Source organism: Megascapheus bottae, chromosome 32 (genome assembly GCF_031878675.1).
Source record: "Megascapheus bottae isolate mThoBot1 chromosome 32, mThoBot2.hap1, whole genome shotgun sequence".
NCBI lineage: Eukaryota > Metazoa > Chordata > Mammalia > Rodentia > Geomyidae > Megascapheus > Megascapheus bottae.
The window spans coordinates 8,134,183-8,411,038 of record NC_143540.1 but is presented as its reverse complement, the minus strand read 5'-3'; the positions used below and the strand labels follow the sequence as shown (position 1 = coordinate 8,411,038).

Sequence of the window (276,856 nt, the reverse complement as noted above, 5' to 3'; positions counted from 1 at the left end):
TGGGTTTCTTATCCACGGAGGCAGTCACAGGAGGCCGGAGAGGTGCCGAGGTGGGCTTCGCACGTGTGGGAGCTGGGGGTGTCGTCCCCATGGGAGTGGGGTTTCTCTTCACTGAATTGGTTGAGGTACTCCTAGAGCGACTCAAGTCAGCTGCCAGATAGGAAGAAGAGATAGCACGAGACATTTGATGGATAATCCTGAAGAGGTAGGCGTTGAAGTTAGGAATCCATGGTGGGGGAAGGGGGCCTGGAGTATTACCTGGTACAGACTTTGCAGTCATCTTCTTGACTTCAGTAGGTTTGCCCTCTGTTTTAACAGCTGCACAAACAAGGAACAAAATGTGTAACAATCCAGCTACTTACCGAGTTGCTGAGATTTAGCATCCACTTGACCACAGGTCCCTCTGTGGACATTGCTGAGACACTTCAGATAGCCACATGTCTGTGCTCTGTAGGCAGCAATGCAAGGCCAGGCGTGTCCTCCTGTTTTCTCCCCACACTCTACACTATTCCAGGTGGTTCTAGCGGGAGCTCGTCTTAGGTTCCAGTGGTTCGCATCTGTCATCCTAGCTACTCGGGAACACAGTTCAAAGACAGCCCGAGCACGAAGGCTGTGAGGCTCTGATCTAAAATGAACTACCAGAAAACAGGAGGTGGCACTGTGGCTCTCAAGCGGTAGAGCCTTGAGGTGAAGAGCTCAGGGACACCACGCAGGCCCAGAGTTCAAGCCCTACGGAAGACACTCCCTACCCCATCCCACCCCACAAATCCATTTCCTAGTTCATTTTTCTGTCTTGTAGTGCTGGGATCTTCACTTTTTTTTTTTTTTGGAGGTTGGGGGAAAGCAATGCAAGGATTTGAAATCAAGGGTCCCCACCCCTAGGCCAAACTCTCGGCCCCAGCCTCACATTCTTGATTGGCTTTCTTGGCTCCTAGCAGGCACTCTACCTTTTGAGCCAGCTGAACTTTTAACTGGAAATGGAACATGCAGACTTTTCTCTCCGAGTTGGATTTGAACCATGATTCGTAAACACACGGAGTAGCTGGGATTGTAGGTATGAGTTCCCAGTCTTTTTGGGTTTTTTTTGGGGGGGGAGAGGGGGAGGAGGAAGGAGGGGTCAGTTGTGGGGCTTTTACTCTGGGCCTGGGCGCTGTCCCTGAGCTCTTCAGCTCAAGTCTAGCGCTCTACCACTCTGAGCCACAGTGCTACTTCTGGTTTTTCTACTGGTTCATTGGAGATAAGAATCTCACCATTTTTCTCCCCTGGGGCTGGCTTTGAACCATGATCCTCAGATCACAGCCTCCTGAGTAACTAAATTAACAGGTGTGAGCCACTAGTGCCTAGCCTAGCAATATTTCTTATCATAGATGAAAGTACTAGGACTTCTGGAGTGATTAGGAAAGGAATCTATGTTGCCTGGGAAATTCAGGAGAGATTAAACACTGGGCCATCACATGGCCAAACATGAAAGGTGGCTAGCTGGAGCTACCCAGGCTTTGCCCCATTCTCCCCCCACCCCAATAGCTATATACTCACTGGTGGGCCTCTTGGACAGGGGCGTGGGGGGACTTCTACTGCTTGGCCCAGAGGAGACAAGAGTGGCAGGTGATGTGGCTTTGGGGACAGTCGAGGTACTCTTGGGTACGGATCTGAGAGCTGGCGTGGGGGTGGGCTTGGAGGGTGAGGTCCGCTTCTCAGGAATCTTTGCCTCTGTAACAGGCTGGATTGGAGAGGAAGATGACAGGACACATTAATGGATGCAGGAGACACACCCCTGAAGGCTTCTGCATAGCCACACACCAGAGAAATTGGGGCGGGGCGGTGAAGAGGAGGGGTGTCAAACTGTGGGTGCCTGGCCACATGGATGGCTGTGTGACCCCAGTTTAAGTAAATCGAGTCCTGACAGTATTTCAGTTTCAGGTCAGGAACTCATAATCATTCAGTTTGCTTCCTTAGCTGACACTCTACTACTTAAGCTATACCACCAGCCCTGTTACTTTGCTGATTATTTTTGAGACAAGAGGCTCACAGACTTTTCTGCGTGGTGTGGCTCTGGGCCATAATCCTCCAGGTCTCATCCCCCTGCATAGCTAGGATCACAGGTATGGACCACTGGCACCCATCCTTTTGGTTCACATGCATCCAGAGACTGCTGCACAGGATTAGGCCATACAAGAGATCCAGGCCAGATCCAAGAGAGAGAAGCTGATTGGCATCCTTCATTTCGCTGCCCAGCTTTCAGTATGTTCTCGTGAGAATTCATCACTAGGCCGCTCTCAGCTTCCTTCTTTAGGAAGAGGAGAGAGGAACACTGTGTCACTAAGGCACAGCTTTGATAATATGCAACGTTATTAGGGAATACAGGATGTAGGGTCTCTGATAGTAAGAAAGGGTAGGGCTAACCACCAGAGGAATGAGAAAATGAGCACCAGGGCTTGGAAAGGAAAGCCAAAAAGAAAATAAATCTTCCTTGGGCTGGGAGTTTGGCCTAGTGGTTAAAGTGCTTGCCTAGCATGCATGAAGACCCAGGTTCGATTCCTCGGTACCACAGACATAGAAAAAAACCGGAAGTGGTGCTGAGGCTCAAGTGGTAGAGCTCTAGCCTTGAGAAAGTCCAAGGACAGTGCTCAGGCCCTGAGCTCAAGCCCAGGACTGGCAAAAAAAAAAAAAAAAGGGAAGAGAGGAAGGGGAACAAATAAGAATAAAGACAGACAGAGAAAGGAAGGATAGAAAGGAAAGAAGAATAAAAGTAGGTAGAATATTTCTTCCAGCTAGGACAGGAGAGGTTAAAAGGAATAACTCTTTAGAGGGTGATGGTTGCTTTATCAGATCCCCAACTGACTTTTCAAAAGCAACAGTCCTCTTTTCCCTTTGCCCTCACCAATTCCACCAGCCCCTCTCCACCATCAGATAGCAACAAGAGTCTATGAGACATTCAAGGGAGGAACTTTGCCCTGGCACTGTATTACTTGGTGACTGACTTACCTTTGGCTTCCCGTCTCTGGCAGGTAAGGTGGAAGGCCTGGCAGTGGCGGCGGCCGGGCGTTTGGGTGGGGCAGCTGGTACTGAGCCTGAAGCAAGGCTCATGGGTTTTTTATTCAACCCACCAGTGGTGGTGGGAGATGACTGCTTAGGGAGAGAAGTGGGCTGGGTTTTGACTTTCGATGTTGAAGTCTTTGCAGGTTGAGTGGAGGCCAAAGGCTTTAGGTTGATGGTGGTTTTATTTTTAGTTTTATTTGTTTTAAAAGACCAACATCAAAACACACAGACAATAAACAACAACAAAAAAGACACAAATTGAAAAAAGTATAAATCACACAATTGAAAGTAAAATTATAAGCAATGAAGATTAAAGCAACTGAAAATGAGCATTCCTTTCTTCTGAGCTCAGGGACACCAGGATAGAGATAGAGGGCACCCAGCATGTTTTCTTTCTCTTTTCTTTTTAGTGCTGGGATTGAACCCAGGAAATCATACATGCTATGATGCATTCTATCACTAAGCTATGCAACAAGCACCGTAGGAGATGTTTCTTAATGATAGGGCCACCGACTGCCAAGTTTTAGATTGAAAACATTTCAAGTTCCATAATAACTTTACATTCTAAACTTTGTGTGGGTGCAACAATTCTATAAAGAAAACTATCAGTAGGTGATTAAGCCATTATTACCTGAATCTTTCATGTTCTGTTTTGTTGGAGTTATTTTTTTGTTTTTGTTTAGCAGATCATGAAGCTTGAAATATGGGCCCGGGCCCTGCCCTTGAGCCTCTTTTGTGCTCGGGCAGGCTTCAAACAACAATCCTCAGATCTCAGCTTCCTGAGTAGTTAGGATAACAGGTATGAGCCATTGGCGCCATTAAAAAAAAAACTATTTTACTAAGTTACTCAAGCTAGAATTACAAGTATGGATCACTAAGCCAGACTTATATTACCTGCATCTTGATGAAGTGAGATCACTATATCCTAAAGTATGTCATCTAAACTTTACAATAAGCAAAACAATCAGAAGCAATGATCCTTTAAAAATCAACATTGTAGGGGCCAGGAGTTTGGCCTAGTGGTAGAGTGCTTACCTAACATGCATAAAGCAGGAAGTGGTGCTGAGGATCAAGTGGTAGAGCTCTAGCCCTGAGAAAGTTCAAGGACAGGGCTCAGGCCCTGAGCTCAAGCCCAGGACTGGCCAAATAAAAACCAAACAAACAAAAAACTAGGTAGCTGGAAATTGGTGGCTCATGCCTGTAATCCTAGCTACTCAGGAGGCTGAGATCTGAGGATTGCAGTTCTAAGCCAGTCTGGGCACAAAAGTCCAAATCAGAAGTGGCACTGTGGCTCAAGTGGTTGAGTGCTAAACTTATTAAGCTGAAGAGCTCAGGGCTAGCCAGGCCTAGAGTTCAAGCCCCATGACTGACAAAAACAAAAAAAAAACAAAAATAATCCATGTTTTCTTTTTCACCAATGATGACTTTTGTGCGTGTCCTTTTTCTTTGTTTCTTGCAGAGGAACAGGAATAAGCTGTAGCAAGCATTCTTACAGCTATACAAGACTAAAGAATCGGAGGAAAATTCTTCACACAACTGACTGTTGAGGACAGACTCACAATATATAGCTCAGAAAAAAAGAAACTATGTTCACGGTTCAAGCAATAATAGCAAAAAGATTATCTTTTAAAAAGAGAAAGAGAGAGCACAAGAACTGAGCCACCATCCCTATCTCCTTACCTTTGTTTTCTTCTCTGGACTTGGTGGGAGTTCCTTATTTGGGGGGGTTGTGATGTCATTTCCAGTCACACTCACAGCAACCTTTCCTTCTTCTGGCCTAGCTAGTCCTAAAGGCGAGAGCAGGAATTAGTCTCAACAAATGTGTCTTATACACATTTTGAACATGCAAGGCTCAGCAGAGGCGGACTACGAACAAGCATTTCGTTAGGGGAAAAAAACCAACCAACAATTCCATGCTGCTAAATAAAATGTGGACCAAAAAAAAAAAAAAAGACTCAAGTTTTTCTCATTGCGATGGGAAGAAGATTTTAGATTGCTGAGAGTCAGGGAACTGGGCTCAGCTGTCACACAGTCTTAAATGAGATTTGCACTAGAACAGGTGGAAAGAAATAGCCCTTAAAGCTCGCTTTCCCCTTCCCTTGAGACCAATCAAAGAGGTTCTGTCACCCAATCACTAGCTTCCGGACCACATCAGGGAGACAAAAACCTCTTCTACCAGTCTTTTGGAACAAATGTTGCTGAGAGATGGGGTACGAGCCAGACATCATCCAATGTCCTTTTCTTACTTCCTTTCCCTGTAAAGAACTACTTTATGGAGAATGCAAGCCTAACCTGCTCTAGTTCTAGCAGTGACCCAGATTTCCAACAAGGCTGAGATGTGTGGAACCCCTGAGCCAGAAATATAGACGCATACACGGCTTTGTGTTGAGGGGGCTACTGCATATTTCAATAAAACTAGAGGATTACTAATTTCTTTTCTTTGCCAGTCCTGGGGCTTAAAGTCAGGGTCTGAGCACTGTCCTGGGGTTTTCTCAAGGCTAGAGCTCTACCACTTGAGCCACAGCACTACTTCTGAATCTTTCTATGTATGTAGTACCAAGGAATCGAACCGGGGTCTTTGTGCATATTAGGCAAGCACTTACCAATAGGCCAAACTCCTGGCCCAGGATTACTAATTTCTAACTGACATAAAATCCAGTCACAAAATGTGACTATAAATAAAAATACAACTAAAAAATCAAATTTTGCAAAATAGTTGAACTTCAACGATAGATCATAGAAAATTACTGCTCCATATCAATAATTCTTACACGACCAACAATGTGTGAGAAGAAAATAAGAGTATCTCTTAAAAAGGTGTCTAATCCTAGGAGTGAGAAAAGAAAATTAAAAGGAAATTGAAAAGCTATTTTTAATAACACTGCCAAAGTCCTAATATGTGAAAATAACCACAGCAGGTAGAGATGAACACACATTGTTAGAAGGTACATACATAATCTGGGTCTCTGCCTTGCTGCCAACCTTAGGGGAAAATGTGAAGTCTTTCCACTGTTGTTGAGGTTGTTGACTGTTGTCCTTGAGTAAGGACCTTGCTCTGTAACCCAGGCTAGCCTTGAACTTGCCATCCTCCTGCCTCTACCTGACCAGTACTGGGATTAGAGATGTGATGTTTCACTCTACCTGGCCTAATACACATGTACACATATGTAAATGTATATGATAAATCTGAGCTCCTGTGAACACATTTTCTGTTATTTGCAAACAGGTACCTTTTTTTCAAGGGAGGGGGAAGTAGCATTGGTTCTGAGACTTGAATTCAGGGTCTGGGTACCATCTCTGAGATCTTTTGCAACGCTTCTGGTCTACAGCTTAAGCCACAACTCCAGTTTCAGCTTTATGGTAGTGAACTGGAGTCTCATGGACTTTCCCCCTCAAGCTGCCCTCAGACTATGATCCTCAGATCTCTGTCTCCTGAACATCTAGGATTACAGGGTTGAGCCACTGGCACCTGGCACAATAAAGCACCATTGTTCTTTTACCTAATGTAAACTACTTAAGCTTCCATCATATGTTAGGTGCATTCTACTGTGCTGTGAGGCACACCAGCTTTCCTAAGGCCAGTTCAAAGGTACCTACTTCTCCCAGGAAGGTTTCATGAGGCAGTGTGCCACCCTACAAGTAATTCCAGCAACTGGAGATGTAAGAGACTGAGAGAATCAGGATTCAAAGCTCAACCCAGACAAAAGTTACTGAAATGCCATCTGAATAAGTAAGCTAGATATATTGATGTATGTACGCCTGTAATCCTAGCTATTCAGCAATTATAAGGTAGGACAGGACTGGGTAAAAACATGAACCCTACCTAATGTATATCTATCTATATACATATCTATATATACGTATATATGCAAAAGGAATCGGAGGCATGGCTCCAGCAATACAACACGAGTTCAAGCTCTAATATTACATAGGTGAGACAGGTAGACAGTGTCTCATGATTCACAACTCTCTTACTACCTCAATCCCTAACCTAGAGGGTAAGTTGCTTGAGGTCAAAGCTAAAATTTCCAGGTTTTTTCCTTTTTCTTTTTTTTTGGGGGGGAGGAGCGGGGACCAGTCCTGGGGACTGAACTCAGGGCCTGAGCAATGTCCTTGTCCTTGGCCTTTCCTCAAGGCTAGGGCTATACCAATTGAGCCACAGCATCACTTCTGGCTTTTCTCTGTATGTGGTACCGAGGAATCGAACCCGGGTCTTTGTGCATTCTAGGCATGCACTCTACAACTAGGCCAAACTCCTGACCCATACATTTCCAGATTCTGGCAAGCCGCAGGTACGTCAAGTAAGAATTTGTACAGTCTACAGATAAAGGCAATAAGTGGACTTATCATTTGGAAATTTTGTCTGTCAACACAATACAGTGTGAACTAGGATGAACTTGTTTAAGTCTTCATGGGTCCTGCCAAACAATCTAGTTGAGCTCAGTAGTATAGGAGTATAATCTAGGATGGTGAGTTCTAAGACCAGCCAGGGCAATTTAGAGCCTGTCACAACATAAAATGGGTCTGGGATACAAGACTTACCTAGCACGTGTGAGGCTCTATGATTCCCAGTATCTCAACGAAAAAAACAAAAACAAAAACACTCAAAGATCTTGGGCTGGGAATGTGGCTTAATGGTAGAGTGCTTGCCTAGTGTGTATGAAATCCTGGATTTGATTCCTCAGTACCACATACACAGAAAAAGCTGGAAGTGGCTCTGTGGCTCAATTGGTAGACTACTAGCCTTAAGCATACAAAGAAGCTCAGGGACAATGCCCAGGGCTCTGAGTTCAAGCCCCAGGACTGGAAAAGAAATAGTAATAGGGGGGAGGGAAATGGGTACCAAGACATGTGAAAGGGTATCAATGTATGTGAATTAATGCATCTTCTATCTGGCAAATATCATGTAACCCTTTTACTAATTACAATAAAAAAATGCAAAAAAAAAAAAAGAAATAGTAATAATGATAATAATAATAATAATGTATTCACCCATTACTGGATAGAGTACATGATCTGGGTATCAACTGAAAGGTTAACAAAATCCTATCCACAAGAAGCTTACAGCTTTGCCACAGCATGAAGTGCATAACAGCACAAGACACCTGAACTCTTATGATCCTGAAGTCCTAAGACACAACAGAAATGTGAAGCCTGTCTATTTCCATTGACAAGAAACGAATCTGGTGAGCGCTAGTGGCTCACACCTGTCATCCTAGCTACTCAGTAGGCTGAGACCTGAGGACCTCGGTTCAAAGACAGCCCAGGCAAAAAGTCTATGAGACTTATGGCTAATGAACCACCAGAAAACCAGAAGGGGCACTGTGGCTCAAGTGATAAGAGTGCTAGCCTTGAGTTCAAGAGTTCAAGGACAGTGCCTATGCCCAGAGTTCAAGCCCCACAACTGACACACATACATGTGTGTGCGCACACACATACACACGCACACATAAAAAAACAAACAAACAAACAAAAAAACCCTGCCTATTTCCAAGGCTCTTGGCTCCCCTTACTACATACTTAGAAAAGCACTTTTTTTTATTTTTCAGAGGAAAAAAAAAAAAAGCAAAACATTCCATAAAAATGTAATGCAAGGAAAGGAGGTAACAGATGCCTGGAAACTATTTTTTCTTTTTTAAATAAACTAAGCACATTTTAAATCTCCAATACAGGAGCTTGTGAATCACAGTCCTTTGTGTTCAAATTCCACTGAGAACAAACAGCTTTTTTTAAACCACCAACAATGCCAATGGTAGGGGGTGGTGAGAAGGGAGAGAAAGGGGGAGAGAGGAGGCAGGAAGAGACACACAAGGCAGTCACAAAGACCACAGCATTTAGCAGTTTATTTGGTTTTAAACTCTCCTCTGCTTTCCCTTTTTTCTCCCTTTTCTCCACAAATCCTCTTCAATACACAATAAAGGTGAAAACTAGCAGGCAAGATTGGGTCCCACATGAATAGGAAACGCAGATTAAATAGCCAGCTCTAAAAGGCTCCTTTTCAGCTTCAACAAAACTACAAGGGAATACAGAGCTTCCACCCAGGCCCCGGGGGGCCACAGACTTAATGAAAGCAGCTTAGTGCTGATAAACCCATTGTGAATCTACAAAAGTGACCGGTTTGGGGGTTGTTTTGTTTTGTTTCAGCAAGGTGATCAATCATTGATGGTTTGGTTTCCAGTTGAGGAATCATTTTGCTCAAACCAACAGAAAGCAGAGCTGAGGGGAGATGGGGAGAGAAGGAGAGGGAGGGGAGGGGAGGGAGTGGGACAGGGTGACTGGAGGCCAAGGGACTCTCATGTTTAGGACCACCACCTCCTGTCCCCATCTACTGCTAACCCACTGGGGCTGCAGCCTCAGGCCACACTAGGCAAGCAAGCAAGCCCACCCGACATTAGGTTGGGACCCACTGCTGCTGGGTCATCCATCGTCTATCACTTCAGCTCCTTTCTTGCTGTCTGCTTGTTCCCAATGGCAGCAAAATTTAGAGACATACCTTCACGTGGGGTCTCCTCCAGAGGGTTCTGGGTGACAGTGACCTCAATTTCTTTCTTCCCTGCCCCAGCCTTGTGTGTTGGCAGTTTCTCCTCTCCCTGGCACACTGGGGAGGAAGAATCAACTCTTGTCTCACTAACATCTCCCTGTCCTTTTCCCTGGATACTTCCTTCAGGAATCTGTTCGAGCTTCCTGTGGACATATAAGCCAGCACTGCCCCATTCCTTCTCCCCATAGCTGCTGCCACTGTAGCTGAAGTGGGTTGATTCTCCCCCATTCTCGGCCACTGGTTTCTCACAGATCAAAGGAGGTACCCCATTAGTAGACAGCACAAGCAGCTCTTGGGGACACAGCTGCTCCTCAGTCACTGTCAGGGATCGCCTGACAGCAGGTGCTCCCAGCTTTCTGGGCACAGGGCTGGGCATTGGGCCACTGGCCGGAGGCAGCAAGCCACAGGGAAGTTCTTCTCGGGCGAGCGGTTCAGGGTATTTATCTGAGAGGTGGACAGCTGAGGGCACCGAGAGGTGAGAGCATTCAGACAGGGCGCGGCGCATTGCCTTTTTTTGTTGGGGGGCTTGGCCGAGCACAGCCCCCTCCTCAGGAGAAGCCAATTTCTCCAATTCCTCCTGCGGATCCGTGATGCGAGCGCCTTCACTCAAATATTCCTGAGCCAACTCCACCATAGTGACGGGTGGCGTGGTGGCAGTGGGTAGATGCTCGATCGTGGGGGCTGGGTGGGTGACCGCCACCAGAGGTGGAGACTCCTGGATAAGCTGTCCAGAGTGGACATTCCCCTCCCCAGGTGCAATCACCAGACAGCCGGGGGTGAAGCCATTCTCCTTTCCTGGAGTTGAGCCCTGAGCTAGTGGATGAAAGTTGGGGTTCCAAACACTGGTGTTTTGTTCCTTGTCACACGGAGTGGGGGTGTTAGCAACCCCAGGAAAATCCAGATCTGATGGGCTCTGGGTCTCCAGTCCATTCTTTCCCGCCCCCTTCACCTGCACTGTAGTGGCTTTGTTTTCGTCTGGCCCCTCTACAGGTCCCAGATGGAACTCGGCTGTTTTCTGGGGTACAGAGGCCCCCTCTGGGGGATGACAGATATCTGCAAACACATACCTGTTTTCAAGGTGACCAGAGGTGGCCTGATACTCCTTGCCCTGCACCTCAATGCTGAGCTCTTTGTCTCGCTTCGCCTCAAAAAAACACAGCTTACTATGCTCCAGGAAGCTGGCATTCTTCACGAGCCCGTCTTTCGGCTGTCCATCCATGCTGACGTTCAGCCCAATTTCATTTAGTTTGCCTTCGGTCCTCTGCCACTGGAATCCAGCTTGGCCAATTTCTTTAGGGGAGTCCATCTGGCACTCTGCACGCTTGCCCTGACAAAGCTGGCTGTACGCAGCAGTGAGAGAGGCTGGCTGCTTGTCTGCGAGCGACATCGTCTCTTCCACTGCTCTCCAGCTCTTGAGCTCTCTCCCCCCCACCCCTCGCTCCTGGAGCTCTAACACCACCTACGATCAATCGCTTGCACAGAGGTGGCAGTGACATCACAGCAAAGCCCCAGAATTCATGGTAAAAGCCTTCGCCTTTCTCCCAGTCCCCTTTTCTCCTCAAGCAGAAAGGAGCTAAGTGACAGGAAGGAAGAATGAATGAGAAAGGAAAGGAAAGAGAGAAGGGAGGGACGAGGGGAAGGAGGAAGGGAAAAAGGGAGGAAGGTAGGTAGTGGGCAGGCTGCTTTCTGTGACTGATCATTGGAAAATGTAATTTGTTCTTAACCAGTTCCCTGCTTAGACCTGCAATTTAAAATACACTTTGGTGCCAACCTGAGGATAGTAATTATTCTGGCTTTTCATTGATAGTTACACGGGAACCCACACATTCGTGAGTCTGATACTATGCCTACCCTTTCACACTCACCCACTCAAAAACACTGTTTCAAAAATAAAGCAAGACTCATTTGCCAATCCCCAGCTATAACCCCTGAAAGGAAAAGGATTTGAGGAAATTGCTCCAAATTTCACATTACAAAGAAAATACCTTCATGTGATATCAAAATTGCAGGCATTCATTTCTTAAGGGAAGAGTGGGTTGCTGTCATAGCAACTTGTCAAAATCACTTTCAACACAGACTCAAGTGAGGTCCGCAAAGCCCCATGAGAACTCAGCTGGGTAGCTCTCAGTTGCAAAAGAGCTTAATAAAGGGTTCATTTAAAGATATCAATGAATGGGGCTTTGGGGACATGTATTCCACTTATAAAATACATTATTAGACCCTTCTCTAATTATAAAGCAGAGCCTGCTATGCTTTTTACTGCTGTACCTGCTCCCCCTTAGTGTTTTGAAAGAGTTGGGTCCCTCCTTCCTGAGCCAGCCCCCCTTTTCCCAGCCTCCTGATAGCTAAGGGACTGTGCAAACACACTGAGAACAATTCATCCTTTGACCTTAGGAACTTGGGGGGCCAATTTGTGGCTCCAAATTTTTTCCCACACAACCCAGCACAATCTCCCCCCGCCCCCAGCCCTGCCCTGTTTAGTGCTGCATGAACCTTGGCTGCCCCAGGCTTTAAGTATATAAACTGCACGCTGATCTTGAATGAAAGTTTATACTTTAAGGTATGTGATGCTGTACTTTGAACGAAGTTGGTTTTCTGCTGTGAAGACTGCTGTCATTACCTGTACTGACATAGGACATTATAAAATGTTCTCTCGAGGGGCCGGGAGTTTAGCCTAGTGGTAGAGTGCTTGCTTCCCATGCACGAAGGCCTAGGTTCAATTCCTCGGTACCACATACATAGAATAAAGCCAGAAGAGGTGCTGTGGCTCAAGCAGTAGAGCTTGAGCCTTGAGAAAAACCCAAGGACAGTGCTCAGGCCCTGAGCTCAAGCCCAGGACTGGCAAAAAAAAAAAAAAAAATTCTATCGAGAAGCTAAATGAGTGCATTTTTCCAAGAGCAACAAAAGGAAGACTGCAGCACATGTCTGTAGTCCCAGTTACTAAAGAGACTAAGGAGATCACTGGAGCCCAGGAGTTCGAGGCTAGCCTAGGAACATAGGGAGACACAGTCGATAGATTAGGTAGGTGATTAGGGAGGTAGGGAGGTAGGTGATTTGCTGTTTAAAAAGCCATTTGAGGCTACTCAAGAGGCTGAGATCTAAGGATCACTGTTCAAAGCTAGCCAGACCACGAAAGTCTGAGACGCTTACCTCCAATTAACCACTAGAAAACCAGAAGTGGTGCTGTGGCTCAAAGTGGGATAGCACCCAGGCCCAGAGTTCAAGTCCAATGATTGACCAAAAAAAAAAACAGTGGGTTTCCATTTAATCTCTGTCCTGAACTTGAACTGAGTGCCAGATGGACCTCTCTCTCTGCTTGACCGTAAGCACTTGTGGCAAAATACATACCAAAGAACAATGAAGTTTCACTGATGCAGGCGGCTCATGCCTGTCATCCTACTCAGGAGGCTGAGGTCTGAGGATCAGGGTTCAAAGCCAGCCCAGCACAAAGGTATGTGAAACTCATCTCTTAATTAACCACCAAAAAACAGGAAGTGGCACTGTGGCTCAAGGGGTAGGGCAGTAGCCTTGATCTGAAGAGCTCAGGCCCAGAGTTCATACCCCACCAACAACAACAACAAAAAAAAGAGACCAACTAATTTTCTCTAAGAAAACACATAAACCTAATTGCAATCACTGATTAACAGAAAAGCTATAATCTGAGCAATTATCTAAAGAAAATAGCATAGTTCAGTGGAGCAGATTTACTCAGAGAAGCAAATCTTTTATACATTGCCTCTACATTATCTGACCTGATCCTTTCCATTATTACTGCTATCTTCCACACCTCCAAAAAAGATTTTTAAAGCCAAGCACCAGTGGCTCACACCTGTAAATCCTAGCTACTCAAGGAGGCTGAGAACTGAGGCCCAGAACTGAGGCTCATAGTTAGAAACCAGGATGGGCAGAAAAGTCCCTGTAAGCCTCTTTTCTTCAATGAACAACTCCAAAAATGGAGCTGTGGCTCTAAGTGGTAGAGTGCTGACCTTAAGCAAAAGAACTCAGGGACAGCACCCAGGGCCCTGAGGTCAACCCCTACGAACAACAACAACAAAAAAAGACAGAGGTTTGAAGTATCCATGGAGCTAAAGATTTTGAAGTTCCACTAAAGTTTCGCTAAGTCTGATAAAAGTGCATGGATTTCTGTTTACCTGCTCAAAAGTTAATTTCCAAGACTCTTATATCAGACCTTTATTAAAGTCTCTATGAAGGTTTCTGGCCTGGTAGATGTTTCTGGCTTTGCTTGGTGCCTAGAGCCAGTATGTAACCTGTTCAGGCGCTTTGTTTTTGTAGCTCTTGTTTCTGTATGTTCTTTCTTATCAGTTACCAAGGCAACATTACTTTCCAGATGGACCAACTGTTCCCCTGATTGTGTATAGGAAATAATTCTAATAAATTATCATTACAATGAGAGCCAATAATTCTACTAATAGCAACGACTGATGACACTCTATTATATAATATAAGTTGCAGGCTGAGAGTTAAACATGTTTTCTCACCTTTGGTTGTATTATACCATATATGCAAAACTGTTTCAAAAGCATATTCAATTAAATTTAGAAACATTTCTTAGTACATGTTCAATTCAAGAACATAATGGTTCTTTCTCTGATTAATGTTGAAAAGTTGGGACACAGGCAGAATAAAAAAGCTAAAGTTAGTCATCTGTGCTTATAAATGAATATTCTCCTACAACTTTGAAATTCCTGCTTTTTAAACATAGTACTGATCTTTCTGTGGCCTCTTCTCAAAAGAGGGCTGGAACTGTACCTTTTTTTAAACATAGTACTGATCTTTCTGTGGCCTCTTCTCAAAAGAGGGCTGGAACTGTACCTTAGTGGTAGAGTGCTTGCCTAGCATTCTCAGTACCACATACACAGAAAAAGCCAGAAGTAGCTCTGCAGCTCAAGTGGTAGGGTGCTAGCCTTGAGCAAAAAGCAGCTCACATCTGTAATCCTAGCTACTCAGGAGGCTGAAATCTGAGAATCAAGGTTCAAAGCCAGCCCGGGCACAAAATGACCTGAGACTCTTATCTCCAATTAACCACAAGAAAATGGGAAGTGGGGCATGGCTCAAGGGTAGGGTGGTAGCCTTGAGCTAAAGAGCTCTGGGACAGCGCCTCTGCAGAGTTCAAGCCCTATGACTCCACCCCCCCCCCAAAAAAAAGCTCTGGGGGGCTGGGAATGTGGCTTAGAGTGGTTGCCTAGCATGCATGAAACCCTGGGTTCGATTCTTCAGTAGCAAATGAACACAAATTAGAGCCAGGCACCAGAGACTCATGCCTGGAATCCTAGCTACTCAGGAGGCTGAGGTCTGAGGATCACAGCTCAAAGCCAGCCTGGGAGGAAAGTCTATGAGAATCTTATCTTTTTTTTTTTTTTTTCCAGTCCTGGGCTTTGGCTCAGGGCCTGAGCACTGTCCTTGGATTTTCTCAAGGCTAGGGCTCTACCACTTGAGCCACAGCACCACTTCTGGCTTTTTGCTATGTATGTGGTATCGAGGAATCAAACCCGGGTCTTCATGCATGCCAGGCAAGCACTCTACCACTAGGCCAAACTCCCGGCCCCGAAAATCTTATCTTCTTAAGACTAGAAAAAAAGAAAGGGGGCTAGAAGTAGCACTGTGGCTCATGTGGTAGAACGTTAGCCTTGAGCACAAAAGCTCAGAAACATACCTAAGCCCCAGAACCAGCTAAAAAAGAAAAAAATTAGGACAACTTTGGTCAAATAGTTCTGAAAAATGGTGATTTTTTTAAATGTGTGACAACACAAAATCAATATATTTAATTAATATGACAGTAAGAAAAAAAAAGGCGTAAGAAAGAAAGTGGGAGAAAGCAACGATTCCTCGGTACCACATACATAGAAAACAAGCCGGAAATGGTGCTGAGGCTCAAGTGGTAGAGCTCTAGCCTTCAGAAAGTCCAAGGACAGTGCTTAGGCCCAGAGCTCAAGCCCAGGTCTGGCAAAAAAAAAAAAAAAAAAAAAAGACTATCAAATGGGTACTTCTCCAGTTGTAAAATAGTAGCAACTTCTAAGATTACAAATGATTTTCTTTTTCGTCTGCTGAGCATATTTTATTTATGTACTAGGGCCTTGAAGCTGTTAGGATTCTGGGTTTATAAATTACTTCACATTTCTCACCAAGAGAATTTTTCTTGCCATAAACTGACATTCCCAGCTGCTGGGAGACAGTTGATGAGCTCAAGCAAACTGAAGAAAAAGAAACAAAGCCTGAGAGAAAGCATGAGCCTTATAGTTTAAAAATGGCTTTGGTCCCAATTTTAGCCCTACCACACTTCCCTGTCTGTATTACCTTAATCTTGAGAGCCTCCTGTAAAATAGAATCTTTCACAGTTTTATGTATATATCATATATGTATGTATGGGGGAGGGGGGGAGAAATATATATCTTTGGGTAACCAGACATAAAATATCCTCTAGCCAAATGTCAAAGAAATGTTATATCAGTGGAAATGAAGGGTCAGGAAAGATAACATGAACAACTGAAAGTATGGAACATGGATCAGATATCAGCACCTATATAAAGCAAGTGTAGTTGGTCATAAGGGGACATTCTCATTTCCAATCCCATTGCAATGACACCATCCATTCTACTAAGATACAATATACACATGTCGAACTGAAACTCCTTTGTACAACCATTTACAAATTTTTAAAAATTAAAAAGGTAAGTTGTCTGGAAAAAGAGCGTCTAACATGTAAAACTGGTTTCCTCTGAAGAGGGAAAACTGGAAAGGATTTAATAAAGGCAGACATAATTTAGTATAACATCCTTTGTGCCCTGTGTATCTTTTATCCTATTTGAAAACTGATAAAATTATTTTGGACACTTAAAAAAAGGGACATATTGTCTTTAGAGAAATATATACAGAACTTGAACTTAAGAGACTTGAGTTCAAACCCCAGTACTGGGGAAAAAAATAATTTCTTTGGAGACACTGAGCATTTCTTTGGAAAACGAGCTAGGTTTGCAAAACATCACATATCGCTGCACTTCATTTATTTCCTACCTTGATAGGTAGCTAAAAGAAGGAATATGAAACAGAAAGGATGAGAATATCACATGCCAACAGCTATTTTTAGCATCTTTTACTCATACTTCAAATACACACAAAGCACACGCTTTCCCAAAAGAAAAAGATCCATACCATGCAGAAAGCACCAGCGAAGTCTCCTACGAAGACTATTCTTTCTGAATTTCTAAAGTTAGTAACTGCATCATGCAAGCTAGAAAAAAATGATGAAGACCTGGAAATGTAGCTCAGTAGCAGAGCGCACTGTGAGCAACACTCAAGGACCTAAGTTCAATACCCAGCATTAAACAGAAAATAGAAAAATAGTTTCATTCAGATGATCAAAGATTTGAAGAATAGTCTCAAGAAAGCCATGATTAAGCTTGATCTAAAGGCAACAAAGTTTTGGGTTTTTTTCCCCTCCTTAAATATCTTACACAAATAAAACAATGAGAATCCATTCACCCCTATAAACTTTACACAAAAGATAGTAAGAATAGTAATAGGATTGGGCCAGTGGTGTGGCCTAGTGGTAGAGTGATTGCCTAGCATGCATGAAGACCTAGGTTCGATTCCTCAGTATCACATATCCAGAAAAGCCAAAAGTAGCTCTGTGGCTTAAGTGGTGATCACGAGCCTTCAGAAAACTCGAGGACAGTGCTCAGGCCCTGAGATCAAATCCTAGACTGGCAAAAAAAAAAAAAAAAAAAAAAAAGGTGATAGGCTTTCTTTCCGACTTCCCTTAGGTCGAGGTTCTGTGCTGGGGACAAGAAGGCATGCAACCATGTCACCAGCTTCCTCAAGCTGGACACCGACTGGGAAAATTCCACACGGCAGTGATACGTTTCATGCTGACAGACTAACAAGGTTGATTAAAGTCTACATAGAACCACTACACAAGCTTTTTTTTTTTTTTTTTTTAAGCCTTTTTGATGCCACAAGCACACAGCAGGCTCATTACCACTGGACTTGGTTGGCTTAGCTCTCTCTCTCTCCTGGCTTGTAGGCTTTGGCACTGGTGGAGTAAGGCCTCGGGATTTTGTGGGTCTCATGTAGCCTTTCAATGGCTCTGCCATTCTGGTTTTATCTTCCTTCTTTCCTTCACCCAGTATCTTTGGCTCTGATTTTTCGGTCATTTTCGGAGATACCTCAGTGGTGTTCTCTTTGAGCTCTGGGAGTGGGAGAGCCTCGGAAGCAGTCACTAGCACCTGACCCATCTGTCCTGAAGGAGGGACTTCAGGCTGGAGTTGTGTCTGCATGGAACTACATTCCAGTGTTGTGTCTTGGCAAGCCACATTAAGTTCTTTCAATGTTGCCTTTTCACTTTTTTCAGGAAAACCAGTCCTCTCTTCCTCTTTATTCAAACTCTCTGGACTGCTGAAATCTTTATTTTTTACCTTTTGGGCCTCACTGAAGCTAAGCTTTTGTGCTTTGTCAGCCATTAAATCAGGATGTTGAGCTGGAACGGGGCCTTTCTTGTGCTCCTCTCCATTCAGTGGAGATACTGGTAAATCGCTTCTATCTGCAAGTGTCTCTTGCATCCTGACCTCTCCTTGCAGGCTTTGGGCTACTGGAGGCACTCCAGGAATAAAGGGTCCTTTTGCTGGCTCTGCGATTTTCTGTATTGAATGCTTAGTGGCTCCATCATGCACTGACTCTGATTCCCTGACCACACGCCCTTCATTTATCCCCGTTTCATTTTTCCTGGAATCAGCAAGCTCACCTTTACTTTTAGAACACTCATCTCCACGACTATTAACTGGTTCTGCGGGAAAAGTCAGACAAACTCCTTCTGTACTTGTAGAAGGCCCAACAGTAGGGGGCGCCTCCTGCCTTTCTGGCCCTGGGACTCCATCTTTATTGCAGGTCTCCTCTAATAATTGGGAAGTCTGAGCTGGGGCTCTTTCTTGCCCACTCTGTGTGGAAGTGTCTGGTAAATCATCATCTCTGTGTACTACCTCAGCAGTAGGCTTGGGCTGTTTTTCACAGGCTGTAGATTGCAAGGCCTCTAGAGGCACTGACTTATTGACCAGCCCTGCTGGTATTTCTAGACAGGTAAATGTGATATTTCTATTTTCATCTACATAGCCCAGGCCTTCAATTCTGTGATCCCCTGTGGTTTCCATGGGAACGTGTATTTTTGCTGCATCTGTCTTAGTCCCCAGAAAGTGCTTCTTAGGAGAACTATTTTTAACCTCTTTACATGTCCCATCGTTATTCCTTTTATTTGTTTCGTCAGCCACTGCAGTGTGTCTCTCCGTTACATCTATTTTGTTCTCCTGAGTTACTATGGAGGGAACAGATGCTGCCCCCTGGATTTGGTCTGTCCCCTTGATGGCTGGTTCAGGAACAGGAGAATCAATGTTTTCACGTTTCTTGTATACTACTTGCATTGTGGATATATCACATGTATGTGAGAACCCAGGCTCATGCCTTTTTGGAGCAATCAGTCCTAATTCCTCATTTTGATGGGAAATACTACCAGCAACTCCATCCTCCTTGGCTCCAAAGGGAAGGCTGAGAATAACCCCTTGGCCCTCCATTCTAGCAGGCTGAATGGGATAATTACTTTTAGCCTTTTTGTGTTTGCCTTCATGACCCCGCTTTTTAGACTTTTCAGAAATCCAAGGAGTTGACTCTGGGTCTGGCCAAGGACACATTCCTTCCTTGCTCTGATTACTGACACCCACATGTTTAACTGTGGCTTCTCTTTCTGTCCTGGCCTCAGAAGTCGGAGTCAAACTTGACCCATTTTCCAAAGCAATTAATTCCTGAGGGGTGCTTCCCAACTCAGGATCAGCCATCTCCCTTGGCACCCCCATCAATCCTGGCTTGCCCAGGCCAGTGATGGCCCTTGAATGCACCCTCTGCTCCTCTCTCTTATCATCAGTAGTCCTCATTTCAATGTTAGGGACTGGCCTGTGAGCAGCCCGTCCATCCCTCTCATTTCCCAGAAGAAATGGCACCTCGGATTTTGCTCTTCCCTTCCCAGAAGTCACTCTCACTTTTCCAGAACTTCCCTTTCCTTTCCTGCTTTTGCTCTCACCCATCATTCTCTTAAGCGGCTCATCCCCAGGCCCTGCGGCCTGCATTAACCCTGGGTCCTTCGGCTCCGAAGCCAGTATGTTTATTTCTTCTCTTTGCTTAGGAAATGCTTCCTTTGTAACTTTAGCCTCCTGAGTGCCTTCAGGAGACTTTTTCTGATTGACATTCTGCACTTTCATCGTTTCGCTTTCATCCCTTCCTGCTGCTGCACTATGAGCTAATGGATCATTTGCTGGCAAAATGGATACCGTCTTAGGTAGTTGGGTCTTAGGTAGTTCTTTCGCTGCTGTAGGCTTTGAAACTCTATCCTTAACCTCTTGCTCCAAGACAGGAGAGCCATCTTCTTTGGGTTTAATCTTCAAGGGTGTTTCCACTCTGTGTGCACTACCTTCCTCCAGAGGTCCTTTTAAACTAAAAGGATCTACTGTATGACTTGAGTCCACGGGAGTTTTCGGGTGGGATGCAGGCTCAGCTTTGAATTCACTCTGCTTCGGCAATTGCTTAGCCTGTCGCTCTGGTACTGACTTGTTACCTTCGCCCTCTTCCTCTACTCTTGCACTGACAGCCCGTTTTGGAGATCCTTCTGGACGTGAAGCAAGTTTGAGACTCTCTGAGGTCAAGTTTTCGCCCACCTGTTTGGTTACTGAGGAGTCACCTGTGCATTCACTTTGCAGGGTGTCTTTGGGTACAGGCGCATATTCAGAGCCCGCAGTGGGAGGGTGGCTGGGGGAAACACCTGACTTAGGGGGGCCAGCTGCAAAGGGATGACATTTTAGCTCACTGGAATTGTCATTCTCCCAATGGCCTCCACCCCGAGGTTGAGGATATCTCTTTTGCTTTGGTTTCTTTTTCTTCTTCTTCACCATCATTGGCATGTCTTCTACATCCCATCCCTCCCTTTCAGGTTCTTTCTGGGATCCAAGGAAGTCAGCATCAATACTTTGCCTTTGCTTCCCAGGCTCATTATAAGGACCAGAGACCCAACCCAACTCAGAGAAAGGGCAGGGGCCCAGCCTGGGATCAGGAATCTTCCATAGAGGAGAGCCTCCTTGCAGCTCTGAAGGGACCCTGGCAGGCCTGGACCGGACTGCCCGGCGGTCACTGGGTCTGCAAACTGGTTTGCCTGGGGTGAGAGAGGTACCTGAAACACATGAAGTTGGCTAAAATTCCAAGCAATAAACTCCTTGTTACTGTTATATAGTCACCTATATATAATTCATATAGTAGCCTAGTCCATTTTCAGTGATCTACTTTATTCAGAATAATTTTTCATTTTTTTTACCCTAAAACATGTTTCCCTCTTAACTGGGTATATCAACTGTCTTGGGTGAAGATTTTTTTTTTCAAATGTTATTTCAAACATTCTAACCTATAAGCACTTACTCACTATAAATTTTACTTATATATACTTATCATTTTTAGCAGGTACATAGGTATCTACTAAGGTGCCTTCTACAAGATGGCAAACTGTAAAGGCTTGTCTTTTTGTGTGATTTTGAACAAAATTTATTATTCTAAGAATCTATCACCAATATTATACTAATCTTTGCCAAACCAACGAGGCTGATTCTGGGAATCAGACTAGAAGGCCAGACTCATTATTCAAGAACCAGAACATATTACTTTGAAAAGATAAATGTGTTAAGATTTCAATGTTCTGTTTCTAAATGTACTTCCTGAAAGATAAACACATATTCAGTGGGCAGCAAGTTAACAAAAATTTCAACCATTAGGATAAGCATCCTGTGAAAGCATCAAGAAGTACCACAATACAGATCCAAGACCCTGGAAAAAGTGTCAATCAGAGCAAGGCTAATCCAGGTGGAGTACCGGGTGTAGATAATCCTAGTTCTCTGTATGGCAAGGAGAAATGCCAAGTTTAAGGGAAGTTTGCATTAGACTTTGATACTGTCTCTCTCAAACACAAAAACAGAAGAAAAGAAAGGTCTATAATAGCTCCTATTAAATCTCATGCAATGAACTGATTTCAAAAATATTACAATTCCTAAATAACATCATTTTTCTTACCTTTATCCCTCCCAGGGGCCTCTAAAGACTACCTTTACTATGTCAGGTTAATTATAGCTTCTTTGAAAAGAAAATTGTGAGGTGACATCACCCCACAGTATTTACAACATTTACCAGCAGTTAACCAGTGGCTACGTGGTGGCATTTATTATTATTATTATTTGTTTTTTATTCTACAAATCTTGTTTACAGAGCTCGCTTATAGCAAGTTCTCTTTCCCTCCAGGTTATGTAATAAAAACTCAAAGATAAGATCCAAGATTTGAATATACAACGTGCCTCACTATGACCTATTTTATATATAATTAGTATTTAATAAATCTTTACTGACAACATCCAGATGGCAAATGTTTTAATATTCTCTTCTCTAGCCCCTAGCTGGTGTTAGGTAATTTGTGAAGCACTAGGGATTCTAAGTAAAATAAGACAGTGCCTTTGCCTTTCTAATCACAATCAATGAAGAGTGAGCAGAAAATCAGTAGTCATATATGTATAGTTTTATGGCTTATCATCAAAAATGTAATCATAGATTGTCAAACTTTAAGCAGAAAAATATCTTTAGAAGAGTATATCTCCGAGTGATTAATTTAAAGTAGTGGAAGAATCTTGTCACTGAGATTGGCTGTGCATTGTACTACTCCTGCTTTAAACATCCTACTTACACTTGAGTGCTTCAATTACAGGTATGAGCCACTGAAGATCTGATTAAAATGTAGATTTTAATTCTGAAAGTCTGTTCTTGCTCTCTTTGTCTTTCTCCTTCCCTCCTCTCCCCTACCCTAGACTTCTGGTACCAGAGATTGGAAACCCATTGGATGAGATGATGCTGGAGTCAGAGGTCTCAGGAAACTAGGAATTTGGGACTAGGCACTGGTGGCTCACACCTGTAATCCTAGCTACTAGTAGGCTGAGATCTGAAAGTCGTGTTTCTAGCTTACCTGAGGTCTCTGAAGGAAGTTCAGAAGGTTGACTGAGTGGCTCCTTTTGCTCTAATTTCTCTGACGTGGAGTTGTCATCTGTTGGCAAGTTATACTTCTGGCCTGGTTCTAAAAGCAATTGTAAAAACCACGTATAAGTTTCAGAAATGCATTATTTCAGCTATTTTTTTCTATCTACCAGAAACAAAATGAGAACAGTTTTTAAGGAATTCTAATATAAGCAGCAGAAAAATGGAGAGGTAACTGGAAACCAGAAAGGGAGAAAAAGTAACAAGTGCTTGTTAAGAATATTGTTAGGGCCGGAAGCTTGGCCTAATGGTATCATGCTCGCCTAGCATGCATGCATGAAGCCCTAGGTTCAATTCCTGGGCATTACATACACAGAAAAAGCCTGAAGTGGCACTGTGGCTCAAATGGCAGAATGCTAGCCTTAAGCAAAAAGTGTCCAGAGACAGTGCCCAGGCCCCAAGTTGAAGTCCCAGGACTGGCAAAAAAAAAAAAAGGGGGGGGGGATATTGTTAGGAAGTTGGGTACAGGTGGCTCACACCTGTAAACCCTAGCTAATCAGGAAGTTGAGATCTGAGGATCCAGGTTCAAAGCCAGCCCTAGGCATGAAAGTCTGTGAGACTCATCTCCAATTAACTACGAGAAAACCAGACGTGGAACTATGACTGAAAGTGGTAGAGCTAGCCTTGAGCTGAAGAGCTCAGGACCAGAGTTCAAGTCCCACGATTGACTAAAAAAAAATTACAGATAGATAGATAGATAGATAGATAGATAGATAGATAGATAGATAGAGTTAGGAATCTGAGCACTGATGGCTCATGTTTGTAATCCTAATTGTTCAGGAGACTGAGATCTAAGAACTTGAATCCAACTTGGCAAAAAACTCCCTAAGACTAGCAACCGCCCCTCACTACCACTTCCCCCTGCACCCCCCCCCCAAAAGGACACCTGCAAAACATTCAGACCAGTTCATGGGATGTTGGCTGTCCAAGAGTCTTCTGAAGACTATATACCCTGGCAGACAGAAATACTGAGAGTAAACAGAAGCCCATACCTGCTGAAATCACACAAGAAGTGGTGGGTGATGACCTCTCGGGTGATGGCTTCTCATGCTGAGGAGATCCTAGCTGGGCATCCATGCTTATCCCTCCCCCTGTCTGTGCCATGTCCACATCTTTACCGACAACCTCTGTTTCTGTGGGTGGGGCGACATTCTTGGCTGGAGTCACATCGTTGGCTAGGGTCATCACCTCTGTTCCAGGGGACAGACCCACATCCTTGACCAGGGCTCCCTCTGTTTCTGGAGACAGAGGCAGGTCCTTGACTGAAGCTACCTCTTTCTCTGGGGGTGGGATGGTATCATCTCTCAGGTTCATCACTGTTTCTGGGGGTATAGTAACATCCTTGTTCAGCTCCATTTCTGGTGGATGGATGTCTTCAACCTGGTTGACCTTTGCTTCTGGGAGCAGAGCCACTTCTCTTTCTGGGGATGGAGTCAGGACCTTGACCAGGGATTCTATGGGCAGAGCTACCTGGGTGGTATCTGGGGACAGTGTCATGTCTCTTTCCAGGACCACCTCTGTCTCCGAGGTCGAAGCTATTTCCTCAGCTGAAAATTTTTCTGTGGCTGATGCAGTACCCATCTCCAGTGACGCCTCAGCTTCTGAAAGTGACACCATACCCGTGGCTGAGACTATTTCTGTTTCTTTGGGTGGTAATTTGTCATCCTGTGGACCAGAATCCACTTTTAGACAAGGGGCAATCTCTGCTTCTTTCAATGACATTACATCCTTTCCTGGGGCTATCTCTGTCTCTTCAGGCAATAATACTTCTTGAGGCAAAGATGCCTCTGCTTTTGTAGGCAATAATACGTCATCATTGGCTGAAGGCGCATCTGTTTCCTCAGGCAATATGACATCATTCACTGCAGCTGCTTCTCTTTCTGTGGGTGGTACCATGCTCTTGGCCAAGAAGGGATCTGATTCCACCAATGAATGCATCTCCTTGGCCAGCATCACTTCTGATTGGCTGGGTTCATCCTTGTCTTTAGCTAATGCCATTTCCGTTTCTATGATTGGTGCCATGTCCTGATCGGGAACCAACTGTGTTCCTCCAGATGGGACCACGGCAATAGTTTTTTGTTCAATCATTTCCAAGGCTTTTGTTGGCGGCTGGTCCTCTACTGATGTCATTTCTACTTCTTTAGCTAGGTCTAAGGGAAATAAGTGAAAAACTTAGGACCCATTATTGTCTATTAATAGCTCGACATTCATAGCACTACATTTGAAAAAAAAATTTTGGGGGGTGGGGGGAGCCAGTTCTAGGGCTTGGGCACTGTTCCTGAGCTCTTCCGCTCAAAGCTAGCACTCTGCCACTTTGAGCCATAGCAAAAGAAGCTCAGAGACAGTATCCAGGTCCTGAGTTCAAGACCCAAGATTGGCAAAAAAAAAAAAAAAGTCTAATGATTTACATTGATTATTGCTAGTATAACCAATACTGAATAAAGTGGGTTTAAATAAATTACCTGTTGGCTGTGAAGGCTCCACTATGACGTCAGGAGAAACAAAGGACTCTGATTGTGGAAAGCCTGGGGCTTCCAGAGACCATTCCTGAGGTCCGACAGCTGTGGAATCAAACATGTCACAGGAAGACACACCTAATAGTGAAACAGAAGCACATTTTTAAAACTTAAAAATGGATAAAAGACATTTGGTATTGTTATTATTATTATTATTATTGCCAGTTCTGGGGCTTGAACTCAGGGCTGGGCATTGTCCTTGAGCTTTCTCAAGGCTAGCACTCTACCACTTGAGGCTTCCAGCTTTTTCTGCCTATGTGGTACTAAGGAGTCAAACCCAGGGCTTTGTGCATGCTAGGCAAGCACTCTACCACTAGGCCACACTCCCAGCCCAACATCTGATATTTTCCACCCACTACATATATTGCCAAGAGGCCCAAGAATCAAAGACTAAGAAAGTACTAATGTTTTAAATAAATCTTGCCGGCGCGGTGGCTCACACTTATAATCCTAGCTACTGAGGAGACTGAGATCTGAGGATCAAGGTTCAAAGCCAGCCCCGCACAAAAGGACCCGAGACTTTTTTTTTTTTGCCAGTCCTGGCCTTAAACTCAGGGCCTGAGCACTGTCCTTGGACTTTCTCAAGGCTAGAGCTCTACCACTTGAGCCTCAGCACCACTTCTGCTTTTTTTCTATGTATGTAGTACCGAGGAACTGAACCCGGGTCTTTGTGCGTGCTAGGCAAGCACTCTACCACTAGGCCAAACTCCCGGCCAGATCTGAGACTCTTATCACCAATTAATCACTAGAAAATGGGAAATGGGGCTTGGCTCAAGGGTAGGATGGTAGCCGTGAGCTGAAGAGCTCAGGGACAGTGCCCAGACCCAGTTCAAGTCCCATGACCCACAAAAAAAAATTAAAAAATAAATCTTAGCCAGTGCAGTGGCTTACACCTGTAATCCTAGCTGCTCAGGAGGCTAAGATCTGAGAATCAAAGTTCAAAGCCAGCCCAGGCACTGAAGGACCTGAGCACAGGCACAGAAGGACCTGTGAGTCTTGTCCCCAGTTAACATCTAGAAAACAGGAAGTGGGACTTGGCTCCAGGGTCCGGAGGTAGCCTTGAGCTCTGAGTTCACGGACAGCACCCAGGCCCAGGGCTAGGGCAGTAGCCTTGAGTTGAAGAGCTCAGGGACAACACCTAGGTCAGGTTCAAGCCCCATGACCCCCAAGAAAAGGAAGGAAGGAAGGAAGGAAGGAAGGAAGGAAGGAAGGAAGGAAGGAAGGAAATCTTGCCAGACACTGTGGCTTACCCCTATAATCTTCGCTACTCAGGAGGCCAAGATCTGAAGATCACAGTTCAAAGCCATCCCAGGCACTAAAGACTGTGAGACTCTTATCTCCAATTAAATACTAGAAAATTGCAAGTGGCCCTGTACTCCAGGGATAGGTGCTAGCCTTGAGCTGAAAAGCTCAGGGATAACGCCCAGGCCCAGAGTTCAAGCTCCAAGACCAACCCTATCCCTGCCCCCTCCCTCCCCCAAAAAAAATCTTGCTGACATTCTTCAGGTTTTAGATACTTGTTAATACCCTATTACCCAACATTTCTTAGTTCTTTTTCTTTTTTTTATTGTACCTTATTGTCGGAGTTACAGTTAATTTGTCAGGTAGTGGGTACATTACTTCTTAAACCTTCTCATGTTTTTGTCCTGCTTTCCCTCCTCCCATCCTATTAGCTTTTTCTATATGGTATTATATAAATGCCAAATACAGACAGGCGCTGGTGGTTCTCCAGGCATTATAATTCTTGTAAAACTAGCTGCTCAGGAGGCTGAGATCTGCAGGTTGCAGTTGAAAGCAGATTGCAGAAAAGTGCCCATGAGACACTATTTCCAATAAACTAATTTAAAAAGCAGAAAGGGACTGTGAGTTTGGCCTAGTGGGCAGAGTGTTTGCCTAGCATGCATGAAGCCCTGGGTTCCATCCCTTGGTACCACATACACAGAAAAAGCCAGAAGTGGTGTTGTGACTTAAGTGGTAGAGCACTAGTCTTGAGGAAGTTCAGCGACAGTGAGCAGAACAGCTCAGAGACAGTGGCCAGGCCCTGAGTTCAAGCCCATGACCCCTCACCCCAACACACACACACACACACACACAAATATATACATATACAGAAAAAAATATTCTTCCTTTCCTATCTAATAAATCTAGCTGGAGCATAGCAAGACTGTTTACCTAGCATGCATGAAGCCTGGGGTTCAATTCCTGAGTACCACATACAGTGAAAAAGCTAGAAGTGTGCTATGGCTCAAGTGGCAGAGTGCTGGCCTTGAGCAACAAGTGTCCAAGGACAGTGCCCAGTCCCTGAGTTCAAGCCCCAGCACTAAAAAAAGAAAGAATAAATCTAGTTGAAGTCATACCATAATCGCCTTCCACAGGAACACTTTGCCCTGTAAATGTTTCAGCATTTGTGGTTCCACTGGAGAGAAAGAGCAGGTCATCTAAGCCATCGTCATGATGCATCTTAAAGGAATCTGAAATAAAAAAGAACCCAAAACTCATCCCCTCTGAAGATATCAACATTCTTTGCTATGCTATGATAAAAGTTCACTAAATTCAGATAATATAGGACAGCATATGGTAAGTAATAAAAATGTTCAAAGGCCAAGTGCCAGTGACTCACACATATAATTCTAGCTTCTCAGAAGGCTGAGATATGAGGATCAGTTTGAAGCCAGACAGGGTAAGAAAGTCCCTGAAACCATTATCTCCAAAGAAACCTCCAGAAAACTGGAAGTGGTGCTGTGGCTCAAAGTGGTAGGATACTACCTTAAGATGAAGAGCTTAGGGACAGTGCCTAGGCCCTGAGTTCAAGGCCCATGACCAAAAAAAAAAAAAAAAAAATCACTAATTCTTTTACTATAAGGTGTGTGTGTACATTTATGTATGTGTAATCAAGTCTTATTTTAAGACTTGATTAGTCAAATCAGATGGCCAATCATAAAATTGAAAAGATACCTAATGACCAACCAGCTCTAACATTTTAACAGACAAGACGGAGAAAATGAACATATATTAATATTAATATATGCTTATAAAAAAAAAGACATTCATTTTAAGATATTTAAAAAACAAAGGTGATGGGCTGGGAGTTTGGCCTAGTGGTAGAGTGCTTGCCTAGCATGCACAAGGGCCCGGGTTCGATTCCTCAGTACCACACACATACAAACAAGTTGGAGTGGTGCTGAGGTTCAAGCGGTAGAGCTCTAGCCTTGAGAAAGTTCAAGGACAGTGCTCAGGCCCTGAGCTCAAGCCCAGGACTGGCAAAAAAAAAAAATGGTGATGGTGGCTCATGCCTATAATCCCAGCTACTCTGGGGGCTGAGATCAGAAAGATCAGAACTTGAGGCCAGTCCAAGCAGAAAAATAACCTCTGTAGGGAACTAGAGGTATGGCTCAAGTGGCAGAGCACCAGCTTTTAGCAAAAAAAGCCAGTAAAATCACTAAGCAGGGGCCAGGAATGTAGCCTAGTGGTAGAGTACTTGTCTAGCATGCATGAAGCCCTCCCTGGGTTTGATTTCTTGGTACCACATACACCAAAAAAAGCCAGAAGTGGTCCTGTGGGTAAATGGTAGAGCACAAGCCTTGAGAAAGCTCAAGAACAGTGCCCAGGCCCTGAGTTTAAGCTCCAGGACTGGCCAAAAGAAAAAAAAAAAAATCACTAAGCACTGAGTTCATGCCACACTACTGTCACCAAAACAAAACATACACAAATAAATAATGTAAAAACATGGACTAATGGTATTCCTGTCAGCAGTAATGAGTCTGCCTAGGAAGTAAAATCCATTTTTTGCTCATTTAATTTATGCTGGGGGTGGGGGGGAGCGGGAGGTACCCACAGGCACGTGCATGCCTGCATATACGTATGCTGGTACTGGATTTAGGCACTCTTCCCGAGTTTCATTTATCATGGCTAGCCCCTCAATCACTTGAGCCACAACCCCATTTCCAGTTTCTTCCCCACCCGCCCTGCCATACACACACACACACACGCACGCACGCACATGCCCCTGACACATACCAGTCTGGGGAGGATTCACCACTTGCTGAGGCTGGAAATAAAAGTTTGTATCTTCTGGCCAGTTCTGGCTGTTCTTATATTCTTCGTAAGCCATTTTCTCTTCAAGGAATTCAGCTGGAGTCCCTTAGAAAATATAGACACAAATCAAGTTACAAGACACCACTCTTTTCTTCTCCACTAAGGATGACTTTCTACAAAGTAGATGGTATCATATGACCAAATGACATCTACCTAATGCCTTCAAGGCAACTTTTTCATTTTCTTTAAAATGGAAGGGGGGGTAGGTGCTGGTGACTCATGCCTGTAATCCTTGCTGCTTAGGAGGTTGAGATTTGAGGATCAGAGTTCACAGCCAACCCTGGGAGGAAAATCTATGAGACTCTTATCTCCAATGAACCACCAGAAAACCAGAAATGGCAGTGTGGCTCAATGTGATAAAGTACTAACCTTGAGCTGAAGAACTCGGGGACAGTACCCAGGCCCAGAGTTCAAGTCCCACCAAGTGGGTCTGAGAGACTTATTGTCTCCAATGAACCAACCCCAAAATGAAGCTGGAAGTGCAGCTGTGGCTCAAGGGGTAAAATGGTAGCTTTGAACAAAAAAAACCTCAGGGTCAGTACCCAGGTCCTGAGTTCAAGATCCAGGACTAGCACAAAAACAAAACCCCTAAAAGAGCAAAAAAATTGGTAGTAGAGCTGTTATCGAGGGCCTAAATTTAATCCTATTGTACTGCAGAAAAGCAACACTAAAAAATAGGTCAGGACAAGGCATCATAAACCAGGCTTGTCATATCTATAACATGATGTATGGTTACCCTAATTATAGGAAAATAGGAAACTAGGCTCTTTTTCCACACAATACCAAAATTAAAACTATTCCCTTAATGTCAACAACTCATAATAAACCCTACTTCTATTTTTGTATTCTGTTACCAGGTTATACATATGCAGAAGTATCTGAAATAGGGCAGAAGTTAACAAGTTTTTTTACTTAACACCAGAAAAATTACTAATCAGTAGTCCAAACCAAATCTCAACTGTGAAAGAAAACAAATATGAGAATCTGGACAGGTGGCTTGCCTAGCATGCATGAAGCACTGGGTTCAATTCCTTAGTAACATATACACAGAAAAAGCCAAAAGTGGTACTGTGGCTCAAGTGGTAGAGTGCTAGCCTCGATCAAAAGGAAGCTCAGGCACAGTGCTCAGGCCCTGAATTCATGCCCAGGATTGGCCAAAAATTAAAAAAAGGGGCAGGGAGGCAGAAGAGAGAGATGGGTAGGCGGGGGCAGAATGATAAAAGGAATGACTCCGATCCATTATGTACTCTGTGTACTTAAAGGGATAAATGGCCGTCTTTAATCATAAACCCCTGTAGCTACAGTGATATCCCTGAGCGCTTCAGCTCAAGGCTAGTGCTCTACCACTTTGAGCCACAGCTCTAGTTCTGGTTTCAGATCTCAGCCACCTAAGTAGCTAGGATGACAGGTGTGAGTCACCAGTGCCCAGCTATGTATACTAAATTTATTTATTTTTGGCTTGAGCTCAGGGCCTAACCACTGTCCGTGGACTATTTTCAAGGCCAGAGTTCTACCACTTAGGCCACAGCACCACTTCCAGCTTTTTCTATGTATGTAGTACCAAGGAATTAAACCTGGGTCTCAGTGCAGACTAGGTAAGCACTCTACCACTAGGTCAATTCCCAGCCCCTGTATTCTAATTTTAAAAGACATTTCCCGAGAAAAAGAATAAAAAACACAACACACACACGGTGTTATATCTTTTATACACACTGATCAAAATCATGGCCCATTGTTTAAAAGGGATTGTTCACAGCACATGTAAAAATGCAGTTAAAGCCTTAAGAAGAGGAATCTATCTTCTTTGAACCAAGTAAGACTTTCTGTAACTCAACCACTCCAAATCTCAGACCATTTCAGCCCAGACCAACTGTTATTTTTTCATTGACTATCTGTTGAATAAATCAAACATAACAAACACATGAACGGCATGATTTTGTTTTGCACTGTGTCCATTTATTCAGTTACATTTCAGTAAGTAGGGGCAGGTTCTACTTGGGCTCTAGAGATAAGACAATAAATAAAATAGACAAGATGGGCTAGGAATATGATGGCTTAGGAGTAGAGTGCTTGCCTAGCATGCATGAAACCCTGGGTTCAATTTCCCAGTACCAACATAAGCAGAGAAAGCAGGGAGTGGTAGTGTGGCTCAAGTGGTAGAGTGCTAGCCTTGAGATAGGACAGTGCCCAAGAGTCCTGAGTTCAAGCCCCAGGACTGGCCAAAATCAAAAAAGGAAGAAAAAAGAACATACAGAACCTAAGTACCCCCTCCCCCCGAAAAGATGAATTATTTTACACAGGACTATAGGCACACAAAGGAGGAATGCTACTAGGGAGAAACACAAAAGCCCAAGTGCTTATATGCGTCCAATCATATAAAATATTTATTGAAATGAACTCAAAGAGAGAGCAATGGGGGAGCAACAAAACAGAAAGACAAAGAGCGAAGAAATGGAGCAGTGGTTCTCACTAGACACTGTGTGGAAAATGAACTAGGCAACCTTAGGAGGGGACAGAAGGAAAAAATGGGAGAGTGAGGCAAGGGGTGACATCTTCCAAAAAGAAATATACTTCTACATCCAGATTATGGTAAAATTACATAATGTTTGTTAACTGGGAGGTGAGGTGGCTCACACCTGTAATCCTAGCTACTCAGGAGGCTAAGATCTGAGGATTGCCCATGAAATTCTTATCTCCAATTAACCTCTAGAAAACCCGGAGGTGAGGAGGTGGCGCTCAAGGGGTAGAGCAGTAGCCTTCAGCTAAAGAGCTCAGGGACAATAGCCAAGCCCAGAGTTCAAGCCCCACAACTGACCAAAAAAGAAAACCACAAGAACCACTTTTCTCTAATGTGTATGATGTTCAGTTTTGAAGCTTCACCTGCAGTTTTGTTCTCTCTTTATAAATAGAATAATTCTGCTTCCCAAAGAACCATGTATGTAGTTATAACATCCCATTCAATTACTGTTATGCAACCATTTTTTCTTTTTAAGTTGAAAAATGAACTGGTGGCCAAATGGAACCACTTAGTAGCAAAAGCTTTTTTTTTCTTTTTCTTTTTTTTTAAGGGCTTTAACTCAGGGCTGAGCTCTTCAGCTCAAACCTAGTGGTCTATCACTTGAGCCACGGTGCCACTTCCAGTTTTCTGTTAACTGGAAATGAGTGTCTCATGGACTTTCGTGCCCCAGCTGGCTTTGAACTGGCTGGCTGCAGGCTCTGAACTGCAGTCCTTAACTCTCAACCTCCAGGGTAGCTAGAATTACAGGTGTGAGCCACTAGCTGGTGCAAAAGCTTATATACTAAGGTAAATCTGTAAGGACTTTCTGTATTGACATTAATCACTACCTTAATACCTTGCAGCAATGAATCCTTTCAACTATCTTAAAAAGTGTGACCTAAATTCACCTTAATTATCATCATCTTCATCATCACCCTCATCATCATCATCTTTTTCACAACTGTGCTGAGGATCAAAAGTCCTGGATTTTCCATATGCTGGGTGCAAAGAGAGTAATATAACTTTCTTAAGAAAAACCAAAGCATGGGGCTGGGAAGGTGGCTTAGTGGTAGAGTGCTTTCCTAGCAGGCATGAAGCCCTGGGTTCGATTCCTCAGTACGACATACACAAAAAAGGCTGGAAGTGGTGCTGTGGCTCAATTGGTAGAGCGCCAGTCTTGAATGAAACAACTTAGGAAAAGCACTGAGGCCTTGAGTTCAAGCCTTATGACTGACAAATAAATGTATATAAAAACAAATAAACAGGGGGCCGGGAGTTTGGCCTAGTGGTAGAGTGCTTGCACGAAGACCGGGGTTCGATTCCTCGGTACCCCACATACATAGCAAAAAGCCGGAAGTGGTGCTGAGGCTCAGTGGTAGAGTGCTAGCCTTGAGAAAGTTCAAGGACAGTGCTCAAGCCCTGAGCCCAAGCCCAGGACTGGCCAAAACAAAAACAAAAAAACAAAAAAAAAAAACAAATAAACAAATAAGAAAGATGTCAGATAGAGATCAGTGACAATGGAAGGTTCAGGTCCAATTTTCTGCTAAACTAGATGTGAGGATAAGAGAGAAGACAAGAAAGCCAAATGTTTTAGCCTTAGCAATCTGAACTTTCTATTTAACAAGTATTTAACAAGTGAGGAAACAAGTGGGGGGGACTGGAGGAGGGAGATCATGAGTGCAGTTTAGGACATCTCAAATTTGAAATGACAACTCTATATCCAAATGGAGATTTTGTTTTATAATTTCAAATTTCCTTTGTTGTCACCCATCCTCTTCATGGGAATTCTCATCTGCTCCTACAAAATGTTCCTTCTAACTGTTTAGCATTTAAGGAGTGTTTCCATAGTAAGACATTTCTTTGTAACTTTTTCATTTTTCAAAACTAAAGTTTTGTGGCCATTAGCACAGTAACTCCCCATGACGCCCCCCCCCCGCCTTTTTTTTTCTAGTTCCTAGAAAACGACCACTCTACCTTTTCTTTTTGGTGGGTCATGGGGCTTATACTCAGTGTGGGCACTGTCCCTGAGCTCTTCTGCTACCACTCTACCCTTGAGCCAAACCCCACTTCCCTGTTTTCTAGAGGTTAATTGCAGATAAAGAGTCTCAGGTCCTTTTGTGCCAGGCTGGCTTTGAACCTTGATCCTCAGATCTCAGCCTCCTAAGTAGCTAGGATTACAGGCGTGAGCCACTGCCCGCCCCCATGCTTACTTTAATTTTTTTTCTCACATCTCCCTCTTTTTTCCAGCTAAGGGTTGGAACTAGATTAGCAATCACAATCTTGAATTCACAGTTTCCCTCTTGTTGGGATTTCTACTAATTTTTGTCTAAAAAAATTTGATGAGTTTTGTATAGTTTTCGGCTACAATACCCATGTCACAAGCTTATGCAATAAGCGTTCATTACCAAATTGTATTGCCTCATGGTAAAATTAACATCAATAAACAACAACCAAAAATTTTGTATTTTGCGTGCTTTCAAATAGTTCTAATGCTAACTTCCTTGCATCCTATCTGATGATATAAGAGACAGACCACAAAGTGGGGCTGTGGCTCAAGGGGTAGAGCAGTAGCCTTGAGCTGAAGAGCCCAGGGAACAGCTTAGGCCCAGAGTTCAAGCCCCATGACCCACAAAAAAAAAAAAAAAAAAAAAAAAAGACAGACCACAAAGCATAGAATACTTTGTGTCTTGACCTTCTAACTCAGCAATTTTACTGTCTCATGACAATTATAGAGACTGACATTGTATCACAATTGAGAACATTTAAAACAATGAAAAAATCTATAGTATCATCACAATGGAAGCAAATGTGGTTCGTGGAATACATTGTACATGGTATCTAGTAAATAACAGTTAGTCATGCATGGTGGCTCACATCTGTAATCCTAGCAACTCAGGAGGCTGAGATCTGAGGATCACAGTTCAAAGCCAGCCGGGCACTACAGCCCATGAGAATTTTATCTCCAATCAACCACCAGTGGTGCTGTGGCTCAAGGGGTAGGGCAGTAGCCTTGAACTGAAGAGCTCAGGAACAACACCCAGACCCAGAGTTCAAGCCCCAACGAACAAAAAAAAAAGGAACTGACCACAGTAACACAGAGGTTTATTCTAACAGTAATTTTCAGGAAAGTGTTATTAAACCATCACTGTAATGGAATAAAAATCAAGGATAACTCGTTTTAGACATAACAACCTACTCAGTCCTGCATCTTTTTTTTTTTTTTTTTGCCAGTCCTGGGCTTGAGCTCAGGGCCTGAGCACTGTCCTTAGACTTTCTCAAGGCTAGAGCTCTACCACTTGAGCCTCAGCACCACTTCTGGCTTTTTTCTATGTATGTGGAACCGAGGAATTGAACCCAGGTCTTCGTGCATGCTAGGCAAGCACGCTACCACTAGGCCAAACTCCCGGCCCATCAGTCCTGCATCTTTATCTAAAAAATTCTCTAGCTTCTTTAGTCTCAAATTATCAAGTCAATAAATCCTAATGTAGTCACCTTTCATCTGTCATCAAGAGTAAATACACTTGAAAGGGTATCAATGTATGTGAATTAAAGTACCTTCTATCTGGCAAATATCATGCAACCCTTTTATTAATTACAATAAAAAATTAATAAAAAAAAAAAAGAGTAAATACACTACCCAGGCATGGTGGTATAATCCCCACTCTCAGAAGGCGGAAGCAGGAGGATCACAAGATTGAGGCCAACCTTAACTATACTATGAGACTCTATCTTACAAACAAACAAAACTCTAAGATTTGCCGCCCCCCCCCACCAGTACCTTTTTTTTATTGCCAGTCCTGGAGCTTGAACTCAGGGCCTGAGCTCTGTCCTTGGGCTTTCTCAAAGCTAGAGCTCTACCACTTGAGCCATAGCACCACGTCAGGCTTTTTTCTATGTATGTGATACCAAGGAATCAAACCCTGGTCTTCGTGCATGCTAGGCAAGCACTCTACCACTAGGCCAAACTCCCGGCCCCACCAATAGCTTTAATGCTAGAGTACCTGGCATTACGTTAGTCAGAACTATAAGTTACTCCTTATAGTATTTAAAGGTCAAATCTGAGAGTAGATTATTGGATTTTCTAAATAAAAGCAAACGTTAGAACATTACATTGAATTTGTTTTCTTTTTGAGACAAGTGTCATGATATAGCAAGACTACATTCATGTTCTTTTGCTTCAGACTCTCAAGTGCTAGTGTTATACAGGTATGAACCACCATATCTGCACCGCGCTCTTTAACCATGTCATAATAATTCAGTCCATATGCTGAATGTGCACAATGATCTACTATAAAAAAAAAAAAAACACTAATTCAGACTGCCTAGAGAACTGGTCATCCTTTAGAATTCTTCCATGATCTAGCATCAGAACGCTGGACTACCAAATAACAACCTTACACATTAAATATTAATAAATGTTGCAAATTTCATTTAATCCATCAAAAGGCACTTTAGGAGGATAGTGGATGTGAATTTTAATTGGACCAGTTACACTGAATTGCCTTAAATATAAAGGCAGATATTAGAAAGTATCTAAAAACAACTGCCATGAAGCTGTCTTTTTGAAGATCTTTTTGACATTCTGCCAAATGTCTTTGCTAACAAATGCTACTAAATAGCAACAGTCATTTGAGTTTCCTTGTTTACAGATTCTCGATAAAAGAGACATTATACTCAGTATCAAAAAACAACTTAGATGTAAAAAAATCCATGAAACTGTGGATGGATTATTATTATGGGTGGAATTAGTTGTTTTAGTTGTTAGACACAGACCTTAAAGTGTATTTACCTATGATTAAACCTGTTTTCATCACATGATGATTCAATAATTAAGACCCAAACCAACATCCAGTTTGTAAGGTGTTAATGTAAGATGTTTATTAGTGTAATTTATTTAACACAATGATCACAGTAAAATGTCCCAAAATACAAACTGTTAAGTCAAAAGTCACAAAAATACAAACTCAGGTATATCAATGAAGTTATAAAAATATTTCTCAAAACAAAGTTCATCTTCAACATTGGGTCCCCCCGCAAAAAAAAAAAAACAAAACTAACTAACAAGGAAGAAAGTGCACATGAAAATCATCACATTTCAACAGAGTCAACCTGTCTAGCCACGTTACCTTAAACCACTGTCATGTGATCATCATGGAAATACAGGGGGGGGGTTGTTTTTTTTTGTTTCTTTTGAGGTGTCAGTCCTGGAGCTTGAACTTGGGGCTTGAGCACTGTCCCTGAGCTTGTATGCTCAAGACTGATGCTCTACCACTTGAGTCACAGCTTTACTTCCAATTCTTTTTTTCTTTTTGAGGAGCGTATTAGAGATAAGTGTGTCTTGGACTTTCCTACCAAAGCTAGCTTCATCATGATCCTCAGATCTCAGCCTCCTGAGTAGCTAGGATTACAGGTGTGAGCCAATACTGCCTGGTCAATACGGCATTTTCTTTAGCGGGTCTGGAGATTTCATAAGAAGTTACATATAAAACATTACATTATTTCTTTCAAAATTTAACAGCCAAGTGGGACAGATGGATCTAACAAATTTTAGCAGGCTGTTAGTAAAAACCTTAACAATTCCATGAATTCATAAAGAAAATACATTTAAAAAAAACCCTCAAATTAAAAAAAAAAAAACCAACCTCAAATTAAAAATAACCAAATGGGGAAAAATGGACTAAATCAATGTCAGTCATGAAAGATGAATGTATGAAACACAGACTTGTACTCAGGCTTCTCCAGCTACCTGCTACCTCAATGAGCTAGACAGAGACAGATTTGAAGCAATAAATGTCACATTCTTTTTTTTTTGGTTAGTCATGAGACTTGAACTCTGGGCCTGGGGGTGGTCCTTGAGCTCTTTAGCTCCTATCCCTTGAGCCACAGGGCCACTTCCAGTTTTCTGGTGATTAGAGGTAAGATTCTCATGGACTTTTTACTGCACAAGATGGCTTTGAACCTCCATCCTCAGATCTCAACCTCTTGAGCAGCCAGTAGGATGACAGGCATGAGCCACCACACCCAGCTTCACACTCAGTTTTTAGAAGAAGGCTGGAAATGTGGCTAATTGGTAGAGTGCTTGCCTAGCATGCATGAAGCCTTGGGTTGGATTCCTCAGTACCACGTACACAGATAAAGCCAGAAGTGGCACTATTGTCCAAGTGAGCAAAAGAAGCCCAGGGACAGTGCCCAGGCACTGAGTTCAAGCCACAGGTCTGACAAAAAAACAAACAAACAAACAAAAAAGAAAAAGAAAACATGGTCTATGATTCATGATTAATATCCCATATCCAAAAATCCAATCAAGGCTTAGTATTATAAAGGTTCCCCAACATTTATTCTAAGTAGCTCTAGGTTCTTTTGTACTCACTACTTTGGAAAAATGAGGATAAATAAGATGTAGTAAATACAACTGGGACAATCCTCAGAATATATTAACTGAAATGCTAACATTCAAGATAAAGGATCTTTACACACAGTTCTTCACCTGTGATCTACCAATTTCACTAATGATGAGAAGATATTTGTAGAGATCAAAAAGGTACTAATTCTGAATAGAGTTTGAATCTAATCAGATAATTTTATTAGAAGCTGGGCATGGTAGAGCATGCCTGTAGTCCCAGCTACATAGCTGAAGAAAGAGGTAGAGCCCTAATGTTCAAGGCCAGCCTGGACAATCGACCAAGACATCTCCAGGGAAACTCAGGGTATAGCTCAAAAGGCAGAGAATTTGACTAACTTGTTCAGGAGATGCTGTATTCAATTCTTAGCACCATCTTCCCCCCCAAAAAATAAAACCTTCAGGAAGCTACTGAATTTGTTGTGGTTCTGTTGCAATTTAGTTTAGCTCTAATGTTACAGGTTGCCTTTTATCAACATCCTGATGAGCCAACAACTCAGGACTCAGGAATATAACTTACTTCTTTTTTTCTTTTTTGTTTGCTAACTTCTCAATTCTCCTTATGATCATGTTTAGAAACAACTTTGGTTACAGAAATCAATACACAGTAATTGAATTGCTCAATTTTAAAATGATTCTATGCCTAGAGAGGTAAGAACGTCACGATAAGAAAACATTATTAGCCCCAACTTGGATATTAATAAAGAAAAAAGAAGAGAGAGATTAAACTTGGAAAAATGGGGGTTTTTTTGAAGTTAAGGAAAAAACTTCAAATTACAGTAGCTAGCATACAGATTTTAGTAAGGTGGAGAGAAACAGGTAGGTAGTCACTTTTCGCATGAAGCAAGCTCACTGAAGAAAAAGGGCGGAGTAAGGAGAGGGTCGATACTGGGGGCCTCAACCCTTTTCTGAAAGCACATGTTCTCATTCCATGTGAAAATATTTTGTTTCACTCAGGATGTCACAAACCAAATTGGAAAAAAAAAATGTTTAAGAAAAGTGAATTAAACGACAGGATGAATTTTAAAGGAAAAATGAAGTCATGACCTTTATAAAAAAAAAAAAAAGAATAAAGATTAAAACTAGAATTAAAAAGAATTCATCTTTGCACATTGGTGCTCACAAAGGGAAAGGAGGTCCCCAAATCAAGCCCTGCAGGCTGTTTTCGCTCAGGCATCAGCAGAAATAGGCACCGAAGGAACTACCCTCAGTTTCTTCTACATCGTGTCCAGGAAGAAAGAAAAGCAAAGCTGCAAAATGCTGAAGGTGTTACAAGTGTAACGGTGCTTAGGGAAAACCACTGGTCTGGTGGTCCAGCAGCCCCAGAGTTGAGACACACGCTAGGCTTCTAGAAGAAAAAAAAAAAAAGAAAAAAATAGAAAAGGGAGAAAGGAAGAGGAAAGGGAAGGGGAAGGAAAGAGCGGGAAAGCACAGGTCATTAGTAAAAAGCAAGTTCAACCCAGCCATGATGCTCATAAACCCATTATGCTCTCTCAGTGGGACTCTAGGTACATGGTCTGAAGGAAACTGAAATGGGAAATGTGGTCACTATAACCAGATATTCTTAGTGGAGGGTCAAGTTAGAATCAAGTCATAACATGCTCCCAAAACATGCACCCCTTTACCCCTACCCTGCTTCCTCCCTCCTCCAATGAAACATGTGTAAGTTTTCAGTAAAATAGCTGTTCTAATACAGTGCACAAAAGGTCAAACTCAGAACCCAAACAACTCGAATAAGACAACTATTCATCCAAAAGATGGAGTATTACCCTACAGCAGAAAACCTTGTCCTCCAAATACCACTGGGTTGTCTAAAGAGTTGAATTTTGTTAAGACACTCACGACTATGAAATAGCAAGGGCCTCACTGCAAATTTTTAGACCCATTTTCCACCCTGTATTATTAAGATTTGGCTGCTAGGGGCTAAGAATGTGGCTTAGTGGTAGACTGCTTGCCTAGCATGCATGAAGCCCTGGGTTTGATTCTTCCATACCACATAAACAGGAAAATCCCAAAGTGACACTGTGGCTCAAGCGGTAGAGCCCTAGCCTTGAGCAAAAGAAGCTCAAGAACAGTGTTTAGGCCCTGAGTTCAAGCCCCAGGATTGCTCCCCCCCCCAAAAAAAAAGTCAGTGCATTTCCAATTATTTCTACCTTTTAAAGTAAAGGGTATATGATTTATAAGTTGCTAGGTTAACATTCACAACAAATAGAACCTAGCATCAATTCCTTTGAGGTGCAAAAATATATACCACATTTCTTAAGGTCTCAGAATAAAGAGTAGATCCCTGAATAACTGCTATTGCTAGAATGTCTTAAAAACTGAGCAATCAGACCTGGGAATGTGGGGCTTAGTGGTAGAGTGCTTACCTAGCATGCATGAAGCCCTGGGTCAATTCCCCAGTACTACATAAACAGGAAAAGCCAGAAGTGGTGGTAGAGTGCTAGCCTTGAGCAAAAGGAGCTCAGGGACAATGGTCAGACCATGAGTAAAAGCCCCAAGACTAGCAAAAAAATAAATAAAACACAAAAACAGTACATGTCTTCTGCTTGCCTCCACTGCACTCATGTGAACCAAATACTATACCCCAGAGTAAAGAGCAAAGAGCATGCTGCTTGGCACATAGAATGAGCTTGAGCATTAGATGCTAGCTCATTTGGGTCAACAGTGTCAGCTTGATCACAACTGCAAATGAAGTGCAGCTATTTATAAAAATGCACCACATGGCTCTCACACATGCTCCCTAAAGAAAAGATTTATATAAGACATTCCTCTCTGGACAGATTCTTGATCCGGCTTTGCTCACAACAAAGACACTGGAGCAGGTGGTTAGCACTGGTTATGTGGTAAGAACTCAGTGCTGAAGGACCATCAAAGCTCTAATAATAGGCTAGGAGTTAAGAGACAATTTCCAAGTCAACAGTTAAGAGACGGATAAAGAACAGACTGGAGGGAAAAAGACAAAGGAAAGTACTTGTAAAGTATTCCTCACAGGTTGCCTAATATTGAGCTTTGGAAAGTAAACTAAGTGCAGTGTGCATTCAGGGATAGGATTTGCTTTAGCTTTAAGGAGTTATAGAGACCAAATGTCTTCTAGAACACAATTGGATGGTTGTACTGTAGCTGTAAAGAGTACTTTTAATATAGATCCAGTTGTTAGAAGGTGCAGTTGTAATAATAAACACTAGAGGGCTAGCACAGAAATCGATTCTTCCTTTTGCATTGTTAAAAGAAACATGGCAGTTGGATGTCAGTAATTCATGCCTACTCAGGAAGGGTGCTGAGATGTGGAGGATCTTGGTTTGAAGCCAGCGTGGGCAGAAAAGGTGGTAATACTCTTAATTCCAATTAACCACCAAAAAGCCAGAAGTGGAGATATGTTTCAAGTGGTAGAGCACCCATCCTGAGCCAAAAAAAAAAAAAAAAAAAAAAAGCAAGCGCATGAGGCTCAGAGTTTAAGCCTTACAATCAGAACCAAAAGAAAAAAGATAAGCGGCAGACACTTTGAGTCTATATACTTTCAATAAAAACAATGGATGTCCTTAGAAATAACTGACCAGGGTGTTTAACTGTGAATGTTTCATTTTTATATTGTGATTCTAGGGAACCACTTACCTGTAGTATTAATCCCTTCTATTCCATGATCACCATTGGCTAGAACTGTTGGTTTGGAAGATGGAGTGTCTATAACAATCACATAAAAAAAAATAATAATAATTACCCACTGGAAGGAAAATGAAAAATGGAGTCAATTACTATTTTACTAGTCGAATTTTGGCTATTCTTCACAGCATTAGCTATAAACACATAGAAACTCTTGAAAATTTAAAACTTCAATAAAAGATAAATGAGAAATATAACTGAATTATCAATTCTCACCCTACCTAAAGTCTGTTAAGTACTGCTGTAACACATCTAGAGTTAGGCTTTGCATATAGTACATCTTAGTTTGTATTTCTGTATATGGACTGAAAAGATTATACTGACTGCTTGTGCAAATACAAAATGTTGTGGAAAAAAATTTATTGTTTTGGAGTCTATTTCTGGGCCTTCTATTCTGTTCTTTATCATTAATCTATAGGTCTAGCTACTTAGCTAATACCACACCATCATAATTATTTATATATTAAGCTAAATAAGACAATGTAAGCCCATCAACTTGGGTCTTCTTTCCCACCTCCAACCAAGTCCTAGGACTTGAACTCAGGACCTAGGCACTGTCTCTGAGCTTTAGTGTTCTAACACCTTAAGCTAGAGCTCCATTTCTAGCTTTTGGTGGTGTTAAGAAACGGAGGTAACAACTTTTCCTACCTGAGCTGGCTTTGATCCTCAGATCTCATCCTCCAGAGTATATAAAATTACAAGCATGAAGCCACAGGCACCCAAGCCAACTTGGGTCTTTTTTTAAATTGCCTTATTTCTATGCTTTTCCTGTCAGAATCAGTTGCTGAATTATACCAAAAGAAAAAATCTTGACAAAATATGATTTGCAATTCTGCCAATATATGTAAGCCAATTTGAAGATGTACAACCTTTTCTGAGAAGCTCTAACTACATCTAACATTTCGGCAATCTGCTCACTTCTCTACCAGTTTGCTAATCAAATAGTTTCCAATGAATCATTGTCAAGATCCTTGGAGATGTTTTTCATTACAAAAGTGAAAATCTAGAGCCCAGTGCTTGTGGCTCACACCTATAATCCTAGCTAATGGGGAGGGGTCTGAGATCTGGGGATCGAGGTTCAACGTTAGCATGAATAGGAAAGTCTGTGAGACTCTTATCACTACTAAAACTATCTAAAAAAAAAAAAAAAGGCTAGAAGTGGAGCTATGGCTTAACTGCTAGCCTTGAGGAGAGGGAGTGGGAAAAAAAACGCCAAACCCTGAGTTCTCGGAGTTCAAGCCTGAGGGGGAAAAATTAGATTGCACAGCAGATAAGAGGTTTGCAAACATCTTCTGGATAAAATTTGTTGAATTCTAATTACTGGAACATGGCATATTATTGGGTAAATCCTAACTCAAAAGATGCTACATTTCCTTTTTTTGCCAGTCCTGGGCTTGAGCTCAGGGCCTGAGTACTGTCCTTGAACTTTTCTCAAGGCTAGAGCTCTAACACTTGAGCCTCATCGCCACTTCTGGCTTTTTTCTATGTATGTGGTAACAAGGAATTGAACCCAGGTCTTCGTGCATGCTAGGCAAGCACTCTACCACTAGGCCAAACTCCCGGCCCCTACATTGCCTCTTGTCTATGACTTTTCAGAGAATCTTATTTCACATTTCACACAGTAAAACTTTCTCAGAAAAACAAATAGCACTGAAAATACCATACTTTTTGGGGAGGGAGAGGGAGGATTGGTCATGGGCTTGAACTCAGGGCCTGGACACTGTCCCCAAACTCTTTTGCTCAAGGCTTAATGCTCTACACCACTTTGAGCCAAAAGCTCTACTATACCAGTTTTCTGCTGGTTAACTGAAGAGTCTCAAGGACTTGCTTGAGCTGGCTTTGAATCACAATTCTCAGATCTCAGCCTCCTAAGTAGCTAGGATTATAGGTGTGAGCCCACCAGCATCCAGCCAAAATAACACACTTTATCTGCTCTGAGGGGACCTCTCTGGACAAAAGCCTTCTTAATCTTCAGTATGGTCATTCACATACAGACACTGCCACCTGGTGGTCAATTTGGTTGTTTGCAATGTCCCATAAAAGGGCCTAAATCAGCTGAACAAAGAAATTCTGCTGTACAGCTGGATTATAAACCACCTATAAGGACCTGTTAAAACATAGTGAAAGGAAGAGGTGACATTGATCAAGAAGCAGTATACTCAGCTGGGGCACTAAAATCTGATGATCCATGGTTTGAAGCCACCCTGGACAGAAAAGTCTGTGAGACTTTTTTCTTTTTTGGGTCAGTGTGGGACTTGAACTCTGTCTGGGATTGGGAACAGTCCAAGTATATGAGACTCTTCTCCCCAACAAACTATTCAGAAAAGGCCAGTAGCTCAATTGATAGAACATAAGCCTTGAGCAAAAGAAGCTAAGAGACAATGCCCAGGCCCTGAGTTGAAGCCTACATCAAAGCTCAACTTGCATACTGACCTTCAACCTGGCTAGTATCTGGGCGTGGTTTCTTCTTTGCCTCTGAGTTCCCAGTTTTTTCATCAACATCCAGGAGAGGAATATATTCTGTTTTTCCAACTGTTTCCCCTACAACATCATCATAGGCCTCAGCTTCCAGTGTGGCAATGAAGTCCCGCTTTATCTCTTCCTCTATTTCTGGAGGTGGCTCTGTTAATGCATCTGCAAGACTGAGGTCAGCCATTCTTCACTACTGCAAATGCCTGTGAAAATACAGAGAGATTTTGGCTATGAAGACCACGACCAATGGGCTTGGGGGAAGGATCTTATTTTTGTGGGTCACGGGGCTTAAACTCAGCCTAGGTGTTGTCCCTGAGCTCTTCAGCTCAAGGCAGCCACCCTACCCTTAAGCCAAGCCCTACTTCCCATTTTCTAGAGGTTAAATGGAAATAAGAGTCTCAGGTCCTTTTATGTCCAGGCTGGCTTGGAACCTTGATCCTCAGATCTCAGCCTCCTGAGTAGCTAGGATTATAGGCATGAGCTTCGGAACCCAGCACCCCCCCCCCAAAAAAAAAATGGGTGTTGGTGGCTCACACCTGTCATCCTAGCTACTCAGGAGACTGAAATCCATTAGGATCATGGTTCAAAGCCAACCCAGGCATGAAAGTCCATGACATTCATATCTCCAATTAACCACCAGAAGATCGGAGGTGGCGCTGTGTGTGGCTCAAGTGGTAGAGCTTTGTCCTTTGAGTGAAGGAGCTCAGGGACAGTGCCCACACCCATAGTTCAAGCCCCACATCTGATCAAAATACCAACAACAAAACAAACCCAAATTGAAAATTCTAGATTCAAAGGATGCTTTCCTCCTTCCTTTATTTTTAATGCCAGTCTTGGGCTTGAACTCAGGCCCTGTCCTTGGACTTTCTCAAGGCTAGTGCTCTACCACATAAGCCACATCACCACATTCCTGGCCCAGGATGCTTTTTTTGAAAGATGAGGAAAAAAATAAAAGCTCAGAAATAGTTTAATCAAAGATAAATCATTGTTATTTACTTTTTTCTCATATCTTCAGAAAGAAGACACAGCAAGAGATATTTTGTTGTTTTTTTCTTAAGAAGGAAAATTGCATGGGTCGGGAGTTTGGCCTAGTGGTAGAGGTCTGCCTAGCATGCACAAAGACCCAGGTTCGATTCCTCAGTATCACATACATAGAAAAAGCCAGAAGTGGTGCGGTGGTTCAGGGTAGGCGGTGGTTCAGGGTAGAACACTAGCCTTGAGGAAAGTCCAAGGACAATGCTCAGGCCCTGAACTCAAGCCTAGGACTGGCCAAAAAAAAAAAAGAAGGAAAATAGCAGGCTGGGAATATGGCTTAGTGGTAGAGTGCTTGCCTACCATTCATGAAGCCCTGGGTTTGATTCCTCAGTACCATATAAATAGAAAGGGTCAGAAGTGATGCTGTGGCTCAAGTGGTAGAGTGCTAGCTAGCCTTGAGCACAGAGAGGCTTAGGGACAGTGCTAGGCGCTGATTTCAAACCAGCAAAAAAAAAAAAAAAAAAAAAAAAAAAAAAAAAAAAACTCAATGTGAACATGTACAACTATTATTTTATATATCTAGTATTCTCCATTATAATTACATACATTCATGTTTATTGCTGGGTGCAGGTGGCTTGCCTATAATTCTAGCTAAGTATATAGGGTTCAAAGCCAGCCTGTGCAGGAAGGTATGTAAAACTCTTATCTCTAATAGCCAAAAAGTCAGAAGTAGAGCTGTAGCTCAGGTGCTAGCTATGAGCAGAAAAGCTCAGTTACAATGCCCAGGCCTAGAGTTCAAGCCCAAGGAGACACAGTGCTGTCAGATATAAGGGGCTCCCATCTAAAATTCTACTTACTCAGGAGGCTAAATGCTAAAGATTGTAGAGTCTCTAAAGAGACTCTCTCCAATTAATCAGCTTTGCCTAAAGTGGCAAAGCTGGTGAAAGTTCAAGCCCCAGTACCAGCATGTACACCTATGTGCAAGCAGGTACACGCTGTAAACTAAAGCATGAAGAAAGTGATGGAATGATGAAGCAGAATCTTGTTCTGTGTCTATTTACTATGAATAGCTATGTGCTCATAAGTAGGAAATAAAAAAATCTATGCTGAGGTCACAAGCATTTTTTGTTGTGGGGTTTTCTTCACATAGTTCACAAACTCCAGAATCAATTAAACATTTTCAAGGTTCAAGAGTTATATAAATTTAAAATGTTCACATCAAATTTTGGGGGGGAGATTAGGGAGGAAAGCTAGGATTTTGAACTTGGGGCCTTAAAGCTATTAGGCAAGCCAGGCACAGTGGCTCACACCTGTAATTCTAGCTACACAGGAGCCTGAAATCTGAGGGTTGCAGTTCAAAGCCAGCCTGGGCACAAAAGTGTGCGAGACTCTTATCTCTAATTAATCACAAGAAAACCAGAAGTGGTGCTGTGGCTCAAGGGGAAGGGTAGTAGCCTTGAACAGAAGAACTCAGGGACAGAGCCCAGGCCCAGAGTTCTATAAATTTAGGGTTTGGGGGGAAGGGTTGGTACCAGTTCTGGGACTTGAACTCAGTACCTGGGTGCCTGTTCCTGAGTTCAAGACAAGTGCTCTACCACTTGAATCACAGCTCCCATTGATGTTTGTTTGTTTAAATTAGTTGGAGATAAGAGTCTCACAGACTTTCTTGCCTGGGCTGGCTTTGAACTACAATTCTCAGATCACAGCCTGAGCTGCTAGGATTATAGGAATGGGCCAACAGCGCCCACTGGCATATAAATCTCATTGCCTTTTACTCCCCCCAGTCTTGGGGCTTGAACTCAGGGCCTAGGCATTGTTCTTGAGCTGTGTCAAGATTAGCACTATACTACTTGAGCCACAGCACCACTTCCAGCTTTTTTCTGTGCATGTGGTACCAAGGCTTTGTGCATTCTAGGCAAGCACTCTACCACCATACACCCAACCTCTCATTGCTTTTCAACAAAATGGGGCCATAGCCTTCTCCTGATCAGTTGCCCCACAGGTTGAGATGAGGTCTTAATTATCCTAACCAGGGTTAGCCTTGACTCAGCCTCTCCAGCTAAAGATATCCAGGTTAGTGTCTTGCCTTTCTTTTTTTTAACTCATGACCGATTGAAATGACACAGGATTCTAAGCTGCTATGCTAGGACTATTATGAGAATGCTGGGACCAAAATGGAGTGTTTGGAAAGGAACCAGCAACCTAGCCAGCCCCAGAGACAATTTAGAATTGCATCTTGACTTTCTATTCAACATTTTTTTTTCAGCTAACCTTTTTGTCATTAAATGTCAAATTTATCCCACAGATTTATTGTTAATGTATTTTCATGTATTTGCTTCAGAGGCATATTACATTATCAAGCTGAATCTTATTTGTCTGATGACTGGGTTTTTAATTCATTGAGCCAGAAAATGTGGATTTCAACCAACATGCTATTTTCATTCAGAGTAAAACTAAATCACTCATTAGTAAGGATTTCTAAAATGAGTTATCACCTTATACAACAGGCAGGCACATATGATCCCTTAAGTACATGTGAATTTCTCCTGCTTTTCCTTAGGTAAGACTTGCAAAATGGCTACTAACTACTCTGCAGGATCCTGCAAATCCTAAGCAATTAACTCTAGCCTCCCTGAAGACTAATATTAACTTCTGACTCCCAGGTCCCTCCCCATATACTGGGGGCAAGGACAACAGCTGTACTATGACAAACAGATGGGATTTGTAGGCTTGGCGGGGCTCTGTTCTTAACCAAGTGTCCTTTTCATTACAGGAGAGAGTCCTTGATTTACTAACATAGCTAAGGCTGTCAGCCAGCAAAATTTCTACATGAAAGAACACACAGAAAGAAGTTTCATTTTACTTCCATGTAGTTCCCAAAACAAAGAGCTCCCTTTTCCCATAGCTATTTTAGGAAGCCCTGGTCTATAAAATATACAAACACTGTAAAAACACATGCACACATACTAATACACACACAAAAGGCTTTGTACCACCAAAGCCCAAAGCCCAGCTTGCTTTACTTACAGGAACTAGCCAAGGAACTTGTGTTGAGGACTGAATGCATTTCAGATCTATCAACAGATCCCAGCCTGTCACATTTCTTGACCAATCTTTTCTTCTAGAAGAATAAACTATACTAGGGACGTCCCACTGTTAACCATGTGACACCAAGAGCATGTCTGTCTGAAGTCTGCTTATGCCGGCCAAAATAAGAGATGACAATGACACAGCACTTGCATTTCTGATGTAATCAACTTTAAGAGTAAACATTCAATTTTATCTCAATAAAAAATAAAATAAATCTTAAGATTCTCACTGACATTTAACTCCAGGAAAGCCAAAGGAGAAAGTATTTAAAAAAAAAACAAAAAACTACTACATTACGTAGTCCTCATTCTAATCAAGAAGAGACAAAGAGAGAGAAAGGAGGGAAGGAGGAAGGGATGGAGAAAACTTTAAAACAGCAGCTGGCGTCAACTAAAAAACTTTTGCTGACTCTCTAAGTTTAATCTTAAGTGGGTAGGAGGCAAAGTGAACTTTGTCTCTTCAATGGAATGTGTTTCTCTACTGATCTGAAAGTCTACTTATGCTGACCTTTAAAAGACAGTGTAAGGTTTGTCTGTTTTCCCTTCTGCCAGTGGGCTGATAGACCGAGGGTGGGTGGACAGCGACCTTGTGGCTCTGATGTTAGCTGTGTTCAATTTCCTATTGTATTTCTTACACAAGCATGGGAAGATTTTTTTGCAATAGACGTACTCCTAATCATTCAAAAGTAAGTATGGCAAAAGGAGATTAAAGAGAGAAATATAAAACTGAAGTGACAAATTAAAAAACATGATATAATCACTGGGGGGTTAGACTGCACAAGTCTAAATATAGCAACACCATAGCTGCTTTAATTTACTAACTAAATCACTGCCAAGAAATTTGTACTTAAGGGGGTGGATTTGATTAAAGCTATCATATAGATATATGTACATATCATAATGAAACTTCTATAATCCTAGCTACTCAAGAGGAGAGGCTGAGATCTAAGAATTAATGTTAAAACTCCGCCTGGGCAGGGAAATCTGCGAGGTTCTTATCTCCAATTAACCACCAAAATGCTTGGAAGTAGAAATATGATTTCAGTAGTATAGCACTAGCCTTGAGCCAAAAAGCTTCAGGGAGAGCACCCAGGGCTTGTGTGTGAGTCCCTGCCCCCGCCCCCCAAAAAACCCAGAACATCACAATGAAAGCCCTTGGTATAATCACTACACATCTACATATGTATTTTTTTTGTGGGGGGGGCGGGTTGTCAGTCATATGGCTTGACCTCTATGCCTGGGCCCTGTCCCCTGAGCTCTTCAGCTCAAGACTAGTACTCTACCACGTAAGCCACAACATCATTTTCAACTTTTTCTGTTTATGTGGTACTGAGTGAGGAATGGAACCAGGGCTTCATGCATGCCAGACAAGTCTTCTACCACTAAGCCACATTCCCAGCCCCTGAGACATCCATTCTTGAGTGTGTTTATTTGGACACAGAAATAGATTTGAGGAGGAAATGCAAACAGGAAACTCTTGGGTTCTATTACAAAATATAGTGACTACAGCTAACATTATATATTAAACAGTCCAACAAACTACAAGAGAGGACTGCAAGATTTCACCACAAAAAATAATAATAAATGCTGGAAGACATATTTTTTTCCTTGTCAATCATGGGGCTTGAACTCTGGGCCTGGGCGCTATCCCTGAGCTCTTCAGCTCAAGGCTAGGATAGCACCCTACCCCTGGAGCCACAGAGCCGCTTCCAGTTTTCTAGTGGTTCACTGGAGATGAGTCTCACGGTCTTTAGTGCCCAGGCTGACTTTGAACTGTGATCCTCAGATCTCAGCCTCCTGAGTAGCTAGGACTTTTGTATAAGTAAAAATTAAATAGACAAAATTCATGACTATAAAGTCTGAGTAGTCAGGGCTGGGAATGTGCCTTAATGGTAGAATGGTTGCCTAGCCTGCATGAGCCCAGAGGGGCTCGATTCCTCTACCACATAAACAGAAAAATAACAATTATATATATAGCCCCTCTACCACATAAACAGAAGATTTTCTCAATGCTAGAGCTCTAACACTTGAGCCACAGCACCACTTCCAGCTTTTTCTATGTATGTGGTACTGAAGAATTGAACCCAGATCTTCATGCATATTAGGCAAGCACTCTATCACTAGGCCAAACACCCAGCCCTAATAAAATTATATTGTAAAATAAAGTCTGAATAGTTAAAGGTTTGCAAAATCTTTACTGGAATATTTATATAAAAGTAAAATTATTATAACTTCAACATAATTATAAAATGTGTGCTTATCTAATGTGGTAGAAAGTCTGCCTAATGATTATAATCAAATACTTCAATGGACAATGCCATTTCAGGATTTAACAATGTCTAAATATCTACAAAAAAAATGAAGCAGTATATGTGAATTAATGCACCTTCTATCTGGCAAATATCATGTAACCCTTTTACTAATTACAATTAAAAAAAAAATGAAGCAGTACTAGTAGTAGTAGTTGAAGCTTCAGGGGTAGAGTGGCTGCCTAGCTAATATAAGGCCCTGACATCAAACTCCAGTTTCAAGCTGCTAATTTTTAATGAGCGGTGTGTTAAGTATGGAAGAACTACTCAGTTTTGTGTAATTTGTCATTATTAGGGTGTGAGGGCCTACACTCAACTTCCCTTAGGAGTATCTAAAGCCCTTTTATCATTCTAATCTCTTTCCACCTGTGGCCAGCACACAGCACAGCTATTATGCCAAATACCTTTTACCTTCTTCTCTGTATCAGTAAGTATTCAATCACAAAGAAAACCCACACTACTGCCCAGAACATAACCACAAAGTCAGGCCTATTGTGCAGTTAGCCTATCTGGCATGCTTTTTATTTAGAACATTACACACTATTTAGAAAAGAATGATCTCATCCTACTAACCCAACTAGCCAACTTCATCAAAAAGCTTTTTGTTACAAGCTGTGATAACCGGGAAACCAGATCTATTTTTACTGCTCTGGCTAGGAAAAGGAAATAAAGGAATCATAGAGGGGGGGAAAAAAGGAAGGAGGGGAACAGAAGAGGGTCACACATTAAACTTTTTTTGTTGTTTGCCTGCCAGTCCTGAGGCTTGAGCTCAGGGCCTAGGCACAGTCCTTGCATTTCCTTTCCTCAAGGCTAGCACTCTATCACTTGAGCCACCACTTCTGCCTTTAAACTTTTTTTTTTTTTTGATGGGGGGTCGTGGGGCTTGAATTCTGGGACTGGGTGCTGTCTGCTGTCCCTGAGCTCTTCAGCTCAAGGCTACCACCCTATCCCTGGAGCCACAGCGCCACTTTTGGTTTTCTAGTAGTTAATTAGTGCCTGGGCTATCTTTGAACGGATCTCAGCCTCCTGAGTAGCTAGGATGCATGGGTGAGCCACGCACTTGGCTTAAACTTTTTTTTTTTTTGCCAGTTGTAGGGACTGCACATAGGGCCTGAGCACTGTCCTTGGGCTTTCCTCAAAGCTAGCGCTCTGCCACTTGAGCCACAGTACCACTTCCAGCTTTTCTATATGTGTGGTACCAAGGAATCGAACCCGGGTCTTCGTGCATGCTAGGCATTACTCTACCACTAGGCCAAACTCCCAGACCAAACATTTTTTTTAATCACTTATTTTATTAAGTTTTCTCTTTTGTTGTTGTTGTCTGACTACGAATGAACAAAATCAATTTCAGAATTGTTTTAGACTAGAAAAAAGTAATTCTTGTAATTTTTTAAAAAAGCTTATATTCTAGTCCAAATATTAAACCTACGTAGGCTCCGAATTATATGAAAAATTTCCACAAAATTAATAGACAGGGCTTATACAAAAGTATTTATTGAATGCTCATATGCAAAAGCCCATAGACTGGGCTCATATAAAAGTATTTATCAAATGCTCATATTCAAAGCCCATTCTAATTGTTTTCTATTAATTCACTTACTATTAGGGTATAAATATATTAAAACCTCACTTAAAATGAAGATATCAAGGTACTTCAGAGTTGAAATAATAATCATAGCTACTTAGAAGGCTAAAAACAGGGGGGAGGGAAATGGGGACCAAGACATGAGAAAGGGTATCAATGTTTGTGAAGTAATGCACCTTCTATCTGGTGATTATAATGTAATCCTTCTAATAATTATAATAAAAAATATGAAAAAAAAGGCTAAAAACACAAAACTGTGGCTCCAAACCACAAAAGTCTGAGACTCTATCCCCAATTAAACGGCAAAAACTGGGCTGGAAGTTCAACTTAAGCATGGTAAAACACTAGTTAAGTGACCCCCCCCAAAAAGCTAAATGACTAAATAAGATAGAATGCCATGAGTACAAGCCTTAGAAGCAAAGAAGCTCAAGGGGCAGTTCAAACCCCAGGACTGGGGGGACAGAGATGGGGAGAAAGAAAGAAGAAAAAAAAAGGAAAAGAAATACCCAAATGTTCCAAAATAAACTTAGTTTTCAAAATTAATACACATATACATACACACGGTATAGTTGAAATAACTTGCTTTTGATTACCACTTTGCTCTATGACTGAAAGAGCTTTTGAATACCAGTCAGATTTCCACGCAAGTGACATATGGGGTCATTGCTTTGGAAGCCCCCCAAACAGCTCAAAATGTCAAAATGAACTGTACACTGGTGGTGGCTCATGACTATATCCTACCTACTCAAGGCTGAAGATCATGGATTCAAAGCCAGTCTGGGAAGGAGAGCCCAGAAGAAGACTCTTATGAGCCACCAAAAAGGTGAAGTGGAGATGTGGCTCAAATAGTAGATTACCATCCTTGAGCATAAAAGCTCGGGGACAGTGCCCAAATTTCTGGGTTCAAGCTCCAAGACAGGTACATACATACACACACACACACACACACACACACACACACACACACACACACACACACACACACGAAGTATGACAGTCATTGCTAAAATAAAGCTTTTGAAAGAGCACTGTATAAGCTTCCACTAGGTTTTGTTAGAAGCCAGATAAAACTCTTGGTTATGGCAGTTAGCAGTGGCTCACAACTGTAATCCTAGCTTCTCAGGAGGCTGAGATCTGAGGATCATAGTTCAAAGCCAACTCATGCCAAAAAAAAAAAAGTCCATGAGACTCTTACCTCCAATAAGCTACTCAAAAGAAAGCCTAAAGTATCACTGTGGCTCAACTGGTAAAACATTAGCTTTGAGCACAAAGAGGCTTAGGGACAGTGCTCAGGCTCTGAGTTCATACCTCAGGACCAGTAAAAAATAATAAAATAATAAAAATCGAAGTCAATAGGAAGGGCTAGAGCAGGCACAGCAAAATCAATCCTGTTTTAGGGACGGGGATGGAGTCCTGAAGATCTAAAGCAGGGTGTGAAAGACTAAGTAAGGTAAAGGGAGAATTCATGCGGTAACTTGGTCTGGCCCAACCTATTTAACTTGGAGATGTTAGAGACAGATACTTGTTTTGTTTTGCTCTGTTTGAGATAGGGTCTCACTACTTATCCCAGGCTACTGGGTCTGGAACACAAGATCCTCCTAAAGCTCAAGCCTCCTAAATGCTCAAATTACAAGCATGCACTACACCACACCTGTAGAAAACTACCCAGATCAAATAAAACTGACAAACTGAGAAAACAACCTAATAAGTGAAAATAAGGCTCCACTTTAAAAAGGATATTGAGGGCCAGGAGTTTGGCCTAGTGGTTAAAGTGCTTGCCTAGCATGCACGAAGACCCGGGTTCGATTCCTGAGGCTCAAGTGGTAGAGTGCTAGCCTTGAGAAAGTCCAAAGACAGGGCTCAGGCCCTGAGCTCAAGCCCAGGACTGGCAAAAAAATAAATAAATAAATAAAATTAAAAAAAAATAAAAAGGATATTGAACAGATCACAAGTAGACGTAACGATAATACATAACAGAGTTTTACTCCCCCCACCAGTGTTGGAAATCAAAGCCAGCTGGACGAGGTGGCTCACACCTGTAATCCTAGCTACTTACTTCTCAGGAGGTGAGATCTGAGGATCACGGTTCAAAGCTAGTCCGTGAGACTCTTATCTCCAATTAACCACTAGAAAACTGGAAGTGCCTCTGTAACTCCAGGGGTAGGACGGTAGCCTTGAGCTGAAGAGCTCAGGGACAGTGCCTAGGCTCAGAGTCCAAGCCTCAAGGCAAACAAAAGAAAAAAAAAAAAAAGAAATCAAAGCCAGTTCCTTGCATATGCTAGGCAAACCCTCTACCACTGAATTATATCCCTAGCCCTTGAATCTTTATCCCTATCTTTTCCTTAGATTGGTGGGGTTTTTGGTTTGGTTTTGTTTTTGGCCAGTCCCAGGACTTGAACTCAGGACATGAGCACTCTACTACCAGGCCAAACTCCCAGCCAGAAATGAGTATTTACAAGATGACGCAAGAAAATGGGTGTGCAGCTTAGTGGTAGATGGAGAATGCTCTGCCTAGCATACACAAAGCCCTGGATTCGATTCGTTGGTACCACACACGTAGAGAAGGCTGGAAGGGGTGTTGTGGCTCAAGTAGAACACTAGCCTTGATAAAGTTCAAGGACAGTGCCTAGGCCCAGCGTTCAAGTCCCTGGACTGGGAGGGGCTGGGGGGGGAGGAGGAGGAAAGATGACTCATTTTGTTATTGTCTCAGTGCTGATTTTCATTGTATTTACTTTCAAAATAAAACTGCCTTTAAAATGATGGATTGCTCTTGACCTAGTCAATAAATATAAGGCCTGAACTTTTTTTTTTTGGTCAAGGCTAGGACTCTGCCACTTGTGCCACAGCACTACTTCCAACTTTTTTTTCTGGGTATATGATGCCAAGGAATCGAACCCAGGGCTTCATGCATGCTAGACAAGTACTCTCCCACTATGCCACATTACCAGCAGCTTCCTCTGGTTCTTAAAAACAGAACAAGAGGCATTGTTCTGCACTTGCCTGGCAAGCACAAGCCCTGAGTTCAAACCTCAGTATTGTGAGAGGCACTGGTGGGGAGTGAGAGAGGGATTGGAGGTAAAAGGAAATGAAGAGGACACAAAGAAAAAAAGAGCAATACAAAAGGAAATGTTAAAGAAAAAAATGTAAAACAAAAAAATTAAAAAGCAGACAATGTGTTAACTCTGAAACTAAAATAGGTTGTAGAATTGGACAGATGCTGTAACCTGATCATGATGCATGCTGATAATCTCCCATTACACCAAGAAAGCTGAAGATAAAGGATCAAACCACCACCTTCTTGTATTACAATCCCATGTACTTGCTTAGGACACCGGGCCTCCTCACAAAAAGTAAAAGCAACATCACATATTTGGCAACATCTACGGTCAAAAAAAAAAAAAACAAAAAAAACCACCTAAGTCTAAAAAGAATTACCAGACAAGGCTGGGCTGCATTCTACCATAAGCTCTCATCAAAATGATTTAAAATGAAACCTTTCTTTTCATTGTCTGGCTGACCTAGGGTCCCTATCTTCTCTCAACTTTACTACCCCAGTTTTATACAGAAAAAGACTAGGAGCCGGCTAGGTGGCTAAGCTCTGAGGATTGAGATTCAAAGCTAGACCAAACACAAAAGGACCTGAGACTCTTATCTCCAATCAACCTCAAGAAAATGTCTTGAGCTGAAGAGCTCAGGGACAGTGCCCAGGCCTAGTTCAAGCCCTATAACCCACCCAAAAAAAAAAGGAAAAGAAAAAGTAAATGACTACAGGCCGAGAGCGTGGCCTAGTGGTAGAGTGCTTGCTTAGCATGCATGAAGCCCTGGTTTGAATCCTCAGTACCACATAAATAGAAAAAGCCTGAAGTGGTGCTGTGGCTCAAGTGGTAGAACATTACCTTTGAGAAAAACCTCAAGGACAAGGCCCCTGAGTTCAAGCCCAAGACTGGCATCAAAAAAAAAAGAAAAAGACTACAAAGAAAGATGAGTAGCCCAACGGTAGCAAGTAGCTATAACTTCAGCCCTGATGAAGGCAAGTTCAAGGATGATGTAGGCTACATGACAAGACCCTATAGGGTTGGGTACGGTGGCTCATGCCTATAATGTTAGCTACTTCAGGAGGCTGAGATCTGAGGATCAAGGTTCACAACCCCAGCAGAGAGACTCTTATCTCCAATGAACAACCAGGAAACCGGAAGTGGTTCCTGTAGCCTAAGGATAGTGCCCAGGCCCTGAGTTGCAACCCTAGCACCCCCCGCCCCACAAAAATAAATTCAAATATAAATCTAACTTTCCCAATAAATGTGAAAAATGAAAAAACACTGCCCACATAAGTTAGAAAAAAAAATCTAATATAATAGTACTGAATGAATCATCCTGGCTTAGGTTTTGCAAATTCTAGCAAAAACTAATACTAGGGTTCACTAACCCGAACTGCTAAGTATCACTGATTTCCTCCAAGAATAAACAAGAAAGCCATTATTATCTTAGATTTTCTGCTGAAAAGCATAATAACCACTCATAATATAATGGAAATGAGAATTTAAATCAAAATAGCATTTTGTAAAGCTATGTGAACACTTTTATTTTACTTTTTTTTGGTAGTAGTAGTTTCAGAGCCTCAAGCTTGCTCAGTAGGCAAGCATTCTAAAGATTCTACCATTGAGCCACACCTCCAAATCTTTTTTTTTTTTTTGCTGGTCCTGGGGCTTGAACTCTGTGCCTAGTCAATGTCTCTAAGCTTCTGTGCTTATTTGAGCCACAGCTCTACTTTCAGCTTTTTATGGCTTATTTTTTAAACTGGAAAATCTAAAAACCTAGGGCTGGGAATATGGCTTAATGGTAGAGTGCTTGCCTAGAATGCTTGAACCCCTGGTCCATTCCTCAATACCACATATACAGAAAAAGCTGAAAGTGGCTCAAGTGCTAGCCTTGAGCAAAAGCAGCGTAGGGGCAGTGCCTAGGCCCTGAGTTCAAGCGTCAGGACTAGCTCCCCACCCATTATATATATATATAAAGATGCTATTCTACCTGAATCTGGTTTATTTCATTTAGTAAAATATTGATGAATAGGGCTAAAGATGTAGCCCTGACTTCAAACCTCATTACTTCAACTCTCTACCCCACCTAAATATAATGCTTCAATACCAAGATTCACATGGAATAGTATATTCTAGATCTGTATATCAACTATCTATCAGCATTTAACTTAGGGGAGATAAAGACAAATGAGTTCCTGAAAATGAACAAAACATACAAAAATGGTGCTTTCAATATATTGAAAGTTCATTCACAATACATATCTTTTTTTTTTTTTTCCCCCCAGTCCTGGGCTTGAGCTCAGGGCCTGAGCATTGTCCTTGGACTTTCTCAAGGCTAGAGCTCTACCACTTGAGCCTCAGCACCACTTCCGGCTTTTTTCTATGTATGTGGTACCGAGGAATCGAACCCGGGTCTTCATGCATGCTAGGCAAGCACTTTTAACCACTAGGCCAAACTCCCGGCCCTACATATAATTCTTATCTTAAAAAGAAATATATGATTGGATAGGGAACGGGGGAAAACAAGATGAGGGGTGGGGAAGGGAGGAAGGGAAATGGGGACCATGACATGTGAAAGGGTATCAATGTGTGGGAATTAAGGCACCATTTATCTGGCAAATATCATGTAACCCTTCTATTAATTACAATAAAAAATATATTTAAAAAAGAAAAGAAAAGAAATATATGGCCGGGCCCAGTGGCTCAAGCCTGTAATCCTAGCTACTCAGGAGGCCAAGATCTGAAGATCTCCATTCAGAGCCAGCCCAGGCACTAAAGTCCATTAGACTCATCTCCAATTAACCACTAGAAAACCTGGCGCTGTGACCCAAGGGGTAGGGTGGCAGCCTTGAGCTGAAGAGCTCAGGGACAGCGTCCAGGCTCAGTACAAGCCTCATAATCACCAAAGAAAAGAGGGCCAGGAGTTAGACCTAATGGTAGAGTGCTTGCCTAGCATACACAAAAACCTGGGTTTGATTCCTTGCTACCACATACATAGAAAAAAGCCGGAAGTGGTAGAGCTCTAGCTTTGAGAAAGTCCAAAGACAGTGCTCAGGCCCTGGCAAAAAAAAAAAAAGAGAGAGAGAGAGAGAGAGAGAGAGAGAGAGAGAGAGAGAGAGAGAGAGAGAGAGAGAGAAAGAAATAAATAAATATATGGAGTTAGGTGCCAGTGGCTCATGCCTGTAATCCTAGCTACTCAGGTTAGAGACTTGAGAATCATGATTCAAAGCCAGCCAGGCATGAAAGTCCATGAGACTCTTATCTCCAATAAACCACCACTAAAAATGCTATGGTTCAGGCCTAGTGGTAGAATGCTTGCCTAGCATGCACAAAGACCGGGTTCGATTCCTCAGTACCCCATACATAGAAAAAAGCCAGAAATGGTGCTGAGGCTCAAATGGTAGAGCTCTAGCCTTGAGAAAGTCCAAGGACAGTGCTCAGGCCCTGAGCTCAAGTCCAGGACTGGCCAAAAAAAAAAAAAAGCTATGGGACAGAGCCCAGGCCCAGAGTTCAAGCACCATGACTAACAAAAAAATATATTTTTTAAATTATTTTTTAAAAGATTTCCACTTCTGGGAAGATGGAGTAAAGCTATTTCTTCCTAATTCTAATATAGCATAGCTAAGAACCTTAGGACCCAAAGAAAAAACTCCGTGGGTTTTTTCCCTTTAGACTCATAGCCAAGAATTAGAATTGAAGTAGTTGGCAAACCAAAGCACAGCACTGATCACTGCACACAAGTTCCAACAAAAGAACAGGAAGGGTGAAGTCTAGCAAGACAGCTGAAAATAATTCATCTACTCCATTCACACACCACAGAAAATACCATGGGGCATAATCCCCACGAGCAGCGAATGCTACGTGGGGAGCCCATAATTTTACCTTCTCAATCTGTAATGAGTCACTGAATACCTTTTACAGGATAGAAGAATCACAGAAGGCCAAGGAGGATAGCCAGGATTTTCATTCCCACCCATTTACAACAAGGTACCCAGCTGCAGTGTGAGATCAGGGGAACAGCCTGTACGTGTACAATATTGTATCAGTATAAATTAAAGTCTCTCTAAGAACATAAATAAGCCAGGCACTTGGTTTGAGAGTGTGGCTTAGTGTTAAAGTGCTTGGCTTGCATACATGAAGCCCTGAATTTGATTTCTCAGTATCACATAAACATAAAAAGCCAGAAGTGATGCTATGGCTCAAGTGGTAGAACACAGAGAAGCTCAGATACAAGGGCCCAGGGCCTGAGTTCAAGCCCCAAGACTGGCACAAAAAAAAAAAAAAAAAAAAAAAAAAAAAAAGGCCAGGCCTGTGTAATCCTAGCTATTCAGGAGGCTGAAATCTGAGGATCCTGGTTCAAAGCCAGCCCAGGCACAAAAGTCCATGAGACTCTTATCTCCAATTAACCACCAGAAAACTGTGCTGTGGCTCAAGGGGTAGGAAGGTAACCTTGAGCTGTAGAACTCAGGAACAATGCCCAGGGCCCAGAGTTAAGTCCCATAACCAAAGGGTGGGGGGGAAGGAAAATCATCGTAAGACTCTTATCTCCAATTAAACACACCAAAATGCCAGAATTAGAGCTGTGGCTCAAGTAGAAGAGCACTAGCTCTAAGCATAAAAACTCAGGAGCAGCAACTCAGGCACTGAGTTCAAACCCCAAGAAGAGCACAAAATAATTTTAAAAAATGAAATAAAGAAAAAGAGAGGCCAGGAGCATGGCCTAGTGGTAGAGTGCTTGCCTAGCATTCATGAAGCCCTAGATTCCATTCCTCAGTACCACATACACAGAAAAAGCCAGAAGTGGTGCTGTGGCTTAAGTGGTAGAGCTCTAACCTTGAAAGCCCAAGAACAGTGCCCAGGCCCTAAGTTCAAGCCCTAGGACTGACAAATAAAGTCTTATTTTACCAAAAAGATCCAACTGAGCCATTTTTTGTTAATGTATAAGAGGACCTATGTTATCACTCTAGTTAAAATCAATTTAAAAAATTGTCTTTTCTGGCTTACAGTTCCCTTCATGGACACCTTATCTGAAAATGTAGGTGCAATATATATATTTTTTTTTTTTTTTGGCCAGTCCTGGGCTTGAGCTCAGGGACTGAGCACTGTCCTTGGACTTTCTCAAGGCTAGAGCTCTACCACTTGAGCCTCAGCACCACTTCCGGCTTTTTTTCTATGTATGTGGTACTGAGGAATCGAACCCGGGTCTTCGTGCATGCTAGGCAAGCACTTTAACCACTAGGACAAACTCCCGGCCCCAGGTGCAATATTATTTTGAACTATCTTCACATCAGGCCTGGCTGCTCATGCCTATAATCCTAGCTACTTAGGAGGCTGAGCTCTGAGAATCATGATTAAAGCCAGCCCAGGCAGGAAACTCTGTGAGACTATTTATCTCCAACTAAGCACCAAAAAAGCCAGACGTAGAGCTGTGGCTCAAGTGGTAGAGTTCTAGCTTTGAGAAAGTTCAGGGACAAGCACACACACCCAGAGTTCAAGCCCCAGAACTAGGAGTAAAAAAAAGGGGGGGGATTTAATATTCAAGGATGAATCAATAAGTTCAGAAACAAGATTAGCAATAACCAATTCTCGACTAAAGGTAATCTACCTAAACATAAGCAAATCTAAAGCTGTATGTGTATGTCAGCCTGGAGGCTGAAATCCCTGGTAGCACAGGCAATACAGCAAGAGCCACCATATCTGAAATAAAAAAGTAGCTGGAGGGCCGGGAGTTTGGTCTAGTGGTAGAGTTCTTGCCTAGCTTGCACGAAGACCCGGGTTCGATTCCTTGGTGCCACATACATAGAAAAAAGCTGGATGTGATGCTGAGGCTCAAGTGGCAGCGCTCTAGCCTTGAGAAAGTCCAAGGACAGGGCTCAGGTCCTGAGCTCTAGCCCGGACTGGTAAAAAAAAAAAAAAAAAAAGTACCTGGGCACAAGTGGCTCACACTTTTTTTTTTTTTTTGGTCTATTACATTTGAATTACAATCTGAATATCAGTGCATTTGATACTAGCCAGGGAATAAAAGTCTTGAAGATTCTATATCTAACCAGGAAAAAAGCTAGACTGGATGCCTGGCTCCAAGCGGTAGAATACCAGCTAAAACACAGAAGGAGGGAGTAAGGGCAAGAAAGTAAAGAAAGAGAGAAACAGAAAGGAGGAATAAAAAAAAAAAACACCCAGGTGCTTCCTACCATTCCAACAAACAGGGAATGACTTCAATATATAATATAATCCTGTAAGATGATAATAAGGGTTTTAACACAGGAATGCTGAGACAATACACAATGGAAAAAGGAACAAAAGGATTCTGCAACAATTTAGAAATCCCCTAAAAACACCCCATTTTTTTTGAGGGGAGAGGTATGTGGATGCTGGGACTTGAATTCAGGGCCTGTGTGCTTTCCCTGAGATTCTTTGTGCTCAAGGTTAGTGCTCTACCATTTGAGCCACAGTGCCATTGCTCCCATTTTCTCTTTCAGTCTGTCTTTCAGTCTCTCTGACTGTCTGTCTGTCTTGGGCTTGAACTCTGGGCCTGGGTGCTCAAGGGTAGCACTCTATCTACCACTTAGAGCCACAGCACCACTTTCAGTTTTCTGGTAGTTCACTGGAGATAAGAGTCACTCAGAATTTTATGCTGAGGCTAGGTTCAAAGTGTGATCCTCAGGATGGGAGTTTGGTCTTAGTGGTAGAGTGCTTGCCTAGCATGCACAAAGACTGGGGTTCAATTCCTCAGCACCACATACACAGAAAAAGCCAGAAGTGGTACTATGGCTCATGTGGTAGAGCTCTAGTCTTGAGAAAGCCCAAGGACAGCGCTCAGGCCCTAAGATCACGCCCCAGGACTGGCCAAAAAAAAGAAAAATGTGATCCTCAGATCTCAGCCGCCTCCTGAGTATCTAGGATTACAATCATGAGAGAGACACACACACACACAGACACACCCCACACACCACCTTATGTTCATTCCAATTCTATAATCAACCACCTTATTACTGATTAGGCTCCCAGGAACAATAGAGGTATCCCTAACAGTGGATAATTAAACCCAACTGTGTATAGAGCAACATCACTATTGATATAAACTGTTAACAGAAATGAGTCAGTGGCTCATGCCTATAATCCTAGCTGCTCAGAAGGCTGAGATTTGAGAATAGAAGTTTGGAGTCAACCTAGTCGAGTCCAAGAGACTTTCTTCCCAGAAGTGGAGCTGTGACTAACATGATAAAAGTTGCCTGATGCCAGTGGTTCACACCTGTAATCCTAGCTAGGCCAAGAGGCTGAAATATGAGGATCCCGGTTTGAAGCCAGCCTAGGCAGGGAAGTTCATGAGACTCTTATCTTCAATTATTCACCAGAAAACCAAAAGTGGCACTGTGGGTCAAAGTGGTAAAGCATTAGGCTTGAGCAAGAGCTCAGGAATAGAACCCAGGCCCTGAGGTCAAGCTCTACAATTGACTAAATAAATAATAAATAATCTTGAGCACAAAACCTGAGGGACAGACAGGGCCTAGACTGAGTTCAAGCCCCAGGATAACACCTAAAGAAAAAAAAAAAAAAAGGAGCAGCAGCAGCCAGGGGAGCACATGCATGAGGCCATGAGTTCAAATCCCAGCACCAGCATTGTTTTTTAATCTACATTTTTAACTAGAGATCACAGGAATTTTGACTTAGATAATTTTTGTACCACTTAAGTATCTTTGTGTTCTTTTCTTATCTCTAAAGTACTTTTTTTTGGTTTATGTTTTGAAACAAAAGTTTTATTATGTAGCCCAGGCTGGACTCAAATCCACCATCCTCCTGCTTAAGCCTCCCATGCACTAAGATTACTGGTGTATATCACCACATACATACATACACACACACACACAATCACACACACATATACACAGTTTCTGTGTAACTTAATTTGGGTCATCTTCAATTTCAACAGTAAAAATAAAAAAAACTAGCCTAACAACAGTGGTTCAGGCCTGTAATCCCAGCTACTCTGGAGGTTGAGATATGAGAACAGATTTTTAAAGCAAACTCCGGCAGGAAAGTCTGTCTATGGGACAAAAACCTGGAGTGGAGTCATGGTCATGGTTTGAGTGGTAAGAGCAACAGCTTTGAGCTGAAAAACTAAAAGACAGTGCTAAGTCCCTGAGTTCAAGCCTCAATATAGCGGTAAATCATATACAATCATGCAATCATACGTATATACAATTAATACCTAGGGGGGGCCAGGAGTTTGGCCTAGTGGTAGAGTGTTTGCCTAGCATACACAAAGACTAGAGGAATAGATTCCTCAGTACCACACACATAGAAAAAAGCCAGAAGTGGTGATGAGGTTCAAGTGGACAGTGCTCAGGCCTTGAGCCCAGGACAGGCAAAAAAAAAAAAAAACCTGTAAATGGTGCTGTGGCTCGAGTTGTAGAGTGTTAGCCCTGAGCACAGACAGGCTCAAGGATAGTGCCCCAGCCCCAAGTTCAAGCCCCAGGACCAGTTTAAAAAAAAAAAAAAAAACTAGTGCCTAGATGATAGACACTAGATTGCTTTCAGCTACATTAAAAGAAAGTATAACTGAGGTAAAACTATTTCACTTGAAAGAAAACAGCATAGACCATCAAACTCCATCAATTTAAAGAGACATCACCTGCAGAGAGTTCTATTCCAGGGAGGTAAGAAAGCAAAGTTAAAATACTGCAAGGGAAATACCTGCTTGCACTCTACAGTGAAGTCTTGCTTAGCAACTCAAATGTTGTCTACCAAACACCCAACCCGTAATAGTTAGAGCATGACAACTGTTCAGTCTAAATCCATGTGCTCAGCTTGGATTCAGGATTGATTTATAAAAATAGCTGCTGCTAACTAGTCTTTGAATCCCCGGCGCTGATGACTGGGCAATGTTACTCTATAGGCCTGGAGCAGCTGTATTTTCCCTTGCCACACCCATTTTTCTGCCTACCCAGTCAAGCACTCCCCCCCACCCCCCCACCCCCCGCACCTCCTACCCTCAGGTCCCCCTCCTCCCAACCCTGCAAGCCTCCAATTCTCCCCTCCTCCTTCTCGGGGCTGACTGAGCAGATTGCAAGCACAAATATCCCCTGATGCAATGCCACAACCATCCCTGGGAAAGATCGTAGGGAGTTGCCAAAAGCTGCAGCAGCAGCAAATGAAATGGGCGGGAGATAGATGGATGGACACACACACACACATACACGCTGGAGAACCAGAAACACTGCAATGCTGTGTGTGCAGCCAGGGAGAGAGAATGGAGAGGCCCTGGGGACCAATACTGTAACTGGACCAGCCTGGGGAAAGGAGAAAAGGGGCGGGGGGGGGGGGGCGGTTTCTAGTAGAAAGATGGGTAACACTAACCTTTCCAAGAAACATACGTATCCCACTCACCCCCAAACGGGGAGTGTCCCGTTTGGGTTCTAAAACACAAAACCTAAAGGCAATCACTGCCTCCTCCCAGACCGTAGCCAATGCATTTAATTAAAAGTTACCCATTCTGGGAGATAAGCAAATACGACACACACACCCATACTTCCTTAACTCCCTGCACCACCACCACCACCACCCCCGGCAACGAGACAATTTCTAGGAAAAAACAAAAAAACAAAACAAAAAAACAACTCGGGCCCACTCACCAGTGTTGGACTTGTCACCATATGCTTAAAAAAAGAAAAAAAAAATTTAAAAAAAAACAAAAAACTTAATCCCGGTTCAGAGTAACGTTTCCAACTGTCGCTCCGGACCCTGCCCCCCCCCCCCCCCACACACAAAGCCTGCACCTTATCCTTCGACCCCGGCGGCGCCCCAAACACATGACATGCTTTTTGAAGTCCCCCAAGCTGCTGCCAGGACCCACGCACCACGCACGCAGGGGGGGTGGGGTGGGGGGGTGGGAAGAAGAGTTCCCTCCTCCCCTCCTCCGGGGCGCCTTGTTTAATCCTTTAAAACTACTCCAGGAGGCTGAGATCCTCGAGGTTCCCGGTTCAAAGCCAGCCTGGACAGGGAAATAATAAATACAGATATACGTAAATAAACCCGTCAGAACTTTTTTTTTTTTATTAAATCTTCAAGGAACCCTCACCAAAAATCTGAAAGTGGAGAACAGGCGCACAATAAAAAATAAATAAATAAATAAAAAGCTCAGGGACAGCGCCCAGGCCGTGAGTTCAAACCCCGGGACCGGCCACCGCCCCCCCCCCCAAACGACTGGGGAATTCTCTAGAACCATCAATCCACCCTACACACACTCACACACACACACCCAGTCTTCAAGCCCGTAGGTTCTTCTCCCCCCCCCCCGCCCAGCCCCCTCCCTCCCCATCTCTTCTCCGCGTTACCCTCCCGTCCCTGAGGCGGGCGAGGCCGGCCGCCGCCCTTCCCCGGCCTGGGGCGGGCCCGGAGGCGTGGGGGGGGAGGGGGGGTCTCGGGCGGCCCACTCCCGAGTGGGGTGGGAAAGAAGCTTCGAGAAGCCTACACCCCCCCCCCCCACACACACACACTAACCCACACACATCCACCCGCACGCCCCCTCGACGGTGGAGAAGCCGCCCCTCAAATCTCCGCCCGCCGTACTTACCGGCCGCTGCCCAGCCGAAGCAGGAGGTACAGCCACAGCCGGATGGAGCCGGGAGAAGGCCGGGAGGAGTCGAGAGTCCGAGAAGCAGCGGGCGAGGGGCGGGGCACACGCAGGGAGGTGGCCGCTTCCTCGTCGCCTTCTTGAAGGCCGGCGGGGGGGCGGGGCGTCGCTACCTCCTATCCAGAGGGCGCCGCCGCTTCCAACCAATCAGCGTGCCTGAGGGGCGGGCTGAAGGCGCCGCCGCCAACCAATGAACGCTGCCCTCGGCGCCGCGACTCTCCTGTGTGGAAGCGCGCGAGCGGCGGGGCGGTTGACGGCGGCGCCGGCGGCGGCAGCGGAGGAGGTGCGTGTGTGAGGGGCGGGCGAGCGAGCGGGAGGTGGAGATGGGGGGTGGGGGGGTGGTGAGTGGGTTCCGGACCGCCGGCTCCTGATTTATAAAGACTTCCAGAGACTTGTTGGCTTCCTTTGCCTGTCTCGGGTTCTTCGGTGACAGACGCGCCGCTTGTTCCCCTCTTAAGGCTTTTGGGGGTTCCCAGTGGCGGGAAAGTATGCGTGTGGTTGGACGCCGCGCCTAGCGGGTCTGAGTCGGGGGTCGGCCGCTCGGGCTCAGCTGGTGGGCCTCTATGATGTCATCGGGGCGGGGCCAGGGGCGGGGCCTCGAGCCCGGCCAGCTGTTCACTGGCAGGAACCCCGAGAAAGTGGAGGGGAGGGGGGAAAGACGGTGAGGTCAGACTCGAGGACTCGACTCTGGGAAGGGGCGGAAGAGCGGGGCAGGGTTGGGGGGGGGGGACCTTCTGCAGAGCCCCGCTGGTCACTGGCCATTCTTAAAACGTGGCTATTCCCAATTGAGATTTACTGATAAACATATATATGTGTGTGTGTGTGTAGATCAAATATATTTGTCTTGTCTAGATTTAGTCCGGAAAAGAAGAATATGAAACTAGCTCCGTCGTAATGTTTAATAAGTTCGCCAGCTCGTTGATTTGATTGCGAAGTTAATTCGTTTGGATTACATTCGGTTACAAAAAGCAGATGTTAAAATGAGTTCTTCGTCTGGGCTCCCTGTGGCTCAGTCTCTGTTTTCCTAACGACTCTGGAAGCTTGAGACCTGAGGATCACGGTTCAAACCCAGCAACCGACAGTCTGATCTGAGAGTTTCATCTCCAGTGAACCACACCAAAAAAAAAAAAAAAAAAAAAAAAATCAGAAGCAAGGGTGTGACTCAAAAAGAAAAAGAAAAAGCCAAGTGACAGTGTCCAGACCCTGAGTTCAAGCCCGCTAGTTCAAGCACAAGATGGTAATAATTATGTTTTGTAGTTTTATTAAATGTGGCTACTAGTTCACATACTGATAGCACTGGTCCAGAATAATAAAACTTAATCCTTATTGAGTGCTTACTGGGTTCCAGATATGTGACACCAACTCATTTAATCATCTCAATATTCCTACATGATAGGTGGTGTGTTCTCATTCCCATTTTGCAAATGAGCAAACAAGTTTAGTAACTTAATCTGATGTCAGCAAACTAGTATTTAGCTGCATGCTGGGAATAAGTGGAATAAGTACTGTTTCCAGAAAGGACACTAGACTTGGTTAGAAAGTCCATTTTACTGTATTCTCCCTATATAACCTTAGGGAAGCAAAGCTTCAATTGCCTCATTTATAAAAATAATAATAATCTCTCTCATAGCTTCATTACATAGTTAAAATGGCTTAATGGTAGAATACTTGCCTAGCTTGTATGATGCCCTGGATTCAATTCCTCAGTACCACATACACAGAAAAAGCCAAAAGTAGTGGTGTGGCTCCAGTGATAGAAGTGCTAGTCTTGTGCACTGAGAAACTCAGAGACAGTGCCCAAGCCCTGAATTCAAGCCCCAGGAATGGCAAAAAGAAAAGAAAGAAGCTAGAGGTAAGGATCTCAACTGTAAAGTCAACTCTACTGAATATACTAAATGCTTCCTAGTAAATGTGAGAGTGATACACATTCATACAAAATGCTGTATTGTTCACATGAGTCAAACTGTATGGTAGAGAAATAACCAGCTTGCTGTACGGATGTAAAAGGACTGTAATTATTTCTGCTGGGATGGGTGATAGTGATGGAGAGGGGGTCAAGGAAAGAATCGCAGAGGAGGAGTCCTAGGAATTGAGCATGAAAGAAGCTTTTGAAGGCAAAGAAACAGGGCATTCTATTAGAACAGAATAAAGGTAGTGTGAATTATCAGGGCCCTTTGAGAATATATAAGAGTTGAGAGATTCTTTATTATTTGCTGGTCCTAGGCTTGAATGAGCACTGTCCCTTGAGCCAGGGAGTCGAACCCAGGGCTTCATACATGCTAGGTAAGCACTCTACCACTAGGCTATGCTCTTGGCCCCCAAGCCCAGCTTAAACTCACGAGCTCCAGCAGCTTCCTGCCTCCAGCAGCTTCCTGCCTCCTGAAGGAGAGCAATCATTTCTTTGTTGTTTTTATTAGCAACATCAACTAAAGAGTAATTTCTGAGACAATGGTCCAAACATTACCTTCCCAGAGGCAAAGCCCAAATTTTGTGCTAATCTCTAGTTCTCTGGGAACTCTAATCTCTCTCTCAGACATCTTGTTCCCTTTTGAAGCTCTGGGCTGTCCAGGGACCTCCCCTCTGGCCCTGAGCCACCATCAAGAGATGTAACTCTAGAATGAACACACTGTCAGTTAAGAAACTGGTTTCAAGGCCTGCTCTTGCCACCTTCCCCTATCTGTACTCCCAAGTTCCTCATGGGTAAATATGTTTGATTTGGCCTCATTGTTCTCCAGGCTCTCAGTTTCACGACTTCTTCCATCTCTTTCCTCCTCCTCCTCTTCTTCTTCTTCTTCTTCTTCTTCTTCCTCCTCCTCCTCCTCCTCCTCCTCTTCCTCCTCCTCTTCCTCCTCCCCCTCCTGCTTTCTTCTTCTTCGTTTTTTTTGTTTTTTGGGGTTTTTTTTTGCCATTCCTGGGGCTTGAAGTCAGAGCCTGAGCTCTGTCCTTGAGCTTTCTCAAGGATACAGCTCTACGACATGGGCCACAGCACCATTTCCAGCTTTTTCTGTGTATATGGTACTGAGGAATCGAAACCTGGTCTTCTTGCATGCTAGGCAAGCACTCTACCCTTAGGTCAAACTCTTGTGCTCCCCCCCTTTTTTTTTAATCCAGCATCCACAAAACCTCATTTTTGGTTTTCACACCAACCTTGCAAAAATGGCATAACAGAAACACTCAATTACCTGAACCCTTCCTGAGTTCCAGGAAGAGCTCATTCTTATACACAGCTTCACCTTTCATTCTCACAATGACACTCTATGTGTTTCCTCTTTGATGAGTAAGAAACTAAAAGCTCAAAAAAGGCATATTACTTCCTCAATGTCACACAGCTAGATCTAAGAACTTCACAAGGTATCAAAAGAAATAATGCAGCTGAGCACTGGTGGCTCACTCCTGTAATCCTGGCTACTCAGGAGGCGGAGATCTGAGCATCATGGTTCAAAGGCAGCCCAATTAACCACCAGAAAACAGAAAGTGGTGCTGTGGCTCAAAGTGTTAGAGTACTAGCCTTGAGCTGAAGAATTCAAGGACTGAGCAGGCCCTGGTTAGCTCCACAACCACTTAAATTAATAAAATTAATAAGATGAAAAATAAACATTAAAGTTTGTTGTTGTTGTTTAATAAAACGCATTCCTGTTGGAAAGAGCCAGTAGGTATTAGTACACAGATGGGCAGACAAGCAAATGGGACCATCTGCAACAGTAAGAAAGATAAGCCTAGCTGAGAAATAGTGGCTCACACCTATAATACTAACAACACAGGAGTCTGAAATTCAGAGGAGCAAGATTTAAGGCCAGGCTGGGAAAGTGGCTTAGTAGTAGAGTGCTTGCCTAAAATTCATAAAGCTCTAGATTCAATTCCTAAGTACCACATACATAGAAAAAGCCAGAAGTGGTGCTGCGGCCCAAGTGGTAGAGTGCTAGCTTTGAGAAAGTCCAAGGACAGTGCTTAGGCCCTGAGTTCAAGCCCTAGAACTGGCAAAGAAAAAAAAAAAAAAAACAGCAAAATAGCCAGACTGCAGGGGTGACTCAAGTGATCAGAGCACCAGCTGAGCAAGCAAGTCAAATAAGCATAAGATTGACAGTCAAGCCCAAGTCCTAGCAAAATATAAATAAATAGGTAGATGTAGATAGATAGATAAAGGAAAGGCCTGGAAATGGCATTTACTATTTCCTGAAAGATATTTCAAGTTCCCTAAACACATTTGCTCACAGACAATTATGAAATTTCTCCTTGGAACAAGTTGGAGGAAAAGGAACAAAGCAGAGGAAAGTTTATCAGGCTCTCTGATATTCAATGAGAACCCAGATCATCCACATTTCCCATTTTTTTTAAATTCCATTCCTGGGGTTTGAACTCAGGTCCCGGTCAACATCCCTGAGCTGCTTTTGCTCAAGGCTAACCCTGCCACTTGAGCCACAGCCCCACTTCTGGCATTTCCCGTTTATGTGATACTGAGGACCCCAGGACTTCATGCATGCTAGGCAAATACTCTACCATTAAGTTACTTCCAGCCCCACTTGTGGCTTTTTCTGAGTAGTTAGAGATTAAGAGTCTCTTAGACTTCCCTGCCTGGACTGGCTTCAAACTTTGATCCTCAGATCTCAGCCTCCTGAGTAGCTATGGTTACAGGCTTGAGCCACTAGTACCTAACCATTTTTATTTTCATATACTTCCTCACTTCTCCCTCTTCACTCTCCCCTCCTCCTTCAGGTACCCTCCTCCCAACAGAACCTTTTTTATTCTCCTGTCATTTATTTCCCAGTTCCTTCCATTTTAGTGGTTTTGTTTGTTTCTGTTTTTGTTTTGTGCCAGTCCTGGGGCTTGAACTCAGGCCCCAGACACTGTTCCTTGAGCATCTTTTGCTCAAGCCTGTCACTCCACCACTTGAGCCACAGCTCCACTTCCAGCTTTTTCTGTGTATGTCATACTGAAGAATTGAACCCACGGATCCATGCATGCTAGACAAGCACTCTACCATATTCCCAGCCTCATTTTAGTTGACTTTTCAGGTAGAATTTCAAAGTTACTACCTGAGGGGGATTTGCCAGAGCTGGCTTTAGACCTGGATTCTCTTTACCTATTACCCTATTTCCAAGTGGCTGGGATTATAGGAGTGCATCCTGCACCTGCTTCCATATCATTTATGGAACCTTCAGCTTAAATAACACCCACCCAACCCCCAGAAGATCCCTGAGGAAAAGAAGCTCATATTCTCATAGGACAGCCTCGCCAAATGGTAAGTAGCCACTGTTTTAGTCCAAGCTAACTCTGGTTCTTTTGTAGCAAGTCTTATCTTGGTTGTTCATTTAGGCCACCTCTCCCACTGCCTGGTGTCCCGTGGTACTCTGGCTATGTGAGCCAGCAAGATGGCAGACTCTAATGGGAGACTGGACTCTTTAAAACCATAGTGGGTCCGGAGAGTCCATAAATTATGAGCAGACAAAACTTCCTGCCTTGGGGGCCTGGAGTTTGGCCTGGTGGTGCTGTGGTTCAAGGGGTAGGGCAGTAGCCTCGAGCTGAAGAACTCAGGGACAGTGCCCATGCTCAGAATCCAAGCCCCATGGCCCCCCCCCTCCCCCCCCCCCCCCCCCCCCCCCCCCCCCCCGCCACACACACACAATAATAAAAATAGTATGGGGCTGGGAGTTTGGCCTAGTGGTAGAGTGCTTGCCTAGCATGCACGAAGACCAGGGTTCAATTCCTCAGTATCATACATAGAAAAAAGCCGGAAGTGGTTCTGAGGTTCAAATGGTAGAGCTTTAACCTTGAGAAAGTTCAAGGACAGTGCTCCTGCCCCGAGCTCAAGCCCAGGACTAAAAAAAAAAATAGTATGGGCCTGGAGTTTGGCCTAGTGGTTAAAGTGCTTGCCTAGCATGCACGAAGACCCGGGTTCGATTCCACGGTACCACATACATAGAAAAAGCCGGAAGTGGTACTGAGGCTCAAGTGGTAGAGCTCTAGCCTTGAGAAAGTCCAAGGACAGTGCTCAGGCCCTGAGCTCAAGCCCAGGACTGGCAAAAAAAAAAAAATAGTATGAATATCTTTGTCTTGAGTGTAATTTGAGCCGTTTTGCTGTTTCTGAATCCTTATTGTCTTTCAGTTCTTTTATTTGCCTCTATAGTGTGGGGAAAAAAAAACAACAGATTTGCCTTCGTGTCTCTTTTAGGCAAGAATGAGTGGACGATATTCTTCAAACTGAGAAAGACTGTAGTCTTTGATCCATTCCCTTACTTGACCCAGGAATTCCTTCACATGTAGGCCAGAAGAAATGAATTCTGAGTGGTAGGCCAAAGCTAGGAGCACACATCTGAATTCTGCATCAAGATAGGCCACTCCCCTCCTTGCTGTAGCCAGCTGGGTAAAAGCCACCTCTGGGCATTTTCCCAGGCACACATCACCCTAGAAGCAGGCCAGAGATCAGCATTGATATCAATGGGGAATCCCAGACAATCAACACTCACATCCAACACCCAGCCTACAGAGAAGGGTGTGTAACTAGTTAAGCTCCCCAAGGCACCCAAGTGAGAAAAACAGTGCCCAGAGGCATATTGAACTGGTTTGTGCATTAAAACCTCTGCCCCAGAGTTGTTGGTGGAGATCCCAAAAGGTACCATGCAGTAGCCAAGTTTTGTGCCAGCCTATGCCAGACTGGAATCCACAGGTATACAGTATCTTTCCTTGAAAAGAAAGACAAGGCAGGGGCTGGTAGCACATACCTATAATCTCAGCACTCAAGGGAGGTTGAGATTGGAAGATCAGGAATCCAAAACCAGCAAGAGCCACACAGTTAGATCCTGCTTTAAAATAAACAAACCCCAAAACGACAATGTTATACAGTCCAGAGTTAAGCATCTCTGTCATGGCCTTCAGATGATATATGAATACAGCCTGCCCTTGATATGTAAAGTCTGAGTTATCATCATCATTGTCATGTACCACAAAGCCAGATAAGTGAGACTCTTTTTGTTTTTTGCCAGGCCCCAGGACTGGCAAAAAAAAAAAAAAAAAAAAGAGTCTCTTGGACTTTCCTGCCCTGGCTGGCTTAGAACCTCGATCCTCAGATCTCAGCTTCCTGAGTAGCTTGGATGACAGGCGTGAGCCACCAGCATTGGGCTAAGAGCTTCCCTTTTTTTTTTTTTTTTTTTTGCCAGTCCTGGGCTTGAGCTCAGGGCCTGAGCACTGTCCTTAGACTTTCTCAAGGCTAGAGTTCTACCACTTGAGCCTCAGCACCACTTCCGGCTTTTTTGTATGTATGTGGTGCCGAGGAATCGAACCCGGGTCTTCATGCATGCTAAGCAAGCACTTTAACCACTAGGCCAAACTCCCAGCCCCCAAGAGCTTCCCTTTTTGAGCCAAGTCTAACAACAATGTCTGTATGGCCAAAAGTCAGCAAGTCAGCAGTGATGGGTGTTAAATGAGGAAAGGAAGTGACCACACACACACACACACAACATTTGGGTGGCTCTGGGCTGCAGCTTGGAACCTCAATAGTCGTCCTCCTTTCTCTGAGCAGCTGTGGGAGGAACCAAAGCTGGGGACTGCTTCTAGAAGGGCCACTTTCTCGCAGTAGAACTGGTGTCTGAAGGCCAAGCAGACATGATGTCATCTGCACATCTGGAAACCACAGGCCAGGTCTGCCTTCTTTGGGTCCCTAGCTCCCTGGGGGCAAGATCTGGGAGTTCCTATACTTTTGCTGTCCCCATCTTTTCACATTCCAGGCTCCCCAGGAACTGAACTGAAGAACTCCTGGGCTTTGATCCAAGTAGTTAGTTCTAATTTTCCCTAACAGCCCCTCCCTTCTCCCAGTCCCCTGGGAATCAACAGTCTAACCTTAAACAAAAGCCACTGCCTTGGCCTTGAAGGAAAAGAGGAAAAAAAAAAATACTGGGCCCCATTTAAATATATTTAGTGCTTAACTGTTGATTTCTTTGTCCTCACATTTTGTTTCTTACAGTAGTGAGCCGTTGATGTTTAGCTTCCTGTTTTTTTGTTTTGTTTTGTTTTTTGTTTTGCCAGTCCTGGGTCTTGAACACAAATCCTGAGCTCTGTCCGTGTCCCTGAGTTCCTTTTCTCAAGGCTAGCACTCTACCACTTGAGCCACAGCACCACTTCCAGCATTTTCTGTGTACTACTAGGCCACACTCCCAGACCCTAGATGCTATTTCTTTTTCTTTTTCTTTTTTTGTCGGTCATAGGGCTTGAACTCTGACTGGGCCCTGTCCCTGAGCTCTTCAGCTCAAGGCTACAGCCTACCACTGGAGCCATAGAGTCACTTCCGGTTTTCTAGTGGTTAATTGGAGATAAGAGTTTCTTAGTCTTTAGTGCCTAGGCTGGCTTTGAACCCAGATCCTCAGATCTCAGCCTCCTGAGTAGCTAAGATTATAGGCATGAGCCACCTCACTGGGCACCTAGATGCTATTTTTTTTATTTATTTTTTTTTTGCTGCCAGTCCTGGGCTTGAGCTCAGGGCCTGAGCACTGTCCTTGGACTTTCTCAAGGCTAGAGCTCTACCACTTGAGCCTCAGCACCACTTCTGGCTTTTTCTATATATGTGGTACCAAGGAATCGAACCTGGGTCTTCGTTCATGCTAGGCAAGCACTTTAACCACTAGGCCAAACTCCCGGCCTAGATGCTATTTTTAAAGAGAGTTATAATTTATTTCCCCTCCCCTCCTAGTACTCAGAATATCTGTGCTATTAGACATGTTAACAAAGGATCAGTTCCAAGGCTCAAGGGCTCATGGGAGCTCTACCATTCATTGATATATGTATATATATAAGAAAATTAAGACCCTTGTGCCCACCCTGTTATCTCAAGCCTCACCTGACTCACAGTCATCTTGTCCTTTCCCCAATTGCTATGCTTTGATTTACAGCTGCTGATTAGAGGACTTTGCCTTTCAGTTAAATTAAAGCAGCCAGTAGGGAAGAGAATGAAACAGGATTGACCTAAATCTCTTGGAAATCCTGTGGTTTCTCTTCCCTCTGAGCATTCACGAAGGCCAGTGATGTTTCTTTTGTTGTTGTTTTGTGTGTGTTTGGTGCTGGGACATGAACTCAGGGCCTGGATGTTTTCCCTAGTCTCTTCAGCTCAAGGCTAGTGCTCTGCCACTTTGAGCCACAGCACTGCTTCAGACACTTCCAGTTTTCTAGGGGTTCGTTGGTGATGAGTCTCACAGACTTTCAGACTTGGGCTAGCATTCATGGTTTGTTTGTTTATATGTTCGTTTATATAGTACTGAGGAATCAAACCCAGGGCTTCATGCATGTTAAGACAAGCACTCTACCACTAAGCCACATTCCCAGCACCACATGTTAAAGATTATATCCTATATACAAACTCAGTTCCTTGGTTGGGCTCAAAGAACCAATATAGCAATAATCAGCTCTCTTAAGATCCTTTACTGGGCTGGGAGTGTAGCTTAGTGGTAGAGTCCTTGCCTAGCATGCATGAAGCTCTGAGTTCCATTCCTGGGTACCACATACACTGAAAAAGCCAGAAATGTCGCTATGGCTCAAGTGGTAAAGTGCTATCCTTGAGCAAAAGCTCAGGGACAGTGCCCAGGCTCTGAGTTCAAGCCCCAGGACTGGCAACCAGTTCCTCTTTCTAGTTTCTTCACATCCTACAACCAGGCAGTTTCTGGGCTCAAATCAGAGAAAGTTTTTGCCTCTAATACAAAGATCCAGCTTAGCATTCTATAGAAGTGCAGCAGTAAAAAATCTCAGTTTTTTATCCTAAGCCTGAGTGATGCATGTTTTCCATCCTGTCTGTTCCTCCAGGCTGCTGAGATAACAGGAAAGGTTGCTATGCAGACACATAGAGCCACCTGGGCTTCTCAATCATAGAGCTGTAGACTCAAGAAGGACTCTGCTCCTGGCACCCCTTTGGAGAAATCAATTCTGTTCATCAAATCAAACAAGGTCTCTATACTTCAATTAAAGTTGTTCTTTCTGCAATCAGGTGACCACATGTCAGTCATGTGACTCAATCTGAAACTACATCCCTGATGGTGGGAGTGTTTCTCAGTGGCACAGAATTTGTCTATTTGTGGGCTGAGGATTTGGCCTATTGGTAGAGTGCTTGCCTAGCATTCCTGAAGACCTGGGTTCGATTCCATGGCACCACATATACATAGAAAAAGCCAGAAATGGTGCTGTGGCTCAAGTAGTAGAGCTCTAGCCTTGAGAAAGCCCAAGGACTTAGGCCCTGCGTTCAAGGTCCAGAACTGGCAAAAAAAAAAAAAGAAAAGAATTTGTCTATTTTTGTGTGGCCAAGGCCCTGCCCCTGAATTTCGAAGAAAAAGCCAAGCAAGAGAATGAGTTCTTGTGTTTGAGCCCAAGCATCAGCACATGTGCATACACACACACACACACACACACACACACACACACACATCTATTAAATGCATTGCATTATGCCTAGAGGTTGTATCAGATCTTAAGCTGATAAGGTCTCAAGTTCCATTTTCATAAAGTGTTTCCCGAGTGCCTGATGTACATTGATCCAGTAATGCACATACTTAATTGTTCATCCATCCATCCCACAGAATTATCCTAGGACCAACAGCTGCTAGAAAAAAAAAAAAACCCTAAAAAGCAAGGATGCCTACTGTGTGTGACCTTTTCTGAAGCTCTACCATGGGTAAGGTTCTATTTAACCTTCTTCCTTCCAGACAAGAAAACAGGCTCTGAGAATGAGGTGACTCATCTCCCTTAATAGCTAAAGAGTGGCAGGACCAAACAAAGTCTCAGGTGTTCTGATGTTAAATACAGTTCATTTGACAGCACTGGTCACTGTCAGGGGATGGAGTAATTAATAAATGAGTAAGATGGGGCCCCTCCCTGCAGGTTTCCATAATTGATGTTCCCAGAACACAGGACCTTGTGGCCTTTTCTTCAACATCCTATTTTTCTTTCTTTTTTTTTTTCTTCTATGTATATGGTACCAAGGAACCGAACCCAGATCTTCATGCATGCTAGGCAAGCACTCTACCAAACTCCCAGCCTCTTTCAGCATGCTATTAGTTGCACTTGTTTTCTCTCCTTCTGGGGTCCTAAAAGACTGCAGCAGCTCTGTCTCCTCTGGGTATGATAGAAGCCTGTTCGGAATAAGGTATGTACTATATAAGGTATATAGGCTATATTATATAAGGTATAAGGTACATAGTATATATTGTCTATTAGATAAGCTATAAGGTATGCATATATATATATGATATATATTTTTTATCAGTCCTGGAATATGAACTCAGGGCCTGAGTAATGTCCTTGGGCTTTCCTCAAGGCAAGTGCTCTACCACTTGAGCCATAGCACCACTGTCGGCTTTATCTGTATATATGGTACCGAAGAATTGAACACATATACATACCTGGGGCTTGAACTCGGGGCCTAAGCACTGCCCTTGAGCTGCTTTTGCTCGTGACACTCTACCACTCAAGCTACAGCACCCCTTCCAGCTGAATACTATCCATTCTATCTGGGTTCTTAGCTGCCAGTGTTAGAACAGAACATTGAGACTGCCCAGTTATAAAAAGGTTGGGAAGCTAGGTTCTAGTGGCTCACACCTATAATCCTAGATACTCAAGAGGCTGAGATCTGGGTCTCACAGTTCAAAGCCAGCCAGGACAAGAAAATCCATGATACTCTATCGCCAATGAATCACCAGAAAACTAGAAGTGGTGCTGTGGCTCAAAATGGTAGAATGTTAGTCTTGAGTGGAAAGCTCTCAGGCCCTGAGTTCAAGCCCAAGGACTGACAAGAAAGAAAAAGCATGTTCAAGATACACATTTGTGAATGGTGGGTTGATAGAAAGCTGTGCATTACAGGGAGTTGTTGAAGTATACCAAGTCTTGCTGGACTGGAGGACCAACAGGGAGGCAGGAAAGGCCAGGCAGGGCATAACAGAACATGAAACCTTGCTGTCACCTTCAGACAGCCTCTAAACTGCTTGGGAGGTTTGAGACACTTTATGTTTAGGAGAGAAATCAATTCCTGCAGATGAAAACTCTAGGCCTAGTAGCCTCCAAATAGAAAATGCTTAGAGATACACCACACAATATGTGCCTTTAATGGGGCGCCTTTTATGGGGACACAGAGCTATTGTCTTGCCAGGGTACCAGTGCCACACTCCACTAGGGCAGGGAAAGGGGATAGGATTGATCCTGTCAAAAGCATCAGGGCCAGGAATGTAGCCTGGTGGTGGAGTGCTTGCCTAGCATGCATGAAGCCCTTGGTTCAATTCCTCCATATCACATATACAGAAAAGACTGGAAGTGATGCTATGGCTCAAGTGGTAGAACACTAGCTTTGAGAAAGCTCAAAGACAGTGCCCAGACCCTGAGTTTAAGCCCCAGGCCTGGAAAAAGAGAGAGAGAAAAAAAGACACTCAGAATCTAGTGAGCCATGGAGAGGACATTTCCTGCAAGGACAAAGGCTCCTTTGACTAGATTAAGAATGGAGGAAGAAGTGCAAAGAGCATAGCTTAGAAAAACCACCTAAGCAAGCTATTCAGCTCCTGGCTCTGTTCCTCCCCTTCCAGTGTTGATTTCCTCATCAAAAACATGGTTCTCACACCTACCCCCACAGGCTTCTCTGACCAGGTTGTGGGTGGCTGGGTGGCAGGAGAAGGTGGAGGGAGGGAGTGGAGAGCCAACACTCCAGTATGAGTCTGACAATCTGCAAAAGGGCTCCGTAATGGTATATATGTCACAAGTTTCATGCACACTTAGAGGGATTTCTGTGTGTGTGTATGTGTGTTGTGGGGCTTGAACTGGGGCCTGGGTGCTGTCGCTGAGCTCTCCAGTTCAAGGCTGGTACTCTACCACTTTGAACCACATCACCACTTCTAGTTTTCTGGTGGTTCTTTGGAGATGAGTCTCATGGATTTTCATGCCCCGGCTAGCTTTGAACCATGATCCTGAGATCTCAGCCTCCTGAGGTGTTAGGATGACAGGCGTGAGCCACAGGTACCTGGCCTCAGGTAGCTTTTTGATGCTTGTTGGAAGTACTGGGGTTTGAACTCAGGGGCTCTCATTTATCAGATAGTTCTTATACTACTTGGGCCACACCTCTAGTCATTGCTAGTTTTTACTCCAATACTGGGGTTTGAACTCAGGGCTTGGGCACTATCTCTGAGCTTCTTTTGCTCAAGGCTAGCACTCTACTACTTGAGCCACAGCATCACTTCTGGCTTTTCCTCTGAATGTGCTACTGAGGAAACAAACCTGTGGCTTCATGGATGCTAGGCAAGCACTCTACTACTAAGCCACCTTCCCAGAGCATTGAGTAACATTTTTTTTTTAAGGGTCATAAATCTGACATTTCCATTCACTCATCCTCTCTCTCTTGTCTACTAATCCCCTCTCCAAATCCTGGGACATGCTCAGTAGTGTATGTTTTGGTCATCCTGAAGCTTGTCAGCACATCTGGCCAGATGTCTGGGCAGGCCTTGAAAGATTCCAGGTCAGACACCACACCCTGTTTCAGCCCCACATGACCAGCTTCCCTAAGGTGCTGGGGAGCTAGGTAGCTGCCAAGATTTGTCACCCTTCCTCTAGCACACCCAGCGGTTTGGGTGCAGAGGAATGCAAGGCAGGTGACGTACCTTAAGTTCCATCAGCTTTTTCTTCTGGCTTTGCCCTCCAGGTAGTAGGTAGGTGTAGGCCAGGGAGCAGGGGAGAGACAGGGTGTGTCAGCTCTGGAGAGGTAAGACTGGACTGTAATTGAATCAGAATATGAACCCACTCTGGGTGCTGGTGGCTGATACCTGCCACCCAAGGTACTCAGGTGGCTGACATCTGAGGATCACAGTTCAAAGCCAACCGGGCATGAAAGTCCAAGAGACTCTGCCGTTCAATTAGCCACCAGAAAACCAGAAATGGCACTGTGGCTCAAGGGGTAGAGCACTAGTCTTGAACTGAAGAACTTAGGGACAGAGCCCAGGCCCAGAGTTCAAGCTCCACAATCATCAACAACAACAACAACAAAAAGGCAACCTTGGCAGGGGGTAAAAAGGCTGAGGCATGGTGGCTGCTGAGCCCTGGCAACTCCTAAGGCCTTCACTGATTCAGGGCAGAGCTGAGAAGACAGATCCTTCAGAAGACTTTGGCACTATCGCCATCTGGTGGTGAAACAAAATTTTATCGAAGTAGTCCCACACCAAGCCCTTCGATAAACCCAGAGCTGAAAAGACAAAAAGAGGGTCTTAGTAGAGGAGAAGCTGACAGGACTTGGCTTGAAAGGGATGCACCTTCGGTCAGTCATTGGAAGGGATAACCTGCCCATCTTCAAGACCTCCAGGAGTGAGAGCCTAGAAATCAGAATCACCGAAATGAACAAGGCAAATCCTTACACAGAGTAACCGATTCTATCTCTGAGTCAGATGCTCCTCCGCCCAAAGTCTACTGTGAGCTGCCTTTGTTCTCCAAGGTTATCAGTGACACGTGCTCCTCCAGGGAATTTGTCTTATCTGACTCCTGGCACCCTGCTGGGTGACACACCTCTCCCTCCCTCTCTCAACTGGGCTCTCATTTTTTTTTTTTTTTGGTCTGTCTTGGTGCTTAGGCTCCCTGAGTCTGGGTACTGTCTCTCAGCTTTTCAGCTCAAAGCTAGGGCTCTACCACTTGAACCATAGCATCACTTCTGGCTTTTTCTATGTATGGGGTATTGAGGAATGCATGTTAGGCAAGCACTCTACCAGTCCTGGGCCTTGAATTCAGGGTCTGAGCACTGTCCTTGGGATTTCTTAGGGCTAGAGCTCTACCACTTGAGCCACAACACTACTTCTGGCTTTTTTCTATGTATATGGTATCAAGGAATCAAACCCAGGTCTTGGTGTATGCTAGGCAAGCCCTCTGCCTCTAGGTCAAACTCCCGGATCCCCCAGATAATCTTTTTGAAACACAACCATTTCACCTCACCAATCAAGGAGATTTTTTTTTTGTTTTTGGCCAGTCCTGGGTTGAGCTTAGGGCCTGAGCACTGTCCTTGGACTTTCTCAAGGCTAGAGCTCTACCACTTGAGCCTCAACACCACCACTTCTGGCTTTTTTTTTCCTATGTGGTACTGAGGAATCGAACCCAGGTCTTTGTGCATGGTAGGCAAGCAAAACTCCAGGCCATTTTTTTTTTTTTGTAGTTTATTGGAGAATCTCCTGGTACTATTTTTTTTTTTTTTTGCCAGTCCTGGGCTTGAGCTCAGGGCTTGAGCACTGTCCTTGGACTTTCTCAAGGCTAGAGCTCTACCACTTGAGCCTCAGCACCACTTCCAGCGTTTTTGTATGTATGTGGTACCAAGGAATCGAACCCGGGTCTTCGAGCATGCTAGGCAAGCACTTTAACCACTAGGCCAAACTCCCGGCCTCCTGGTACTATTTTGAACCTCTTCAGGAGGTTCCATCAGTTCCAGGCTTGTTCTAATTATTTTGTGTGTTATTTTGTATGTCTAGTTATTTTTTCTCGGTTGCTTGGCTTAAACTCAAAGCCTGAGCATTGTCTCTGAGCCTCTGTACTCAAAAGCTAGCACTCTACCACTTGAACCATAGCACTACTTCCATTTTTTGAGTGGTTCATTGGAGACAAGTCTCCTGGGGAACTTTTCTGCAGGAGCTGGGTTTGAACCGACATCCTGGATCTCAGCCTAAGTAGCTAGGATTACAGGCCACCAGGTAGGGCTTGTTCTAAGTTTTTTTTTTTTTTTTTCCTACTAGTTCTGTAGCTTGAACTCAGGGCCCAATACCATCGGGCTTTGTCAAGGCTAGAGTTCTACCACTTGAGCCACAGCACCACTTCCAGCTTTTTCTAAGTACATGGTACCAAGGAATCTAACCCAGGTCCTTTTGCATAGGAGACAAGCACTCTACCATTATTAGGCCAAACTCATGGCCCCTCTAGTATACTAATTTTTAAAGCCAGTACTTGAAGCACAGATCACTTCCAGTTTTCTGGTGTTAATTGGAGATAGTCTTATGGACTTTTGTGTCTAGGCTGGCTCTGAACCATAATTCTCAGATCTAGCCCCTGAGTTGGCTAGGACTACAGGCATGAGCCATGATAACTGGCAAGAACGGCAGTCTTTTTCAACCCACCAAAAACTAGGCAGACCTTGGGTTTGCAGACTTTTATTTGCAGAAATCTGCAACAGTTAGCTAAACAACGTTGAGATGGTACAAAATAAGCCTCCTTTTGATAGGCACTGAGCAGAAATCCTACAAAACAGATGGGATCAAAATACAATGGTATCTTGAAGTCTGTGGACAGAGGTTTCATCCCATACGCCCGATTCCCACATTATTTTCCAAATAATGCAAATCAAACCCATTAACACAGCCAACTAGCCATTTCCAGTATTACTGATTCCTTCCCCAATCCCAGAGCAGAAGAGGGGAGAGGCGTTGAAAGGCCATACCCATGAGCTGCAATGGCTGGCACCTGAGGGTGCAGATGAACCATCTAAGAGTAGTCTCAGTTCCTTCAGTGAGATGTGTTCCTTGGCAAACTTCCCATCAAATTGGATATGGGGTACCTGACTGGTGATGATTCACCACTCTCTGTCCCTCCAATCAAAACATGATAAACCCAGAAAGTTTTTTTTTTTTAAATATACCTTCAAAAATCCACACTCCCTCTTGAAGGAATAACCTACTGTCACCTCTATGCCAAGAACCATTTTCTTCTTTTGAATACTTGGGGCTCCCAGACTGCCCTCAGGTGGCCCCCTCAGGCGGCCCACTGATTCCATTCTTGACTCTTGACTTTTCTTTTTTTTTCTTTTTTAAGAAATGGAGAAGTTAACCAACTAATAGGAGGGCACTGAATAGACAACACTTTCTCAACCCTATAGAGTCCATCCACCCATCCTACTCAATACCCTGGAATCTCCAATGCTACTGAGTTCCAACCTGGGCCCAAAGTACCTCAAGTGCTTTCCTGTGATTCCTACATAAACCATCATTCATTCACCGGGATCTGGGAGTGAAGAGGAAGACACCCCACCACCCCCTCCCAAAGAAATCACCATGGCCAGAGGTTAAGTCCTCTGGAAAGGTGGTAAGCTTGTATCTTGTAGCCAGACCTGAGACTAGCATCCCAGATCTTTGACTTTAATAATAATAATAGCAGCAGCACTTGATACAAGGTGACATAGGGGTGCGACAGAGCTCCCAACTCTCTAGCCCCCCCCCAAAACTCCCAACAAGTTTGCCCTTTCTCCCCTCCTATCTTCCTTTTTAGTTTTTCCTTTCTTCTTCTTCTTTTTAAATTAAAAGCAGAGGTAGTCCCTGGGATGATTTAAAATAAAAAAACAAAACAAAACAACCCTACCTAGAATGGCAGTATTTTTGACTTAATGAAGTAGTTGAAAGTCTCCAGGAGTTTTTTCTTCTTTAAAAAATTAAAATAATTGATGAAGTTGAATAAATTAAAGATCGGGGGTTATCCCACACAGATGATTCGATTCTCAGGCTTTGGTATTCGGCCAGCAGCACAGCAGTATTGTCTCTCTTGGTTGCTTTGTCTTCAAAATGGCGGCTCTGTGACTGGGCCTGTGGCACGAACAGCCTTGGCAGACGGTCCTATGGGTCAAGGAGACCATCTTACAGGGGTGGCCTAAGATAGGCACATGTCACAGGCAGCAGACTGCCCCAGGGAAGTATGGGAAGCCTGGTATAAGGCGTGAAAGCCCCAGGCCCTCTCTCTCCAAATGTCACACAGCCAGTTGGCTTTGTTCAGTTTTTTTTTTCCCTTGCACCAAAGAGGAAGAAAGGAGGGACACTAAGAAGCTCAGCCTGCTGCAGGTCCGGCAACCCCACCACCACATTCAGAGCTTTTTCAAACGACTATACATCTCTCTTTTGCTCTTTTCCCCTGCCCAGGTCCGGCTCTTCGTACGGAATTTCTTCAAGTCTTCCTTAAAGTCCTCATGATGCATGGGTCGGTAGCTGGGGGGTTCACAGTGAGACTGATAAAAGATGAGAAAAGGAAAAAGTCAGGACACCCCTGCCTGGGCTTCCCCTGCCCAAGGCTACAAGTCACAGATAGAAAGAAGCAGTTCTACACCACTTCTGGTTTTTCTGGTGGTTCATTGGAGATAGAGTCTCAGGTACTATTGTCCCTGGACTGGCTTTGAACCTTGATGCTCAGCTCGAAGCCTCCTGAGTAGTTAGGATGGCAGGTGTTGGGCCACCAAAAATAAAATGTGTATGTGGGAGGGGGATGGTGGTGTTGAATTATTCTCCAGAGTCCTCATCTCACCTGGCACTTCAGGAAGAACTCCTTGTATCCTCCCTTGAGGACATACAGCTCAGGATAGTGGAGTTTGGGATACTCGTTACCCAGCCGATCTCTCTCCCTCACATACCGGCACCTAGTGAAGAAGGAAAGCCAATGCCAGGTTAGCTCTTCCTATACAGAGAAACAAAGACAGCTCAGTAGAAGGCAGAGGCGATGGTCTAAACTGTTCCTACACTATTTCCCTTCCCCATCAGCCCCACCATTATTTGTTGGTTATGGGGTTTAAACTCTGGGCCTGGGCATTGTCCCACTCGTTTTCTCAAGGATAGCATTCTACCACTTGAGCCACAGCATCACTTCCGTTTTTTTTTTCTGTGTATGTGGTACCAAGGAATCGAACCCAGGGCTTCCTGCATGCTAGGAAAGCCCTCTACCACCAAGCCACCACCTTCCCAGCCACTCAAACACCTTTTACAACTTATATTGTCATACAAACAGAAGGGGGAGGGGAGGGGAAGGAGGAGAGGGACTTCCATCCTAGAACCTCTTGGAAGGGGAAGCACTCACATGCGGGGGCCTCTCTCTGAAGAAAACTCGCAGTGGAACACGACAATGACACGTTTGCCATCAGTAGGTACAATGGGCTTCTTCAGCAGGAAGTCCTCCACTTCTTCCTCCATGTGCAAGTTCACTGCACCCTGGGCAGGCACCACACCCCCTTAGCAACCTGGCACGTCACCATCGAACCCAGGGCTTTGTGCATGCTAGGCAAGCACTCTACCACTATGCCACACTCCAGGCCCCCACAGATCTTGTCCATACCTTGATATGGCCTCCTTCATATTCATATGGGTACCGGCAGTCAATGATAACAAACTCTTTAATGAGGTTGGCAAATTTGCCATTCAAAACGGATGCCATCTGTGGAGACAAAGCAGAGGAAAGTCAATTTTTGATGTCAGGAACAGCTAGATTCAGATACTTCAGAGGTGGTAGGTCCCAAAAGATGACTTACAATTTCTGGAGAAATATATTTTAAATCTTGATGCTTCCCAGCAACTGTGTGAAAGAGATAACCCTTGAAAACAAACAAACAAAAGATACTTATGCATGTTATATACTGTGAGATACAAGATTTTTTCCCCCTTAATTATATTATTTTGTAGGTTCTGGGGCTTGAACTCAAGGCCTAGGTGCTATCCCTGAGCTTTTTTTTTTTTGCCAGTCCTGTGGCTTGAGCTCAGGGCCTAAGCATTGTCCTTGGGCTTTCTCTTCCACTTGAGCCACAGCACCACTTCTGGCTTTTTCTATGTATGTGGGGCGCTGAGGAATCGAACCCGGGTCTTCATGCATGCTAGACAAGCACTCTTATCACTAGGCCAAACTCCCAGCCCCCTCCCTGAGCTTTCTTACTCTTAAGCCAGTGCTCTACCACTTTGAGCTACAGCTCCTCCACCACTTCTAGTTTTCTGTTAGTTAACTGGAGCTAAAGCGTCTTACAAGACTTTCCTGTCCTGGCTAACTTTGAATTAGGATCCACAGTGTGAGCTGTGCCTGGCTTTATTATTTCTTCGTGCTGATTCTGGCTTTTGAACTCAGGGCCTGTGTATTGCCCTGAGGTGGTTTTTTTGTTTTTTTTTTTTGCCAGTCCTGGGCATGAGCTCAGGGCCTGAGCACTGTCCCTGGATTTTCTCAAGGCTAAGGCTCTACCACTTGAGCCACAGCACCACTTCTGGCTTTTTTCTATTTATGTGGTACAGAGGAATCAAACCTGGGTCTTTGTGCATGCCAGGCGAGCACTCTACCACTAAGCCAAACTCCCAGCCCCTGCCCTGGGCTTTTAAAGAATAGTGTTCTGCGGGGGGAGGGTAATGGGGACCAAGACATGTGAAAGGGTATCAATGTATGTGAATTAATGCACATTCTATCTGGCAAATATCATGTAACCCTTTTATTAATTACAATAAAAATATTAAAAAAAAATAGTGTTCTGCCACATGAGCCACACAACTCTCTTTTTTGGTTAGTTGTAGGACTTGGACTCTGGGCCTGGGCACTGTCCCTAAGCTCTTCAGCAAGGCTACTGTGCTACCCCAGGAGCCACAGCACCATTTCCACTTTTCTAGTGACAAACGGGAGAGTCTCACAGACTTTACTGCCTGGGCTGGCTTTGAACTGCGATCCTCAGATCTCGGCCTCCTGAGCAGCTAGGATGACAGGTGTGAGCCACCAGAGCCCAGCTGTTGTTTTCCTATTTTTAACAGGAACCACCTTGAGAATGGGGCAAGACTAAGAGAAGAGTTCTAGGCACCTATACCCCATGTACCAGCCAGAGCTGCTGGCAGTAATACCTTGGAGAAATCTCCTATAAGGTCTCTGGGGTCATTGTCCAGAATGTTCTCGATGGTTCCTTTGGGGGAAGATATCAGAGACAAAGACTGGTGTAGAATCTGTAATGAAATCAAAGTTAGAAAATGAAGCCAATTCTGCCCAGAATTTCTGCAATCACATAAAACAGGCCAGAAGGGAGTTGCAAAACGAACCTCAGGGGACTTCTCTGGATTCAAAGATCCTCCAGGACTAGTTCCAGCCAAGCTCTTCCGCCGCTTTGTGCTTCCCTGTGGAGACTCCTCTTGAGATCGGTCTGTTCTCTTCATTGCTGGCCGAATGTTGGAGATACATTGGGAAGGGGAGTCAAAAAGCCTGCACCCATTTCCCTTAGAGAGAAGGACAGAGATCCATTAGGCACTAAAATCCAATCAGTTAAGCTGGGAATGTGGCTTAGTGGTAGAGTGATTGCTTCCCACGCATGAAGCTCTGGGTTTGATTCCTCAGTACCAAATACACAGAAAAAGCTGAAAGGGTTGCTGGGGTTTAAGTGCCAGAGTGTTAGCCTTGAGCAAAAAGTGCCCAAGTGCCCAGGCCCTGCCCTGAGTTCAAGCTCCAGGACTGACAAAAAAAAAAAAAGTCCTTTGTTTCAATATCTTTGGAGTTCATTTCAGTTTGTATTTTATATACATATGAACAGATACTTACGCACTGCACCTTTTTGAGACTCTCCTAAGACTATCTCCTCTTTTGTCTCATTGTATGTATCTAGAATTCCATGAACACAGATGTTTCAGAGGCACAAAAAAGAGGGCCAGGAGTATGCCCTAGTGGTAGAGGGCTTGCATAGCATGCACAAAGATCAGAGTTGGATTCCTCTGTACCACATACATAGAAAGGCCAGAAGTGGAGCTGTGGCTCAAAGTGGCAGAGTATTAGCCTTGAGCTGAACAGCTCAGGGACAGTGCCCAGGCCCCCCGAGTTCAAGCCCCACAACTACTCAAGGCTCCCTCCAGACACTCCAGAATTACTTACAATATTTGTAGCCCTTCTCATGACCAGGGGAGCTGTCCAGAGGCTTGCCATGCCCGAAGGGGTTTCCTCATCGTTCTAAAGAAAGAGAAAAATGGCTTTTAAGTAATCAATAGAGACCAATTAAAAGGCTGGAAACCTTTCCCCCACCCTCCCTGCCCTTGCCAATGGCTATTTGGATATTTATAACATCATCATGGGTTATCTATCTATCTATCCTTCTTCCTTCTTTCTTTCTTGTGTGGGTCCTGGGACTTGAACTCAGCCTGGGCACTGTCTTTGAGCTCTTCAGCTCAAGGCTACCACCCTACCCTTGAGCCAAGTCCCACTAGTCTTTTCTAGAAGTTAATTGGAGATAAAAGTTTCAGGTCCTTTTGGGCCAGGGCTGACTTTGAAACCTTGATCCTCAGATGTCAGCCCCCTGAATAGCTAGGATTACATGAGTGAGCCACCATACCAGCTATGGTCTTCTTTTGAAATCCCCTCAGGCCAGTGACCCATCAATTCTTACTAAAAGTGACACCTGGATGCAAGCCCTGGATGGACACACACACATACACACACACAGTACCTTCAGATTCTCTCCATCAAGAAGGTCCATGAAGCCATCATCCTCATCAGACAAAGTGGCTGCCACAGGTGACTGGGGTGTAAAAAGAGGCACAAAGTTCCCTGGCTCACTATCCCTTTCATGTGAAGAAAGCTAAAATAAAGAACAAAAACATACTATATGGGGCTAGGAGGTAGCTAAGTAGCAAAGCACTTGCCTACAAGTACAAAGTCATAGGTTCAATCACCAGTATCCCCCAAAAGAAAAAAAGACAGCTGGGCACCAATGACTCATGCCTATAACCACAGCTACTCCATAGGCTGAGATCTGAAGATCTCAGTTCAAAGCCAACACAGGCATGAAAGTTCAAGACACTTTTTTTTTTTTTTAGGTGGGTCATGGGGCTTGAACTCAGCCTGGGCTCTGCGGCTCAAGGCTACCACTCTACCCTTGAGCCAAGCACCACTTCCCGCTTTCTAGAGGTTAACTGGAGATAAGAGTCTTAGATCCTTTTGTTCTGGGCTGGCTTTGAACCTTGATCCTCAGATTTCAGCCTTCTGAGTAACTAGGGTTACAAGAAATGATTCACTGGTATTTGGCCTTTATTTACTCTTCTTTTTATTATTATTATTTTTTGGTTGGTCCTAGGAGTTGAACTCTGGGCCTGGTGTTGTCTCTGACCTCTTCAGCTCAAGGCTACCACCCCACCCCCTGAGCTACAGCACCACTTCCAGTTTTCAGGCAGTTAATTGGAGATAAGAGTCTAACAGGCTGGCTTGAACTCAGGTCTGAGCACTGTCCTTGGGCTTTCCTCAAGGCTAGAACTCTACCACTTGAGCCACAGCACCACTTCCAGCTTTTTCTATGTATGTGGTGCCAAGGAATCGAACCTTGGTCTTCGTGCATGCTAGGCAAGCACTCTACCCCTAGACCAAACTCCCCGTCCAGGGCCTTCAATTCTTAATTCGCTTTTTTCAAATATGGGCTGTTGTTCTAAAACTTAAGCAACACCCCCACTCCAGCTGGTTAATTGAAGGTAAAGACTGTACAGGGACTTTTCTGATCCAGCTGGCTTCTAATCTTAATCTTCAGATCTCAGCCTCCTTAGTGGCTAGAAGGCAAGAAGAGATATCATCTAAACATGCAGTGAAGGGAAATGGCAAGATGTCAGATGATTATCTGACAAGGTTCAGTATTTCTTGCACAAACCCACTAACATCTGCTTCCAGCAACTTCCACCCCCATCCACACCTGTCTGCCCTCCAAACACAACAAAATTGCCAAGAATGTAAAATAGAGTCTTAAGATCAAGATGGAAAGGACCACTGTGGCATCCTCAGCTCTTGTGCTCATGAGGTACCTTGTAATTCTCTCTTCTCATGAGGAATGGTCTTAGGAAAGAAAGGCAGAGACCAGCACCAGAGACTCATCCTAGCTACTCAGGAGGCTGAGATCAGAGAAAGCCAGTCTAAGAAGGCAAGTCCCCATGTGACTCTTATCTCCAGTGTACTATTCAAAAACTAGAAGTGGAGCTGTGGTTCAAAGTGGTGGAGCACTAGCCTTGAGCAAAAGGAGCTCAAGGACAATGTCCAGGGCTCAGTTCGAGCCCCAGGACCAACTTAAAAAAAAAAAAAAAAAAAAAGGCACACACCATCCGAGCTGGGGCTGAGTTCTGCCTCTGTGTGAAGACATCTTTGCCTTCATCAATTCCATGGGCATGGAGACAGCCACGAGATGCAGGTCTTACAGGCTTCTTAAACTCAAAGGCTTCCTGAAAGAGGCACAGGTAAGATATTCACTGTTCTGGAAAATCTAGCTCTAGGGCCTCTGTCATAACTTGGTAAGACAAAGATATAAAGTGCTAGCCTTGAGCACAGAAGCCCAGGGGTAGTGCTCAGGCCCTGAGCCTGGGCACTGTCTCTGACCTTCTTTTGCTCAAGGCTAGCTAGCTATCTGCCACTTGAACCATAGCACTACTACATCTTTTTCTATGTATGTAGTACTGAGGAATCAAACCTGGGGCTTCATGCATGCTAGGCAAACACTGGCCCACTAAGCCACATTCCCAGCCCCATCTTCTTTTTTTGAATGCAGGTCAGAGTGAAGAAAAGATCTGTATGAACTTTTTCAGATAAACAATCCATGATATAATTATTCCCCGGAGTGACAGTCTGAGTGACTGTCAGGCACTATTTTTTCCCTCTGCCAGTCCCAGGACTTGAACTCAGGGCCTGAACACAATCCTTGGGCTTTCTCAAGGCTAGAGCTCTACTACTTAAGCCACACTCCCACTTCTGGATTTTTCTATGTTTATGGTTAAGGAAGCCAACTTTGGTCTTCATATATGCTAAGCAAGCACTCTATCACTAGGCCAAACTTCTAGTCCCTCATTCTATATACACATAACAATCTTGCAGTCCTCCCTAAGACAGACACTAGCAGATCCCACCAGCGCCCCTGGGTTACTATGATCATGTGATACTCACATTTTCCTTGTTTTCATCCTGGTCGATGAGTTGAAAGATGTCATGGTCCAGAGAATCGGAATGGCTCCTCTTCAGAGCTGGACTACACCCCAAAAGCTTCTGCTATCAAATGGGGGATGGGGAAAGAGGAGGGAAGGAAACTTGAGTAGACCAAGAAAATTTCTATGGGATTTTGGTACAGTGGCTCATGTCTGTAATCCTAACTATGCAGGAAGAACAGATTAGATGAGATGGCAGTTTAGGGCAGTCTGGCTAAAATTCAAGATACTCTTTGAAAGATAACTAAAACAAGGGCTTGAGGGCATGGCTCAAGCAGAAGAGCAACCTGCTTGGTAAGCACAAAGCCCCGTATAGGAGATGAGGAGGAGAAAAAGACAATAACAACAATCAATGGAAAACTCAGTTCTGTTATTGTTTTGAGGCCTCACTCTATAATTCAGGGTAGCACAGAACTTACTGACATTAAATTCCAGATGATCCTATCTCAGCCATTCAAGTGCCAAGTGTCAGCATAGCCAGCAAAACTTAAGCTCTTAAAAGAATTCTCCAAAGCCAGGCACCTGTGGCTCATGCCTTTAATTATAGCTACTCAGGAGGCTGAGAGCATCACAGTTCAAAGCCAGCCAGGGCACAAAAGTTCTTATCTCCAATGAACCACCAGAAAACTGGAAGTAGCCCTGTGGCTCAAAAATGGCAGAGCACTAGCATTGAGCTAAAGAGCTTAGGGACAGGACCCAGGCCTAGAGTTCAAGCCCCACAACTGACAAAAAATAAAAAAAATAAGGCCTGGAGCAGGGCCTAGTGGTAAAAGTGCCTGACTAGCCTGTATAAAGCCCTGGATTTGATTACTTGGTACCATATACACAGAAAAAGCCAGAAGTGGTACTGTGGCTCAAATGGTAGAGCACTAACTAACCTTAAGGAAAGCCCAAGGCCCTGAGGGCTCAGGCCCTGAGTTCAGTCCCCAGGACTGGCAAAAACAACAATAAAAAAATTCCAGTCTAAAAGAACTCTCCACACAGCACAACAGATAATTTACTAATGCAGGCAGAATTCCACCTCGCTAGCATACAGTATAAAAAAGCTTTGCACCCAATTTACAAGGTCTACATCCATCTTCTCAACAGGAATTACAGTGCCCAATCAATCCCTTCCTGGTTTGATAAAATACAAAGGACAAAGTCCCAAAGACATAATCATTATTGAAGTCATCTATGAGACTACAGAAAAATAATGTTCATTCATTTTCTATGAACATTTCCTATGAAGCTCGACATTAGTCGCCTGGGGATAGGGGAAGGAGGAATAGGCAGATAACAGACATTAAATGCTCAAAATAAACAATGAAACTAACTTACAGGCAAGGAATGTATTCTCCTCATGGGATTTTCAAGGCTGTAAAGAGATCAAGAGGAAATAATGGAGAATAAAGCAAGTAAAAAGGAAAACACAGGGCCGGGAGTTTGGCCTAGTGGTTAAAGTGCTTGCCTAGCATGCACGAAGACCGGGGTTCAATTCCTCAGTACCACATACATAGAAAAAAGCCGGAAGTGGTGCTGAGGCTCAAGTGGTAGAGCTCTAGCCTTGAGAAAGTCCAAGGACAGTGCTTAGGCCCTGAGCTCAAGCCCAGGACTGGCAAAAAAAAAAAAAAAAAGAAAACACAGAAGGGAGCTGGGTGGCTCATGCCTATCATCCTAGCTACTCAGGAGGCTGGGAAATCCATGGATCTTGAAGTCAGCAAGGCAGGAAAGTCCATGACTCTTATATCCAATCAAAACACTAAGAAACTGGGAATGGCACTATACCTCAAAGTGGTACATTGCTAGACTTGAGAGAAAAAGCTCAAGGACAGTGCCTAGGCCCTGAGTTCAAGCCCCACAACTGACTGAAAAAAAAGGAAATTGAGTTTAAAATGAGGTAAATACCTCATAGACTTTTAACCTATAGGGGCTGGGATTGTGGCTTAGTGGTAGAGTGCTTACCAAGCATGCATAAAAGTCCTGGGTTCAATTCCTCAGTACCACATAAACAGAAAAAGCCCAAAGTGGAAAGAAAGAAAGGTAAGGCACTAGTGGCTTACACCTGTCATCCTAGCTACTCAGGAGGCTGAGATCTGAGGATCACAGTTCAAAGCCAGTCTTGACAGAAAAGTCCCTGTGAGATTTTTATCTCACAACCTGGAAATGGAGCTGTGGCAGAGAACTATTCTTGAGCAAGAGAGCTCAGGGACAGCACTAGGCCCTGAGTTCAAACACTACAACCAACTAAAAAGAAAATATAAAGTTGGATCTTCTCTTAAAAAAAAAAAGTTCATGGGCACCGAGTGCAAGCCCCAGGTGGCAAAAAAAGAAAACAATGAAAACCGCTAGACACCAAACTAGACATTCTCGACATAGCAGTATTTCTAATCTCCAAGTGTCTCAATAGAAATAGCTAACTCTAGGCAGGGCTCCAGTACAGACAATGGAGAATCTCATTAAAAGTTTAGAATTTGGGGCCGTGAATGTGGCCTAGTGGGTAGAGTGCTTGCCTAGCATGCATGAAGACCCTGGGTCCGATTCCCTGGTACCACCTACACAGAAAAAAACAGAAGTGGCTGTGGTTCAAGTGGTAGAGAGCTAGCCTTGAGCAAAAATTCTCAAGGATAGTGCCCAGAAGTTCATGATCCAGGTCTGGCAAAAAAAAAAGTTTAAAATTTGGAGTATAGCTCAGTGGCAAAACACTTGCCTAGCAAGTCCAAGTTCCTCCATTTAATCACCAGTTCAAAAAAACCCCAATAATGTAACAATAGGATAGCTAAAAAAAGTTTAGAATTTTTATTTTAAAAAGTAAAAAAAATTAAAACAGTGAATACATACTTTTCTTTTCTGTCCATGGGTCCAGGAGAATCTAGACAGAACCCTGTGGGGAGAAAAAAAAAACTCAGGAAATAATGCCCCCAAACACTATTTTGTTGTCAAAATAAAAACCATCACGGGAAATAAGACTAAAGGAAAATTTGAACTAAACTACAAATTGAGATAGTTTATTCAGATAGAGGTAGGTAGGTGATAGAAAAAATATCAGACTTTTCCTGAAATAACTTTAATTTCAAGTATTTTATCTTAACTTGAACGTATAAAAGCAATTATTTAGTGCCAGGTGCTGGTGGCTCATGCCTGTAACTCTAGCTACTCTGGAGGCTAAAATCTGAGGATCATGGTATAAAGCCAGCCCAGGCAGCTTTAAAAGTCTGTGATTCGAATTAACCACTCAAAAACTGGAAGTGGCGCTGTGGCTCAAGTAGTAGAGTGGCTTGAGCAAAAGGAGCCCGGAAACAGTGCCTAGGCCCAGAGTTCAAGTCCCAGGATTGGAATAAAAAAAACAAAAAAACCCCCCAAAAAACCCCTCCCAAACTCATCATCATGGTGTACAAGACTAAATATGCTGCCTTTAACAAACTATCAAGTAATGTATCTACCTCACCAAAGATAACAACAGGTAAGTCACTGAGCCAGCCTTATTGTTCACCATGACTGTATGCCAGTTTAGAATGGCCCAGCAAAGCTGGGTGCTGGTGGCTTCACGCCTATAATTCTAGCTGCTCAGGAGACTGAGATCTGAGGATCACAATTGAAAGCCAGCTCAGGTAGGAAAGTCTCACAGACTTATCTTCAATAAACTGCCCAGAAAAAGCTGGAAGTAGCACTGTGGCTCAAGTGGTAGAGTGCTAGCCTTGAGCAAAAGAAGCTCAGGGACAGTGCCTAGGCCCAGAGTTCAAGCCCAAGGACTGGGAAAAAAATAAATAAAAGTAAAACAGAATGGCCTACCTCCACTAGAGCCTGCACCAGGTCATGAATCCAGTCTAGTTCCCTTCTTTATGTTTATTATGTATATTATACTTAAATATTAGAGTTCCTGATTAATCACATGGGCCATATAGAGTGAGAAGAGAGAATGAGAGAGGAAGGAAAAGAAAAGGAGAAGGAGGAGGAGGCGGCAGCAGTGGCCTATATACAGAGCTGGGCTCTGGTGGTTTGTGCCTGTAATCCTAGCTACTAAGGAGGCTGAGATCTGAGGATCAAGGTTCAAGGCTAGCCCAGGCAGGCAGTTCTTATTTCCAATGAACCACCAGAAAACTGTAAGTGGAGCTTTGGTGCAAAGTGGTAGAGCACTAGCCTTGAGCAAAAAAGCTCAGGGATAATGCACAGGCCCTGGGTTCAAGCCCCAGGATTAGCAAGAAAAAAAAAAAGCCTATATATAGTATTTTTTAAGACTTTTGTTGTTATAGTTCTCTAACCTAAAAAGTTTGTGGCATATTAGTATGTCCAATCCTGCCATTGCTTACTTTATACTTCCCCATACATTTTTCTGAATGGCAGTTATATAATACATTTTACTCTACTAAACTTCATGGGAAAACAAATACCCATCACCTTCCATAGACTTCTGTGTCTATGGAAGTGTCTCTCAACTCACCAAAACCAAGCACCCTGCTGAAAGAAATCTCTTTCTGAAAATTTCCAGAATCATTCACCACACAGCACATTGGAAAAAATAGGTGATCAAGATGCAAAGAATACCTGAGCGCTGAGAATGTGGCTTAGTGATCAAGAGTCCTTGCCTAGCATATATGAAGTCCTGGGTTCGATTCCCCAGTAGCACACAGAAAAGGTCAGAGGTGGCGCTGTGGCTCACATGGTGAGTGCTAGCCTAGAGCAAAAGAAGCTCAGGAATATTCCCCAGGCCCTGAGTTCAAGCCCCAGCACTGCCCCCCACCCCCCAATACCTGAATCAGTGGATTCAGAAGAGCCCATTCTCTGAAGACTGCTGTTGCTTTTCACCTGCTCACACTCACTGGAAGGAGAAAAAGAAAGAGCTGTAAACGAGCAATTTCTAGGACAGCTAAAAGTCACACACACAGGAGACAGGCCAAGAAATAACCACACTGCCACCGACCCAGACTACCCACAATACCAGTAAGGTCCTTATGCAAAGGAAAAGGGTGGATGGAGTTGCCCCAAGCCGCATTGTAAGATAGACAAGGACTTCATTTATATTTCCTGAAAATACTAGTTTAATGCACTTGAGGTAGAAGGGGAAATGACTAGCAATTCCAGCCTTTCAAAAGTTAGAAAACTCATTAAGACACGGAATGAGCAAATGAAATGCCCACAGGTTGATGGAGAAAAAAGTTAGCTTCTCTGGAATATTGTGGGATGCATTTTGCTAATTGGAGGGGAAAAAGTCTAGGGAAAGTTCTAGCCCAAAAATGTTAAATAAAAAGACCTGGGCTTTATAAATTTTGCACAAATGCGAGGCAGGAAAATGCAGAGGTCCTTTGTTGAGAAGGAACAAAGCTCACAGGAAACAGATCTTCAGGCGCTGGCTCGGTCAAAGAGGGAAATGAAGGCCTCGGAATTTGTTTTTTGAGGGGGGGAGGGAAGGTTCATTTCCAAACCAAGTCCCTGATCTAAGGAACTGGAAATACAAAGCAATTTGAAAATAAAGGGAGAGGGTGGATGTCCATAATTGGGAGATCCTATTGTAGGGGGTTTTAACTCGGGCTAGTGGACAAGCCTTTAGGAGGATTGGATATGAACCATTTTCTCCCACCTGAACATTGTGGGGGGGGGGGTAGCCCACAACCCCCTTAGGGAGAAAGTGCACATGGCAGAGCGTGCTTGGGTCCAGTCACTCCTGATCGGAGATTACCTTGATCTATCCAGTAGGATTGATTTGATTTTTTTCCCCTTCCCCGATCTTCCGAGAGTCCCCACAGGTAAGGCCAAAGTTAGGCTTGGGAGAAGTATGTGTGTGGGGGGGGGGGGAGGGGGGACTGAATCAATCTCTGGTTCTCCTCCCCGGCCCCCCCCCCAAATCTTACCTGCTCAGCCCCTGCAACTGGTCCATCGTGACCGTCAGGTTGGTGACAGGGGACATTCCCCCAGCAGCAGATGTCCCCAACAAGGCCGAGGCCGTGGACTGTGGCGCGGGTGGAGGAGGAGGGCTGCAGGCGAAGAGCAGACGACGGCGGTGGGGGGGCTCCGGGCCCAGTTCCATGGCGGCAAGCGACAGCAGCAGCGGCGGGGGGGGCGAGTGAGTGAGTGTGTGTGGGGAGGGGGGGGAGGGCACCAGGCTTGCCCAAGAAGTAGGAGGTGTGGGGGTGGGGGGGGCTCCCGCTCCGTATCTCCCTCGGCCGCCCAGCAGGCACCGGCTTCAGGACGCGTGCCACGGCCGCCCAGCCGCCCGCGGGATCAAACACAAACACACGATCCCGCGGTTCTGGGACGCAGCTGCCGCGGGCGGAGCGGCGCGGACGGGCGGATGTCGGGGTGAGTGTGTGTGTGGGGGGTGGGTGTGCAAAGACCCTCCGGGGATCCAAGATGCGGGATCCCCCCTCCCCTCACCCGCCGAGCAGCAGCAGCAGCACCGTGACCCCCCCCACCGCGAGGCCAAGTGTGTGGCGGGGGCAGTGGGAGGGGAGGGGAGAGAGAGAGAGGAGGGAAGCCGGGCGGGCTCCAGCAATCCGAAGGTTCAACGTGAACAGCGCTGGGCGAGCCGAGGAGGTGCGCGGGGGTGCAGCGGGCTGGATGGCTGCGTGTGTGTGTGTGCGTGGAAGAGCAGCAGCCGAGAACCTCGAGGGAAGGAAGGGCCTAAGTTCTCACCCTCCCCACCCTTCTCTCCAGGCCGCCGCCGTCCCCCCCCCACCCCATCCCTCCCCGGGACAACCGAGCTTCACCCTCACCTCCGGTTCCCCCACCAAGGTCGCAGCCCCGGATGGCTTTTCGCGGTAAATAGCTGGCTTCACCCGGAAAAGGGGTGTGTGTGTGTGTGTGTGTGTGGATGGGTGGTGAGGTGGGGAAAAGGGGGGGGGTGAGGAAGAGGAGAGGAGGCGGGGAGAGGGGAGGGAGGGGGTGGGAGAGAGCCCCTCATCGCCCCGCCCACTCCGCTCCTTCCTAGTTGGCGCCAAACAGAATCCACCAATCAGGAAGCGGCTTCTCCCCCCCTCGCTCTCGGAATGACAGGTAGGCTGGGCCAATGAGAGGGGAAGAGGAAGCAGCTCGCGGGCTTTGACGTCGTCGGCCCCCGCTCTCAGAAAATGAAAGGGGTGGAGGTTAGCGGGAAGTGGGGTGGGGGGGGCCGAGGGAGGGCATGGGGCCTGGAGGAGGAGGGTGGGAAGTGCTCTCCGAGGTCAATGAAACTCCCAGCAGCACCTGCTAGGCGCTAGTCGTGGCGGAAGGGCTTCTCCTCCCCGCCCCCTTCCTTTTTCCTAACCCCGTTGCATGCTGGGTATTGTAGTTCTCCCTTCATTCACAGCTCCAGTTTCCTACCCTGGGTTTTAGGCCACGCTGTGCACATTTTTAACCAGCCTGCGGGATTCCTTGAAGGAGCCCTGGAAGCTGGACAAGATCATCTAGGTTTTGTTTTTGCGGTTGGGTTGTATTACCTAGCCCTGGTTTGCCTCCTTACCTCCACCTCCCCAGAGTGACTGAGATTACAAGCTTGACCCCACCATACCCACCCCAGATGGCTGCCTGGGGCTCAGAGATTCTAACAAGAAGAGGAGGATTCGATTGCTCACCATCAGAATTGATGCCATACTATTTCAAATGGTTGCCTGGTTTACATTATTTCAAATGGGGAGTGTGTGTGTGTGTGTGTTGTATCAGTTCTGGAGTTTGAACTTGGCCTAAGTGTTTGTCCCTTGGCTTTTTTAAATTTTCCCTTTTGCCAGTCCTGGGACTTGAACTCGGGGCCTAGGCACTAGCCCTGAGCTTTTGCTCAAGGCTCTACCACTTGAGCCATATCACCACTTCTGGATTTTTCTATGTATGTGGTACAGAGGACTCAAACCCAGGACTTCAGGACTTCATGCATGCTAGGCAAGCACTCTACCACTAAGCCACATTCCCAGCCTCATCCCTTAGCTTTTTTTGCTAAGCATTTTTGAAGATGAATTGGAGTTAAGAGTTTCATGGAATTTCCTGCCCAGGCTGGCTTCAAACCTCAGTCCTCAGATCTCAGCTTTCTGAATAGCTAGAATTACTGGCACCTAACTGGGACTGCCTTACCTGTTTTACTTCATCTAATCTTTACAACTCTCAGGGACAGAAAAGAGTTCCTATGTTATAGGTGACTATTTGTAGAGCCCTGGTTATATAGGGCTGTAAAAATGGTGGCTTTTAAAATTATAAAATGGGGAAAGGTATGGCAATTGAGCTATAAAAAAGTATTAGCTTTTAACTTTTTTTTTTTTTTTTTTGCTTGTCCTGGGGCTTGAACCCAGGGCCTGTGCATGGTCCCTGAGCTTCTTTTCGAGACTAGCACTCTACCAACTTGAACCACAGTGACACATGCATTCACATATATAGTATATGTATCTTCATCAGGCTCACCCTGTCATCTCCTGTAATCTTCCTCCTCTTCCTCCTCCTTCTTCTCTTCTTCCTGCTCCTCCTCCTCCTCCTTTTTTTTTTTTTTTTTTGCCAGTCCTGGGCTTGAGCTCAGGGCCTGAGCACTGTCCTTGGACTTTCTCAAGGCTAGAGCTCTACCACTTGAGCTTTAGCACCACTTCCGGCTTTTTTCTATGTATGTGGTACCGAGGAATCGAACCCGGGTCTTCATGCATGCTAGGCAAGCACTTTAACCACTAGGCCAAACTCCAGGCCCATCCTCCTCCTTCTTTTGGTACCATTATTGAGACTTGAACTCAGGGCATGGGTAATGTTTCTTACCTCCAGGCCAGGGCTCAACCACCTGAACCACAGCCCCATTTCTGGCTTTTTTATGTTAATTGAAGATAAGAGTCTCTGAATCTCTGAGATTTCCCACCTCAGGCCAATTTTGAACCAAGATCCTCAAATCTCAGCCTCTTGAGTAGCTTAGGTGTGGGATGGCTTCCCCTTTCCTTTGAGTTATTTGTTGTTTTTGTCAGCTATGAGTCAGGAACTCTGAGCCTAGGCTCTGTCTCTGAGCTTTTCTACTCAAGGCTAGCTCCGTACAGCTTCACAGCTCCACAGCTCCACTTCTGGATTTTTGTTTGTATGGTGATAAGGAATTGAAACCAGGGCTTTGTGCATGCTAGGCAAGCACTCTACTACTAAGCCACATTATTCCCAACCTCTGAGTACATTGCTTTTTCAATAGTGTCACCTCTTCCTCCACTTTTCCCCACTTTCTCTCAATGTGTTATTTTTTTTTTTTTTTTTTGCCAGTCCTGGGCTTGAGCTCAGGGCCTGAGCCCTGTCCTTGGACTTTCTCAAGGCTAAAGCTCTACCACTTGAGCCTCAGCACCACTTTCGGCTTTTTTTTCTATGTATGTGGTAGTGAGGAATCGAACCCTGGTCTTCATGCATGCTAGGCAAGCACTTTAACCACTAGGCCAAACTCCCGGCCCTCTCAATGCGTTATTATAAATGTGTTTGGGAATTGAACCCAGGGCCTTTGCATTCTAGGCAAGCATCTGCCTGGGATACTACATTCCTTTTAGGTAGCTTTAAGTGCCCAATAGAGATTTAAAACATTTAACTGTTTAGGGCCTGTCTGACATGTTTCTTTTCAGAATTTTATTCTTTGGGTGTGGTAGCTCATGCCTGAAATCCTAGAATATTTTAAGGAGTTAGGCTGGGAAAGGTTCAATGTTAGTGTGGGTTACTTAGCAGCATTCCGTGTCAAAACAAGGAAAACTTTGTTTTCAAATAATAGAACCTTAGCAAATACAAATGAGGGGCTGGGAGTATAGCCTAGCAGTAAAGTGCTTACCTGCCATGCACAAAGCACTGGGTTCGATTCCTCGGTACTACATACACAGGAAAACCCAGAAGTAGTGTTAGTGCTCACGTGGTAGAGCATTAGTCTTGAGAAAGCTTAGGGACAAAGCCCAGGTCCTAGGACAAGGAAGAAAGAAAAGAAAAGAAAAGAAAAAGAAAGAAAGCAGGGAGGGAGGGAAAGAGAAAATACAAATGAGCATAATAGAAAATAAGCTGTAACCTTGCTATCATAAGAGAAACTGCTAACATTTCAAACTAATGGGTATGCGTGTGTGTATGTGTGTGTGTGTGTGTGTGTGTGTGTGCATGATACAGATCTATTATTTGTTTCATGATTCAAAAAACAATAAGATGCCCTCCAGTCTAAACATTCTCTCAGAGACTGTCTCAAGTGAATTAACATATCAGAGCATTTTTATCAGAAAATGCAAGTACTGGAATGAAAACTTAGTGAGTCATTGTTTTCTTATTGTTATTTTTCTACCTCTTCCTCCTCTTCCTCCTCCTCCTCCTCCTCCTCCTTTTCTCCTTCTTCAGCTCACTTTATAACCCGGAGTGGCCTTAAACATGCAATCCTCCTGTTTCAGCCCCAGAGTACTACGATTATACATGCAAACTACCATGTCTGATATATTTTGTTTTGTTTTGTCTTTTTTTTTTTTTTTAACCAGTCCTATGGCTTGAACTCAGGGCCTGGGTCCTGTCCTTGAGCTTTCTCAAGTACCACTTCTGGCCTTTTTCTGTGTATGTGGTGCTGAGGAATCAAACCCAGGGCTTCATGCATGGTAGGTAAACATTCTATCACTATGCCACACTCCTGGCTTGTCTTCTATTTTAAGAATGATTGAGGCCTGGGAAGGTGGCTTAGCAGTAGAGTGCTTGCCTAGCATGCACGAAGCCCTGGGTTCAATTCCTCAATACCACATACACAAAAAAAGCCAGAAGTGGTCCTATGGCTCAAGTGGTAGAGTGCTAACCTTGAGCAAAAAGAAGCTCAGGGATACTGCCCAGGACCTGACAGGCACCAGTGGCTCAAGCCTGTATTCTCAGCTACTCAGGAGGCTGAGATCTGAGAATCATGATTAGAAGCCAGTCTGGGCAGGAAAGTCCTTGAGACTCTTATCTCCCATTATCTACCAAAGTGAAGCTGTGGCTTTAGTGGCAGGGCACTGGCCTTGAGTAGAAAAGCTCAGGAACAGCACCTTAGCCCCTGAGTTTCAAGCCCCAGTGAATAGAATATAACTTTGGTTACAGGAGGACGAATGCATAAGTTATCTGGGGAAAATAGTTAGAAGGGATTATAGAGTCATAGCAGACGATATGATAGTGTTGACTTGAAATGAGGTAGAGAAGGAAGCCTTGGTTTTTACCTTGTGGGTGGTAAAGTCAAAACAGCCAGAGGCCCTGTAGGACTCCTAACTCCTCCTAAGCCATCAAAGTAGCTTAGTTTTTGTTGTTGTTGTTATTACTTATTTAATGTTATCTTCTGCATACTATATTGTTTGAAAAAGGGATTTCCTTTGCTAAAACACTAACTTAAAAACCACAAACAACAACAACAAAAGTTTTTCCCCCCTCTTCCATCAATGGGTGGGGTTTATGTTCTGTAGAGAAATAAACATTTCTCTTTCATTCAGTGATCACCTGCTCATTTTTGCTTCCTTCAACTAGTGATGGCATAATTGGATTTATCCTTCCTGATTATGATCTGCTATCAAGAGCCAAGCAGGGTCAAGGTTCGTACTTATCTTTTTATGCATACTTTTTTTTTTTTTTTTTGGCCAGGCCTAGGGTTTGAACTCAGGCCCTGGGCACTGTCCCTGAGCATTTTTATTTTGCCCAAGGCAAGCACTCTACCACTAAGCCATGTTCCCAGCCCCCTCATGCATAATTTTAAATGTTATTTTTACTTTTTTAAATTTTTTTCCACTCAAGGCTAGCACTCTAACATGTGAACCACAGCTTCACTTCCTGCATTTTTTGGTGAGGGTGGGGAATGGAGTACCACTGGACTTTGCTCCTTCTGTCCTCATATTCCAGCCTCCTGAGTAGCTAGGATGAAAGGCTGGGACCATGGGAACCTGGCTCTTTATTACATATTTTGATTCCTGAAGGCTGATTGTAGAGTCCTGTCTGGAAGTTGTGTAATCAAAAAAGATTCTTTAGAACTGAGAAGGTGGCTAGATGGGTCCAGGCCCTGACTTCATACCCCAGGACTGGCGAAAGAAAGGAAGAAAGGAAGGAAGGAAGGAAGGAAGAAAGAAGTCTCTGAATCACAGCCAGATTTGAGGACCACTGAACTATGTCAAAAGCCATGGAAGTTCAGAGGTCACAGGCATCTAATAATTTGTGTCTATGCTAAGTTGGGCTAATTTGGTAGATAGCATTGTGAATATAAGCTAACTCTTATCTCCCTGCTACATGTCCTCTCTGGGAATGCAGAATTTTCTAGCAGAAGAAGCCCTGCAAATCCTTTCACCAGAGCTACTCTGACTTTTTTTTTTTTTTATTCCAGCCCCAAGGATTACTTTGAACCAGCCCCCAGGGATTCAGGGATTTGCAGTTTCCTTCCTCATCACATAGCATTCCTAAATTCCTTTCTCCAACTAAACTCTCCTTCCAAAACTAAACTCCTTCATCTCATCATCCACAAGCCACTCCAGACTAGCCTGAACTGAAAATATTCTCTTTTTTTCTTTTCTTTCTTTTTTTTTGTTTTGTTCTGCAGCTTGAACTCTGGGCCTGGGAGCTGTTCCTGAGCTCTTCAGTCCAAGGCCACTTGAGCCACAGCACCACTTGAGCCACAGCACCACTTCTATTTTCTCCTTGCTCATGGGAGATAAGAGTCTCTTGTCGGGCCGGGAGTTTGGCCTAGTGGCAGAGTGCTTGCCTAGCATGCATGAAGACCCGGGTTCGATTCCTTGGTACCACATACTTAGAAAAAGCCGGAAGTGGTACTAAGGCTCAAGTGGTAGAGCTCTAGCCTTGAGAAAAGTCCAAGGACAGTGCTCAGGCTCTGAGCTTAAGCCCAGGACTGGCAAAACAAACAAACAAACAAAAAAGTCTCATTGTCTTTTGTTCCCAGGCTGTCTTTGTTTTTTTTGTTTTTTTTTTGTTTTTTTTTGTTTTTGCCAGTCCTGGGCTTGAGCTCAGGGCCTGAGCACTGTCCTTGGACTTTAACCACTAGGCCAAGTTCCTGCCCCCCCCCCAGGCTGTCTTTGAACCACAATCTTCAGATCCCAGCTTCCTTGGTAGCTACAATTATATGAATGAGCTCCCAGCACCCAGCTGCTGCTACTGCTGCTTCTTTGTTTATTTTAATTTTGTCAGTTGTGGGGCTTAAAGTCAGGGGCTGAGCTGTTTTACTCAACTATTGCTCTGCCACTTTGAGCCACAACACCACTTCTGGCTTTTTTCTGTGTATGTGGTACTGAGGAATTGAATCCAGGGCTTTGTGCATGCTAGGTAAGCACTCTGTCTTTTGCAGAATGGGGCAAGCTCAGGGACAGCATCATGGTAACTGGCTTATTCATTTCTGCTGGCCATTTAGTAATATGGAATTATGTTGACCACTTTTTTTTTTTTTTGCCAGTCCTGGGCTTGAGCTCAGGGCCTGAGCACTGTCCTTGGACTTTCTCAAGGTTAGAGCTCTACCACTTGAGCCTCAGCACCACTTCCGGCTTTTTTCTATGTATGTGATACCAAGGAACCGAACCCTGGTCTTCGTGCATGCTAGGCAAGCACTTTAACCACTAGGCCAAACTCCTGGCCTATGTTGACCACTTTTATTTATAGTTTTGCCTCTGTAAGACAAAGGAGGGCCGGGCTCTGGTGGTACTCATGTTAGCACTCTACCACGAAGCCACATTCCCAGTCCCTGTTCTTCCTTTGAAGGTGTGGCTCCATGGTAGGACATCATCTAAGAGCCACAGCACCAATGCAAGGCCTTGAGTTCGAGTCCCAATATTTGCATACATGTGTGCACACACACACACACACACACACACACACGCATGCACACATGTACCCACAGAAACAGAAACATCTTTCCTGAACAACTGGGATTGGGAGAATGTGGAGTGAATGAAGACCAAGCATTTGAATTTTATCCTAAAGGCTGTGCATGCAGAAAAAGCCTCTGAGAAATAATCATTTCTCCTCCCTCTTCCATCTTTCTTCTTCCCTCTCCTCCTCCTTCCTATCTCTTTCTGAACTGATTTCTGCCTTCAGATGGAGAAGGTTGAAGACTTCCACTTTTTTTCCTCCCTACGTCTGAGGAGATGGCCACCAGAGGGCACACTGTAACCAGAATAACATTGTTTTTACTTTTTTTTTTTTTTTGGTTTGTTATGGGGCTTGAACTCTGGGCCTGGGTACTGTCCCTGAGCCCTTCAGCTCAAGTGTACTGCCCTACCCCTTGAGCCACAGCACCACTTCCTGCTTTTTCTGTGTATGTGGTACTGAGGAATGGAACCCGGGCTTTGTGCATGCTAGGCAAGCACTCTATCTTTTGCAGAATGGGGCAAGCTCAGGGACAGCATCATGGTAACTGGGTTATTCATTTCTGCTGGCCATTTAGTTAATATGGAATTATGTTGACCACTTTTATTTATAGTTTTGCCTCTGTAAGACAAAAGAGGGCCGGGCACAGGTGGTACTCATGCCTGTAATCCTAGCTACTTAGGAGACTGAGATCTGAGGATCACAGTTCAAAGCCAGTGTGGGCAAGAAAGGTCTGTGAGAATCTTATTTCCAATGAATCAGTAAAAAGCCAGAAGTGGGGCTGTGGTTCAAGTGGTAGAGTGTTAGCCTGGAATGAAAAAATTCAAGGAGAGTACTCAGGTCCTGAGTTCAAGGCAGGCACCAAAAGATATATATATATATATAATGAACCTCAGGGACAGTGCCCAGACTTCAGGACTAGCAAAAATTGTGTGTGTGTGTGTGTGTGTGTGTGTGTGTGTGTGTGTGTGTGTGTGTGTGTCTCAGAGGTCATTGTAGATTATAGTTGCTTTCCACCTCCTCAATGTATTTAGCAAAGAGGAACCATTATGCTTGGGCAGGGGTAGAGGACAAGAAGCAGAGTGACACACAAGCCAAGCTTTGAGGTGTCATTATTCTGTCCAGCCTGTCTCAATCTTTGGGTCTCAGTAGGTTACCTTACTCCTGGGGTAAAAGCCTCTTGTACAATTTCCCTAGATGAGGTGAACAAATTGCCCACATCAAGCAAGGTGGTATGGGAGTGGGGAGAGAAGCATGTTAGGGTGAGGGTTGAATATACCCCCCCATTTTGATCCCTTTGAGCAATGCCTGCCCCCAAGCAAATTGAGGCTTCAAGCTCCAGGCCTGGAATGTTTGTGAGTAGCATTGGAGAGAAAATCTAAAGGGTTAATCATAATGAGACAGGTCCCTTTTCTAGCACATTCCTGCAAGCCTTTAATGAGTTGTGAATTATGGGGCTGGTGATTTCACCTATTTCCTGAATGAGGAACTATTTTCACAAGAATCTTGCCAGACCACTGTTCTAGCCTGGTTTGGGGGAAGGGGGAAGGAAAAAAGAGGAATTATTTTCCCCAGCCCCCCCACCATCACCCTCAGGCTGTGTTGAGCTGTGACTGAACAGCTGTTCCTTATACATAACAGTCAGAATCACTATGAACTCACACCTACTATGTCCTGACAGAAGCTAGTCAAGGTCTTGGGTGTGTTCAGAACAAACAGTCATGACTCAGATGTGTCCAGATGGCTCATACCTGTCATCCTAGCTACTCAGGAGGCTAGGATCTGAAGATCTCAGTTCAAAGCCAGCCTGAGCTGGAAAGTCCTTGAGACTATCACCAATGAACTACCAGCATGAAAAGCTGGAAATGGCACAAAACCTCAGGGACAATGCCTAGGCCTTGAATTAAAGCCTCAGGTATGGAACACACACACACACACACACACACACACACACACACACACACACACAGTGTCTATTTCCAGCTCACATAATATCCCTTAACTTTTTTTCACACATGGCTGGTGCTTTACAGGGGTTTTTCTTCTTATAACCCCTGTTCATAGAAGCCAGCCAAGGGTCAAATGACGCTGCTAACTTTGTGACCTAGCAGTCCTGAAAGACTTGTCACTCCCCATAAAAACTCAATAGTCTCATGGCCTCAACATGGCCTCGAGGCTCTGAGGCAGACCAAGTTTGCTCCCTGTCAGAACTGCAATCTTTTTATTGTCTGTCATATAGCTTGAACTCTGGGCTGGGATGCTGTCCCTGAACTCTTCAACTCAAGGCTAGCTACAAGGCCACTTCCGGTTTGGAGGTGGTTCATTGGAGATAAGAGTCTTGCAGACTTTTGTGCCCAGCCTGACTTTGAACCTCGATCCTCAGATCTCAGACTCCCCAGTAAACAAGGATTACATGCGTGAGCCACCTGAGTCACTGGTGCTAGGCATGCATGCATTCATTCATTTATTCATTCATTTATTCATTCATTCATTTATTTATTTATGGTGGGGGTCCTGAGGCTTGAACTCAGGACCAGTGTGCTATCCTTCAATTCTTTTGCTCAAGGCTAGCATTCTACCATTTAAGCCATGGAGTCACTTCCGGCTTGCTTTTTTTTTTTTTTTTTTTGGTGGTTCATTGGCGATAAGAGCCTCACAGATTTTTCTGCTTGAGGTTGGCTTTGAACTGTGATCCTTAGTTCTCAGCCTCTTGAGTAGCTAGGTTTTGCCACCCAGATGCCTGGCTTTCCCTTCTTATTCTTTGGCTTTTTTTTCCCCCACTAGGCATCTTTTCTGTTCTTTTCATAATAGGATAGGAAGGAAAAATAAACTCATAGTAAATGAGATACTTCTTTTAGGGTCCTCACTTGTGAATAGTCCCAGATTGGTTGGTTGGTTGATTGTGTTGGTCTCAGAGCTTGGATGCTGTCCCTGAGCTCTTTTGCTCAAGGCTAGTGCTCTACCATTTTGAACCACATCTGGTTCTCGGTTGGTTCATTGGAAATAGAGTCTCACTTACTTTCCTGCCCCAGCTGGGCTTTTAATCATGATTTAATCATGATCCTCAAATCCTGAGTATCTAGGATGACAGGCATGAACCACCAGTGCCAGTGTGTGTGTGTGTGTGTGTGTGTGTGTGTGTGTGTGTGTGTGTGTGTGTGTGTGTGTGTGTGTGTGTGTGTTAGCCTGTCTCTCCTGCAGCATTTTTTTTAGAGAAAGGAAGCCATGTCTCAATTGGTATTCTCTTTGGCCGGTAGCCTCTTAGGGGGTAGTTTATTCTATAGCTCTGCGTTAGACAAATGCCTTCATTAATAACTGTCCCTGAGCTTCTTTTGCTCAAGGCGAGCATTCTACCACTTCTGTGTATGTGGTACTGACGAATCAAACTCATGGCTTCATGCATGCTAGGCAAGCACTGTCTACCACGAAACCACCTTCCCAGCCTCCTGGCTTGTCTTGAAATGAAGAAAGTAAAAAAATAAGCAGAGCCTTAAGGAGCTGGATATACCTAGATGTACCCTGCTCCAGCTGCCAACAAAGGACTGATAGGAACTGGGCACTGATGGCTCATACCTGTCTTCCTAGCTACTCAGGAAGGCTGAGATCTGAGGATTATAGTTCAAAGCCAACCCAGGAAAAAAGTTCCACAACACTCTTATCTCCAATGAACCACCAGAAAACCAAAGTGGTGCTGTGGTTCAAATGGTAGAGGACAAAGCGGCTCAGGGACAGCACCCAGGCCCTGAGTTCAAGCTCTGTGACCTACCCCCACTCACCCCCTCCCAAAAATAGGGACTGATGTGCAAGTTCTGCTTCTTGTTGGGGCAACAGTTGGATGTGAAACAAGCTTGCATAGAAGGCCTCTTCTCCTTCTTCCTCCCAGGGTGAGTTTGTGAATCTGTGGCAGTTGTTCAGGTTTCTATCCTCCATATCCCGTCCAAGCATTCCAGGGTTCACCCCAGCATCCAGCCCCAGTCTTTCTAAATCGGGCATCCTCTTGAGCAATTCTGCTCCCCACAACCTCTTGAGGAGCTAAAGCCACTCCCAGAAAGATGGAACAATCATTTCTTCAAGTCCTTTATGAAGCAACCTCAGGGGCTGAGGCAAAAATCTCAGCCCACAGCTTGGCTGGTGGCCGGGGATAGAGTTGGGACAGGAATGCCTCTGGTGGGACGTTTGCATCAGGCTCCAGCTGGGCATAAAGGAGGTTGCTGTGGGCCGTGGAAGAAGTAGCTCTGAGGACCATGTGTGCACAGAGGGATGGTTGGGTTCTGGGGCCCTGGGCCTGGTTGCTCATCTTGCTTCTGCCTCCAGTGATTATTGCTCAGACTCTCAGCTACAGGGACGCTGTGCTTCAGGCTGTAGATGACTTCAACCAGAGGTCATTGGACACCAATCTCTACCGCCTTCTGGCCCTGGAATCTCAGCCCCAGGGGGTGAGCTGCTAGTGCCAGCTTTGGCCATACTTGACCTCAGTGGGCTTATGCCCAGATCTCTCTCTCTTTCTCTCTCTCCCTCTCTCCCTCTCCTCTTTTTTTTTTTGTCAGTTGTGGGACTTGAACTCTGAGCCTGGGTGCTATCCCTGAGCTCTTCAGCTCTATCACGTCTGGTTTTCTGCTGGTTTATCGAGGTAAGAGTCTGCCCCAGGGGCCAGGAACATGGCCTAGTGGTAGAATGCTTGCCTAGCATGCATGAAGACCCAGGTTTGATTCCTTGGTACCATATACATAGAAAAAGCCGGAAGTGGTGTGGTGGCTCAAGTGGTAGAGCTCTAGCCTTGAGAAAGCCCAAGGACAGTGCTCAGGCCCTGAATTGAGGCCCAGGACTGGCAAAAAAAAAAAAAGAAAGAAAAAAAGAGACTGCCCTAGTTGACTGTGAACCACAATCTTCAGATCTCAGCCTCCTGAATAGCTAAGATGACAGGCTTGAGTCACTGCATTCCGCTGCTTCTCCTCCTTCTCCATCATCATCATCATCATCATCATCTTCTTTTGTCTTCCTCTCTGGGCCTGGGAGCTGTCCCTGAGCTCCTCCTCCTCCTCTTCCTTTTCCTCCTCCTCCTCCACCCTTTTTCTTTTTCGGAGGGCCACTTCCTAGGGACTGGATCCCCTCCTCACAGGACAGCTTTCAGCCATACACACACATAGTGGCAGATTCCAGAGTGGCATGGGTGCAAGGATGTGTGGGGCCTCCAGGGACAATGGTGGGGACATTGCTTTGGGGGAATGACTTCCTTTGTTCTAACACTGTACCCATTATGACTGCAGAAAGGAAGGGTTTTGTCCAGCTTCTCTCTCTCTCTCTTTCTCTCTCTCTCTTTCTTCTCTTTTTTGGTATTTCATGGAAAATAAGAGTCTCACACACTTTCCTGCCCTGGTTGGCTTTGAACCACCAGTCCGCAAATGACTCTTAGCTACTCAGGAAGCTGAGATCTGAGGATCCATGGTTCAAAGCCAACCCAGGCATGAAAATCCATGAGACTCTTATCTCCAAAGAACCACCAGAAAACCGGAAGTGGCACTGTGGCTCAAAGTGGCAGAGAGGTACCCTTGAGTTGAGTTGCTCAGGGACAGCACCCAAGCCCAGAGTTCAAGCCCCATGACTGACAAAAAATACATGAAGTTAGAATAGATCTGCCCTGGGTCTCCTGATTTCTTCCCCTTGATCAGGAGGAGAATCCAGAAAGCCCAAAGCCTGTGCGCTTTACAATGAAGGAGACAGTGTGTTCCAAGGCATCCCAGCATTCCCTGGAGCAGTGTGACTTCAAGCAGAATGGGGTAAGGCTGGAGAGAGCTGTAGGGTGGGGAGGAGGGGAACAAGCTCAGCTTGGGGGAACACTTCCCCACACTGGGGTGTGGTTTGTTGGTTTGACCTTGAGCATCCCCTTTTTAGCTGGTGATGCAGTGTGTGGGGACTGTCACTCTGGACCAGGACAGTGATTTGAACATTGACTGTAATTTGCTGGTGAGCAAGGATGGGGATGCAGGAGGTGGGGAGAGGGGTGGGGCATAAATCATCTTGTGGACCAATCAGATTCTGCCCAATGTAAGGCATTGAATGAGGAGAGGAGAGAGGGGATGAGCAGGAAGGGGAAGAGAGGAAAGGGGAGGGGAGAGATTTTAGAGTGGGAGGGGAGAAGAGGAAGAAGGGAGAGGGGACGGGAGAGGATAGCCCACTCCATCCCTGAGCTCCTCTTCTCTGTCTGAATTCTATCTGCAGTGCTTAGTCTATAAAAACAGTGGTTCTCAGGTTGGGAATGTGGCCTAGTGGTAGAGTGCTTGCCTGACATGAACAAAGCCCTGGGTTCTAGTCCTCAGAACCACCATGTACCCAGAAAAACCAGGAAGTGGTGCTTTGGCTCAAGTGGTAGAGCACTAGCCTTGAGAAGGCTCAAGGACAGTGCCCAGGCCCTAAGTTCAAGCCTCAGGATGGCACAAAGAGAGAGAGAGAGAGAAACTAATGAGGTTTCTTTTTTTTTGTTGTTTTGGTCCTGGGGCTTGATCTGCGGGCCTGGCAGCTGTCCCTGAGTTCTTCAGCTCAAGGCTAGTGCTCCTTTAACTGCGGTCCTCTGATCTCACCTCCTAAATAGCTAGGATTACAGGCATAAGCCACCAGTGCCTGGCTAGGCCTCGGACTTGCGATCTTTTTTTATTTTTTTGCCAGTCCTGGGCTTGAGCACAGGGCCTGAGCACTGTCCTTGGACTTTCTCAAGGCTAGAGCTCTACCACTTGAGCCTCAGCACTATTTCCGGCTTTTTTCTATGTATGTGGTACCAAGGAATCGAACCCTGGTCTTCATGCATGCTAGGCAAGCACGCTACCACTAGGTCAAACCCCTGGCCCCTTGTCATCTTTTTATATGGTTTTAATCACATGTTCCAGCCAGGAGTCGAACTGGGGTCCCAAATCTCCTAGGGTAGCCCAGAAGAGAGAGTCAGGATGGGAAGAGATCTTGGATTGATTCTTAGTCCAACCCCACAAAGAGCCTATTTCTTTTTGGTATACAGCCCCAGCATTCTCACAAAATAGCCTCGCTAGATGAATTTCTCAAAAAAGGTGAGAAGAAGATTGGTGAAAAGCTTGAGAATCTTGGCCAGAAAATTAAGAATTTATTTGAGAAGTTTGTATCCAAGACAGACCTAAGAGGGTCTACCCAGCCTTGCTTCTGGGACTCTGAAAAATAAATGTTGTGAAACCAATGTCTCATGTGTCATTCATGTTGCTTCCTTTCTTTCTTACCCTGATGGAATCTTTAAGTCATTTATTTTATTTGTTTTTATTTTTTAAATTTTTGTTGGTTGTGGGGCTTGAACTTTGGGCCGAGGTTGGCCCACCTTTCTGTTTTCTGCCATGACTTAAACCACCAGGAAATATCCACAGGAAGCCAAACAAACAGATATTAGTTCTATATTCTTAAACTTTCCTGTCTTTAAAAATCTGAACCACAAAGCCAGCCCAGGCACAAAGAGAGTAGAGACTCTTATCTCTAAGTAACCTAGAAAACGAGAAGTGAGGCTTGGCTCAAAGGTAGGGTGGTAGCTTTGAGCTGAAGAGCTCAGGGACAATGCCTAGGCCCAGGGGGAGAGCAGTAGTCTTGAGCTGAAGAACTCTAGGACAGTGTCCAGGCAGAGTTCGAACCCCATGACCCACAAAAAAAAAAAAAAAAATCAGAATCACAGGAAGTGGCACTGCGGTTCAAGGTGGTATAGTGGCAGCCTTGAGTAAAAGAGTTCAAGGACAACACCTAGGCCCTGAGTTCAAACCCCATGACCAACCAAAAAAAAAAAAAATTAAGTGTATGAGCTGGGCACTAGAGACTCACGCCTGTGATCCTAGCTAGACAAGAGGCTGAGATCTGAGGATCACAGTTCAGAGCCAGCCCTGGCAGAAAAGTCCCCATGAGACTATTATCTCCAGCGAACCAGCAGAAAGCTGGAAGTGATGCTCAAAGTGGTAGAGTGCTAGCCTTGAGTAAAATAACTCAGTAAAGGCCGGGAGTTTGGCCTGGTGGTAGAGTGCTTGCCTAGCATGCATGAAGACCCAGGTTTGATTCCTCGGTACCGCATATGTAGCAAAAAGCCAGAAGTGATGCTGTGGCTCAAGTGGTAGAGCCCTAGCCCTGAGCCCAAGCCTAGGACTGGCAAAAAAAAAAAAAAAAACACCTCAGTAAAATAGTGCTCAGGCCCTGAGTTCAAGTCCCATGACTGACCTCCCCCCCCCAAAAAAAAAAAGAAAATAGTACTCAAAACCTGGAGGATTCAATAAGACACTGAGTTTATTAGGACAGCCTTCTCCAGGCAAGACAATGAAGCCAGCTCCTACTTGAGAAGAGAGAATAGTTCCTAGCAAAAGGAAGAATCACCATCCTTCTTAACTCCCCATGAACATTCTAGAGAAGAGGTAGACAGCGAGAGTCTAGAGGGTGGGCAGTGATGAGCTAGACACTCTAAGCAAAGATGGTGCCATGATTCTTGGCGTTTCTAGTCCTAGAAGAATGGTCCTGGAGGCCTGTGAGAAAAGGTGTTTTTTTTGTTTTGTTTTTCCCCCAGAGAGTGACTCGTCTTCCATCAGGCTGCTCCCACGAATCCTGAGTCAGGGGTGCAGTGCCCGCTTCCCTCTGCACTGTAGCGTAACCGTGGCTCGTCCTCCTCATACCAGCGTGCTTCATTGAACTCGGGGAAGAATGCTGCGATCTCTCTGCTGGCTGAAACCACAGAGTCTGTAAGGGGAGGTAAGACAGAGAAAGTGAGGGCCGGGAGTTTGGCCTAGTGGTTAAAGTGCTTGCCTAGCATGCATGAAGACCCGGGTTCGATTCCTCGGTACCACATACATAGAAAAAAGCCAGAAGTGGTGCTGAGGCTCAAGTGGTAGAGCTCTAGCCTTGAGAAAGTCCAAGGACAGTGCTCAGGCCCTGAGCTCAAGCCCAGGACTGGCAAAAAAAAAAAAAAAAAGACAGAGAAAGTGATTAGGAGGTGGAAATAGGAAGATCGTGCATTTGCCTGCACAATATGACTGGAGGCTGTTGCAAATAAATAGAAAGACAGATACATAGACAAATAAAAAATAATAGGCCCAGCTCACCCACCTGAAAACATTCATTCTTATCTGTGGCTGTGGACAAAGCGAGGTAGACTCACCTGAGCCATGGGTGGTGTTACGGGTATCTGTGAGGCCAAAACTCCCACGGATAGTATCTGGGGCTGTATGGCGTGCTCGAAACACTCTGGTCGGTCCCATTAATGTCCTCCAGAGCTGGATGGCATCTTTGTGGGCAAGGATGTAGGCTCGGATTGGCCCACTATAAATAAAACTTCACGTGAGAAGTGTGATCACCCAGTGTGCCACCAAACTGTGACTACTAGACGACTTTGAGAGATTTGTTTTTTGTTTTTCTCTTTTGTTTCCTTTCTGGCTGATACCAGTACTACTTCAAAACAAAAGTGATGGGCTAGGAATGTGGCTGAGTGGCAGAGTGCTTACCTAGCATGCACTAAGCCCTGGGTTCGATTCCTCAGTACCACATTCACAGAAAAAGCCAGAAGTAGTGCTTGTGGCTCAAGTGGTAGAGTGCTAGCCTTGAGCAAGAGCAGCTCAGGGACAGTGCCCAGACCCTGAATTCAAGCCCCAGGACTGGAAAAAACAAAAATGAATGAACAATACAATTTATGGAGCCATTTTGCAATGGATAAAGATGCTGGTACCAAAATTACCAAGTACCTGGCCATGAACTCTACGAGCCGCTGATAAAAAAACCGCCCTGCAAAGAGAGAATAAATTTCATCAGGATAATGCTACCTGCAAGAAAACTGTTTATACTCTGTCTCCTTACTGAAAATAGTAACTAGTAAGAGAGGGAGAGGGAGAGAGAGGGAGAGAGGGAGAGAGAGAGAGAGAGAGAGAGAGAGAGAGAGAGAGAGAGAGAGAGAGAGGGGGGGGGGAGCGCGAGAGAGAGAGGGACTTTGGAACATCATATTTCTAATCTGAATACAGTCTCTATTACTTATAATCTGGTTTTGGATAAATCTTAAAACTCGGGCCTGGGTACTGTCCTTGAGCTTTCTCAAGGTTAGTGCTCTACTACTTGAGCCACAGCACCACTTCCAGCCTTTTCTGTGTATATGGTACAGGGGAATCAAGCCCAGAGCTTCTTCCATGCTGGGCAAGCACTCTACCAGTAGGCCATGCTCCTGGCCTTTTTTTTTTTTGGAATTTTTACTGGAAGAAGTAAATGGACTAATGAGCATGCAGACAATGTCTGATTAATTAAATATAATTACTGATATTAACATCAGGACAGGAAAGTTTGTGTGGTTGGTTGTCAGTGGCTTTTTCTGAGCATGGGGTACTGAGGAATTGAATCAAGGCTTCATGAATGCTAGGCAAGCACATCCTGGGCTTGAATTCAGGGCCTGAGCACTGTCCTTGGACTTTCTCAAGGCTAGAGCTCTACCACTTGAGCCACAGCACCACTTCTGGCTTTTTTTTTCCCTAGGTATGTGGTACCAAGGAATCTAACCCGGGTCTTCGTGCATACTAGGCAAGCACTCTACCACTAGGCCAAACTCCCAGCTGGGAAATATTCTTTTACAGACCTTTTAGGGTTATGAAGCTTTTCATTCAGGGGACTATTGGTCTTACCTTCATGTTCTCGGTAAAACCTCTGGCAATCTTCCTTTCTCCATAGTAGTTCTTTCATTCGTATAATAAGGAACTTGTTGCTCAGAATCTGCTCATGAATAGCCTGGATCAATACCATCCAAAGATAAAAATCAATTAGGATTAAGCTGGGCCACTGGTGGCTCACACCTGTAATCCTAGCTACTCAGGAGGCTAAGATCTGAGGATCCCAGTTCCAAGCCAGCCCAACCAGTAAAGTCCAAAAGACTCTTATCTCCAAAGAACCACCAGAAAATGGGAAGTGGAGCTGTGGTTCAAGTGGTAGAGTGATGGCCTTGAGCAAAAAAAGCTCAGAGATAGCATTCAGGTCCTGAGTTGAAGTCCCATGACCAACAAATCCACAAATCAGGATTTAAAAAAAAAAAAAAAAAAAAAGCAACCAACACCTGTGCTGATACAGACACAGTGAGGACTCCCTTTCTCTGTTCTTCCCCACCCCCACCCCACGCTCAAGTTCAGAGCTTGAAAGGTCATCCCATTAGTAGTGTGTTCTGAATCTTCGATGTTTTCGTAAACCTCAAGGCACCGAAGGCTAGAGACCCAGATAAGGGCATTCTTGGGGCTGTGGAAATATTAGGAGCAAGGGCCTGGTTGAAGAAATTCAGTGTTTCTGGGGATATGCCCCTTCCAGGGGCTACTAGAACCCTTTCCTTTCATTCATTCATTCATTCATTCATTTATTTATTTATTTATTGAGCCCAGGCCTTGAACTCAGGGCCTGTGCACTGTCATTGAGCTTTTTCACTCAAGCCTAGCACTCTACCACTTTAACCACAGCACCAGTTCTGGCTTTTTCTGCGTATGTGGTACTGAGGAATTGAACTCAGTGCTTCGTGGATGCTAGGCAAGCACTCTACCACTAGGCCATGCTCCTGGCCCCTTGGAAATCCAATTCTTACCTCTAGAATCAGTGGATGAGCGACTGCATCAGGCTTGATCAAGGCTAGGGTGAGTTGGAGAGCCCCAGGGCTTCGCAAGATGGAGCTCATTTCAATTCCTGCCATCAGAAAGCCATATGAGACAGCCACCAGGGATGAACTCATCTCTCCCTCCTCTAGAAGCCCATTGAGACATTGCAAACCAGCCAGGGTCCACCCTCCTGACATTCTCAAAGAATCTGATAGGTACATTCCAAGGTGCTATGAATTATTTGCTTGCCTAAAGTGTGGCACTTCTACCACTTCTCTTTCTTGTATGAGCATCCTCTACTTACCTCCTCCTAAGAAATACAGTTTCTCAGGGGGCTCTGATGGCTCGCACCTGTCATTCTAGCTGCTCAGGAGGCGGAGGTCTGATGATCAGGATTTAAAGCCAGCCTGGGTAGGAAAGTCCATGAGACCCTTTTCTCCAATGAGCCATCAGAAAACTGGAAGTAAAGCTGTGGCTCAAAGTGGCAGAGCAAAAAGAGTTTAGGGGAACTGGGAATGTGGCTTGGTGGTAGAGTACTTGCCTAGCATACAGGAAGCCCTGGGTTCGATTCCTCAATACCACATACACAGAAAAAGCCAGAAGTGGAGCTATGGCTCAAGTGGTAGAGTGCTAGCCTTGAGAAAGCTCAAGGACAGTGCCCAGGCCCTGAGTTCAGGCCCTAGGACTGTCAAAAAAAAAAAAAAAAAAAGACCAGCTTCATGAAATCAGAGATAGTTTTCACGCATTATACCCTTGATTCCACGTGCAGAGGGCCCCTCCCACAGCTAGCTCTCATTACTCTTTGCTGCTTTGAACCTGCTCTCTTTTAAGGCCTGGCAGCTAAGGAGTCAGCCCCGTTCAGAGAAGATGCAGAACTTTCCCCAGTGTCAGGTAAGTGACCTGGGTTCCTGGCTTTACAAATGTCAAGTCGAGAAATATGGCTCAATTTATATGCTCCACTTAAAAGGTCATCCCATTGGCAAATTATAATTGTGTGTGTTCAATCCTTGGGGTTTGAACTCGGGACCTCGGCTTTGTCCCTGAACCGCCCCCCCCCCAAAGCTAGTTAGTGCTTTTACTATTTGAACCACAGCTCCACTTCTGATTTTTTTTTTGGGGGGGGGAGAGGATTAAATGGAACTAGTGGCTCAGATTTTTTTCTTGCCCAGGCTGGTTTCGAACCGCGATCCTCAGATCTCCGCCTCCTGCGTCACTAGGGTGTTAGCTGTGAGCCAAAGTGCCTGGCAAAATGACAAGTTTTATTAGTTGCCTAGGCCTTTCCACATCCCTCTACCCTAGACACCCCCAAAACCCTTCCACAGGCTGCAGGGAGGCGGGAGGGAACCCTAAACCCCACCCCGTCCCAACCCCGGTGGCTGAGCCACTCACGCCCCCGAGGCGCGTCATCTTCCACCCCCCCTACCCCCTCCTCCCCGGCCCCCCGTATCCACACCACAGCTAAGCGGGTTCACCTGGTTCTTCCCCACCCCGGGCGGCGTCAGGCCATCAGGCACTGCGCTAGTTAGCTTCCGTGAGGACCTTCCGGTCCTTCAGGCATTCAGCCGGGCAGCCTAAGGCTGGGAGACGTTCTATAGGAAGGAGAGAAGGGTCCTTGCACGGTTGCTTAGCAGCGGCGTGAGGCCGCCCTGGTCAAACCGGAAGTCGGAAGTGGCGGTGGTGCGCGAGACCGGAAGTCGAGTGAGACGGAAGGGGCGTCCCCTCCGCGGGGTTTGAATGGGTTATCCGGAAACTCCTTTCTCGTTATTTATTATTTTTACTCTTCGTTCTCTTATGTTCTTCACTTACCTATGTCTAAACACATTTCAGAAGACTGGAGGTGGGGCTCGAGGGGTAGGGCGGTAGCCCGGAGCTGAAGAGCTCAGGGACAGCGCTCAGGCCCAGAGTTCACGTCCCATGACCCGCCAAAAAAGAAAAATTAATATTCCCTTTGTACCCCGTGTGCCTGGAAGATACGGCATGTGAGTGTGTGATTTTCTTCACTTAATACTGGCTTTTTTATTTTTTGCCAGTCCTGGGCTTGAGCTCAGGGCCTGAGCACTGTCCTTGGACTTTCTCAAGGCTAGAGCTCTACCACTTGAGCCTCAGCACCACTTCAGGCTTTTTGCTATGTATGTGGGGTACCAAGGAATCGAACCCGGGTCTTCATGCATGCTAGGCAAGCACTTTAACCACTAGGCCAAACTCCCGGCCCACTTACTACAGTTTTATGTTGTGTTTGCACCCCGTGTAAGTAGTCTCAGTGTCTTTTGGAAGGTAGAGGATTTGTATGTGTTTCACTGTGTATGTGTGCCCGTCCCGGGGCTTGAACTCAGGGCCTGGGCGCAGGCATTTACCCAAGGGTAGCACTTTACCACTTGAATCACAGCTTCACTTCCGACTTTTTTTTTTTTTTGAGGAGGGGGGGGTGATAAAAGCCCAGCTAGGCACCAGTGCTCATGCCTATAATTCTAGCTACACAGGAGGCTGAGTTCTGAAGATTGCTGTTTGAAGCCAGACCGGGACAGGAAAATCCCTGAGACTTTCAGCCTCCATTTAACCAGCAAAAGGCTGGAAGTGGAACTTAAAGAGTGCTGGCCTCGCTTCAAACTCTTGGTTTGATTCCACATACACAAAAAGAGCCAGAAGTGGTGCTGTGGCTCAAGTAGTAGAATGTTATTCTTGAGCAACTCAGGGATTGTACCTAGGTCCTGAATTCAAGCCCCAGGACTCGCAAAAAAGAGAAAGAAATGGAAAGGAAAGAGCCAAGTGAGGGGCGGGAGTTTGGCTTAGTGGTAGAGTGCAAAAGTTATGTAACCAGACACTGACATACTGAAAGTTATATATTGAAGTCACAAGACGTATGGTCAAAGACCTTTATCTTTAAGTAAGTCTTACAATGGCCTGGAGTTTGGCTTGGTGGTAGAGTGCTTGCCTAGCATGCTTGGAGACCCAGGTTTGATTCCTCAGTACCACATACCTAGAAAAAAGCTGAAAGTGGTGGATCAAGTGGTAGAGTTCGAGCTTTGAGGAAAGCCCAAGGACAGAGAGTGATCAGGCCCTGAGTTCAAGGCCCAGGACTGGCCAAAAAAAACAACAAAAAGTCTTACAAATATTGCTACTGTTTAGAGACCTTATCTCTTCCATATATTTATATACTTATATTTGTCTGAGAATAGGATTCAACCTCTTTTTGGGGGTAGGGGGCAGTGGTTGTGGTTTCTGTCCCTGAGTTCTTCTACTCAAGGCTAGTGATCAGTCACTAGAACCACTTCTGGTTTTCTAATGGTTTGTTGGAGATAAGGGTCTCATGGACTTTTTTGCTGAGGCTGGCTTTGAAACATGATCCTCAGATTTCAGCTTCTTTATAGCTAGGATTATAGGTGTGAGCAATCAGTGCTCAGTGTAGATTCACATTTTCTTTTTGCCAGTCCTGGGGTTTGACACTGTCCCTGAGCTTCTTTTGTTCAAGGCTGGCACTCTACCACTTGAGCTACATCACTACTTCTGGCTTTTTCTGTTTATGTGGTTTTGAAGAATCAAACCCAGGGTTTCATGCATGCTAGGCAAGCACTCTGTCAATATGACATTTTTGTTCATTGGCTAATGCTCTGTTACCCAAGTCATTGCCTCCCAACCCCCATCTTTTTATATTTCAGTGATCACAACTCATACAGTTTGGGGATGAAACTATAAATCTAATATATATGTATACACACACACACACACACACACATTTAAAAGTTAACCAGGGAACCATTTTCCAGCCAGGTTTTCTACTAAGAATCATTTTATTCAAAAAAGCATATTAATGAATCTGATCATAAGTATTGGTTTCTTCCAGTGTGAGAATTCTCTTCAAAACAGGATATTCTTGAGGCGTTCACCACTGTGCTTCATTTGACCATCTGAAGACTCAGTAAGTTCAGGAGTTTTTCTGTAAGAGAAATGCTTGTTTAGAGAAATTAGATTTGGTGAAATGAAAAGCTACCATATTGGTAAGCTTTACCCATGGGCTAGCAACAGGAATGCTAAGCAACTCTTCTCTGCATTAAGACAGATGAGACATTCTATTTTCATTGGAGAGGTTAAAAAAAAAAAAAGTTGAGAGTAGAAGAAAGCAAGAGTCCAGCACTAGTGACTCACACCTATAATCCTAGCTTCTCAGGAGGCTGAGATGTAAGGATTAAGATTTGAGGCCAGCTAGGCCAAAAGTCTGAGAGCCATTTATCTGGTTAACTAACAAATAATTGGAAGTAGAGTTGTGGCTCAAATGGTAGAAGGCCAGCCTTGGATGAAAAAGTTAAGGGAAACCTGGACACACATGGCTCATGCCTGTTATCCTAGGTACTCAAGAGGCTGAGATGAGGATCTGGGTTCAAATCCAGCTGAGGCAGGAAAGTCCAATGAGACTTTTTTTTGTCATTATGGGCCTGGGTGCTGTCCCTGAGTTCTTCAGCTCGAGGCTAGAACTCTGCCACTTGAGCCTCAGCCCCACTTCCAGTTTTCTGATAGTTAACTAGAGATAAGAGTCTCATGGAAGTCATGGAGACAATGTGACAAATACTTCACAGTTTATTAAATCTATATGACAGATATAGGACCTTTAATATATTACTGTCTTTAATGTATGTTGAAAAAAAATTTTTTTTGGGTCGGTCATGGGGCTTGAATTCTGTGCTTGGGTGCTGTCCCTGAGCTCCTCAGCTTAATGCTAGCGAGCTACCACTTGAGTCACAGTGCCACTTCCATTTTCTGGTGGTTAATTGGAGATAAGCGTCTCAAGGACTTTCATGCTCAGGTTGGTTTTGAACTGTGATCCTCAGATCTCAGCCTCCTGAGTAGCTAGGATGATAGGCGTGAGGGACTGGCACCCTGCAACAGTGAGCTTTAACATACTACTAAAAGAAAAATAACTTTACTTACACATGATCCATCATGCTGCTTAGTGATGTTAAACCCTTCATATCTGAAAGAAATTGCATTTTGAGAAAATTACTTTTGTTCTTTGCATATGCCATAAAAAGGTATGATTAACTTTTATTTGTAATCTTGGGTTGACTTTGAAGAGGAAACCTGCTAATTCATCACCTGTGAATTCATGTTTTATTTATTTTATTTTGCCAGTTCTGGTGCATGAACTTGGGGCCTGAGCACTGTCCTTGGGCTTTCTCAAGACTAGAGCTCTTCCACTTGAACCACAAAACCACTACAGGCCTTTTCTATGTATTTCATACTGAGGAATCGAACCCAGGGCTTCATGCATGCTAGGCAAGCACTCTACCACTAAGCCATATTCCTACTCCAGACTATTTTCATGAAAAGATCTGGAAGTAGAGCTTTGGCTCAAGTGGTAGAACACTAGCCCTAAGTCAAGCCCCAGTCAGTACTGGTACCAAAAATTTAATTAAAAAATGGAGGAGCAAACTGAAAACTTAAGAGTTCAGGGGAGGCCTAATGGATAATATAGGAAAGGAGCTATGAAAGTCACCTTTATTTAATGCTGGTTCGAGGGCCTGACCTCAACACCTGAGCACTATTCCTAAGCTTTTTTTGGCTTAAGGCTAGCATTCTGCCTTTTGAGTCACAGGCCACAGTTCCACTTGTGGCATTTTGGTGGCTAACTAGAGATAAAAAGTTTCATGGACTTTTATGCCTAGGCTGGCTTTGAACCATGATCCTCAGATTTCACCATCCTGAGTTGCTAGGCATAAGCTGCCATTTTTTTTTTTTTGGCCAGTCCTAGGCTTGGGCTCAGGGTCTGAGCACTGTCCTTGGACTTTCTCAAGGGTAGTGCTCTACCACTTGAGCCACTGCACCACTTCTGGCTTTTTTCTATGTATGTGGGGTGCAGAGGAATCGAACTCGGGTCTTCTTGCATGCTAGGCAAGTACTCTAGCACTAGGCCACACTCCCAGCCCTATTTATTTGTTTTTTTTTTTTTTGTTGTTGTTGTTGCATTGGTCATTCTTAAACTCTTGGCTTATAGAGGGGAGAAGAAAAATCAGGACTTAAGGTGGATTCCAGTGGCTCACGCTTGTCATCCTTGCTACTCAGGAAGCTGAGATCTGACGATCTCGGTTCAAAGCCAGCCCTGGCATGAAAATCTGTGGGACTCTTATCTCCAATGAATCATCAGAAACTGGAAGTGGCACTGTGGCTTAAGGTGATAGAATGCTAGCCTTGAGTTGAAGAGTTCAGAGACAGTGCCCAAACCCAGAATTCAAGTCCCAGGACCCACCAAAAGGAAAGAAAAAGAAAAATCAAGACTTACAGAATTTTGGAGCAGAGGTGACATTCACCACTGTAGGTGACCTGGTCGCTGCCGCATATGGGTTCACTTGGCTTAAAGTAGGGGAGAATCCAGCACTTATGTATGTTGTTAGAACATTGGGCCTGAAGAAGAGACACAGAACACCTCCTCAGTGGTTTTCCTTTAGTTCCATTCCTCAGTACCATATACATAGAAAACGCCGGCTTTGGGCATGCTAGGCAAGCACTCTACCATGAAGCCACATTCCCAGTCCAACTTTTATTTTATTTATTTGGGGGGGGCGTGGCCTGGGCTGGCCTCCAATCTCAATCCTCCTATCTTTGCTTTTCCAAACACCTAGAATTACAGGCTTGAACAACCATGCCCAGCTTGTGTTCTGTGTTTTTTTGTTGTTTTTCCACCAGTACTAGGGTTCGAACTTAGGGCCTGGACTCTGTCCCTAAGCCTCTTTGGGTTCAAGGCTAGTGCTCTCACTTGAACCACAGTGCCATTTCCTGCTATTCTGAGCAGTTTATTGGAGATAAGAGTCTTGGGGACTGGTCTGCCCTAGCTTCAAACTGCAATCCTCAGATCTCAGCCTCTTGAGTACCTAGGCATGAGCCACTGGTGTCCAGGCTGACCTGTGTTTTGATCACGCTAGGTGATCAAAACATCGATCCACAGCTCTACTTCTGGCTTTTTGCTAGTTAATGGAAGATAAGCCTCTCACTGATTTTTTTTTTTTTCTCCCTGGACTGGCTTTGAACCATGATCCTTAGATCTCAGCCTCCTGAATAGCTAAGATGACAGGTGTGAGCTTTTGATGACTTGGTAAATCATTGTGTATGATGGTTCCTCTCATACAAATGCTCTTTTCTCTATTCTCCACCTCCCAGAAGAACGATGGTAGCTGGTCAAGGAAAATGGCCCTGTCCAGTAATCCTCTTCCTAGGAATCAATGAAGGGGAGCTCACCTTAGTCTCCTGGAAGCTTTCTTCTTTGGAGCCCAGAGGAAGAGGAAAGTCTAGAAGATAAAAAGATAGAGAAAGAGGGTCGGGAGTTTGGCCTAGTGGTTAAAGTGCTTGCCTAGCATGCATGAAGACCCGGGTTCGATTCCTCAGTACCACATACATAGAAAAAAGCCAGAAGTGGTGCTGAGGCTCAAGTGGTAGAGCTCTAGCCTTGAGAAAGTCCAAGGACAGTGCTCAGGCTCTGAGCTCAAGCCCAGGACTGGGGGGGAAAAAAAAAAAAAAGAGAAGGTTGGCTTAGTGGTAGAGTGCTTGCCTTATAGCATGCATGAAGTCCTGGGTTCAATTCCTCAGTACCATATCCACAGAAAAGAGCCGGAAATAGGAAAGGGCTAAAGTAATAGAGTGGTAGCCTTGAGCAAAAGAAGCTTAGAGACAGTGCCCAGGCCCTGAGTTCAAGCCCCAGGATGGGTAAAAAATAAAGGAGGAGAAAATATATAAACTTATAGACTCAGGAAATAAACATTTCCAAGGTCCAGCGTCCTAGGTGATAACATGGTATTATTCTGGAAAGATTAATCACTCCAAGGTTTGGTAAGTCAGGATCCAACTCCAGCTATCTATCTCTCTATGCATCTAGATATCTCTCTATGCATCTAGATATCTCTCTATGCATCTAGATATCTATATTTTTCTTTTAGTCAATCTTGGGACATAAACTCAGATCCTGGGCTCTTTCCCTGAGCTTGCGTGCTCAAGGCCAGTGCTCTTACCACTTGAGCCACAACTCCACTTCTGGTTCTGTTTCAGCATTTCAGTGGAGATGAGAGTTTCACGCAGACTTTCTAGCCTGAGCTGATTTTGAACTCTGTTCCTCAGCTTTAAGCCTCCTGAGTAGCTAGGATGACAAGTAACCATTTCTCCCTCCCTCCCTCCCACCCCCCCTCCTTCCTCCTCTTCCCCCACCTTTTCTCCCTCTCTCCCTCTCCAGTCCTGGGGTTTGAACTCAAGGCCTACGCACTGTCCCTGAGCTTCATTTTCTGAGTGGTATCACTCTACCACTTGAGCCACAGCACACTTCCACCTTTTCTCGGTGTATGTGGTATTGAGGAATGGAACCCAGGGCTTCATGCACTGTAGCACGAAGGCATACTCCCACCCCTAATCAACTCTTTTCATTCCTCTGGATTGTAATTTCCTTAGAAAGCATAAAGAGTTCCACAAACCTGAATGGCACCTTCCTTCCCCTTTCCAGCAACCCCTTCCCCATGATCTGAAAATCTACTGCAGAAAATACAAATGGAGCAAAGACGTGGAACTTACCAACAGCAAAAGCAGTCCACACAGAGAGGACGAGCACCACGACCGCCTTCATGGTGCCGATGAGCTGTGGAAATAGGCAATCTGGGGTGGTAGTATGTATATAAACCCTAGATAACCTGCTCTGATTGTTTATAGACTCGATTGCTTTTATTTTTAGCCGGTCTGGCGCTTGAACTCAGAGCCTGTGCTCTGTCCTTGGGCTTTCCTCAAGGCTAGAGCTCTACCACTTGATCCACAGCACCACTTCCTGCTTTTCTATATATGTGGTACTGAGGAATCAAACCTAGGTCTTCATGCATGCTAGGCAAGCACTTTAACCACTAGGCCAAACTCCCGGCCCATTGTTTAGAGTTTTATACTACTGCTCTCTCTGTGGAAGAGACTCATGCCCTAAGCCACAATATGTTAAAGACTATTCTCCAGTGAACCTTCTAGCCTCACTCTTGTAGCTTCTTGTGCTCTCCGGAGAAATGTAACTCTTTGCTTATGTTCTGTTCTCTAGAGGAAAAGATGGCTTTTGCAGAATGCCAGGTACCAGTGGCTCTCTTTCACCTTTCATCCTGGCTACTCAGGAGGCTGAGATCTGAGAATTGCTGTTTGAAGCCAGCCCAAGCAGAAAAGTCCCTGAGACTTTTATATCCAATAAACCTCTCAGAAAAAGCCAGATGTGGGCCTATGGCTCAAATAGTAGAGGGCTAGCCTTGAGAACAAAAAGAGGCTCAGGGACAGTGCCTAGGCCCTGAGTTCAAGCCCCAGGACTGGCAAAGAAAGGAAGGAAGGAAAGAAGGAAGGTAGGTTGGAAGGTTGGTTGACAAGCTGTGGAGATCCCTTGCATACACAGAGATAAAGTATCTTGGTTAGATATTTTTCAGACACTATCTGCTTTCTACTAAGATAAAGAATGTTCCACTTTGCCACAGTACAAGTTATTATAAATTATTAAATTGTTTATATTTCATGTTAGGAAAGCAAGGAGGAAAAGATGGAGAAGAAGAAGGAAGGGAGGGAGTTAAGAAAAAGGAAGAAAGGAAAGAGGGAAGGAAGGATTGATGTTAGAAACATGTTAGCTGTGGACATGATTTAAGTATAGAGTACGTGGCCAGCAAGTATGAGGTTCTGGGTTCAAATCACCAAAACAAGTTAGTGGAAAGACAGAATTTTAGAAACTATTGAAGGAGACAGTGGCCTAATTAAAGAATATCTGACTCAAGTTGTAGAGTGTTAGCCTTGAATCAAAGACAGCACTCAGACCCTGAGTCCAAAACCCAGGATAAGCATGTACGTGCACAGGAGAACACACACACACACACACACACACACACACACACACACACACACACACACACACACACACACACACACACACACACACACACACACACACACACACACACACACACACACACACACACACACACACACACACACACACACACACACACACACGGGTGCAAGCGCATTTCTATTTACCACAGAGGTGGACGGAAATCACCAACAAGCTGGCAGATGCATGTAAGTCAACAGATGGTTTGAAATGAGAAGGGACAAGATGAGATATCTGCTCTCACATTCTTTACGCTTTGTAAGTTTGTTACCTGGGTAACCAATCAAATTACCTAATGTAGTAACCAATCCAATTACTGAAATGAAAACCAGAGACTAACTTGAATTGCTTGACTGATTTCCCAAAGGAATAGTCTATGTCACTGAGATTTTATTTGCAAATTTCTTTTCCAACATAAGTGATAGATTATGATCACTTCTACCCAGAACTCCTTCCTAAGTGAAAACAATACATAATACAACTTTAAAAAAATTCCTACACAAAAGCTTGCATATTAATAAGTTTGCCTTACCTGCTTTAACTTCTTGTAGTTTCTCTGAAAAACTGGCTGGACAAGAAGGTTTTTTATTGGCAATTTGAAAAGGAAATAACCAGCCAGGCTAAAGGTACTTGTCTTGTTGGCCTTATAGTGCCTGGAAGGGAAACTGAGTGAACTTTAAAATTAGGAAATATAGCCCAGCACCAGTGAGTCACGACTATAATCCTAGCTTCTTAGGAGGTAAAGATCAGAAGATCACAGTTCAAAGCCAGCCCAGGCAGGAAAGTCCAGGAGACTTTTTTTTTTTTGGCCAGTCCTGGGCTTGGGCTCAGGGCCTGTCTTTGGGCTTTCTCAACAGGAGACTCTTATCTCCAATGAACCACCAATGAACCACCAGACAACTGGAAGTAGTGCTATGACTCAGAGTGGTAGAATACTAGCTTTGAGCAAAAGAGCTCAGGAACAGTGCGTAAGGCCTGAATTCAAGCCCCATGACTAACCTACACCCACATACAGGAAATAATAAATATAAAGTTCAAACCCATTTCTTCCAACTCTCAGTTCCATACTAAGCCTTATGAATCTATATCTCAATTTCCTGATGATAAAATGAGTTAGTCGTTATCATTCTGGAATCTAGCTGTTTTTTTTGTTTTTGTTTTTGTTTTTGTTTTTTTTACCAAACCCAAACCTTGATTGTATTTGTTTATTATTTATTTTTGTGAGCCAGGCACAGTGGTGTGCTGGTATTAGGGCTTGAACCTAAGGCTATTCTTTCTTAGTGTTTTCCATTTTTCCTGGGTTAGAACTCAGAGCCTCAGCACTGTCCTTGGGTTTTTCTCAAGGCTAACATTCTATCACTTGAGCCACAGCACCACTTCTGGCTATTTCTGGGTATGTGGTACCAAGGAATTGAACCCAGAGCTTTATGCATGCTAGGCAAGCACTCTACCACTGGGCCATGCTCCTGGCCTTTTCTACCGAGGCTGGCTTTGAACCATGACCCATCCTCGAATCCCAGCCTCCTGACTAAGGTAGAATTGCAAGCGTGAGTCCAGGTTGGTAATATGTCTTTTCTAACATTTCTGTGTACCTGAAATATACATATACTTACCTAAGCTCTGCTATTGGGACCGTGGCTCAGAGGTGACAGCCTTTGTCTGTAGTGGGGAGCCCTTAAATGCTACATTATAACTTGAGGGAGACAGACCTCATTTCCTTGCTGAACTGTGATCATCACGTCATCTATATAGCAGTAATGACAAGGGGGCGGGGATATCATTACTTTTCTAGAAAGTTTTTTTTTTTTTTTTTGGCCACTCAGGGCCTGGCACTGTCCTTGAGCTTTCTCAAGGCTTAGCCCTCTACCACTTGAGCCACTGCACCACTCCCCCATTTTCTAGAAAGTTCCATCCTGGGTCTTGATTATTATAAACCATGGCAAGTGGCTCATAAAAATGCCCCAAGGGTCAATCAACAGGCACTAGAAGAGAAATTGTGCAGCCATACTCCATAATAAAAAACAGATACCGTCAGACCATAGTGAATGCATGTAGAAAATCTAATTCCACTGTCCAGAGAGAATTATGGTTCCATGGAAAAATCTGTTTGTCTGAATAATTTCATATTCTTTCTCCCCAATCTTAGATGCCCAGGGATTTATAGTTATGTAAACAGTGAAACCACAGCAACAAATCAATGTTTACTTGGGCACTGGTGGCTCACGCCAATCATCCTAGCTACTCAGAAGGTTGAGACACTGAGGATTGCAGTTCAAAGCCAGCCTGGGCAGGAAAGTCTGTGAGACTTTTATCTGCAATTAACCACCAAAAAGCCAGAAATGGTGCTGTGGTTCAAAGTGGTAGAACACTAGAACTCAAGCACAGAGACACTCAGGAACAGAGGACAGGCCCTGAGTTCAAGCCCCAGGACTGGCAATAAAAGAAAAAAAAAGGATATAGACAATAAGGGGCATATTCCCTCCCCCCCAACTAACGTCATTTTAAGGAAGAGGAAATGTTGATTATGTCCAAAAGTGTTGATGAATCATGAAGAAAAGTTTGGGAGAAATCAATGCAGTGACAGGCTTAGTGTTATAGTTTTTGTTATTTGATTTTTTTTTTGTCAGTATTGGCGTTTGAACTCTGGGCCTGGGCTGTCCCTGAGCTCTTTAGCTCAAGGCTACCGCCCTACCCCTTAAGCCACAGAGCCACTTTCCGTTTTCTGGTGGTTAATTGGAGATAAAAGTCTCACGGACTTTAGTGCCCTGTCTGGCTTTTTTTTTTTTTTTGGTGTGCCAGTTCTGGGCTTGAGCTCAGGGCCTGAGCACTGTCCTTGGACTTTTTCAAGACTAGAGCTCTACCACTTGAGCCACAACACCACTTCCGGCTTTTTTCTATGTATGTAATACCGAGAAATTGAACCGGGGTCTTTGTGCATGCTAGGCAAGAACTCTACCACTAGGCCAAACTCCCAGGCCCCCTGTCTGGTTTTGAACTTTGATCCTCAGTCCTCAGCCTCCTGAGTAGCTAGGAGATTTATTTTGTTTTTGCAATGCTGCAAATTGAAGATAGGGTCTTATGCATGCCAACCAAGAGCTCTACTTTTTTTTTTTTTTTTTTGATGGGGTATGTCAGTCATGGGGTTTGACCTCAGGGCCTGGATGCTTTCCCTTAGCTCTTTTGCTCAAGGATAGAGCTCTACCACTGTGAACCACAGCATCACGTCTGGTTTTCTAATGGTTCATTGGAGATAAAGTCTCTCACAGACTTTCCTGCCTGGACTGGCTTTGAACCAGGATCCTCCTGTCTTAGCTTCTTGAATAGCTACAATTACAGGTATGACCCACCATTTCTCAGCTAATGTGTTCTACCTCTTGATCCGTGACCCTGTCTCTTCCTACTTTTTTTTTTTTTTGCCAGTTCTGGGCCTTGAACTCAGGGCTTGACCACTGTCCTTGGGCTTTCTCAAGGCTAGAGCTCTACCACTTGAGCCTTAGCACCATTACTGGCTTTTTTTTATGTATATGTGGTACCGAGGAATCGAACCCGGGTCTTCGTGCATGCCAGGCAGGCACTCTACCACTAGGCCAAACTCCCGGCCATCTCCTTACTTTTTTTGTTTTGCTTCCAGAACTGGGACTTGAACTCAGAGCCTAGGTGCTGTCCCTTTTTTTTTGTTGTTGTTCAAGATTAGCACTTTACCACTTGAGCCACAGCACCACATCTGATTTCTGGGGTTAATTGGAGATAAGAGTCTCCCAGACTTTAGTGCCCAAGCTGGCTTTGAACTGCAGTCCTCAGATCTCAGCCTCCTGAGTAGCTAAGATGAAAGGCGCCCGGCTTCAGAACTCTTATTAAGTATTTTAGACATGAAACGAGGTTGGGACTTGAATATTTAACCTCCCCTCTGGTTCATATTCACCCAGAGAACTTCCTACCTCCTAATCATGACGTTATCCAGCTAGCATGTTCTTCATCTGTATAGTAGAATGTCAACATGATTAAGATTCCTTCAGTTCATATTGTGACATAGAACAGAAAAGCTGACATAGCTGGGAGAGAGAACAGAAAAGCTGATATAACTGGGTGGGGGGAGAGAGGAGGGGAAGAGAGATAGAATGACTTTCCATCTGTGTGTATGTGTGTATGTACACTGGTGTTTAGCTTGAACTCAGGACATAGGTATTGCCCCTTGTTTTTTTTCACTTCAGGCTGGCACTTAACCCACTTAAGTCAGACCTCTATTTCTGGCTTTTTGCTAGTTCACTGGAGATAGGAGTATCTCAGATGGATCTGCCTTATACTGGTAGAAAACACACGCACACACACAAAAAGGCTTAATTCTTCCCGTAAAAGTAGGGGGAAAAAATCATTCTCCTATTTATTCATTTGTGCGTGTGTCAGTCATGAGGCTTGAACTCTGGGCCTGGACCCTGTCCCTGATATCTTCAGCTCCAGGCCACTCCCCTATCCCTGGAGCCACAGCGCCACTTCCGCTATTCTAGTGGTTAATTGGAGATTAAGAGTCTGGTCTTTAGTGCAATCCTCAGATCTCAGCCTCCTGAGTAGTTAGCATGCCAGGCGTGAGCCACAGCTGTTTTTTTTTTTTATTTTTAATTTTTACCTTACCTTGAGCAGGAGCTCTTATGTGCCAGCCATGGTTGTTAGTAGGCGAGTTTGGGAGAGTACTTGTCAAGCTAAGCCTCTTAGAATGTATTAATCTATCCCAGCATCCCTCAGATTATAATTGAATCTCCTGTGCCAGAAACAAGCCTGCACTATGTGACTTGAGAAGTGAATCAGACAGGTTCCTTTCATTAAAGGAATTATATTCCACAGAAAGAAACAAGACCCAGATTAAATACATTAACTTAATAATTCCATTTGAGTTTAGTGACAGGCGCTATTAGGGTAATAAGGCCAAATGAAGTTGTGTGAAGGTCAGGAAGGCTATTATGGTTTTATTTAAAAGAAAAAACAAACAACAAAAAAAACCCCGTGGGAAATGGTGGTTGAATTGAAATGGAAGGAGTCACGACGCACTTCAGGGCTAAAGGCAGGAAGTTAGTGTCATTAGCAAAGAAAAATTATGAGATATTTATTTATTTATTTGGGTACCAGTCCTAGAGCTTGAAATTCAAGGCTCAGATGTCCCCCCCCCTTTTTTTTTGGCCTGGGGCTTGAACTCGGGGCCTGAGCACTGGCTGTGGGCTTTCTCAAGGTTAGAACTCTACCACTTGAGCCACAGCACCACTTCTGGCTTTTTCTATGTACGTGGTACTGAGGAATCGCCTTCGTGCATACTAGACAAGCACTCTACCACTAGGCCAAACACCCTGCCCAGCATTCTATCATTTGAGCCATAGCTCCACTTCCAGCGTTTTTGTTTTTTGTTTTTTTTTTTTTGTCAGTTGTGGAACTTGAACCCTGGGTCTGGGCACTGCCCTGAGCTTCTCTTGCTCAAAGTTAGCCCTCTATAGTTTGAGCCACAGCACCACTTCCGGATTTTTCTGTGTATGTGGTACCAAGGAATGCAATTCAGACTACTAGGCCACACTCCCAGCCCTGTTTTTTTTTTTTTTTTTAATGACTATTTTTTACCTTATATTCAATACTCTCACATGCATATTTGTGAGAGAGTGGGTAGAGGGCACATAGAGGAAAAAGGGTAAAAAGTACAGCAGTTGAGCATACTGAACTATATATCTCATGGGCAGAGCTGGGAGGGAGAGAATGAGAGAACAGATGATACTATATGAAAGGAAATGTACTTATCTGACATATGTAAATGTAACCCCACTGTAAATGGAGTAAATCTGGAAGAATATAATGAAATTCTGAAGTTCTTTTTATCTCGTTTCCACAGCATGCTTAGGTGCTGGTACTTTAAATTAATTAACTTACAGCAGCCACACAAAGGATTCAGGAAAACTAATTTAAGGTAACCAGCCTTTGGCAAGATCTGTTGCTCATTGGAAATGACATCAATAGTTTAAAATAAAAAGGCTAAACTATAGCTTAGGATAAATAACAAAATAAAATAATAAAAAGGCAGAGCTCAGAATGTATCTTAGTGATAGTGTGCTTGCCTAGCAAGCAGGAAACCCTGAGTTTGATTCCTCAGTACCACATACACACAAAAAAAAGCCGGAAGTGGTATCGTGGTTCAAATGGTAGAGCTCTAGCCTTGAGAAGATCCAAGGACAGTGCTCAAAAGTCCCACGACTGACAAGAATAAAAAAATTAAAATTAAAGCCAGGCGCGGTAGCTTATGCCTGTAATCCTAGCTCCTCAGTAGGCTGAGATCTGAGGATCACGGTTCAAAGCCAACCCAGGCACTAATGACCCTGAGACTCTCCAGTTCCATTAGAAAACAGGAAGTGGTGCTGTAGCTCAAGAGATAGGGCAGTATCCTTGAGCTGAAGAGCTCAGGGACAGCGCTCAGGCCCAGAGTCTAAGCCCCACTATGGACCAAGAAAAAAATTAAAATTAAAAAAAAAATAGAGTGCAGTCTAAGGAGTAGAGTGCTTGCCTAGCAAACACAAGGCCCTATGTTTGATTTTAAGGACTGCTAAACAGTTGGCTTATTAAATCCTGCCAACTAAGGTACTCAAGAGGCTGAGATCTGAAGATGGAGATGTCTGGCGAAAAAAGTCCATGAGATTCTTTTTTTTTTTTTTTTTTTTTTTTTTTTGCCAGTCCTGGGCTTGAGCTCAGGGCCTGAGCACTGTCCTTGGACTTTCTCAAGGCTAGAGCTCTACCACTTGAGCCTCAGCACCACTTCCGGCTTTTTTCTATGTATGTGGTACCGAGGAATCGAACCCGGGTCTTCATGCATGCTAGGCAAGCACTTTAACCACTAGGCCAAACTCCCGGCCCGTCCATGAGATTCTTATTTCCAATTAACTACCAAAGAGCCAGAAGCAGAATTGTGGCTTACGTGATAGAATCAAGTTTGAATAAAAAAGCTAAAGGATGGTGCTGAGGCTCTGAGTTCAAGTCCCAGGACCAGTACATATACACGTACATACAAAAAAAAAATCCTTTTAGATACAGCTTCATAACGTAGGAGAACAGGGGGTGGGAGAGCCCAAAAGAAGGGTGGGGCTTGATTTCCATCCTGGCCAGCCAGGGGCAGTGATACAACATGTTGAGATGCCTTTAGCATCCATTTGCACACAACTCCAGACTTCCAGGTGATTGAAGACTGATAGCCACAAATCTCTGGGGCCACCTTTCCTCTTCCATGCTGGCTTTCTTTCATTCCATTTGTTGGCCACCTCTACAGTATCTTTTTGTTCTTTTCCTGTTAACATTGTTTCAACTCTGGCCTGTGGATCTAGCTTAAGGTAAAACCACCGTTCAAAGAACTGGAACCTCCAGTTCCACAGCATAGCCAGAAGGTGGCGGTAGATTACCACACCCAGCCCCATCAACTCATCTGGGGATTCTAGCTTCATCTTCCTATACTTGCAGGGTTTTTGTTTGTCTTTCAGATAGTCCAGGGGCTTGAACTCAGGGCCTGGCACTGTCCCTGAACTCCTGCTCAAGGCTAGCACTCTACCACTTGAACCACAGTTCCACTTCCAGCTTTTTCTCTAGTCTCACAGACTTTTCTGCCCAGGCTGCCTTTGAACCAGGATCCTCAGATCTCAGCTTCCTGAATAGCTAGGATGACAAGCATGAGCCATTGGTGCCTGGCCTGTACATCACCTTTATAATATCAGTTAAAAACAAAACACAAAGGGCTGGGAATGTGGCTGAGTGGTAGAGTGCTTGCCTAGCATGCATGAAGCCGTGGGTTTGATTCCTCAGTACTACATACACAGAAAAAGAAGTGTTGCTGTGGCTCAGGTGGTTGAGTGCTAGCCTTGAGAATGCTAAGGGACAGAGCCCAGGTCCTGAGATCAAGCCCTAGGACTAGCACAAAGAAAGGGGGGCAACAAGGGGGTAGAAAGGAGAAATGCCAGGCCCGGATAACTTATGTGGATCATCTAAGCTCTCAGGAGGCTGAGATCTGAGGACTGAGGTTCAAAGCCAGCTCATTTCAAGAAAAGTAGGAGACTGATCTTCAATTAGCAAAAAGCTTGAAGGGCTCGGTGCCTATGGCTCACACCTGTAATCATAGCTACTCAGGAGGATGAGACCTGAGAAGTGCATTTCAGGAGCGAAAGTTCATTATTCGCATTCCCAATTAACCATCAGGAAACTGGAAAAGTTGTTGTGGTACAAAGTGGTAGAATGGTAGCCTTGAGCTTCGGGACAGCTCCCAGGGCCAGTGTTTAAGCCCCACAACCACAAAAAAGGGGGTGGGGAGGCTGAAAAGGGAAGCTATGGCTCACATGGTAAGTGCCAGCCTTGGTGGAAAAAGCTATGCAGTGTTCAAGCTCCAAGTTCAAGTCCCAGTATGGGCATAAAAAAATAAAATTCCTTTCAAATATCGTGGTAATATCCTTATCATTGTTTTTAATCTCTGGCAACCTGGAGTTGGATAAACCATGGTCCTTAATTAGAACAGACACCCATGAATCATCCTGTCAGCTGATCTCCATGTTTTCAGGGTATTTGTTCTCTGTGTTCTACAGGAGCCTGGCAAGTGGCACACATACCAGTAAGGCTCGGTGCCCAGCAGTGTATCCTGTGGCCTACAGCCCAGCCCACCTGTTGGCACTGGACAGCAGGAACCAGGTACCTTCGTCCCACCCCCGTGTTCTCAGGATTTTCCAAGTGAACCCCAACATTCACCTATTCAAATCAAGATAGGAACAATTCTTTCAGTCTCCTAAAAAAAAAAAGTAAAATTGCCAGGTGCTGTCATCCTAGCTACTCAGGGAGTGGTAGGGCAGTAGGAGCCTTTAGCAGAAAAGCTCAGGGACAGAGACCAGGCCGAGTTCAAGCACCATGGCTAAAAACAAAAGGAGGCTGGTAGAGGATGTTCAGTGCACCCCCACGACCCCTGGACATGTATACGGAAGCACTTCACTTACTATAGACCCAAAACCTGCCAAGGCTTGAGCCTAGAGCCAGGGGCACAGCTTGCTCACTGTCCTACTTGATCCTTCCCTCTCCATACCAGGTTCAAATCCAGCCCAATCCCCACCAGCCCTATTTCCCAGCATTGTCAACTTCATTCACTAAGGGAATGGGGGCAACCCTGGAAGGGACTATTAAAAATCTGGGTAGAGGAGCTGGGAGTGTGGCCTAGTGGTAGAGTGCTTGCCTGGCATGCACGAAGACCCAGGTTCGAGTCCTCAGTACCACATACACAGAAAAAATCTGGGTAGGCTAAATGCTCACCTGTCATCCTAGCTACTCAGGAGGCTGAGGTCTGAGAATCATGGTTCAAAACCAGATCAGGGCCAGGCATGTGGCCTAGTGGTAGTGCTTGCCTAGCACGCGCAAAGCTTCATATAAAAGCTCAAAAGAATACAGTGAGCCCACCCAGGGTAGGCTCCATGAAGAAGTGGGGACCCCCACCCCAGCTTTCCCCAGTGCCACCTAGCACAGCCGCCCTAAGCCCAGTAACCCCACACAACAGAGTCCACACGGTGTGTTAACCTTTAATGAAGAGCTGGGTCAATGGGCTACCCCCCTTTTACCCAGAATCCTTTGCAAGACACCCCTCAACCCTGGCTCCTTGGGAGGCAGAGAATGTAGGGGTGTGGGGGGAATCCCTTGCCTAGATGTTATCTCTCCCACTTTGGACATGGCAGCAGCAAGGACAAGTAGACGCTAAATTGAGGTCCAGGAGGATAAAAAGGGGAGAGGAAGGGTTCGTCTCCTTCTTTTGATGGGACAAAAAAATACCGCCCCCCCCCAAACTAGTGTTCATGAACAAATTGACTCCCCCAGGGGCCTAGAGGCCCTTCCAACCATTCTAGAACCTGCCTGATGCCACACAGGAATTAGCCCACGGGCTGTTTCTGCTTAACCTCACCACACCTCCACATGAGCTTTCAAAGCCCTAGGCCTTCAAGGGATGTGTGGGGGAGGAGGTGTGGAGGGGGAGGGGCAAAGCTACCCCAGAGATCCAAAGCCACCTTCCACTAACTCTGCTTTGTCAAGTCACTACAGTTGTCTAAGAAGGTGGTGGTTTCTCCCTGGAAGAGCATCGAAGGGCCATAGCTGTCTGGTTTGTGTCACTTTAGAGGTCTGTGACCTTATTTTCCACAGCAGCTGCTATCTGTTGGAGCCGATAGCCTAGCTGCATTTTCTGGGCTGTGCCATCTTCCTCCAGGGCAGTGATGATCTGAAACACAGACAGCAATCATGTTTAGGGCCTCATGGCAGATTGCTGTGGGCCTCCTGGGATGGGCTGGCATACACAGGGTGCAGAGGGAACCCCTCATTTACTGACACTGATTTCAGGGCCCTGAGAGACATGATTGCTTCCCCCTACCCCATCAGTGGTAAGAGTTGAACTCAGGGCCCTTTCCCTGAACTCTTTCAAGGCTAGCACTCTCCCATTTTGAGCCACTCCACCACTTCTGGTTTTCTGGTGAGTTCATTAGAGAGAAGAGTCTCATGGACTTTCTCATCCTGGGCTGGCTGGGAGATCCTCAGATCTCAGCCTCCTGTGTAGCTAGGATGACAGGCGTGAGGCAGCAGCACCTGGACAGCCTGCTCTTGGTTTGTATGTTACTGTGGGCTAACTCCTAATCCTCCTAACCTCAGCCTTCCAAGGGCGGGGGCTAAAGGCATATGCTATGGAGCATGAAGGATCAGTGGATTCAGGGTGCCACTCCTGCCCTCAAGTACCCAGCATTCATGGTCACAAACATCCCCCTCCACCCCCTGGTCAAGTGGTTCTGAGTGGAGATGGAGCCCCGACACACACACTGATTTTCTCAACACCATCCCCTCAAGCCTCCCCCACAGGGGCCCAGAGTCTACCCACCTGATCATAGTACTTGTTGATATACTTGTAAAGTTCATGCAGGGCCACTCGTGCCCCGAGGTCTCCAGAGTAGTTCTAGGGAGAAAGATAATTGGAAGAGGTGAGGGGGAAGACCCAGGAAACCAGGAGAAACAGTGAGGAAGAACTTCCTTTCAGAGGCGGCCTCATTGGAGAAACAGAATAATCGGGCCTGGGCTTCCATGACAGGAAGAGACCCACAGTGTTAGCAGAGTCTGGGGATCCATGAAATCCTACCTCTTCTACCTCAGCAAGGCTTAAATCCTCGCACTCTCCCTGAGATCTCTATGCTCAACCCTAGTGCTCTACTACTTGAGCCACAGCACCACTTCTGGTTTTCTGGTGGTTCACTGGACTTAAGATCGCACAGACTTGCTCCTGGGGCTGGGTTTTGAACCATGATTCTCAGATGTGAACAGCTAGGATGACGCCAGGCTGAAAACATCCTGCACTGAAGACAATGGTATAGCGTCTCACACCTACAATCTCCCAGGGATGCTGGCGTCCCAAGGGATTCTCTTTAAAGGAGCAGTGTAAAATGGGGGGACAGAGTGGGAGAGCAAGATGATTAGGGCAGGAAGCCTGGTCCCCAAACCAAAAGCAGAGAAAAGTCTTACCCGAGACAGCTCAGCCAAGACAGAGTTCATCTCTTGGTCACTGGCAGGGACGGTTTGCCTGATGTCTGCATAGTACCTGCCAGAAAGCCCAGGATGGCAGATGCTGAGGAAATGAAATTTGCACACCCCCACCCAAGGCTGTACCAGTACCTACCCAGAGCCTCAAGGCATGCACGCCCCTCCCCGTACCTCTCCACCATCTGCTTGTATCTGGGAATATCCCGTGCGTACAGAAGCTTGTTGATGGGGGAGTCCTGAGGCCAGAGGGACAGTAGTGACAGAAGAAGAGAGGGTCCCTGTTAGCGTCATCAGTTCCCTCCCGGGCTTCCCTGTACTGCTACAGCTTTAAAACTAAAAGCTCTCTGGCTGCCTGTCATCCTGGCTACTCAGGAGGCTGAGATCTGAGGCTCACACTTCAAAGCCAGCCTGGAAAGTCTCTGTGACTCTTCTATCTACAAGGAACCAGTTAAAAAGCTGCAAGTGGAGCTTTGGTTCAGGTGGTAGAACACCAGCCCTGAGTGAAAAAGGGGATAGCTCCCAGGCCTTGAGTTCAAGCCCCAGGATTGGCAAAACAAACAACAAAACAAAAAGAACCTCTCGGGAAGATTCTAGAAGCTGTGTGCACACACCAAGACCAGGCCACCCATCCTCCCTTCCTCTATCCCATCCTTCCCAGTCCACTCACCCGGCCCAGCTTGTGGTCAGCCAGGGTGCAGGCATCCATGAACGTCTGGGCGATGACTAGGAGCACGGCATCCATGTTGTCTGACGTCTGCACGTCAAACACGAACTGTGGGTTTTTGATGATATTGATCCAGAACCTCAGTGGTAAACTGTGGGTGGGACAGATGTGGCCCATGAGCATGCTGGGAAGGCAGCAAGGAAAACCACCCCACCCCCCACATACACACCCTAAGCCCCAAATTCCACCCCCACTCCACTGGGAGTTTTTGTTTGGCCAATCCTGGGGCTTGAACTCGGGGCCTGGGCGCTGTCCCCGAGCTGCTTTTGCTCAAGGCTAGCACTCTACCACTTGAGCCACAGCTTTTTTCGGTGTATGTGGTACTGAGGAATGGAACCCAGGTCTCCGTGCATGCTAGGTGAGCACTCGACCACAAGCACCTGTTGGTTTTCCAGATGTGAATCGTGTCCTGGTCGGAGATGCCATGTTGGTGGGCTTGCTCGTCCAGCAGATCGAAGAAATATTTCACTGCCAGGGGCACTGGGCGACTGGTGCTGAGAATCACCTGGAAGAGGTCGTCCACGAACTTCTGCAGGGTGCCCTAGGGGAGGAGAGCCGGGAGTGGAGGGGTGCAGTCAGCCAGGGGACCTCAGCCTTGGCCTAACCCTCACTTCTCCCATGGCATAGCACACCCCTCACCTACCCCCAGAAAACCCTGAGTACTTATCTTCCCCATCACAGCCCAGAGTCTACCACCCCTCCCGGGCCCTGTCCCCCCTTCCTGGGCTCCAGTCCCACCTTCATGGACAGCAGGCGGGTCAGGTAGATCTCAGGGATAGCCTTGGCTCGCTCCCGCTCTCCGCCCCGGAGGCTGCCTCGCCGAGGTCTGGGGGGTTCTGGTTCCTCACTTGGCTTCACCAGGTGCCAGGGCCGGATGCCCCCCTCGTCTACATCCTCTAGCATTGGGGTTCCTGGGCCAAGACCACAATTTGTCAGTCCCCCCCACCCCCAATACACATCAGATGCCACCTGCCCTAGGCCTCCCTGCCCCCACCCCCCAGTTCCTGCCAATTGGCACCAAAAGTAGAGGGAAAAGGAAGAATAGGTAGAAGCCCATTCTAAGTCTATAGAACCCTTCCTCCACCCCCTGCTTTGTTCTGGTCCGTCATGGGGTTTGAACTCTGGGCCTGGGTGCTGTCCCTGAGTTCTTTTGCTCAAGGCCTAGCACTCTACCACTCTGTGTCACAGCACCACTTCCGGTTTTCTGGCGGTTTATTGGAGATTGAGTCTCACGGACTTTCCTGTCTTGGCTGGCTTTGTACTGTGATCCTCAGGTCTCAGCCTCCTGAGTAGCTAGGATTCTAGGCGTGAGCCACGGGTGCCTGGCTGGATCCTTTCTTATGAAGACTGGGCAAAGCAAGTACCCAGGACCAGACTATTGGGGTGGGGGGAAGGCAGGGGAGGCACTCACGTTCTCCAGGGACGTAATCTTGGTTTTCTCGGAGGACATGTTTGGTGAGGCAAGGGACGAGGGCCACTGTGGCTCCATCTGGTACCTGCCGACCACAGCTGATGACCTCTCTGCCTGTCCTCCCCTCCCCTCCCTTGCCATTCCTTACACTCTTTGCCCCTCCCCCACCTTATAATGCTGCAGGGTATTCAGGCGTCTCCAGAGACCCTGGACCTCAGAAGTGACATCTTCATCAGAAAGAATGAGATGACCGGCCACACCCGATCGCCATTCTGCAAGGGAAAAATACATACAGAAATGCCTTGACCCAGGGTTTCTGGGCTCCCCTTCCTGTACCAGGGTCCATCTTGTCCTTCATAAACACAGGTATCTAGTCCTGCCTGCAGGAAGCTGCCCCTCTTCTCACAAAGGAAGAGACTGCCTGATAAAGCCAGCCTGTGGTCTAACTTGCATGTCAGTATTGGGATTTGAACACAAGGCCTGGGAGCTATCCCCTTAGGTTTTTCACTCAGGGCTGGTGTTCTACCACCTGAACCAAAGCTCCACTTCCAGCTTTTTACTGGTTTCTTGGAGATAGAGGAGTTAAGAGACTTTGCAGGCTGGCTCTGAAGTGTGAGCCTCAGATCTCAGCCTCCTGAGTAGCTGTGATAGGTGTGAGCCATCAGTGCCTGGCTGTGCCAATTCCTAACATCCCATCTGTCCTTGGTCCAGTCTTAGACCGATTCAGGTCCAACATGATCTTGGATCCCCGAATTCCTCTCCTCCTCGTCCTTACCAACATCCAGGGTACGAGGGTCTGGGCGCTGGGCAAGAGGCAATCCTTTACAAAGCTGGTCTAGCATCTTCTCCTTGGCTTGCGAGATGGTGTCACAATCCAAAACCTTCACTGGCACACACTGAGCCTCTCCTGTCCCCGGACCCACAGCCAAAAGTGCATTCAAGGTCTATGCAGAACACAAAGGAGTGGTCAGGAATTCATGTCCCATTCAAGATGGCCAAGACACAGAACTAAGACTTCACAATGCTATGGTGTTTAATCGCTAGTCCTATAGCTTAAACTCAGGGCCGGTAGCTGTCCCTGAGCTCCTTTTGCTCACAGCCAGCATTCTGTTACTTTTTGGTGATTCAGACACTTTCCTGCCCAGGCTCGCTTTGAACTGGTATCCTCAGATCTCTTGTGAGTAGTTTGGGATTATAGGCGTGAGCCTGTTAAACTATTAGCTCTAAAAGACAAACTACTCAGGAAAAGTCAGAAGTGTATGTTGTGGCTCAAGTGGTACAGTGCTAGCCTTTAGCACAAAAACTCAGGGACAATGCCCAGTCCCTGAGTTCAAGCCCCAAGACCAGCTAAATAAATAAAAAAAAAAACTAATAAATGCCTCGTCAGCAGGCAAAAGTTACAATTGGTCTCCCTTAGCTAGGTAGAGATACAACATGCTGGTACCCTAATAACAGACTGAAAACTGCAGACCACACCCACCCCAAAACCCTCACCAGGGGCCGGTACTCCACGTCCTCTCTGAGCAGACGATTGTCATTGAGGGTGTACTTGGCTTTGCCGGTAACGCTGTCCACGGGTCCTTTGTCCACTTGATGCTTAATCCCCCGGAAGAGCATGTACAGAGGTTCCCCTACTGAGTCCTGGAAAAAGGGGGTACAGAGTGGTTTAGGGCACCCTATCTCTCTCTTCCAGCAGATGGGACATGATATATACCAGGGAGGGTGTAGAGCTGTGGCCAATACTCCCAGGTAGGTGTGGTCTTGGCTCCGATTTGAATATGCAAACAGTGGGTGGGGCTTGAGGCCTACTGATTGCGAGGGTCCCACCCTTCCTCCCCTGCAAGAGGTTCCCATTGGCCTCCCTCACCCTCACGAAGGTGTAGAGACAGATGGACATCCAGTTGGTGAGCAGCTTTTCCACTACGGTCTCTGTCCTGGAATGACATGGCCAGCTAGGGTCGGTGCGGGGGGGAGGGAAATAACAGGATTCTTCTCCTAAAGACCCCCCCAATCCCTGAGACTACACAGACCTGCGTAACATCAGCTTGGGGTTCTTGGCCACATACTGGGCCACCAGGTCACTGAGCAGGGTGCGGAGAATGTCGGTGAAATATTCTAACTTCCCATGCAAGGAGACAGTGAGCAGAGAAGCCACATAGGCGCGGTCCCGAGCCGAGAAGGTGCGCTGACTCTCCAGTGTGTGGATGAACTGGGGTGGTGTGGGGGGATCAGAAAGCCACAGGTATAGAACAAGTAAGGCCTGGGCTGGGCCAGGGCAAGTCCGGTTGGGCGTAGGAAGGAGGAGGGAAAAGAACCCAGTGTCTTCTGGGGAACCACCTTGGTGAGGAAAAGCTTGCTGTTGAGTAGGTTTGAGAGCTGCCCCAGGCCTTGTTCCACAGTGGGCCGCCTGCACTCTGGCACACCCAGGTCCCGGTGTAAGGGCGATTCCTGGTGCCCAGGGAAGAAGACACGTTCAGCGTACACCTTGTAGTCAAGGAACGGGATGCCACTGCCCAGCAGGTCACTGGTGAGATCCGTCATCTCGGTCATCAGGTCTGTGGAGCAGGCCAGGCTAGGTTGGGCTTGTGGCCTTGAAGCAGAGCCCTCCCAGTGGGTGTGGCCCTGGTGACCAGGGACAGAGCCTATCTAATAGGCATGGGCAGAGCTCTCCAGTGGATGTGGCTGCAAGACCCATGGGGCATGGCCTCCTGCAGAGTCTACTCAGTGGGTGTGGCTTCTGGCAAAACCCAACCAGTGGGTGTGGCCTGGGGAGGCCACCTTGCCCTGGAAAAAACCTCACCTGTAAATTCCTTTTTGCATCGATCCCGCACGCTGCTCTCCAGATTCTCCAGCTGGATCTGAACCTTCTTATAGTCCCGCAGGGCCTGCTTGCTCTTCCTCCTGGCTCATATTAACATCAAGGGTGGGAGGAGCAAGCTGGAGGAGGCGGCCCAGGCCCAGTGGGGTCCTCTCTTAGTCCAGGCCTGGCTAATCCAGCTCCAGGCAAATCCTGACATCATCTAGTCACCAGTGTAACTTGACCAATGCCCAACCAAGATCAGCCTGTCCTATCCCAGCAAGCCAGACCCACCCATTCCTCTAGCCAGCAGAGTTGTCGCTTAAGGGTCAGCACGCTACAACCACAACAAATGTGGCCTCTAACCTATTTTACAACCAGCCAGGAACTGGCCAGAGGCTCACACCTATCTACTCAGGAGACTTGAGATCTGTGGGTCACAGTATGAAGCCATCCCAGGCAAGAATGTTCATGAGAATCTTTAACTCCAATTATACACCAGAAGCCAGAAGTGGAGCTGTGGCTCACGTGGCAGAACACCAGCCTTGAGAAATTAAAAAAAAAAAAAAGCTCTGGGACAGTTGTGAGGCCCCGAGTTCAAGCCCCAGGGCCAACAAAAAAAATTAAGAGTCGTTTCTAGTCATGTGTCACACACCGTATATGTGTGCACTTCTGCCCAATGGCAAATTGTAGCAGTGCAACGGAAACCGCCTGGCCGACAAAGCTTAATTTATTGACTCTGGTGCTTTACAGAGAAAGTTTCCGGTCCCTGCTGCCTGTATGCATCTATACCCTACGACCGTCCCCAGCCCATCCCGGCCCCCATCTAGCTGCACCCACCTGTACATGAGGACAATGACGACGACACCCAGAGCCAGGAGAGACGCGCCCACCCCCAGGCCCACCTGGGCTGCCACGGGAAAAGCCACGGGGCTCTCGCCGTCATAGTGCACGTGACCCAGGGAGAAGCGCAGGTTCCCCATCTGCACCTGTGAGGAACCAGCTGTGAGTTGGAGGGGAAGGGGGGAGGGCAGTCAACCTCTATCAATGCCCAGCCCTGCCCACAGACCGTGAACTCTGGCAATTCGTCAGGTGACTCCCTGAGGACGTGGTGCCGTGGTAAAGGCTGCTCGGTTGGGGGTTCGCAGTACAGGTGGTGTCGGGTCAGTGTCTTCACCACACAGGAGCCGTCTCCTATCATGGCCACCACCTCCTCCTTGGATATGGCGAGGTCCAGATTATCCCCCTGGAAAATGGGAGTCATTCAGGCTGGGAAGATGGCTGAATGGTAAAGTGCTTGCTTAGCAGGCATGAAAACACAGGTTTGATTCCTCAGTACCATATACACAGTAAAAAAGCCAGAAGTGGAGCTGTGACTCAAGTGGTAAGAGTGCTAACCTTGAGCACAAAGAAGCTCAGAACAGTGCCCAGGCCCTGAGTTCAAGCCCCATGAGGGCAACGGGGGAGGAGGGAGCTCAGACAAAGCATCCAGGTCCTGAGTTCAAGCCCCTGAACTGGTTATCAAAAAAATAAGGGCCCAGCGTTTAGCCTAGTGGTTGAGTGCTTCCCTAGCATGCATGAAGACTGGGGGGGTTCGATTCCTCAGTACCACATACATAGAAGAAAGCCAGAAGTGGTGCTGAGGCTCAAGTGGTAGAGCTCTAGCCTTGAGAAAGTCCAAGGACAGTGCTCAGGCCCTGAGCTCAAGCCCAGGACTGGCAAAAAATAAATAAATAAATAAATATAATAAATATAATAAATAAATAAGCAAGCTGAGCTTAGTGGCTCATGCCTGTAATCCTAGCTAGTCAGGAGGCTGAGATCTGAGGATTGTGGTTGAAAGCCAGCCTGGGAACTAAATTGAGACTCTTATCTCCAATGGACCGCTAGAAAGTGGAAAGTGGAGTTGTGGCTCCAGGGGTATGGCAGTAGCCTTGAGCTGAAGAGCTTTGTTGAGAGATGATAAACGCATGTCCTCACTGAGTGTGTAGGTCCTGCCTAACTGCGGAGCGTGGCTCAGGACCAATGCCTAGGCTAGCACACCAGGACTCGCCTAGTTTCTCATTGGCTATCACCCCTCCCAGCTACTGTGTACATGCCAAGCCATTTGTTCTCTGCTTTTGTTTTCTGGATTTATTTATTTATTTTTGATGCCAATCCTGGGGCTTGAACTTAGGGCCTGGATACTCCTTTTGCTCAAAGCTAGCAAGCATTATACCAAAAGACCCTTCTGGGTTTTTGTTGTTGTTGTTTTTCTGAGTAGTCAGAGATAAGAGCCTCAGACTTTTCCTACCCAGGCTGGCTCTGAACCACGATCCCCAGACCTCAACCTCCAGAGGAGATGGGATGACGGGTGTGAGCCACCAGCGCCCACCCTAAGCCATTTGTTTATTGTCATTCAGAGACCCCCACGGAGTGTCAAGACCCAGGCAGCCCATCAAAACCCTGCCCAGTGCTAGGCTGGCACTCTCTGTCTTCCACCAGCCTTGCTCAGGCCTTGTTCTGCCACCTTGGCCTCTCAAGCACACGCAGGGCACCTGTCCTGCCGGGGGCAAGTCTTGGGTGAGGGGTCCCTCGAAGCACAAAGTACCTCCACGGAGAACACGCTGCCAGGCTTGTGCCGGAATGGTGTGGCGGGGTCCTCGGGGTTGAGAGGCTGCAGGGTAGGATCAGCCTCATAGGAGAAAGGTGTGGGGTTGAGGGTGGCAAAGTCAAAGAGGAGGTTATCAAAGATGAACTCCACCCGGACCCGGGGGTTCTCGGGCATGCTGGGGAGGGCGGGCGTGCGGCACACGATGAGCTGGGACGAGTTCACAAGGCATGGCTCCTCAAACTGCAGAGGGGGAACAGGAAGATAACTGAGGCAGCTGGGGGGGGGGGTGCTCACACCTGGCATCCGAGCTATTCAAGAGGCTGAAATGGGAGGAACTCTCATGGAGTTCCCCGTATAGGCTGGCTTCGAACTGTGATCCTCCAATCCCAGCCTCCCGAGTAGGGAGGATGACAGGTGTGAGCCAGCAGCACCCAGTTAGCTTTAACGACAGGGGAGACGGGAAGGCTCCAGTGTTCAGCCTGACCTGATGATCGCGGCACAGCACTCCAGGGGAGCAGCCCGTCTCTGGGACCACACGGCGATTCCGTCCCAGCCCCTGGCCAGGCTGTAGCCCTCTCGGGACCAGAGTCACCCGGATTCTTGGCGTCTGCACCACATCCAGATTCTGGCCATGGACCCAAATCTTCCGTCCTCCACTGAAACAAGTCCAGGAACCACATGTGGCTTACAGGGTACAGGACAGTCCCTTCCAACCGCCCCCCAAAGGCTAGGCCAAACCTCATGACCCTTCGTCCTATTCGAAAGGGGCATTCACCAGCACCCCTGAAAGCCCCGCAACCCCTTCCTCCCGCATGAGGGGGTGTTGCAAAGACCCTCCCCACACTGCAGCCATGTTTTTGCCACCCTCACTCCTCACTGCACCTGAGGAAGCTTTTGCTAGGGCCGGCGGAAGTGACATTGGGGTCTGATGTGTACTTGAACTGGCCATGCTGAAGCTTCCGCTGGGTGACCCCAAACCACACAGTTACGGGGAGCAGGGCAGGCGAGGGATGTGGGGCAGTTTCACACCGCAGCTGCTCTGCCTGTTGCTCCAGCAGCCTGGAAAGTAAGGAGAGTGTGTGGTCAAATGGGCAAAAGTGGGGGGACTAGAGATGCCATGTGGGGTTCTGTGCACTTCCTTCTCTGCCCCAGCCACAGGAAGTCTGGCTACTATCTTTTGTCAGTCCTGGGGCTTGAACACTGTCCCCCGATTTTCTTTTGCTCAAGGTTAGCGCTCAACCACTTGATCCACAGCGCCACGCTGGCTCTGTGTATGTGGTACTGAGGAATCGAACCCAGGGCTTCATGCATGCTCGGGAGCATACTACCACTAAGCTACCTTCTCGGTCATTGGCCACTTTCCTCGTGGGGCAGATTTGGCCCTGTCCCTATCACCCATCCATCCCTCCTGCCTGGAAATAGCCCTCACAGATGACAAGACTGATCTCCAATCACCACTCGGATGTCCTCGAGCCGACCAGACAGAAGCTTAGCACCGTGCAGGGTGAGGCGGGTTCCCCCAGCTCGGGGGCCACGGGCTGGGAAGATAGAATGCACCTTTGGGTCCTATAAGGAAAGAAGACAGTGAGGGAGAGACAAATGTTAGGATCCCAGTGGGGAGAGGACCCAGAAAAAGAAGATGGCCCTAGGGTGCCGAGCATTCATTAGAGAGGGAAGAGGGATAATCGCACTGACCCATAAGTGGTATGGCTCCGTCATCAAGTACCTGGTAGGCAAAGCTGAGCTCTGAGACACCCTGACCTCTTCCTGGCACCTCCACTGCTATGGTACCCATCACCTCTTTGCCACTGGCTCCAGTGATGCACACGAGACTGTGGGGACAGGGGCAGACAAACAGGGTGCTAGGCTGCATGGGGGTCCCCTCAGCGACCTGACAGCTCAGCCTTCTTGGCTTTCCTGGAAAGGTGGTTTCTACCACTCCATCATTTATAAAATATATTAGGATCCTTTTAAATTAATTTGTGTGTGTATGTGTGTGTGTGTGCCCATGCGTGCTGGTCCTGAGACTTGAACTCAGGGACTGGGCACTGTCCCTGAGCTTTCTTGCTCAAGGATAATATTCTAACACTTTGAGCCACAGCTCCACTTGTGGCTTTCTGGTAATTCGTCGGAGATAAGAGTCTCATGGAATTCTCTGCCCAGACTGGCTTTGAACCGTGATTCTCAAATCTCAGTCTCCTGAGTAGCTAGGATTTCAGGCATGAGCCACCAGCACCCAGTCTGGTTTAAGAATCTGAACGCTACTCCAGAATCCCAAACAAGCAATCTGTGCCAAATGCTGGTGGCTCATGTCTGCAATCCTAGCTTCTTAGGAAGCAGAGACCTAACGGATGGAAGTTTGAAGCCAGCCTGGCAGAATAGTCTACACGACTTATCTCCAATTAACCACAAAAAGCACAAGTGATAGAATGCTTGCCTTGAGCAAAACAAAAAACAAAGCAACAACAAGTGCAGGCCCTGAGTTCAGGCAAAGAAAGAAAGAAAGAAAGAAAGAAAAGAAAGAAAGAAAGAAAGAAAGAAAGAAAGAAAGAAAGAAAGAAAGAAAGGGGGGAGGGGAAGAGAAGGAAAGGAGGAGGTGGAGGGGGCAGAAATGTGGCTTAATGGTACAGTGCTTGCCTAGCATACATGAAGCCCTGGTTTTGATTCCTCAGTACCACATAAATAAAAACGCCATAAGTGGTGCTGTGGTTCTAGTGGTAGAGTGTTAGCCTTGAGCAAAAAGAAGCTCAGAGACAGTGTCCAGGCCCTGAGTTCAAACCCCAGAACTGGTAAAATAAAAAAGAAAAGGAAGCATAATGTTCAAGCTCCAGTACCTGTACCTTCCCACACCCCAAAAATAATAATAATAAAATTATTGCTGTTTTAGCAATAAGACTGGTTGTTGCTTACACCCATAATCTTAAGCTATTTAGGAGGCTAAAATCCAAGGATCAGGCTTGAAACCAGCTCAGCCAGGCATCTGAGAGACTTATCTCCAGTTAAAGAGCAAAAAGACAATAGACACATGATTCACATAGTAAGAGCCCCATCTGTAAGTGGAAATGTCACACACACACACACACACACAGAAAAAAGGAAAGGCTGGGCCGAGTTTTGCCTAGTGGTAGAATGCTCGCCTGGAATGCACAAAGACCTGCGGGGGGGTTGATTCTTCGGTACCACATATATAGGAAATACTGGAAGTGGTGCTGTGGCTCAAGTGGTAGAGTTCTACCCTTGAAAAAGCCCAAGGACAGGGCTCAGGCCCTGAGTTCAAGCTCCAGGACTGGCAAAGAAAGAAAAAAAAGAAAAAAACCAAAAACACCAAAAGGACTTGACTGCTGTCAGAGCCTATCATTACAAAGGAGCCCCGTCAGGCCGGCTGGTGGGGAGGCCCAGTCTTGTCAGCTGTGCTAGTCTCCCACGATGACCACATGCAAAGTACCCACTGGCAAAGTGGTGGAAATTTGCTCCCTTTTGGGAACCACATCCCTGAAAGCCTCTAGTCAAATCTGAGAGGCAGATGTGAGCAGTCTGTAAAAAAAAAAAAAAGGCTGGTTGCTAGCCAGAAAATAGAAGCTTGGGGCAAATAAACTACCACAATGTTAGGCATGCAGTGGCTCAACTCTGTGACACTGACACAGTGGCTGAGACACTCCAGGAACACAGAACAAGCCAAGGGTGAACTACTTTGGGGGAGGGCTAGGGGAGAGAGGGAGGATGTATTTTTTAATTGCTTCATAAATCACGTCATACATGATGTTCAGTCTTAGCGTTCTGGGATCATTAATAATCGAGAAAGTCTCCATAAATTCTCAGTCAAAACATTTGGGAGGGAAACTCGATGCTCTGGAGAAATGGTTTCAACTATAGATTAGGGAGCCAGCCAGCTGTTCAGGAGGCCGAGATCTGAGGATTCTGGTTCAAAACCAGCCCAGGCAAGAAAGTCCATGAGACTTTTTTTTTTTTTTAAAGTGGGTTGGGTGACTTGAAACTCAGGCCCTGGGCACTGTCCCTGAGCTTCTTTCGTTCAAGACAAGCACTCTACCACTTGAGCACCACTTCCAGCTTTTCCGTGTATGTGGTCCCGCGGGATGGAATCGGAGGCTTCATGCATACGAGGCAAGCACTCTATCACTAAGACACATTCCCAGCTCCTGTGAGACTCTTAACTCCAGTGAGCCACCAGAAAAACTAGAAGTGGAGCTGTGGCTCAAAGTGGCAGAGTACTAGCCCGGGGCAGAGGAAAACACAACGACAAAACTCAGGGACAGCACCTAGGCTGCAAATTCAAGCCCCATGACCAACACCAACACCAAAAATCTAAGTAGAGCCTGACCAATAGGCTTGAAATTCTCCCCTAGGCCTAGAACTTGTGAGAGACACAGGCAGCCAAACTGAGCATCCTGGGAATGAGTACTAACTCCAGCCCTGAAGCATTAACATAAGAACCCAGGACGGGGACAGAAGAGCAGATAAGGAGGGAAAAGAGGCCCCAAGAAGGAGGAGGAGAGCCAACCACAGAGCCGCTCTCACGTCTGTAATCAGCTAGCTTACCTGCTGGACACCTCATACTCCTGGACATCCACAGAACAGGGCACTCCGGCCACCCGGACCCTGTCCAAGACTTCCTGTACATGTTGGCCCAGATTGGAGCCTCTGATGGTGACACGAGTGCCCCCCTCGATAGGCCCAGTCAGCGGGTTCACCTGTTCCGGGACAAGGGTCTGTGTGTCATCTCCATCCATCCACTTGCCAACATCTGGCAGAGAGCAAACCACAGGCTGCCCACCTCTGGGCCTCCTGGATCCCTGGCCTGGCCCCCCCCACCCCCAGCTCCTTCCAAGAAGGCCAACAGTGAGGAAGACACTCCAGCAGCATTCCAACTCACCGACCGGATGAGGGGCGCAGGACACTGGGTGGCCACGGCCTCCACGCTGTCACAGGCCTCCTGGGCCACGCACCGTGGATGTTCTTTCTCGCACCACACGCAGCCATACTGGGGCCTGGCAGTCTGGCAGCGGCTGCAGTCACCGTGTCCCACCGAACAGTCGTATAGGACCACTGGAACCCGGCAGGAACAAATGGTGAGCAGGAGACAGGAGAAGCCGGCTTCCCTTCCACCGGCCCCATCCATCCGCCCGCCCCAGGCTCCCGGTGGCTTGCGCTCACCATGTAGCCCTTCGGCACTGTCCACGCGCCGGCGGCCGGCCCAACGCAGAAACAGCCCCACCTGGAGCTCCGGCTGCGCGGCCTTGTAGTGGAGCTGGAGGAAAGAAGCGTGAGGGGCTAGGAAGGTGGCTTGGTGGAAGAGTGCTTGTCTAGCATGCATGAAGCCTGGGGTTTGATTCCTCAGTGACCACACGCCCAGGTCAGAGGGAGAATATAAGGACTCCCCCGCCCCCCCGCCAGCGCAACTGTTCTTTTTCTTGGTCCAAGAGTAGAACTTGAACTCAGTACTCGTGGCTGCTTTTGCTCATTGGCTAGGGCTCTACTCACTGAACCACGCCTCCATCCCAAAGAGATCGTAAGAGGCCTGATTGGCATGCAAATACCTCACAGGGCACACAGGGCAGAGACAGGGCACCCATTCCTTCACACAAATGCGGCAGCGCCCAGCCTGTGGCCAGTGCGCTCTAGGCCCACCGTGGGTCTTGTGTCTGCACCTGATGCTGCTGGCACGTGATGCGGCATGTGGTGTGTGGAGGCGGCTCACATTCTACTCGTGCTTCCACTGCTACCTCGCGGCCCTCCAGCTCCATTACACACTCACTGCCTCCCGGGCCATCCTGGAGGGAAGAGGACACAGAAATGGCGACAGCTTCAGGACCTACATCTTGTGTATTGGACCTGGGCTCTGGAGGCTGGGACTGTGGCCTAGTGGTAGAGTGTTTGCCTAACACGCCTGAGGCCCTGGGTTCGATTCTTCAGTACCACATTCATGGAAAAAGCCACAAGTGGCGCTGCGGTTCAAGTGGTGGAGGGCGAGTCTTAAGCAAAAGCAGCTCAGGGAAGCCAGGCCCTGGTGACTCACACCTGTCAGCTACTCAGGAGGCTGAGGTCTGAGGAGTGCGGTTCAAAGCCAGCCTGGGCAGGAAAGGCCGTGAGAATCTTATCTCTAACGAACTACCAGAAAACCAGAAGTGGTGTTGTGGCTCAAAGTGGTACAGCACAAGCCTTGAGCTGAAGAGCTCAGTGCCCAGGTCCCAAGTTCAATCCCCAAGACTTGGGCCCAGGCCCTCTTCTTAATCTCTCTGACAGCTGTATATACCCCCCCCACACACAAACACACACACACACACACACCTGGAGGAGATGCAGGTTCCTGCCTTGCAGCTGGATTTCTCGCTCTACAGACACCGGCATGAGCACAGAGCCGTGGACATGTTCCACGCAGGGACACGAGCTCACCCGCTGATTCGCCTCTTCCTGCAGGGATCAAGACAGTGTGTAGAGCCCATCCTCTCCAGCTTGGTCCTCTGCCTTCACTGGACCTCAGAGACCAAGAGGTGGACTCTGTCTCCTCCCCATGCTTCCCTTACCCCTCTCCCAGTCTAGAAACGCAGGTGGGGAAAGGGCTCCACCATCTTTCTCCCATCCTCTTCCCAAGGCCCCTCCTTCCTGGGCTGGACCTCACCAGCTCCCAGAGCCCGGGGGTGTCGTACTGGTAGTCGAGGCTGGACAGGAGGATGAGGGGGGCGGGAGGGCCCTCGTGCTCTGCTGAGTCTCCATCACCTGAGAGGAGGGTGGAAGTGGAGAAGGCGGGAGGGTCACCCCCCATCCACTCGTCTGCTTCGGGTACTTCGTCGCCTTCTTTCATGAGCTGAGCTTCCAGCACAGCTTTGGTGGAGCCAGTGGCCCCTGGGAAAATGGTGGCAGGAGCAGTGCCAGGGGACAGGTTGAGGGCGGCCGTGGAGGGCACGGCCTCGGGGCTGGGCTGTGCAGGGGACAATGTGGCTGCCTTTGAGGGTAACGGGAGGGGGGCCAAGAGCTCCTCAGGTGTGGCTCTAACTCCCAAGTCAATGGGTGCAGGGATGTCAGATCCAGGTTGGGTAGGGAGACCGGAAGGGAGGGTGGGGAAACCGGAAGGGAGGGACTTCTGTGTAGCCGTGGGAGAAGAGAGAGGTCCCGGACCTGCCCATGGTCCCCAGAAGCTGAGCAAAGAAGGCTGAGCTCCAGGTAGGACATCTGAAGCTGTCGTGATGGAAGGAGCCCCAGGCTCCCCAGATCGGGTATCAGGATTAGGGGTGACTGTGGCTTTGGGGGCTGCAGTTGGGAAAGGGGTGGGGGGATCTCTTGCAGGAGGGGATAGGGGGAGAAGCGGGCTCTGCAGGGGTGTGGGGAGGAGGAGGGCACCGAGAGAGACAGGAAGGGTCACTCAGGCAGGCATGGCATGGACATTAGCAGGCGGGCAGGCAGGCAGGCAGGCAGGCAGACAAAGGGTATGTTAAGAGGAAGAGAACCAAGGAAAAGAAAAACAAAAACAGCCCGTTAATATTCCAAAGGACAAACGCGGGAAAAGGTGGGCTGGGCTTCCAGGGGTGTCTGTGCTGAGAGAGGTGGGGAGGGGGGGCCCGGAGGCCTCAGGTCTTCCAAGCTCTCAGCCCCCCAAGCTTCTCCCAATACAGGTGGGCCAGCCACATCCTCAAGGAGGCTGGCACCCACAGTGGCTTCAGCCACTCGACACAGCCTCCTGGGGTTCAAGCAGAGACACAGAGACCCCCGGGGGCCATCAGAAAAGTCAGGGACCTGTTTGTCTTCTCCCCTATCTCCCAAACCATTCCACAAGGGCCCATTCTGGAGTCATCCTCACCTGCTGGCTCACGACCACAGGTCCAGCATCACAAGACGTCTTGTGTGTGCAAAGATGCTGCCAAACACACCAATTACAACCCCAGTGGCTGCTCACGCAAGCCCGGCACCTAGACAGAACACAACCATGGTGCGTGCGTGCGTGCGTGCGTGCGTGTGTGCGTGCGTGTGTGTGTATGTGTGTGACCATGTGCTGGGCCCATGGGCTGGGGGGCAGAGTAAGCAACTCACGGTGCAGATGGATTGAGATCGGTGACGGCCACACAGTCATAGAAGGAGAGAGACGCTTTGGCGATCACCACATTGCCAAACCGGAGTTCCACGTCCACGGAGATGTGATCTGCAGAAGTGGGAGAGAGAACGTGGATTGAGGAAGGGAGGTGGGGATTCAGACCTGGAGACTACACAGGCTGAGACCATGTAGAGTGGGGGTTGCCATGGAACTTTGGGTGCAGGAATCAAGTTCCCCGGACATAGAATTGGGACACGTGGGGAATCCCAAGAAAACCATTCAGGCACTGGTGTCTCATGGCTGTCATCTACTCAGGAGGCTGAGATCTGAAGACTGTGGTTCAAAGCTACCCCAGGCAAGAACATTCATGAGACTCTTTTATTTCCACTGAGTCACCAGAAAATAGGAAGTACAGCTGTGGCTCAAAGTGGTAGAGTGCTAGCCTTGAGCCAGAAAGCTCAGTGACAACACCAAGGCCATGAGTTCAAAACCCCATGACCGACCAAAATATATAAATAAGAGAAAACCATCAATTGTGAGCCTGACATCTCACCCCAGCCACATCCCTAAGAGCAAGATGGGAACGCAGTGGGGGAATCCCAGGTTCGAGACCAGCCCCTTCTCTCACCCACCGGCTCCTCTTGGCAACACTGGAGTATCGCTAGGATCTGGGGAAGGACACATCACACCGGAACCAGTCAGCAGGGCAGGGCTCTGATGATCCCCAAAATGGCAGGAATATGACTCCCCGGGCCACAGAGGTGGCAAATCTGGGACTGACAAGAAAACCTGCCAAGAAAGCCCAGGAGATGCTGTGGGTAACATCAGAACATTTAAGGGGCAGGGAGTCTGGCCTAGTGGTTAAAGTGCTTGCCTAGCATGCACGAAGACCCGGGTTCAATTCCTCGGTACCACATACATAGAAAAAAGCCAGAAGTGAAGCTGAGGCTCAAGTGGTAGAGCTCTAGCCTTGAGAAAGTCCAAGGACAGTGCTCAGGCCCTGAGCTCAAGCCCAGGACTGCAGAGAACAAAAAAAGTCAAGAAGTTTAAGGTAGGGGTTCTCATTTTGGGGGATACCAACATGGGGAGCACCAGCAATCTGTAGCCCTCAAAGCATTCGCAAAGACTCTGATCCAGTGCCGGGAGCGGTGGCTTCTGCCTGTCATCCTAGCTCCTCAGGAAGCTAAGATGTGAGGATCGTGGTTTAAAGCCAGCCACCACATGAGAGTCTGTGAGACTCTTATCTTCAACAAATCACCACTAAAACAGAAGTGGGGCTGTTGCTCAAGTGGTAGAGCACTAGCCTTGAGCTGAAAAGCCCAGGCATAGCGCCCAGGCCCAGAGTTCAAGCCCTACAATTGGCAAAAAAAAAAAGGAGGGTGACTAGACAAAGCCATAAGTATTTAGTGCACCTGACCCCCAAATCCAAGGTCTCCACCCATCTCCAAAGCCCTCCCCACTGGAGCCCACCTAGATCATTTACCTCCCTCCTCTCCTCTCGGCTGATGTTGGCAGGGCTAAGAGCTGCTACTCGCAGGCAGCCTGGCTCAGGCTGGAAGCTCCATAGCCACTGCTCCGGGCCCTGGCCTCTCGAACATTCTGAATGGCGAGTGCACCTGAGAAAAGACCAACACCCATTTATGAGCTCCATGGCCCACTGGGAGATAACTGAGCAAAGATGCATAAGCAGGGGTTAACATCAACAGCAATTGGGACAGTGATGCCAAGAGGAGGGAAAAATACAGGGGAGGGGGGCGGTCAGGAGTATGGCCTAGCACTAGAGTGCTTGCCTAGCACGCACAAAGCTCTGGGTTTGATTCCTTGGTACCACATCCACAGAAAAATCCCAAAGTGGTGCTGTGGTTCAAGTGGTTGAGTGCTACCCTTGAGCACAAAGGGGCTCAGAGACAGCGAGAGAAAGAAAGGAAGCAAGCCAGCCACACACACACACACACACACACACACACACACACAGGGAAGAGACAAAGAAAAGAAACGAGGCTGACAGACTCCATTATCCGGCAAAATGCTGGACTGGAGGCATGGCTCAGGTGTTAGAACACCAGCTATGCACAAGAAAGCTCAGCAAGTACTCAAGTACCCTCACTTCAAGTGAGCACAATGCATGCACACACTCCCGCACACTCACAGACACAAACACACACAAAAGAATCCCGGACAGGACAGTGACACGAAACTTGAGGTGGGGGTCAGGAGCTGAGTGATCACTGTGCTGACCTTCCCAGGAGCACACACCACCCACAATAGGGATCCTTATGGGCAAGGCAGGAGGCACAGTCTAGGTGCTGAGTGCAGGGGGCCACAGGGACCTTCACCACCTATGACAACAAAGAAGACCAGAGATTGACAAAGCCACACACCAATAGCACATCCACATCCGGGTCCTTGGCCCCGCCCAGCAGCCACACCCCGGACCAATCCGTGCTCTTACTGTAGTTTGGGTCATGACATATAGGTTCTGGAAGGTCCCATCGAAGGTAAGATCTCTGCTCACCGCAGACCCGGGCTGGATGCTCTCTTTAGAGTAAAGGTTGACATTGTTTCCAGGGCCCAAGTAGACCTGAGATCAGAGGCCACAAGGTCAGCCACCAAATTTGTCACCTCTTACCCAAAGCCAACTCACACAACTTAGGTACAAACTGGAAATGTCCTCCTAGGCAGTGGGCAGCTCACTGCCCTGGGGAGCAGGGTGGGGAGGGAGGAAGAGAAGGAGGGAGTCACAGAACCCAGATTCCAGACACTTGGGGGTCTCTCCACCCAGGTGGTGTCCCCAGTAGTGGATCCCCTCCAGATTCTAGGACAAGGCCTACTGTTTCCTGCAGACCCACCCGATGCAGCTGTCCTTGAGTGTCCCCCAGGAAAGCAATGGCATGCCCATCTTCCATGGTGACCGCCACAGCTGTTAGCTGAACCCCTGGCAATTCTAGAATTGGCGTGGCTTCCAAAGGGACACGACTGGCCATGGGGCTGGGTGTATGGTCTGAGCCACACGGAAACGCATCCGGTGTGTCCTAGAAGAAGCAGGAAGTATTGGTGAAACTAGCTGGGCAGTCCAGCTCTGTTATCCTAAGCTCCTCAGGAAGCTGAGCTATGAGGATCACAGTTCAAAGCTTTTCAGGGCAGGAAACCAAGATGCTTATCTCCAGTGACCCACTAGAAAACCGGAAGTAGCCCTGTGGCTCCAAGAGACAGTGCCCAGGCACAGAATTCAAGCGCCATGACCAATGAAAACAAATAATTAAAAAAAAAAAAAAAAGACACCTCCCTCTCTTCTCTCTGACCTTTCTTCTCTGGCTGTGTTTCCCTCAGCCACATTCTTAGCTCTATCAGTGTGGTTGTCCAGCTGCCCTGGACAGTTCCTACTTTCTTTGTGTTCAAGGTCAGGGCTCTCACATTGAGCCATAGCCTCACTGCATGTTTTCTGATGGTTCCTTGGAAATCAGCCTGCCTGGCCTGGCTTTGAACCTGGAGCCTCAGATCTCAGCTTCCTGAGTAGCTAGGATGACAGAAGTGAGCCACCAGTGCTTGGCTCCTTCTCATTTGATCTTTACCTCTGCCTGTGTTCCAGCTCCTCCCATCTCCTGCTTGGATGCTACTTTTTCTTGTTGCTATGTTCTATGCTGTGTTCTACTTCCTAAACTTCTCATCTGCCCTGCCACTCAGCTAACACTCGGATCTGACTCTTCACTTGGGAAGCAATTTCTTCCTCTTCTTATTTGCCTTTAGGCTATAGCCATACATTAGAACACCTTCTTCCTATCTTGCTTCAGAACCTAAATCAGGAAGCCAGACCCATAATTCCCCTCTCTTTGAACTCCAGCCCAGGGGTAGGGGGCTCACACCTGTCATCCTATTTACTTAGGAAGCTGAGATCAGAGGATCATGGCTCAAAGCCAGCCCAGGCAGGAAAATCCAAGACTCTTCACTCCAGTAACCCTCTAAAAAGCCAAAAAAAATGGAGGTGTGGTTTATTTGGTAGAGCACCAGTCTTGAGTGGAAAAAAGTTAAGGGTTAGGGCCCAGGCTCTGATTTCAAGCCCAGTACTGGCAGAGACAAAACAAAATGAAAAAAATAAAAAAACAAACACAAATACCTTCTAACCCCACCCATGCACAGTGCTGCTTTTTTTTTTTTGGGGGGGGGGTCAGTCAGGGGGCTAGAACTCCAGGCCCAGTCACTGTCGCTGAGCTTTTCAGCTCCAGGCTAGCGCTCTACCACTCTGAGCCACAGCGTCACTTCTGGTTTTCTGGTGGTTCATTGGAGATAAGAGTCTCATGAACTTCAGTGCCCAGGCTGGCTTTGAACGGTGATCCTCAGATTTCAGCCTCCTGAGTAGCTAGGATTACAGGGGTGAGCTACTGGCGCCCAGCAGTGCTGTTTTTTTATTACCCTGGTTCAAGCCCATCCGGGCACTTCTTCCAATCCACCTTACCACTAGGCCACATTCCTAACATTCCCCCCATGAGACTTTTTATATCCAATAAACTCAGAAAAAGCCACAAGTGGACCTGTGGCTGAAATGATATAGGGCTAGCCTTGAGCACAAAGCAGCTCAGGGACAGTGCCCAGGCTGGGAGCTGAAGCCCCAGGACGGGACTCAAATACAAACAAAACCAAACCAGAAGCAGATATCTGCTGGCTCTTGCCTCAATCATCCTTTGCCTGACAGACACCAACTTGGCTTCCAAAACTGCCTAGCTGGTGACCTTAAGGGACAAAGGCCAGTGCCTTGCTTGAACTCACCACTGGCAGCTGGGCGCAGTCGGAAATGACGTCATAGGCAATGTAGGCCACCTTGGTACCATTCTCAGCCCGGCCTTCTCGTGTGTAACAGGCATCACGCGTGTCATTGGCCAGGCGATCCACGTCATCCAGGGGGAAGGCGCAAAGCACAGATGTATGAGAGGCCCTGGGAGCTGCTGACTGGGGCCAGTCCACAGTCGGGGGAGCCACGGAGGAGAAAGCAGCAAACAGCACGTCCCCAGTAGTGGCCACGGCCGCTGCCTGGATCAGACCATAGCGGCCACCCTGGCAATCGAGAGGTAACTCCACATATGAGTAATAGTGTTGATCTCGGAGACACACGCGTGACACGTAGGCCCGGAAGGCTCTGGATGGGATCTTGAGATCTCGTCTCAGGAACAGGAAGTAGGCGTTGGCCCCACGCGAGAAGGCGCTCACGAAGTGGTGGCTGTACTCAGAGAGGCGGCCCACGGCCAGCTTGGCTGTCTCTTCATAGGAGAATGCAGACTGGGGGTCTGGTGGTCGCAGGGCTCTAGTTGTGATGGGTGGAATGCCACCCCCGACACCCCGGCTGGTATAGCCCCGTCCCACAAACAGAAGGGGATCCCCTGCCGAATTCGGGGCCACCAAGCCCACGGTGCTGACGTCAGGATCGTTGGCAGCTACGTATTGAGTGTCTCCAGGCCGGTCTAACCTCAGGAGCTGCTGAAGCTTCTCTAGAGTTCGTAGTTCACAGACCCCCTGGTGGACGCTCCCACAAACCACCAGGGCCCCTGGGCTCACCAGCAGCAGCTGGTTCGGGTTGTTGGTTGGCCGTGCCTGGGGACATTCATCTGGCAACACGGGGGGCAGGCAATCCCGGCTGTCATTCACAGGACCCGTAGCCACCATGGCTTCTAGCTGCAGCCCGGGGCTCAGTGCAAACAGGTAGTTGGTGGCCCCTACATAGAGGGTGCCTGAGATGGGATCCCTGGCCAGATGTTGCAGCTGTGTGCCATTGGGAGTGAAAGCAGCTGGTGGAGGGAGTTGGAGGGTGAAGACCCACCCAGCCCAGAGCACTTGAAGAAGAGCTGGGCCAAAGACAGGCATGGTCACCTGAAAAGACAGACGGAGGGGGTCGAGTGAGGCTCCAGACCGTCAGTGACCAAAGGACAGAACTATGGCACTGCCAAGATGCCTTCCCAAGCAAAGCATTATCAGTCTTAGCTAGGCACCACGGTTCCCAGAACAACAGGCCGGCTAAGGCAGAAACAGGAGGTATTTGTCTCCAGAAGTTTCCAATACCCCCTCTTCTCTCCATAAGCACTGTGCTCTGGTTAAGACTTGAAGCTTTTTCAGGGCCAGGAATCCCAGTGTGAACGGGCCAGACAAGAGCACACAGTCAAAGCCAGGAAAGGTGAAAGCTGAAGAGCAAGACATCTCATGTGCAGTTAACTCCCCGAGCCACCAGAGACAAAGGCACTGGGATTACCTCCCCCGACCCCCCCCCCCAAAAAAAAGCTTACCTGGCAGGGCCAGCTAGATCAGGCGACAACAGCATGACCTGAGTGCGAGTCACCTGGCCTGAGAGAAAGCACGAGTGTGAGGCTGAGGGATGGGGGAGGGGTTGGGAGAGGGGATGGCTGAGCTCCCCATTACAAAAGGCAGCACCAAAGTACCCCTTCCTCACTAGCCAGTCTGCCTGTGGAGCCCGGCCCAGCCTGGCCCTCGGCCACCAAACACATTCCACAAGTGGACGCTTCCTCAGAGCCCACATGGGGGAGGGGGCGGGGAAACAGAGCCAGGCACCGGAGGGGCCTGGGAAAGGTCAGCTACAAGTCCCATGGTGACACCAGGGCCCACTCAGGTCCCCAGCACGGCCTTCTTCCTCTCTCTCTCCCTCTGAGGGTCCCTTCCTCTTTGCATTCTCCTATCCTCATCTTTTGTTCAAACTCCACCCTGTCCAAGGCACCCAGATAAATATATCTTTCACAGAAGCCAAGGTCAGTCCTCGCCAAGATGGTCTCCCCTCGCCCCAGCACAGTTGCACACACACGAAAATGCATGCACACCTCCTAGCCTACATGCAAGCGTACATGCACACACAAATCTATGGGCAATCGGCACACACAGAGATGCAAGCAAATACAATCTGTCATCATCACACATACACAGAGCCAGGCGCTGGTGGCTCACGCCTGTCATCTTATCTACTCAGGAGGCTAAGATCTGAGGATCACAGTTCAAAGCCAGCCCAGGCACCAAAGTCCATGGGACTCTCATCTCCAATGAGCCACCAGGAAACTGGAAGTTGGTGCTGTGGCTCAAAGTGGTAAAGCACTTGTCTGGAGCTGAAGAGCTTAGGAACGATGCCCAGGCCCAGAGTTCAAGCCCCAAGACCAATAAAAAAAAAAAAGTCATACAAAGACACACATGCCACGCACATACAGATGCACACACACATGTTCCTGGTGGCAGGAATGTCCTGTGGCAGGCCAGGACATTCTCCTATTATCTTCTCTTTTGCAGGGCAGAGTAGAACCAGGGCCTCGGGTATGTGATGATTGGGAGAATGGCCTAAAAGAAGTTATCAGAGCCAGGGACTGGTGGCTCATGGCTGTCATCCTATCTATTCAGGAGGCTGAGCTCTGAGGATCATGATTCGAATTCAGCCTGGGCAGAAAAGTCCCTGAGACTCTCATCTCCAATGAACCACCAAAAAACCAGAAGCATAGCTGTGGCTCAAAGTGGCAGTGTTAGCCTTGAGCAAAAGAGCTCGGGAACAGCGTGCACCCTGACTTCAAGCCCCACCACTGACACACACACCACCCCTCCCCCCAAAAAAGAAAAAAAAAAAAGTCATTAGATTGGCTCCAAATCCCAGTTCATCCTGAGCGCTAAGTGATAGTTGTACTTGCCTGTGCCCAGGGTAAGTTGCCTGCCTCTCCTGCCTCCCAGCCCTGCTAGGCTTCTGTGCCAAGGATTCACTCCATCAGGAAGTGTTGGCTTATCCCTCTGGGAAGGAGGGTGTCCCTGGAGAGGACTGACCTCAAGGCTCAAGAAGGTCCAGAAGCCTGGCTGGGAGCAAGGACGCGGTGATGGAGCAGAGGGTGTGTGTGTGTAGGGGGGGTGTTTCTTTGGACTCGGCCTAGCTGGGCACTGCTCCCAAAATAGCTTGGGGGTTTCCATTTTTAGTGTGCAGAGAACAGGGCAAGCTCTATGGGAAAAGAACAAGGCTGTCTCTGTTTGCCACCCAAAGGGGATGGAGGGTTGGGAGTTGTTGGGGGGTGGGGGTAAGAGGCAGGAGGGAAAGTCTTGAACCTAACAAGAAGCCCAGGATTATACCAAGGAGCCCCCATCCACACCCCCCCCAACAACTTGTTTCTAAGTGGTGGGAACACAAAGTTTCTTCCTTTGGGAAGCCATGAGGATATGACTTGGGCGGAGGGTCCCAGAGTTGGATCTACGTTTGCTGTTTCATTTGCAGGCAAATATTTGCTCAGAGGTGCCACTGTGTGCCAAAGTTCTCCTGGCCCTGAAGGGGCAGCAACAAAACCAATTCCCCAAATGGGGAAAACCCCCAATTGGGGTTTTAAAAGAACAAGAAAAATGCAACAGGATCAGCAAAGAAATACAGGAAAAAAAAAAAAAAAGTCCTAGCCAGAGCTTACTGGCTCAATCCACACCACACCAGGCGAAGGGGAGGGAGGAGGAGGAATAAATGTGGAACTCCATCTGAATTCACCCAAGCTAAGCATGCCCCAGCCTCAGTACCCTTGCCCTACAAACCACTGCCACTAAAGGACAAAGGGCAATGACATATTATTTCCCCCCTCTTGTCCTTGCACAAATATTTCCATTAACTTCTGCTTTAGGCTACTAGAGCAATCTCCTATTTTCTCCAAACGACCCTAACTCCCTCCTTCACAACCTCACACATATTTTTTTCACCTCCCCTTTAGGGCAGAAATAAAAAGTGTATCCTTTCCTCCCTTCTAGATAGCTTCTGGAGGGAACCCCAAGGCTGGAGGGATAAAGGTCAAACTCGTCCCCCCCCCAACTCCCTCCATCCCAGTCCACATTCCAGCCTGAACCACAGGCCAGACTCCACACCAGACCTTCACAAATGATTCTTCCCACAGCTTGCCATTCCACACTCCCTCACTAACTCATTAACTCCCACACCCAGCCATCAGCTCCCTGTGGAGTCTTCCTGGGCCTCCAGGCTCTCCAGAGGTCACCTTCCCAGTTGGTGGATGAAAAGAGACCACGCCTACCTACTAACAGGTCTGACCAATCCTGAGCTCTGCCTTGGGCTTGGGGCCTCTAATTTCCCATTGGAAGGATGGGAGGTAGAACTGCTCTGACCAGTATATGTCTATGATTAGAGGCACCACCAAAAACCAAAGCTGCTTTTTTCTTTCTATTTTTTTTTTTTTTGGGTGGTGGTGGTGAGAGGGCAGTACTAGCATTTGAACTCAGGGACTTTTCTGCTCAAGGCTAATGCTCTACCATTTGAGCCCATGAACTCCACTTTTGACTTTTTGCTGGTTAACTGAAGGTAAGAATCTCAGTCTCCCTATCAGCAATGCAATCTTTTTTTTTTTTTTTTTTTTGACCATCCTGGGGCTTGAACTCTGGGTCTGGTTGCTGTCCCTGAGCTTTTCAGCTCAAGGCTAGCACTCTACCACTTGAGCTACAGCACCACCATTACTTCTAGTTTTCTGGTAATTAATTGGAGATGAAAGAGTCTCACAGACTTCCCTGCCTGGGCTAGCTTTGAACTACAATCCTCAGATTTCAGCCTCTTGAGTAGGTAGGATTACAGATCTGAGCCACCAGTGCCTGGACGTTTGAACCCCTTAAAGATGGGAGAGTCTAGCTTTTGATTGGAAGGTCCCAGCAAGCTGGCATAGATATTATCAAGTGCTCCTTACCTAGCAAATGAACCTCTGTTTCACTGCCCAGAAAAAAACATATATATATACACACACATATATGCATGTATATATACATATATATAGTCTGGCATGCTCCTCTCTAAGCCACTGAGCTAATCAAAAGGACACAGAAAGACTGGGATGTAGCTTAGTAGCAAAGCACTTGCCTAGCAAGTGCAATGTGACAGGTTTGATCCCTAGTTCAAAAAAAAAAACAAACCTAAAGGACACAGAAATGGCCCTACTTTTATTCATGACCAGGCTTAGAACCGACAGCAAAGGCTAATCTGGAGCCAGGTCTCACAGCCCCAGTGTGTACAAGCCAAGATCTCCTGCCTGTATCCCGCCACATCGTCCATATCTCAGGCTCCGCCCGGCTCACAGCCAAAGTCTTAACTCTGCCTGTGCCCAGGCCTGCCCAGCCAGGCCTCTTCCAGGGCCCACCCCTCCCTCCCTCCCTCTTTCTCAACTTGTCCTCAGCAAGGATCAAGACAATCTACTTCTGCCTACGAAGAATCCCATAGCAGCATCTGCCTTGCATCTGGCCTTTCCAAACCCGAGCATGGTTACCTGGTCTGAGAATTAGTAAGGACCGGCCTTCCTTTTTGGCACTCCCACCCCACAAGTCTTATTCTCAAAGGTCTAACCACAGTATGGGGGGGGTCGTCATCCATTGACTGTAACACCTGCTTTCTAGATGTTGATACCCGTGCAGGGAGTTACCTCAGACTTAGCTGTTCATGAAGACCCAAAGACCATGAATGGGGTCACCTGCCCAATAAAAGTCGAGATGCATGGAGAAGGGGCAGGGGAAGGGAGGGTCCCCCTCTCTCTGTGTCCCCCCTTTGTTAGTCCAGGGGAAACTCAGTCTGGGAAGAGCTCTAAGGGGAAAGAAAGCCTAGACCCTCCACACTGGGCTCTTTTGCACACCTCAAGGGGTCAACTGGAACCCCAAGAAGAGCAGGGATGGGGCGAGGGGGGCAAGGGGCAGGCCAGGGTTGAGGGGGTGGGGGTGGCTTCGGGAGAGGAGGGGGCGCGAGAGAGCAGCTCCACCTCCTCCATCTCCCAATCGCCTGACAGGCGGAGGAGCCACCCCGGGGAAGAGTTTGCCTTCCCGCGCTCACAAGTGCGTGGTTCCCCCCCACCCCCCAAAAAAACACTTCCTCCCAGGGCCTCCCCCTCCCCCCTCCCCGCCCCGCGCCCGGCCCGGATGGAGATCTGAAGTCTTATTATTCCCTTTCAGAGAAAGGGGTGTGCGCATGAGAGGAGGGGGGTACGCGATGTCACCCTGGGAGAGAAGGGGGTCCCCCCACCTCAGCCCCGATCTATCATCACCGCCACCCCCCACCCCTCATTTGCAACTCACCACCCGGGCGGGGTCTGCAGGGTGGGGAGTGGGGAGCGCGCGCCGCGGGCCGCTCCGGGCTGGCTGGCCGGGGATCTGCGCGCGGTGGTGGAGGCGGCGGCGGCTTCCCTCCCCCTCCCTCCCCTCCCCTCCCCGCCATCCCCCGGGAGGGAGGTGGGTCTCAGCTGTTACCCGGAGACCGAGAGGGGCGGAAAACTGCGCCCGCCCGCCCGCCCGCGGCCCCGCTGCCCGCCCCCCCTCCCGCCCCGGCTCTGCCATCGGCTGGGAACAAAGGAGACAAAAGCCGGGCTGGGAGGCGAGCGGGGGCCGAGGGAGGGAGGCCCCCCGGGCTTTTTGCTCCTTCTCTCCACCCCCCACCCCTCTTTTGCGCTTGGCCTCCCCTCCCCCAGCCCCTCGAAGCCCCGGGCCAAGCCGGAAGCAGGGGGGAGGGAGGGGGTGGGGGAGAAGGAGAGCGGGGGGGGGGGGGTGCACGGCCCTGAATAATCGGGGGACCCCCCTTCTCCGCATCACCGACGGCGGCGAGGAGGGATGGGGGATCCCGCCACTCCCGCGTGGGTGGGTGGGTGGGGGAGCGCGGTGGCGGTCGTCATGGCAACGTGGTCCTTTGGGGAGGAGGGCAGGGGGAAGGGGGGACACGCGTGGGGGGCCCCGCCCGGCCTCACCTGCAGGCGGGGCGGGGCGTGGGGCGATCACGCCCCGCACACCCCCTCCCTCCCCCCGCCCCTGCCCCCACCTGCCCGCCCCTCACCTGTGTGCGTGTCCGGGGCCTCCCCAAGGCCCGGTCCTGCGTCGGGAGCTGCTTTCCTCCAAGGCTCTCCCAACTTTCTTTACCTCAACTCCTGCACTTGGGTTTCCCTCCCTTTCCCACCTGCCCTGCCCACCTCCCTCTGCCTCTGCCTCTCTCTCTCGTTCCTGGGACTCTCCTTCCGGTCCCCACCCCAGGCTGCTGGAGAAAGATCACGGGCTTTGGACCTGAGTTTGCGCCACCGACTAAACCTTGTAACCCGACACCTCTCCCTCTCCCTCCCTCTCTCTCTTTCCCTCCCTCCCTCCCTCCACCCCCAACTTGACTGGCTCCTGGGACGAGCTGCGGGGGACACTACCCCTGGCCCGAGGTCCCGAGGGCGCCCGGGGCCGGGTGGGGGTGGACTCAGGTGAGAAGGGGGCTCCCCTTCACTTCCTTTTCTTCCTCAGTCTCTACCTGGATCCGCCCCAAGCTGAGACGTTTTGGGCAAGTCTGGACTCCCGGCGCACGCGCGCACATGCAGCTCCCCGAAGTTGGTCAGGTTTGTTTCCCAGACCCATTTTGGGCTTAGTGTAAGGCCTTTCGTGCATGGACCTGCAAACTCTGGAACCTCAGCTGTCCAACCTGAGGACTTGTTTTGAGCCAACACTGGGGGGGGGATGGGGAGGGAGAGCATGCTTTGTCTTCTTAGCATTATTAATTTTCCTTTTTTTCACTCAAGGCTGGTGCTCTAACATTTAAGCCAAAGCTCTAATTCTGGCTTTTTGCTGATAAGAGGCCCAGGGATTTTCCTGTCCTCTGGCAGGCTTTGAACTGTGACCTTTAAATCCCTCCTGAAAATCTAGGATTACAGGTATGTGCCATAGAAGCCTGGATTTTTTTTTTTTTTTTTTGCCTCAGCTCAACCTCAGGCAAAATCTGTCACTGGCTTATCACTATGATGATGACCACTGCCTTACAAGGTAACAGGGTAAACTCCAAGACCCAGCCTACCTCTTCCTCCTGTGTCTCACAGCCTTCCCAATTCACCCTGGCTCTCCTATCACCCCCTTTCTTCTGCCACTGCTTCTGACACTTCAGATCTAGACATACCCAGTCCTTTGATCAAGCACCTTTATGGCTGCTAAGAGGAAACACTTAAGCTCCTCTCCCATTCTCTAATTTTAGACCCCAAAGCTCACCCACACCCATCCCCTCCTCCTCCCCAGTGAAAAGAGCCCGCTCTGACTCCCTTGCTATGGCTTGGTTTTTCTGACTTGCAGTGTGTGTGTGTGGGGGGGGGCCTCACCCCATTCCTGTGAAGGCAATCTGAATTCTCCACATCTCCTTACTCAGTGCACACCTGTTAGAATCTACCTTAGTCCAGGCAAGAGCTCAGATTTACTATTATAACCCTTATCTGGACACAGATAGGATACCCCCTTCCCCATCACATCAGAAGAAGGAGCACACAAGGGCAGGGATTTCTCTGTCCCTGTCATTCTGGAATCAGGAATGACCACCGTGCACCAAGGTTCACAGCACCATTTGAGTCACCTAGGCTGGAACACAAGATTCAAGGGCAGACAGCGCTTCATGTGAAATGGTTTGGGCTCCACAGGCACAAACAAAGCTCCAGTGCAGGGTCCAGGGGCTCACACCTGTGATCCCAGCTACTCGGGAGGCTGAGATCTGAAGATGGCAGTTCAAAGCCAGCCCAGGCTGAAAAGTCTCTGCTGAGACTCCTATCTCCAATGAACCACTCAAAAGCCAGAAATGTAGCTATGGCTCAAAGTGATAGAGCGCTAGCCTTGTGCAGAAGAGCTCAGGGACAGCGCCAAGGCTCTGAGTTCAAGCCCTCGGACTGATTCCCCCCCACACACACATACACAAATAAAGGACAAACTGTTCAATGCATGCAGGGCAACACTACACAGTTTCTATTCACAAAAGGCCACCAAAGCATTTAGCTGGGTAAATCCTTTGAAAAGAGAGAAAGAGCCGTGTGTGGAAGCACACACTTGTAAATCTCAGCACTCCACAGGCTGAGGCAGCAGGCTGTCAGGTGTGAGGCCAGCAGGGACTATGTTCTGTCTCACACCTGTAATCCTAGCTCCTCAGGAGGCCAAGATCTGAGGATCATGGGCTAGGATGGGCAGGAAAGTTCTTGAGATTCTTATCTCCAGATGAGCTGTGGTCAGGCACTGGGGACTCATGCCTGTAATCCTAACTACTCAGGAAGCTGACATGGGATAATCAAGGTTCACAACCGCCTCAGCTCACCAGTCAATGAGACACTCAAGATTCTCTCTCTTTCCCAGGTTCTAGGGCTTGAACTCTGGGCCTGGGTGATGGTTCTGAGCTCTTCCCATATTCAATGCCTCTGGAGTAGCTAGGAATACAGGCAAGAGCCACTGGTACCCTGAGGCTAGGTGAGAATTATCTCCAATGAATCAGCAGAAAACTAGAAGTGGCAGCTTAGCCCAAAGTGTTAGAAGCACTAGCCTTGAGCAGAAAAGCTCAGGGATGGTCCCTGAACCCAGAATTCAAGCCCCATCACTGACTGACTAAATGGCATGATTTCTCCCTCAAGTCTCATATCAAAGTGTTCAATGGACATGACTCTGACCCAAGTTCTTTTAAGTAATACAAACTCTTTCAGACTTTTTAATTGGACATTAACACAGATATTGATAATATAAAGAAGCATTACCTACAAAGCCAAGTATGTCTGCCGGCGAGACGACAACGAAGATGTTCAGAGAGACCCCAAAGCTAAGGCCACGTGCTGTCATCCTAGCTTCTCAGGAGGCTGAGATCTGAGGATCGAGGTTAAAGGTCATTCGGGAAAGCCTGTGATGCTGTTATCTCCAAGGAACCACGAAAAAGCTAGGGCTCAAGAGACAGCACACCAGCCTGAAGTAGAACAGTTAAAGGAAGCTGGGTACCAGTGGCTCGCGCCTGTCATCCTAGCTACTTAGGAGGCTTAGATCTGAGGATCAAGGTTCAAAGCCAACCCCAGGCACACACCAGAAAACTGGAAGTGGCACTGTGGCTCAAGGGGTAGGGTGGTAGCCTTGAGCTGAAGAGTTCAGGGACAGCACCCAGGCCCAGAGTTCAAGTACCACAACTAACCCCCCCCCCCAAAAAAAAAAAAAAAGGTAAAGGACACCTCTCAGGCCCTGAGATCAAGCCATAGAACCAGCACACATACACACAGAAAGAAAGAGAGAAAGAAAAGACAGACAAGCCCATCCAGCTGGATGTCTGTGATTCTAGCTACTCAGGAGTCTAGGATTTGAGGACCACAGTTCAAAGACACCCAGGCAGGAAAATCTATGAAACTCTCATCTCCAGTGAACCAACCAGAACTAGAGTGGTGGCTTAAAGTGAGGCTACTAGCCTTGAGCAAAAGAGCTCAGGGATAGCACCCAGGCCCTGAGTTCAAGACCCATGATGAACAATAACAACGACAATCCCCCAAAGAAAGAAAGTCCTCTTTACCCCTTAGGCCCTCTGGACGAGGCTCCAAGGATTAGCTAGCCTTGAATAGCATGTAGAACACAGGGAGTGTGACCAAAAATGCCACACAGGTGAGTGCTGTACCGTAGAAGGTGTTCCTGTTAACGTGGGCCTCTAGCTTCTGCTCCATGTCAGACAGGGCCAGAACCATGTTCCCTTGCTCTAGCAAAGGGCTGGACAGAGCCCCCTCTCCTGGCTCCATCAGGCCTGGGTGTGTGGCAGCCTTTACAAGTTGAACTACCCCAGCCATCTGGCTACAAGTCTCTTCCAGGCCATCAAGTTGTTCTCGTAAACCCTCGAGACAGGATTGGACCTGCTGGGAGTGACTGAGCTGTTCTTTCATGGCGGCTAAAAAGACGTCTGTTTCTCTGTCTCTGCTAGGGGGACTGCCGGCTGAGGACCCAGAACCCTGGCCCTTCCCAGCATGCACCAGGCCCCTCAGGTCCACCATGAGATCCTGGAGATCTTTTTGCTGGAGAGAGTAGCTAGATGCCTGTTCGCGGATCGCCTCCTGGAGATTCACGGGTCCTTTCTGGGCCTCTAGGAGTAAGGCCTTCAGTTCCTGTAGCCGGACACGGTTCACATAGGTGGAACCAGCCACACCAATCAGGGCTCCCAGGACTGACCCAATGAGAGACCAGTTTTTGGTCCTCTCTGCCCTCGTGCGTTCCTTCTCATGACTCTCTCGCACAGCAGCCGAAAAGAGAGAAAACTTCTCCCGCTCAGAGTCCTCTGCTCGTAGGTAGGCAGTGCGCAGCCTCTTCTCTTCCTGTGGAAGCAAAGCATCGTCACACAAGAGGGAAGGGGCAGGGACACTGGTGGCTCGTACCTGTCTGTCATCAGTACAGCTACTGATGAGGCTACTCAGGAGGCAGAGATAGGAGGACTGTGGTTTGAAGGCAGCCTGGGTAGAAAAAGTGGGTGTTACTCTTATCTCTAATGAACAACCCCAAAAAGCCCTGAGTTCCAGGTCCAAACCCGGCAGGCAGGCAGGCAGGCAAAGAACCTAGCATTGATCCCTTCTTCTGAAGGACTTCCCTGCTCTGGCTTTGCCCAGGACCTTCTGGGTCACCTCTTCATCAGGCCTCTTGTCACACAAGACGTCTTAGTGAGGGTTCACAGCCAGCCCTACCCCAGGGTACGACGATGAAGGTGACCTACCTGTAGCATCCTGTGCTCCAGCGTGGCTAGCTCTAGGTACTGGCTGTCGTCCCTGGAGACGCGGTCTAAGCGGGCCCTCACCTCTTTCAGCTTGGCCTGCTGAACTTCTAAAGCCTCTCGGGCCTCCCGGACAAGGCCTCGAGCCACCATGAACACTTTTTCTGCCTGCAGAGAGAACGGTGGATGACATCAGCCTCACACGCACAGACTTCACAGCCAACAGAGCTGTGGGCTAAAAGGGTGCAGGGGCCCCGTGCCTGTGGTTCACACCTGCCAATCGCAGCTACTCAGGAGGCTGAGATCTAAGGATCAGGGGTTCGAAGCCAGCCTGGGGGAAGGAAAGTCCAATGAGAGTCATCTCCAATGAACCACCAAAAAAAAAAAAAAAGCCAAAACTAATGCTGTGGTATAAAGGCACCAGCCTTGAACGCAAAAGCTCAGGGACAGTGTCCAGGCCCAGAGTTCAAGTCCTAGGACCATCTCTCTCTCTACCCCCCCAAAAAAGGGTAGGGCCCCATTAGGGTGCCAGCTGCAAAGGTAGAACCGGTCCTTGAGAAGTTAATCCTGGTTTACTCAGTGGTGCTTAAAATGTAGCCCGAGGCCACACCCTGTCTGAAGCAGTGGAATTTATCCAGTCAGGCAGAACTAACACACCCCTGAGAAACTTGCACATAACTAACAATCTGTATCCACCATTCCTAAGCCTGCTCTTCTCAGAAAGAAACCACAGCAAGGCCTTGCAACACCACTGCTATTGCTACAGCCCCAGCTCATGTCTGCCATCCTAGCTACTCGGGAGGCTGAGATCTGAGAACTGAAGTTTGAAGCTAGGCCAGGTAGGAAAGTCTATGAGACTCTCATTTCCAGTGAACCCCCCAAAACCAGAAGTGGTGCTCACATGGTTCAAGTGGTAGAGCACTAGCCTTGAGCTAAAGAGCTAAGGGACAATGCCCATGCCCAGAGTTCAAGCTCTATGAGGTCCCTTCCCCCTCAAAAAAAAAAAAAATCTAAGGGACAGTGTCTGAGGCCTGAGTTCAAGCCCCAGTACTGGCAAAAGAAAAGGAAGGAGAAGAGAGAGAAAGAGGAGAGAGTCAAAGTTCAAACCCCAGTAGTGGCATGAGAAAGGAAACAAGGGAGTACAGGAATAGAAGGAGAAAGGGTGAGCAAAAAAAAATCATTGTATTCAATGTATACTACATAAAAATATTAAAAAATGAACTATGTAACCTGAGGGTAGGGACAGGATGGGGAAAAGGAAGGAAGGACATTGTCAAGATATACTGTACTTCTTCTGTACATCACCTTTATAATAACAAGTACATTATTATTTTTATTTTTTTGCCAGTCCTGGGGCTTGAACTCTGGGCCAGGGCACTGTCTCTGAGCTTCTTTTGCTCCAGGGTAGTGCTCTACCACTTGAGCCACAGCACCACGTCCAGGCTTTTCTATGTACTGGAGATAAAAGAGTCTCACATACTTTCCTGCCTAGGCTGGCTTTGAATTGTGATCCTCATATCTCAGTCTCCTGAGTAGCACGTAAATTAAGGTTTTGTTTTGTTTTTTTTTTTTTTAAAAGCAATGGATTCATAACCTGACTTATAGAATTATAACTTACTTTGGGGAGGGCAATAATTCTGAGACTTGAACTCTCCCTGAGCTTCTTTTGCTCAAGACTAACACTCTACCACGTGAACCACAACACCACTTTCTTTTTTTTAATTAATTAATTTCTTCACATATAACTGAAAGTGATGTTACAGTACATAAGTTATTTATAACAGTGCAGTCATGTCACAACACCACTTTCGTCTGTTTCTATGTATGTGGTACTGAGGAATCTAACCCATGGTTTAATGCATGCTAGGCAAGCAATCTACCTCTAAGCCACATTCACCACCTTGCAACCTCTTTATACAACTTCCTTAATAATAACAATACAAATACAAAAGGAAAGGAAGAAGAAAGGGACGAAAGAAAAACGAGAAAGCAACAGGATGGGGAAGGAGGAAAGGACGGAGGGAGGGAGGGAGGGAGGGAGGGAAAAGAAGCAAATGTGAATGTGGTTTTCTAGCATTACATAGCTAATGATTGATTTGATGGGAGCCAACAAGCCACAGATTTACCAAATCAGAGGGCAGGACAATTGTTTCAGTTCCCATCTCACCTCAGTCACATTTCCCTGGGCGTCTCGAACCTCATTGAGTCCAACAAACTCTTCATATCTGTCCCACCATGTCTTGGCAGTGGCGGTTGCTTTTTGCTGAATGCTATGTCCCAGGGCCTTGCCTAGTACTGGGAGGCGGTGAGACAGCCGCAGAGCCACCTCTTCGGATCTCTTCTCCCCAGGCTGGCTGGAGCTTGAGCTGCAGAGATTCCTGACCAGAAAGAGGTCTCTTCCGAGGAGGCTTCTCCGTGCTAGTGTGGGGGGGGCACCCACCATTTGCTGCATGGCAAATATCATCAGATCTGTGAGGGGAGTGGGGAAAGAGTCACAGGGGTCAGCTCCTAGCTGGGGAAGGTTGAAGAACTACATCGTAAGTCATCTAAAACCAAGTACCACTTGGCTGAAGTCAGAAACAACAACTCCCTGGACAAAACACATGCCTTCCTCTTCCTGCTGTGACACTACATAAACCAGACCCTCCTCTCTCCCTAGATCGCTCAGGTCTCTTGGATGTAACCTAAATGAGAACTGGATGCCCAGTTTTCTGATAATGTCAAAGAAAAGTTCTCAAATCTCAGTCGTATTCATGTTGACAAAGCCCCAGAGTCCCAAAGAATTTCTGTTGTGAATTGATGGGACTGAGGATGATACAGAGAAGTTTGAGAACCAGAGTCACTTTTTTCTTTTTCTGGCTAGTCCTGGGGTTTGAACTCCTAGGCTCTGTCCCTGTGCTCAAAGCAAGCACTCTTACCACTTGAGCCACAGCACCACTTCCCACTTTTTTTCTGAGTAATTTACTGGAGATAAGAGTCTCATGGACTTTCCTGCCACGACTGGTTTCCAACTGTGATCCTCAGATGTCAGTCAGCCTCCTGTGTAGCTACAGTGCCTGTTTCAGGTCAGTTCTCTAAAAGATTCTCGCAAGCAACTTCCCTGACTTACTAATGCTGCCCCAGTGCTGTACAAGCAGATTTTCTATGAAGTTCAAGAACACAGAGACAGGGGCTAGGAGTTTGGCCTAGTGGTAGAGTGCTTGCCTGGAATACACCAAAACCCGGGTTCAATTCCTCAGTACCACATACATAGAAAAGCCAGAAGTGGCACTGTGGCGGCTCAAACGGTAAAGCACTAGCCTTGAGGAAAGCCCAAGGACAGTTCAGTCACCAGACCTGCCCCCCCCCCAAAAAAAGAACACAGAGACAGAGATCATCATTTATAACAAGACAGAAAACTCTTAATTTCAGGACAAAGGAAAAAGCTGCCTTGCACAGAGAATAGCTTTTGTCATGTTTACTTCAGTCCTCTAACCTGCCTTTTCTGACCACTAAATCCCAGTCTTAGACTTCTCACCTTCTGGAGATTTCTCCTTCCTTCCCCGCCTCATGCCTGCACAACGGGTCAGGTGTTTTTCTTTCTTTTGGGGCCCTACCAATGCCCACTTCCTCAATCTGACCAGCACAGAAGTATCTAGAGTCAGGCTCGATTACAGCTCAAGAACAGATTGACTCAGAAGACCCCAAAGAGGGGACCAGGTTATCCAGATTGCCAGGAAAAGCTGGTGCCTTCTTCTGGCCAAACCATATATTTCTAAGTTCTGAAGTACTGATTTGTGGCATCAGAGCGACACCTGGTGGCTGCCTCAGTAGGCTACATGGAGTAAAACAAGAAAGAGGTAGAGACAGGACAGGAAGGAGTGCCAGGTGCTCAGGAGCAAAGTGCTTAAGGAAGGGTGACAGAGCCTCAGCCAAGCCCACAGCATCCAGTCTCTACTTTGTCATTCATAGAGAAGCTCAGACCCTCTGAAAAACAAAGCAGGGCAGGCAGACATGTGCCTTCTAGTTAAAGTGGGTCTAGGCAGCCCGGTACCTGTGGCTCACACCTGTAATCATGGCTATTCAGGAGGCTAAGATCTGAAAAGCTTGGTTCAGTCATCCCTAGCAGACAAATCTGAGACGTTTGGTGGGCACTGGTGGCTCACACCCATAATCAGGAGGCTAAGATCTGAGGATCGAAGTTCAAAGACAGCAGGAAATTCCATTATATTCTTTTGGTTATGGGTGGTAGTGGTGAGGTTTGAACTCAGGGCCTGGGCACTGCCCTGAGTGTTTGTGTTCAAGACTAGCTCTCTACTACCCTGAGCCACAGAGCCACTTCTGGTTTGCTGGTAGTTAATTGGAAATGAGTTTCATGGATGCAGGCCCTGGTAGTTCACACCTGTCATCCTAACGACTTAGGAGGCAGAGAAGTGAGGATCACAGCTGAAAGCCAGCCAGGGCATGGAAGGCTGTGTAAGCTAAAGAGCTCAGGGACAGTGCCCAGGCTCAGAATTCAAGTTCCAAGACAAGAAAAAAAAAAAAAAGTCTCAGACTTTTCAGCCTGGCTGGCTTTGAATTGCAGCCTTCTCAGTAGCTAGGATTACAGGACTGAGTCACTGATGTCACTGTGATATTCTTACTCTCAATTATCCACCGAAAAGGTAAGAGTGGAGGTGTGTCTCGAGTTGTAGTATGCTAACCTTGAATTAAAAAAGCTCAGGGACAATTAATGCACAGGCCCCGAGTTCAAGCCCCAGAACCTCTCCCCTTTCCCCCTGCCCCCACACTGAAGGAATAAAAAGAATTTGCAAAGAGTCGCACCGGCATTAGCTGTATAAACCCCAAACTTCAGCCAGGTGTAGTGGCCCACATCTGTTATGAAAGCACTCTGGAGGCTGAGGCAGGAAGATAGTGAGTTCAAGGACAGGCTGGGGGCTACATGGTTAAGTCCCAAACTACAGACGAAACCCTACCTAAAACGAACCCCCCCAAACCCAAACCTTGACTTCTAGTGGTTTCCAAAGCCCCAGGATCTGGGAACTGGACCTACACTCCCTACCCGCCTCCTTCTTCTCTATCTCCCTCCACATCTCGGCACCTGCCCTCTGCTCCACCTACAGAACCTCCTCCCCGTGCACAGTCAGCCAGGACCGAGCACCCCCTACCGCAGCACCAGCTCGCTCCCCGAGAGGAACGACTCCGGACCTCCTACCTGGAGTTCCCTACCCTACGCCGCTCCAGCAGTGGGCCGGATCCGACGTCACTCACTCAGCTGACCTCTGGCCCCTTAGCGCCCGCCCACCCGCCACCGGAAAGCCCCCTCCGAGGGTGGAAGGGAAACTTCCGGGACGGGAACCAATCCGTGAGCCCGCCCGTAGGGCGCTGGGCCGTAGCGCGCCCCGCTTCCGGTTTCGGATCAGGGTCTGGGCAAAGGCGTGGCTGGCATCATGTCCGGCCGCGAAGGTGAGTGTTTGTGCACGGCGGGGCCGGGCTGGCGGGACGGGATCGGGGCGCGGGCCGTGGGGACGGGCTGAGCGTGCTCGTGTCTCCCGCAGGTGGCAAGAAGAAGCCCCTGAAGCAGCCCAAGAAGCAGGCTAAGGAAATGGATGAGGTGAGGCCGGGGCCCTGGGAAGGCGCGGGAGGGAGCTGAGGGATTGGGGTTCGGGGGGATCCGATCTGGAGTGATCGTGTTCGGCCTCCTCCCCTAGGAAGACAAGGCCTTCAAGCAGAAACAGAAGGAAGAGCAGAAGAAACTCGAGGAACTGAAAGCGAAGGCCGCGGGGAAGGGACCCCTGGGTAAGTGAGGGGTCGAGGGACTCCGGGCTGGCACCTACGATCTCAGCCCTGGGCCAAGGGGAATGGAGCCCCCCGCCCCCAGGGGGAAAGTTTAGGCTCCCTGGGGTGCTCTTTTTGCTCCTTGTACTTTTCAGACCTAAACACTCCCCCGCACGCACACATGTTACATTGTATTTGGTTTTTTCCCCTTGGCTTGTAAGAGGAATGGGTTACATTTAAAGTCTTTCTAGACCAGCCGTCCTAGTTACTTGGCTTTTGTTTTTTCAGTACTGGGGCTTGAACTCTGGGCCAGGGCACTGTGCTTGGGCTTTCTCAAAGTAAATGCTTTTCTACTGGAGCCACAGCGCCACTTGCAGCTTTTTCTGTGTATGTGGTACTTGAGGAATCTGCACCCAGGACTTGGTGCATGCTAGGCAAGCACTCTACTACCAAGTCACATTCCTAGCCCTACAGCTGTTCTTAAATTACCTGCTGGATGCCAAACGTATTGCCATTCATGAATTTGGGTAAAATAAAGACACCGAATAAATCAGACCCTGAGAACAAAGTACAGGATGTAAGTAGTGGGGTATGGCAATTAGGAGTATACACTAGATCCAGAATTGGTGGCAAATGCCTATTAGTCCTAGAAACTCAGGAAGCTGAGGCAGGAGGATCATGGATTTAAAGCCAACAGGGGCTACATTCATGTTAGAGTGGCTAGCTTCTGCACAGCACATTACTAGCTTGTAACTCTGAAGAACACCAAACATGAAGGCTTGTCTGCAAAGTGGATTCTGGGGCAGAAGATGAATGAGCTAATCTGCCAAGTACACAATAGTATAGGTGCAAAACAGTTCGCTGCCATTGCTTGTATCTCTCTGCTTTGACTTTGTTCCAAGTGTCTGGCCAGAGATAACTGGCCAGTGTATGCATGTAGCAAAGAAACAGCCAGTAGAAGAGCCAAACTTTAGCAAAATCCCCATCAAGGCCATTGGACTTTTACTATAAGGCATGTGTATGTGTATATACACACACACACACACACACACACACATATATATATATATATATATACACACACAAACACACACACACACACACTTTTTTTTTTCCTAACCAAGCACCAATGGCTGTCACCTATAAACCTGTCTCTCAAGACGCTGAGACCTGGAGGATTCTTGTTTGAAGCCAGCCACAGCAGAAAACCCAGACTCTAACTGATTTTTTTTTTCCCCTTTCTGCAGCCACAGGTGGAATTAAGAAATCTGGCAAAAAATAAGCTGTTCCTTGACCCTGAGATGGTGACCATCCATTCCTATTTAAACATCTGGATTTCCTGTTGTAACATCTCTGCCACCTATAGGTAGAATGAAGTTTTGTCTAGGACTCTGAACAGTAAGAACAACCTTAAAAAAAAAAAAAAAAGTCCTACAATGGCTCAGTCTAGTTTGTCAGCCATTGTGTCAGCCATTCCTACCTCAGCTGTAAAAATTAAAGTAAATCCAGCCTAGATTCCTGCCAGAGTCTGCTCTTTGTTCTACTCTTGCATTCTGTATCATCTTGAAATTAAACCAACTCACTTAAAACACTGTCATTCTTGTGTTGTATATCCAGTGAATTACTTTACCTTGGTCTAGTGGAAATTTTTGGGGGGAGGGAATGGTCCTTGGGCTTGAACTCAGGGTCTAGGCACTGTCCTTGAGCTTTCTCAAGGCTAGTGCTCTACCACTTGAGCCACCGTACTACTTCCAGCTTTTGTGTGTGTTTGTGGTACTGAGGAATCAAATCCAGGGCTTTGTGTATACAGGTGAGCACTCTACCACTAGGCCACACTCCAGGCCTGGAAAATATTATACTCTGGAGAGATGGAAAAGAAAAACCAAAACCTCTTGGAGACATTTTTTGTTATTGATCTGTTCACATAAAGAGTGTGCTGTATACATATACTGTGGCATGTTCCAGTTAATAGTTCATACTGTCAATTAGTGTAGCAGGAGAGGGAGAAAAATATGTATGTGTGTGTGTGGCTTGTACTGTAAAGGGTAGAAATGGGAAGAAGAGTCAAAAAGTCTCTAAGAACCAGACATGAGGGGCTGGGAGTGTGGCCTAGTGGTAGAATGTTTTCCTAGCATGTAGGAGGCCTTGAGTTCTGAAAGCTCAAGGACAGTGCCTAAGCCCTGAGTTCAAGCTCCAGGACTAGCAAAAAAAAAAAAAAAAAATTCCATATAGGGTCAGCAGTGTGGCCTAGTGATAGAATGATATAACGATGGTTTAGCATTCACAAAGCCCTGGGTTTGATTCCTTGGTATCACATACACAGAAACAGCTGGAAGTGGTGATGTGACTCAGGTGGTAGAGGGCTAGCTTTGAGCTCATCCAGGACTGGCCAAAAAGAGCAAAAAATGCCCTGAAATCCAACCACCACACTAGTGAGTTCTTCCCTGATCACTCTAAAGAGGCATTTTCATGGTCTTGCTCTTTTTTTTTTTCCCCTCCTAACCCCTTTGATTACAATGTAAACTTTAGGAGAACAGAAACAGTGTATTTATTGAAAGACCTGATAGACACCAATCTTTCTATTTCCTTTCCAGGCTGTTGATACAATAATATAATTAATTATGGGAATGATGCCAGAGGGTTTTTTGTTGTTGTTGTTGTTTTTCCTGAAGATGTAGCTTTAGAAAGGTCTGTAGAAGCCCTATGTGGTAGTGCAAGCCTGAAATCCCACTGTTGGGAGGTTTGGGCCAGGAGGATGAGTTTGAGACATAGTAGGATCCTCTGGGGGGCTGGAAAGAGGTGTATGTGTGGGGGGTGGGGTTAGAATCATTCTGAGATTACTAAACCAAAGGAAGAGAGATTTAAAATAGATTGAAAGAAGTTAGGCAAAAGTGGCTCATATCTGTAATCCTAGCTATTCAGGAGGCTAAGATCTGAGGATTGCGGTTCGAAGCCAGCTGGGGTCAAGAAATCCACCTCCAATTAACCCACCAAAAAGCCAGAAGTGGAGGTGTGGTTCCAAGTGGTAGAACACCAGCCTTGGGGAAGGGGGGGGGGAGAAACAAAATAAACCCCAGTACTAGAACAACAACAAAAAAATACCATTGACTTTATTTGGACTCAAGGGAACCTGCTATTGCTTCAAAAATCTAAGGGGTGTACCAGGCCTTGATACACTTAATGCCTTAATAAACATTCATAGAACACTCGCTAGAGGGAAGAGGAGAAAGGAACACAGGCTGTTTCACATTGAGCTCACCACCATTCCAAACACCCAATGGGAGGTCATATCCCTGCCTTTCCCCTTGCCACAAATTAACTCCTATCCAGCGATCAGACTTCAGTTACACTGTGAGTAGCCCCACACACCGACTTCCTGCTTTTTTTTTTTTTTTCTGCCAGTTCTGGGGCTTGAATTCAGGGTTTGGGCACTGTCCTTGAGCTTCCTTTGCTCAAAGCTAGCGCTCTACCACTAGTCACAACACTATTTCCGGCTTTGTAGAGAAAAATACTCCCGCACTCAGAGAAACGAAATGAATGCAAACTGCCCAAGTCAGTACTCTCCTTTTTCTCTCTCTCACACATAAGACACCACCATTTTACAGAATCGCTCTCCTTGGACATTTTCCCCTCTCGACTCAAGACTGAACAAACATATTTGAAACGTTCACTATCTGGAAGATTCCTGTCCACAACCCAGTTCGATTCCTACAATCGTTGTGATGGTGGGTGGGCGTGGGAGTCTGAGGAAAGATGGGTCACGAAAAACACCAAACCCCTAGCCGGACGCCGGTGGCTCCTATGTGTAGGTCTTCCTGAGGAGGTTGAGATCTGAGGATCGCAGTTCAAAGAGAGCTTGGGAAATAAAGTCAGTGACACTTATCTCCAATGAACCAGCACCAAAATCATTAAAGAGTAATAATAAAAGCTGGAAATGAAGCTGCGGCTCAAGTGGTAGAACACTAGCCTTAAGCACACAGGCCCCTGAGTTGAATCCCCAGGACCTGTACAAAACAAGACAAATATAGAAATAAATAAATAGACAAACCCTGGGGCTGGGGATGTGGCTTAGTGGCAGAATCTCTGCCAAGCATGCATGAAGCCCTGGATTCGATTCCTTGCTACTACACAGACAGAAGTGGCTTTTTCTGTGGCTCAAGTGGTAGAATGCTAGCTTTGAGGAAAAGAAGCTCAGGGACAGTGCCCAGGCCCTGAGTTCAAGTCCCAGGATTGGCAATAAGTCAATAAAACCCTGAATGCTACAGGCCCGGCTGGACTCAAGCGCACTCGTCCCGAAGGCCCGGGGATGGGAGTGGGGGGGGCGACTGCTCCTCCTCGGGCCTGAACTCCACCTGAGTGCCAGAAAAGGTGCACGAAGCCTTGGATCCACATAGTTCCAGAAAATATCGCCTTGCGTTCCCCTCCCGGTGCTGCTTCACCCCTTAGCGAAATCTCCACATCTCAAAATCAAACAAACAAGCAAAAAGCACCTCAGAAGCAGAAGCGGAGAACAGCTTGACTGATCCTGGCGGCCGGCACGCACGCGCGCGCGCGCGCGCTCCCACATGCGTCATTCCTGCGCGACCCGGAATCAGGAAGCTGATTGGCCTGCGGTGGCGGGGGGCGTGTCTTTTTGAAAGGGGGCGTGGCTCGAGGGGGAAGCGGCCTGCTGAATGCTGTGGAGCGCAGCGGCCGCGGCGGCGCGCGGACGGTTGGTCCAGCTCTTGTCACGCGCCCGGAGGCGCGCGGGGGGGAAGTGGTGGGGGGACGCCAGGCCGGAGACCTCAAGACGCTTCGGATCGCGGAGCGGAGAAGAGGCAATGGCTGGCAGATCCAGGCCCGGTACTGGGAGACGGAGCGGATCCCCAGCTTCGTTCCTGGACCCACAGCCCGAGAATCAGCATCCTCCGAGCAAACGGGCCCGGGGCTGCTCCACGGTCCTGGGCCCGGACACCGAAGACCCATTCGGCGATCATGGAGAACTGACCGCCGACGATCTGGAAGAACTCGACGTCCTGGCGTCACAGGCCTTGAGTCAGTGCCGGGCAGAGGCCCGAGACACGTCTAGTGAGTGTTGGGGTGTGTGTGGGGGGGTGTCTTTTGCATCCCTCCCCCCCTCCTCACCCCCGCCTCCCCCATGCGGATGATCACACACCTCAACCCCACCTCTGGAGGGGTGGTGACTTCAGAACCCGATGGCCAGGGTCACCCCGATTTCAGCAGCGATTGTGTACCTTTGATTTGAGGGGGGGGGAGGAAATCCAGAATTGTCAAGTAACGAATGTTTTAGGTACAGATAGGTTCACACGTTTTTAACTTCATTCTCGGAAGTGTCTTTGCACTGCGTTCTTGGTTCTAAGCAGAGATCTTTGGAACACAACTACTGGCATCATCAGAATCATCCCTTAACCCGTATGAGAGGTTTTAGCCTGCAGGAAGTCTACTGTCTTCCTTGACGACAGGAGGGGAGGGGTGGCCCTCTGCCCAGCAGGGGCAAGAGATGGAAAAGTTATCTTGTAGTTAGGTGCCCACGACTCATGCCTGTTATCCTGGCTACTTAGGCAGCTGAGATTTTAGGATCGCAGTTCGAAACCAGGTCAAGTAGGGAAAAAAAAAAAAAAAACCCTGAGATTCTTAACAAAATTGGAGCTGTGGCCCAAGTGGTAGAATGCTAGTCTTGAGCAAAAAAAGTTCAGGCTCTGAGTTTAAGCCCCAGGACTGGCACAAAAGAGAAGGAAGGGGCCGGGAGTTTGGCCTAGTGGTTAAAGTGCTTGCCTAGCATGCATGAGGACCCGGGTTCAATTCCTCGGTACCACATACATAGAAAAAAGCCGGAAGTGGTGCTGAGGCTCAAGTGGTAGAGCTCTAGCCTTGAGAAAGTCCAAGGACAGTGCTCAGGCCCTGAGCTCAAGCCCGACTGGCAAAAAAAAAAAAAAAGAGAAGGAAAAAAACACTGCTGGACTGGGAATGTGGCCTTGTGGTAGAGTGCTTGCCTAACATGCATGAAGACCTGGGTTTGATTCCTCAGCACCACATAAACTGAAATGGCCAGAAGGGGAGCTGTGGCTCTAATGGTAGAGTCTTAGCCTTGAGCAAAAGAAGCTCAGGGGACAGTGTCCAGGCTTCTGAGGTCAAGCCCCAGGACTGGCAAAAAAAGAAAAAAAAAAAAGAAAGATCTCACAGCCTTTTCTGCCCAGCTTAGTTTTGAACCATGATCCTCAAATCTCAGCCTCATGGCAGCTGGGATTTCAGGTGTTAAGATACCAGTGCCTGGCTCCCTGCTTTGCTTTTGAAAATGATTATTTTTGTTTTCTGGGGGGAAAAAAGGGAAACATTGACTCCTGAAATTTATGCAGAAATTTTTTTTGAAATAGGATCTTGGCTCTGTAGCCAAGCTGGCCTTGAACTTGAGATCTGAGAGTCTCCTATCTCTACTTTCCAAGTGCTAGGGTTACTATTGTGCCACATTACTTGAATTATGGGCTTTTTTTTTTTGACAGGTGTTTATAAGGTCTACAGATTTGATGAGGTGTCAAAAAGTCCAGCAGGGAAAAACAGAGAAAATACTCCAGTTAACGATAACTGTCAATTTGAGGTACTTCAGACACAGTACAAAGAACTTGAAAAAAAGGTAAAAGCCTCATTGGTTTGTTTTTGTTATTTGTTGGTGTGTTTAGACAAGAACAGTATTGGAGTTTGAACTCAAGGCCTGAAACATACTAGGCAGATACACATTCTACCACTTGAACCCACCTTCCAGCTTTTTTCTTTTCTTTTCTTTTTTTCTGTTTTGTATGTGTATGTGGGGAGATGGGGGAAGGGTGCTGTCCCTGAACTCTTAAGATCAAGACTAGTGCTCTACCATTTCGAGCCACATCACCATTTTCAGTTTTGTGATAGTTTGTTGGAGATAAGAGTCTTATGGGCTTTCATGCCTGGGCTGGCTTTGAACTGTGATTTCTTAGATTTCAGCCTTCTAAGTAGCTAGAGTTACATCTGTGAGCATCTGGCGTCTGGCTCGCTTGTGGCTTTTTTAGCCACTTGTGTGATATAAAAGTTTTTATACAACCATCTAGATTCATCCCCAATAAATGAGAGAAGGTTGGGAGGGAAAAAGCTAGAAGATGTAGACTGAAAGAAACCAAAAAGTAAGATTGCTAACTTTAAGCAAGGCAAGAAAAGAAAATACTATACATAAGCTCAAACATAAATACCATCTAAGATGAAAGTCTAGCCCAGAATTTTTGTTAAGTTTAGTTTTGTTTTGCTGGTCCTGGGTCTTGAACTCCAGACCTGGGTGCTAGGCAGAGAATGTGGCTTAGTGGTAGCGTAATTGCATACCATGTATGAAGCTCTGGGTTTGATTCCTCAGTAACATATAAACAGGAAAAAGCCAAAGTGGTCCTATAACTCAAGTGGTGAAGTGCTGGCTAGACTTGAACAAAAGCAGATCAGGGACAGTTGCCCAGGCCCTGAGTTCAAGCCCCAGGACTGGCAAACACACACACACACACACACACACACACACACACACACACACACACCTTATCAGTGGGGGGAAGGTACTAGATATGTATCATTTATGTTTCTAGAACTGCTTGTAAGCCCAGGACTGGCTAAATATATAAATTCAATTAAATTAAGATAAAAATCAGGGAAATAATATGAAATCTAAGTTTTGTGAAGAGTTTGAGACCACCTGTTAGAGCCTGAAGAGTCTATGTGGGATAAGTTATATTTGTACAAGTTTTGCTAAAACTGTTATGTTATTTGTAATTTGCAGCTGAAGGCGATGGAAGAAGAGGTCCTTATTAAGAATGGAGAAATTAAAATTTTGCGGGACTCCCTCTTTCAGACAGAATTGGTTCTAGAAGAACAAAGAAAAGCACAATTTCTTCTTGAGCAAGAGAAAAGCCAAGCACTCAGTGAAAAAGAAAAGGAATTCTCCAAAAAGGTGAACCATGATATCTTTGTTTTGCATGTGGGGCTTGAACTCAGGGTCTGGGCACTGTCCAAGCTCTTCAGCTTCAAGGCTAGCACTCTACACTTTGAAACACAGTGCTATTTCCATTTTCCTGGTGGTTAATTGGAGATAAGAGTCTCATGGACTTCATGAGGCTGGCTTTGAACCGTGGTCCTCAGATCTCAGCCTCCTGAGTAGCTAGGATTACAGACATGAGCCACCAACACCTGGCTTCTTTATATACACACAGGGTTTGGCTAACACTTTCAAATACTCTGCTCATATTTTCAAATCATGGAATTGTACACCACTAAGTTGATTAAAAGATCCACAAGTGTGGTTGTTTACACTCAGAATCTTAACTATTTAGGATATTGAGGAAGGAGGATTAAGTGTTTAAGACAGGTTGGCCTACACAGTAAGACCCTGTCTCAGACAAACAAACAAAGAGTAACCCATTACTGCTAAGCCTGTGACACCTTGCCAGTCTCTGTGCTTGACATTTTATATTTATTCCACTTAATTCTCAGGTCTGTGAAGACAGGGCTGGTATTTAAACCCTCACAAATTACCTTCACAATAGGTAGCATCAGATGTCTTTCCCGAAGAATGTTATGTTGCCTTTCAAGGAAAAGGATGACATTTGATATTTTAGGACATTTATATCAGAAAAGACTTTCATATGCATTCTTTGGTTTTTTTTTTTTTTTATTTATTTATTTTTGCCAGTCTTTGGGCTTGCGTTTAACTTAGGGCCTGGGCACTGTGTCCTTGATCTTTCTCACGGTTAGAGCTCTACCACTTGAGCCTTAGCGCCACTTCTGGCTTTTTCTGTGTATATGGTACCAAGGCGTCGTGCATGCTAGGTAAGCACTCTACCACTAGGCCACACACCTAGGCTACATCTCATTCTCTTGAGTAGCTAAGATGAAGATGATATAGGCATGAGATTTTTTTTTTCTGTGTATTTGTGTTGGTACAATACGACTCATGTTTCTCTTGCTTTCTAGCTCCAATCATTGCAGTCTGAACTACAGTTTAAAGATGCAGAAATGAATGAATTAAAGACAAAACTTCAGAACAGTGAACGTGCAAATAAATTGGCTTCTCCCTCCATTTCCCATATCAGGTAAAAATAGAATTGGGAGAATAGTTGAGTTTTACATTGGTTAACAAAATGTCTACATAAACCAAGCGCTAGTGGCTCATGGGTATAATCTCAGCTATTCAGGAGGCTGAGATCTGAAGATTGTGATTGGAAGCCAGCTTGGGAAGCTTACCTTCAATTAAGTGCCAAAAATGCCAGAAGTGGTGCTGTGGCTCAAGTGATAGAGCACTACCCTTGAGCAAAAGAAGCTTAGGGACAGTACTGAGACCCTGAGTTCAAGCCCCAGGACTGGCAAAAGAAGAAAATGTCCATAATAACACATGTTGGGTTGGTCCTCATTGAAAGCTACCTTTCAGAGTTTCTCTTCATACAGATTCCAAGATAGCTTGGATGAGGCCAAAGTTCTCTATAAAATTACTTCTAATGAATGGTACTTTATAAACTCAGTTGCTTTAAGAGAGACAGCTGAAAAGATAATTTTAGGGATATACTAGCTTTACATTTTTTTTCTTTTATTTGGTTAGTGCTGCCCCAGTGCCTTTTTAAGCTCAAAGCTAAACACAGGGATTCATGCATGCTAGGCAAGCACTCTACCACTAAGCCACCTTCCCAGCCATTGGAAGGTTTTTTCATTTGTTTTTTGTTTTTTTCATTTGTGGTACTTGAACTCTGGGCCTGGGCGCTGTCCTCAAGGCTACCACCCTACCCTTTGAGCCACAGCACCACTTCTGGTTTTCTGGTGATTAATTGTAGATAAAAGTCTCATGGACTTTATTGCCTGGCTTGGCTCTGAACTGTGATCCTTAGATCTCAGCCTCCTGAGTAGTTAGGATTACAGGTGTGAGCCATTGTGCCTGGCTTCTTAGAAGTTTTATAACTCCCATTTTTTTTTTTCCCCCAGTCCTGGGGCTTATACTCAGGGTCTGAGCACTGCCCTTGGGCTTTCCTCAAGGTTAGAGCTCTATCACTTGAGCCACAGCACCACTTCCAGCTTTTTTTCTATGTATGCAGTACCGAGGAATTGAACCCGGGTCTTTGTGAATGCTAGGCAAGCACTCCACCACTAGGCCAAACTCCCGGTCCAACTCCATTTTTTAAGTGAGTTGAGCACAATCATGACTTAACCTTTTCCAGTCCTAGGAAAAACCCCTCTCTGGTTATAAAGCCAGAAGCAAGCTCGCCACATGCTGGAAGAACCTCTTTTCCTACAAAGGAGTCTTTTAATGCCAACATGACTATTCCCCACCAATGCCAGATAGAGAGAAGATATAAATCTCTGAGTGGACAGGGTAAGTCAAGGCTAATCGATCACAGATTGTTGGGACTTCAAAACAACCACTCTTACTTATTTCCTCCCCATTTCTGTAGGTCAGTCATTGTTACAGGGTTGGGGGGGCTTACCTGATCTCGGCTTATGGGGGAATCACATAAATCTGGCAGCAGGAGGGTCTGTACTTAATTCTTTTAGAAAGATCATCTGCCATTAGTTTCCACAGTGAGCCTGTGCTCCGCCCATTTAATCTTAGAATTCACAGGCTGGACAATGTGGCTCAGTAGTAGAGTGTTTGCCTAGCATTCATGAAGCCCTGGGTTCCATTCCTCAGGACTACATACACAGAAAAAGCCACAAGTGGAGCTGTGACTCAGTGGTAGAGTGCTAACATTGAGCAAAAGAAGCTCAGGGACAGTGCCCAGGGTCTGAGTTCAAGCCCCGGGACTGGCAAAACAAAAGGAACAAAAAAATTCTTTTGCAACAGAGTTTAGCCCCTGCTTAGCTCTATATCATATATTAATGATTCCTGTTTTTTGGGTTTTTTTCCTCGATATTGCGTTTGAAATGAGACAAACAGCTTAATCTTATTTTTCTTTCCTTGTGTGAATTCCTGTCTTACATAAGCAACGGCAAAGATGTGTGGAAAAGCCGGGCACTGGTGGCTCACTTCTGTCATCCTTGCTACTCAGAAGGCTGAGATCTGAGGATCACAGTTCGTAGCCAGCCCAGGCAGTAAAGTCTGTGAGAGACTCTTTATCTCCAATGAATTACCCAAAACAAACAAAAAACCCTGAAAGCGGTAGAGTGCTAGCCTCGAGTAAAAAACTCAGGGACAGCGCCCAAGCCCTGAGTTCAAGCCCCAGGACGGACACACACACACACACACACACACACACACACACACACACACACACACACACACACACACACACACACACACACACACACGTATGAGAGGTCTTGAGCTGTTGGCTCTGGTTTTAATCCAGTGTTATGAAACTCATTATCTTACCTATAAGCATTTAATAAGTGAGTTCATTTGTGCTCAGCTTGATTTACATTTTATTGGTTTCAGATGAGACCCAGGGTCTGAGAATCAACCCCATAAAGCTAGAAGTACAGCAGGAAAGACTTGCTGACAGCTTGTTGCAGAGATCAAACATTCAAGGTAGCAGAACCCCTGCTGTTCCTGCAGGGGCCTGCATAGACCCATTGTCCTGTGTGATGGGCACAGTTGCCCTGGAGAAATGTTTAAGCTCTGAGAACCTACCCCAACCCCCATTCTCCAGTCCTCACCCCTGTCTAGACAGTCCTTCGGATTCCAGGCCAATAGGAGTCTGTGACTTAATGTAAGACTAGGAAATTCGGAGCTGGGAATATGGCTTAGTGGTAGAGTGCTTGCTTAGCATGCATGAAGCCCCGGGTTCGATTTCTCAGTACCACATACACAACAAAAAGATAGAAGTGGCACTATAGCTCAAGTGGTAGAGTGCTAGCCTTGAGCACAGAGAGGCTCAGGGACAGAGCCCAAGCCCAGAGTTTAAGCCCCCACGAACTGGAAAAAAAAAAGAATGGAAAACACACATAAACGTAGTATTTTGTACCTGTAGTCTCTGTCAGGAGTTGAGATGGGAGAATGATTTGAGCCCAGGCAATGGAAGCTAGAATAGATAATGTAGTGAGACTTGACCCCTAAAAAATTACCTAATTAAAAAGGAAGCAAGGCTTCAATGGCTCATGCCTATAACCCTAATTTACTCAGGAGGTTGAGATCTTGGTATCCAGGTTTGAAGCTAGGAAAGTCAGTAACATTCTTACCTCCAGATAACCACCCCAAAAGCTGAAAGTAGACCTATGTCTCAAGTACTAGAGGTCCAGCCTTGAGTGAAAAAGCTAAGGGACAGTGCTCAGGCACCGAGTTCAAATCTGTGTACTGGCACATACACATACAAAGGTAGATTCCAGCTGGGCCCTGGTGGCTCACATCTGTCATCCTAGCTACTCAGGAGGCTGAGATCTGAGGACCATGGCTCAAAGCCAGCCCGGGCATGAAAGTCTAGGAGACTCTTTATCTCCAATGAGCCACCAGAAAACCAGAAGTAGAGCTGTGGCTCAACGTGGTAGAGCACTAGTCTTGAGTTGAAGAGCTCAGGGACAGTGCCCAGATCCAGAGTTTAAGCCCCATGACCAACCAAAAAACCCACGACCACCATCACCACCACCAACAAAAAACAAAGGTAGATCCCAGAGCTTCTGTAACCCTTGACATGTTAACAGAATTTAGCAGTAGCTTAGGAAACAGCTGCTGTCCTAAGATCCTACACATTTTCCTTCTGTGGCTATAGAAAAGGTCTCACTATGGGGCTGGGAATGTGGTTTAGCTGTAGATTGCTTGCCTGGCATGCACAGAGCCCTGGGTTCAATTCCTCAGCACCACATAAGCAGAAAAAGCCAGAAGTAGTGCTATGGCTCAAGTGGTAGAGCAGTAGCCTTGAGTAAAAAGAAGCTCAGGGACAGCGCTCAGGCCCTGAGTTCAAGTCCCAGGACTGGCAAAAGAAAAAAGGTCTCCCTAGCCAGGTATAATCCTAGTACTCAGGAAGCTAAGACAGAAGATTTCAAGTTCAAGGCCAGTCAGGGTTACAAATAAAATCAAGGTCAGCCTAAGATACAAAACAAGACCCTGTCTCCAGAAAAAAAAAAAAATCAACAACTGGGAAGAAAAATAAAGAAAAGGTCTCCTGTGTGAGACCCTTCTAGAAATCACCTTGTCTTCCACAGGTTCCATTTTGATAAACCTGCTTCTGAAGCAGCCTTTGGTCCCAGGATCCCCCTTAGGTCTTTGCTATCTCCTGAGCAGTTGTTCAGAGACGCCTGCTAGTGCCTTCATGCAGCCACCAGGGCTTGGCAGGTAAGCATGAGACACACTCCCAAAAAGCTTATTTGGGGCCCAGGAGTGTGGCCTAGCAGTAGAGTGCTTGCTTAGCATGCACGAAGACCTGGGTTCAATTCCTCGGTACCCCACATACATAGCAAAAAGCCAGAAGTGGTGCTGTGGTTCAAGTGGTAGAGTGCTAGCCTTGAGAAAGCCCAAGGACAGTGCCCAGGCCCTGAGTTCAGCCTCCAGGACCTACACATTCAATTAAACAATCCGTTCATCAGGCAGTGCTCGTTTGGGAAGGATTTTCCAGGAAGTGAGTCCTTTCCTGGATCTAACTTTCTGGGCAGGGAAATGGAAGTGCTAAGCCCTTCCCTGAGCTTCTCTTAATCAAGGCTTCCATGCGAGCCACAGCACCACTCCCAGCTTCTTTCTGTGTATGTGGTACTGAGGAATCGAACCCAGGGCTTCGTGCATGCTAGGCAAGCACGCTACCACTAAGCCACCTTCCCAGCCAGCCTTTGACCTTTTCTATTTTCTTTCTTTCCCAGTACCTTGGCTAAGATTTCAGGCCTCAGGACCTCAGGGGGCCTCAGTGGCTCCATTTCCCCCTCCGTCCTGAGAGAAGCCCAGAACCTGGCCTTTGCTGGACTGAATCTAATTGCCAGGAATGAAGACTCACCGGAAGACAACACAGTCAAAGAAGGCCAAATGGCTTTTCCACTCTGTCAACTTCCGGGCGCCATCTACCTCTTACCCCTGGTCCATTTCTTTCTTGCTTTGCACTGCCAGGTGTTACAGGATGTGGCAGCAGCTAGGAGAAGTGGGGTACCCGGAGATTCTCCAACCCGTGCCCCCTGTGCGAGGAGCTCAGGTGGAGAAGCCAGCCAGGAGGATTCCGTGTGCAATGTGGAAGGCTTGTGTGTGGCGTCTCTCAGCATCCTGTACCATCTTGTGTGTCACAGCCGCGCCGTCGTCTGCCTGTTACTCTCAGGCATAGGGGAAGGAAATGGAAGTTGGGTTCACAGACTGAGTTGTGCAGAAATGACCTCAGCCTCTCGGAGGCCTGCTGGTCATCTCGGACAGCACCCACTCTTAAAGATACTTCTGCATCTGTTGACTTTCTCTTCCACACTGGCAGGTTCTTTGCATGCCAGTGTCCTGACCAAGTGCCTCAAGGTTTTGGTGAAATTAGCCGAAAATGCTTCCTCTGATTTCTTACCCAGGTATAAAGTGGGGTACGTTTACCCAGAGCTCCTCACCCATGTGCACTCCACAGGAGGTACCTCATATTGGCAGCGTGAATGAGACAGATGGATGAGATGGTGATCGTGGCTTTCAGTGTCAAATCTCATTAGATCTAACCATAGCTGACTCCACCTTGGCTAGTCCTGTGGGTGGCAGGCAAAGGACATTTCTGACATGCCCAAGTATATAAGAGCCTACCTTATGAGGCTGGGAATGTGGCTTCATGGTAGAGTTCTTCCCTAGCATTCACAAAGCATCCCCGGGGTTCGATTCCTCAGTACCACATACATTGAAAAAGCTGGAAGTGTGCTGTGGCTCAAGTGGTAGAGCGCTGCCCTTGAGCAATAAGAAGCTCAAGGACAGTGCCCAGGTCCTGAGTTCAAGCCCCAGGACTGGCCAAACAAAACAAAACAAAAACATACCTTATTTTGGAATGGTGATGGGATCTGATGAGGGTCTTCTTAGCTCTCAAGCCACAACCATTCCAAGATGGCTTCTGGTAGTGATCAAGGCAGCATTTGAACCCAAGCCTGACTGAACTACATCTCTGTGTCTGGGGATTGTCTTCTCTCTGTGTCTATCAGGTTACAATGTGTGTTACCAGTGCTCCCGCCTTGCCTTAGCCCCCAGACGCCATTGCCTTGTGTGTTGCTGGCTGTTGAGCTGTTCTCCCAGATTGCAGACAATGACAACCTCAAGCAACAATTGTGTTCCCAATCTGGTAAAATAATCTGGGGGAAATATAGCTTCGGGGTAGAGTGCTTGCCTAGCATGCATGAAGCCGTGGGTTTGATTCCTCAGTACTACATACACAGAAAAAGCCAGAAGTGGTGCTGTGGCTCAAGTGGTAAAGTGCTGGCCTTGAGCAAAAGAAGTTCAGGGACAGTGCTCAGGCCTGAGTTCAAGCCCCAGTACCAGCAAAGAAAAGAAAATGGGGGGGGGGAAGAGGGTGATTGACAAGGGGGTGTCTTTTCAGAACGGTGCCTTCTACTGTTACTGTACTCATACATCACCTCAAAACCTGACAAAGCTGCCTCAGAGACACAGTGGCTTCAGTTGGAACAAGAGGTAAAAATATCCAACATCTGGGCTCGGATGCTCACGTCTGTCACCCCAGCTACTCAGGAGGCTGTGAGTTCAGGATCATGGTTGGAAGCCACAAAGTCCTTGAGACCTGTATCTCCAATGAGCCACCAGAAAGCCAGAAGTGACGCTGTAGCTCATAGTGGTAGAGCACTAGCCAGCCTTAAGCTGAAGAGCTCAGGGACAGCATCAGGGCCTTGAGTTCAAGTCCTACCACCACCACCACCAAAAAAAAAAAAGAAAAAAATTGGAATTCTTGTAGGAAAGGCCTGAGAAATCGAGGGGTGGGGGAGATACAACATGATGTTTTCCTTCCAGACAGTATGGCTCCTGACCAAGTTGGGTATGCAGACCTCCTGTTCCCCTGTTACTGGATCCGAGTGCCAATGCAGCGTGGAGGTGAGCAGTCAGAAGCCCAGCTTTGTGGGTCCACTAGGTCCCCCTCCATGATCTGTCATGTCATCTCACTCCAGGTGGTCAGAGTTCTGACAATGGTGCTGCACCGACAGTGGCTAACCGTGCGGAGGGCAGGGGCGGCCCTCAAAACTAACCAGCAGAAGCGGACCGTGCGCTGTCTCCGGGACGCGGTGCTGCTGCTACACAGCGTGTCCCAGAAGGATAAGCTGTTTTCTGTGCACTGCGTGGAAGTCCTGCATCAGTACGATCAGGTGATACCAGGTGTGAGCACGCTGATCCGAGCACTGCCGGATGTCACCGACTGTGAAGGTAAGCCAGCCAGGAATCGATCCTGCCAACCAGCATCAAAGCTCAGTCTGGATATCAGCGGGCATCCCAGCATGCCACTCTGCTTCCCGTCTGAGCATGCCATTCAATCAGGTCTATTGAGCCAGTCTGGCAGAGCCATGGGTTTTCTAGAAACATCTGAGTCTACATTGCTTTTGTTAACTACTTCGCTTGCAGGAAGTAGCCAAGGGACATTGCATGGATGTGGACTAGCCAGTTCCCGTGGGTGTTAGGGGTGGAGAGGTGGGACTTCCCCGAGGCCCCAAACACCTTGGGGACTCCCCACATAACCCTCTTTTTTTGGGGGCCCAGAGGCAGTTCTAGATGACCTCTGTGCCACTGAGACAGACATGGATGACACCGACATGGACTGTGCCTGAGGCTCCGAGCTTCCAGCCACACGAGGGCACCAACGCTTTTCCTTCCTTCTTCCCCCCCTCTGATTAAAGCTGTGCCCAGCAGTTGCTGCTGAAAACCCAGCCTTGTCTAAGTCTGATCTGTTTGGGCTGCCCCGGAAGGGATCCCACGGGAGGCATAGGGTGCCTCTCCCTCCGCCCTCCCTTTCCCAGCCCCTCCCCCCCATCTTCTTTGGCTGAGCTAAATCTGTCCCCATAGCAACTGATCTCCCCAAAGGAAAGCCCTACCCTGCCTGTGGAATTGTCCTGACTCATAACTTTGGGTTGGAGCCATGGGAAGAAAGCTTTGTGCTAGAGGCAGGGAAGGAGATAACCTGAAAGTCCAGGGAGAAAAAAGAAAAGGGAAGACAGAGAGAACCAGGAAAACTTAGGCACCCTCAAAAGCACTTGTACCCCTTGGATTCTTAACCAGCAGGAGAGATCACTCCTGTGTGTCACCGTGCCAGTCAGAGGGGCCCCCCACAGCTGCAGATCTGAAAAGGCCTTTGGGGTGTGGGGGAGGGCGGGGCATGGGGGCGGGAGGGCGGGGCCTTGCTCCAAGGCTGGCCAGTAGGCGGGCCCAGTCAGTTTCATTTCCTGCCACTGCTGCCAGTCCGGGGAACCAAACGGGGAGGGTCAGCTCCACTCACTGCTGTCCGGCCTGCGTGGGTAAGTTAGACACCCCTGAAGAAATAGGGCAGGGCAGAAACCCCATGGGCACCCTCCCCACCACACACCCCCCCGATCTAGGTGGGCATTAGGGGATGGGGGAGGCAAGCCCTTGGGAAGACATTCCCTTAACACGGGAGAGTGCTTGTCCCATTATGAAAGTTACCACACCCTGTCCCACTTCCTGTGGTGGGTCTAGGAGCTTGGGGACAGTTCCCCACTGTAGGGAAGGCTTCGAGCTATGCTACTAACCCCCTTCTCCTCACCCCTGCCCCTGCTTTCATTCATCCCACTGGCATTCACGTGCGCTCCCTCTTAACTCATGCCCTAGGCTTATCATGGACTTGCAGGCCTCCCCCTCTGGCTCGGTGCAGACCCTCATCTTCTTAGACCTGGAAGCTACTGGTCTACCCTTCTCTCAGCCCAAGATCACAGAGCTCTGCCTGCTGGCTGTCCACAGATGGGCCCTGGAAAGTGCCTCTACTTGCAGGGGTCAGCCACCACCAGTTCCTCGCATAGTGGACAAGCTCTCGCTGTGTGTGGCTCCGGGAAAGGCCTGTAACCCAACTGCCAGTGAGATCACCGGCCTCACTACAGCTGATCTCACAGCACACGGACGACAACGGTTCGATGACAACCTGGTTGGTTTGCTCCTAGCTTTCCTGCGGCGCCAGCCACAGCCCTGGTGCCTTATAGCTCACAATGGTGATCGCTACGACTTTCCTCTCCTCCACACAGAGCTGGCTATGCTGGGTCTGGCTGGTGCTCTGAATGACGCCTTCTGTGTAGATAGCATGACTGCCATGAAAGCCTTGGAACAAGCTAGCAATCCATCAGAGCGTGGCCCGAGAAAGAGCTACAGCCTGGGTAGTATCTACACCCGTCTGTACGGACAGGCCCCGACAGACTCACATACAGCAGAAGGTGATGTGCTAACCCTGCTTAGTATCTGCCAGTGGAAGCCCCAGGCCCTACTGCAGTGGGTGGATACCCACGCGAGACCCTTTAGTACCATCAAGCCCATGTATGAGGTGCCAGCCTTTACTAGATCCCCCCTGAGCCAGTCTGCTAAACCAGCCACTGTGCCATTGGCTACAACTGGAAACACCAGCCCAATCAGGGGAAAGAGATCCAAGGTTCTTCCACCAATCAGGGTCTCTGGAGATGTAATTGAAGAGGGACTGCTGGTCCCCCTGGGCCTGCTGGCCTTCCTGACTGTGGTAGTAGCTACATTGTATGGGCTCTCCCGAGCCTCATCCCAGCAATAGGCTAAGAAGAAAAAAGTCGAATAAAAGACTCTCAAAACAGCACCCAATAGTCTACTTGCCTTTCCTAATTAGTCTAGACCTTTACCCCCCTCCCCCATCCTAATCACACTCAGGGTCTTGGGGTTTTGTTTTATTCTTTGCCAGGCCTAGGGTTTGAACCCAGGGCCTGGGCACTCTCCCTAAGCTTCTTGTGCTCAAGGCCACAATGCCACATCTGGCCTTTTCTGTTTATGTGGTACTGAGGAATCGACCCTGGGCCTTCATGCAGAACTAGGCAAGCACTCTACTACCAAGGGCCTTGGGTTTTTCAGAGTATTTATTATCTCTCCTTGCACTGCAAGCAGAAGAGCAAATCGCTAAGCCTAATACAAGTAGAAAAGCCAAGAAATCCAAACAATACACATAAGCAATTTAGCTCAGATCCCAGCTCATCAGCCAGAGCTCTGAAGAAAGGGGCCAGACATTCCAAATGATTGCATTTATTATAAACAAGGATGAAAGAATCTACATCATCAGGAAACATATGAACAACACAAAGCTAAGACAGCTGGTGAGACTTTTTTCTTTTGGCCAGTCCTGGGGCTTGAACTCAGGGCCTGAGCACTGACTGTCCTTGGGCTTTCTCAAGGCTAGAGCCACAGCACCACTTCTGGCTTTTTCTATGTATGTGGTACCAAGGAATCGAACCCGGGTCTTCATGCATGCTAGGCAAGCACTTTAACCATTAGGCCAAACTCCCGGCCCCGAGACATTTTGTTTTGTTTTGTTTTGTTTTTGCCAGTCCTGGGCTTGAGCTCAGGGCCTGAGCACTGTCCTTGGACTTTCTCAAGGCTAGAGCTCTACCACTTGAGCCTCGGCACCACTTCTGGCTTTTTTCCATGTATGTGGTACCGAGGAATCGAACCCGGGTCTTCATGCATGCTAGGCAAGCACTTTAACCACTAGGCCAAACTCCCAGCCCTTTTTTGGTTTTTTAAAGGACAGTAATTACCGAGGTATTCATGGTGCTTGGGTCAGAGCTGACACCCATGCTCTCTCTACCCCCGCCTGTAATCCAGGAAATCCTGGCATCCAGTTGCCCTGTCACCAGGACAAATTGTAGGTTGCAAGACACGAATTAGATTTTTTTTTTTTAAATGCCAGTCTTGAATTCTGTCTGGGTTCAGGTGCTGTCTCTGGGCTTTCGTGCTCATGGCTGGCACTCTACCACTTGATCTACAACTCCACTTCTAGCTTTTTGGTGATTCATTGGCAATAGAGTCTCCTGGCCTTTCCTGCCCAGGTTGGCTTCCAGCTGTGATCCTCAGATCTCAGCCTCCTGCAGAGCCAGGATAATTCTCAGAGAATTGGACATTTTGTGAAACTGGTAAACCGGGGTATATAAGGAATAGAAGTCAGGCCATCAACTTCTCTCCAGTCTCCAAGGGTTTCAACTTCCCATGAACGATCACACACTCCACCACTTTGAGCTACAGCACCACTTCCAGTTTTCTGGCAATTCATTGGAGATAGAATCTCACAGACTTGCATGCCCAGGCTGGCTTTGAACCACAATTCTTAGATCTCAGTTACCTGAGTAGCTAGGATGATAGGCGTGAGCCACCCGTGCCCCGCTAACGATCACACATTTTATTTATTTATTATTTTTTTTTTTTTGCCAGTCCTGGACTTGAGCTCAGGGCCTGAGCACTGTCCTTGGACTTTCTCAAGGCTAGAGCTCTACCACTTGAGCCTCAGCACCATTTCCGGCCTTTTTCTACATAGGTGGTACCGAGGAATCGAACCCTGGTCTTTGTGCGTGCTAAGCAAGCACTCTACCACTAGGCCAAACTCCTGGCCCCCGATCACACATTTTAAAAAACAGAAAATAGGCAAAAAGGTATGGCTAAACATCAAAACAAAAGACAAAAATAAAACAAAACACTACAGGGTGGAAACCTGAGCGTGTTGGTAGAGCTCTTCTCTCCGCTTACCTGTAGCACAGGCCAAGCCAGAAAACTTCCATGTGGCTAGCCAGGGCTATGAGTGAGTATGGCTCTCCACACAGACCCAGAGACGACATAGGGACAATCCAGAGGGACAGTCCCCTGTGATAAATGGACCTCTGCCAGACGCATTTTAATATCAGGAGCTAGCTGACCCCTTATCAACCATGAGCAAGGCTCTTGGATAGAAGGGAACATCTGCCCATTTATCCCTACTTGCCTATCTCATGGCTCAGACTTGACAAAAACAGCACCCCAAAACCTGGGGATTAAAAACATGGAACCTCCAGTAGCAATTGGTCACTCATCAAACCAGGATTATGTGCAAAAGTATCACAAAAACAAAAAGAAAAACTGTGCTATCCTGGTGAGTTTGAAAATAACCTTCCAATAACCACCCCCACCCCCATCTTTGAATGTGCTTTGTGATTAAAAGAAAGCAATTCATTTCAAGTGGAGAAGAAGAAAAAAAGTTTGGTCCCGCCCTCCTCAGGCAAGGATTGGTCCACGCCCAGTCAGCATCAGGAGAAGCCACCAATCTGGATAGGGCTCACATCACACATGGGCCAATAAGGAACCAGCATGCCACTCATTCACACATACACATGCGTATGATGTGAACTGAGTGGCAGCCAGAAACAGGAGGGGTGTGTTCAAGGGGCTGCTTTCGGGGAGTCCATGTAGGCTGGGTTGTAAGGAGGCTGGCTGGTAGGGTAGGGTACAGCTGCACCTCCTGAAAGCAGAGAGAACACTGATTGGTGGAGGGCAAGGTGGGCGGGTTAGCAGAAGAGAGCAGAGGCTTTTCCCTGACGGGCAGAACAGGCCTTACATGGGCAAGAGGCAGGAAGGGGTGCAGGCAGGGGTGAGGGGACATCACAGAACCACAGACATACTCACCAGCCAAGGTCTCGTGGTAGGCTGGTGGGCCCATAGGCTGAGCTGGGTAAGGGGGTGGATACTGTGTTGGGTAGGGTGCAGTTGGCATTCCAGGCTGGGGTGGCATTGGATGGTAGCCTTGGTACGTGGGTCCTGGATAGCTGGGAGGCACATTTGGGGGTGGAGGGTATGGAGCGTGTACCACTGTGGTTGCTGTGGTGGTCACGACAGCTGTGGAGAAAGAATTCCAGTCAAGACCCTCTAGTAGACTGGTTCTAGTGGCTCACACCTGGAATCCCAGCTAGTCAGAAGGCTGAGAGCTGCAGAGTGAGGCTTAAAGTCAGGCCAGGTAGGGCAGAAAAGTCCATGAGATTCACCTCCAAGGAACCAAAAAACACTTTTTTTTCCTTGCCAGTCCTGGGGCTTGAACTCAGGACCTGGGCACTGACCTTGGGCTTTTTCCTCAAGGCTAATACTCTGCCACTTGAGCCACAGCACCACTTCCAGCTTTTTCGATGTATGTGGTACCAAGGAATCGAACCTGGGTCTTCATGCATGCTAGGCAAGCACTCTACCACTAGGCTAAACTCCCAGTCCCTGAAAGAAACTCTTATGGCCAATGAAAACTGGAAGTGGCACTATGGCTCAGGAGGTAGAGTATTAATCTTGAGCAAAAGGATCACAGAGACGGTGCCCAGGCCCAGAGTTCAAGCCTCAAGACCCCCTCCCCTCCCCCCCAACACAGCTGAAGCCAACAGGGGTGGATATGAGTCTCTAAGACTCATAGCCAAGGAACCACTGAAAAGCCAGAAATGGAGCTGTGGTTCAAGTGAAAAAGGACCAGCTTGGAGAACCAAAACCAAAACAAGACATTGAGGAACACAGCCTCCGGGTCCTGAGTTCAAATCCCAATATTGGTACAAAGAGAGAAAAGTTCTCCATTTTTCCAGCTTATTCAAAGCCAGGCCCTTCTCAACTCCCCTGACCCATTGTGTGTGTGTGTGTGTGTGTGTGTGTGTGTGTGTGTGTGTGTGTGTGTGTGTGTGTGTGTGTGTGTGTCAGAGGCTACCTTGCACACTACAGAGGTATGAAGTAGAATGGGGAGAGGAGAGGGCATACTTACGGCGTGGTCGGCGACACATCTTGTACAAGCAGCAGCACGAGCAGGTAAAGCAGACAATAATGGTGACAACGGACAGTACCAAGATGGTGAGGCCAATGGCGATTGTGGCTCCAAACCTGCCAATCAAGACTCAGTTATGACCATCTGGGGCCTTCCTCAATACACACACACACAACCACTTCCTAGACAGCTAAGACTGTGTCCTGCCAGGCGCTGGTGGCTCAGGTCTGTCATTCTAGCTACTCAGGAGGGACAGAATCCCAGGAGGGAGTAAAACCAGGAGAGTAAGAAAGGGCCTCCACCCAGGGCAAGCTGGGGCAGGCCCAAGGCCCAATGCCAACTACTCACATATATCCCTATGCCTTTCCTCATTACTGCCTGGCATGGCTGCCCGCCCAGCCCAGGTGAGAAGCCAAGACACATAAGAGGATTCCGAGGGGCTGAACTTTCTGGAAGAAATCTCTTTCCTCCATCCAGGGAATAGAAGATCTTTGGGCTGGAAGTTCACCTCAAAGTGATTTCCAAAGACAGACCCACCCAGCCACGTTCCCTCAGATCTAATAAAAAGGAAAACATTTTTTTGCTAGGCACCAGTGGCTTAAGCCTAAAATCCTGAGTAGGGAGGAGGCTGAGATCTGAGGATTAAGATTCCAAGGCAACCCCAGAAAGAAAAAGTCTTAGAAACTCTTATTCCCAATTAACTGTGGGGGGGAGGAGAGGGAGAGCTGGAAGTGTCCTATGAGCTCCACTGGGAGAGAAAAAACAAAAGCAAAACCGAGAGCCAGGCTCAAGTAGCTCAAGAGGCTCTGAAGATCACAGTTCAAAGCCAGCCTAGGCAAGAAAGTCTGTGAGGCTCATTGCCCAGGAACCATCAAAAAAGTCAAAATTGGGAGTTATGGTTCAAGTGGTAGAGCACCAGCCCTGAGGGGGGGGGGAAAAATAAAAAAACTTAGGGACAAGGATAGCATACAAGGATAGCCCTAGTTCAAACCCTAGAACTAGCAACATCACCCCCCAAAAAAGCTGGGTACAAGTGGTTCGTGCTTGTCATTCTAGCTACTGAACATTCCCTAGTAGGAAACTCTATGAGACTCTTTATCTCCAATGAACCACCAGAAAAAGCAGAAGTGGTTCTGTGCCATAAAGTGGTAGAGTGCTAGCCTTGAGAAAAACAAAACGAAACAAAAAAACCTCAGGGATAGTGCCCAGGCCCTGAGTTCAAGCCCTAGGACTAGACAAAAAGAAAAAAGAAAAAGAAAAAAATCTAAGGGACAGAGCTCAGGCCTTGAGTTCAAGTCCAAATTTTGGTACTATCTCACTCCCCCCCCCAAAAAAATTTTTTTTAAAGACTAAAAGAGCCTTGTTAGCTACTGGTCAGGATATGAATCTGCCCTGCCTCCCCCCCCCAAAAAAAAAAACAGAAAAACAACCCAGGGCTTTCAGTTCTCAGCACCTCAACATGGCCCTCCACCCAAAAGAGACAGACTCCATGACCAAAAGCACACAACAAGCTCCCCAAACAGGACCCAACACCAGCCAGTGACTCAAGGCAAAAAAAAAAAAAAAGAAAGATTCCAAGACAGAACCATGACACTTAGGAATCACTCGCCTAAGAGGTAAGGAAGAAGGACTGCACACATTCTTAGTGAGTGGAGGAAGCTGGGCCAGGGCCAGCTCTGAAGCAAGCTCTCTCCAGCTTCTCTCCAGAAAATGCATCATCAATCCTCCAGTGCCACCCCCCCAACACCCCCGCCACTTCCCCTTGCTCACCCCATCTCAGCCTCCGCCTTTACCCAGGGTCCTCCAGCACCCCCAGACTTCCCCTTTTCCCATCAGAGGCCACAGTCACAATCTCCACCCCTTTCAGAGAAAAGGAAAGCTAATCTCTCCTTGGCCCCGCCTGCCTCTGACGTCAGAGACAGGAAAGACAAACACACACACCAGACTTGCAGCCTCTCTCTTAAAGACACAGCCTCAATTGGGCGTCAGGGGCTCACACCTGACACCCTGGCTACTCAGGAGGCTGAGATCGGAGGACCTTGGGCAAAAAAAAGAGACTCTTATCTCCACCTAACCACTCAAAAATGGGGGTGGGGAGAAGACACAGCAGCCAGTAACACTTGATTTCATCCTAGCTACTCAAGATCCGAAAATCACCATTGGAAGCACCAGGCTGGATGGGAAAATCCAGGAGACTCGGATCTCCTATGAAACCAGCAAAAAGCTGCAAGTGAAGCTGTGGATAGCTTTGAACAAAAATGCTCAGGGATAGCGCCCAAGCCCTAAGTTCCAGGACTGATACTGATACACACACACAGCCGATCCCTTCTTTTCTCCCACCAGACCCAATGTGGGCTCCACTGCCTCACCCTGTCAGATTATAACCTGGAATCAGTACTAATGAGCCTCATAATTATCTGCCAAAATATACATCTGCACTTCACTGTACCCTGATTATTAAAGTTGTCTACGTAGATAGAAGAGTTTCTAATAAAGCAATGTTTCCATCTTTTATTTGAAAATTTAGGCTGGGGGCTGGGAATGTGATTTAGTGGTTGAGTGCTGGCCTAGCACACATGGAGCCCTGGGTTCGATTCCCCAGTACCACATACACAGAAGAAGCCAGAAGTCATGCTGTGGCTTCAGTGGTGGAGCTCTAGCCTTGAGCAAAAAGCAGCTCAGAGACAGTGGTCAGGCTCTGCAATCATGGTGTTACCTTCAATGTCAGCCCCATTTTTTGGGGGGTGGGATTGATTATGGAGTTTGAACTCAGGTCCTGAGCTCTTTTACTCAAGACTAGTGCTCTACCATTTTGAGCCCCAGTACCACTTCCATTTTTTTGGAAAGATTTTACTAACACTGATTTTTACATCATAATTCAGATGTCATGTTTAATAAACAAGTATTCAAGAAGCGAGTCTCTATGTGCAGTCACTGGCATATAGGTTTTAGAACATAATTAAAATTAAGCTGAGGGTTTGTATGTCATGGATACATATCGATCTATATAACATTATGTCTATAGAGTATACATCCCAACATAGATTTTTATTTATTTGTTTTTATTTTTTATTGTCGGGGTTACAGTTACATTCGCCAGGTAGTAGGTACATTTCCTTCTCACACATTGATTCCCCTTCTCATGTTCTTGTCCCCATTTCTCCCCCCTCTCACTTCCAGTTTTTGAGTGGTTCATTAGAAAGAAGAGTCTCACAGGGACTTTTCTGTCCAGGCTGGCTTTGAACCATGATCCTCGGATCTCAGCCTCCTGACTAGCTGGGATGACAGGCGTGAGCCCCACACACCATAACCGCAGTCCCCACATTGACTACTTCAATATGGCCCCTGGCCTTTCAGCCCTCAGTCCCATCCACGGTCACCTCCCTCCTTCTCCCCACTACAGCCCATGGAAGATGATACAGCCCCCACATGGACGATCAAAGGGCCCAGGGGGCAGACATGATGACAGTCTCCCTGAGACCCCATCTCAACCACCGGAAACCATCCGAGTCCCTATGGGTGTCACTAGTGCCTCTCCCCATCATTTATGCCAGCAAGGTAGACATCCCTACGTACAGACTTCAACTTACCCTGGCATGGGGTCATCATAGCTATCATAGCTGGATCCAAACCTCAGTGCCATGCCCAGCTGTTCCAATGGTGGTGTGGAGTTCAATTCACTGCCAAGAGGAAAGAAAATTTCACCTATGAAGGTCTGGGAATGTGGCTTAGTGGTAGAGTGCTTGCCTAGCATGCATGAAGCCCTGGGTTCGATTCTTCAGTACCATATACATGGAAAAAGCTGGAAGTGGTGCTGTGGCTCAAGTGGTAGAGTGCTAACCTTGAGCAAAACTGAGCTTAGGGATGAGCATCCAGGCCCTGAGTTCAAGCCCCAAGACCAACCAAACAACAACAACAAACAGGGGCTGAGATACTAAGGATCAAAAAGAGTGTGAGATTTAATCTGTAAAATAAAGTGAAAAACTGGGCTGGAGGAGTGGCTTACAGGGTACAGCACCAGCTGAGTGAGCAAGCGTGAGGCTTTGTGTTTAAGTCCTGATTCTGGGGAAGGTAGGAAGAGAGAGAAGAGAATGACAGAAGAAGGGAAGAAAGGAAGGAGGGAAAGAGGAATAGAGGGGAGAAGGATGGAGGGAGGGAGAGAGGGAGGCAGGCAGGCAAGATAATTGACATGGTAGAGTAAGTGTTCAGAGAACACAAAGTCCTATGTTCAAACCCCAGTATTATCCAAAAATTAAATTAAAAAAAAAATCAATGGGAAGACTCTGGATAGCAATAGAGAATTTAAGGATGGGGTACACAGATCATGGAAATAAACTTGGCACCTGAGTTGGTACTTTTTTGGAGGGGAGGGGGAAACTATCAGCCAATTTAAGAGGAATTATATAAAAGCCCCCCCCCCCAAAAAAAAAGCATTTCTGGAAATTTCAGGCGGTAACCAAGATGTCAAGAGACACAGCATCCAAATATTTTCAGGCCATGTGCGGGTGGCTCACACCTGTCATTCTAGATACTCAGGAGGCTGAGATTTGAGAATCGTGGTTCACAAAAGTCTGTGAAAGATTCTTACCTCCAAATGAATCGCCAGAAAATGGGAAGTGGTGCTGTGGTTCAATGTGGTAGAGCACTAGATTTGAGCACCAAGAGGCTCAAGGAACGGTGCCCAGGCTCTGAGTTCAAGCCACAGGATTGGCAAGAAAAAAAATGACAAAAACACCCACCTGGCTTTTGCTTCACCACACATCTCCTCGTTTCCCACGAACTTCTTCAACACATCAGAACAGCAATATTGATGAGCACAGGAGCCACAGCAGAAATCGGGACAAGACTCTATCATCTGGTTGTCACCACCAAAATTCAGGCACATCTCACCATAGGCTGAAAGAAGACAAGCATACAGGACCATGCTTTAAAATCATACCCAAGGGCTAGGAGTGTGGCCTAGTGGTAGAGTGCTTGCCTAGCATGCATGAAGCCCAGGGTTTGATTCCTCGATCTCATATATATAGAAAAAGCCAGAAGTGGCCCTGTGGCTCAAGTGGTAGAGTGCTAGCCTTGAGCACAGAAAAGCTCAGCGTCAGTGCCCAGGTCCTGAGTTTAAGCCCCACAACCAAACAACAACAAAAAGCATACTCAGAAACTCCCCTCTCCCTCCAAAACTATAACTGGGTACCAAATACACAGAAGCTTGGAATGTTCTGTCTATCTAGCCCCACTGGTCCCCATTCTTACCATCACCAACCTGAATGCAACTCCACTCATCTAGGGCTTTTTGTTTTGTTTTGTTTGTGGTGCCAGTCCTGGAGATTCAACTCAAGGCCTTGTGTTGTTCTCACTTGGCCGGGGCTTGAACCCCGGACCTGAACACTCTATCCCTTGAGCCATACCTCTACTTCTGACTTTTTTTTTTTGCCAGTCCTGGGCCTTGAACTCAGGGCCTGGGCACTGTTCTTGGACTTTCTCAAGGTATGTGCTCTATCACTTGAGCCATAGCACCATTTCCAGTTTTTTTCTGTGTATGTGGTACAGAAGAAACAAGCCAGTGTTAGGCGAGTGCTCTACCACTAGGCCATAATCATCTCCTGGACTTCCCTACCTGGGGTTGGCTTTGAACTGTAATCCTCAGCTCTCAGCCTCTGGAGGGACTAAGATGACAGGTATAAGATACAAATAAGCAACCAGTTCACCCTTGAAGTTGATATTTCAAGCTGTTTCCTCCGGAAAGAACCAAACTTAGCTTCCACACAGTTGAACTCTAACACAGCTGAGAAGCCAGGCACTCTGCACATTGGTCCAGGGTTTTGTCCCCAATTTTTTCTCCTATCCCTCAGCCTTCAACCGTCTCACCTGCTCAGTCTCAGCCAAGGGGCTTTTTCTTGGCTGATTTCCTCTACCCCTGGTTGCCCAAGAGTTACAGAGAGCATTTGTTCAGGGCTGGGTGTGGAGCAGGAAGTGTTTACCATGAAATGTGTGTTTCTCTCAGCGGTACTGACACCCTAGAGCTAGTCCCAAAAATGTGAAAGCAAACACACAGGCTTTTAGACTGCCTCTAGGTGTTGTTATTGTTTTGTGCTAGTTCCTGGGCTTGCAGTCTGGGCCTGAATGTTGTCCCCCGAGCTTTTTCCACTCGAGCCTAGTGTGCTACCACTTGAGTACATCTTTCCATTTTCTGGCTTTTTGGTGGTTCACTGGAGATTACGAATCTCACAGCTTCCCTGTCTAGGCTGGTTTTGAACCATGATCCTCAGATCTCAGCCTCCTGAGTAGCTAGGATAACAGGAGCCAAGCTGCACTTGAAGTTTGCAAAATTTCCGGGCAATACCTTGTCCAGAAAGGCCCACGTGTCCCAGGAGAACTCTCTAGAACCATCTAGAATCATCTCTGAGATGTCCGCTTGGAAAGCAGACAGCACTGCCTAAGGCCCCTGGGGCAGGGTAAGGAAGCCCAACCTCTTGCAAACAGGGCCATTTCAAAAGATCCAGACCCACTGAGTGGCTTTCATGACAGAAAATCACTGGGGGACCAAAAGGATGGAAGCTCTGTCTAGGTAAAATCACGGTGCAGGGGATCTGCCCTTCAGAGTCCCAGCTCAGCCAGCTTGGCACAGTTCCTCTCATGGCTCAGTTGAAGGGGTTCAAAGCAAACACCTCCACCTGGGCTTTGATCCCCAGGCCAGGCCAAGGACACAAATTCTGCCAGTCCACCGTGACTCCCCAATACAAGAGGCTCAGTACAGTACCCTCTCACAAGGTCACCCCAGGGCTAATTCTGGGGCGGGGGAGGACAGAAAGGGGGGGTTAAGTCCCCCTTCCATTTTCTCATGCCAGATTCTACAGCCCCCAAGAAACACAAACACTGGGCCCCTCCAGGAAGTGACTCATTCAAAAGCGGGGGCAAAGGGGATTCTTCCAATGTCTACCCCTAAAAGCCGCCCCCCTCCCCGCATTTGCCCTCCCTCATCAGTGAGTTATCCATCTACAAACACACACACACACACACACAGACGTGTCCACTTCCAGCCACACAGAGGCAGCCAGCCAGGAAGTGGCAACCGAAGAGGAAGGAAAACCCCGGAGGAAGGGAGAGGGAGGTCTCAGGCCTCTAAGCTGCCCTAAGCCAGTGATTTCGAGTCCCACCTCTGGGGGGTGGGGGTGGGGGGGAGACACTGGAGAGAGAGGGAAGGAGAGAGAGGTCTCAGGGAGGTGTAGAAAGGAAGTTAGTTGTGGGGTTCACTGGGGGGGGGGCGGCTGTACTGTTAGAAGGGAGCTGGGGGTCTCTAGCTCCTTCTAAGCGAACCCCCGCCCCAAGCCTAGATCAGGACACACCACACCCACAGCCCCCCTCCCACCCTGTTCCCCCCCTCCCACCCTGTTCCCCCTCCAACCCCCTCCCCCGCCCAGGCTCACCACCCAGGGGCAGCAGCAGCAGCCACAGCAACAGGGTCCCGGGCACAGGGGTGGGCACGGCCATGGCTGGACAGATGGACAGGGACAGGACAGACGGACGGACGGAAAGCTCTAGGGCCAGGAGGAGCTTGCAGCCTTAGAGACCCGAGCGGTTGGATGCTGGCATGGCCTCCTCGCCCCGCCCCCAGGTTTGTTCCCGGAACCCCTGCCTGGGAGGGAGGGAGAGGCCTGGGGGAAGGAGGGGTGGAGGAGAAGAGGCCGTCCCTCCCTGTCTCAGGCCTCACCCCACCCACCACCGAACTAGAGATCGGATTCTCAGGGACGCTAGGAACTCCCTCATCTCTCTCTAGTTAATGTCTGCAGGTTGAGTTTTCTTTCATTGTTGGTGGTGGTGATCCTGGGACTTGAACTCAGGGCCTAGGTGCTGTCCCTGAACTCTTGTTGATCAAGGCTAGTATTCTTTGAGACACAGCTCTGGTGCATCACTGGAGATAAGAGTCTCATGGACTTTCCTGCCCAGGCTGGCTTTGAACTACGATCCTCAGATCTCAGCCTCTGAGTAGCTAGGATGATAGGCGTGAGCCACCAGTGCCTAGCTCATTGGATTCTTTCTGGGGGAGACATCGACTCTCTCCCCCCCACCCTAGCCCCCTTCCCCCCACACCTACTGTATACAACCAGAATCCAAGCCCACCCTTGCCTTTTCCCTCCGTCACCAGGGTGCTGGCATCCAGGTGAGAAACCAGGACAAGTGCCCAGTCCAAATTTCAGCACTCAGCAGGCAGGAACTTGATGGATCTTTGTGCCAGTCCTGGGGCTTGAACTCACCACCTGAGTAGTGTCCTTGAACATTTTCTGCTCAAGGTTGGTGCTCTACCACTCAAACCGCATCTCCACTTCTGACTCTTTTTTTTTTTTTGGTGATTTATTGGAGATAAGAGTCTCATGTTCAAATTGCCATCAGGAAACCAGAAGGGGCACTGTGGTGGTAAAACAGCCTTGAGCCGAAGAGTTTAGGGACAGTGCCCAGGCCCTGAGTTCAAGCCCCAGGACTGACCAAAAAAGTCTCATGGACTTTTCTGCCCTGGGCTGGTTTCAAACCTCAAGCCTTCAATCTCAGCCTTCTGAGGAGTTAGGATGAAGGCTAGCATGAGCTACAAGCCCTCAGCTGCCTTTTTTGTTGTTGTTTTTCTGGAAGACTTCCAGGGCTCCAGCTCTGAGGTCAGCCTCCCCTCCCCCACCCCCTCCCCCATTCCCTAAGCTAGCACCTCATCTCATCTCTCTGATAATCTAGAAACCACTACCATCCCAAACCCAGTCTAGGCCAGGCCAAGCCAGATATGTGTACCCTAACCAAGAGTCCTGGGCTACTGTAAGGAAGACTGCTGGGTCTTGGGGTGCTACCTCCTGATGCAGAGAAGATAAGCTGCCCCTACCCCAGGGGGTGGGGCACGATTTCCAGCCAGGAAATGGAGGTGTGGCATTCTTTAATGTCCTAGATTTCCCATCAGCCCTTGTCCACTGCACCTAACAAAACCAGTGTATGGGTCTCAAGACCCAAAACATAAGTGAGAGCTAATGTGGGGGGGGGAGCCAGTGTCTGCTCCCCTAGTATCCTATGTCCCCATATTTCTTATCTGGGAGCAAGGCAGAAGGGTTTGCTGTAGACATAGAAAGCGAAGGGCTCAAGACAACCCTGGTTCAGGCCTGTCATCCTAGCAACTCAGGGGGCTGAGATCTGAGGATCATGGTTCAAAGCCAGCCCAAGCAAGAAAATCCAGGAGACTCTTATCTCCAATGAACCACCAAAGAGCAGGAAGTGACTATGGTTCAAAGTAGCACTAGCCTTGAGTGAAAAAGCTCACAGACAGTGCCCAGGCCCTGAGTTCAAACCCCGGGATCAGCTCACAAACACACATCAAAAAGCTGGAAATAGACGTGTGCCTCAATCGGTAGAGTGCCAGAAAAATAAAAATAAAAAACAAACAAAAAACTAGGCCACAGTTACAGGATGGAGGAACTGGGGACCAGGAGATAGCTTTAATTACCGGGTCTCTGTCTCCCCTGTTTCTACAATATTCTAGCACCTTCCTTCCTTGGGCCTGAGATTCGTTCTGATTCACCAAGGGAAGGTAGTCTGTCACCAAAGATCTGAGGGAGAGAAGGAAACCGAGCCTGAGGGGCAAGTTTTCCTACTCTCTCTCTCTCTCTCTCTCTCTCTCTCTCTCTCTCTCTCTCTCTCTGAAGCTCTAGTGTATTGTCTTTTACAACACTAACCCACGCCCTGGCTTCTTTGCAACCTCCCACTAGGTTAGAGAAATGTAAACTGGGAGGTGCTGATAGCTCAAGCCTGTAATCCCAGCTACTCAGGAGAAGAGCGGAGGATCTCAGATCAGAAAATCCATGAGACTCTCATCTCCAACCAATCAGCACCTCTCATCTCCAACCAATCAGCACCTCTCATCTCCAAACAATCAGCACCTCTCATCTCCAACCAATCAGCACAAAAGGTGGAAGTGAAGTGCTGAGACTCAAATGATAAGAGGGCCAGCTTTGAACAAAAGAAGCTCAGAGACAGTACTCACGCCCTGACTTCAAACCCTAGTACAAGCACATTATTTTATTTTATTATAAAAGGAAAACTAGAAGTCCAGTGTTAGTGCCCCCCCCACTGTCATCTTAGCTATTAAGGGGGCTGAGATCTAAAGATCCTAGATCAAGGAGAATCTGGGAAGAAAATTTCCTGCTACTTTTATCTCCAGTACATTTCTCAGGGCCTCCAACTCCTTAAAGGGGGGGAAAAAATGTTAGATATCAGAGAAACAAGCTGTAGCCACAGACAAAGAAGTTCTCAGAGAAAACATTGTAATTAAAACATCCCAACCCAAAAGGCTAGACTTGGGAAGGGACAGGAATTTCTCAGACAGTTTCAATAAGTGTTTAAACCTCAAAGCTGATGCTGTTATTTTCAGTCTACAGACAACCCCTCCCCCCACCTTTGTTATTTTTTTGCCAGTCATAGGGCTTGAACTCAGGGCCTGGACACTGTTCCTGAGCCTCTTTCTTTTGCTCAAGGCTAGCACTTGGGCCACAACACCACTTCTGGCTGTTAGTGTTCATGTGCTACTGAGGAATCGAACCCAGGGCTTCATGCATGCTAGGCAAGCACTCTACCACTAAGCCAACATTCCCAGCCCCCCAGAGGTTTGTTTGTTTTATTTTTTCCTCAAAGCTAACCGTCTACCATTTGAACCACAGCTCCACGTCTGATTTTTGGGAGTCTCATGGACTTTCCTGTCCAAGCTGGTTTTGAACCATGATCCTCAGCTCTCAGCCTCCTGAGTAGCTAGGATGACAGGTGTGTGTACACACACACACACACACACACACACACACACACACACACACAATCTGCATTCCCAACATTGGGGGTTAAGATTTCAAAGCAGGCAGTAGGAGGGGGACACAATTCAACACATTGTTAGCACTGCAGCCACTTTTGGAGACGACAACTTGGTGTGAATTATGTGAATTATCCCCTTCCTTCGTCATAATCATGGTTTTGGGGTGTCCCTGACGCATACCCCAAACCCCACAGAGACAAATCAGTCATTAACTCAGCCACACACGTCGTTCTGGTCACTAACATTCAGGCTTCCCTTCTTTTCTTTCTGGACCAGTCCTGGGACTTGAACTCAGGGCCTGAGCACTGTCCCTGAGTTTCTTTTGCTCAAAGCTCGCGCTCTACCACTTGAGTCACGACACTACTTTTGGCTTTTTCTGTGTATGTGGTACCGAGGAATCAAACCCGGGTCTCCATGCATGCTAGGCAAGCACTTTAACCACTAGGCCAAACTCCCGGCCCGCAAGCACTCTTCTTATTTTTCCATCTTCTAGTAAGAATCTCCTTCCACCTTTGACAGCTGGGTCCCAACATGCTGTGACTCAGTTTCTAAAACATCCCTTCACCCCAGACCAAAAGGGTAAGCCAAGGTGGGAGCTGAGCCAAGTTCCTAGACCTATGAAAAAGTTCCCAAAAACTGGCAGGAAGGACTCTTCACACAGGAAAGGCTCAGCTACAGAATACAACCTTCGGGGATTGTTTTGAAAACAGTATTTATTGCCAAGAATGCTAGACACAGTGCAGTATGTGGCTGAGAATGGCATTCGTAAGAACCGGCTCAGCTAAAACCTGGTGGCCACTGTGCATGCAAGGCAGGATGCCCCCCCCCCTCACAGAGGTCAATCCAAGGACAGAGTCCTGCGAGGATAGGCTGCTTCTGTGCATGCTCTGACCGCCACCCCACCTTTTCCCCTGGCCTCAGGATGCATCTCAGTCCAGTGATTCCTATCTCCCCCCATGTAGAGGAAAACAACAAAAAGGCTTCAGTGTTATCTAGATGTGTAGTTATTGACCAAAGGGACCCGTGAGAGTTAACAGGTATGTTTGGGTGACAAAAGCCACCAAATCTCTGAAAGACACAGGAGGCAAAAGGTTTGGATTCCCATGTCCTGAAGGCAGTGGTGTGACCACCTGACATGGTGTCTCTAGACACCTGCCTGGTGTGGTTTTGTTTTTTGTTATTTTGGTGCCAGTCTTGAACTCAGGACCTGGGCACTGTCCCTGAGTCTCTTTTGTTCAAGGCTGGCGCTCTATCACTTTGAACCACAGCTCCACTTCTGTTTTCTGGTAGTTCACTGGAGATAAGAATCTTGCAGCTTTTTTTTTTTTTTCTGTCCTGGTTGGCTTTGAACCACAATCCTCCTGATCGCCGCCCCCTAGGTAGCTAGGATACCAGGTATGAGTCACAAGTGACTGGCAATATAGAAGGTTTTATAGGATCACAAAGTTATTATTATTTTTTTTTTCCTGGAACCAATCATGTCTCTGCCAGCAGTTACATTCTTTTTTTTTTTTTTTTTTTTTTTTGCCAGTCCTGGGCTTGAGCTCAGGGCCTGAGCACTGTCCTTGGACTTTCTCAAGGCTAGAGCTCTACCACTTGAGCCTCAGCACCACTTCCGGCTTTTTTCTATGTATGTGGTACTGAGGAATCGAACCCGGGTCTTCATGCATGCTAGGCAAGCACTTTAACCACTAGGCCAAACTCCCGGCCCCAGCAGTTACATTCTTATGTGGATAAACACAAGTAGCTTCTTCTTCCTCTTCCTCCTCCTCCTCCTCCTCTTCACTGCCAGAAAGAGAGATCCAGTTTTCCCATGAGCACTTTGGTGTACACACAGGGAAGTTAAAAGCCCCCAGCTGCCCCGTCTTTATGTGGTTTCTCAGTGACACCAGCCAAGGTGTCCTTGACCCACCAACCTCCCCATTATTTCTGTGGCCCTGAAGTGGGAAGAGAGCAGATCTGAAAACACTGCCACGCGGCTTTCCTGGAATACCACGACATGCCAAAATAAACACGCTTGCTCTCACCAATGCCACAAATGTCAGTGCCACAGACCCGAGGTGGCTGCCACACAGGGAAGAATGGAAAGGACAGTCATGAAATCCCATGAAGGTTAGGCTTCTGGCTCCCTGAGGGATGTCGCCTGGCCTACCCTAGGCAGTTACAACATCCCAGAGCAACTCTGTGTGTGTGTGTGTGTGTGTGTGTGTGTGTGTGTGTGTGTGTGTGTGTGCGCTGGTCCTGGGGCTTGAACTCATGGCCTGAGTGCTGTCCCTGAGCTCTGAGCTTTTCCACTCAAAGCTAGTGGTCTAGCACTTGGAGAGAAGAGTCTCACAGACTTTCCTACCCAGGCTGGCTTTGAACCGCGATCCTCAGATCTCAGACTCCTGAATAGCTGGGATTACAAGAGTGCACTACCAGCGCTGGGCCTTTTTCATTTCACATTTAGGGCAACATACTTCCCCAAAGCAGCCAGCCTGGGGTGAGAGGACAGGGAACACAGTGAGTCTGGCCCAGGAGGCTCTTAGCAGCAAGGCAGCCAGCCACATCTCAGCTTGTCACTTGGCCAGCAGGTGGGCCAGGCTGGGGGTATCTGGGTACTACTTAGCCACCATGTGCACGGCTTCAAGAATGTTCCTGGAGGGTGACTGTACACCAGTACCACAAGCTCCAGCGGGACCTGAAATGTCCTTGTGTGCAGGAATCAGTGCCTGTCCCAGGGTCACAGTGGAGATGGCGTCACTGGTGGGCAGGGACTGTGACAAGAGCTTCCTCTGGAGGCCTGGAGATGTCTACATTCTGCACAACAAAAAGACAAGACATGAGCCAGGCGCGGTGGCTCACTCCTGTAATCCTAGCTACTCGGGAGTTGAGATTTAAGGATCATGGTTCAAAGCCAGCCTGGGCAGGAAAGTCCGTGAGACTCTTATTGCCAATGAAACACCAGAAAAGTGGATGTGGCACTAGCTAGGGCAGAGACTGGAATACATCCCTGGCAGCAAGAATCAGTGAGGCTAGAGGAGCCTTGGCAGGACAATGAACTGGCATGGAGAACCAAAGATGGTGGTTAAGGGTAAGGGTGGGTGCCACTGACTCATGCCTGTCATGCTAGCTAATTAGAAGGCTAAGGATCCCAATTAGAGCTGTGCGTCAAAGTGGTAGAGCTCTAGCCTTGAGCATAAAAACTCAAGGACAGTGCCCAGGCTCTGAGTTCAAGTCCCCAAGCCCAGCATAAAAAACAAATCTTAGGCAACTTGGGTGGATGGAGGGCTCTGTTCAGGGCTAGACTCTGTAATAGCTTTGCCAAGGAATATTAAAACACCACTTTACTTATTTATGTATATATTATTTTTACTCTTGGTTGGTTGTAGAGCTAGAACTCAGGGCCTGGGCTCGGTTTCCCAGCTCTTCCGCTCAAGGCTAGTACTCTGCCTTTTGGAGTTGCAGTGCCACTTCCAGTTTTCTGGTGACTCATGGCAGATAAGCGTCCTAAAGATTCTCCTGCCCAGGCTGGCTTTGAACCATGATTCTCACATCTCAGCCTCCTGAGTAGCTAGGATGACAGTGTGAGTCACCAAATGCCTGGCAAACACTGTTTTTAATATTCAAAGGTGTTTTGAACCACTCCCAAACTGGGGTGCTACCTCCCTAGCTAGGTGGCCCAGCTCCAGAGATGTCTCTAACCCCAGGGGCGAATGGCCTTGAGAAAACACCTAAGCAAGTTACAACAGAATTACCCAGGCAAACAGCCTTGGGAGAAGACCCCCCAAGATTCCTTCTTTGGAAGTACCCCAGCTAGGGATCCTGAAGATTGGGGAATCTGGATGTCCCTAAGGTACAAGTCCACCCCCCCCCCCAAATCAGTGATGTCATGGCTACCTGAGGCCTGTCTCGATGTGTGTTCACCGCTGCCACGTTCAGGAAAATGGATTCCACTTTACAACCTGCCAAAGGAGAAAGGCAAATGCAGTCTCTAGGATGTTTATGACTTGGAGTATCTGCCTCCATTGTTTTTGGTTTTTTTGGTCAGTGGTAGGGCTTGAACTCAGGGCCAGGGTACTGTCACTGAGCTTCTTTTGCTCAAGCCTAGAGCTCTATCACTTGAGCCACAACGTCACTTCTGGCTTTTTCTGTGTATATGGTACTGAGGAATCGAACCCAGGCTTTGTGCATGCGAGGCGAGCACTCTACCACGAAGCCACCTTCCCAGCCCTGAGAGACTTTTATGTCCAACTAACAGAAAGTCAGAAGTGGAGGTGTGGCTCAAGTTGTAGAGCACCAGCCTTGAGAAAAACAGCCAAGGGGCTAAGGGAGAGCCTCCAGGCCCTAGTACCAGTACCAAAAAAGAAAAAGAGGGGCCGGGAGTTTGGCCTAGTGGTAGAGTGTTTGCCTAGCATGCGTTAAGACCCGGGTTCGATTCCTCTGTCCCACACACATAGAAAAAAGCCAGAAGTGGTGCTGTGGCTCAAGTGGTTGAGCTCTAGCCTTGAGGAAGGACCCAGGACAGTGCTCAGGCCCTGAGTTCAAGCCCCAGGACTTGCAAAATTTAATAATAAATAAATTTAAAAAAAGAAAAAGGAAAACAATAGACCCTTGGGGAAGGCTGGGGGACTGGGCCCTGGGTGAGATTTGCAAAGGATTTCTAGAAAATCAGGGACCACCACAGAGAGCCAAGATCCTAACAGCCCCACAGTGAGCATGTGCAGAGCTCGCTTACCATACGCCACGGGAGTCAACTTGAGGACCGTGTGCAGGGGACACTTGAGGTAGGGAAGCTCTTCTGTCCACCAAGAAAAGAAAGGGCTTGCATGCTTGGCAATGATATCCAGTCCCGCCCCCCCCTCCGTCCCCTCCCCCTCCCTCTGTCCCCTCTCTCTGTCTCCCCAGAGCCCAGGTTGGTCACCTGCTGCCTTGTCAAGGAAGTAGGCCAGGAGACAGCGCATTACGGCCTGGTGACAGATGACCAGCACATTTTCTTGTCTCTCCAGTTCCATGATGACAGGCTCTAGGCGCTGGACCAGGTCCTCGTAGGACTGCAAGGACAGAGCAGGGATGTTGACTCTTTGGGTCTGGTTCTGGGACTAGAACTGGGGGGGGCGGGATGGCATAATTGGTAATGGACTGTGGTCTGCGACCCTGGAGATTAGGACAAGGTTTTCCTTCAGCTGGAAGGCCTAGATGCTCAGCTCCAGAGGGAAGCTGGAGAGGGCCCGGGGAGGGGGTTGGAAAGGAGACAATCACCCCCTTTCCCTTCCCAGGGCCCACCCCAAAGGGCCAAATGTGCCCATACGGATCTCCTGCATCGAACATTCTGCCATGAGATTTCTGCGCCCATATTTTTTTTTTTAACCAGTTGTGGGGTTTGAACTCAGGACCTGGGCTCTTTGTGTTCAAGGCTAGCACTATACCACTTGAGCCACAGTGCCACTTCTGGTTTTCTGGTGGTTCATTGGAGATACAAGTCTCACTCTGGCTTTGAACCGCGATCCTCAGATCTCAGCCTTCTCAGTAGCTAGAATTACAGGTGTGAAGCACCAGTGCCAGGCCAATGGAAGTCTTTAAAATAAGCCCTCTAAGCCAGGTGCTAATTGGCTGTCAAGATTTTTGTCCTGGGGCTGGGAATGTGGCTTAGTGGTAGAGTGCTTGTCTAGCATGCATGAAGCCCTGGGTTCGATTCCTCAGTACCACATACACAGAAAAAAGCTGGAAGTGGTGCTGTGGCTCAAGTGGTAGAGTGCTAGGCTTGAGCAGAAGTTCAGGGATAGTACCCAGGCCCTGAATTCAAAGCCCCAGGAATGGCAACATGATTTCTCTCGTGTCAGGGGCTGGTGGATCTGGGGATTTTGGTTTGAAGCCAGCCCCCACCAATTAAAAAAAAAAAGGCTTGAGACTCTTATCTTCAATTAACCACCCAAATATGCCAGAAATGGGGCTGTGGCTTGAAGTGGTAAGGTACTAGCACCCAGTTTCTGATTTGAGGCCTGGGTTGACCAGAGTCTTGTCTGAGGGAAGGTAACCAATGCAAGTTATTTATAGAGATCATGTCTGTTTGGAGAAGGTTCTGAAGGTGGAGTCAGGGCAGCGGATGATACAAGGAGCTATACCCATATCACCATAGAGGGGCTGTGAGCCACCATCTTGAGGGGTCCTCACAAAACCAAAGCCCATGGATGCCCCAGGCTCTTGGTCTCCCTGACTCTCCACCTCCCCCTGTGAGATCTGATGGCTCTCGGAGCTGGAGGCCTGATCTGGACAGCTGTGTCTAGCCTTGGGACAGGGTGGGGATGGAGCCCATACTCCAGGTGGGCTCCTGGAACCAGGCAGACACAGGTAGCGCTCGCAGGCAGACAGCAGGTATGGGGGCTTACCTCCCCTTTGGGGTACCGGTATCTGTACTTGTCCTGATCCCGCAGGGCAAACTCCAGTGGGAAATGATCCTGGATTTCCTCATAGGTCATTTCTTCACAAACACCCTGAAGTAAAGGGGGAAAAAAATATGGGAGATTCTATCTAAAAAGCTGCGAATGCACAAAAAGACCGGGGATACATATTGTTCAAGTGACACAGAGTTGATTCCTTGAGTCTACTCTCTCTCCAGGGCTGTCAACCAACGAAACAATCACATGCAGTTTGCTCATCCCATGTCATTGCCAGTGCAGTACTATGAAACAGAAACGTAAGACACACACACACACTGGGGAGGCAAAAGGCGGGAGTCTTATTGCTGATAGTGGCTCCTTAAGAAAAATCTAAGGGAAATCATTGGAAAAAAGAATGACAAGAGTTAAAAGAATTTAAGGGTGGGGTGCTGGGGGCTCGAGGCTGAGATCTGAGGATCCCAGTAGTTCAAAGCCAGCCCAAGCAGAAATGTTTATGAGACGCTCATCTCCAATGAACCACCAGAAAAACTGCAAGTGGTGCTGTGGCTTGAGAAAGTCCAAGGACAGAGCTTGTGCTCAGACCCTTAGTTCAAGCCCCAGAACCGGCAAAAAAAAAAAGAAAAAAGAAAAGAAAAAACAAAACTGTTTGACATCTTAGAGTTCTGAATGGAGGGGACAAGGGACACCAAGAGAAGCAGAAGCTAAGGGAGAAAGGGGAAAGTTGAGGAACTGAGTGAACAGAACTTTGGCAGAACTGACGGTAATCTTGGAATAACAAGAAGAAAGAAAAAAAAAGAGAGAGAAAGGGAAAAGAAGGGGCTGGGCTGATAGCATGGCCTAGGGGTAGAGTGCTTGCCTAGTAAGCATGAAGCCCTGGGTTCGATTCCTCTGTACAACATACACAGAAAAAGCTGGAAGTGGTGCAATGGCTCACGGGTAGAGTGCTAGGCTTGAGAAAGCTCAAAGACAATGCCCATGTCCTGAGTTCAAGCCTCAGGACTAGAGGGGGAAAACGGAAAGAAAACAAAGGAAAAGAGGAATAAGGGAGGAGCAGGGACAGAGGAAGAAGAGAAGAGGAGAGGAGAGGATGATCATGATGGCTGGTGGTGGTGGTGGCAATGAATGAGGGTCACTGGGTTTTCAGTAGCCTAGCAACAGAGATGACCTGAAAATCAAGTAGCTTCCATGAAGATCAAAGTTCTACTTTGAAAGTTTATCCTTAACTAGATAAAAGGTGATTCATCACTAACTGCCTACCGAGACACAAAAATAAAACTTCTGAGGAAAGATTATATTAACCAGAGCCTCGAAGTGTGTGTGTGTGTGTGTGTGTGTGTGTGTGTGTGTGTGTGTGTGTGTTCAGGTCCTGGGGCTTGAAGTCAAGGCCTAATGGCTGTCCCTGAGCTTTTTTGCTCAAGTGTAACACTTTACCACTTAAGCCACAGCTGTACTTCTGGTTTAACAAGAGATAAGAGTCTCATGGAGTTTTGTGTCTAGGCTGACTTCGAACCACCATCCTCAGATCTCAGCCTCTTGAGTAGTTAAGGAATGAGCCACCAACACCTAGCTGCCTAATAGTTCTTATTTAAAAATATTTAACATTTCATCAAAAATTTCCAAGTGCATAGGAGATCAATATACAAGCACTTCTAGAAAAAAAATCCAACATGGAAAAGAAAAGGAAATCCAAAAGTGGGAGAACGTGGCTTAGTGGTAGAGTGCTCGCCTAGCACGCATGAAGCCCTGGGTTCGATTCCTCAGCACCACATACACAGAAAAAGCTGGAAGTGGTGCTGTGGCTCAAGTGGCAGAGTGCTAGCCTTGAGAAAGCACAAGGACAGTGCCAGGCTCTGAGTTCAAGACCCAGGACTGGGACAAAAAATTAAAACAACAACAAAAAACCCACACAGAGTTTTCCCTGGCTCTAAGCATTGTGGCCAGGACAGAACAAGGAGGAAATGGCTGAGTACCGCATCGATTTCGTTGAGAACCTTCCATTGCTCGTAGGGGACCCCCAGTGCCTCGGCGGTCTGAATCGTCCTCTTCATCTGGCTGGTCCACACTTTCAGATCCTTGATATTCTGATCACTGATAAACTGGGCCAGGCTCTTGGCGAACTGAAAACATGGGACAAGCAAAATCCCACCCACTGATTCTGGGGTTACAGATATCCTGTCCAGGGTAGGGTTCATGCTCTGGTTTAGCTTCACCCCAAACTCACACAAACTAACTTCCTGGGCACACCACCACACCCCTCCAAGCACTCTTCTGCCATGATTCCTGGAGCCCCACCCACCCGTGTCCTTGTGTCCTGTGTGTTCTCGAACATACAGCCTCCACACTTTGATGCCTTAATATCACTCGAGCCCGTGGCATAGCCATTTGCTGTAACTCTTATTTTATTGTCAGTCTCTTGGTTTTGAACTCAGGGCCTGGTTGCTGTCCCTGGGCGCGTGCGCTCTCTCTCTCTCTCTCTTTCTCTCTCTCTCTCTTTTGCTTAAGGTGAGTGCTCTACCACTTTGATTCATAAGCTACTTCTGGTTTTCTGGTGGTTACTTGGAGATAAGAGTCTTACAGGGGAGGGGGTGAGGGGAAGATTCGGTACTGAGGAATCAAACCCTGAGCTTCATGCATGCTAGGCAAGCATTCTACCACTAAGCCACATTCTCAGTGTCTGGCCTAGTTTATTTATTTCTGTTTTGCCTGTCCTGGTAGGGCCTGGACTCTGTCCCTGAGCTTCTTTTGCTCAGGATTAATGTTCTACTCTCCCTTCTGTGATAATTCCATTTCTGGCTTCTTTTGGTAGCTGGTTCTTGGACTTTCCTTCCTAGGCTGGCATCAAAGCACCATCCTCAGATCACAGCCTCCTCAGAAGCTAGGGTGCCAGGCGGGAGCCACCGTGCAGCTGAACTACAAGAGGTCAAGACTGGCGGGCACACACACACACACACACACACACACACACAATTTGCGTAATCCAGCCCACCCAGGGGTATGGAGGCCCCGCCCCATATATACGCACAGACCTCTCTGCCTCGGGGGGACAGACCCGGGTCCCCACCAATCCGGCCCTTGAGGTTGAGCTCGCTTTCCCCATGCCGGCAGAGGTAGATGGAGCGGGGAGTCACGTGGATGTTCATGAGGTAATACACGATACGGCTCTGGATGTGGTCAGCCACACGATTGACCAGGTAGCTCTTCCCGACATCCATGACCTTGATGTAGGACAGCTCCCTTTCCAGTGAGAGAGAGAGAGAAGGGGCAGGGGGTGGGATTCTGGTCAGGAACCGAGACCTGGACGGACACATCCAGGCACCTACAGGAACCAGCTGCAGAGCTTCTGCATCTTCTCTGCCCACCCTTGGCTGACGGGCACGTGGCTGAAGATGTAAGAGGAACAAACCCCAGGACGTAACACACAGACAGAGCCTGGTGGGAAATGGGGTGTTGGTGGCTCACGTCTGTCATCCTAGCTACTCAGGAGGCTGAGTTCTGAGGATCTCGGTTCAAAGCCAGCCCAGGCACTAAAGTCCATGAGACTCTCTCTCTCTCTCTCTTTTTTTTTTTTGTGGGTCACAGGGCTTGAACTCGGCCTGGGCGCTGTCCCTGAGCTCTTCAGTTCAAGGCTACCCCCCTACCCTTGAGCCAAGCCCATTTTCTAGTGGTGAAAGTGTCTCAGGTCCTTTTGTTCCCGGGCTGGCTTTGAACCTGGGTCACTAGGATTACAAGCATGAGTCCCCTTTCCCCCAGTGTAGCTGGGGATGCCAGGATGCCAGTGACCTCCTCACCTGTCCAGGTCTTCGTCCAGAGATTCGTAGGAGTTCTCGTAGCACTCAATACGCCTCATGAAGTCCTCTGTGGCTTCATCGCTGTCCCGGTTCACGTAGTCAGGACTCCCCAGCTTCACTTGCTGTCGGAGCCGGGCACACAGCAAAGGATAGATGAGAGCTAGAGGCTGGGTGATGGGGTCAGGAGTGTGGCCTAGTGGTTAAAGTGCTTGCCTAGCATGCACGAAGACCTGGGTTCGATTCCTTGGTACCACATACATAGAAAAAAACTAGAAGTGGTGCTGGTGGTAGAGCTTTAGCCTTGAGAAAGTTCAAGGACAGTGCTCAGGCCCTGAGTTCAAGCCCTAGGATTGGCAAAAAGGCAAAAGATAACACTCACTAGCTTACGAATGTAACTGCAAATCCTCTATAGATCACTCTGATAATAAAATGAAAAAAAGAATGGAGGCGGCTACCCCACCCCCAGAGCCTGCCTCCCTCACACAAATGGTCCTCAGGCCCCGATCTTACCTGACTTAATGTGGAGGCTAGGCTGTCTTTCCACCCCTGCTAGGCTCAGGGACTAAAGATCAACTCTGGGAATCAGCCTATACCCAGAGCAGAAGCTCATAGTCTCAGGCCAATTTCCATCTCATGTCTGTCCCAAGTTAGACTGGAATCATCACTCACTACTATGTTGGCAGCGATGACCTCAGGATCCACACAGATGGATTCCACGAAGAAAGTCTACGGCAAAGAACAGAAACAGCAGGGTGAATGGGGGGGAGAAGGGGGGAAGTAGACCCAAACATGGTGGGGTGATTGGGCTGAGATCTGCCTCTGTGGGACTCTTCCCAACAGCAAGGGCTATGCTGACCTGAAACCAAGGCCAAGGCCTGAGATAAGAGAGATGGCACTTGAAAATTCCAGTTATATTTGGCCCACGTCTCTAGGAAACCGAACATGCAATGCCTTTTTTTTTTTTTTTTTTTTGGTTGTTGTTGGTCATGGGGCTTGAACTCAGGGCCTGAGTACTGGCCTTAAGCTCTTTTATGCAAGGCTAAGCCTCTACCACTTTGAGCCTCAGCTCCATTTCTGGTTTTCTGGTGGTTCATTGGAGATAAGAGTCTCACCGACATTCCTGCCCTGGCTGGCTTTGAACCACGATCCTCCAGATCTCAGCCTCTTGAGTAGCTAAGGTGACAGGCGTGAGCCTGAACTGAGGTTGTAAAAGGAGCCCCAAAGGGCCTGGATATGTCACCAGCCAATCAAGGAGAGGATCTGGGATGGGGGAAGGCCTTACCTTGTATCCATTCTGTTCCCCAAAATTAAAGATGGTGGCTCGTCGTTCCCGGGTTGTGTTGGTTGCATCAAATACCTACGACAAAACTGGGGTTTTAGTGAGAAATGGTAGAGGGGTAGAGGCTATGCAAAGATTGTAGGGTAGAAATATGTGTGTGTGTGTGTGTGTGTGTGTGCGCGCGCGTGCATACGCATACATCTCAACTGTTGGGGTGTCACACTTACGGCCACATGGCCCCCCTCCTCACTGAGGAACCTCTGGACATCACAGAGGGCTGCCAGGGCACACTGCCTGCAGGAGAGAAACAAAACAAGGTCACATACTCAGGGCTAGTTACAGGAAAGAAGTGACACACTTTCCAAAAGACAGGGGAGGCACAGCAACTGTTCCCTTTCAGGCCTAGGACTTGAACTCAGGGCCCGGGGCATTGTCCCTGGGCTCTTTTGCTCAAGGCTAGTGCTCTACCATTTTGAGCCACAGCGCCATTTCCCAGTTTCCTGCTGGTTCACTGGAGGTGAGTGTCTCCTGGACTTTCCTGGGCACTGCCTTGAGCTCTACAGCTCAAGGCTACCGCCCTACCCCTGGGCCTGGCCCTTGTCCCAGAGCTCTTCAGCTCAAGGCTACCACCCTACCCTTGGGCCAAGCCCCACTTCCAATTTTTCTAGAGGTTAATTGGAGATAAGAGTCTCAGGTCCTTTTGTGCCCGGGCTGGCTTTGAACCTCGATCCTCAGATCTCAGCCACTTGACTAGCTAGGATTACAAGTGTGAGCCACAGTGCCTGGGGTTCAGGCCTTTCCCTTTTATCTGGCTCTTTGTGGCTAGAAGGCCCAGCTTGGCGTTAACCCATGGTTTGGTTACAGAAATCAGAATGTTAGACTCCCCTTTCTTTGTGCCTCATCCGGGCTCAGCTGCAGTGATGCATGAGGTCCAAGGCCTATTAGTGGAAACTCCTGCCCTCTGGTGGCCAGACATGGGATAGGAGGCCTGGTGCCCTTTGTGACTATAGCTAAGCTTCCTTTTGCTCTATCCTGAGGACTGAGCCCAGAACAGGTAACTTCCACCCTAAGCTGAGAAAGCTCCGGGAGACACAGCTCCAAGAGGAACACGGAAGGGAAAGATCAGTTTCAGGCTGAGCTGGAACCTTTCCCAACATATTCCAACTGGCCTTTGGATTAGGGAGCTGTCCTGATCCCCATCAGACCTTTAAAAATAAAACCCCAGGGCTGGGGCCGGGAGTTTGGCCTAGTGGTTAAAGTGCTTGCCTAGCATGCATGAATACCCGGGTTCGATTCCTCGGTACCACATACATAGAAAAAAGCTGGAAGTGGTGCTGAGGCTCAAGTGGTAGAGCTCTAGCCTTGAGAAAGTCCAAGGACAGTGCTCAGGCCCTGAGCTCAAGCCCAGGACTGGCAAAAAAAAAAAAAAAAACCCCAGGGCTGGGAAGGTGGCTTAGCGGTAGAGTGCTTGCCTAGCATGCAGGAAGTCCCGGGTTCGATTCCTCTGTTCCACATACACAGAAAAGGCCCAGAGTGGTGCTGTGGCTCAAGGGGTAGAGAGCTTAGCCTTGAGCAAAAGAAGTTCAGAGACAGTGCTCACTCAGGCCTTGAATTCAAACCCCAGGACTGGAAGAAACAACAACAAACAGCATAAGCCAGGCACTGATGGCTTGTATCTGTAACCCTAGCTACTCAGAAAGCTGAGATTTAAGGGACACAGTTCAAAGCTAACCCAACCCAGGAAAGGAAGTCCGTGAGATTCTTTCTTTTATTATTTATTGATTGTTAGTCCTGGGCTTGTACCCAGGACCTGGGCACTGTCGTTGAGCTTTCTCAAGTCTAATGCTCTCCCACTTGAATCACAGCACCACTTCTGGCTTTATTTTTCTGTGTATGTGGAACAGAGGAATCGAACCCAGGACTTCCTGCATGCTAGGCAAGCACTCTAGGTCACCTTCCCAGCCCCATAGTCAGGGTTCTGAAGCAGCTAAGTGTCACCCACAGCTCAGCCCCAGAGGCTGATCCCCAGGGACCCTTCTCAAAAGAAGGGGTTCTTCCCCCCCCCCCCACCACACTTACTTCCTGATTTTCAGGCCTTCTTCATTGTCTGGGAGGAAAAACTCAAAAGATTTGTATGTCTTCACCATGTTCCTGCGATATTGGCCAACATTGAATTCTGGGTGTGGGGGAGAGGGGAAGAATAAAAAACTCAGCTTTTCTAGAGAAGTGATCCTATCCACTCCAGGCCCCGCCCACCACACTCCAGACTCCGCCCCCTTCTCCCTCCCTTCCCCCCCACCCCACTCCCCTTGGAGACTCACCGCGGGTGGGCACACCAATCCAGTTCAGGTATCTGGTCAGCTTCTTAGAGATGTAGGTCTTGCCCCTGGCAGGCAAGCCCACCATGACAATAAGCGTGGGGCAGTTAGTCATACAAACTACAAAGCAAGCAGGGGACGGGATTAAACATGGCACACTCCCTCCCAGAGAGTCCTTCTCCTCTTCTCTCTGGTCTCTCAAGCTCCCCTGTGCTGGCCTCTGGTTATAGCTGTATCTGCCTGGTTTCCTGATCTCAGCTTCCTCCTGTAGCCCTGAGCCCCAGTTTCAAGCTAAAGTAGCTCCTCTAGGGACTGGGAGTTTGGCCTAGTGGTTAAAGTGCTTGCCTAGCATGCACCAAGACCCGGGTTCGATTCCTCGGTACCACATACATAGAAAAAAGCCGGAAGTGGTGCTGAGGCTCAAGTGGTAGAGCTCTGAGAAAGTCCAAGGACAGCGCTCAGGCCCTGAGTTCAAGCCCAGGACTGGCGAACTAAATAAATAAATAAAGTGGCTAAGAGTTTAGGATCATCGTTCAAAGTTAGACATAGATGGAAAGTCAGTGAGACTTTTTTTTTTTTTTGTAGTCCTAGGGTTTGAACTCAGGACTTTGAGCCTCTCTGTATTCAAGGCTTGGGCTCTCTCTCTCTCTACCACTTACTTAAGCCACAGCACCACATCTGGCTTTTTCTGTGTAGTTTATTGGAGATAAGAGTTTCAGGACTTTCCTGCGGGCTGGCTTTGAACCTTGATCCTGTGATCTCAGCCTCTTGAGTAGCCAGGATAACAGCCATGGAGGCTGGGCTCTGGTGAAACTATCATCTCCAGTGAAACAATGAGACACTGGAGGTAGAGCTGTGGCTCAAGTGGTACAGCAAAAATCTCAGGGACAGAGAGAAAGGAGAAGGAGGGAGGGAGAGATAGAAACAGAAAGAAAGAGGAGAGAGAGAGAGAGAGAGAGGAAAGAAAGCTAGTGTTGGGACTTGAATTCTGGTGTCTGAGTACGGTTCTTGGACTCCTTTTGCTCAAAGTTAGTGCTCTACCACTTGAGCCACAGCACCACTTCTGCTTTTCCTGTGATTAACTGGAGAGAAGAGCATCATAGACTTTTCTGCCCGGGCTGGCTTAGAACTTCAATTTTCACATCTCAGCCTGTAGTTAGGATTCCAGATACGAGCCAGTCACCAGAGCCCAGCCTGTTTACTCTTCCTTTTGGTACATTTCTTTTTAGTGTCAAAGCCAGACACAAAAGCTGCTTCTTTCTTTTGTTTCTTTTTATGCTGGTACTGGGGAACATGAACTCAAGGCCTGAGTGCTGTCCTTGAGCTTTTCTTTAACTCAAGACTAGCACTCTATCATTTGAGTCACAGCTCCACTTCCAGTTTGTTTGTTTGTTTGTTTGTTTGTTTGGGGAGGGGGTGCTTAATTGGAGAAAAGAGTCTCACAGGGATTTTCCTACCCAGGCTGATTTCGAACTGCAATTCTCAGATCTCAGCTTCCTGAGTAGCTAGAATGACAGGTGTGATCCAGCAGTGCTCAGCTCAGTATCTATGCTGACTGCAAATTCAGAGCCTGGAAGTCTTTATCGGTAAAATGGGATAACAATGGTGGGTGAGGTCTAATGTTCTTCCCTTGGGAAAACCAGAACACTTCTGGGTAGTAATGTCATCTCTCTGCCTTAGCAACAACAGGCTAAACACTCAGCCGTGTACTTTGTGTTGACTGCACTTGGGACTTAGGGTGTAGAGACAATAAGCTTGTCCCAGGAGGGCTCAGTACACACGCTATGATCTGATCTGGCTTCAGGAAGCAGAGATCTGAGGATCACAGTTCGAAGCTAGCTCAGGCAGGAAAGGCTGTGAGACTCGTTTTTCCAATTAACTTAGAAAAAGCCACAAGTGGAACTGTGAGTCAAATGGTAGAGTGCTAGCCTTGAGCAAAAAAAGAGAAGTCAGTGGCCAGGCCCAGAGTTCAAGCCCCAGGACCTGCAAAAACAAAAAAAAAAAAAAAAAGAAAGAAAGAAAGAAAAAAGAAAAATCTCAGCATTGGCTAAAATGGGAAGAAAAGAAATTAGGCAGCTGGACAGGTGCCAGTGGCTCACGCCTGTAATCCTAGCTATTCAGGAAACTGAAATCTGAGGATCAAGGTTCAAAGCCAACCCAGGCACAAAAGTCCATGAAATTCTTATCTCCACCATCAGAAAACCTGAAGTGGCACTGTGGCTCACAATGGTAGAATGCTAGCCTTGAGCTGAAGAGCTCAGAGGACAGTGGCCAGGCCCAGAGTTCAAACCCCAAGACCAACAAAAAGACAAGAAATTAGGCAGGACTGAGGAGCCTGGGAGCTTTTGCTAGTTGAGATCTATGCTGTATACACAATCTTTTTTCTCCCTTCCCCCCGCCCCCTCCCCCACCGCCCAGTCCTGGGGCTTGAACACTTTACCACTTGAGCCACAGCACCACTTCTGGCTTTTTCTGTGTTTATAGTTCTGAGGGCTCAAACCAAGGGCTTCATGTATGCTGCTAGGCCAGCACTCTCCCACTACACCACCGACCCAGCCTGCACACACAATCTTCTAGCCCAGCTGGAAGGATTGAGTCCTGCTTTATTATCAAGCAAAGTACCAGGTACATGCATGCTCAGTTGCTTGTCCCCAGGCAGGTCATTCCAACCTCAGTCCCCAGGGGACAATAGCCCCCACACCCTAGGTGAGGCCATTCTTTTGTGGGGCAGGCCCACAAAGGACATTGCCCCGGGCCCCCCAAGAGATCCTAACCCATTTTCTAGTCTCTGTTTCCTTGTTAAGTCCTTTATAAAGCTACCCCCAAATCCAGTCCTGGCACAATCTCCAAACTCACAGGAATGTCTGGGCCCGCTCTGTTCCTCAAGAAATAGTCCTTGCTGGTGGGTGATCGAGTCCAGCTTATTCCTTTTCTGTTCTCCTCCATTTTCCTAATGAAGCTGATCAGGGATCTTGAGCCAATAAACTGGTACTTTTCCTTGTTTCCCATGAAACTGCCTTTCCCATTGCTGCATCAGAGACAGCCTTAAAGTCCTCAGGATTGGGGTTCTGGGCCCTTTGTCTTCCCAGAGATGGCTGTGACCCCTACCTACAGCATTTGGTGATATCACTGTCTTCCCACTATGAAGATTTCCATTGGGGCTCGGCCCTGTGGCTCGTATCTATAATTGTAGCTACTCAAAACAATGACATCTGAGGATTACAGTTCAAAACCAACCCAGGCAGGAAAGTCTGTGAGGCTTTTCTCTGCAATAAACTAAAAACAAAAAAAGAGAGAGAGATAAAAATGGAACCATGATGCAAGTGGCAGAACACTAGCCTTGAGCAAAAGAAGCTCAGAGATAGGACACAGGCCCTGAGTTCAAGCTCCAGAAAAGGCATTAAATGAAAGAAAAAGAAAAAAAAATCCAGGGAAGTATTGTCAAGCCTGGGCACAAAAACAAGGTAATAAATTAGCTATCATCACTGCTCTCGATGATAAACTCCCAAGAAATAGCCCCACAGATAAATCAAAGTTCACAGATATTCACAGCAGATTACATACAGCATGGCAAAACACGGAGATGAGCTCAACAGTGGAGCAATTATAAACAGGAAGGGAAAAAGAGGAGGCAGATAGTTGGGTGCCAGTGGCTCCCATCTGTAATCCTAACTCCTCAGGAGGCTGAGATCTGAGGATCGAGGTTTGAAGCCAGCCCAGGCAGGAAAAGTCCATGAGACTCCTTTTTTTTTTTTTTTTTGGCCAGTCCTGGGCTTGAGCACTGTCCCTGGATTTTTTTTTTTTTCTCAAGGCTAGGGCTCTACCACTTGAGCCACAGCACCACTTCTGGCTTTTTCTAAGTATGTGGTACTGAGGAATTGAACCCGGGAAACTGAGAGGTTGAGTGAGGGCTACAGCTGTGAGCTCACAGGCAAGCACATAGCTAGCTACTAAGGAAACAGGACAAGAGATGTATGACCTCTAACCAGAGCAAATGAGGAAGGAAATCTGAGGAGAGATTGCCACAGCTTCCTTCTTCAGTTCATTTCCTGTAAATTTATTGTAGGCTCATCAAAGCCCAGAGGCCAGAGTGTGGAGGCAAGACACAGTGCCATCCCAACACATTCTGGACACTTCCATGGACGGAAGGGGTAGCCACAAGCTCCGGATGCCACAGTGAATTCCTGAACTGCATCTTGGCTCATCTCTCTTGAGCTAGGCTGGGAAAGGAAGAGCTCTTTATGAAAAATAAAGCAGCCGGGGACTGAGAGCGTGGCCTAGTGGTAGAGTGCTTACCTAGCATGCAAGAAGCCCTGGGGCGTTCCATTCCTCAGTCCCACATACACAGAAAAAGCCAGAAGTGGTGCTGTGGCTCAAGTGGCAGAGTGTTAGCATTGAGAAAGCCCAAGGACAGTGCCCAGGCCCTGAGTTCAAGCCCCAGGACTGGCAAAAGAAATAAATACAAAATTAAAAAAATGAAGCAACCTGGAGCCAGGTGTGGGTGGTTCACAATCTAGAATCCTAACTACTCAGGAGGGTGAGATCTGAAGATCACAGGTCAAAGCCAGCCCTGGCAGAAAGTCCATGAGGCACTTAAATGAACCACCAACATGGAGCTGTGGTTCCAAGTGGCTCAGCAGTAGCCCTGAGTGGGAGAGGTCAGGGACGGTATCTAGGCCTTGAGTTCAAGCCTCACCCCCACCCCCACCCCCAAAAAAGAATCCACTCTGTTCATGAACCATAGCTATCTCCTATCAGAACTCATGGTGTGATCACAGATACCCACAAGGCTCTCCCATTCACATCAGGGTCTGGACCTCCAGATCTGGAGACACAAGCTGAGCTCTCTCCCTTCCCTTACCACACAAAGCAGAGGTGGGAGTGTGGGGAGACCCTGGCACAACATACAATCATCTGATCTCTATTTCTCTATCTGGGCTACCTAGGAGACTCCATGTTCTTGCCATGTTGCAAATTCATGACAATGTTTCAGTTACTCCTGAAACCAAAATGTGCTTCTCCCAGGTTATAAGAAAAGGTGCAAAGGCATTTAAAAACAAGCAGAAAAGGCAAGAAAGTGGATTAAAACATCCAGGATCACAGGAGAGGTGAGTCATTCAGCACAAATTCCACAAGTTTCAGCAGATCTCTGAGACTTTTCACCCTCCGGTCTTGCCTTTCCCCCATGAATCTTAGGTGGACGCTTAGATTGCGTGGACACAGACATGAGTCAGGCCAAGATTGGGTGGGGCCTATAATCCAAGCTACTCAGGATGCTGAGATCTGAGGATCTCAGTTCAACGCCAGCCATAGGAAAGTCCACGAGACCCTTCCATCTCTAATGAGCCACACCACCTAGAAGCTAGAAGTGGAGAGATGTGGCTTGTGGTAGAGCACTAGCCTTGAGCAAAAGAAGCTCAGTGACAGCACCCAGGCCTGGAGTTCAAGCCCCAGTGCCCACACCAGTAAATAAGCAAATGGTAATAAAAATGGCACTGTCTATCCAATTACACTTTTCTAAAGTCCTTCCCAGTTTTGGCTTTGAAGGCTCCAGGGTCCTTATCCTCCAGCCGGAAGGCTGGCCCAGGGGGAGGCCTTGACTCAGAGCGGTCCAGAGACTTGCCTAGGTCAATCCCCAGCCAAGACCACCGACCCACCCTGTCTAGGAGCAAAGGAAGAGGGGGCCGGGGTGGTCCTCAGAGTGCTCCCTCCGCCTTGGGCACTGGGGACAGTGGGACAAAGGGACCGCTGCCCTCCCAAGATGACAGCAGTCCACACCGAACCCCTACGACCCTGAAAAGGCCTCCACATACCTGTCCCCAGCTCCTGCTGGGCCACCCTGAGGCGACCGCGCCACTGTCAACACTGCCACACCTGTCCCCAGCCCCCACCTGCCCCGACTCCTCCCAGCACCGGTCCCAGGGTCCCCACGTGTCTTCTCCTCATCGGAGACCCCCGTCTTCCCCCGTTCCCCCTCACACACAATGCCCCATGCTCAGGTCCACATCCACCCATTCCCGTGCCTATTCCGGTCTCTCTCCCTCCCTCTCTGTCTCTGTCTCTCTCCACCGCCCCTCCTCATCTCACCACCACGTTGGCAGGCGTGCAGAGCCGGACGCCCATTGCTGTATGGCATCCAGATCTTCTTCAGAGGGTTCTGGGTTAATTCACGCGGGGATGCCATGCTCAGATCGGGAGGGATGGAGGGTGGACGGCCGCCGCCGCCGCCAGGGCTCCTCAGACCCAGCAGCTGGGCCACCTCGGGCCACCTCGAGGTCCCGCCCCCCTCAGGCCACGCCCCTCTCCTAGGCGCCGCCACGCTTGTCCATCTTCCCACAGTCCCGCCCCAGAATAATCTGGCTCCACCCCCACGAATCAATGGGGAAGGGCGGAGCTAGCCCCCCATGTGCGCATGCGCACATCTCCCCTCATTCATTCTTTTATTTATTTATTTGGAACCCAGCGCATCCCGTCCTTCAGTTCAAGCATGAGAATACGCATGCTCATTTCCCAAGTTGCTCAAGACCCGGATTTATGTAGGCCCGCCCCTTCTCCCCCCCCCACACCGTTGTTACACTCAATCTCCACGGTGTTGATTTGCATAAGCCACGCCCCCACCGCAGCGGCAGCCCCGCCTCTGAGGCTACTTTGGTTCCGGCTTCTGGTTGGGCGGCAATTCCAGGGGGCGGGGCTTGCGCGTTTTCCCCGCCCCCTCGCTCCTCCCAGGGCTCGTACAGAGACCAGGCTGGACTGTGGTGGTGTTGGGCTCTAATTACCCGCGGTGGGCGACCCAGGCGTCCCGTCAGGACCCCCACGTGCTGAGACCCGGGGGGTCCCTAAGAGGGACCCACGCAGCCTGCGCAGGAACAACTCCCTGGAGCCACGGAACGGGGACCAGGGGACAAATCTCGAAAAGGATCGTGTTTACTTGGTGTTAGTTGCTGGGGAGCTTGAGTTAAACCCTTACCTACTTGGAGCAAATACACGGGATCACGTGACCACGTTATTTAGGGACTCATTAATAGTAAGTCCTGGCAGTATCTGAATTATCTTTCCAGGATTTCATTCTTACCAATTAAAATAAGAGTGACTGATCAGCATATGTGTGTGTGTGTGTGTGTGTGTGTGTGTATGTGCTGCAAGAGGGACCCCTACATACATACATACATAAAATGCAGCTCTGTCCATTAGGAAAATAGGATGCAGGCATCAATATGGCAAGATCTTTGTGGTAGATTAAAAATGTTGCAGTGCAGTAGCTTCAAGTGGTAACCTTGAACAAAAGAGCTCAGGGACAGTACCCAGGCCCTGAGTTCAAGCCCCACAAACAAAAAATAAATAAAAATACCACCAGAAGCCCAGGACTCACACCTGTAATCAAACCTGTAAACTCACACCTAGTAACTCTGGAGGTTGAGATCTGGGGATCACAGTTGAGAAGCCAGCCCAAGAAGGAAAGTCTCATAGGACTCTTATTCCAATTACACACACACACACACACACACACACACACACACACAAGCCAGAAATAGAGCTGTGGTTCAAAGTGCTAGAAAAATAACCTTGAGCACAAAAGTTTAGGGCCAACACTCAACTTCTGAGTTCAAGGCCCAGGACAAGCACAAAATAAAACAAGTCAATCTCTGAGAACTCCATTCCATTATCTCATTATCTCCCACCCATCTCTGAAAATGCAGTGGAAGCAAGAGACAGATCCAGAAATGTAGGAGACCCGGGTACCTGTGTTTCCTCTCCTATGTTTGACTTCCGGATTACTGATCTCTACAGGTACCTGCACTTCCCTTTGGCCCAGCCCCACCTTTCCAAACTGTATGTATACTTTCTGCCTTAGTTTTCACCAACCATGGCCTGGAATCTGAGCAACACTGCCCTCTAGTGATATTCTCCGCCACCACAGTCTTGACTGGGTGGGTTCCTTCAACCTCAAGTTCCCTCTGTCAATGTATACCCAAGCACAAGCTGCAGACATGAAGAACAAAGTTGACCTCATTTGCAGTAGGCCAGGTCCTTTCTGCTCCATCCCTGCCTTGAGTCAGCCCTTGCAATCCATGATCTAACTCTTCAGAGGGTGACAAGGACCACTGAAATGGCGGTGACAGGGCCTACTCCACAACAAATGAAGATTCAGAAGGTCTAATGCTGGAAGTTCACCTGGATCTTCCCTGAAACCAGCTGTAGCTATCTCTCCTGGGGAAAATCCCTGTCAAGGCAGGGTCCACCATTTCCTCCTTCCTCATTCTCCTGTTACAGTATCCATGCTCCACTCCCCAAAGGAAGTAGGAGGTAAAAAACACTTCACACCCACAGGAAACTCATAATGGTCCTGCATCCCTTTCTCAGTACCTGCCAGATTCCTTCACACCCCTGTTAGCCTCTTGCCCACTTCTATGGCCATCTTGAAATCACCATGACCTCCAAAGACTCAATGCCTCACACCCCACCCTGCCCACACCCCCCAGCACTCATTATTCCTCTAATATCCTGAGGTCTACCCATTCTCCTCTTCCCCCAGAACTCTATTTTTTTTTTGGTGGGTCATGGGGCTTGAACTCCACCTGGGCGTTGTCCCTGAGCTCTTCAGCTCATTTGAACCTTGACCCTCAGATCTCAGCCTCCTGAGTAGCTAGGATTACAGGCGTGAGCCACCGTGCCCAGCTTCCCCTAGAACTCTTGATGTTAGGTCAGGCCAGAGGAATTAAGGGGGTAGTGAGGGCAGGGTAAGGAAGAAGGGTCAGGGTTATTTCCACATCCAGATAATCCGATCCGGGTACCCAGGAAATGCTGTATCTCCATACCTCCCACTCTTACCTAGCTGAGCCAGACGCGCCCTTTCCTCTCAGTCCATGTAAGCAACTGAAAGGTTACAAGTCAAGAAGAGTTACAATCAATCTGTATCTGCTCGGTAGGTATTCCCCCATCTCTCATTTCTCAGATAGGAAATGGAGGGTCTCAACCCGGGTGGGGATGGGAATGAGGGAAAGGAATCCCGTATCACAGAGACAGGCCACAGTGCAGGAAAAACGACTCAGTTCAATTCCTAGCCTACAATAATCTCACCTCCCACACTTTGCACTATTACCACACTTTTCATTTCCACACCCCGGCTCTTGCTTGTTCCATCCAGCAGAATGCCCTTTCTAGTTTTCTGCTTCCTTGGATCAGGAGATTGCCTGTCATCCTAGCTACACAGGAGCTGAGCTCTGAGGATCTCCTGGTTTGAAGGTAGGCCAGGTAGGAAAATCTAGGAGACTTTATTTCCAATGAACCATGAGGGGGGAAACAAAAAGCCAGAAGTGGAGCTGTGGCTCACGTGGTAGAGTGCCAGCCTTGAGAGAAAAATCTAAGGGACAGAGTACAGATCCTAATTTCAAGCCATTGTACATGTATACATACACGTACACACACACACACATTCACATGGTTTTCCCTCCTCAGGACACCTCAAAGTACACCAACTCTCGTGTCCCAGCATGGACGTGTACTTGGGTCTTAAGGTGCACTCATGAGTGAACAGGCCTGGATCAGCTTCTCCCCACGTGAGCTGGACCTGGTTTGACTGTTAGGGTGCCCTCTGCACTGACCACTGGTGTGTTGCCACTAGTGTGCCAGGCTAGGAGCCGTGGGGTTATCAAAGTTCTCAAGATTGCCAGTCTGCTATCTGCTGCTCAATCCGGACCTAAGCCACATTGTTTCTTTCACAGCAGAAAGACCCAGGAGCAAGCTGGGTGCCAGTGACTTATGCCTGTTAACCTGGCTAAGTCAAGAGGATGAGATCTGAGGACCATGGCTCAAAGCCAGCCAGGGCAGGCAAATCCGTGAGATTCTTATCACTCATGAACCACCAGAAAACTGCAAGTGGTGCTGTGGCTCAAAGTGGTAGAGCACTAGCCTTCAGCACAAAGAACTCCCGGACATAGCCCAGGTTCAAGCCCCATGACTGACAAATAAATAAACAAGAACCAGAAGCTTCAGCGAATGCCACAGAAACTCATATGACAAGGTACACACGTAGGCTTGTGCACATACGCAGATGCATATACAAAAGCACACAAGCTCTGCATCCGGGCATGAGCACAGAGACAGGCTGGTGACAGGGACTTAGGGTTACTGTTCTCTCTTGCCTCCCTTCCTCTTTGTTTCCCCCACCCAAGATGACTGATGCTGTGGGGGTGGGGAAGTTCCTAGTAATCCTTACCTTCCTCTTGCCATTTCCAGGAAAAGGATTGTCCCCTGGTCCCCTAGGCTTAGATCTCTCCATGTGACATTCCATCTTGGGGGGGGGGTGGCAGGCAGTAAGGATTATAGGCAAAGCAGCCTGTGACTCCTGAATCTATGTACTTCCCTGCTTCTAACCTGGCATGGGGGCATAGAATAGGTGTTCAAAGGACTCAGGGCCAACCAGGCCTCAGAGAAAAGAGATCATGAACAAGACAAAGTACACAGTGGATGTTTAGAGCAGCTCAGGCCTCAGTACCACCGCAATAAACTTCCTAAATAATTCCCTTGAACTGTCCCCAAACTGGGTGACCCTAAGAGGGAGGGGAGGGGTGAAACTACATGAGCATGACCCCTTGGAAGCCAGAAAGGGGCAGTGTGGGAGGGCCTCAACTGCTCCAGCTGGCTGTCCCTGCCCCTGGCCTGAGGAAGGCACTATTTATAGTCCCCCCCCAGCCCAGCCCCCTCTCTCCTGCAAAGCCACCATGCTAACCACCTTTCCAGGCCACTGACGGGCTACTGCCTCCCCCCCCATCCCCACAGCAGAGTGTCCCTTATCCCCAGAGAGACCCTCCCAATGTCCTCAGACTCCCTCCAGCGGCTCCTTCACTGCCTCCAGGTCTTCTTTCCCAATTCCTTCCCTCCCCACTCCTTTCCCTCCCTCCCCACACTGACCGGTACCTACCCTGTTTGCCATTCCATGGCTCCAGATCACTCAGAGAGCAATCTCCTAAGGTGCTTCTGTCCATCCTGGTACTGAACTGCCTAGGGCCACAGCCCCCTGGAGCAAGGGGAGGAGTAGAGGAACCCCGCCCCCTAGTAGGCTGGAGGACAGCAACCCCGCCTTTCCAGATGCCCTAGGCCCGCCCCCACACACATACAAACACCCCCAAGGCTGCTTTCCACTGAGAAATTCATTGCCTCCTCCCCCCACCCCCCACAATCTAGGGAAGCAGCCACACTTAATCATTATTGCCTCTCTCCTGAGGGCTGCTTAAGATCCACCCTTCATTGTAGCCAGAGTTATCTGCCCTTACTCCAGAGTGTCTAACTCATCCACAGGCAGGCCTGATGGGAAAGCCAGTTCTAGCTCCAGCCTAGTGATGGGATGGAGAGGGAAAGGGGGATCAGGTCAGTGAAAAGCTGGGAGCTGGTGGCTCATGCCTGACATCCTAGCTACTCAGGAAGAACTGAAGAGCTCAGGGATAGCACCCAGGCCCAGAGCTCAAGGCCCCTGACCACCACCACCAACAAAAAGCTGGAAGCAAGGGGTCAGAGTTTGGCCTAATGGTAGAGTGCTTGCCTAGCATGTATGAAGACCCAGGTTTGATTCTTCCGTACCACATACATAGACAAGTCAGAAGTGGCGCTATGGCTCAAGTGGCAGAGCCCTAGTCTTGAAGAAAAAGCTTAAGGACAGTGCTCAGGCCCTGAGTTCAAGCCCCAGGACTGGCAAAAAAAAAAAAAAAAAGCTGGAAATAAAACTCAAGTGGTAGAATGTTAGCCTTGAGCACAAAGACAGTCCCAGACTGTCAACACACACACACACACACACACACACACACACACACACACACACAGTGTAAATAGACGGTGCACAGATGTGACTCAGCTATCACGTGTTACAGCCTGTGCACATGACTGGCTGATTCTCTTGCAGGCCAACCTTCAGTCACCTGACATTGATTCAGCACCTGCTATAGCCATAAACCTTCATGAATACTATAGCAGTTGATGCTACAAAAACAAAGCTTGGGCGCAGGGGCGGGAGTGTGCCCTTGTGGTAGAGTGCCTGTCTAGTATGCACGAAGCCCTGGGTACCACGTAAACAGAAAAAGCCAGGAAGTGGTGCCGTGGCTCTTGAGAAAGCTCAAGGACAGTGCCCAGACCCTGAGTTCAAGCCTCAGGACTGGGGGCCGTGGAGAAGACATCGTCAGACTTCCCATACCTGGAAGTATTCCTGAAAGTTCCACCCGCTGGAGTGGCATTGCTGCATCCGCGACAACACATACCACTAACCCACAGACAACACTTCCCTGTATGAAAGCCCGTGGGGGGGGAAGGGGGGAGGGAGGAGCCCCAGAGCTGAAAGTCTTACATAGACGGATCAGACGCATGGTAGAAACATCTGTGTGGAGACTCCTGAATATAAACAGTGACCGACATGGGGCCGTATCCAGATGTTCTGAGGCTGTGGAGGCATCCAGATGTGGCAGGCGTTCACATGGCAATGGCCTTCCGTGTGTAATAGGGTCCAAGCAGTTGCGACATACTGTATGGAGACACACAGGCGTGGCCAGGCTCCAGATGGCAGGGACCTTGACATAGCAATGACCTTGCTCTCCAGACTCAAGGCTCCGTGGCACTCCAGATGTGACATGGGCAGAAGCTCTGCAAATATGGCAGAGCCCACATATAATCCACCCACATGCAGTATGTCTACAGCCTCATTGCCATCTTCCAGGGTCTCTGTCCGTGGTCACTGCCATCATTCGTGCCATCTTCCCTCAAGCTTAGCGGCGCCCAATACTGGCCAGAATGCGGGCATTGGTAGCGGCTTGTTCTCTAGCAGCCCTGCTCTGGGCCTGCTCCAGTAAAATCTGCAGGAGGCCGAGGGGGACATCCAGCGAGAGGGTAATGCGGGCGCCCGGGCGGGGGCCAGGGCTGGGGTAACTCCAGGAATCTGAGGGGCCTGTGGTGATTACTGAGGGATTCTTCAGGGTGACAGGAGAAGGAGCGGTGTAGGGTATCTTCTCAGAGGGAAGCTGGAAGGCCGGGACAGGCTTTGCTGGGACAGCCAGGACCCTGCCTAGCAATGTAACCGTCAACACCAGTGAAACACATTTGGTCATCCTGTGGTCAGGCTGTAAGGAAAAGGCTGCGGTCAATTTTGGTCCTGCATGAATAGAAACAGAGGAGCAAGAAGAGAAGGGAGGGGAAAAAAAGTCAGAAAAATGAAAGATTAAAGAGGTCAGGCCAGGGATAGAGAAAGATATCTAGACAAAGATACAAACATAGGAAGCAAGTCAGAGGGGCGAGGCATAGTAGGGTGGCTAGCTCTTTGGGAGTTGAGATTAAGAGGATCATGGTTCGAGGCCAGGCTGGGTAAAAAGTTAGCCATATCTCATCTTAGCACATAAGGTGGGTATAGTGGCACACGATTTTTGTGGTAGCCTGTAGGCCTTATAGGTAGTAGTCTCCCATGCAAACGCCACAAATCCCAGTTATACAGGAGGTATAAGAAGGAGGAATCAGAGTCTGACGTAGCCCTGGGGGGAAAAAATGAGATTTTATACAAAGCATAAATAAAGCAAAAAAGGGGGGAGGGGAGCTGGAGGCATGGCTCAAGTGGTAGTGAGCCAGCCTAGCAAAAATGAAAGTCTGAATCCAAACCCCAGTACAGTAACTAAATAAGTAAATAAATATAAATAAAGCAAGCAAAAAAAATGAGACATAGCTAGAAAGAGGGGAAGAAAACAAATATTGAAAAAAGAATGAATGAGAGAGACAGAGACAGAAACAGAGTGATCAGGAATGAAGGAGAGGAGACAGAGGTCAATGAGATAGAAGTAGAAGCAAAGAAAAAGGCAATAGAAAGAGATAGAAACTACTCCCAGGGCTGGGAACATGGCTTAGTGGTAGAGTGCTTGCCTAGCATACAGGAAGCCCTGGGTTCGATTCCTCAGAACAACACACGCAGAAAAGGCTGGAAGTGGCATGGTGGCTCAAGTGGCAGAGTGCTAGCCTTGAGCAAAAGAAACTCAGGGACAGAGCCCAGGCCTTGACTTCATGTTCAGAGACAAGTTAAGCCTGGTGGATACACCTGTAATCCTACCATTTGTGAGGCTGGGAGGCTGAGGTAGGAAGATTTGAAGTTCGAGCCCAGCCAAAATTGCAGAGCAAGTTCTGGACCGACCTAGGAAACTGAGCAAGACCTTATCTATAAACAACCAAACACATATTTAAAGACAAAGAAAAACGGACTGGAAGACTGAGAAAGAGAAAAATCTAGAGAGACAGAAAACAGTTCTTAGCAAGAGAGTTTGCAATTTCTCCAGCAAGACAGACAGGGTCCGGGGCCCTTGAAGTAGAGCAGCTAAACACCTCAAAACCTCCCAGGCCTAGAGATCGCCATGTACCCAAACCCCTGGTGACCTCAATCCCCCAACACTCCATTCCCCATCCTACCAGCTGCCAGCTTCCTCTGGGGATAGGTAAGGACCACTGGATGCTGGGGCCGGAACCAGGCAATGCTAACCTTGCAGTCTGACCATTTCCTCCCCCCCTATTTATCTCCCCCGTGCCCCCCTAGAATGGGAGCTGGGCATGTTTCCTGGCATGAGACAACACCCCCTCTCACCTATGACTCACCCTCTCCTGGGGAGCAGTGACACCATAACTCCCACCATAGTGGCTTTTGGGGGACCAAATAAGGGGACTGAGGGCTTTCAGACAAGGATCAGCTATTAGGCAATGGTATTCTGTACCCATGCAAGATAGAACTGACCCCTGGGGGGCAGAAATCTGCTTCCTAAACCCCCCAATCTCCCCCCAAATAGTCACAACAAGGACCTTTTCAAACAGCAGCTTTAATGCCCCTCCCTCCCCAAATCAGCACCATAGCATCACAGGCTTGGGTCAGACAGCACCCCCCCCCATCCACCCCACAGTGAGTCCTCTGTCGTGGAGGCGGGATCCACAATAGGGGTTTGTCCACTGAGGGGGGGAAAGGCTAGACCCGCAGGACCAAGTCATCGAGAGTGGACACGCACACACTAGCTCATGTGCACGTTGGCCTCTAGCACCAAGTGGAAGACAGCAGGGCCCATCCTCCTCCTCCTCCTCCTCCCCATCACCACCGTCATCAGCAGCAGCACCACCATCTGGGCCTCAGCTTTGGGCAGCACCTGAGTGAGGTAGGTGGGAAAAGGGGGTTTCAACCCTGTCATTTGCACTCAGTGTGTGAGCCCCAGAGAAATACAGCAAAGCCAGGTGCTGGTGGCTCACGCCTTTTAATCCTAGCTACTTAGGAGGTTGAGATGGGAGGGTTGTTGTTTGATTGGTCAGCCACGGCAGACAAATCCATGAGACTTCTCGCCAATTCGCCAGCAAAAATCCTGACTCAAAGGGTAGAGCATCAGCTTTGCGTGAAAAAGCCCAAAGGGCAGAACCCAGACCTGAGTTCAAAACCAAGTACTGCTAAGGCGCCAGTGGCTCGTGCCTGTCATCCTAGCTACTCGGGAGGATGAGATCTGAGGATAGTGGTTCAAAGCCAGCCTGGGCAGGAAAATCCATGAAACTCATATCTCTAAATAGCCATTAGAAAACCAGAAGAAGTACTGTGGCTCTAAGTGGTAGAGAGCTAGCCTTGAACAAAAAGAGCTCAGGGTCAGTGCCCAGGCCCTGAGTTCAAGCCCTACTACAAACAAAAATAACCCAAACCCAAAAAACAGTACCAGTACACATACACATCAAAAATAAAATACAAAGCCAGCCAAAAGAAAGACAGACTCTGACTGACACTGAAAGAAGACTCATAGGGCCGGGAATGTGGCCTAGTGGCAGAGAGCTTGTCTAGCAAGCACAAAGTACTGGGTTCTATTCCTTGGTACCACAAACACAGCAAAGCCAGAAATGGTGCTATGGCTCAAGTGGTAGAGTGCTAGCCTTGGAGAAAGCTCAAGGACAGTGCCCAGGCCTAGAGTGCAAGCCTCAGGACTGGCAAAAAAAGAAAGACTCATGGCAGTTGCCTGTCAAGTGTGAGGTCTATGTGGTCTGAAGGTTCTCCTGTCTGAAGGAAAGGATTCCCCAGGGCTTAGACCCAAGTAGTCCTCATCTAGGCCCTGATCTGAGCGGGCCCAGGATCCAGTCCCCTGGTTCCTACCTGTTCTGTGGCTCTGGATCACCCGTGGCTGGCAACGGCGCTCACAGGCCTCACGAGTCCCAAAACGGTTGGCATTCCCTTCGCAACCACCGTAGACAAAGGGGTGACAGGCCGTGCCCCCTGACACAGCTCGATGGTACCAGCGGAGGGTATAGGCGGTACATGAGCCCTCGTCCAGGGGCAGGGAGCAGGGGTCTGGGAAAAATGGAGATCAGATCAGCAGGAATGGTGGGAATCACAGGGACCTGGGGGTCCCCGCTACGCCCAGCCCTCCTTCTTACCATCATCAGGCCAGGGGACTTCAGGGTCCTGGTATTCCTCCACCGAATATTCAGAGTACTCAGAGTATTCGTCGTCTTCAGGGGGCACCTGGCCTGAAAGCAGGGTGTGTTGTATCATCCTGCCCCCCTAAACCCACCCAGAGCAGGGTAGACCGCTCTCATCTCCACACGTGTGGACCCCATGTACAAGACATGTGCTCTGTGTTCATCTTCACCTTCCTCCTCCACGTGAGAGACCCGCAGCACAGGTACCCGGTGGAGTTGGGGGCCAGCTGTGTCTGCAGCATAACTGGACAGGGGTCCTGCAGCACAGATTAGGAGATGACATCTGGGGTCACCACTTACTCCCCAGCCAGGCTCCCTTGCCCACATGATGGATAGGGTGAAGAAAGTTCTGGGCATAGAAAATGTACTCACGTGATCCAGATGCAATAAACTGGCCCTGGCAGGCTGGAGGGGCAGAGGAGGAGGAGGAGAGAGAGAAAGATAGAGACAACGATGGAGAGATCAGAGGGATGAGGAGTTAGGGGCCAGGGCTTATGCCTGTCATTTTGGCTATTCAGGAGGCAGAGGTCTCTGAGGCTCATGGTGTGAAGCCAGCTTGGCTGGGCTTAGGGAAAGTCTGTGAGACTCTTTATCTCCAAGGAACCATCAAAAAGCTAGGAGTGGAGATATGGATCAAATAGTAAGATAGACAGACAGACAGACAGGCAGGCAGGGACAGAAAGACAGATACACAGAGACACAGAGACAGATGAGTAGGGGTGAAATATACAGAGACAGGAAAGCAGAAGAGACAGTGAAGGGAAAAAAATGAAACGAGAATAGGGACAAAGGGAAGGAGGGAAGAGGGGGAGAAAATGGGAGGAGAAGCAGCAATGGAAGCAAGTTGGGAACCAGGTGCTGGTGGCTCACACCTGTATTAAAGGTACTCAGGAGGCTGAGATGCGGGGATCATGGTTCAAAGCCAGCCTGGGCAGAAAAGTCCATGAGATTCCTATCTCCAGTGGGCCACCAGGAAATTAGAAGTGGCACTGTGGTTCCAAGTGTTTAAGCACTAGCCTTGAGCTGAGGAGCTCAGGGAGAGCACCCAGGCTCAGAGTTCAAGCCCCACGACTGACCAAAAAGCGAGAGAGAGAGAGAGGGAGAGAGAGAGGGAGAGAGAGGGAGAGAGAGAGAGAGAGAGAGAGAGAGAGAGAGAGAGAGGGGGGGCTGGGAGTTTGGCCTAGTGGTAGAGTGCTTGCCTAGCATGCACGAAGACCCGGGTTCGATTCCTTGGTACCACATACGTAGCAAAAAGCCGGAAGTGGTGCTGTGGCTCAAGTGGTAGAGCCCTAGCCTTGAGAAAATCCAGGGACAGTGCTCAGGCCCTGAGCCCAAGCCTAGGACTGGCAAAAAAAAAAAAAGAGAAAGAGAGAGAGAGAGAGAGAGAGAGAGAGAGAGAGAGAAAGAGAGAAGAGGAGACGAAGCTTCATTTCCTACAGACATCACTACCACTTGTGTGGGGGGGCGCAGGGGAAGCATCTTTTGTGCCCCCCCCCCCCACAGTCATTCTGAACATCTGGATCCATCCAGGGCCTCCGACATCACCTGCCTCTGTGAGTGTCCTACCACGAGGACCTTTCTGTCCATTGGTTTGTTCCATACCATGGCCATCTTGTAAAGCCATCCATCTCTCCCTAGCTCCTCAACTCTCATTCCCTGTAAGTTCTGGGCACCTGCTGGAGATCCACATCTAGGTGTGCTGGGATGAGAAGGGGATGGAACCCAGGAGACCCCCACCCCCCCAACCCCGCCACCCGACCACTTACCACAATGCTGACTCATCTCCTGACGCACAAAGCCCCGAATGTCATCCTCCTGGGAACACAAGACCACAAGGGTCAGGAGAACCCATGAGTCATGGAATGACACAGGGTGTATATACCAGGGATCAAGGGGAGAGCACACCAAGCCAGGTGGGGGGGTCAAGGCCTCAGCCCACCCAGGCCCACACTCACTGTCAATGCAGCTTCTCCCTTCTCGCCACGGGGGCCCGCAGGCCCTGGCCGTCCCTAGGGGCAAAAGATAGAAGCAGAGGTCTAGCGGCCACCAGAGGTCACCCATATTTTTTAAACCACAAGCCCAGGAATTCCTACTCACCTGCTCCCCTCTCTCACCAGGGGTCCCAGGAGCCCCAGGGGATCCCATCACACTCTCTCCGGGGGGACCTCGCTCACCCTGTCAGTCACAAAGGGATCAAGAGAATAGGGATAGGGATGGTGAAGGTGAGAGGTGAAAAAAGGTTGGGGGATCATAACTTAAGGAGTTGGGGGCATGGTGTCTATAAATCCAGGAGTTTGATGGGTAGAGGGGACAGGAAGGTTGGGGTGTCTTTCAGTAGGGATACGTGAGGGCCTGCATTGAATCTTCTGCAAGACAAAGAAGGAAGGAAGGAAGGAAGGAAGGAAGGAAGGAAGGAAGGAAGGAAGGAAGGAAGGAGAGGGAGGAGGGGAGGGAGGGAAGGAAGAAGGGAGGGAGGAAGGGAGGGAGGGAAGGAAGAAGGGAGGGAGGGAAAAGCACACAGCAGGGTAATTTAGGGGTCACGACTCAGAGTTGGGGACTCTTACCTTCTGGCCTTGAAGTCCTTCGGGTCCTTTGGGACCAACGCTTCCAGGTGGCCCTGGAGGCCCACTAGAACCATCATTGCCTCTGGGTCCCGGGAAGCCCCCAGTTCCTGGGGGCCCCTGGGAAGAGATAGGATAGAGTCAGTGAGCAGAGCCCCCTCCAAGGTGAACCCACTCCCAAACAGCATGCTCTCATCCACTCATCAATAAAACACTGAGCTTGGCTTACCCGCTCTCCTTTCTCACCCTGGTCACCTTTGGGTCCCAACTGCCCATCAAAGCCTCGGTCACCCTGGGAACAAAGCAGCATGAGAGACACCCTGACTCCCTTCAGCTCCTACACCTCCTTGAACCTCCGTGAGTTCTCTGAACCAACCGATCACCCCCCGAGCTATGATCCGATGACATGAACCCCACTGTACCCCCTGCTCTGAGGCGTTTAAGCCCCTTCCCCTTCTTTCTTTCTTTTTATTTCTGTAACTCATGTTGCTGGAACTCGGGGCGCTGTCCCGGAGTATTTTTGCTCAAGGCTAGAACTCTAGTACTTGAGCCACAGCGCCACTTCCAGCTTTTTTGGCGTATGTGGCACTGAGGAATTGAACCCAGGGCTTCATGCATGCCAGGCAAGCACTTTACCACTAAGCCACATTCCCAGGCCCCATCATGTCCACTCTTAAAGAGACCTTACCTTGGGACCAATCAAGCCTTCCTTGCCAGGAGCCCCAGACTGGCCTGGCAATCCAGGCTCCCCCTACAAAAAAAAAGAGAACATGAATTTGGCCCTGACTCACCTGTCACCTTCCTACTTTGTTTTTTTTCTTTTTCCTTCCTTCCTTTTTTTTTTTTTTTTGTCACAGGGCTTGAACTCAGGGTCTGGGTGTTATCTCTGAGCTCCCCAGCTCAAGGCTAGCGCTCTACCCACTCTTAGCCACAGCTCCTTTCCCCATTTTCTCATGGTTCATTGGAGATGACAGTCTCACAGACTTTCCTGCCCGGGCTGGCTTTGAACTACCATCCTTAGATCTCAGCCTCTTGAGTAGCTGGGATGATAGGCGTGAGCCACCAGTGACTGGCTCCTTTTCTTCTTCTGAGTGTGTCCCTCACTCACCGTCTCTCCTTTCCGCCCTGCCAGCCCAGGGCGGCCTGGGAGACCAGCTTCTCCCTGCAAACATCAAGTAGAGAGGTTAGCCTTAGGTCCCAGGCCTCATGAATCCCCAGCCTGCTCTGTTCCTTTTTTTTTTTTTTTTTGCCAGTCCTGGGCTTGAGCTCAGGGCCTGAGCACTGTCCTTGGACTTTCTCAAGGCTAGAGCTCTACCACTTGAGCCTCAACACCACTTCCGGATTTTTTCTATGTATGTGGTACCAAGGAATCGAACCCGGGTCTTTATGCATGCTAGGAAATCACTTTAACCACTAGGCCAAACTCCCGGCCCTCCTGTTCCTTCTGTACCTTGTCTCCTTTCTCTCCATCAAGGCCGCAGGCTCCCTTCAGTCCCCGCTCACCCTGAAGGAGAAAAGCAGAGGAGAAATTAATTTCCAAACATCTCATTCTTTTTGTGTCAGTCGTGGGGCTTGAACTCTGAGCCTGGACGCTTTTTAGCTCAAGGCTAGTGCTCTATCACTTTGAGCCACAGCGCCACTTCTGGTTTTCTGGTGGTTCATTGGAGACAAGAGTTTCATAGACTTTCATGCCTCGGCTGGCTTTGAACTGTGATCCTCAGATCTCATCCTCTCAAGTAGCTAGGATGACAGGCGTGAGTCACGGGCACCCAACACACCTTACTCTTATGAGCCCTTCAGCCTAAAACAAACCCTCCAATCTGACCTACCATCCCACCTTCACTCTGGGTACCCTACACCTGTCCCCAGATCCCTTACCCTTCCAAACAAGGCCTTCCTGAGCAGATAAACAACCAAGAAACAAACCAACAAACAAATCCTGTCCCTTTCCCACCTTGAGGCCCCGGGGACCCATGAAGCCAGCATCTCCTTTGTCTCCTCGGAAACCAGGGGCTCCATCCTTTCCTGGGGCTCCCTGGGAAGAAAGAGGTCAATGTGAGATCGTCATCACGGAAGACTGGAAGCCCAGGAAGGGCAGGATTTGCTATGGGGACGAGGCCTCTATGGGGAGTGCTCATTCCTGTGGAGCCATTGGGTGGGGCCATAAGGTCAAAGGTTACATGGGTGAGGCCCTCGTGGGGATGGGGCATCTTACCGGGTCACCAGGGATTCCTGTAGCACCAGATTCCCCCTGTGGGAAACGCAAATTAGCGGGGAGTCCTTCAATGTGACCGTGCTCCATGTTGGCCTACCAGCATGCACACCTACTAGGTGACCTGTGGCTGGGGCCCAGGAACTCTGCATTGTTTAACCGACACACATCCAGGGACAGACAGATGTGTGTGTCTATCTGGGTCAGAGCTTGCCTTGGGTCCTATGAATCCACGAGCTCCCACGGGTCCAGTGGAGCCTTTGTCACCAGGTTCTCCTTTGGTACCCTGTGGAAATGACCAGGAGGACAGTCAGGACGCAAACCATCCTGGAGACATCCGTATGGCTGGAACCAAGCAGGTGGGGCGGAGCTCCTGTGTCACTCCCACTTCCTGTCCCCAGGGGTTATGGAATAGTACAGCAGAACTGGGGCTTATAGCCCAACTGGGCACCTCCAGATTCTCTCCCCCTTACGTTGGGCTCCTAACTTCATTTGGAGCACCCCTAAAACTTCACAGGCCCTCACAGAGACTCCCCTCCTGTTGTCACTCAAGGCCCCCCCCAGTCCTCACTGCAGTCCCCCCCCATTTTTCTAGCCTTTTCTCTGACCCCTAGGACACTGGGGTATATAGCCTACAGGATACCATATAGAGTACCCACCCTCCCTTGTCACCTTGTCACCGGGGTTTCCGATGTCACCCCGAGGTCCTTTGTCACCATCTATGCCCCGAGGTCCTCGTTCACCCTGAGTCAGGAGTTAGATGTCAAAGTCAGAGGCTGGAGGCCTCTAAATTCTGGGGTACTTGGGTTGGGGAGAGTGGGTATCTTCGAGGGTTAGGGTCAACCTCATAGAAAACTCCCTGCACACCTGAGGGACATGCAGTTTACACAAGACTTTGACTCACTCACCGTGTCCCCTTTGGCACCCGGAATTCCCGGAGGACCCACAATCACAGCCGAGTCACCCTGGCAAGTTGGGGCTCGTCAAAGGAGTTAGGAGCAGACCCCGGTCAGACCCCGGTCTCCTCCTCCTGCTCTCCCTCACAGCCACTCACCTTGTCACCCTTCAGACCTGCTGTGCCAGCGTCACCCTGGTGGGAGGAAGAGTATGAGTCCCATCCAAGCTAGATATAGCCCACTATTATTATTTCTTTTTCTTAATCCATCCTGGGGCTTGAACTCAGGGCCTAAGGCGCTGTCCCTGAACCTCTTCGTGCTCAAGGCTAGTGCTCTACCGTAAATGCCACTTTTGGCTTCATTTATTGGAGATGAGTCTCACGGGGACTTTTCTGCCTTGGCTGGCTTCAAACCACGATCCTCGGATTTCATCCTCTTGAGTAGCTAGGATTATCGGCGTGTGCCACTGGTGCCCGGTGACACCCCACTTTTGAGTTATAAGATCCATCCCCACTGCCTCTCATCTCAAGACCTGTTTCCTAACATTCTTACCTTCTCCCCTTGATCACCCCGGCTGCCAGGGGGGCCCTGTGTGAAGGAAGATGATTGTGAGCTATGGAAATTTGGGAGAGCCTAGTGAGAAGGCAGCAATGGGAGCAGGGGAAGAGGGGAGAAGGAGTAGCGGGGAAAAATGGGCCAGAGAAGACAAGAAGAACAGAAGCCTGGGGTATACTATAAAGAGTCTTAAGGGCCCAGAGGGGACAGGAAGGGGTTGGATTCACCACTCGTGTGACCCACCATAGGTCCGCGGGGTCCATCCTGACCACGTTGGCCATCTTCACCCTGGAGAGGGACATTAGGTTTGTGGACTCAGAGCCTGCCAATCTAAGGCAAGCGCTGTGACGTGGGGAGCCATCACAAGCGGCTCCCTGACGGTGACGCAGACATACGTACCCGGACGCCGGGCTCTCCACGCTCCCCTCGGGGCCCAGGCACCCCTACTCCAGGGTCTCCCTGCAGATCAACAACACATCAGGGAAAAGTGAGGGGACTGAGTTGGGGACAGAGGGTCAAGGGAGGGGATGACCATCTTACCTTGTCTCCTTTGAATCCAGAGGCCCCAGGGGCTCCCTGTGGGTCAGAGGGAATTGAAGGTCCTTGAACCCCATTCATTCAACCCCACAGCCTAACCCGAGTTCCCACCATTGTTCCTCAGGTGGACGGACTCACGGACATGGGGATGCTTCTACTTACCACTGGTCCTGGTGGTCCAGGTGGCCCCAAAGGGCCCGGGGGACCATCTCTCCCACGAGGGCCTGCCAGACCCTAGGGGAAAAACAGGATGAAGGAGGCAGAGAGTTACTTGGGAACCTTCTAGCTCCCCTCACCCCCGCCAAGACTGAACAACTCTCAAGGCAACGTTTGAATCCCTTCTTCCTTCCGTACTACCAGATTTTTGTTGTTGGGCTGCTGTCCCTAAGCTCTTTTGCTCAAGGCTACCACTCGACCACTTTGAGCCACAGGGCTCCTTCTGGTTTCCTGGTGATTCACTGGACATAAGAGTCTTACAGACTTTTCTGCCCAGCTGGGTTTTGAACCACAATCTTTTAGAATTAAGCTTCCTGAGTCATTAGGATTACAGGCGGGAACCACCAGCAGACCAGCTCAGATCCAGGTCTTGAAGCCACTAAGGTCCCATTTGCTGTTTTCAGCCCCTCACCCGCTCTCCACCGGGGCCTCGCTGGCCCATTTCTCCTCGAGGACCTGTCTGACCAGGGAATCCGACAATACCAGGAGCTCCAGGAGGGCCGGGAAGACCCAGGTCTCCCTGAAATAGAAAGTGGAGGAGGAGTCACTACTATAAGCCCTTCCCAGGACTCGGCCCAGAATTCCCTCTTCCTCCCACCACTAGGGACTGCCCTCCCCATCACCCTCCCAACTAGTAATAGAACACTGACTTACCTTTATACCTGGAGGACCCGAAGGTCCAGGGGGGCCTTGGACCCCAACTCCTGGGTCACCCTTTAAAGGAATAAAAAAGGGTCTTATCAGAATCAAGAGAGTCTCTGAACCAGAACCTCATTAGGGAACCTTCTAGTTAAATATACCTTGTGACCTTTAAGTCCTGGAGCCCCTTTTTGACCCTAAACAAAAATAAATAAATAAATAAAATGAACAAACAAAAATAGGTAGCATTTAAGAGGGTGGGATCATGATCGAGGGAACTCAGACATGATCCCTGGGTTTGTGAGGGTGCAGACTGAGGAAAATCTTCATCTTGACCACAGATTTATGGTAGTTTAGGGGTACAGGTACAGGGATTCAGATATGTAGGAACAGGTAGCCAGAGACAGGGTTCAGATATGAAAGGGCCAAACTCCGGCCCAACAAGCAGAGTTTTTATTTATTTTTTTCTTTTCTGTTTTGCCAGTCCTAGGGCATGAACTCAGGGCTTGGGCACAGTCCTTGAGCTTCTTTTACTCAAAGCTATCACTCTACCACTTGAACCACAGCACCACTTCCAACTTTTTCTGTGTATGTAGTACTGAAGAATTGAACCCAGGGCTTCACGCATGCTAGGCAAGCACTCTACCACTAGGCCACACTCCCAGCCCAAGCAACCATAGTTCTTAAGCCAAACTTGGACCCGCCCCAGACCTCAGACTCACATCTTCCCCAGGGTCTCCTGGCTCTCCTGCCCGGCCAGCTTCACCCTATACAGAAGGAATTAGTGAGGGATTCTGGCTTCTCAGCCTCATCCTCTCTGCTTCAATGCTCACGCCTTAGGGTTGGCACACTCACCTTCTCACCCCGTGGCCCTGGCAATCCTCGGTCTCCTTTGGCCCCCTGTAAATGCACGTGTGGGAGGCAACAAAGGCATCAGTCACAGACAGAGAGACTGGAGGAGGGAGAGGCATGAGACTAGGGGTCAGATAAGGGATATGGCAGGTCATGAGTGTGGGTAAAGCAGGGGTCACACTTACCGGCTCCCCCAGCAGGTCGACAGCAAGGCCTCCTGGGGCCCCCTAAGGAGGAAGAGGGCTCAGTGGGATTCTTTGGTTCCGCAACTCCTGGCCTTTCCTCCTAGGCCTCCCATACTTACCTTCTCTCCTTTTGCTCCAGGAGGCCCAACTACTGCCTGTGGGATATACTTGTAAGTCGGGGTCATTTTAGATGGGTTGTAGAAACAGGCTTGGGGTAGGGGTGGGGTCAAAGGTCACCTGTCCAGGGGTCCCTATGGGTCCAGGCTCTCCTTTAGGTCCAACAGGGCCTGGTAGACCTGGTGATCCCTGTGGCAGAGCAATGCGAAGAACTCAAGAATCGCTCTGCCATCTTGTCCCTGGCTGCCCACTTCTCACACCCAGATAGTACAAGCATCCCCCAGAACACGTACTGGCACCCCAGGGCTTCCTCGGTCTCCATCCTTTCCATTGGTACCATCGCGACCCGGGGCTCCTGGTTTCCCTGTCTCCCCCTAAGATGAAAGACCTCAGTCAAGGATCTGCCTGGCTGCCCCTTAACCTCCCCCCCCACCCACTGGAGCCCAGGTCAGTTTGCCTTCAAACTTACCACTTGTCCAGGTAAACCTGGTGACCCCTGAGGACCCTGAAGGAGGAAAATATGTGAGGGTAACATGAAGGCAAAGGAGGACACGGGGTGGACGTGGAATACGGTATCACTGATGGAGTCACAACAACTCACCACGAGGCCTGAAGGGCCTGGGGGACCAGGAAGTCCCACAGCTCCAGTAGGTCCAGGCAGGCCCTGGAAGCAGGGAACGTTCAGGGCAGTGTTCATGCTACCCCTCCCTCTGTGCTCCTCCCCCGTGGGTTGGACTACTCACCCGGCCTGGGGGTCCTGTTTCTCCAGGTTCCCCCTGCAAAAGACCCACAACCATATGAGCAGGGCCCACATGACTGGACGCCTGAGCTTCCGTCCCGGAAGTGGGCAGATGTTGCCCTGGATGTGGACAGGGCTCGAGAGAGCCACCTCAGCCCAGCGCTGGTGCTTCACGCCTGTCAGCCTAGCTACTGGGGAGGCTGAGATCTGAGGACTGCGGTTTAACGCCAGCCCAGGCAGAAAAGGCTATGAGACTCTTTATTTCCAACAAACCACCAGTAAACCAGAAGTGGCGCTGTGGCTCAAAGTGGTAAAGTGTGAGCCAAAGAGCTTAAGGATGTCATCTAGGCCCTGAGTTCAAACCCTATGACCACCACCACCACCACCAAAAGGAGCCAGCTCCATCACTGCCCACTTACCCCTCCCCCCAACCAACATGCCGACACCCACCTTTAGGCCAGAAGGTCCTTGGGGTCCTGCAGGACCAGCTAGACCCTAGAGAAAAGTGTTACAGCAGGTGACAGAGGTTGGCATTATCTTCCTGAGCCCATGGAGGCATGTAAATAAGACTTAGCTCATCTGTAGTGACTGATACCCGTTCTACCCTTTCCGTACCCCTCAGACCCCTGCCAGAAAACGTTTCCCCATCACTCACCGGGGCACCAGGCGGTCCAGGGTCTCCATGGCCACCCTGTTGGAGACAGTCTGATGAAAGGAGTGAGTCTCACCCCATCAGGGAATCACCCTGGGCAAAGGCAGGGCTCGGGAGAAGTGGGGGTGCTTGAGTACTCACCGCTGGGCCGGGGGCTCCCCTTGGGCCCTGCAGACCCTGAACAGAGAAAAAGTCACTGAGCTGACTTGATCTAGACTGTGCTTGGGCTTGTTCCCACATTCTGGGGGCCTTTGCTTGGGGAGCCCTTTACCACATCCCCCGCTGTCCCAGGCCCAGGTCAGCATGTATCTGTGGACTGTCCCCACATTTGGGCCTGCACCCATACACATGCAGATACACACAGTAAACCTCTGCTGGACGTTATGCATACAGTCCATACCTGTGCATGGAGGCACAGAACCAGTACACGCTCATTAAAGGCCGACACACAGACATGCTCACATACATAAAACCAAAGACAGACAGACAGACAGACAGACACACACACACACACACACAGATCTCAGGCTTGTATATCTACTCACTGGTTTCCCTTCAGGCCCAGCTATACCACGCTCTCCTGGTAAACCCTGTGGAGAACACATCTAAGACCATCCTGCCATGATACTCCAACCTTAGCTTCTCCTCCACCCACCATGACCCTAGATAGCTGGAGGAAGGCTCTGGACGGTTCCAGGCAGTGTCAACTTCAGCCCTGAATGGAGAACCCATGTAAGAGTCACCTTCTCGTCTATATGTGGCATGGGGCTGGGGGGGGGGGGAGAAAGGACTCACCGGACTGCCATTGAGACCTCTCTGCCCAGGCTCTCCTTGGTCTCCCTTGATGCCTGGCATACCCTGTAAGCAGAATGTCATGCCCTGAGTCCCCAGTCTCTGCCATGTGCACACACCGCTTGCCAGTAGGCCCAATAGAGGAGGAGGAGAGAACAGTGGGGTGGAGTTCCTCACCCTGTCTCCTTTGGAGCCTCGGTCACCATCGCTGCCTGGATCTCCCTGTATGGATTACATGTCTGTCCAGTCAGGCTCTAGTGGCATGGCAGGAGAGTGGCCTGCAGACCAATCCTACACTCACCTTTGCACCCTTGGGTCCAGGAAGTCCTTGTTTTCCAGAGAGTCCAGGATCTGCCTCATCTATGGACACCTACAAGCACAAGGCCATGGGTGAGAGTGTCAAAGACGCATGGAGGGGGGCATCATAGAAGATTATGGGCCTGATTATCACATGGAATTTCTAGGTCCCAAGCTAAGGGTAGCTTCCTGGTCACCAGTCACAGGGCTGGGGTGATTACCTTAGGGCCAGGAGGACCAGGTAGACCTGGGGGGCCAGGAAGGCCATCTCTGCCCTGCAGAACAGAAAATTGGGTGGCTGTGTAACCATAGCTTCTGATTGGCTCCCGCCTCATGGAGTCTCACCCAGCTCACCTGTTCTCCTCTTTCTCCTTTCTCTCCTCGTTCTCCCTGAAATCCAGTGGCAAGGGTGTGAGGGTTAGGTCTCCACCATGAGGGTCCCATTTCCTGACTCCACTTCCCTGGCCCTTCTGGTTAGCCCCCAGACTCACCCTCTCTCCTGGCCTTCCTGCCTCTCCTAGACTCCCAGCTTGGCCAGGGAGCCCAGGAATGCCAGGCTTTCCAGGTTCTCCGGCAAGGCCAGGAGGTCCAGGGGGTCCTCTCTCTCCAAGGGCCAAACCAGGAGGCCCCTGGGGGCCAGGGTCTCCACGATCGCCTTTCAGTCCTCGTTCGCCAGGAAAACCAATGGAGCCCTAAGAAATGCAGAATGAGCGAATGAATGAATGCTGGGTGGCTAAATAACTCTGCCCTCCATAGGGTATCTTTGGGCAGTGACCCACTCACTTACATCTTTGCCTGGCAGACCTGGATTGCCTGGATTTCCCTTGGGACCACGATGTCGTTCAGGCACAGGCAGGAAGCTTCCAGAACTCTCATCCCAGTTATCCACAATCTCCCTCAGAGCAGATGCCTGATGAATAGCAAGGGAAGACAGAGGAGCAGGGCCCATCACTCACTCCTTGAGCCTTCTGGGTACTGGCCGCCTTCCACTCCCACCTTAGTAACTTAAATAACCTACCTTGATACCGACTGTTTCCAGCAACCGCTCTGCATTCTGGGAACAAAGGGATGGTGAATGGATGCTCATGAAAGAGAAGCCCCTCCCTCCCAGAAACAGACTTCACACCCTCTTGTCCCTGGCCCTCTGTTGAAGCTGAGGCAGAGGCTAGGCCTCTCGGCCCTGCTCAGGTTCCCATGACTAAGGCTACAGATATCCCAGTGGGATGAGGGATGGAGCACAGACGACTGAACCTGTGGAGCCTGTGTGAGGGGAACAGGATGGAAAGATGGCTCCGAGACTCATGCAAATTCCCATCAAGGGCCCTGGGTCCCAAGGGCAGCTTACCACCATACTCCCAGGTTCTCCTCTCAAACCACGTTCTCCAGGAAGGCCCTAGAGAGATTAAATGGTGGGCCACAAAGACCCAGTTTGTAGGGAGGGGTCCACGGGGGTTACTGTGGCAATGTGGATAGGTGAAAAAGATAGAGGCCTCACCTGCTCCCCTTTGGATCCAGTCTCACCACGGTCACCCTGAGGGTAAAGAATGACCAGGTGGAGAAAGCTGTCCACAAACCTTGGTCAGCCTTTATTTTTTTTTTAAGCCATAGTCTCCTATCGAATATTTTACACACATACCTTGGGACCTACGCTTCCTGGGACACCCGGAAAACCCTGCGATATGACAGAAGAGAACAGGCGTCACACCGGATTATGGCAGTCCACGATTATGTTCCTGTTCAAACTACTTTGGTCACTCACCTGCCCAGGAGCTCCAACCTGTCCTGGAAGACCGGGAGGGCCCGGAAGTCCAGGGATACCAGGGGCTCCACGCTCACCCTTGGGGCCTTCGTGACCCTGTGGAGGAGGCAGTTGGCATCAGGACCCCCAAAGGCCCAGGAGAGAATGGAGTGTATTTACAGGGTCAGGATTGGGGCTCGGGGTGGCAAAAAATGCTAGCTACTCACTTCTCTCCCAGGGGCGCCTGAATCTCCCTTTTCTCCCTAAGGAAGACACAGGCTTTTACAGACATGGCCCAAGCCAAGGCCAAGAGCAGGTCCCAGGGGAGGGGGCTTTACCTTTCTGCCATCTTCTCCAGGGTCTCCAGGCTCTCCCTGTGGGTAGAGGACTTATATTATATCCCAAAAGGTTATTAGTGTGTGGCTGCAAGATATTGTCTCAGTAGATTTCAGGTGACTTAAGATCAAAGATCTATGCTTCAAAGCTCCATGGCCCTGTGTGTCTTGAAGCATGGCTTCTGTCCATCTGAGTCAGCAGTTTGCATGTCTGCCAATGTGCCTACTGGGTCTGCTTACCTGCACCTGTACCTGCCTGCCTCTGGCTCTCTAGATCTAACTCCAAATGCATGTATCTCTGGGGAGGTATGTGTCTACATGTCCTGCAAATGTGTGCAGCCGTGTGTCTTAGCTGGTGTACCTGTGTGGGTCCTGGAAGGTGATTGTATGTCAGTCTTGTCTGCACATCATGGCCTGCCTAAGAGACAGTACCCAGACCCTGAGATCAAGCCTCAGTTCTGGCCCCCAAACTTTTTTTTGTGCCAGTCCTGGGCTTGAACTCAGAGCCTGAGCATTGTCCTTGGACTTTCTCAAGGCTAGAGCTCTACCACTTAGCCTCAGCACCACTTCTGGCTTTTTTCTATGTATATGGTACTGAGGAATCAAACCAGGTCTTTGTGCATGCTAGGCAAACACTACCACTAAGCCAAACTCCCAGCCCCCAGAACTTTTTTTTTTTTTAAGCATGTGCCAGCACATCCCCAAATGTGTCATATGGCGTAGCCTGAATCACATGTGCAGTCCTGAGTCCAAGCGGCACATAGCTGAGTCTGAGTGGCAGTGTCTGTGTGTCAACTTGTCTCCACAAGTCGTTGAATGTGGCTTTCTGCCAGTATCTCGTCACCTCTCGACCCATGTCGGTGGCTCTTTGCCTGAGCCAGTGGCTGCAGGTTATCTTGGCACACATAGGCCATCCAGACACGAGCTGGCACATCCAGTTAACATTACGTGTCTGCAAAGTTGCCTGCGTGTGCACCTAGAATCACGTTTCAGATGCATTTGCAGATCTGGGCCAGATTTGCAGGTGTCAATGTATATATATATTGTATATATGTATATGTATATGTGTATATATATATATATATGTCTTTGGTCCATCATGGGGCTTGAACTCAGGGCCTGGGAGCTGTCCCTGAGCTCTTTTTGCTCAAGGCTAGCACTTTACCACTTTGAGCCTCAGCGCCACTTCAGGTTTTTGAGTGGTTAATTGGAGATTAGAGTCTCAGAGGGACTTCTCAGCCTGGGCTGGCTTTGAGCCACAATCCTCAGATCTCAACCTCCTGACTAGTTAGGATTAAAGGTGTGAGTCGCTGGTGCCCAGCTTTATTAGTGTCTCTTAGCAGGTTTTGCTCTGACTGCCCTAGACATACTCACATTTTTTCCATTCAGGCCGGGTTTGCCGTCCTCTCCTGTCTTTCCCTGTGGGAACATCAGTCTGATGTCAGGGCTCTAGTGAGGGTAGGAAAGACTCAAAAAGACGGCATGAAAACTCAGACTCACCGGTACTCCAGGGGGGCCGGGGGGGCCAGGGGGGCCATGTTCTCCTCGAAGGCCAGGGAGCCCCTAGAACAAGTGGTTACTGGGACTGAGAGGGCCTCTGAGAGATTCCTTAGTATACATCTCATGGACTACAAAAGACCTTCCTCCAGTGTAGAGACCCCCCCTCCCCAAGATCTCTAAGTTGAGATCCTCTGAGGCACAGGGGAAATGAATTTGGGGACTCCTCATAAAATTCCCAAGGGAAAAATCCCCAGCCTTTGGGACCTGCTAAGATCTCCAAGACAAGGAAGGAGGATTTACTAAGATAGGCAGCCCAGGAATCAAGACCACTCGCTAAGGCAGGTCCTGCCCCTGCTCCTCACGATCCTGTGACTGTAATAACATGGCTGGGCCCTTGAGTCACCCCCTCTGCCCAAGTATCTCCCCTCACTTACATCTCTCCCTGGTTCCCCGGCTTTCCCCGCAGCACCCTGAGGAAAGAGTCAAAGTCAACCATGGCGTAACAGTCTCCTTTACCTGCTGGCAGGGCTTTAGCTCCGGTGAACCCCAAACCTCGGAGCAAGCGGGATGCCATACCCAAATAGGGCTCTGGGAGGAAACAGACCAGACTCCCGGCCCAGAGGTGAAGGTCAAGATCAGATAGACAAGGCCAGGGTGTCTGTCAGGCTCTCTTGTGAAGAGTTTGGAAGAAAGGGATGACCGGAAGTGACACCCATAACTTACATGTAACCCAGAGGGGCCAGGGGGGCCTGGTTTTCCATCTAGCCCACTGCGGCCATCCAGACCTGGGGGGCCTCGGTCACCCTGAGGAAAGCAGAGTGGTGAGACACTCGGAAGGCTGAGGTCGGCTCTGAGGGGCGGTGTCTCTTCCCAAAGCACACCCTCTCTCACCTTTTCTCCTGCTGGGCCTCGAACACCTGGGTCTCCCTAGAAGGAACAAGGTGAGGTAAGAGTGAAGGGCAAGAAGGGACTTCAGCTGAAGGGGACAAATTCAGCACTCACCTGTGGGCCTGGGGCTCCCCGGAGCCCATCACTGCCCTGAGGGTAGAAAGAGGAAGAATCAGAGAAGGGTTTTTATCCAGGCCCACACACCTCCATAGGGGTAACTATACTCACTCTCTCCCCAGAGGCTCCAGGGAGGCCAGGATCACCTTTGGGCCCCCGGGGACCCTCTTGGCCACGGTCTCCAGGCTCTCCCTAGGGCAGAGATAGACTTGCTAAGGAAACAGCCCATGAGCCAGGTCCTGTTGGGAGGGGGCGGTGGGATCTTTCCTAGACCCCCAGTACCTTCTCTCGGGCTCCAAGTCCCGTGTCCACCTGCAAGAGAATGACCCATGAGAAGAGCATTTTATGGGCTCAGTGAAGGGCTTGGAGGATCAACGGGAAGTGTCGGGGGCAGGGGGGGCCATAGAGGAAGTAGAAGAGGTGAAAAGTGAGTGGAAGGGAAATGACAAGAAGATCAGACCCAGAGTGATGCTTACCTGCCGTCCAGGGGGACCTGGAGGACCCTGGGAAAGGAAATGATGAGAATTAACAGGAGCTTCGAGGGCATCGATTATATTTGCTCTAGGCTCCCCTCTGCCTTTTCATGTGAACCCCTAAAAGAGAAGCCAGGTCTTGGGGTGGGAGAAGAGGGGAGGAATGTCTATAATCACATGGACACAGATTTATAGCAAGACAAATAGAATCTCCATGCCACTGGAGTCCAGAGGCCAACCCAGCAACTACTCACCGGCTCCCCACGATCACCCTTGGGTCCAGAGGGTCCAGGGCTGCCCTGTAAAAAGCCAGAGATCAGGGTCACTCAGGGCAGAGTGTTTGGAGTGTGTGTGTGGAGAGTTAGAAGCACCTGGAGGACTTACTGGGTTCTGGTGGCCTTTGGAAGGTTAGGATAACAGACTCAAAGGGATTGCGAAGGTTAGGGTTGAGGTTGAGAAAGGCAGGGTCGGGTGGAGAAGTTGAGATGGGGGTGAAGGGTAAATAGGTCAAATGTTCAAGACTCACATTCCGTCCATCCTCTCCAGGGTCTCCCTGGTCTCCCTTCTCACCCACAGGCCCCCGGACTCCAGGCATCCCCTGAGAAGAACAGCTAGTCTGAGACAGACTCATTCACTCCTAGCATTTTGTAGCTTTTTTTTTTTTTTTTTTTTGTGTTTCCTGTCACCGTTAACCCTGATGACTCTCCCATCACCCCATACACACTTGTACTTCTTCCATGCTAAGACTCACCCGAAGGCCTCGCTCGCCTGCTTTTCCAGGCAAACCTGGCTCGCCCTGGTGATGGAGAGAAAAGTCTCTTTGTGAGGTCAGTTGAGATCTAATTAATGCCGAGTGCCCATGGCTCACTCCTGTAATCCTCGCTACTCAGGAGACTTGAGATCTGAGGATCATGGTTCAAAGCCAGCTTGGGCAAGAAAGACTATGAGACTCTTACCTTCAATGAAACATCAGAAAACCAGAAATGACACTATGGCTCAACGTGGTAGAGAGCTAGCCTTGAGCTGAAGAGCTCAGGCACAGCTCCCAGGCCCAGAGTTCACATCCCATGACCACCAGCAACAAAAGATCTAATTAACTCAGAGAGTAAGGAAAGACAAGGCCTTAGCACCAGCTAGACAGTGGACAGGGATGGATTAGATGACCTAAGATTCTGGGGATCACAATTCAAGGAGAAAGAGGGGGCACTGGTGGCTCATGTATGTAATCCTAGTTACTCAGAAAGCTGAGCTCTGAGGATCATGGTTCAAAGACATCCTGGGCAGGAAAGTCTGTGAGACTCATCTCCAATGAACCATCTAAAAACTAGAATTCTGTTCAAAGTAGTAGAGTGCTAGCCTTGAACATAAAAGCTGAGGAACAGAACCTTGGCCCTGAGTTCAAGCCCCACTGATAATAATGATGATGATGATGATAATAATAATAACAACAACAATAATAGACACTAGGGGCCAGGAGTATGGCCAAGTGGTAGAGTGCTTGCCTAGCATACACAAAACCCTGGGTTTAATTCTTTGATACCAAATATACAGAAAAAGCTTGAAGTGGTGTGGTGGCTCAAGTGGTAGAACACTGACCTTGAGAAACCCCAAGGACAGTGCTCAGGTTCAAGCCCCAGGACTGGCAATAATAATAATAGGCACTAGTGGCTCACACCTGGAATCCTAGCTATTTAGGAGGTTAAGATCCAAGGATCCACATTTGAAGCCCAGACCAAGGAACAAAGTCTGTGAGCCTCTTATCTCCAGTGAGTCACCAAAAAGCTTGAAGTGGAGGTGTGGTTCAAGTAGTAGAGTTAAATAAAAAATAATAATAATAATGTGAGCTGAGAGCAGTGGCTCACACCTGTAATCCTAGCTTCTCAGGAGGCTGAGCAGTACGTTCAAAGCCAGCCCAGGCACTAAAGAACATGAGACTCTTATCTCAAGTAAGTACTAGAAAATAGGAAGTTGGGCTATGGCTCAAGGGGTAGGGCAGTAGCCTTGAGCTGAAGAGCTCAGGGACAGTGACCAGGACCACAGTTCAAGTCTCATGATTCAATAATAATAATAATAATTAATAATAAAGAATGGTATTCATTGTACTGGAAACATGGAACTGGTACCACACACACCACACACACCACACACACACACACACACACAGAGTCAGAAACTACAATGGAGATGCATCTTACCTGAGGACCTTCATTGCCTTTCTCTCCAGTTTCCCCCTGTAAGACATGAGATTCAGTCCTGGTCCCCAAACCTCAATGATGCTGTCAATCTCCCTACTTCCCTACCCCCTAGGACTCCTCTGGTGCCAGCCTCTTACGTCACGTCCTCGGGGGCCAACAGGTCCTGGAGAGCCAGGCCTCCCGGGGTCTCCCTTCTCTCCAGGAGCCCCCGAGTCACCCTGTGGGGGAGATAAGAGTAAGGTGTGTAGAACATGTGCAGCAGGCGGATTTTGACGGGAGGTGTTCCCACAAATCTTGGGATCACATATACTCACCGGAATTCCTGCTCTGCCAGTGAGGCCAATGGGACCCTGAGGGGGTAGGAAGGGAAGGGATTTAGTCAGGGGGAGAGACTCGGGCACTACTTCTGTCACACCCCATATTTATTTACCCGGGCTCCAGGTTCTCCCTTAGGGCCAGGGTCTCCAGGAAGAGCTAATCCAGGTGGGCCCTGTTGAATGGACAGATCAGAAGTCAAAAGGGTACCACAAGCTGAGCACTGGTAGCTTATACCTGTCATCCTCTCTACTCAAGAGGCTGAGACCTGAGGATCATGGTTCAAAGCCAGCCTGGACAGGAAAGTCCATGAGCCTCTTTGTCTCCAGTTCACCACCCAAAGCCAGAAAGTAGAGATGTGGCTTAAGTGGTACAGCACTAGCCTTAAACAAAAAGAAGCTAAGGGGCAATGTGAGGTCCTGAGGGTATTTAAATTTTTTTTTTTTTTTTTTGCCAGTCGTGGGCTTGGGCTCAGGGCCTGAGCACTGTTCTTGGACTTTCTCAAGGCTAGAGCTCTACCACTTGAGCCTCAGCACCACTTCCAGCTTTTTTCTATGTATGTGGTACCGAGGAATCGAACCCGGGTCTTCGTGCATGCTAGGCAGGCATTTTAACCACTAGGCCAAACTCCCGGCCCCAATATTTAAAAAGTTTTAATTGGTATTATAAAGGCAATGTATAGAAGAGTTGTAGTTACGTAAGTCAGGTAAGAGTATGTCCCCTTTCCTTCTCTCTCCCAGTTTTTCCCCTCCCATCTCCATTCACAAGTTGCATAGTTCATTTTCCACACAGTCTCTAGTGAGTACCACTGCTCACTGCTGCATTTGTTCACCCTTTGTCCCTCCATTTCTGTGCCCCTCCTTCTCATTCTCTTTTTTTTTTTGGGGGGGGGCGGTCAGTCATGGGGCTTAAACTCTGGGCCTGGGCTCTATCCCTGAGCTCTTCAGCTCAAGGCTACCATCCTATCCCTTGAGCCACAGCACCACTTCTGGTTTTCTGGTGGTTCATTGGAGATAAGAGTCTTATGGTCTTTAGTGCCCGGGCTGGCTTTGAAGCGTGATCCTCAGATCTCAGCCTCCTGAGTAGCTAGGATTACAGGCGTGAGCCATCAGGCCTGGCTCCCTCCTTCTCATTCTCCTAAAGACTGATAAAGGAACAAACAGAAAACAAAAAACAAAACCTCTTGTTTCTATTTCCTAGAGTTCATTTTGACAAATAATACTTTATGTGATCAGATGCACCTACGCATTGCACTTTTTTTTTTTGCCAGTCCTGGGCTTGAGCTCAGGGCCTGAGCACTGTCCTTGGACTTTCTCAAGGCTAGAGCTCTACCACTTGAGCCTCAGCACCACTTCCGGCTTTTTTCTATATATGTGGTACCGAGGAATCGAACCTGGGTCTTCCTGCATGCTAGGCAAGCACTTTAACCACTAGGCCAAACTCCCGGCCCCGGCATTGCACTTTTGTGTTCCTCTTCTAAGAGTATCCTCCCTTGCTCACTGTGTCAGAACAAGACCCTGAGTTTCTCAACATTGTCCTTGGATATTTTTTTTTGCCCAAGGCTAACACTCTGCCACTTGAGCCACAGTACCACAATCTGTTTTTTTTTCTGTGCATGTGGTATCAAGGAATTGAACCCAGGGCTTTGTGCATGTTAGGCAGGCATTCTACCACTAGGCCACATTCCCAGCCTATCCCTAAACTCTTGCCTTCACTTACCTTTTCCCCTTTGATCCCAGCAGCTCCTCTAGGCCCAGTCGGCCCCACTTCTCCCTGAAAGTGATAAAGATCAGTGCTGGTCTTGAGGTTCTAGGTATCCTGCAATTCAGCAGTAACTCTTTTTTTTTTTTGCCAGTCCTGGGCTTGAGCTCAGGGCCTGAGCACTGTCCTTGGACTTTCTCAAGGCTAGAGCTCTACCACTTGAGCCTCAGCACCACTTCCGGCTTTTTTTTCTATGTATGTGGTACCAAGGAATCGAACCCGGGTCTTCATGCATGCTAGGCAAGCACTTTAACCACTAGGCCAAACTCCCGGCCCCATGCTGTAACTCTTGTGACTTCTGGGAAGGCCCAGAGATAAACCTCAACCCTTTACAGACATACCTTTTCTCCTTTGGCTCCGGCACCACCAGGACCCTGAAAATAAAGAAAAGAGTTATAACTCTGCTCCTGTTGGGTATCACAGAATCCCAGACTTTGTTGGAGCGATTCTAGAGAACCAAAAAAATCAACAGAATTGCTACTCAGGAGGCTGAGCTCTGGGGATCACAGTTCAAAGCCAGACCAGACAGAAAAGCTCATGGTTTCGAATCACTAATTAAATACCAAAAGGAAGGTAGAAGAAGAGCTGTGGCTCAAGTGGGAGAGTGCTACTCTTGAGCAGAAAAGCTCAAAGACAGCACCCAGGCCCCTAGTTTAAGCCCCAGGACTAGAACAACAACAAAAACAATCACAAACAACGAATTCAGTGTCTACCCAGGGGTCTCTGTGATCAAATGGACTAATATAAAGTTTGTAGCCAGGTGCCAGTGGCTCACGGATGTAATCCTAGCTACTCAGAAGGTTGAGATCTGAGGACTGTGATTCAAAGCCAGCGAGCCTAGGTGGGAAAGTCCATGAGACTTTTATCTCCAATAAACCATCAGAAAACAGGAAATGAAGCTATGGTTCAAAGTGGTAGAGTGCTAGCTTTGAGCAGAAGGGCTCAGGGATAGTGCCTAGGCCCTGAGTTCAAGCTCAATGACTGACAAAATTAGGAAAAGTTTATGACCGCTGAAGAAGCATCCAGGATCCCCATCAGGGGTCTGGAGGAAAATTCCGGCATCACTGAGCTTATTCAGGTCACAGCCCAGAGACTGGCTTACATATGCAGAGTTCGGCTGAACTTGGGGTTCCATTTTTCTCTCACTCACCACTAATGCTGGGTCCCCAGGGCGGCCAGGCTCTCCCTATGAAGAGAAGATAGAGACAGGGACAGGTCAGCAACTCATCTAGGAACCCCAAATCCAAGTGTCCCATTGGCCACATCCCTGATGCCAAGTTATATTCCCAGCCCGTGACTCACCTTCTCTCCTCGGCGACCCGTAGGTCCTGGTGGGCCCTGTATGTGAAAAAGCAAGAAGAGCTCAGGAAGGGATGAGGCAGGAAGAAACACAGGAAAGCTCCGCAGTCACAGACTCACCTCAGGACCCTCAGCTCCAGGACGTCCAGCAAGTCCAACTGGACCCTAGGGAAGAGGAAGAGAAGTGCCACTCCAGGTAGGAGAGGACCAAAGGGATTATGGGTAAACAGAGAGGAGAAATTGGGTGGCGGGCTAGACAGGAGAGATTATGGAAGATTGGGCTTTGGTTTGGCAGGATGGAGATCAGGTCAGTGTAAGTCAAGGGCATTTTGACTAAGTCAAAAAATTAACAGTGAGAGTCAGGAGTGTGGTCTAGTGGTAGAGTGCTTGCCTAGCACGCAAGAAGTCCTGGGTTCAATTCCTCGGTACCATATACATAGAAGAAAACAGAAGTGGAGCAGTGGCTCAAGTGATAGAGCGCTAGCCTTGAGCAAAAAAATCTCAGAGACGGTACCTAGGCTCTGAGTTCAAGCCTCACAACCGAGCTCCCTCCTCCTGTCCACCCACCCCACCACAAAAGTGGTATTCTCTGGAGTTAAGGGGATCCGTGGAGATTCGGTAATAAATGAGAATAAGTGAAGACAGGAACGGGGGAAGGGGTGTCAAGGGCAAAAAAGTGAGAATAGGACGGGCAGTAATAAGCAGGCTTACCTGGGGTCCCACTGGGCCAGGCAGTCCCCGTTCACCCTAATGGAACAGAAGAGATCAGAGAACATGCCGGGCACGGTGGCTCACGCCTGTCATCCTAGTTACTCAGGAAGCTGAGATCTGAGGATCACAGTTCAAAGACAGCCCAGGCACTAAAAAGTATGTGAGACTCTTATCTCCAATCAACCACCAGAAAACCAGAAGTGGAGCTGTGGCTCAAAGGGTAGAGTGGTAGCTTTGAGCTGAAGACCTCAGGGGACAATGCCTAGGCCCAGAGTTCAACCAATGAGAGGGGTGGGAGCAGGAGATCAGAGAGCTAAGTCTGTCCTAGAGCCTCCTGAATCCTCCAGGCTACACTTACTTTTTCTCCAGTCTCACCCGGGGTCCCTTTCAACCCTCGGTCACCCTAAGGAGAAAGATGAGAAGTACAGGGTCTTAAGCAATGAACACCAAGCCAAGTGTCTGAGTCTCTAACCAGGCCCCTCTGAAATGAGAGAATCTGACCTAGATAGGCTCGTACCTCCTAGCTTTTACCTTATGGGAGTCCCCAAATATGATCCCTGACATCCCACACACACACACCCCAACTTGTACTCACTTTGGGGCCAGTGATTCCAGGAAGTCCCTGGAAGAGATGAATTTGGGAGTTGAGCAGTTGGGATAGAAAGGAGTTGATGGTTCAAGGTGGGTGCTGGAGCCATGTTTATCACATTCAGAATTCTTCCCCCCACCCCGCCTTCCCCTGCTAAAACTCACCGGCTCACCCGGGGTTCCGGGTTGTCCTGGGATACCGGGGGCTCCATCTTCACAGTCTCCCTGAAGGAGTAACACATGGTGTGAAGACCCAGAGAGGACCCCAGCACCCAGTCTCCTGCTCTAAATTCCAGACAAGGAGAGGTCAGCTTTCCTACCTTCTCTCCTTTCTCTCCAGAAGGCCCAACTGGACCTTGGGGACCAGGATTTCCGGGTAGGCCCTAGGAGGAAATGAGTCAAGAAATATGAAGTCCAGGGCTAGGAATGGGGCTTAGTGGTAGAGGGCTTGCCTAGCATGCATGAAGCCCTAGGTTTGATTCCTCAGTACCACATGCACAGAAAAAGCTGGAAATGGCACTGTGGCTCAACTGGGAGAGTGCTAGCCTTGAGCAAAAGAAGCTCCAGGATAGTGCCCAGGCCCTCCCTGAGTTGAGACCCAGGACTGGCCAAGAAAAAGAAAGAAATATGAAGCCCAACACCCAACCTTCCCCCAGAAGAGACTCAGAATATCCACCTCCCTCAGTAGATTCCCTAGCAGGGCCTCAATGCCCTCTTACCGGAAGCCCAGGTTCCCCGTCTCCAGGTCCACCAACTCCTGGTCCAGGGGGTCCCTGGGAGAGAACTTGATCAAGTCAGGGGAAGGGTCGGGGAGTCAGATTCCACGCCACCCCCAGCATACTCATCCCTCACTTACCCTTTCCCCACGATCACCTTTGTCACCCTGGAAGACAGATCATGATCGCATGACTCCACTATACCTCCTTTCCCAAGACACCAGGATGGAGGAGGGTCAAAGTGGTTTAAAAGGATCATGGGAAGGGCCGGGAATTTGGCCTAGTAGTAGAGTGCTTGCCTAGCATGCACGGGGAAAACTGGGGTATCGATGGCACGGATAGGAATCAAAAGGTCAGAGCCATCAGTAGACGTTATATGGGTTCCAATGGGGTCACCAAGGCTATGAATCACATGGAGAACCTAAGACCAAATTGGGGAGCACGCTGTCACCTTCACAGCTGTACCAGGAAGCCCTGGGGAACCACGAGGTCCTGGGTCTCCCGAAGGGCCACGAGGTCCAGGGGGACCCTGATGGAGGAGACAAAGTATAAAGGTACAGCCCACAAACCACACTATCTCCACCACCACCCCATCACACATCATTCTTCAGGCCCTGGAACTTACCGAAGGTCCTCGGTCCCCTTTTGTGCCTTCACCTCTAAAGACTTGCCCAGGCTCTCCCTGAAGAGGCAGAGAGTGTTACGGTAGATAAAAGTCCCTAGAGATACCCCAGCTATTCCCTGCCACACGAAGGCCCCACACAGTTCTGGGGGTAACCTTGCACCTCCCTGGGACATCCTGGCACCCAACCCCTTTTACCTACCGGTTCGCCCTTTGGGCCTCGAGGCCCTCGTTCTCCCTGAGAACAAGATATAATAGAGGATAGTGTTTAGGCTTAAGGGGTCCTCATGGATCCCCCCCACATATACTTTGATTCCCCATCCTGTAGAAAGAACCCTGGGGAAGGTACTGGCAAGGAAGGGAAGGCCCTTACCGGTTCCCCACGAGAACCAGGCCACCCTGGAGAGCCCTGTAAATGGAAACCACAGACAAAAGAAATCAGACTCACCCCCATCATCTTAAGCAATTGCCCCAGCAGTGGAGACAAGGCTGGCGTACCTTAATGCCAGGAGTCCCAGGTAGACCAGGGCTGCCTGGAGGTCCATCTGCTCCAGGGAAACCCTACAGAGACAAAGAGCTCAGAGATTAGCTGAAGGGAGGGCTAAGAAGGTGGCTTAGTGGCATGCATGAAGCCCTCCATATCACATAAACAGAAAAAGCTAGAAGTGGCGCTGTGGTTTCAGTGGTAGAGTTAGTTCTACCACTTAAAAATGCCAGTGGTTCATGCCTGTCAAGGTAGCTACTCGGGAGGCTGAGATCTAAGGATCTCAGTTTGAAGCTAGCCTGGGTGGGAAAGTACATGAGACTTTCTGGTGGTTAATTGGAAATAAGAGTCTCATAGACTTCCCTGCGCAGGTTGGTTTTGAACTGCGATCCTCAGATCTCAGCCTCCTCAGAAGCTAGGATGACAGGCGTGAGCCACCAGAGCCGGCCCTGTTTTTGTTTTCCTAGAAGGTGCGTCCTAGATGAAGCACAAAGGCCTCTTTACTCACCCTCTCGCCTTTGGTAATGGTACTTCCGGGTGGACCTGGGGGGCCAGGGGCACCAGTTCTTCCCTGAAAGAGGAGATCAAGTTCAAGGATGCAGTAAGCCAGTCGGGGCAAGGATAGGAGTGAGAAGGCACTTACTGGGAGGCCAGGGGGTCCAGGAGGCCCAGCTTGTCCACTCACGCCCTAAGAAAGAACTTCGGTAAGTCTTGTGCTACCAACCACGCCTTCAGTCCCACTGACACCCAGCCTATTTCTATGCCCATAGGGCCACTCACCATCACTCCAGGTTCCCCCTTTTGGCCCTGTGGGAAAAACACGTCAGACGAGGGGCAGAGTGGCTAGCCTCAGGTGCAGGCAATCATCTTCCCACACAACCCTGGACACTTACCTTTGGGCAATGCACGGAGCAGGACTCTGGATAAGGCTGTGGACACAGGTGCTCTTTGAAGCCTGGCAATTCTCCTGAAATCCCCTGGGTCTCCTCTCTCCACCACCAATACCATCACCTGCCCACCCCACCCAAAGGCCTCATCCAGACCTGAGTAGTCATGGCTGTCTGACACAGTGCTCCTGCCAAATCACTGACTGCCTGGTCCAGGCTTGGACCGTCATCCACCGCCAAGAAGTTCTGGACAGGGTCTATGCCTGGTGCCAAGCGACGCAGCTGCTCCAGATCAGATCCAGCCAAACCCAACATCATCACCTTGAGCCCTAAGAAGGGAATCCACCCATCTTGTAATGTCAACCCTGCGGGGGCTTAATTCCTATCCCTGATTGCATCCTCCATTCCTTACCAGCTGTCTGAGCCTCACGGATTGGTCTGACTATGTCACTTCTCAATGGCTCATCCACCAGTAGAACCATCACCCCGGGGACTTGCTGACGGCGCCCGGGAGCGTTGGGCGCCAAGAGAGATCTGTGAGCTGTGATCACCGCTGAGCCTGAGGGGGAAGTCAGATCAGAACCCCGAGACCTCAAGTGTTTCAAGGAATCCATGCCAACTGCAGGCCTCACCCAAGTTGTTTCCATTTGGGTCCACGTAGGGAATGTCCCGGATTTTCTGCAAGATGATGCCAAGATCATGGGAACTATTCAGTGGGAACGGTAGGGAAGACCGGTGGTTGTAGGGCAGCAGGCCAACCTGGAGTGGGGGAGAGATGGATGGTAGTCTGGAAAGGATGATAGAGCACACATGGGGTAGTGGAGAGCCAGTTTATTGGGGGGTCAGCAACAGTGGCAGGATGGAAATCCACTAGCAAGGAGATGATCCGAAGCTTGGGAGCTGGAATAAACCCTGAAACCATGGTAGAGCAGAAAGATGGCAGCTGGTATGGAACCTGGGGTGCAGAGGTTAGGTTTTGGGATGCCTCAAGACCAAACCTGGACAGCCTGTGGCCCAAGAGGCCCAAGTGCAGACACCAGCCGCTGCAGACCCTGCTTCATGGCCTCTGCTCGATGAGCATTGTCTCGGGTGGCATGCAGTAGAAACACCACGTCCATCAGACCACGAGGACATGCTGTGGGAAGGAGTCAGGTCACTAACATGGTTGACTGGTCCAGTGGCCTTCTTGAGCCTCTCCCGTTATATACCTGGGTTCTGTGTGACAGAGGCCTCAGGACCCCGTCCGCCTCTCTGGACAGGTATCAGAGAGAAGATATAGGAGACACCAGACTCCAGGCCTGTCACCCGCTGGGAGCTTGAGACTGCTGGAAGAGTTTGTGAAGCCCCAGGTACTTCTAAAGAGGAGAAGTTAGTTAAACAGATCTTGCATCTCCTCCACAGAGCCCCTGCCAACCATGGCCTGTCCCTCACCACGGCCAGTGCTTCGGAGTGGCCGCCAGGATAGGATGTAGCTGGATACTCCAGGCACCGGATTCCATGCCAGGGTCACTGAGTTGATAGAGGTGTCTATGACATGGAGTTCAGTGCCCGGGACACGAGGAGACTCTGAAAATATTTTTAAAAATCAGAGATGAGCGGTGCCTCACGCCAATAATCCTAGCTACTCAGGAAGCTGAGATGTGAGGATCAAGGTTCAAAGCCAGCAGGGGCACAAAAAGGACCCGAGACTCTGGTCTCTAACCTCTAGAAAACGGGAAGTGGGGCTTGGCTCAATGGTAGGGCGGTAGCCTTGAGCTGAGGGACATCACCCAGGCCCAGGGGTAGGACAGTAGCCTTGAGCTAAAGAGCTCAGGGACAGTGCCCAGGCCGAGTTCAAGCCCCATGAAAGTCTGTGAGACTCTTATCTCCAATCAACTACCCCCCAAAAAAGCTGAAAGTGGAGCTGTGGTTCAAGTGCTAGAGTGCTCACCTTGAGCAAAAGAAGCTCAGGGACAGACCCATGTCCTGGATTCAAGCCTTAGGACTGGCACTCCCCCCCCCACAAAAAAATGTCAATTTGATCTAAGATACAAGAAATGAGGGTGAGTGGTGAGGGGAGGTAAAAGCACACCAAAGTGAGGTGGGCTCTCTCAGCTCACCAGTGTGTGCGGTCACTTCCTTGGGGGGCCCTGCTCCAGCGGGCCCCAGGACACTCAGCTGCACCTGGTACAGTGTCGCTGGCTCCAGCCCATCCAGGTCATAGCTGTTAAACTCAGGACCCAGGACCCTGGATTGTTCCTGGCCACCTGGGGGAGAAAGGAGAGTAGGAACCATAAATATGCCGGGATGGAGGAGAGGAAATGCTACTTTCCAGTGCTAATGGACTCACCCACCTCATTGACCTCTTCCAAGCTCACTGCGTGACCCTTAACTACGTTACTGATCCCATCTGCCGCATGGATGAATGCTACTACTGCCTCAGCCACTTTGAGGACTGGGTCCACAGTACCCTAACATCTCTCACCCTCAGCTCTCCAGCGCAGATGGTAGCCATGTGCTCCCGGAACCCGTTCCCAGTGTAGTCTCAGCGAGTGTTCCCCACGCTGCACAACTTGAAGAGTCTCCAGGGAGATTGGAGCCTCGGGTGCTAGAGAGAGGGAGAGCTGGGAATCAAGGAGACTCCATCCCCAGGATTCTCTGCACCAATCCCCCACGTGCACTTCCTCGGAACCGGACTCTATTGGTTCCCTCTTCCACAAGTCCTCCCCTCCCATCCAAGCTCCAATCCAGCCCAGGCCCCGCCTACGTGTGGTGACGACAATGGAGACAGGTGCACCCTCACGGTCTCCCACCAGCGCGGTCACTCGCACAGAATAGCTGACTCCACCTTCGAGATCTCGGATCTCAGCGAACTCTGTGTGTCCTGGGAGTATCTGCTGTCTTGTGGGGCCTCCTGGCCGTGCCAGCGAAGAGTAACAACAATCAGGGGTGGGGTGGGGTAGCTAACCAGATATGGCAACCCCAGCCAGGTGGGATAAAGGTAGGGTAGGGTCCATAGAACTATACCTTCACTCCGGCCCCAGGCCAGTCTGTAAGCAGTGGCACCAGTGACCCCTACCCAGGTAACTCTCAGAACATCACTGGAAGCGTTGAGTATCTGTAGTTTTGACACGCTGCCCACTGGCGCAGGGGCTAGGGACAAAGGCACAGTAAGGGATTAGGGGATACTGAGGGTGAGGTAAGGTTAGCATGGGAGGGTGAGTATAGGAAGCCCCAAAAGGGATCTGGGTGATGAAGATCAATCAAGAACCCAGTATAGGTGGACACTGATGGACAGAGGGGTCATTGCAATGGAGTAGCTGGAACAGTTGGTGGGTTAGCCAATCAGAGGTGGCTAGTATGAGTGGGGTCTACTCACTCGTCCTCACAACTACAGAGGCAGGGGCTCCGTCCACACCAGCCACATGGGCTCTCACGTGCACTGTGTACTCAGTGTCTGGTTCCAGTCCATCCAGCTGAGCCACTGTGGCCTCCCCAGAAATCAACTGAGATTTCTCTGGACCTGGGAACAAGATGGAAGGAGTTCTAGGACTAACCCTAACCCTCTCTCAAGAAAATCTAGCAGGAGTGGGGAGTTGGTGGCTCATGCCTGTAATCCCTAGCCATTCAGGAGGCTGAGATCTGAGGACTGCAGTTGAAATCCAGTCTACGCACAAAAGTCTGTGAGACTCTTACCTCCAGTGAACCACCAGAACACCAGAAGTAGAGTTGTGGCTCAAAGTGGTAGAGTGCTAATTTCAAGCCCCATGTCCCTCTCCCCCCACACACACAAAAAAGTTTGGGAATGTGACTTGGTGGTAGAGCATTTGTCTAGTATGCGTGAAGGCCTGGAGTTCGATTCCTCAATACCACATACACAGAAAAACCCAGAAGTGGCACTGTGGGTCAAGTGGTAGAGTGTTAGCCTTGAGCAAAAGAAGTTCAGTGCCCAGACCCTGAGTTCAAGCTCCAGGACTGGTAAAAGAAGAATTTTTTTTTTAAGGGAAGAAACTCTAGTCTCAATTCTACTTAGACCTGCTTCCCATAATCCCCCCAAATTCCAGTTTCCTACCTTGGCCTGAATGCCAGGAAACTCTGTATCCTGTGGCACCAGGAGCCCTGGTCCAGGCAATGGCAATGGATGAGCTGCCAGTTTGAGTCACGTGGACTGACCTCACTGGGCCCAGTGTATCTACACAGAGAGGCAATGGGAAATCTGATGGAGGAGTCTGGCTGGGGAGTGGGGGTGCTAGCAAGGACCATCTGCTATGAGAGGGCTATCAAGAGGCAAGGATCTGATGAAGAAATAGTGAATGGGTTAGATGGGGATTGAATGGGGCTCTGACAGAGGGATTTTGAGAGCAATCTGAGCTGGCAGATGGGTAAGGTCTGACGGGGGGGGGGGAATCTGATGAAAACATCAGGAGAAGAATGTATAAGTCTAAGAAGAACTAGTTTCCTATCCACTCCAATTTTTTTTTTTAAGTGAGCCCAGAGCCAGTGACTCATGCTTGTAAATCCTAGTTACTCAGGAGATTTAAAGCTTGAGGATCACAGTTCAGAGCCAATCCAAGCAGAAAGCTTATTGAGACTCTTATCTCCAATTAACCACTAACATGCCAGAAGTAGAGCTGTGGCTCAAATGGTAAAGCACCAGCCTTAAATGAAAAACAAAAAAAAATACTAAAGGACAGCACCCAGGTCCCGAGTTTGAGCCCCAGTTTCAACACACACACACACACACACACACACACACACACACACACACACGTGATAGGGGTATGAGAATAATGTGTAGTGCAAATTCAAGAGCAAAGATCCTGGAGGGCTTAGGGAGAGAGAGGCAAGAATCTAAAGAAGGTGCAGCTTAAAAGGAGGCAATGGATATGGAGGAAGGAAGATTCAGGGAGGAGGCACCGGATGTGTCTAGGGGAAGGAGAGTGGAATTCTGGGAGAATCAGGAGAGAGTAGAGGCTTGGGAGTTTGAAGGGAAATCAAAGGCAGAGAAGCAAGGGCCTGGGTGAAACTCTGACCAGTTGGAGCCACGATGACAGCAGGAGGCCCCTCTTCTCTTCCTCGAAGTGCAGACACAGACACCTGGTATGAGGCTCCAGGTTGCAGCTCCAGGATGTCTGTAGCAGTAGTATCTGGAGGCAAGGTCCGGCTAGACTCTGGACCTGTGATCAGAAAGAAAGGTTCATCTGTTTCTGCCTGTCTCCTCAGTCCAGCCATACGCTGATCATTTCCCCTTTAGCAATTCCCCACACACCCCACACTAACCACTGCCAGTCCTCCAGCGAATCCGAAATCCACTGGCTCCAGGAACAGGCCCCCAGGTAACCCTTATTCTTGTGGCATCTGAGGCCACGACACGTAGTCCTGACACCGCAAGTGGGGTTTCTGGCTCTAGGGGTTAGAGATAGGGGTCAGAGGTCAAGATCAGGATAGACATGAGGCAGCTGTCCCCTCCTCCCTCAGGACAGCACTCACCTCGGCGAATAGTAAGGATACTGGCACCCCCCTCCCGGGTACCCACTCGAGCAGATACACGCACGGTGTAGGTAAGGCCAGGTCGAACATCATTTAAGTCAAAGGCTGTCTGGCTCCCGGGAAGCACCAGTGTTCGCTCAACCCCTAAGAGAGAAGGCAGGATTGGCAGGCAGAGGTCAGGGATAAGTCCAGTGATGGGTAGGGATATAGGATAAGAATGCTCATGGTATCCAGTACTGGTGGCTCATGCCTCATCATCCTAGCTACTTAGGAGGCTGAGATCTGAGGATCTTCAGTTCAAAACCAGCTCAGGTAAAAAAAAAAAAATCTGTGAGATTCTTCTATCTAATGAATCACCAGGAAACCAGAAATGGCACTATGGCTCAAAGTAGAGTGCTAGCTGTGAGCATAAAAGTATAGGGACAAATTGGGTGCCAATGGCTTGAGCCTGTAATCCTAGTTACTCAGGAGGCTGAGATCTGAGGACCAAGATTTGAAGTCAGCTGAGGCGGGAGAGTCTGTGAAACTCTTGTCTTCAATAAACTCAGAAGAAGCCAGAAGTGACACTGTGGCTCAAGTGGTAAAATGCTAGCCTTGATCAAAAGAAAGCCAGACACACCATCTAGGCCCAGAGTTCAAATCCCAGGACCAGCACACATGCACACACAACAACAACACATGAGATGTGTGGAAACAGTAACTGTAACTAGTGTTATAGAAGGGCAGGTCATGGAGTTAGTGGTTGTAAAAAAGGAAGGTGACACAATGGACAAGGGGCTGGGAATGTAGTTTAGCAGTAGGGTGCTTGTCTAGCAGGTATGAAGCCTTGGGTTCAATTCCTCAGTGCCACCTACAAAGAAAAGGCCGGAAGTGGTACTGTGGCTCAAGTGATAAAGCACTAATCGTGAGCAAAAGAAGCTCAGGGACGGTACCCAGGCCCTGAATTCAAGCCCCATAACTGTCTAAAAAGATGGAGCAGGATAAATGGCAGGTGGTAGAGAAAGAGCTAGCTGAAGAGAGAGGCCAAGGTAGGGGAGAAGTTAGACAGAGCCAGTGCCTCATGGGAGGTAGACAAGAGACTAGAAGGCAAAAGGGACCCAGTAGAAGGAATGGAAAGAGACGGTGGTGCAATTAGACCCCGTGAGCTGGAACATTAGTGCATATCCATTTCTCTAGCAGGCTCCATCTTACCTTGAGTGCCTCTCACGGTAATGCGGTATTCAGAGGCTCCGGGAACGGGGTTCCAGGTCACTCTTACCCCTTGTCCAGGCAGTTCAACTGCTTGCAAATCCATCACAGGACTTACAGGCTGTTCTGGCCCTGTTGGAAAGCATGGCGCAACCTAAGAATCAGCGTGGAGCCTCCATTTTTTTTTTCCCCTCCATCCCTCAGCCAGACCCACAGAGCCCTCACCCGTGGGGACCACAGCTGCAGGCGTGGCCACTTCGCGACCCTCCAACAGTGTATAGAGCGTGAGGCGGTACTCAGTGCCTGGTTGTAGTCCATCCAGCTGGTAGCGGGTCACATCAGAGGGGAGCACCACCTTCTGTGGGGGCTCTAAGCCTACAAGATGGTAGAGTCAGTCAAGGCTAGTCGAATCCACCAAGCCTGGACCCACCCTTTAACCTGACTGACCACTCTCACGACGCCACTCCAACCGGTAACCCCGGGCCTCAGGCACCAAGTTCCAGGAAAGGAGGATAGATGTGGGGCTCAAAATGGTGGGACGTAGAATCTGCTCGATAGAAGAGTCTAACCCAGGGAACACGGGTTCAGAGGTCAGTGACCTCTGAACCTCGCCCTGCCCACCCACCCCAACCCGAAGAAGAAAACACCCAGCCTTCTCTCACCCGTGCGAGCAGTCACAGAAGTGGCAGGTCCCATTCCATGGGCAAACTGAGGGGTCACAGTCACCTCATAATCCGTACCAGGCCTCAGATCACGCAGCAATGTTGACCCGTGCCCGGAGGGCAGTTCCTGCTGCTGTGGTGACCCACCTACATGGGGGGGTTACAAGCATGTTCAAGGCCTAGACCATCTTGTCTAGATCATAAGGGACTCCATTCAGCTCATACTTCTCCCTTACCTCCAAGGGCCCGCCATGTCACACGGTAGCCAACAGCTCCTGGCACTCTCCGCCAGGCTACCAGGAGACTGTGTGCTGTGGTATTCTGAATGGCCAGCTCTAGCCCTTCCATGGCAGCTAGAGAAAGATCCCACCAAGGATTAAAGGAATCGATAGTGGTAGGGGTTATGGGGCTGGATGGTTAGGGAAACGGGGTTCAGAGGATGGCAGGATTGCTTACTGGTGCGAGCCGTCCCTCTCACAGCCTCCCCTATGCTGTTGGCATAGAGGGCAAACACTGTCACCTGGTACTCAGTCAGTGGCCGGAGACCTTGTAGTTGTATGCTGGTCTCACCAGCTGGGACATTCACCTGTCCAGGGGTCAGAGGTCACCTTATCGCATTTCTCCCAAGTTCCCAGCCACCCATCTGTCATTTCTGATGATGTACCCCTTTACCTCCCGCCGTTCGCCTGGCAGTGGTTGTCCCAACCCAGTGAGCGGGGTATACTCAATTTTATAGCCCGTCACTGGACCACTAGCTGCTGTCCACTGTACTCTCAAAGACTGACTGCTTGGCTCGGAAAGCACCAGATCCCGGGGGCCAGATGTGGAATCATCAGCTGTCAAGGGCGGGAGAAGAAGGATCAAGGGTCAGGATGGGTTCCACATTCCCACGTGGGGATTTACAAGAAAGAAAACCAGATCAGGACAGCACGCAGTAATGTGAGCAGGGAGAGACTCACGAGGCAGGGTGACGGGCACACCACCAGCTGTTGTACACACTCTCCGGGAAATGAGAGGTAAGAGTGTTCGCAAAATGCTGAAATCATTGACGAAGAAGAAGAAATCGCTGCTGGGCTGTGAAGCAACTCGCTTGAGCTCTTCGGGATCTGCATTCTTGATTCCTGTTAGAGATCAGTAAAATTCAGTTGGTCCCATGGCTTCTGTGGGGACTCTACATACTCTGGTTGACCTTTTATCCCAGCTTAGTGCTTACCCACAGCAAATAGCTTGACCCCCTGCCCCTTGAGTTTCTGGGCAGCTGTGTCTACCAAGTCCTGGGACTTTCCATCTGTGATTAGGATGCAGACCTAGGAAGGTATAGAAGATCAAGTGAGGGCTTCTTTGAACACGGCATGAAAGGTCACCGTCAAGGAGGTAGGTGGGTTTAGGGATCACCTTGGGAATACCAGGTCGGGTCAGGTGAGGCAAGAAGATCTGGTCGGCTACATGGAGAAGTGCAGCCCCCGTGCGAGTGTTTCCCCCTTTATAGTTGAGCTCACGAATGGCACGGATCACATCACCCCCAGAGCTGAGGGCATCTAGGCCAAATTCTGTCCTGGTAGGGTGCAAAGGAAAAGGAAGAAAAACAGGCAAAGGGTTATGACTTCTAGCTCTGTTTATTTGCCGGTCCTGGGGCTTGAATGCAGGGCCTGGGTACTGTCTCTGAATCTCTCTGTGCTCAAAAGGCTAGGGCTCTACCACTTAAGCCACAGCACCACTTCTAGCTTTTTTCTGTATATGTGATACAGAGGAATTGAACTCTGGGCTTCATGCATGCTAGGCAAGCACTCTACCACTAAGCCACCTTCCCAGCCAGCTCTGGCCTTTTGCTAGGTCTCTGGTGGGCTCATGTCTATCATTCTAACTACTCAAGAAGCTGAGATCTGAGGATCACAGTTAAAAGCCATCCCAGGTAGGAAAGGCTGTGAGAACTCTCATCTCTAGTTAACTACCAGAAAACCAGATGTGGAGCTGCGGATCAAAGTGGTAGAGTGCTAGCCTTGAGCAAAAGAGCTCAGGCATAGCACCCCAGGCCCTGAGTTCAAGCCTTACCATGACCACCACCATCAATAACAACGCACACAACAAGATTTTCAGCCTGGAAGGACACGATGTCTAGTCGAATAATGACAAGAAGAAAGGCCCAGTTATAGGAAGGGAGATATCGGTGAGACTGGAAGCCCCCAGTACTGGTATGTAGAGGGGGAGGGGGAGGGGTTAGGATGCTAGAATATGGAAAGTCCAAGGCATGTGGGGTTTCTGGCATTATGTGGGACAGTTCCTGGGCTCCCATCTCCATCCAGATCACAAAACACAGCCTCTTTGTGTTGAGGTTATTTCATGCATAGAATAAATATTCTTCCAAGTGAATTTTCTATCACCAGAAAAGGACCTGGCTTGGGAGACAGCTGCGGGGGGTTGGGGGGCGGGGAGAGGGTGGCAGTGAATTGTCCTGGCCTGGGAAAGACAGACCCTGAGGCTTTCTGCTCTGTCTAGAGAAGGGGTGTTGATGGGGTCTAGGATCCTGCCCCCACCTCCACCCCAGGACCCGTTACTCACTGTGGATCATCACTGTATTGCACGGTAGCAAAGCGTACACCCTGGGCACTGGCTACCCTCGAGAAAGGCAGCATGAGTCCCTCTAGGAAGCCTCGGACCTCACGGAAGTTATTGCGGCCGATAGAAGAGGAACCATCGAGTAAGAACACGATGTCAGCAGCATAAAGGTTCGTGCAGGTCACTGGAGTCAGGAGAGGAGATCAGAAACCTTTTCTAAGACAACACCCTCCCCTCTCTGGGTGCTGGAGACCCCCTGGAACTAGAGGTAGGGTGGAGAGTAGGTTGACTGCATGACTGTGGGACCTGTCAAGTCTCAGGGTCTGGGCCAGGAATGAGACAGAGCAGGAGGTAAGTGTGTCTGGGGGCATGGTGGGGGGAGGTAAGAGTCCCAGTGGAGGTAATTTGGGGAGATCCAGTGCAGGATAGGGGAATCTGAGACAGAGTTAGGAGTTATGCAAAAACTTAGAAGGAATATACAGGTGGGGCGATAAGGAGGGTGTCAAAGTTGAAGGTTGAGTTTGAGCCAGAGGTGACAGGATCACAGGGTGCAGTACTCAGATTCTTTCCTAAGCATTGCCCACCTCTCTCCCTGGGCTGGGCCCAAACTCTGGGCACTCCTGCCAGGATCCGGGCACAGAGCACAGCCATCAGAAGCTGCAGCCTCATCCTGGATGACAGAAATGGTAAGCCAGCACCATTTCCCCCCACCCCTACCCCAAATCTCTGCCCCTTGTCCCTCTGGCTGGTCTGAGCCAGGTCCAGTCCTCCACCACCCTACCCCGAAATTCCGATCTTGCCTGTGTGTTGTGGCGGTGGCTGCCGCTGCCCTCCTGCTCCAGCCGCCAGCTGCCCGCCCTGCTGCAGGCTGCAGTCCCGCTGCCACAGAAAAAGTCCCTGATCCCAGGAGGCGGAGCAGCAGGCGGGATCCCATGTAGCCCGCCCTCACCCATCTCCTGGAGAAAGGTCGCCGCCCTCCCCCCCAACAGATATGACGCATTTAAGGGCCAAGGGTCCCCTTCTTGTAACTTCTGGGAATTCCCCCCTCTCCCTGCTGCAGCCCCCCCCCCAAAAAAAACCCCCAAGCTGTTGATTAGTTGTTAAGGGGCCACAGGACTTGGGAGCTTTAAGTCCATCAGTGATCAGTGAGTGCCAGGAGACTGAAATGTGGATAGGGACCTGAGGACCAGAGGTGGGCAGTACCCATGATAAGGGGAGGCCGAACAGCTGGAGATGACTCAACCCCAGCCCTGTGGGGTGCTCAGACAAGCCTGCAGGCCATGGGTCTCGACTAAGGCCACTCCTGTGAATCAGACATCCTCTGTCTAGCGGACCTCCGTGCCACACCCCAATGTGCCAGACAGAAAGAGCAGCTCCCAACAAATGAGACCCTAGGCTATCTTTAAAAAATCAAGATGCCACCCCCCCCTCTCTTCTTCTCTGGAGAGGGAGCCAAGAAGGGAGGGTTCTATGTCATGCTTAAACATACATGTTCATCTCAATGCCTCCTAACTCCAATGCCTTTGAATAGTCCTTGGCAGATGCCATCCAGCTGTGTTTGGGGGTTGGGGGGAGCTGTCCATATGTTTGGACCACCCACGATGACAGCTCATCTCTCAGGAATTCACCTCCCACTACCCAAGCCCTTCTTGGAACCCCCCCCCCACACCCCCTAGATTCATTCTGGCTGGCTGGGAGTTTTTTATAACTCCTCTTCTTGCTACACCTGTGTTACCCAACTCTCGCCCTTTCTCACTGCCTCAAGGTTTCTGTACCCTTTATTTCATTATTGCTCATTTTTTTTTCCCTTTGATGCCCCCACACCTCTGCTCTGATGGACATGAGACTATAGACGCTCTCTCATTCCCTACCCCCTACCAAGGTCAGGGGCCACTGCCCTGAGGAAATCTATATGTAGATTTGTTCATTCGGTGGGCAACCTGAAGACATAAAGCCCCCCCCCCCAAATTATCTGGACGCTGCCCTCTTTTATGTTCTTGCCTAGATAATTTTAGACAGGCCCAGGAAAATAGATCTACACATTTGGACATCAATGCACGATGGTAATCTCAATAGTTAGAGGGCGGTGAATTGAAGTCCAATCTGAGATACATCTCAAAACAATAAAACCGAAACACATCTCTAATCCACATTGTTATGGCACTGGTTCCAATACACTGAGCCCAGGCAGGCTTCGCTCCCTTGGTGATATATGGGCTGAGTGGGGAGATGGGGAGGGTGGAACTGTTGAATGTGTTTCCCTTAGGTCATCTCAAGGCCAGACCATAGCTAGTGAGAACCATTCAACACTGACTAAACAGTCCTGTT

General features: G+C 47.9%; 14 protein-coding genes across 32 annotated transcripts in view; 4 read left to right on the top strand and 10 right to left on the bottom strand.

Annotated features, from left to right (window-relative positions):
* Map4 (microtubule associated protein 4) overlaps positions 1–66,095 on the bottom strand; it is a 77,481-nt gene extending 11,386 nt beyond the window's left edge. The window contains exons 1-15 of the mRNA XM_090323190.1: positions 65,906–66,095; positions 44,298–44,539; positions 41,817–41,885; positions 29,227–29,349; positions 27,567–27,680; positions 25,156–25,287; positions 23,686–24,843; positions 22,626–22,733; positions 19,909–20,783; positions 9,533–11,039; positions 4,720–4,826; positions 2,986–3,201; positions 1,537–1,720; positions 259–318; positions 1–150 (exon numbers count right to left, since the gene is read on the bottom strand). The exon at positions 1–150 is cut by the window's left edge and continues 143 nt beyond it. Of these exons, the coding sequence (XP_090179316.1) occupies positions 1–150; positions 259–318; positions 1,537–1,720; positions 2,986–3,201; positions 4,720–4,826; positions 9,533–11,039; positions 19,909–20,783; positions 22,626–22,733; positions 23,686–24,843; positions 25,156–25,287; positions 27,567–27,680; positions 29,227–29,349; positions 41,817–41,885; positions 44,298–44,520 (5,026 nt within the window). The 5' untranslated portion in view covers positions 44,521–44,539; positions 65,906–66,095. The remainder of the gene's footprint in view (positions 151–258; positions 319–1,536; positions 1,721–2,985; positions 3,202–4,719; positions 4,827–9,532; positions 11,040–19,908; positions 20,784–22,625; positions 22,734–23,685; positions 24,844–25,155; positions 25,288–27,566; positions 27,681–29,226; positions 29,350–41,816; positions 41,886–44,297; positions 44,540–65,905) is intronic.
* Positions 66,096–82,070: 15,975 nt separating this feature from the next.
* Cdc25a (cell division cycle 25A) lies at positions 82,071–97,384 on the bottom strand. 6 transcript variants are annotated; one of them, XM_090323474.1, is made up of 16 exons: positions 97,320–97,384; positions 96,459–96,581; positions 95,361–95,428; positions 93,451–93,493; positions 91,951–91,987; positions 90,593–90,694; positions 89,758–89,877; positions 88,128–88,259; positions 87,560–87,634; positions 86,740–86,913; positions 86,548–86,646; positions 85,212–85,274; positions 85,019–85,117; positions 84,764–84,894; positions 84,218–84,329; positions 82,071–83,924 (listed from the first exon to the last, which is right to left on the bottom strand). In XM_090323474.1, the coding sequence occupies exons 2-16, from the start codon at positions 96,512–96,514 to the stop codon at positions 83,784–83,786; spliced, it is 1,452 nt and encodes a 483-aa protein (XP_090179600.1). In that variant the 5' UTR covers positions 96,515–96,581; positions 97,320–97,384; the 3' UTR covers positions 82,071–83,783. The 6 variants fall into 6 exon arrangements, with proteins under 6 accessions (XP_090179600.1, XP_090179598.1, XP_090179599.1 ...); XM_090323472.1 differs by lacking the exon at positions 97,320–97,384 and having other exon boundaries at positions 96,459–96,726; XM_090323473.1 differs by lacking the exon at positions 97,320–97,384 and having other exon boundaries at positions 90,593–90,691; positions 96,459–96,726.
* Camp (cathelicidin antimicrobial peptide) lies at positions 96,813–111,536 on the top strand. Of its 4 annotated transcripts, XM_090323478.1 has the most exons (8): positions 96,813–96,906; positions 97,261–97,364; positions 97,535–97,599; positions 102,016–102,080; positions 108,139–108,782; positions 110,016–110,123; positions 110,239–110,310; positions 111,353–111,536. In XM_090323478.1, the coding sequence occupies exons 5-8, from the start codon at positions 108,591–108,593 to the stop codon at positions 111,527–111,529; spliced, it is 549 nt and encodes a 182-aa protein (XP_090179604.1). In that variant the 5' UTR covers positions 96,813–96,906; positions 97,261–97,364; positions 97,535–97,599; positions 102,016–102,080; positions 108,139–108,590; the 3' UTR covers positions 111,530–111,536. The 4 variants fall into 4 exon arrangements, with proteins under 4 accessions (XP_090179604.1, XP_090179606.1, XP_090179607.1 ...); XM_090323480.1 differs by lacking the exon at positions 108,139–108,782; XM_090323481.1 differs by lacking the exons at positions 96,813–96,906; positions 97,261–97,364; positions 97,535–97,599; positions 108,139–108,782 and adding an exon at positions 97,614–97,688.
* A 1,053-nt stretch (positions 111,537–112,589) lies between these two features.
* On the bottom strand, positions 112,590–117,509 carry Nme6 (NME/NM23 nucleoside diphosphate kinase 6). 4 transcript variants are annotated; one of them, XM_090323317.1, is made up of 7 exons: positions 117,404–117,509; positions 117,097–117,172; positions 115,922–116,019; positions 114,984–115,086; positions 114,063–114,102; positions 113,483–113,643; positions 112,590–113,064 (listed from the first exon to the last, which is right to left on the bottom strand). In XM_090323317.1, the coding sequence occupies exons 3-7, from the start codon at positions 116,009–116,011 to the stop codon at positions 112,913–112,915; spliced, it is 546 nt and encodes a 181-aa protein (XP_090179443.1). In that variant the 5' UTR covers positions 116,012–116,019; positions 117,097–117,172; positions 117,404–117,509; the 3' UTR covers positions 112,590–112,912. The 4 variants fall into 4 exon arrangements, with proteins under 4 accessions (XP_090179443.1, XP_090179444.1, XP_090179445.1 ...); XM_090323318.1 differs by lacking the exon at positions 117,404–117,509 and adding an exon at positions 117,321–117,343; XM_090323319.1 differs by lacking the exon at positions 117,404–117,509 and adding an exon at positions 117,289–117,311.
* A 2,191-nt stretch (positions 117,510–119,700) lies between these two features.
* Positions 119,701–129,773, bottom strand: Spink8 (serine peptidase inhibitor Kazal type 8 (putative)). Of its 2 annotated transcripts, none has more exons than XM_090323124.1 (7): positions 129,735–129,773; positions 126,329–126,461; positions 124,473–124,536; positions 123,156–123,205; positions 122,203–122,324; positions 120,855–120,897; positions 119,701–119,865 (listed from the first exon to the last, which is right to left on the bottom strand). In XM_090323124.1, the coding sequence occupies exons 1-7, from the start codon at positions 129,743–129,745 to the stop codon at positions 119,854–119,856; spliced, it is 435 nt and encodes a 144-aa protein (XP_090179250.1). In that variant the 5' UTR covers positions 129,746–129,773; the 3' UTR covers positions 119,701–119,853. The 2 variants fall into 2 exon arrangements, with proteins under 2 accessions (XP_090179250.1, XP_090179251.1); XM_090323125.1 differs by having other exon boundaries at positions 126,329–126,449.
* A 5,567-nt stretch (positions 129,774–135,340) lies between these two features.
* Plxnb1 (plexin B1) lies at positions 135,341–164,930 on the bottom strand. The gene is made up of 38 exons (XM_090323460.1): positions 164,713–164,930; positions 159,185–159,242; positions 157,680–158,774; positions 155,765–155,947; positions 155,368–155,496; positions 155,154–155,254; positions 154,399–154,531; positions 153,548–153,704; positions 152,915–153,023; positions 152,685–152,793; positions 151,509–152,198; positions 151,178–151,300; positions 150,538–150,660; positions 150,044–150,137; positions 149,763–149,935; positions 149,429–149,580; positions 146,598–146,703; positions 146,301–146,437; positions 145,754–145,930; positions 145,356–145,527; positions 144,869–145,111; positions 143,348–143,524; positions 143,119–143,267; positions 142,282–142,382; positions 141,819–142,036; positions 141,512–141,690; positions 141,349–141,415; positions 140,976–141,122; positions 140,257–140,425; positions 139,650–139,753; positions 139,482–139,566; positions 138,809–138,981; positions 138,451–138,611; positions 138,014–138,161; positions 137,518–137,582; positions 137,329–137,404; positions 136,694–136,768; positions 135,341–136,045 (listed from the first exon to the last, which is right to left on the bottom strand). Exons 3-38 carry the CDS (start codon positions 158,766–158,768, stop codon positions 135,941–135,943), a joined length of 6,399 nt encoding a protein of 2,132 aa, XP_090179586.1. The 5' UTR covers positions 158,769–158,774; positions 159,185–159,242; positions 164,713–164,930; the 3' UTR covers positions 135,341–135,940.
* Positions 164,931–168,077: 3,147 nt separating this feature from the next.
* Positions 168,078–174,599, bottom strand: Ccdc51 (coiled-coil domain containing 51). 3 transcript variants are annotated; one of them, XM_090323267.1, is made up of 4 exons: positions 174,563–174,599; positions 171,536–171,837; positions 169,372–169,536; positions 168,078–168,979 (listed from the first exon to the last, which is right to left on the bottom strand). In XM_090323267.1, exons 2-4 carry the CDS (start codon positions 171,830–171,832, stop codon positions 168,224–168,226), a joined length of 1,218 nt encoding a protein of 405 aa, XP_090179393.1. In that variant the 5' UTR covers positions 171,833–171,837; positions 174,563–174,599; the 3' UTR covers positions 168,078–168,223. The 3 variants fall into 3 exon arrangements, with proteins under 3 accessions (XP_090179393.1, XP_090179394.1, XP_090179392.1); XM_090323268.1 differs by lacking the exon at positions 174,563–174,599 and adding an exon at positions 174,172–174,552; XM_090323266.1 differs by lacking the exon at positions 174,563–174,599 and adding an exon at positions 172,886–173,818.
* Positions 174,600–174,710: 111 nt separating this feature from the next.
* Tma7 (translation machinery associated 7 homolog) lies at positions 174,711–176,722 on the top strand. The gene is made up of 4 exons (XM_090323163.1): positions 174,711–174,813; positions 174,906–174,961; positions 175,059–175,146; positions 176,373–176,722. The coding sequence occupies exons 1-4, from the start codon at positions 174,798–174,800 to the stop codon at positions 176,405–176,407; spliced, it is 195 nt and encodes a 64-aa protein (XP_090179289.1). The 5' UTR covers positions 174,711–174,797; the 3' UTR covers positions 176,408–176,722.
* A 3,145-nt stretch (positions 176,723–179,867) lies between these two features.
* Positions 179,868–191,898, top strand: Atrip (ATR interacting protein). 4 transcript variants are annotated; one of them, XM_090323109.1, is made up of 13 exons: positions 179,868–180,192; positions 181,626–181,756; positions 182,909–183,079; positions 184,099–184,217; positions 185,331–185,485; positions 186,545–186,637; positions 188,248–188,377; positions 188,896–189,582; positions 190,177–190,313; positions 190,569–190,660; positions 190,994–191,074; positions 191,149–191,401; positions 191,732–191,898. In XM_090323109.1, the coding sequence occupies exons 1-13, from the start codon at positions 179,946–179,948 to the stop codon at positions 191,797–191,799; spliced, it is 2,364 nt and encodes a 787-aa protein (XP_090179235.1). In that variant the 5' UTR covers positions 179,868–179,945; the 3' UTR covers positions 191,800–191,898. The 4 variants fall into 4 exon arrangements, with proteins under 4 accessions (XP_090179235.1, XP_090179237.1, XP_090179236.1 ...); XM_090323110.1 differs by having other exon boundaries at positions 179,869–180,192; positions 188,896–189,570; XM_090323111.1 differs by lacking the exon at positions 186,545–186,637.
* Positions 191,899–192,422: 524 nt separating this feature from the next.
* Positions 192,423–193,793, top strand: Trex1 (three prime repair exonuclease 1). Its single transcript, XM_090323167.1, has 2 exons — positions 192,423–192,483; positions 192,815–193,793. The coding sequence occupies exon 2, from the start codon at positions 192,822–192,824 to the stop codon at positions 193,749–193,751; it is 930 nt and encodes a 309-aa protein (XP_090179293.1). The 5' UTR covers positions 192,423–192,483; positions 192,815–192,821; the 3' UTR covers positions 193,752–193,793.
* Positions 193,794–195,502: 1,709 nt separating this feature from the next.
* Positions 195,503–205,259, bottom strand: Shisa5 (shisa family member 5). Of its 2 annotated transcripts, XM_090323621.1 has the most exons (6): positions 205,160–205,259; positions 202,475–202,631; positions 201,326–201,415; positions 197,736–197,851; positions 196,634–196,843; positions 195,503–196,469 (listed from the first exon to the last, which is right to left on the bottom strand). In XM_090323621.1, exons 1-6 carry the CDS (start codon positions 205,221–205,223, stop codon positions 196,390–196,392), a joined length of 717 nt encoding a protein of 238 aa, XP_090179747.1. In that variant the 5' UTR covers positions 205,224–205,259; the 3' UTR covers positions 195,503–196,389. The 2 variants fall into 2 exon arrangements, with proteins under 2 accessions (XP_090179747.1, XP_090179748.1); XM_090323622.1 differs by lacking the exons at positions 201,326–201,415; positions 202,475–202,631; positions 205,160–205,259 and adding an exon at positions 199,506–199,791.
* Positions 205,260–210,885: 5,626 nt separating this feature from the next.
* Pfkfb4 (6-phosphofructo-2-kinase/fructose-2,6-biphosphatase 4) lies at positions 210,886–228,602 on the bottom strand. Its single transcript, XM_090323557.1, has 14 exons — positions 228,416–228,602; positions 222,332–222,448; positions 222,090–222,186; positions 220,238–220,304; positions 220,014–220,088; positions 219,401–219,457; positions 218,732–218,853; positions 217,970–218,177; positions 216,914–217,060; positions 214,932–215,036; positions 213,467–213,596; positions 213,281–213,343; positions 212,443–212,507; positions 210,886–211,362 (listed from the first exon to the last, which is right to left on the bottom strand). Exons 1-14 carry the CDS (start codon positions 228,510–228,512, stop codon positions 211,303–211,305), a joined length of 1,410 nt encoding a protein of 469 aa, XP_090179683.1. The 5' UTR covers positions 228,513–228,602; the 3' UTR covers positions 210,886–211,302.
* Positions 228,603–235,077: 6,475 nt separating this feature from the next.
* Ucn2 (urocortin 2) lies at positions 235,078–235,416 on the bottom strand. Its single transcript, XM_090323509.1, has one exon. The coding sequence runs from the start codon at positions 235,414–235,416 to the stop codon at positions 235,078–235,080; it is 339 nt and encodes a 112-aa protein (XP_090179635.1).
* Positions 235,417–237,410: 1,994 nt separating this feature from the next.
* Positions 237,411–275,197, bottom strand: Col7a1 (collagen type VII alpha 1 chain). Its single transcript, XM_090323452.1, has 118 exons — positions 275,113–275,197; positions 274,532–274,712; positions 273,368–273,527; positions 273,186–273,279; positions 272,932–273,093; positions 272,645–272,808; positions 272,429–272,558; positions 272,209–272,325; positions 271,973–272,119; positions 271,758–271,874; positions 271,536–271,685; positions 271,314–271,442; positions 270,123–270,266; positions 269,913–270,038; positions 269,666–269,809; positions 268,705–268,824; positions 268,012–268,155; positions 267,660–267,785; positions 267,400–267,546; positions 267,118–267,240; positions 266,753–266,899; positions 266,085–266,219; positions 265,862–266,008; positions 265,652–265,788; positions 265,286–265,412; positions 265,066–265,212; positions 264,810–264,982; positions 264,660–264,695; positions 264,547–264,573; positions 264,410–264,454; positions 264,275–264,337; positions 263,781–263,843; positions 263,656–263,691; positions 263,485–263,520; positions 263,286–263,342; positions 263,112–263,189; positions 262,801–262,827; positions 262,664–262,717; positions 262,265–262,327; positions 262,110–262,169; positions 261,952–261,978; positions 261,715–261,759; positions 261,357–261,392; positions 260,766–260,810; positions 260,649–260,684; positions 260,497–260,532; positions 259,688–259,720; positions 259,305–259,358; positions 257,701–257,760; positions 257,585–257,620; positions 257,408–257,488; positions 257,271–257,306; positions 255,827–255,871; positions 255,602–255,673; positions 255,330–255,374; positions 255,079–255,105; positions 254,885–254,914; positions 254,714–254,794; positions 254,600–254,635; positions 254,489–254,524; positions 254,321–254,401; positions 254,032–254,067; positions 253,598–253,660; positions 253,472–253,516; positions 252,101–252,136; positions 251,990–252,025; positions 251,784–251,879; positions 251,661–251,696; positions 251,520–251,555; positions 251,370–251,417; positions 251,043–251,078; positions 250,812–250,934; positions 250,516–250,716; positions 250,379–250,414; positions 250,246–250,299; positions 250,029–250,097; positions 249,905–249,949; positions 249,731–249,793; positions 249,481–249,525; positions 249,077–249,112; positions 248,939–248,974; positions 248,734–248,778; positions 248,288–248,320; positions 248,146–248,208; positions 248,014–248,049; positions 247,838–247,918; positions 247,665–247,733; positions 247,547–247,582; positions 247,428–247,469; positions 247,246–247,290; positions 247,113–247,157; positions 246,552–246,587; positions 246,406–246,465; positions 246,164–246,271; positions 245,698–245,769; positions 245,539–245,574; positions 245,398–245,457; positions 245,242–245,286; positions 244,996–245,031; positions 244,602–244,637; positions 244,456–244,512; positions 244,220–244,291; positions 243,762–243,833; positions 243,551–243,586; positions 243,290–243,370; positions 242,786–242,839; positions 242,444–242,497; positions 242,024–242,086; positions 241,565–241,627; positions 241,339–241,455; positions 240,872–240,949; positions 240,730–240,783; positions 240,541–240,589; positions 239,147–239,179; positions 238,945–239,031; positions 238,730–238,822; positions 238,449–238,643; positions 237,411–237,471 (listed from the first exon to the last, which is right to left on the bottom strand). Exons 1-118 carry the CDS (start codon positions 275,195–275,197, stop codon positions 237,455–237,457), a joined length of 8,781 nt encoding a protein of 2,926 aa, XP_090179578.1. The 3' UTR covers positions 237,411–237,454.
* Positions 275,198–276,856: the final 1,659 nt, after the last annotated feature.

Bases quoted from the DNA above. Each gene is read 5' to 3' on its own strand.
- Cdc25a (XM_090323472.1), bottom strand. From the start codon at position 96,634: ATGGAACTGGGCCCGGAGCCCCCCCACCGCCGTCGTCTGCTCTTCGCC. The intron at 93,494-95,360 runs GTATTGGGGGGT...TTCTCCCCACAG, and splicing joins TTCTGAATCCACTGATTCAG to GGTTCTGTCTAGATTCTCCT. The intron at 86,647-86,739 runs GTTCGTTTTGCA...ATTTCATTACAG, and splicing joins ATCCAGAGAAGTCCCCTGAG to ATTCTACACCAGTCTTTGTC.
- Camp (XM_090323478.1), top strand. From the start codon at position 108,591: ATGTGTGCACAGAGGGATGGTTGGGTTCTGGGGCCCTGGGCCTGGTTG. The intron at 108,783-110,015 runs GTGAGCTGCTAG...CCCCTTGATCAG, and splicing joins TGGAATCTCAGCCCCAGGGG to GAGGAGAATCCAGAAAGCCC. The intron at 110,124-110,238 runs GTAAGGCTGGAG...TCCCCTTTTTAG, and splicing joins GTGACTTCAAGCAGAATGGG to CTGGTGATGCAGTGTGTGGG.
- Nme6 (XM_090323317.1), bottom strand. From the start codon at position 116,011: ATGAGCTCCATCTTGCGAAGCCCTGGGGCTCTCCAACTCACCCTAGCC. The intron at 115,087-115,921 runs GTAAGAATTGGA...GTATTGATCCAG, and splicing joins CTCATCCACTGATTCTAGAG to GCTATTCATGAGCAGATTCT. The intron at 113,065-113,482 runs GTGAGTCTACCT...CTCCCCTTACAG, and splicing joins TAACACCACCCATGGCTCAG to ACTCTGTGGTTTCAGCCAGC.
- Spink8 (XM_090323124.1), bottom strand. The intron at 123,206-124,472 runs GTAAGTTCCACG...TTTATCTTCTAG, and splicing joins GTGGACTGCTTTTGCTGTTG to ACTTTCCTCTTCCTCTGGGC. The intron at 122,325-123,155 runs GTGAGCTCCCCT...TCTCTTCTTCAG, and splicing joins AAAGCTTCCAGGAGACTAAG to GCCCAATGTTCTAACAACAT.
- Plxnb1 (XM_090323460.1), bottom strand. From the start codon at position 158,768: ATGCCTGTCTTTGGCCCAGCTCTTCTTCAAGTGCTCTGGGCTGGGTGG. The intron at 146,704-149,428 runs GTAAGCTAGCTG...CTGTCCCCACAG, and splicing joins GAGTATGAGGTGTCCAGCAG to TCTCGTGTGCATCACTGGAG. The intron at 137,405-137,517 runs GTACGGGGAGGG...GCTTTCTGGCAG, and splicing joins TACAAGCAGATGGTGGAGAG to GTACTATGCAGACATCAGGC.
- Ccdc51 (XM_090323266.1), bottom strand. From the start codon at position 172,919: ATGAGGCGGGGAAGGAAGGAGAAATCTCCAGAAG. The intron at 171,838-172,885 runs GTGAGAAGTCTA...CTCCCCTCACAG, and splicing joins GAAGGAGAAATCTCCAGAAG to ATCTGATGATATTTGCCATG. The intron at 168,980-169,371 runs GTAGGTCACCTT...TTGCTTCCACAG, and splicing joins TGGAGCACAGGATGCTACAG to GAAGAGAAGAGGCTGCGCAC.
- Tma7 (XM_090323163.1), top strand. The intron at 174,962-175,058 runs GTGAGGCCGGGG...CTCCTCCCCTAG, and splicing joins AGGCTAAGGAAATGGATGAG to GAAGACAAGGCCTTCAAGCA. The intron at 175,147-176,372 runs GTAAGTGAGGGG...CCCTTTCTGCAG, and splicing joins CGCGGGGAAGGGACCCCTGG to CCACAGGTGGAATTAAGAAA.
- Atrip (XM_090323109.1), top strand. From the start codon at position 179,946: ATGGCTGGCAGATCCAGGCCCGGTACTGGGAGACGGAGCGGATCCCCA. The intron at 184,218-185,330 runs GTAAAAATAGAA...AACCTTTTCCAG, and splicing joins CCCTCCATTTCCCATATCAG to TCCTAGGAAAAACCCCTCTC. The intron at 190,661-190,993 runs GTAAAAATATCC...TTTTCCTTCCAG, and splicing joins GGCTTCAGTTGGAACAAGAG to ACAGTATGGCTCCTGACCAA.
- Trex1 (XM_090323167.1), top strand. From the start codon at position 192,822: ATGGACTTGCAGGCCTCCCCCTCTGGCTCGGTGCAGACCCTCATCTTC.
- Shisa5 (XM_090323621.1), bottom strand. From the start codon at position 205,223: ATGGCCGTGCCCACCCCTGTGCCCGGGACCCTGTTGCTGTGGCTGCTG. The intron at 197,852-201,325 runs GTAAGTTGAAGT...CTTGATTGGCAG, and splicing joins TATGATGACCCCATGCCAGG to GTTTGGAGCCACAATCGCCA. The intron at 196,470-196,633 runs GTGAGTATGTCT...CTCTGCTTTCAG, and splicing joins CTACCACGAGACCTTGGCTG to GAGGTGCAGCTGTACCCTAC.
- Pfkfb4 (XM_090323557.1), bottom strand. From the start codon at position 228,512: ATGGCATCCCCGCGTGAATTAACCCAGAACCCTCTGAAGAAGATCTGG. The intron at 220,305-222,089 runs GTAAGTGTGGTG...TCTCTCCTGCAG, and splicing joins GAAGGCCTGAAAATCAGGAA to GCAGTGTGCCCTGGCAGCCC. The intron at 218,854-219,400 runs GTGAGTGATGAT...CGGCTCCGACAG, and splicing joins TCATCGCTGCCAACATAGTA to CAAGTGAAGCTGGGGAGTCC.
- Ucn2 (XM_090323509.1), bottom strand. From the start codon at position 235,416: ATGACCAAATGTGTTTCACTGGTGTTGACGGTTACATTGCTAGGCAGG.
- Col7a1 (XM_090323452.1), bottom strand. From the start codon at position 275,197: ATGAGGCTGCAGCTTCTGATGGCTGTGCTCTGTGCCCGGATCCTGGCA. The intron at 273,280-273,367 runs GTGATCCCTAAA...ATACCTTCCTAG, and splicing joins CCCGACCTGGTATTCCCAAG to GTCTGCATCCTAATCACAGA. The intron at 263,190-263,285 runs GTAAGTTCCAGG...CTCCTCCATCAG, and splicing joins AAGGGGACCGAGGACCTTCG to GGTCCCCCTGGACCTCGTGG.